The sequence below is a fragment of the Vanacampus margaritifer genome, chromosome 12 (assembly GCF_051991255.1).
Source record: "Vanacampus margaritifer isolate UIUO_Vmar chromosome 12, RoL_Vmar_1.0, whole genome shotgun sequence".
Lineage (NCBI taxonomy): Eukaryota > Metazoa > Chordata > Actinopteri > Syngnathiformes > Syngnathidae > Vanacampus > Vanacampus margaritifer.
In genome coordinates, this window is record NC_135443.1 from 16,632,914 (window position 1) to 16,859,735 (window position 226,822).

The 226,822-nt window shown below is 39.9% G+C and overlaps 10 protein-coding genes and 1 long non-coding RNA gene across 40 annotated transcripts; 7 read left to right on the forward strand and 4 right to left on the reverse strand.

The window, feature by feature from the left end:
- Window positions 1–204: 204 nt before the first annotated feature.
- On the reverse strand, window positions 205–16,014 carry prim2 (DNA primase subunit 2). The gene is made up of 14 exons (XM_077582138.1): window positions 15,894–16,014; window positions 15,083–15,232; window positions 14,889–15,001; window positions 14,690–14,784; window positions 14,490–14,610; window positions 13,789–13,884; window positions 13,211–13,348; window positions 8,765–8,832; window positions 6,884–6,956; window positions 6,613–6,798; window positions 1,126–1,252; window positions 866–948; window positions 647–715; window positions 205–532 (listed from the first exon to the last, which is right to left on the reverse strand). The coding sequence occupies exons 2-14, from the start codon at window positions 15,225–15,227 to the stop codon at window positions 287–289; spliced, it is 1,560 nt and encodes a 519-aa protein (XP_077438264.1). The 5' UTR covers window positions 15,228–15,232; window positions 15,894–16,014; the 3' UTR covers window positions 205–286.
- Window positions 16,015–17,143: 1,129 nt separating this feature from the next.
- rab23 (RAB23, member RAS oncogene family) lies at window positions 17,144–25,063 on the forward strand. Of its 5 annotated transcripts, none has more exons than XM_077582866.1 (8): window positions 17,144–17,472; window positions 17,530–17,695; window positions 20,989–21,225; window positions 21,299–21,384; window positions 22,056–22,212; window positions 22,389–22,471; window positions 22,637–22,729; window positions 22,820–25,063. In XM_077582866.1, exons 3-8 carry the CDS (start codon window positions 21,071–21,073, stop codon window positions 22,951–22,953), a joined length of 708 nt encoding a protein of 235 aa, XP_077438992.1. In that variant the 5' UTR covers window positions 17,144–17,472; window positions 17,530–17,695; window positions 20,989–21,070; the 3' UTR covers window positions 22,954–25,063. The 5 variants fall into 5 exon arrangements, with proteins under 5 accessions (XP_077438992.1, XP_077438993.1, XP_077438990.1 ...); XM_077582867.1 differs by having other exon boundaries at window positions 17,530–17,607; XM_077582864.1 differs by having other exon boundaries at window positions 17,533–17,695.
- A 3,197-nt stretch (window positions 25,064–28,260) lies between these two features.
- On the reverse strand, window positions 28,261–29,774 carry bag2 (BCL2 associated athanogene 2). Its single transcript, XM_077582475.1, has 3 exons — window positions 29,504–29,774; window positions 29,240–29,349; window positions 28,261–28,919 (listed from the first exon to the last, which is right to left on the reverse strand). The coding sequence occupies exons 1-3, from the start codon at window positions 29,623–29,625 to the stop codon at window positions 28,528–28,530; spliced, it is 624 nt and encodes a 207-aa protein (XP_077438601.1). The 5' UTR covers window positions 29,626–29,774; the 3' UTR covers window positions 28,261–28,527.
- Window positions 29,775–30,641: 867 nt separating this feature from the next.
- Window positions 30,642–43,031, reverse strand: znf451 (zinc finger protein 451). Of its 2 annotated transcripts, none has more exons than XM_077582474.1 (13): window positions 42,880–43,031; window positions 42,028–42,084; window positions 41,759–41,842; window positions 41,559–41,672; window positions 35,665–35,776; window positions 35,379–35,526; window positions 35,178–35,304; window positions 34,950–35,109; window positions 34,640–34,793; window positions 31,478–32,895; window positions 31,006–31,095; window positions 30,850–30,912; window positions 30,642–30,753 (listed from the first exon to the last, which is right to left on the reverse strand). In XM_077582474.1, exons 2-13 carry the CDS (start codon window positions 42,079–42,081, stop codon window positions 30,713–30,715), a joined length of 2,565 nt encoding a protein of 854 aa, XP_077438600.1. In that variant the 5' UTR covers window positions 42,082–42,084; window positions 42,880–43,031; the 3' UTR covers window positions 30,642–30,712. The 2 variants fall into 2 exon arrangements, with proteins under 2 accessions (XP_077438600.1, XP_077438599.1); XM_077582473.1 differs by lacking the exon at window positions 42,880–43,031 and adding an exon at window positions 42,459–42,579.
- A 2,191-nt stretch (window positions 43,032–45,222) lies between these two features.
- dst (dystonin) lies at window positions 45,223–158,377 on the forward strand. Of its 24 annotated transcripts, none has more exons than XM_077581804.1 (99): window positions 45,232–45,623; window positions 45,829–45,860; window positions 47,003–47,191; window positions 51,288–51,501; window positions 70,228–70,289; window positions 71,552–71,641; window positions 73,497–73,595; window positions 75,039–75,116; window positions 76,135–76,227; window positions 80,487–80,653; window positions 82,207–82,319; window positions 82,426–82,532; window positions 82,610–82,729; window positions 82,811–82,906; window positions 83,001–83,128; window positions 84,951–85,044; window positions 85,310–85,464; window positions 85,536–85,944; window positions 86,025–86,153; window positions 86,227–86,304; window positions 86,564–86,725; window positions 86,816–86,920; window positions 87,039–87,134; window positions 87,199–87,324; window positions 87,427–87,579; window positions 89,123–89,277; window positions 89,355–89,481; window positions 89,563–89,746; window positions 89,817–89,974; window positions 90,065–90,243; window positions 90,331–90,469; window positions 90,549–90,742; window positions 90,859–91,021; window positions 91,106–91,189; window positions 91,286–91,393; window positions 91,482–91,580; window positions 97,541–97,687; window positions 98,723–98,811; window positions 98,898–98,994; window positions 109,980–110,132; window positions 110,213–110,446; window positions 110,535–110,807; window positions 111,396–111,944; window positions 112,142–112,318; window positions 112,526–112,649; window positions 112,745–112,953; window positions 113,206–113,523; window positions 113,609–113,775; window positions 113,860–114,016; window positions 115,524–115,650; window positions 115,797–115,847; window positions 116,178–116,413; window positions 117,197–117,326; window positions 117,563–117,762; window positions 119,133–119,631; window positions 120,021–121,489; window positions 128,528–128,689; window positions 128,830–129,000; window positions 129,259–129,425; window positions 130,206–130,365; window positions 130,541–130,861; window positions 131,009–131,093; window positions 131,189–131,430; window positions 132,515–132,721; window positions 132,834–132,953; window positions 133,028–133,135; window positions 133,208–133,426; window positions 133,512–133,715; window positions 134,343–134,568; window positions 134,956–135,182; window positions 135,260–135,382; window positions 135,478–135,579; window positions 136,210–136,311; window positions 137,129–137,302; window positions 137,387–137,542; window positions 137,646–137,843; window positions 138,103–138,231; window positions 138,625–138,786; window positions 140,046–140,201; window positions 140,349–140,555; window positions 142,428–142,547; window positions 143,248–143,417; window positions 143,631–143,790; window positions 146,150–146,473; window positions 147,041–147,184; window positions 147,249–147,437; window positions 147,697–147,826; window positions 148,015–148,178; window positions 148,289–148,451; window positions 148,881–149,035; window positions 149,402–149,476; window positions 149,655–149,672; window positions 151,667–151,783; window positions 152,772–152,889; window positions 153,686–153,799; window positions 155,486–155,676; window positions 155,880–155,990; window positions 157,019–157,145; window positions 157,439–158,377. In XM_077581804.1, exons 1-99 carry the CDS (start codon window positions 45,440–45,442, stop codon window positions 157,693–157,695), a joined length of 17,250 nt encoding a protein of 5,749 aa, XP_077437930.1. In that variant the 5' UTR covers window positions 45,232–45,439; the 3' UTR covers window positions 157,696–158,377. The 24 variants fall into 24 exon arrangements, with proteins under 24 accessions (XP_077437934.1, XP_077437930.1, XP_077437932.1 ...); XM_077581805.1 differs by having other exon boundaries at window positions 45,234–45,623; window positions 153,686–153,751; XM_077581808.1 differs by lacking the exon at window positions 155,880–155,990 and having other exon boundaries at window positions 45,223–45,623.
- On the forward strand, window positions 92,063–97,534 carry LOC144061402 (desmoplakin-like). 2 transcript variants are annotated; one of them, XM_077581830.1, is made up of 2 exons: window positions 92,063–94,985; window positions 95,098–97,534. In XM_077581830.1, the coding sequence occupies exons 1-2, from the start codon at window positions 92,118–92,120 to the stop codon at window positions 97,138–97,140; spliced, it is 4,911 nt and encodes a 1,636-aa protein (XP_077437956.1). In that variant the 5' UTR covers window positions 92,063–92,117; the 3' UTR covers window positions 97,141–97,534. The 2 variants fall into 2 exon arrangements, with proteins under 2 accessions (XP_077437956.1, XP_077437957.1); XM_077581831.1 differs by lacking the exon at window positions 92,063–94,985 and having other exon boundaries at window positions 95,004–97,534.
- Window positions 101,612–108,528, forward strand: LOC144061251 (uncharacterized). Its single transcript, XM_077581524.1, has 6 exons — window positions 101,612–101,972; window positions 102,765–107,056; window positions 107,141–107,287; window positions 107,655–107,870; window positions 107,951–108,094; window positions 108,280–108,528. The coding sequence occupies exons 1-6, from the start codon at window positions 101,612–101,614 to the stop codon at window positions 108,526–108,528; spliced, it is 5,409 nt and encodes a 1,802-aa protein (XP_077437650.1).
- A 728-nt stretch (window positions 158,378–159,105) lies between the features above and the next one.
- Window positions 159,106–161,348, reverse strand: LOC144061583 (uncharacterized). The gene is made up of 3 exons (XR_013296215.1): window positions 161,204–161,348; window positions 159,465–159,714; window positions 159,106–159,366 (listed from the first exon to the last, which is right to left on the reverse strand). It is a non-coding gene; the product is annotated as an uncharacterized LOC144061583 (long non-coding RNA).
- LOC144061582 (uncharacterized) lies at window positions 160,379–173,679 on the forward strand. Its single transcript, XM_077582151.1, has 26 exons — window positions 160,379–160,457; window positions 161,118–161,241; window positions 162,292–162,685; window positions 162,763–162,837; window positions 162,921–163,016; window positions 163,086–163,139; window positions 166,489–166,542; window positions 166,631–166,684; window positions 166,772–166,825; window positions 166,910–166,963; window positions 167,178–167,231; window positions 167,317–167,370; window positions 168,414–168,467; window positions 168,584–168,628; window positions 168,712–168,765; window positions 169,023–169,076; window positions 169,154–169,207; window positions 169,324–169,395; window positions 169,475–169,510; window positions 169,827–169,871; window positions 169,949–169,981; window positions 170,081–170,227; window positions 171,506–171,682; window positions 172,496–172,586; window positions 172,884–172,961; window positions 173,078–173,679. The coding sequence occupies exons 1-26, from the start codon at window positions 160,379–160,381 to the stop codon at window positions 173,293–173,295; spliced, it is 2,304 nt and encodes a 767-aa protein (XP_077438277.1). The 3' UTR covers window positions 173,296–173,679.
- A 6,104-nt stretch (window positions 173,680–179,783) lies between these two features.
- Window positions 179,784–205,676, forward strand: col21a1 (collagen, type XXI, alpha 1). Its single transcript, XM_077581970.1, has 29 exons — window positions 179,784–179,873; window positions 187,445–187,569; window positions 188,336–188,896; window positions 189,071–189,236; window positions 189,933–190,161; window positions 192,293–192,466; window positions 193,282–193,359; window positions 194,201–194,284; window positions 194,671–194,733; window positions 194,932–194,985; window positions 195,059–195,112; window positions 195,208–195,261; window positions 198,605–198,658; window positions 198,739–198,792; window positions 198,867–198,920; window positions 199,269–199,322; window positions 201,954–201,998; window positions 202,084–202,137; window positions 202,226–202,279; window positions 202,536–202,589; window positions 202,724–202,795; window positions 202,875–202,910; window positions 203,181–203,225; window positions 203,407–203,439; window positions 203,518–203,664; window positions 203,741–203,795; window positions 203,876–204,067; window positions 204,153–204,230; window positions 204,331–205,676. Exons 2-29 carry the CDS (start codon window positions 187,473–187,475, stop codon window positions 204,516–204,518), a joined length of 2,883 nt encoding a protein of 960 aa, XP_077438096.1. The 5' UTR covers window positions 179,784–179,873; window positions 187,445–187,472; the 3' UTR covers window positions 204,519–205,676.
- Window positions 205,677–209,425: 3,749 nt separating this feature from the next.
- Window positions 209,426–219,358, forward strand: bmp5 (bone morphogenetic protein 5). The gene is made up of 7 exons (XM_077581755.1): window positions 209,426–210,230; window positions 212,979–213,171; window positions 216,092–216,240; window positions 216,644–216,841; window positions 218,106–218,182; window positions 218,261–218,371; window positions 218,523–219,358. Exons 1-7 carry the CDS (start codon window positions 209,750–209,752, stop codon window positions 218,670–218,672), a joined length of 1,359 nt encoding a protein of 452 aa, XP_077437881.1. The 5' UTR covers window positions 209,426–209,749; the 3' UTR covers window positions 218,673–219,358.
- Window positions 219,359–226,822: the final 7,464 nt, after the last annotated feature.

A 226,822-nucleotide genomic window follows, 5' to 3' on the forward strand; every position in this document is an offset into this window, starting at 1 on the left:
AATTGTTTATTTCCATCCAACCATCTGCCACCGTTCATCCACATTCTTGCCAGTAAAAACAATTATATCACTGAGGCAGCTGGGAAATGTTCTACTTAGCACCACTGGAAGCAGAACTCCAAAGCACCATCAAGTCAACTTGGAAAATGGAGCGTCAACATATTGAAAAAGACGTTTAATGAGGAACGACTTTGCAAAGGCGAATGTAGTGTAATGAAGGGGGAAAAAAACTCATTTTTACATATAAAAACAGACTTTTATTTACTACATGCAGGAAAAGAACAAATCAGGCATCTTGGAAGAACGAGTCCAGGTCTTCCGTCATCTCGGACAAATCTTGCGATGCGTTTGTTGTGTTCGCCGCTGCCGCCTTCTCTTGAGTTGCAGCAGAGTTTTTAAACGCCAAATTTGCCTGTGACCTTTGCGGGGTGTCCGCCATCTCGCGCTTGGCGTCTTTGCCTCCCCCAAAAACCTTCTGGCTCTCCACAAAATACTGGTTGGGGTGACTGAGAGAGAAATTGGCATCCTCTACCTGCCGCAAAAAAAAAAGTTTGAATGGAAATTTTCCATTCATAGCACAGTACAGGATTTTACGACAAAGGTCAATTTCCAAGGTTACTTCCAGTTCCACAAAAAGTCTACTTACATTGTGAGTCAGTTCAAAGTACTTCTGACAGGCCAGCTGGTAGTGCATCCCTTTGACCAGGTCCAATATCTGCAGGGAAAGGTAGAAGGACGTTGGAATGTTCTAAAATTAACATTTTATTCTTGCTGAATGGCACATGAAACAGTATGAGAAGGACGGATTGCCTCATAGTGATTATAATGGTGGCACAGAAGTGACAATGTTGGCCTGAGGACCCACCTGACTGATCCCGCTGGGGGTCACCTTGTAGAACTGAAGCTTCTGTTTCAGCAACTCCGGGTCACTGTGACGAAATGGACACCCTACAAATACAAAATGAACATGAGCTCTTCAACAAGAAAACATAATATAGAGCTTGGCAAAGCAAAAAAATAATGAACATGTAGTTATTGGGACATCTTGCTATGTTATTTCATCATGTCTCGTGGTACCCTTCTGATGTGAACTTTCCCCTTTTCATCTAAAAGCTGTCAACTCACCGTGATGGTCGCCTTGGCTGGGCGGGTTTGACATAATCACCTTCATGCAGCTATAGGGGGTGTAGTCCGTCCTCTTGCCTTCTTTGCCGAACATGTGGCGGACGCTGTAAGCGTACGCTTTGTCAAACTAAGAAACAGAGAGTGAAAGGAGGGTCGTGTCGGAAGGGGAGCAAGGTTGGGGTGAAAAGAGACGTTGTTATACATCATGCCACCGTTGACACTTTGTTTTCCCCTCAAAAAAATATGGAGCTATTCGAGAGAGCCTGTGGTGGAAGTGAAGCTAGCTGAATTATGGCTAACATGGCCATATTTGCCTTTACATGCTTTTGTTGTTGTTGTCATAACCAAGGAATTTAGATGCGAGATGCCAAAGAACAGGAGCGGGATGGGGGGGTGGTTCACTCAAAGGCCACACAATGGATCACTTTCAAAGACCACGCAACAACGTACAGACATTAAAAGTGAATTAAGGTTGCCCGCTTCTAAAACTCAACCGGTAAAACACCCGGCGCGCGCCTACCTTCGCACACACGATAACACATTCACGCTGCAATAAAATCCCTGAACTTGCTAATGTAACAATCCAGCATAGCAATTTAAAAGACATCAAGTCTTCTCCAAGTACAATAAATCTCTTATTAATTATTGAAAGCCTCAGGATTCATGAGGTAATCTCCGGTGTTGAGGCACCCCACCTCCTTTATTAAGACGAACACTGACACTGTGCTCCCACTTAAGTGTGTTTAATGGTTATTAGGCGGAATCATTAGGGCGTATTATTTAACACCCTAAAAACATGGAGTTAACCATCGTGTGAAAAGTAACTTTTTGCAGGAAAGACTCTCAAACAAAATAATGTCAAATGACTGTGTAAATTAAATTTTGCCTTTTAATGCTCTCTTTAAATCTTCTCCACTAAGTCAGTTTGACCCACAACCGCTTTGATTTTTAAAGTAAAGTCAATCCCAAAAACTCCCAAGCAATAATATGTTCTATGCAGTCTTACTAGTCTAAACACTATATTTCGATTAATAATTTGTTTGTGGAATATGACTTAAGTAGCAAAATTCATCCGTTTTTATCTCGCGGTGGCCATTTTGCCACGTGCTGTCGACTGAAAATGACATCACGGTAGCTCAATAAAGTAATGGCCAATAACGGCTCAGCTTACGAATGTCACATAACCATACCCAGAAAACAGGTGCGCTGTAATTGGTTGCTACCTGAGCAACTGTGATGTAATTTTCAGTTGACAGCAAGTGGTAAAATTGCTACCCCATGAGATGGATAAAAACATGTAGATTTTGTTGCTTAATCATATTTCACAAACACAATATCAGTTAGAGTGTCATGTTTAGTCTAATGGGGCGCATAGAATATAAAGAAAATTTGGAGGTTGACTTCCCATATAACAATTCGACGTCACTTCAGATTCCACTGACCATAGATCTGTTCCATGACATTGGATGACGTCCAATTTGGTGGGTTTTCAGAAAAAGCAATTTTGCATAAGAAATGATGGAAGTTGTAGCGAGACTGACTTTAGCAATATTATACTGAACAGCAGGAGAGATGCATGTGCACCTTTTTTCCCCCTATGTTTTAATTTCCTATATTATTTTATCATCAATCAAAGTTTCCTCTTTGCAATGACTGGCACTCCTGACAAAACCCCAAAAGGAAAACCAAGTGCTCAACAAATTCATTATACCACAAGGCAATTCAAGTTATTCATCCCGCAGCTGCTCTAAATTAACATCTTTGATAATGAACAAAATTATTGTGTTTCTGTAATAATTAATGAGATGCTCCTCAACTGAAATTATCTTTTTAATGATAAAAAGGTGAAAGCCACGTAACCAATGTGATTTAGTTTGTTTTTTACCAGTTTTTATTTTTTATTTCTAAATTACGCAATTATTATTGTATTATGTAATCATCTTCTACCCTAAAATGTGAATACTGTGATTTTCAAGATGAAGTGACACAGGCCAAAAACGAGTTTCAACGCCCAGCCTTTAAGTTTGTCATTTAGTCCCCAACTGTGTTCTTGATAATCCCGGATGCACCCAAATATAGCTGACCTCCAAACTGGCAGCGTTAAGAACATCTCAGAGGCAGGAGCAAATAAAAACACGAGTACAAAAGCCGTATTTAAAGAGCAGAGCTGTAGCTCGCGCGCATCTTGACTCATGAGCTCTTGATCATCCTAACCATGAGGACACGTTCAAAAAAACCTGCGGCGTCTCACACAGAAAAATAGGACGCAATCAAAGGGATTATGTGCAAGTGCAAGTGTATGTGTATGTGTGCATCCAGTACACTTGGCATGGCTTCTTAGGCTCAGTCCATAGTGACTGATCTCCCTCGAGGTCCAATCCGTCTTGGATGTAATTTAATTAAAATACTCCTATTTCTAATCGACACCAAAGGCATTTCCGCACTCAGAAAGAAGGTCCGAGAGTAACATACTGCTAACAAGTTGCGAATGCACAAGTTAAAAGTTGAATTTCCAACTACACGTAGTGCAAGTCACAAACTCGCGAGCTCAAATTTGCATCATATCCTATAAGAAATACTTTATTACAAAAACATGTTTCTCTAGGCTCAAAATTTGGAGCTCTTGTTTCACAAGAGGAGGCATGCCATGCATGATTTGTTCTCCAACTAACTAAAGAGATAACAGAAATATTGATTACCATTTACTATGTTAAATCAATGTAGAGCTGTCAAAATTAATCACCACGTAATCAATTATCAAATTAATCGACTGTTTTAATAATTTTATCACTTTAATCATTTAATAATTTCAACTATTTTAATAATCGAGTAATCGTTTGGAGCCATTTTTTTAATTTTAAAATGCCAAAATCCTGATTTCAGCATATCAACAGTAATTGTTCATTGATTTCTGTAGTCCTTCATCAAAGAAGACTGTTTATCTTTTGTGTTTAATCAAAATACGACATTTGCAAACATCTGTCTTTACTTTGGAAAACAATGACTGAACCGGTAATATGGTACAACATCAACCCCCGCCCCTCCCCCCCCCTTTTTTTAAACGAATACGAAATCTGAAATAAATACCAATCACTGGCAGTGGTTAATAAAGAGCAATCAGGATGAAATGCTTTTGTAATACACTTAAATGCAAAATTAAAATGGATCTTTTTAATCAATTGAATAATCGATAGATTAATCTATTTAAAAATATTTGATAGTAACAGTTAGGGGTGTGAATTGCCTAGAACCTAGCGATTCGATTCATAGGTCACAATTTGATTTTATATCAATTAATCCCGATACGAATCTATAAATTGATTTTTGCGATTTTTTTTTTTAAACTCAAATTTAGAAAATACAAATCAGTAAACTTGTACATGTACACTGTAAGTTTTGTATGAAAATGTATTTATTTATCTGAAAATTCAGGCTTATAACTGAGCCACTGCATTTAACAAACAGGCTGCAGTCTGTTTCATGTTTGAACAGCACTGGAATAAAATATTAAGGCTTAGTGTTCAATTAATATAACATTCTTCCATGCTTAATGTCTGAATCCTAACCCTAAGTAAGACGTTTTGTTGAATATTTCCATTAAAAAAATGTATGTTTAAAAATCGATTCGGCCGCATGTTGAATCGATTCGAGAATTGCGTGCTCTAATATCGTGATACATTGCCGAATCAAATTTTTCTAACCCCTAGTAACAGTACTAAAGCAGTGGCTACTTTTCGGTTAAGGTAGAGGTCTTTCTTTAAAATTATCTGTCATTGTTTTTTGGGGGGGAAACTTCATGTATCAAAAGTACAAGTGGTATCAGTACTTGGTATCAGTATGGGTGACAACTCAAGATTTGAGCACTCATACTTGTATCGGTCTGAAAGAAAGTGATATCAAACATCCCTACATAATTCTTTTTAAAGATGAAGGGGGCCCGCAATAATAAGATGGTTGTAGTCCTATAAATAAAAGAAAATGAGTTTTTAAGGGATGCTTGTTGTGTTCTCAAACTCAGTGGTAACACAAAAAATAAAAATAAAATGCAAACGCACTGGTCATAAAGCATTAGGGAGCAGTTATGGGAGAGTGTAATGCATATTTACAAGTGCTGTTTGAAAGAGACCTTGGAGGAAATGCTGCCTGTAAAATGAATATTGCTGCCGAGTTGTGTAAATCAATTAAGTCAATTATATTAGCAGATGTAAAACGTACAGCAGTCTTTACCCGAGGTCCAAACAGCATGTGTTGCTACACACACTCAGCACAGACATCCTAAAATCAAATTGTGAGACAAGACATGCACAGCGGGTACGGATTTCATCCTTTTTTTTCCCTGATATTCCATCGCCTCTCCCTCAGGTCCCCCCTTTCGGCATGGTTGGCTCCCATTGCTTGCGATGCGCCCGTCGCATACTAATGAGGCCGGCTTTGAGCAGCCCACCGCGAAGACCAACCTCTGACACAACACATACGGTGCGAGTACGGCGAGCGGGTCAGTGCTGTCTTGTAGGCGAAAAGCAGCCCTGGGAATTCAGCATTGAGCTAAGACGGCCATAAATGTGGTGCACTCAAGTAGTCACACCACCAGATGGTGAAAGACACGAGGGACCGCAGAAGAAAACTGATGAGCAAGTTGCGAATTATTCTGCTGGTGTGCTTTTGGAACAAGACACAGCAAGGCCACACAGCGCCATGAATCCAAAAATAATTAGTCTTGTTTAGTAAATGCAAAAACAAATACAAAAAACGACTACTATTGACATTCCCTGACGTGGATTCAGAAATGAGCTATGGAAGGGCGACGGGATTAGTGTTCCCCAAAGGTATTACATTAGACTGCAATACAGGTGGCAGGCTGCAAATAACATTAGAGGAGCAGATCCCATTCTTTACCAATATAAATGAAGAACAAGCAATATTTTCATGCATCACAGCCTAGACAGAACACACTGCATCTTGTTTAAAGGAGGTTTTTTTTTTCATATGGCTCTCTCCTACAGTTGTGAAGTGTAATTTACTTTTGAGCCATTGAGGTAAATAGAAACGATAGCAGTAAAAGAAAAGAGCATTTGTTAACCAGCAAAGACATTGCCAGGAGTTAAAGCAAAGTCAATGAAGGTTGATGTAAAACAAACTGTAACAAACTATCAGCATCAACTAAATGTCCTAAAGGGGAAGTCAACCCAAAAATCTTCTTTACAATAATATGTTCTATGTAGCCCCACAAGTCTAAACCCGGCGTGCTGATTAATAGTGAGCACCCATTATTATCCATCTGAGGGGGCGGCCATTTTGCCACAGCGTTGCTTGGGAATAATCGGGATTGGCCTGAGCGAGAAAAAAAAAAGCATATCTGTGTATCAGGCCAGTCCAGTTGAAGGCGGTCATAGCAACGATTAAAATCACGGCGCCTCGTCCATAACAACTGATACAGACTTTGACTGGGGAGAGTTAACAACCCCAAAACGTAACAAAGCAAATAACCTTGTCTGCGTCCACTTTGCCTCTGATGAATTCCGACCTCCAGAACTGCAGCGCCTGCTCCAGAGAGAGGCCGATGCCCTTGAGGAAGAGGCCGTACTGCATGCGGCCGCCATGGCGGAGATGGTGGTTCTCTCTCAAGGAGTGATGGAGCTGCCTCATGCACAGCGGGAAGGATTTGCCCGAGAGCTGCAGGTGGACAAGAAGAACTGGTTAATCAACACACTAGCATCATTTAGACAGCACAAGCAAATTGAGATTCCAAGGGACTTACTGAATCAATTTGTTCCAAGGAGATTTTACCAACATTCTTCTGGATGCTGTAGTCCTGTCCCAGATAGGAATGGCTAATAAAGGAAACATGATGTAAACCAGGGGTGTCAAAAGTACAGCCCACGGGCCAGATCAGGCCCGCAAAGAGGTTTAATCCGGCTCCCCAGATGATCTTGTAAAGTAAAAAAAAAAAAAGAGTAATATTGACCCAATTAATCAGACGGCCAAAATCAAAAGATATACATTTGTAATTTCACAAGCAAACCTCAGATGAGCATTGCAACTTGTACATGAAATTTACCTGGATGTCATTATTTTTACACACAACCTAAAGCTATGGTTTGTTGAAAAAAATAAAAACACAGACCTACATAAATAAGGCCCACATGCTACTGGTAACACAAACACATATGACATGGATTAACAACCTATAACTTAACTTAAACCGATAACACGATGCATTCTGGGAACAATATATATGCAAAACTCATACGGGCAAAGCATTGCCACGTTTCATTTACATTTGTGTTATTTTTTTGTAACCATATATTTTTACAGTTAAACCCTGCTATTTAGGGCTGGCCTGCAAATAGCGAAAATCTATGTATAACTGACGCCGATTGTTTTTATGTTATATACCATGATTTTACTGGTCTGGCACACTTAGGAGTTTGACACCCCTGATGTAAACAGTAGGGATTAACTGGAAAAATGTCTGTTGAAAACCTTCATATTAAAAGAGCTTTGAACAGGGTACGAAAATCTATTTTGGGTGGTAGGATATTCATGATATTATACAATAGGTTTTAATGGTTATTTCATATTTAGCATATTTGTACTGTATTCTTGCTTTTAAGAAAGTATGACTTCTATGTAGTTGTACAGTATATATTGAATTAACATTTTCAAGCCTTTATATCTTCTTCAAGCCAGTTTTTATTGTTAAATGACACAAAAATGGACAAAGGGCAGTAAAAAGATCAATGCTGATTGACCAATTTAAGTGGATACAACAGAAAATATTCAATCCTAAATATATATAAAAAAAAACGTGAAATTTGGGTGGCCACTGTTAATGCAGAAAAAACATTTTTCAACACACAAGCACAAAAACATAATTTAGCGCACAAAATGATAGAAATGGTACCCCTGATAAAGAGGTAGTAAAAACTCCGACAGGTAGTAAGCTAAATGCTGTGAAGTGCACGAGTTGTAACATTGACCTCACCGGAAACCTGAAAAAGGACTCCAACTCTGAAGGCAGTGAATCTTATCAGTAGATTTGGGCACTCTCAAGTGTGAATGCTTTTCATTAGATTGTGCACCGCCAACACAGATTAGGGGGCTGCCTACTAATCGCAACAAGCTGCCCACTAAATCTCATCACAACAATGAGCCAACATGGCGTCCCCCACCCTATTAATAATGTGCTTCCCTTTATCCCAAAGATGACACCCTCGCCATGTTCTGAGCTGCTGACTTTGGCATTGATTTTGCAATATTGTGCTCCTTTCAAGTGGGTGGTCTTGATCAGTATGAACAGACAAATGAGAGTTTGTTAGACTGATACAAGGCGATGATTAAATGAACAATTAGATTGCTTTTTAATGGATTTAATCAACAGCAAGGGGGGACTCATTAAAGATTGCACGATTGCTTTGAGGAAATAAAGTGACACAATCATACCGAGTTTGTTTATACTGCGTGATTTATCGAACTTTTGTTGTGTTTATCATGCACATAGTTAACAGCGCTGTCTGTTTGCACACATGTGTGTAAAACATCTGGACCGCAAATGTCCCTTGGCGCCAAAAGTCTATTCCGAAGCGGGTCCTCTAGGGGAGAAACAGGGCAGCAAAAAGTTATGAATCCCGTCGCTTACCTGAGGTGGTTAAGGAGCGGCTGGAGCCGTTCATCAGAATGCACCGCCGGTAGCGAACGCGCCGTCAGCTGCGGGAGAGATTGGCATCGTTTGAGTAATGGTAAACAGGGTGGGTCGAAGGATGAGAAGAGCCCAACACGGCAGGTTGAGGGTAAAGATTAAGTACCGTGAAGAGAATTAATTGGAACACGACATGGATTTGTAGCTTGGCTGAAATTTTTTTGGGGGTGTTGGCGGGGGTGCTCAACAAAATGAGAAACAAGCAGTTTGACAAAATGGCCAACACAATCTGGATTTCACTGTGCTTGACTTGTAATTAATTGACATTCTAACCTCTTACATCTGCTTAAAAACACCCTTTGGTTTATGGATTGTTCTCCTCGTAAAGATGGTTACAATTTAATGAACATGTCTTCTAATCAACTACAGTGTCAATCTTAGACAGCCACGTAAAGCTTCATATAGCACAAAAACTAAGATGCGACCAAAAGCAGTCACATCACGGGACAATCGTCCTTTTACAAGTACATTAAAACAGCCACCCTGTGTCCCCAGTGGACGGCATGAGCCATTACACTTAATTGTGCAGTTACATTAATTTCTCATTTGCTTTTCCAATTTGAAAAAGACGACGGCCAGTCCCTTGACAGACGTGAGGCTCAAAATAATGACATTATCCACCCAATAGAGTTTTGCATTCACTGGGAACAAACCAGGGTTGATTCGCCATTCAACACTTCTAGACTAATACATTTTGCTAATATATGGGAGGAGGAAAAAAATTACTATTCTGGTTCAGACTAAGAGGAACGAAGTTTATTCATTTCTCTCAGGGTGCGGCAAAAAAGTAATTTTATAAATTTTGTGTTTATAATCAGTCAAATTTGGCAGTGTTGTTAAAACAACATTCTTCCATCATGTCAAATACATAAGAAATTTATTTTTGCTTTACAGCAGTGCTTCTCATTTATTTTTTGTTAACCCAACACCCCCCTCCCCTCAAAATCTTCTGCCGTCACTAAATAGTATTTTTGGTCTATAAGCACCTAATACACCTTGCACACTCGCTGACAGTGAAAGCGCCACTGTCACCCACTGTAGCGAACGTGCAATTACACTTTATTCTAGTACGGGGAAAATGTCTATTGTCACATGTATCTTGCCAGGGGGGCCCACCCCATCAATTTGAGAAGGACTTTAATGTTATTCACAAAAAAATTGAGAAAATTAGGGGGAAAATCGCAATGTAAAAAGTGGAAAATTCCTCCCAAATGTAATGAGCTTTTCTTTTTCTCATTCAACCTGGATATCAATTGAAGAGTATTAGTGGAATTCTGCTAAAAGACAAACCAGGCAGATGAAAACAACCTCATTGATGGTGGTAATATAAAGTTCCACTTGTAAGCACCTTTTTTTTTTATAGTCAAGGAGACTAATCGAGGTCATTTGTTATTGCAGAGACTTGTGTCTACAATATAATGTCCTTATATATATATATTTACATTCTGTAAACCAACAGGTCACAGTGGCTTAAAGGCTGAAAATACATCCTTCTTGACATAAATAATAATGTCCTTTCTAGCAGAATATCTACACCCCAGGCTAGGAACCTGTATATGTATTCCTAACAATAACGCTGTGTTGCTTCTGTTTGCACTCTAGTTGCAAACTCTCATCATTACACAACCGGACCTCGGTTGTCTCGTCACATACAGTATTTTGCAGGAAATGCCTCCAGCTCCCCCCCAAAAACCATCAAATTGCATGTTGTTGCATGAGCCCGAGGGCGTTCAATGCAGTGCGTATCTCAACATTGTACCTTCCACGCCCACAGCCGCACTGTATCTATGTGTGAGGGATGGATACAGCTTGCTTTGCCCAATCTACCCTGCAGACATCTTGTGTCATATGTGCACATGCGTTTCCCTCACTTGAACCCCTGTGTTTCTTCACCAGCACTCAGGGCACAAAAGCAAACAAGTAGAACTGTAAAGCTATTGTAGAAATGTAGCCACATGCTTCGCAAAGTGACGCTTTAATACAAGGGTCACAGACTTTCTGTACATTTTTTTAATAAAGTTGCAATTAATAGAAAAATACCAAGACCTATTACCTATCTTATGGGTTGATCATGACAGTTGAAACACAAACTCCGCACCAGTCTTGTATTGTTTGCAGTGCCTGACAAGCTAAAGAAGTCATGAAACCCTTAAAACTGCTTTGACACATTAAGAAAAAATAAACACCCTACTTTAAAAGATAGGACCTTGGAGTTAAAAAAGAAAAAGAAAAAACAACATGAAGGACAAAAACAGTTATTGAGGGAAGCCATTTCTACAAATGTGTTATCATTCTCAGTTGTGGACTGCATTGCTAAAGCTTAGAAGCCTCAGTATAGGGGGAAAAATTATTCTGCTTGCTACCAAGGACACTTTTTGGAGAAGCTGTGGTGAAAAAAAAGTTGCAAATATCCCTCTTTCTGCTCACACCATAAGAACTGATGAAATAGCGGTGGAGGGCTTAGTTTTTCCACACGGTAAATGCATCACCACAGGATGTGATATCAGGTGAATCATTTACTGATTTTGCTAAAAAGGCAATAACTGCTCGTTTTTGTTCTATATTTTTCGACAGGATGCGCATGAGGATTTGTTACGTGCACTATTTTTGCCAACCAACACCGCTGCTGCTGAAGGACTGAAGTTCTTGAATGATGACATATCGGGACGACTTAAAGACTGGACAACTTTCTTGTCAACACAGATCAAGGCAGTCATTTTTTTATGTGAATCTCTAGGTTCTGTCATCCTCATATGGAAATGCTGGTGAGCCGAAAACTGTCACCTGAGCTTAACTCATTCACTGCCATAAATTCATTAAACAAAAAAAAAAGATTATTAAAAATTAGGGGCAACAGGCGATTAACATTTTTAATTGTAATTAAACACATGACTTCACTAGTTAACTCACGATTAATCAAAACATGTATATCTGCTCTAAATAAACAATAAAAAAAAAATCTAGGTTTTCATACTCTTGTTAACAAAAGTGTGTGTGGGGGGGGGGATGCTAAACTAATAGAAATAGTTCAAATCAATTTTTGATATCTATAGCCGTCAATGGCAGCGAATGAGTTAATAGTGTTTTGCCAGATGTGTTTAAAGGTGTTAGTCACACCAAAGCAGTGCCCTTAATGTACTTGTTTGAACAGCTCTGTGAAGAGATGGATGATGAACAAAAAACATCTCGCCTTGTACACAGAGGTAGTCCACTTTCTCACGACAAATCACTGGCTAGTTTTCAGGTTACAAGAGTCCCTGAAGAGATTTCATCAAGAAAAAACGCCACCACTGGCAGAGTTTTCCAACAACACTGATTGGTTCTTGAAACTTGCTTAACGCTGTGAAATTTTTAACTTGCTCAACAAACTCAATTTCTCACTTCAAAGGAAAACGACAACAGTATGCAAGTTGTCAGATAAGATTGCTCTTTTCAAAGGCAAACTGGAATTATGGGGATGGAGAGCGAACGCATGGATTTTTGACATGTTTTACAGAGTAGCAGGGATTATAAAAGGGACTGAAGTCGCACCTTCGGTCTCCCGGCTGGTGCATGACCACCTGTCGCATCTTTCAAAAGAGTTCGAGCAGAGTTTGAGCATCACAAAAGAGAATCACAAAAGACTCTGGGATGGGAAGTAAATGAATCTGTAACCCATTTGTGAACAAGACAGGGGAATCAACCCTATCACTAGTTGAAGAGCAACAACTGTTGAAACTGGAAGAGTTTGCAGTTGTTATTTCATTTGTTAAAATTGTCAGTACAACTGACAATAGTACACTAGAGCAAAAATGATCTCTGGTGGGAATAATAACAACAAGAACAAAACAGTCCTCACTGGTGACACCTTGTGCGTCTAATTTGATTTGCTAGGAATCCAAGGAAAAAAATAATCAAGCAGAGACAGATGACTGACAAGATGTAAATCATTTCTTACGCACTCACAGGCACACACTAAACAGTCACAGCTAATAACTTGGGTTTGAGGTTTCCAGCCTGAGAATTTTTTTTTATAGTAACAGCCACCAAGACAAGACTATGGAGAGTCCCTATTTTTCGACACCTCCAGATGGGACCAACAACAATAGTTGCAGGGAAACGAGCCTGGTACTTCCAATGATTCTATATGATGGTGGGTTGTTGATACAATACTGTGGAATTAATTTACGGTAAATATGTTATTTCAGACTACATGCTCTGAACTGAGAAATGTTTTTGATATAGAAACCGCCTGCATCTCTACATCTAGTCTGTAGAAAATCTTCCTACATGAAGCAGATAACTGGTAAAAAATAAAAAAATAAAGTTTGCGACTGCTGTTCAACAGCATTAGAGAACTTCAAAGCTCATGCCTTTCCCAAACAAGGCGGACCTTAAGACACTTACCGCAAGTGCTTTAGACAATCCTGTGCGAAAATCATTGAGCACAATGGTGACGATGTCCTGGTGAGGGATGTACACGTAGCCTGCTTTGAGGTAGACTTTCCTTGTCCGTACCAGATCCAAAGCATCTTGGAAAGGAACCTCGGCAACAGGAGACAGAGCGACAATGTTTTAAAATGTTCATACTTTTTTCAAAGAAAAACACACAATTTATTTCAACATTTGAACGCATGTGTCAAAACATTAATCCCTGTGTAGCATTCACAGTTTAAAATTGTATTTGTATCCAAGGATTTACTTAGTCGGGTAACATTTACGGCAATCCCTAAATGAACACAGCTAAGGCTTCAAATATAAATTAATTTTTTTTATATGGTGGGTGACTGGGTTCCTTGTTCATTTCAGTATCATGCACTGCCTCTGAAAAAATCTAGCAGAAGTTAAGAAAGTTGAACAAAAGAGCTACAAGTAAGTCCACTTTACTGCCCTGAAGTAGCGTCAAAGGTTTGACGGGTTATATATAATTCTGGGAAGGAAAAACAATATGTTCTGTTGTCAGTGGTGCAGAGTTGAGAACTCACTTTGTAGAAATCCTGATCCTCCACAGTGATTCCACTAACGCCATAGCTGGAGTTGACAAGTTTATCTTGCAGAGCTCGCTTTGCCTCGATAGAAATCTGAAAAAAATGTAATCACAGTTATGAATGTGATGGTGACTTTAATGTATAAGTGGTTGTAGTTGTACACAAGGAGTGGCTAACATTAAGTGGCTATCTATACTTTTAATTTATCAATGTACATTTTATGTAATTTTGGTATAGCCATGTTACAAGCATATTTAATTTAATACATTTTACGTACTGTACCTTTACCTTACTGGAAGTATGGGAATCAGTGGCAATTATCACTAATGGAAATCAGGTAGGACCATTTTATTGAAAACATGATGCATATTGCTATTATCATGTGCTTCAAAGTACTCTCCTAAATATTGTACTTTACAAGCACACTTCACCCATGGATAAAGTTTTATACATTATGCATGAATAGATAATCATAGTAAATTATGTCTAATGAGAGCGAAATGCAACAAACACTTTGGAAATCACTTCATGGGTGCTGTTGTTGTCTACCAGCGCCATCTAGTGACCAGGTCGAGAAGCTCAGTTTTGGGAGACTCTCAACTCTCCTTTCAGTAATAGTACATAAGAAACATGATATGTAGTACAAGCAATAATATCCAATGCTTTAATGGTTATCGAAAATAATGAATAAATCATACCGCATCGTATTCCAGATTATTTTTGTGGAGAAACTCCTGTTTCAGTTTGGGATGCAGGTCATTGAAGCGGTAGCGCAATAAATCCACTTCCTGCTGTATGAACCACCTTCTGAGATCCTCCCTGTAAAAAAATACTGCATGAAAATAATGATGGTTGCTGTTTAATTGGGACAAACTGCACACTTGCAAATATCATTTACGTCTGGCAATAGGCGAGTCTCAGAATGAAGTGGGAGATGTGGTCCTTTCTTCGCTTCTCGTATTCACTTGGCCCGCCCTGAGTTTTTCGGTCATCCTGTAATAAAAACATAGCAATTGTATTGGCTCAAACCCGTTTTAGTTTGCGTTAATTATGTTAAGTAATATGCGATTAACATGATTGTCAAGAGTCCTACTCACAGCATCTACTCTGTAAGGAAAATTCAAGTTTTTAAACTCAGAATCCAACTTCTTGATGTACTGCTCAGACAATTTCACATAGCTCACGCCCAAATTCTCAACAGTCTTCAACACTACAAGAAAAGATGAGAGACAAACATGATTTGATGAGCTGAAAAGTAATATGCAATGCAAATTTAAATGTACGTGCTTACATTTCAGTCTCTCTACCGCAAATGTTTCAAATTCAGTGAGCGAGATATTCTCAAGTGGCGGTTGTCCATAGAACTGCAGAGGAAGTCCGTAGAGCTCCGTCTGAGGATTGGTGGCAAACTTCCTCCTTCTGCTGGAAAACTCCATGACATCTACAAGCAAGTCAGGTAGGGTGCATGTTTAGATGTAGAACAGGCCAATAACTTAAGACCAAACGCAACATCCCCAAAAAAACGTTAATGCAAAACCTCAAACTGCTGCTATTTGTGGAGCTTAACCCATTCATTCATATATATATATATATATATATATATATATATATATATATAGGAAGGAACATACTGTGCAAGATCAAATCTAAGATCTGTAGGCAATCAATAATTTCCAAAGATGTAGTAAGGCGTCTTAATGACACATTGTTTAACACAGGTTGTTACTGAAGGTGTGTCTTGCAGTGGAGTTGGTATATTGCATTGAATCATACTGATCGTTGTTTCTAATAATTCGGTTGTTAGGTTTTAGGGTCACCAACCTACAAAATATTACAATGGCAACTGTTGCACTATTTATAAAGGCAGCTAGCAACGAGTCTATCGTTTAGTGTTTATTTCCTGCTAGACCGAGTTTAGTTTAACAACAAGGTTAAGGCAACATGACTGTACCAATTAAAAACGTACTGCTCATTTTGTTCCGGACACATTAACACTTTTGGAACAACAAGCGCACAATAAAAGCGAGAGTAATAAAGTGACATTGCGCCGTTTATCAGTGAAATAGCTGCCAAAATAATACTATTTATATGTAATTATTTACCGAGCAAATAATGGGCGATCTTGTGTCTGTGTTGAGCTGCTTCTTCCGGTTTAATCCCGCCAAACAGGGCAGAATGTTTTAGAAACGCGGGGAAGTGGTGACGAAATGCCAAAACAGGAAGTGTAACTACATACGCCCCGCCCCAGCTTGTAATATGAGCACTCGTTTTGTAGTTCTGCTTGTCCCGTTTCACATCATAGCCGCTGTCATCACGTCAGCTAGAATATAAAACGGGTTTCGTAGAGAAAAACATTTTGATTCTATTAATGGTTTGTGCGCAACAAATATCAAGTGTTGAAACATTGTTTGGATTACTAAATCTCAGAAATATATATTTTAATAGTACTAGTATACTTTTTTGGTGGCTTTGTGCTTGAGCTTGTGGCAATATACTATTATATTATATTATTATATACTAGGTTTTAATAATAATAATAATAGTAATAATAATAATAATAATGAGTATATATTTGCATGTACATACTGAGAAGCTGATCATTTCACAAATCAAAAACTCCATCAGTTTCAATGTGGAGCCTCACCAACTCTGCTCAACTGATGATGTCATCTTGTTAGAGGTCCACAGAATCCACACAGCCCTCACCCACCTTGATAGCAGGAACTCTTACAGTATTATCTTGTCTGCTCTTACTGGATTTCACCTACGCCTTCAATACCATCATCTCACATCTTGGTCTGAGGCCTTCATTGGAGAACTGGCTCCTTCCTGGACTTCCTGACCAACAGATCATAGACTAGGGGTCACCAATGTGGTAGCCCCCAGGCGTGTTCCAAAAATAGTTCAGTTCAGAACTGCCTCCACTCTATTTTTGAAACACCACAACTACATAGTTATCTACTTCTTTACCAGAGAGATCCTGGAACATTTGTTGCATTGTGTTGTTGCCATTTGATGATAACTTGTCAAATATTTTGAGTAAGTAGAGTTTTACCAGCTTGTTAATGTTGCTTATAACATGTGTATCCATTCATACTGTATAATACAGGAATACTTATATTTATTCTTTATTACATTACAGAGCCACATTTTTTGGGGTTATTGGAAGGTAAAAGTTTTCTATATATAGCTTGTTTTTAATTGGACATCCATCAGCTAAAAAGCATTACTGTACAGTAAAACCAACCTACTAATTGTGGATTAGAACTACAACTGCTCCCATGATCCTCTAGCTCTGACGTATTCACTTAGGCTCTGCTGCCTAGCAACAAACATTAGCGAGTTAGCAACGCCACCTAGCCACTCTCGTGCCCTACGTAGCTAGGTCCCAGCAGCCTCGGTTTGCGGGTGGGTGGTGATGGAAGAATTTTCATCTAGGCAAATGGCACTAATATTAATCTTACATCGACGTTGACCTGGCTGCATTTACTGTTAGGAGGCTTCGCAGTAGTGTATTTGCAGTAGTTATTCGCAAGACGACATTATCAGGAGGGGCAGTTTTTTTCTTCTTTTTTTCTTTTTTCCTGCTGCTGAAACGGATAGCAGGAGACCAAACCATTTTGGCGTAAAGAGACACTTTCTTATCAAGACAGTTCATCTGATGTTGTTCAATAATTCCAGGTAAGTGGTGCGTCTTATTTTGGTGTGGCTCTCTTTACTTGTCATCCCGTTGGCCAGCAGGACTACGCAAGCAGCGTTCGAGCCCTTATGGAGTAGAAGAGGTGAAGCTACAGGCGTGTGAGCGCACAACGACAGGCAAGAGTGGAGTGTGGACGCAGCTCACGTCAATTGATCGACGATCCTCTCGTGTTTGGCATTAATGGGACGTTATCTTGGGGCCTGGGTGAGATAATGATTGTCAGAGGTGTGGTGGTGAAGCTGAACAGATGCCATCTTCTAACAATTGGACATGGCACTTTTTATACCACAATCAAAAATCCTTATCTGATGTTTTATCTAGCTATCACGATTCCACAAGCAAATGTCTTATGGAGTGTTTTCGATAAGAATCTTTCTTTCTTTCTTTTTTCTTTCTTTCTTTGTTTCTTTTTTTCTTTCTTTCTTTCTCGATGCCAGTACGAGTACTTTATTGAGTAGTCTTTAAATTGCATGAACTTAATGACAGTTTTCTCATTTCGAATTTGTTGTGGGTGATTGTAAAATGGCCAAAATGGGTCGTGAGCGCTGATACCTTGAAATAAGGCCTGGCAAAAGCCATATACCAATCAATATCTTGTACTTGCCAATCCCTATTTCACGCTAATTAAATACGAGAGCTGTACTGTATTTAAAAAAAGAAAGAAAAAAAAGTGCCTTTGCAGAGATCATCATTCTTTTGCATTGCATCATACTCTATTTGTAATATTTTCACACTCGCTATTAACTAAACCACTATTTCCCAATATTTTTTGAGCCAATGCACACACTTGACATTACAAAACATGGAGTCAAGTCACATTAAATCTAGTGTAAGAGCGGGTAATTGTTGTGCCTGTCACTATACACTCTGTCACTGGCAAGGATAAGTGAATAACCAATGCATCATTTGTAGTAAAATAAATAATTTTTGAACCTTTTATGTCAATGAGCTAAATGATCCCCAGTATTAGAAAAAGTTCAATACTACTGCACATTACAGCTTCAATAGTATTTTTTTCCCTCCTAATTCTCAGACAGTGCTAGTGTGGTTGATGTACATGGGGGTGTCAGTTGAGGTTAAGCGATAGAAATGTGGTTTAGTATTAAACATTCAAATTTCATGAGCATGAACATGATCACAGCTACATTATTCTGATTTTCAAATGCAAATTCATTGACCTACTTCATTACTGATTTACACACAAGGCTACATAGTAGACGTGATCATTAATAAGTAGTCATGTGGTGACATACCATGAGGTCAAAAAGTATCTGAACAATGTCATAGTTTTTTATTATGAAGATTAAGCCCCATCCATTAATTGTAGGGGACTTAATCTTAATGGTAGTGTAGTGTGGAGCCCAAGGACATTATCTGAGTTTCCTCCGCAGAGATGTGATGCCAGGCCAGCTATTTGTGGCCCTTGCTGCCTTCACTTGTGTATGTGAACATTAAGAATGTTATTATTTTTAGGCATAAAAATATGTTTTTTTATTTTGTAGTACCTCCCCCATTTTTATAGCATTAAGCCGACATGTGAAATTTAGCATTTCCAGAGTATTTTTTTCTCCTCTTGATGTTGTTAAAGTAGCACTAAGGAACGTTTCAACCTCAATAAAAAATATTTTCATAACTCTTCTGATGAAACATACACTTAAAACTGGTTGAATGGTACATTTGCCATGGCCTGAGGGTGTCTGTATCATTTTTACTGGCACTAAACAACTGGTAGGAACACTGTGACACAAAAAAACTACAAATGTGCTGACTGCTTTATGGCATACGTCACTTCCCCCTTTACCCATTCGTTAAAAAAGACGGAAGTCAATTTAAATGTTGTGAGCTAAAAAAATGGCGCAATGTGCTTGTCCTCATGAGAAATGTGGTCTTTCTTGTGGTATAACGTTACCGACTTTGTCCAAATGGTGGTGCCATAATCAACGTAAATTGGAAGTTTCTTAGTGTTGCTTTAAAGGGGTTTGCTGTCATTATTATATCTTTGTTTTCCGCAGACTTCCAAGCCTTTTGATGTTATTGATTTTAGATACATCAAAATTATGAACTTTCCCCACATGGTGACATACTAGAATCAGTGCGTTCAAAGTTATCGACAGGGGCTTTTCCACCGCCAGAACTTTTGGAGAACTTTTCAATTTACCTTGGTAAAATTCATTTATTTACACAAACAACAATTTCCGGGGTTATTAAATTCCCCAGGGGGCATTCGATACTATCTCAGCAGCAGGGTCTCGCTGAGCCAGGCTGGAACTTTGAGGGGGCGGGCTGCACTGACTAAGGCTGATTGGTTGGTCAAATTTGTGTGTGTGTTGTTTTTACATCGGCTGGGCTCATCAAACTCATAACGTCATCAAACTAATTTGAATAAATTACCAAGAACTGTAAGACGCTGTGGAAACACAATTACAAATTCCCTGCGGAAATTTTACAACCAAGAACTCCCTTTACCCAGAACTCAAAGATCCTGGGCTTGTTGGTAGAAAAGCAGCTTCAAATTAGAATCTAAATAGAAATGTTGTGTTTGTCCTTAGATTAGAATATTTTTCTGCTCGTGAGTGGAAATCCTGACAGGCTGTTGGACACGCTGGCCATGTTGTCAGTGGCCACTGGGAACAGCTTTCCCTCAATATGTTGTTTAGAGTTACACCCAGCAGCCGCGTGCCTGTCGCAGACCAAGTTGCCCGCGCAGTCTGCAGCCCGCAGTGGCAATGGCAGGATAAACACATCAGACAGCTTCTACAAACAAGCCCACTGTAGAATTTCGAGCCATTCCAAGCAGGCTCCCTCTGAACTCTCATTCCTTTATAGCTATTTTATATAGCTAATTTCCCAAAATCTGGGAGATTAAATTAGCAGTATGTTTGAAACATTGGATTGTCCACTTTTGTTTTACACTGCCCTGTATGTGTTGGGATTGGAGGAGTCATTATTGAAATTATATATCATAATTATATTTAGCAATATGGCGATATTAACTCATTCACTGCCATTGACGCCTATAAACGTCAAAAATTCATTTGAACTATTTCTATTAGTTTAACATTGTTTTTCCACTTTTGTTAATGAAAGTGAAAACCTAGACATTTTTTTAATAATCTTTTTTTTTTTTTACCAAAAGATGACTAACAGGGGCGTCAGGTGATTAAAAATTTTAATTGTAGTTAATCACACGACTTCAATAGTTAACTCACGATTAATCACAAATTTTATATCTGTTCTAGGTTTTCATACTCTTGTTAACAAAAGTGGGAAAAAAATAAATAAATTAAAAAGCTAATATGAATAGTTCAAATGAATTTTTGACGTCTATAGCCGTCAATGGCAGTAAATGAGTTAAACATGAGGATTGTGAGGTCAAAAGCATGAAATGCTCAACTTGGGATTTGTTTATTTCCTTACAACAGCCCCTCTCTCTTGAAAAACAGATTTAACTCTCAGTACAGTCAGTTTATTCAAACATGTCTATTTTATGCTTTCAGGGCTTTTATGTGTATGTGTCCTATTGGTGAATAAGTGCTCCGTCGACGTCAAAGTGACAGGAGCAGCTGGGGTGGCGCAAGCATGCTGGAAGAGGACATGGAAGTGGCCATCAAGGTGGTCGTGGTGGGCAACGGTGCTGTGGGAAAGTCCAGCATGATCCAGCGCTACTGCAAGGGCGTCTTCACCAAGGACTACAAAAAGACCATCGGGGTGGACTTCCTCGAAAGGCAAATCATGTGGGTGATGAGAGAACGCGATGCAGGCTGATGCCACGGTGACTCATTTCATTGTCTGCCTCGTTGGTTTTAGCGTGAACGACGAAGATGTCCGTCTTATGTTGTGGGACACGGCAGGGCAGGAGGAGTTTGACGCCATCACAAAGGCGTACTATCGTGGTAAGAGACTAACATTCAAACAGGTTATTTAATATAAATTTCATAGCATGGTCAATATTCGATATTGGCACACAAACTAGCAGTGTTGTAGCAATGATGACATTCACTCACTGGCCACATAATTAGGTACATTCGTTTGAATGAGCTGTATCATAAACTTGCAAAAAAATGCTTTTGATGGTATTAGGTAAGGATCGATGGATTAATATCATGAAGTTTGTTGATAAGTGTAATTCAAAACAAAGCTAATCTTTTTTTCTCTTTTTTCAAGCAATACTTAGGTTAGCAATGCAAGTTGTGAAAATAATTGTCCTGGATGTCACTCAAAAAAAAAAAAGTTATTTTATGGATTATATATTTTAAAAATGTATCAGCCGATTAATTGGTTATCTGTATTCTACCAAAAATCAGCATTAAAAAAATCCATATTGGTAATTATCCGGAAAAACTATTATCGTATATATCGTATAATATATTAACGTTCCCCCTCAATGAAATTCCTTACAGATAATTTCATTTCGACAAAATTGTAAAGCAGGTTTCCCTAATGAAGGATCCAGTGGGTGTTAAATTCCATCCACAAAGCAAATCTCCTGTGACAGTGTTCCGACAATATGCAGGTGTTGAGATTAAATTATGTATGGAACTCGGCGGTGTGTTTACCTTTACAGGCGCCCAAGCGTGCGTGCTGGTCTTCTCTACCACGGACAGAGATTCTTTTCTGGCCATTGACAATTGGAAGGAGAAGATTGAAGCAGAGGTGGGAGATATCCCCACAGTTCTTGTACAGAATAAAATTGACCTCCTGGAAGAAACCGTAATTAAAAAGTAAGTTGGTTCTTACGTATGCCAACAGTAACACTCGTAAATATAAATAAATAATGTTGAACTGAATTCTTATTCAATTATGTTCTTTATTTTAATTAGAATTAAAAAAATTAATTGAAATGTTAATTAAAAAAAAAAAATACTATTTTTTAAATTTAATTTCATTTGTATTGCAGCGAAGAAGCGGAGGGTTTGGCCAAGAGACTTAAATTGAGATTTTACAGAGCTTCGGTAAAAGAAGACTTGAATGTCACGGAGGGTAAGTGGTGCCTTGAGATGTCTGAATTAGAAGGTCTTTGAGAGAGAGAGAGAGAGAGAGAGAGAGAGATACTTATTAAAATGCACATTAGAAATATTTTTAAAGCTTAAAAGAAGTACACTCATTCTGTGTTTTTTTTTTTTGTATTGATTATTTTGTTTTCAGTGTTTAAATTCTTAGCTGAGAAGTATCTTCATCAACTCAAACAGCAAACAGCAGAGGAGACAGAGGCAGTGCACTCAACAAGCAATAAAATAGGTAAGAAACATTACGGTCAGGGCCTGTATGTGTTATTTTTGTTTAAGATTTTTTGTTTTGTTTGTCGTTCACACGCTGTTTTCCACGCAGGAGTTTTTAATACCACAAGTAGTAATCTGAGCAACCAGAGCTCCAGCAACGGCAGAGAAGTCATCACACTGCGACCAAACAAACAAAGGACCAAGAAGAGTAAAAACCCGTTCGGCAGCTGCAGCCTCCTCTAGATGAGCAGCAGTTTTTTTTTTTTTTTTGTGTGCTGACCATCCACCGGTAGCCTGAGATAGAAACCAAAGTGCAAAGCCTGGGAATCACCTCGTTACACTAACCTCATGTTTAAACTCTTTATTAAGATTTTCCGCCCACATTGATGGATGAATTTCATCAACCATACATTTGTACTTATTTCAAGATTTGTTTTCCCATACAATCCCCTCAATTTTACTCCAATACTTCCTACAGATTTCAGCCGCACATCTTTGTATGTATTATAGAGGACAAGCTGAGTCTCTTAACACTCTAACTAGGTTACCATTTGATTTATCTGTAATAAATTCAGCGGCCGGTCAAGTGTATTTTTATACAAATTACAAAAGTGTTACGTGATATGTTGAAGTATTCACAGCTTCCTGGTTCTTAACAGACCAGAGGAGATTTTTGAATGTAACCTTCAAATACAGTAATCTATCTTGCTAACGTATAACCAAAAATGAATATTATGTGTGTACTTTGTCCACTCATAAATGTTTAATCAAATTTGAGCCCACCCACCGCACTTGAGTTCCTCAAGTTGCACTCAGCTCTAGGACGTTGTTGTTTTTAATTGCTAAATATTACCTTTTTTAGTGCTTTTTCAGTGTGTATTATTTAGGGATCTCTAGTGGTGAACTAATAGAATGCAACGTTTTGATGCACGTGCACTACGGTGCCTCAGACAGACCACATTTTGTAAGCCTACCATAAATGACTAGCAATTATTATTTGGAGTGAGCGAGCGAATAACCCGGCGAGCAAGAACTGGTTGGCGCAGCTAACAAGAGCGTCTAGTTGGAGATGCTAGCAAAAGCTAGCCAGAGCAAAGCATAGGGAAAACAAGCTGCGGGAGCCCGAATCACAGGATTCAGTGACTACCACCTGTAGGCCCCAGCTGTGGAAGGTAAGCGGCGGTCGACACATTGGGTCCACCACTAGCAGCAACTACCCACCAGAGGCTAACTACGTTTGCAATGTTTTTCTCCGTAGCACAAAGATGGCGGCCAAACATGTCAGCCTCCTCTAAGCAGGGTTAGGAGTGTTTTTAAATGGAGTCCGTTACAAGTTACCTGCTAAAAAAATTTAGTTAGTAAGGAATCCAAGTGCCATAATATTAAAGTAATGTAACTTGATTACTTTGGATTACTCCAATACCGAGTATGCTCATGAAGACATAAAAATAAATATCACCACAAAATAATATTCTATACAATGTTCCCCTGCTATTTGCGGGTGATAGGGACCCGGGCACAATCCTTGTGTAATTAAAAAGCATGTAGGCTATACATTGATTAATTGGTTGATTTATTGATTGATTGATTGAAGGCCATATGCTGTTTTCGAACTGTCACTGAAAGCAACCACACCTCACTAGATAGATAGAGTGATTGATCCAATGAGGATGACGATGCATGACATCAACTGCAAAATTAACATTTATCCCAGTCACAAGTTTAGCCGTGTATATATTGTGTATGAGGTTTAAAAAGTGAATTGGTGGGAGGAAGATTTGTTTGGAAAGAGTAACTCACATTATGGTTGTAGGCTAGCAGGCTAGCTAGCAAGAAGCTACAGCACGTAGCATGCCGCTGGACTCTCAGCTCAAACTTTTGCTCTGAGTAAGTTCCAGTGAATACCGGTCGCCATTTCCTCCTCCCGTCGTGAAGCTTTTTCAAACTGCCCGCGTGTGGAGGACACGACTAGTCAGTTCGTCCCCACCTCCCGACATGTAGGCTACAGCTACAGTAGAAATAGTCCCTCTCGCGCATGCGCTCTCTCGCTCTCTCTCTCATCGTAGAAATTGTAATCCCTCAAGGTAATCCACATTTTTTATAAATGTACCTGTAATCTGATTACATGTTTTTCCCTGTAATTGTAACGGAATACAGTTACTTTTTTTTTTTTGTAATCTGATTATGTAACAGCGGTACATGCATTCCGTTACTCCCCAAGCCTGCCTGTAAAGTGTGGCGCGACCTATGTAGCGATTAATAGACCTATAATTATCTAGATTTTTTAAATGTCCTTTTTTTGCCTAATACTTTTTTTTAATGAATGATTAGTTCACCACTAGATGGCACTAAATAATTCACATTGTCACTTTAAGTAATGCATTTTATTGTGAGTCAATATTGTCTAGTTTGCTGAGCAGACTTCAAGCACATTTAGCATGCTTGGGGCGTGCTGGACTATCCAACTAAAATTCAAAACCTGTGCTAAACTATTTAAAAACTAAAACTGTTGTTTTATCTCTCGCTGGTCTAACAAGCACAAAAGTAACACAAGGTGTTGTAGAAAAGTTAAATATTGTAATGTGAAATCATCTCTAAACTCCTTCTTAATTGTATTTATATATTACATTGGCGAATTACACATGCTTGCATGTTGTTTTTCTCTTTTGGAAGTGATTCTCGCATGCATCATCGAGCATTGAAATATTACTGCTGATTTACACATTGGACATGTGCTATTGAAAGAAAAGTGGGGTACTTGTGTTACATGCAAAAGCCTTCAGTGACAAATCAGTGAATGTTCCATTTTGGTTTCAAAGCCACAATGCCTTAATCATGTTTACATTGTCGTCCATTGACCTCAAGGAAACATCATTATTTTAGACCCCTAAAATGGCCTGCACATCACATTTGTACATCATTAAATCTTTACTTTGCCTTTTTGTTTTTAACCAAATGGACTTCACACACTTTATCAGTAAATTGGCAGAATTTGAATATTCAAGAACCGGGAATTAAAATGAATCATAGTTATGTGCTGTCACTCAGGTGTTGTATGAATGTATGTGTTGCTGACGTCTTCTTCTTTTTTAAACAATTACGTTTTCACATTTAAAGGGGAACTAACCCCAAAAAGATGTTTTTTGTTTGTTTGTTTTTTTACATGTTCTATTCAGCCCTGCTAGTCTAAACGCGGTATACTGATTACAACAGTATTGCATTTGTGGAATTATTGAGTAGCAAAATCCACCTGTTTATATACATCTCAGGGCAGCCATTTTGCCATTTGCTATCAACTTGCTCAGGGCACATGTAACGACCAATAAGGGCTCAGCTTGCAAATGTAACATGACCAAACTCAGGTGAGCGGCTGCGTCTTGGTTGTTCCCTGGGTCTCTTGGGGGGTGCTGCGTTGTGTGGCTCTCCCTGGTGTCCGGGGCGGCGCCGCCCCGCCGCGGTCCGTCGCTCCGGGCCCAGCGACGCGGTTCGGGGTCTGTGGGCCGTCGGGGTGCCCCGTGGTTCCCTCTCCCCTCCCCCTTGCTGCCTCTCCCTCCTCGCCTCTCCCCGCCCGTCCTCCGCCTCCCTGTCCCTTCTCCCTCGTCACCCTTCCTCTTCCTCTCCCCCTCTCTCTGCAGCCCTGTCGCTGCCCCTTCTTGTCGTCTCCTTCCCCCTCCCCTGTCCGCCTTCCTCCCCCTCCCCTGGGCCGGGGGCTCCATCCGCGGCCCGGGTCTCGGGGCTGCGGGGGCCGGGCGGGTGGGTGGCTTGGTGTTGTGCCCGCCCCGCTCCGGTGGACCTCCTGGCACCTCGGGCGGGCCCCAGTATCCGGGGGGTGAGCCCTATCGCCCCGCCGGGCTGGTCCCATATGCCCACCGGGGTCCCGGTGGGGTGGGTGGGGGTTTGGTGGGCAGGTGCACCTCCTGCCCTCGCCCGGTTGGGGGGGGCGCTGGTCGCTCCTCTTAACTCACTGCACTAGTTTTGCACAATACTTTGTTTATAGACATATAGGGCACATAACACACTTTGGCGGGGTGGGGTAAGGTGGGGACATCGTCTTCGCCCTACAGCTCCCCTCCAATTTTAATGCACCTCACAACTGGGGGGTGCCATCGGTTGGGGCAGACCGCAGTATAGAGCAGTGCTGTGATCTCCTGTCCGTGTCCCCGCCGCAACACCACCACCCTATTTATTTTTTTAATGCACCACATACACTCACTGACATGACTGGGAGGCAGGTGGATCGGAGCGTGGGGATATAATTTCCCTCTGCTCCGGCTCACCTGCTCCCAATTTTAATGCACCATACACACACACTTGTATATACACTGGGTGGGATCATATTCAAGATGTAGGGGTAGAGTTCACCAGTCGGCGAACTCAGTAACAGGGTTAGCTTTCACTGAGAACGCTGGAGTGACGACCGGGGCCTTTTCCCGCTGGGCCTGGGGTTCGGGGGTGCCGCCTGTCCCCCGGTGCCCCCATCTCCCCTTCTGCACCCGGGGTTCCGTCCCTCCACGCGGCGGGAGGTGGGATGGGCGCCGGTGCCCTCTCCAATCCGCTGTCCGGCACCGATGCCTGGGTGCGTGGGGTCCCTGGGATCTGGGGGTGGGGGGGGGGGGGCTGGGTTTGGGGCGGCTGGGGCTGTAAACAATGCCCCGTCCTGCGTTGTTGGCCGTGTTGGGGTGGGGGGCGCTCCTGCTCCTGGGTTTGCCCTCCGGCCGGTGGCCCAGGGGTTGTCCCTTGGCGCTGCCGTGGCCTGGGGGGGCCCTAAGGTGTTACGCTTGCTCTGTGCTGGCAGGGGTCGACGGCTCCCCTCTTTGGTGGATATTTTCATGCATGCCAGATCAACCACACCAGCATCTATCGAATCTCACACACAATCTGCTTCTTCCTCTGATCATTGAATCGGTGGAGGCTGGTGTCTGTGGATCTCACTCTGCTTCGTCTGTCTTCCTTTCCTCAGTCTCTCCTTTGGTCTCTTGAGGTCTCCCTGATTTGTTGGAATTTGGATGTTTCTGGGGTTGGTGAAGGGCTCTGGTTGGTGGTGTCTGGTCAAAATAAAAATTTATGAAAAAATATATATATTTTAGAAAAAACAGGTGAGCCGTGATTGGTTGTTACCTGAACTCATAGTAACTGTGATGTCGTCTTCAGTCGACAAGCAACTGGCAAAATACCAAAATGGATAAAAACGGGTAGATTGTTTTGCTGCTTAATTCATATTCCTTAAACACAATACTAATCAGAATGCTGTGTTTAGATAGGGGAGCATAGAACATAATAATAAAGAAAATCTGGGGGTTGAATTCCCCTTTTTAAGAAAAAAAAGTTTGTTCTTATTGTTGCATTTTAAGTTCTAACAAATGTAACCTGAATTGTCCCACGCAGTTGTGCTCCAGCTGTCATGGTGTCATAGGGAGAAGTGAAATAAATGCATCTATTCTTTACTTTGTTCTCAGGCTTGCTTTTTTTATGTCAGTCAATAAAACTAACCATTAAATTAAAATCTGACAGCAATACTTAATAGGCGAACATACGAGTGCTGGAACATGATGACTTTTATGTTTCCCCCCAAAAAATTTTATTTACTTGTGCACACAAAAACAGCTTCATGGAAACAAATCCTCAGCTTAATGTGACGTGTATCGTCTTCATGCATTGAGGTAGCGCAGTTAAACCTCAAAATTGTGATTAACTGTCAAAACATTACATGCTGGTGTCGAGGTGGTTATGGCCCCATGGTACACTACAAAATGTATGCATCCCATATCAGGGTTTGCTTAAGACAGTGAAGGACACTTTAGGTTTTGGTGACAATTCCTATTGAGTGCCGTTGGTTTTTGGCTCCTCTAATTTCTGGTGATCCATGATCTTTATATTCTTCTCGGCATTTCCAACGTTCTTCAGCAGCATCTCCAGCCTTCTCTTGATCTTCTTCTGGTCCTCCAGAGCACAGCTGATCACGATGGCCTGGAATTTTTGGTCGATGGGCACGGGCGCGTCGGTCACACAGGCCGAGTGCAAGGCGAGGAGCCGCTGCCTCGAGTCGGCCATGTCGACCAGCAGCTTCTTCACGATTTCGTCGATGATGGATGTGGCCTTAAGCAGGGACTCTTCTTGCTGGCTGTTCCTGATGGTGCCCACGTTGATCTCCACCGACAACGTGCGGCCCAGTAGTTGGTCTGCAGTCAAAGTTAACTCTTCTTTCTCTCCTGAAAAAAAAGAATCATGTTGTAGAATTGACATTAAGAGGTAGAATCATTGTCTAGGAATCCCTGTTGTTATTTTGAGACATTTAAATGCATTTTTTTTTTTTGGGGGGGGGGGGGGGGCTTTAAGTTCCATGTAGGTAGAACTTGGAAGGCACAAAACATTTTTGTCTGCTAATTTTATTTTTATTTTTTTACTTAACACCCACACTGAAGTCCAGAATAATCTCATTTGTACACAATATGAAAATATAATACAAACTCACAGCTGAAGGAAGAAAAAAAACACATGTCAAACACATGACAAGTCATTGTGCGCTCACCGGCACTGATGTTGTGCATTTCTTGACTGTTCTGTAAGGATTGGATCATTTCCAGGATGCACTCCCTTTCTTGCTCCATGGCCGAGGCTGTTTCGCGAAGCGCCTCCACCCTGTCACACGCGCACATTTGAAAACAGATGAATCAGCACCACGTAAAAAAGCACACACTTTGACAAGCTAACAATAATTGACATTTAGTAAAACGAGCATATTTGCTTCAAAACATTTCCGCGGCCAACGTACCATCCGTAGTCCACTAGTTACCTTATCTCCAGTTGATCCAAATTCGCCAGAAGTTGTCCGGCCCGGTCCGCCATGGACATTGTTCTGTTGAACTTGCCGGATGACACATCGTTGAGTTTCGCTTGTATTTTGGCTTGAGCCATCGTGGTGGGTGGCCGAGTGTGCAAAATATTCTAAATCTGTTACAATGTAAAGATCCACAAGAAGTTTTCCGAGTATAGTGGGATTCGTCCGACCAGCACGCTGTTGTGTCCGCTGTCCAGTCCAACTGACTGCCCGGGGGAACATTGCCAAACATGGGTATGACTTCCTCCGCTCGAACTCGCCGAAGTTTCCCGAATAGTTCCGGCCGGGAAACCGCCAAGGGTCAGTGATTTTAGTACAGTATTTTATTTATATTATTTACTATTACTGTACTAATAATATTACTAACACCACCATTATAATACTAAGAATAGATTATTTACTATTACTGTAATAATAATATTACTAACACCACCATTATAATACTAAGAATAGATGATAAAATAAATGATTACAACTAATTTCAGTAATAGATCAGAGGTAGAAATTCCATGAGATGCATTCACCAACATTTACAACCTAAATTCAAAATTTGCTCTCATAAACTGTATTAATTCATTCGTCTTTGCTCTTTATAGCATTTTCTCTGGGCTGCGCTGCTTCCAATACATGTTGGAATTGTTGTCCAATCAGATATAAGCCTCTTTGTGCTGAATCATCAATATAATTCAACCAGGCCTTGATAGCAACAGTTCTTAAATCAATCAGACTGCAAATTTTCCTCAGAGCCAGCACGCTGGCCCCCGATGGACTACTTTAAGTGAAGTGGCTGTAATTACACAGCACTCCTGCTTTAACATGTTGGTGTATCACGAGCAATTACCAGCAGACATCCAATGGATCTCATTAGTGTCTTTTATTTCCACTCAATGAAGGTGTTTAATAGTTCCGCTCACAGATAAACAATATTCCATCCTTAATACAGCTTCTGGAGGATGCTGTACCATTGTATTATTTCAAACAGAGGTGTGGTGCAGAGTGTGGCGATGTGAGTACTGTTTGTTTGTCTTTATACCCTTCAAAAATGTATTCCAATCAGAAGTGACTGTACTGCATTGTTACAAACACAAAACAATTGTGGCATACCATTTATTTGACATGGAAAAAAAATCTCTTAGTAATGAACAATGTGCAAAAAGCTTCTCCTCAGAAATCCAAAAGGCTTCTTTGAAGAGCCTCTTCGAAATCTGTAAAATAATTAAGATAGCAGCATTAGGATTAAAGTTAATAATGAACATGTCTAACATTCAATGCTGACATCGTCTGTGGTCTCAGTTACATACCTGCTGACTCTCGGTCTTCTGCGCTCAAAGCCAGTGATTCTTTCACCTTTTCATCAGATTCATCTGCGGTGCAAGACAATACATTAAACACCAAAGTGTCTCCATCCATTTTCTGTACTGCTTATCTTGAATTCAGTATATCAGTGTATTTATTACCTGGTGAGTCAGAGCCTTGCATGGCTTGATGTTCACTTTGATTGACGTTTAACTCAGTCTGCTCCATTTTAAACACCCTATGTAATGTGTCTGCAGGGGGAGAAAAAAACACTTCACTTTACATGAACAAAAACTGATTGTTAAGAATACTGTTGGTTGATTCAAGACTTGAAATCCACCCGCTTTTATTCATCTCAGGGGGCGGCCATTTTGCTACTTGCCGTCGACTGAAAATGACAACACAGTTGCTCAGGTAATGACCAATCAACGGCTCACCTGTTTTCTGAGTTTGGTCATGTGACATTCGGAAGCTAAGCCATGATTGGTCGTTACATGAACAACCGTGATATCATTTTAAGTTGAGAAAAAGTGACAAAATGGCCGCTCCCCTTGAATTGGATAAAAACAGGTGGATTACTTCCCATTTATATAAGTAAAGAAAAATGTTATGAACGAAGAAAATGTGATTTACCATTGAGCTGCGCTTTGATCTCAACATCATCCAGTGTTTGAGGTTGTTTTGCGATGTCTTTCCCGCGGGTCCTGGAGCTGACGCATGGCTCCAATGTACAGTGCTGGGAATGATAGTGATTATGAAACTTGGGAACATCACCGAAGCACTCCTTGCAAGTTTGGCATTCTACTCCGAAGGTTTTGTCCAGGTTCAATGCGGCGTGGGTGGTGTGGACGTGAGTCTTGATCTGGCCGTAGGATGGCACGCGAAGAGCGCAAGGAGCACACACATACTCGCACAGTCCTTCGGAGGCCAGCGTCCTCATGCAACGTGTATAGGCGGCTTTCATCTCGTCTTTGTTCTTCTCAGAGTTCATGCATGGACATGACTGCGCAGGTGCGATACTCTCAGGATCGTTATTGCCTATGCAGTAGTAATCGTGACTGTGCAGGCTTTGGTAGTGTTGCAGGAATTCTCCTTCAGACTCAAACTGCACGCTGTCGCAGAGGCCGCAGAAGTAGGCGCTCGTCATCTGCCCGTCGTGCTCGTTGGCGCAATGCCGCCGCACGGTGGACTCCTTGAAAAACTTCTGCGGGCAGTGGCCGCACACGAACCTCTGGAAGCTGTGGCTGCTCAGGTCGCCGCAGTGTTTACGGACGGCCGTCTCGGAGTCGAACACGTCCTCGCACATCCGGCACATCCAAGTCGGCGCCACTCTGGAAGAGGACGCCGCCTCCTCCGGGATGGGCTGAATCGCGGACTTGCAAGCGGTGCTGTTGCTAGTCGACGGCTTGGCGTCCTCGGGCACGTCCTGCTCCGTGATGAAGGTGTGCCCGCTGTGCGTGTCCAACACGTGTGACATGATATCTTCCAAGCGCGGCATTTCCACTTGGCACTTACGACAGTAGAAAAAGAAGTTGGAGAGATGCGCGCCCCCATGAAAGCGGCTCATGTGCAAGCGGGTGATGGAAGATTCTCCCATGTGTTTGCCGCACACGCCGCATTGGTAGAAGATTTGGTTCACGGCTAAGAGGTGATTACTGGCCGAGGTTTCATCCGAGAACCTCAGACTGCACTCGCAGAACCATGCGCTCGTGCGGTTTAACCTTTTCCGTTTGGCGGGTATGTTTTCATACTCTTTCTTGGTCTTGCTTCTTCTATGAATTGGTGAGCCAGAGTTGGGACTTCCTTCCTTGTGATTAGCCCAGTAGCTGTGTTGTTTTTCTTGAAACCTGCCGCACTGAAGAAGAGCTTGCTCCATGGTCCTGTTGACCTCCACCTCATGTTGGGTGTCTTCTTTGTGACGTTGCACTTCTGTTTGACTCAAGAAGATTAAACAGCAGCGAGAGCACTGGCCTCGCACTTGCAGTTGTTTCGCTCGTTGCACTACTGTCACATCAGCCTTGGCCACTGCGCTGCCATGTCTGCAGTTCACACTAGGGAAAGCACAGTAAAGCAATATATGAGGGGGGGGGGGGGGAACTGCAAATTGAACAAGAGTGCATACAGCTTATCTTGGCGTGTAGTACAGCCAGGCTTGGAGAGTAACGGAATACATGTACCGCCGTTACGTAATCAGATTACACAAAAAATGTACAGGAAAAAAACATCTAATCAGATTACAGGTACATTCATTAAAAATGGGTATTTCTTCGAGGGATTACAATTTCTACGATGAGAGAGATTGCGAAAGAGGGTGAGAGAGAGAGAGAGGGACAGAGTGACAGAGAGCGCGTGCCCGCCCGCACCAGTGGGTCCGTTGCTACATGTGGGGTGGGCGAACGTACTGACTAGTCGTGTGCTCCACACGTGGTTAGTTTGAAAAAGCTTCACGGACGGGAGGAGGAAATAGCGACCGGTATTCACTGGAACTTACTCGGAGCGAAAGTTTGAGCTAAGAGTCCAGCGGCATGCTATGCGCTGTAGCTTCTTGCTAGCTAGCCCGCTAGCCTACAACCATAATGTGAGTTACTCCTTCCAAACAAATGTTCCTCCCACCAATTCACTATTTAAACATCATGCACAACATATACACGGCTAAACTTGTGACTGGGATAAAAGTTCATTTTGCAGTTGATGTCATGCATTGTCATCCTCATTGGATGACTATCTATCTATCTTGTACATTGTATAGAATATATATTGTGGTGATATTTATATTTATTTTGTCTACGTTACGTTACTAACTACATTTTTTTAGCAGGAAACTTGTAACTGTAACTGTTACATTTTAAAAGTAACCTTTCCAACCCTGAGTACAGCGTATTATTATGCGTTTATCAATTATTTTTTTATTTGTTTTTCCAAGTACAGTACAAAATATGCAGACAAAAAAAAAACACGAGTAAAGTCGGCAAAACATTATTTATGTATGATGCTCTTTTACAATTAGATCATAGTTCTTCTACTCCATTCTTTCCTTTGCCATGAAGTGATGATTTCAAAATAAAAAACAGATGGCGTTCTATATTAGGGCTGTCAATCGATTACAATATTTAATCGTAATTAGTTGCATGATTTCTGTAGTTAACTTACAATTACTCACACGCTATATATTATCCGTTCTGTACAATGTACAATAAAATATTGATTTTAAGTTTTTCACACTCTTGTTAATTAATACAAAAGTGGACAAATATGGTTCCCAAATACGAAAGTGGTTGTATCTTTCTGTTTATTGATTGAGTAATTTTATAGTTATTCATGAAGTTGGTTAAAAGATATACTAAACAATTAAAAGGAATGTGAAACATTGAGTCATAGATTTGTGTTGAAGTAATTTTCTACCACTAGGTGGCATTGGTTTTTCATGTTGGACGTTGGTGACAGGAACAGTACATTTTTCTTTTCAAATTCAGAGCAATTGTATATATCAATTGTATTTAAAATTTGAATGCCTCTGGAAATCATATTTAATTATTTTTAATGCCATGCAAGGGCTTAATTTTAGCCAAATCCATTTATTGACTTTTAATGAGTCGCGGAAAAACCTGGATCATTTTGAAGAGGGCTCAACTCGGCCCATCGAAAAATTGGGTGGGCCCTAATTATCATTACCATCAGTATTCAGTCAGATTTTTAAGAAACACGGTTTCACATTTCAAACACTTAATACGTCAAGAATATCCAAAACTGCTAATAGGCAAGTATGACAAATTAAAAATAATAATAGGAACATACTTGAAGTGAGCTTGAGCTGCCTGATGCGAAGTTAGCACTTGATGACAAAGAGAGCACCGCACAGTGAATGGGGTGTCCCTGCACAAGACAACCAGGCGATTCTTAGCGTGCTGTGGAACAGGAACTGGCACCAGCACTGATTCTTCTCTGGTGTCTTTAAGAAATACAAGTTTAAAAAAAAAAAAGTTATCACTGACAAAACATCTCATCAGCTATCTGACCACACACAATATTCAGCTACTTCAAGGGAATAAGATGCTTGATCATATTAAGTGCAGCAGTTCAGGTGAAGATGCATATGAAGTCTCACCACTCATTGGAAGGGACTCTGTAAAGTGTTTTTTTGCTGACATGTGCTGAAGACATTCGTCCCGCAAGTTGAAGAGGAGGTAGCAGGCAGGACAGGCGAAGCACACGATCTGCTGGTAGCTCTGAGACATGCAGTGACCCTCAGGATGAGATGACGACACCTAACAAATGCAAACGATGGTTGAAGTTCATCATAGGAGGATTTCATGAGTTACTAAAACGGAGAAACCTTAGATTCAAGATGAGTCTGCCACTCTTTTTTGGTCTGAAAATGACGACAACAAGCCACGCAGGCAAATAGCAGAGCAGAACTTCCTTTAAGACAGATGGTTGGATCACAAGGTGAATGGTCAAACCTACAAAAAAAGAGAGAACATTTTGAACAAAATATCCACTCTGCGCATAAATGTAGACAAAAAAAACACAATACCGTTTCAGGTGTCCATCAAGGAGAGACACGTTATCATAAACACGACAACAGTTAATTACAGGGCATGTGTGCTTAGTTGAAATGGTCATGGGGAAAACAGTTCTGCGTCGTCTTTCAGAATTAGAACTGATCAGTCCAGGCCGGAGACCTTAAAAAACAAAAACACAAAAAAGAAGCATGTTCAGTATTATTTGTCATAAGGTAAATGGTTTGCAAATATGGTTACTCAATAATGTGCAGTGACGAGATGTTTTCTCAGACAAATAAGTTATTTGAAATGGCATACCTGGCATTTTTAGCCACATGTCCACACAGCGCTTTGCCTCAAGATTCATTCCATTTGTTGAACTAATCGCAAGCTCTTGTTGTCCATGAACTCTTTGTTGTGTTTGTTTCTCCTGAATTAAAAGATGTAATAGCAGGTGTACATAAGTAAATAAATACAAAACGGATGGATAGAATTTAGAAGAGTGCTTGTTGATGATTCATGAATTGACACATTCAAAACAAAATGGAGCTAACAATGATGATTTTCCTAAGTATATCAAATGTAGAATTGCAGAGTCATAACAGAACTAACTGTACAGCATCTTTTAGGGACTCCAATCATAATCCTGAATTATTCTTGAATGCTACAAACTGTATTCCTGAGAATGTTGAGGTGCTAAAAATGTCACTGGCATTGATACAGGAGCTCCGAACATTCAAATATTTAAATATATCAGTAAAGCTTGGCATTCCACCTCATAGCTGGATCACTGTGTCTGCACAGCAGATGCCCATGCTTCTTTGGGTAGTATTGGCATTTTGTATGGACATGCTGTGTCTGATCATATGCTATTGAGTATTTCTGTAAATGATAACAATATACCAGTGCTTGTAGAAAGACCGGCTGATAGGTATACAGTACAGCCAGGCCTGACTGGTCTGAACGTACTGAAAATGATATGAATAATTTCTCTAATACGACAGATATGTTGCTGAAGATGGTTCAGCTACCCTGAGAGGCAGTCATGTGTACTGATTCTAACTGTAAGAAGGAGCAACATTAAAGTGAACTCTGTACACTGTATGAGAACATCATGCAAGTCCTTAAAGACAGCAATAGGTGTAGCGGAATTCCAAAAGTCATTATGTTAAACCTGGATGGAATGATTTTGTCGCTAAAGCAAGAGAAGCTTTTAAACTCTGGTATGAAGCAGGGAAACCGAGACAGGGGTACATATTTGAACTTAAAAGAACTACTAATGCCAAATTAAAAAATTGCCTTCGCTATCATAAAATAAATTAAAATACAATGAGAGCAGATTCCCTTGCCAGGAGACTTCAGAATAATAATTATTGTGAATTTTGGAAAGAGGTCAAAGTTATGAACAATGTGAAAATCCCACTGCCATCTAATATAGAAGGTGTGTGTGGCTGGGAAAATATTGTAGAATTATGGAGCAAACATTATGGTGATTTATTCAATTCTGTCAAAAGTGACATTGTTGTCATTGATAATGTTGATATGACTGAGGGTTTGGTAGTCCGTACTAGTGAAGTATATGAAGCCATTCTGAAGCTTGGAAATAATAAAGCTTGTGGACTAGACACAATAACAGCAGAACATTTGAAATATTCAAGCTATAGATTATGTCCTCTGTTATCAATGTGCTTTACTGGGTTTTTGACCCACGGTGTTTTTACCCGATTGTATGATCTCTGTTGTTTTAGTTCCTGACATTAAAGACAAGGTAGCTCAAATAAACAGTTTGCAAAACTATAGGCCAATTGCTCTTGCTCGCGTGCTCTCAAAAGTGTTCGAGATTATTTTGTGCACTAGACTGGAAATATTTGTGTTAACAAGTGATAATCAGTTTGGGTTTAAGAAAGCGCATGGCACAGATGTGTGCATTTATGCTCTAAAAGAAATTGTAGGAAAATATCTCAGTTTGAGTACGTATGCTTAACTGATGCCACAAAGGCTTTTGACAGAGTAAATCATTCAAAGCTATTCATGAAATTAATTAATAAATAGAGGTGTGCCTCGATACTGTGGCTTACCTCGCCGACTCTCCATTTAATGCGTTAAAGCTCCCCTTTATCTCCATCCGCTGTAACGCGGCCAAAGTTGAGGAGTTGACGGGAGCGCTTCAAATCGGCTGCGAGAAGGATTTGTTTAGGTTCTCACCGCCCCGGTTTTAGCCCGTCAGCCCGGTCTTGCTTCAGATAAACCCTTATTGAGTAAACAATTCGAAATGAAAATAAAATCTGACTCCTCTAATGATCAGTTGCACTTGTTAAGAGCTATATAAGTTTAGCTGGTTTTATTAAATTAATCTAAACTAAGACAAAGTAACTTTAAAGGTTCAGGGGTTAGCAGTTAACCATGGTAAGGTATAGTTATTCATTCGCTTAAAGACCTAAGTGGTTGTTAGAAGTTTGACTAGAATAGAACTTAAAGTTAGAAAAAGGTTAAAAGTAATAAGCCAAATTGGAATACTTTGCCTGCTTACTGTTTACTTAATTAACCTAAAAATAATAGTAAAAGGAGGGTTGATACCTCAACGTTCCTATTACTACGCTAATCCACAAAATAATTGTAATAATCATGTTTGAATTAAATTCAAGAAATAAGTAACACTTTTACTTATTAGTTAAAAGATCTGAAATACAAATAAAATCTTATATTTTGGGAACTCAGATAATATAGTTATATCTATCAAAAACAAATAAACTCCAACTGACACTAAGAAAGGTATTAAATTACGCAAGTAATTCTTAATTCAAGCGCTAGGTTCTGTATAAATGGGTCGAAATACTTTAACCTAGCTAATCCTAACTCTAGATAGAATCTCTAATCGCTACAGTTAATAGTCATCCCTCTAACTATAACCAGTAAAATTTATCAAAATAACCTATACCTTTAGCAGCGCAGTAAAATAAAAATTTTCAAAAGTTTATTACAATGTAAAATTAGTACAGGTAATCAAACGAGTGAGTTGGATAAATAACAATATAGTGCTTAATATGTGAGGTTCAGAAATAAAAATAAAATAAAATTATAGTCAAAAGCTTCAAAAATAAAAGTAAAATAAATTCAAAATCATAAGAACCAGAAATAAAAAATAAAGAAAAATAAAAGTAAAAAAGATTTTGTTAAATAAAACAAGTTAAAAATCAAAAGATTCTGAAATAAAAGCAAAATAAAACAAAATTAAAATCAAAAGAATCAAAATTTAAAATAAAGCAAAATAAAAGTCAAACAGCAGTACTGCCAAAGTTGAAAAATAATACAAATAATCTAATTTTATTTGTTAGAAAGAGTGAAACCCAGATAAATGACAGAAATGTTGGAGAAGGACCCCTTTTTAGTAAAAAATAGTCAAACAGACTTAAGTGGTTTTGGCAAAATAAGAGAAATATGTTTGAAATAATGACTTTTCCTTTGCTTTGCTATCCTAGACTTCCTCCTATCTACTCAAGTCTAATTTAGAATTTCCAATATAAGGCATAGTTCAGCTATCTTTTCTACACTCAAAAACAGCCACGAAAAACAGCCAATATTATCATGCCTTTTCTTACCGTATGAGTAGGATAAGCCATCTCCCCAAAGTTTGTCGGAAAAGTCCCGAAATGAGCCCGTCTCCTCCTTATATACCCGATAGTTCCATAAGGAGGAGTTTTTGTCGGAGACCCTCCTACTAAGGGAGTTAGTATGAGGGTTTCACCCACAGATGGCACCCTTTTTCCGTCTTACGCGTCACATTTTTTTTATAGCTAGCGCAGCTAGGCCTAACGTTAATACAAGCAGACATCGTTTTGTTTTTTGTTCTTCCCTGTTCTCTCAAATCAAAAGTTCCCAAGTCGAGCTCTACAAATCTGCACACATGCGCTGCTGAGCGACCTCTACGGTCAACTCAGCATCCTGCCTTATCATAACATCTGCCAAAATGAGCCTTACTCTCGGCCTCGCAGTCTCACTCCCTACCTGTTGACTCAAAACAACTTCCCTCCTGGGTCTCGCTGACCTCTTGAGGCTACTCAATGCGGCGCCTTTCCTTTCCAAACAGATAGGCGTCAAATATGAATAATTTCAATACTAAAGCTACATATAAATATATTTAAAATAGGGGTTGAATCTACCCCAGGCATGGAGATCTATAACAGGGATGTGATTTGACCAAAGTGAAATTATCTGAAAATTTAGCCGGGGGTCTGGGGGCCGCTGGCACCCAGCTAGGCCCAGGGCAGTGCCCAGTGGGGGGGGGGGGGGGGGTGAAGCATGAACAAATAATTATATCATGACCAAATGAAAAGTAACTCATATTAGAGCATACCACAAATGTCTTTGTTATAGCAGAAGATGTTATCTGTCGGAGTCATGTGCATACACAATGAACTACTTAAAAAAAAAAAAAAAAAAAAAATCGATTTTTTTTGGGGGGGGGGATAAAAAAAAGCGGAATTCCGCGAATTAGCGGAAAAATCACATCCCTGCTATAAGCAAATCTAGCAAATGTAGTTATTGATTTCGAGGCTCCCAATTAAGGTCTTGTAGTTCTTTATAAGCATGACGTTAATTTAATTAAAGCTAACCTTCAACCCACATCCTTCTTACGTCACCATCCCCCCATAACATGATTCAATATAACATCAACTTGTGACACTCCATAATAACACCCTTCTTTAAATGGTGGCACAATGTTTTCACCTTTCAAACGATCTAACTAGTTCACATAATCTAGCATGTTACCCAACAATACTTGGTACGCATTCTTGCTTTTTGGTATGCAAATCAATGAATGTACAGTATGTAAAATGGGACAATGTCCTTTCTGAGCCTTTTCATGCTAGTAATGGTGTTCGGTAAGGGGGAATTCTCTCTCCGGCTTTATTTAATGTGTACATTGATGACCTGTCTTCACAATTAAACAGTTGTCAAACCGGGTGTGTCATTGGAACAGGAGTTGTCAACCATCGCATGTATGCGGATGATTTGGTGGTGATCAGCCCGTACAGTGCGGTGATGCAACAGTTGTTAAAAAAAATCTGAATTTGGGAAATGATATTTTGTATAATCCCACAAAGTGCAACATGATGATTGTTAGAAGCGAGGAGGACAAAAATGTTGTATTTTTTCTATTTTATTTATGTGGAAAGTCTCTTATACATGCTTGTAAAGTCAAGTACCTGGGACATTTTCTAAAGCATGGTTCGCTCGGCAAGATTTTAAAATTGTCGCCTGACTTCCAAACTCTGAGACACACCACACGTGAAGAGAAAAAAAATCACGGGAATAACAGTTGTGAACGCCCCGCCACACTGCCGAGTTCATTCATAAATGCGACGGGAAGTCTTGCAACACGGACTTTCTGCTGCGTGATGACTGTTTTGATTTCGGATTCCCCACCGGCTCGCTTTCTGATTGACTGCACGTCACTGTCAACCGGCTGCACGGTGGTTTGTCCTTGGGGCACACCGCACATGGAGCGAAGTCGGGCCAAAACAACCCAACATGTTGAATATCCCCAGATTCAAGTCGGAGGTCCTTCCGAGTGCCGATATCGGGATGCGCCGTGTGTGGTGTCAACACACACGGCAGGATTATAAGATTATCGTTTGCGTGTCGGCGCATCCTTGCGATTGTTGGGAGGGGAAATTCGGGGCTAAAATTGGGCCAATTCTCCTGCCGTCTGAACTGATGACTGGCGGGATGACAGAGATTGAGCAAGTTGATGCGCAAATTTAGTATGTGTTCTCCTCATGTGAAGTGTGGCCTGTTTAAAGCCTATTGCACTCCACTGTACACAGCTCCCTTGCACCATACGCACTCACTTTGGCCTATGATGATATCTTTAGGCTACTGCTGAGGGTGCCTAGATGGTACAGTGCAAGTCAGTTATTTGTCAATGCTCATATTCCTACCTGTGAGGCACTGCAAAGACATTTGGTATTCAAATTTGTGCAGCGGCTAAATGAGTCTGTTAGGGACTTTGACTAATTGTGCAATTGTAGGTACACTTCTGCTTTGAGGAAGCATTGGATGGAAATACTTTTAACTCTATGATCTGATTGTTTTACATTTCTTGTCCCTTTTTCTTTTATGTTTATGGACCCTATTTGTGTCTGCAATAAAGTATTGTTTGATTGATTGAAATATTACCAACTCATTAAATTTAACTGATGCTTCCCTACCTTGAATGCTCTACATTTGTCTGCTCTTTGCCGCTTCTCCAGAGCCACCTGCTGTGCCAGTCTATCCAGAGTAGATGCAACATGTGCCTTCTGACGGTTGATTTCATCTTCGATCTTGAGGAGAATGAAGGCCACAGCAACATATCGATTTTGACATATTTACCAGATACTTGTGATTTGTATTTAGCTTGGCGTCTCACCATTCTCGGTGAGGACGAACAGCCTTCTTCGTCACTGTCGCTCAGCAGATCAACACACTCAAGCACGGGCCTGATTGGGCCTTCCTGTGGAAAGTACAAGGTAACATCTCATTAGATCGTCATACAATTAGTCAATCCTAACAATCCTAACAACTATTTACAATAATCGTTTGAACTACTGCTTCTGATTTTAACGAGTCTTCCAGTTAATGAGACGTGTATTTATACAATATTGCACGTTTAGACAGGTATGGTGATGTGTGACTCACAGATACAAACTCCACGTCGTCCAACCCATCATCATCTTCATTTGGAGAAGACATTATCTAGAGAAAAACGACACCTTAAATAGGTGGGAACATGAACTAGCAGTTCCAGCACAAAGACTTCAAATGTAGCATGTTTGTTGCTTAAATTAGCATTAGCATAATAGCCAACTGTTAGTTGTGCATATTCATCGAACTGAACTGAATATAGGGATTCATTATTGTTTGGTTGCGACGCTGGCACGGGATTTAGCAACATTATGATACATACAGCTGTCGAGTTTAACCTTAAAATTCCTTTGGTACAGATCTATTTTATGATATGTTGCAAGAGCTTCTAAACTAGACAAACTTGAACATGCGATACTATGAAGACGGGCGCCCCACAATGCATTTAACAAGTGGCGTGAAATCAACAATATACTGTATTATACCCCCTCTAGTTTCCTAACGGTTTGCGACTTCAAGGCTCCGGCGCCCGGCTGTCGTTTGAGCTCGTATGTTTTTGCAATGGTATTACAACCCGCTAGAGGCAGCATCGAGTTAGTCAGTGAATCAAGGCTACTTAGTACATGACCGAAGAAGACAAAAAAGCATCCAAAAGTGCACATTTGAGATTTTTAAATCGCAAAAATGTGACGCAAATCGCATTTCTTAGGTTAACTCTTTCTTGACGCCACTGACTTTGATGCTTTAATATAGGTAGCACGGGGAAATGACTTTTTATCGACGCGTGCAAAATGTTGGAATCGATTTGAAATGTGAAACTGGGAGCTCAAGTTTACAATTTAAAACACACAGTTTATGTCTATGGATTGTGACGCAAATTACAAACAAGTTTAAGCATCACGTTACCTTTTGCTTGTGCTCCTATTTGGTTGACTTATTTCTCTCCGACCGTACAGTCTTGTTGGCTAATGGCTAACAGTTCAGCACGCCAAAGACAAACTCTCCGAAATACGTCACAGAAAGTCACAACATTGTTGTACTCGTTTCCCTGCACCGCTTATTCCACGCGGGCGGTGTCTGTGTCCGTTCATAGGCTAACAAAAAAAAAACACCGCAGTGCCCTTATCTTTGACATTGATGTGAGACGTGTCATGGATATATTCATTAAAAAATGTTTTCTTTTGATAATGTGTTTACACGATGGATTGATGGATGGCTATCATGCAGGAGTACCTTGCAGCAGCTGTGCCACTCGCAGAGCGCACCCGTGTGGAGGGATGAATCAGTGCAAGTATGTGCACATTTTTGAACAGCGTTTTGTATGCAAGTTAGTTATCAGGCGTGCTGATGAGCTGATTATATTAATCAGGTGTGCTAGTGGGCGGAAATATCTAAAACCTGCAAGACTCCGGACCTCGGAGACCGTAATTGGTGAAACCTGAACTAAATCCTAAACTTAATAGCTCAGTCAGTGACAAGAGTCCCCTCCACTTTATCATTGCATCATCCACTCACCCACTGAATATGTCTCCCTATGAGTAACCGTGCTATTCAGGGATAGTTTGCGTTTGCTACTGCGAAGGTTGGGCTGTTCAAAGTCAAGTTCAACTGCCTGCAGCACATTCTGCAGATGTTCCTTCCTGGCCACTCCAACAATTGGGTTATTTCAATTAGCTTCGGTGCCATTTTTAGCCTTCAAAATGTTTTTCTTTTAAATGTTAAGATTTGCTTTTATTTAATATCAAACAGTGTTCATTATATAAAAAGACAAACCTATTGGTCCGGCTTAACGCGTTATGAAGTAACCATTTTCTAAAATAAGTTTGTTAACTAACCAAACTGTGGTTAGCAAACCTTTGCTAGCTTAGTTAGCTTTATGCAATGAACACAAAATAACTATATAAAGACCTAAATGACAGTAAAAGTTTTTTTTTTTTAAATAAGATTAAAAAAAAAACACAATTACAGATATGAATGTAATGTAGTCAACAATAATTGGGTCATTACTAGTAGCTATTCTGTTAGCTATTAAAAAAAAGAAAGAAAAAAAGGTTTTATTTCCTTTAAGAGTCAATAATTTATCATTTAATCTCATTTGGTTTTATTATACTGTAAAAAAAACAAACAAAAAAAAAACATACTGGCCCATCTTAACATGTTATGATGTAACCATTTTTTAAATAGGTTTGTTTAACTGGCCTAACCGTGCTAGGTGACATTTTGCTAGCTGATGTTAGCTTAATGCAATGAACACAAAATAACTAAATAAAGGCCTCTATGACTGCAAAAGTAAAAATAATAATAATAAACACACACAATCACTATATATATATATATGCTCCCGTTTTTTTGTCATTTGAAACAAAGTGTAACAAATATATATATACAGTATAATATACAGTAATACCTGCTTATTATATATAAAGCTGAAAATATATTCACATGCCATTGTCCACAATTTAAACCAAGAATGCTTGCCCTCAGAAAAGAAACCTCAGAAAATCCTGGATGCATAATAGCTTGTACAATGAACCTTGTTGAGACATGTCATTCTTGTTTATTTTTTTTTATGCAGACCAGTGTTATAATCCCACAAGGAGAAATAGTATAAAAATGTGAATGTGTGTTTGAATGGTTATCCATAAATGCCGTGCCATTGACTGGTGACCAGTTCAGAGTGTACCTCGCCTCTGGCCCAAAGTAAGTTTGGATTGGCTCCAGCTCACCAGCAATCCAAATGAGGACACGCACTCTAGGAAATTAAACAGAACCAGCCCGAGGCACAAGAAAAGTAAGGCACATAAGCGGCTGCTTGGGGACCCCATGGACCCCAAAAAGTGTGAGTATTTTTGTAAACACATTAAAATGATGGATCCAGGATGCAAATAGGGATGCGCAACTGAGCACATAGGCCACTTCAGTCACTATGAACATTAAGCCATGGTGGCAGCATTTTTTTTTTTTTTTAACGAAGCAAATGCTAATATAATAACATTACATAACCTTGTTGCATCAGTCAGGCATGTGTGTGCCATAATAGCTCTACCCTGATCAAAACCCTTGCTTTAAAAACAAAGAAAAGATGCACTTGCAGTATAAAAAAGACCCGGTGGAAAACATGTCAACATGATTATATAAAGCACTGCTTGTGCTCAAGCTTGATCCTTTTTGGGGCATCTCTGCAGCAGATTACTGGAAGGGCATGGATGAATGTGCTGACTCTCTCGCTGCACCCTGACAGAAATAAATAAATAAGTGCGACTTGCTGCTGACTCACTCACAACGTAACGGTCTCACGGTAGCCTGGGCTACGTGGATTTTATTTTGCGCTCCACGAGTGGCCCAGTAAGAGGGACAATGATTGGCGAGCTTCTGCGCGTCTCCTCTTTTCTGGCCTTGGGGGAGGTAAAGGAGGAGGTGGAGGAGGTGTGAGTCTAGCGGCTCTCGGCTGCCTCATCTCAGTTCGATGATGATCGCTGCCGTGTTTTTGGTCCTCCTCAGGCCGCTCAGTGTTCAGTGCGCGCTTCTGCTGCTCTTGCTTTTACTCGGGACCGTTGCCACGATCTTGTTTTTTTGTAGCTGGCAACGCAACGTCGCTCGTGGGAAGCAGCCCATCAAATCGGTGCTTTCGGGGCGCTCCAGGTGTCGCGGTGAGTGTTGGAATATGGTTCATATATCCTCGCGTTCGCATGTCTCATGTTGTCATGGCTGCATACAAGGGGGAAACAATGTGCGCAAAGATGCTGTCAAGATTCATGGTCGTTTGACATGAGACATGTTTATCATCTACCTTTGTACGCTGCAGCCAGATTCCAGAATATAATGCAAGGCTGACTTGTCTTATCTATTCCGTAGTGGGCCTCCGAACTCATCATTTTCGATCAGAGGTAGGATGAACTTTTGTCATAAGTTTGTGTACGTCATTCTCGTCATAATCATCAAAAAGCACCGTCGGTTATTATAATTATAAGAAATTGCTACTTGACGCAGACTGTTTTTTGTTTTTATTATTCCTACAAATATGGCTCCCATTGTGGCTAAAATATTTGGTTCTATTTTATTGAAAGACCGCATTGTCACCATGGACTACGACTACCAAGTGCGCAGTGCGCATGTGTCATCAATAATGTGGGTGATTTGGCAGTTTCATTTCAAACAGCTAGGTTTAACACTAGCAATAAATGTTTTGGCATCAATATAAAGAATACTACTTGATATTTGGTATAAGTGACAAACATTAAGCACATAATTTGCTTATAACTACGGTAAAAGTGTTTTTTGTTTTTGTTTTGTTGTCAAGCTCTCTTCGTTTTTTTGCTTCCGGTTAAGGGACTTTGTTTTCAAAATAAAACAGGACACTCGAATGTGCTGAAACAGTTATCAAAGTACACCAAACTACTTAACGAAAAGAAAACTTTAGGAAGAAAAACATAGACGTTTCAGGAAAGTTTGAATGTAATAAATTAATGTCATTACATCTTTATTTATGTAGCATTTTCAACCAGCGTATAGCTGTCACAAAGCGCTTTACAGAAACATATAACATAAAACATAAACATGAATAAATGGTACAAAAGACAAACCTACTATAATTTGCAATAGAGTGATGACTTGAAAATATGTGCCATTTGAATACTTGCAGAAGGAGCAGTAGCAGTTGCATTTTACATTCAGCTTCATGATTTGAATTACCAAATTAAATTTAAAATAAATTATGGCAATATGACAAAACATATTCAACTTAATTTGAACTGAATTGATTTCAGCTATAGCACACAAATATTTTTGAGGCATTCTTGATCCTGAATTCTTATTCAATAATAGAATTATAACTGAGCCTTCAAGCAAATGTGTTTTTATTTAGTATTGTATACATATGAGTATGTGGACAACAGTTTCTGTATCTTTTTTTGAGAGACAGTTTTTTATTTTATTTGTTCATTTCCGTTTCTTCAATTATATGTCAAGCAAACGCATCATTGCTAAAATAACCCACGTGTTATTGTGATTGTCTGCTCTTGTTTCCCAGGGCTTCAGACACAGTCCACGCCACTCCAGAAGGAGTTCACATGCTCGGCTGACAGAGGAAAAGTCCAATTTGGTGGAGGTCACGGGCAATGAGCCGGATTCCTCATCCATTCTCAGGAAACGCAAAGTCAAGAAGCGAGTCCTGCCGGAGTTTTATCAGTCTGTGCAAGTCACCCCGACACGCAAAACTGTAGGTATACTTTTTTCCCCCTTTTTTTATTTAATGGGCTAAGCTAATACAATAGAAACAAAAGTCTATAACCCCCTTTTAATTTTTTTCTGTCATATAAAAAAACAAACCAATATAAACAATTTAAAAATGTTTTCAACTAAAATGTGGCCTAACTTAATTAAAACAATAAAAAAAGAATAAAAATAAATATTTTCAAGTAAAAATAAACAATAAACAACAATATTGTGGTTGCATATTTTCCAACATCCAAGAAAATCTTTCTGCCATATCCCAGACATATGAAGAAAATGGAAGATGTTAATGCATGTACTTAACAGCCAGTTTTTGCCAGCAACTGCGCTGCAGCTTCTGTTGGCGTCTTGGCATAATCCCTGATCCCCACCCCCTTTTGTTTAAAAAACAAACATTTTGGAGGTACTTGGTAACATCACAGTTATTTCATATTTTCTTCCTATGATGTCTGTCCTGACGTTGTTCCATGGTTTATTAAGGACTTGTAAGGACTCGACATTCATTTATTTAAAAGCCCTTAAAACCCTTCTCTTGTGATAACTTTGAATAGGATCCCTCTGATGCTGTGTCAGGAACTACAAGAACAGCTAAACTTCATTTGGTGTTAATAAAGAGGCTGGTGTGTGCTGACTGCCATTTAACTGTGATTGGTTGAATCTGAACAGCCACATGACATGTTTTAAGTGGGTGTGCACACTTTTACAAGCACATTATCCCTGTTTATGTTTACTTTCTTTTTCTAAAATGCTTCAGAAATTTTTTTTTGTTCCCATTTGAGTTGTACTATACACTATAGGTGAAATTACAAAAACGTTTTGAAATGATTTATCTTGACCTCATTTTTATTTTTTTTGTATTACAAACATCTGGCATTTGAGCAGTTGTTTGTATATCCTTTTTACCTACTTTATATATATATATATATATATATATATATATTTATATAATGGTCACAGCAGAGGTTTTAAATATAAATCTACAGTTTAACATTGCTTATTTTTGGTTATGTGCATGAAAATAGGGTGTGTCATTTTGGTCATGGATGATAAGGTAATACATCTGAAAAGTGTACTTTCAAGTGTCATGCAAGCATTCTCTTTGTACAAGTAATAATGTGATCGAAATGACATGGCTCAGATGTTTCGTCCCAGTGGGAGGTGAGAAGTGATCTCATCGATCTCCCCGGCTGTGCTGCAACTTCCTGCCTCCATTAGTCGTGCTGCAATAATGCGGATAGCATATGAAACCTATTAGGATGACCTGAGACATTTGTTTTCCATTACAGTCGAATCAAAATCCACACTACGATGGGCAAAGGTTTTGGGTCACAGGCTCTCTTTTACTCAAATAATACTAAGTTAAATTAGACTAAATTAGTTAGTGAGTTGCCCCCCCCCCCCCCCCCCAATCCATTTAATGGTTCAAATTATATTGTTTCCATGTTTATTGTGTAGGTGTGCCTTTCTTTACTGGTGGATTTAAAACGTAGCTTTAAATTGTAATGGAAGAGGACATAGACATTTGTGAGGGTGCTTATAAAAGCTTCAAAGATTCTAATTTTAAATGTTCTTTTTTTTTTTTTTTTACTGCACTCAAGACAGACGGATGCCTAAAAAATTGCAGATTTGCAAAACAGATCTATGAACGCATCACTTTTTAAAAAATGTAAGTGTTCTCGGCTTTGCGTTATGTTTGACCTTCCTTGGAAAATGTGATTCTTTCATATTTGATGTTATAAAAACTAGTAGATATGAGAGTTGTGTTGATAGTTGCAGCATTGTATTAGAGAGATTGGGGTATTATCATGGAGCGAAGAGTGGTGTACCTCTTGTAAAACGGGGGATAAGCCTTCAATTAAAAAACATTGGATGGGCTCTAATCTGTCAGCTATTCTTATCCCCGTCCAGATTGCTTCTTACATAAAACAGAGAATCATTTAGGCTGATGGAGGATACACACTTTTAAAACCCACGTTTTGCATCATAGTCTTATCTTTTGTGAGAGGAATTATGAGCATGCAGAAAAAGATGATAAAAATGCAACTCGTCACTTTTTATCAAGATGAAGCGTGGAAAGAAGATGAAGGGATTTCTATTATTAACAGTTTGGCTGACCTAAGAACAGTTTTTTGCAGTTCATTTCTTAAATTAGAATTCCTTCTTCTTGTTTTCTCCACATTCAACTCCAGCCTTAAAACGACCCAGCCAGTCTTGTTTGTGCTCTGTTCAAAACATCATGATCATCTTTATTTAAATTTTGTTGTGCTCCCTTTAATTAAAGTTATACAGCACTTCATGGAGTCCAACAAATTGTAACAATGCATTTGCTCAGTAGCTCAACACCATGTCTGCCCTGGTGAAGCAGCATTCGCAAATTCCTTCAGAATAAAGAATAAAGGTTATGATGTAATAGGGTGATTAATTGACATTGGTCAAAAAGTATTTTTTGTTTTTGTTTCCAACCTCCATTAAATAGTAGAACAAACTATTTTTTACTGGCTTTTGATTGCAAAATTAGTTATCCATCAATTTGTTTGTAGATAGTATCCTATAGTAAATGTTCTTAATTGGCTAATATATCAGTTTTCAACCAATATATTGGATTGCAGCCGATATATAAAATATTTAATTAATTGATTAATTGATTTATATATATATATATATATATATATATATATATATATATATATATATATATATATATATATATATATATATATATATATATATATATATATAATACCAATTATTAATAGTCAAGGAGGCCGACAACTGATATTTGGAGCCGATATTCACTTTCACTAGAAGGGAAAATATTGGCATAAAAAAAATTCAAACTCCAACACAAAAAGTTCAAGGAGCCCTCAAGGTCATACATGGAGACAGAAACATATCTTAAAAAGTTAAATGAAAACTTAAACATTGAAATAGCTCCCTATTGTTTTCTACAGTCAATAAAGCTTTCCAATATTTCAACATTTCTGAAATGTTAAATTTTCACTTTTCTTAATTTTAATTTTAAACAAAAACAAAAGGTGCAAGGAGTTCCCAGGGTCGACAGCTTCGCTTATTAAGTTACCTGAAAATTTAAATAAATAGTTCCATGAAAACACGATAATAACAAGAAAAAAAAAGTTGATATATCGATACTCATTGAATGCTGTACTGTACATCGGCGGCTAATTGGCCTGCCTGATCTATCCCTAACATGTACAGCTAAATGCAACGGGATTATTTATTTATTTAAGATAATTCGTTTTGGTACATTCACACATTTTTTGCGAGTGTGAGATGTTTTAGGCAATGTGAGAGGTTTTTCATTGACTGTGTGAAGTATAAATGTTGTTTTTAGCCTTTATGGGACCTGCTTGGCACACATTCATCAAAGCTTTCTATCTGCGTCCAAATCCCCTCCAATTATTGTCACCTTATGTTGTATACATTATAGCCAGTCAGCGGGAGCCCCCTGGTGCTCTTGTCCTCGCATCTTGTTACTCGTTTGTATCCTACCAGCACCTTTGCGGGTCGCTGTTGGCTGCGCAGCCTCTTCTCTGGCTGGCGCGCATGACGCGGGAGAACACATGGGCGTGCCTGCCGTCCTGTCACAGAACAGCCAGCCTGCCTCGACAGCTCACGGCTCGCCATCACTAGCATCCCCTCGGCTCCTTCTGGAGCTCTGACATCACCTCGCATCATCGCTAAATGAGCTCAAATCGTGACCCGCCTGGAGCATCCCCACAAGGGCGTGGCACTGCGTGGACGCACGGATGTGACGGATGTGGGATCGAACGGTGGAGGAAGCTAATAATAACACGCAAATAGGATCGTTTTGGGGGGGCTTCATGATGTATAGCGTGGTAAGTAATGATGTTGACCTGGCGGGGGTGCTAGACACTATTGACTGCATGTTACCGTTAATTAGCTTTCTTTTGTTGTGAAAATGGTCTTACTTGACCCCAATCGCGAGACTAAATAAATACAGACACCTGTTTTTATATTTCCCTTCACCTTTGCATTTTCATTTCAATGTGACTGTGATACAAAGTAACGCTTTGTTTCGTTACTATCCCCTTTTGTCTCAGAGCTCCTGTTCGGGGAACCCTTCCCTCCACTGCTCCATGTCTTCCTCTGCGGATTTATCCGAAGAGGACGATTACAGCATCAAATCCGGGTCGGCATCGCCGGCACCTGGCGACACTCTGCCATGGAACCTGCCCAGGCACGAGAGATCCAAGAGGAAGATTCAGGGAGGCTCCGTGCTGGATCCGGCCGAGAGAGCGGTGCTCAGAATCGCAGGTGAGGGCAGACACACATGGCTTTATTGTGACATCTCATTAGATGTTTTTTTTTTTGGGGGGGGGGGGGGGGGGGGGGGTGACACACCCTGGGCTCATGTGTGATGGTATTTTGGATTAGGAGGATGCAGTTGTGCACTTTGATGGATACAAAGGATGGCTAGATGGATTGATGGCTATAGATGATGAGTGGATAGAAATTTGAAGCCTGATAAAGATACATGGCTCATGATCTCATTTGTAGTTTATAGTGCTCGATTTGGATTGAGACCTAGGCTCAAGTTTTTTTTTTTGCAACAAACTCATCCAACCATAGGTCTCATATATAGCCGAATGTCTTTGTAAAATGAATGCTTCACATTAAGGGGTGGCAATAGGTACACACATATCAATAATTGGGACGAATTTGAGCATTTCTGCATCTCCAGAAAAGAAAAACAAACAAACAAAAAACAAAACAAAAAAAAACAAAGTCAACGAAGGCCCACTGCACAGTCTTTAAGGGCTAAAACTAACGAACAATTATTTCAATAATTGATTAATCTGTCGATTTTTTTTTTGATTAATCAATGAATATGATTTTTTTTTTCAAAAACAGGACACTATTCTGAAACCACAGTGCTCAAACAAATGGATTATGATTCAGTTACTAGCTGGTTTGGTCTGTGATGTGAGGAAAATAGACAAAAAAAATTATTGCTTTTCAACACTTTTATTTTGGTTCATAACAAAGATAATCAGTCTGCTTTCTTGGAGGACTATATGAGAATATTTTACAACTAAAATTTTTAGCATCTGGACAATTTTAAATGGAAAAAGGTATCTAAACAACCAAATCTATCTATCTATCTATCTATCTATCTATCTATCTATCTATCTATCTATCTATCTATCTATCTATCTATCTATCTATCTATCTATCTATCTATCCCCCCTTCCTTCCTTCCTTCCTTCCTCCCTCCTTCCTTCCTTCCTTCCTTCCTTCCTTCCTTCCTTCCTTCCTTCTTTCCTTCCTTCCTTCCTTCCTTCCTTCTTAACCCTGAGAGAGAATAAAGCCAAGTCCTGTACGTTTCAAACCGGCTCAGCGACAGAGCGTCTCTACTGGACGCTGCAAAAAATGAATTTGTCATTCCAGAAAATAATGGTGTAATCTTCATTTTCTGACTGTTTCTTGAGCCCAAGTGTCGGCTGTGCAACGGTTACGCCGCCTTTCCCCCAAATACAGAGTTTGCGTGAGATTTGAACACTAAAACAAGATCCCAAATGAGACAATATGACACGCGCAAACTGACACTTTCTACAGCGCGTGCTGGTCCTCCCGCTGGTTCTCTCTCAAGCCAGTCAAGTCCGGGCAGGAAGTCGGTCTTATTGGACGAGCACGCAAGGGAGGGATGTAGGGCGTTTCCTTCTGTGCAACAACAGCGCCGATCACTCTTGAGGAGCCACCACATACACACGCGCATAGACACACGTAGAAATTACACGCGCGCACACACACATGCTGTGTCCCTGTCCGCCGCTGGTGAGCGTCCAGTGTGTCGAGGCCGTGTTATGGCTCAGCACGCCGCGCAGGGTTTTGCTCTCTCGGACGAACGGGAATACCTTCAGGCTTATGAGGACGTTTTGGAAAAATACAAAGGTAAAGTGAACAAGTGTTGATTGGCTGTGAGGAAGGTTTTAAATGTTGTCCGATTGCGGTTTGACAGCGCATTAATAAATGTCAGCATGACCCACCCACCCAAGCAGCCAGCCAGCCAGCCAGCCAGCCGCCCCCTCTCGCCTTTCTCTGTCTGCCTCTTATTCGTGCTGTCTGTGGAAAGGTGAAAATATTTCATGTATGACATCATAGGCTGAATTTCATAATGACGTTCATTTGACAATCTGGTCATATGATGAGTCTTGCTCAGATGCTGTGTGGAAGTAGTCAGTGTGGAATAAGAAGCTAGCTGCGTAATTTATTGTTCTTGAAATTTGAAATACTGTAAGCTTTTATATAGTGACAAGGACATTTTATATGTAGACATTTGTATTTCTAATCAGATCAATCTCTAACTGTTTTTTGTGAAATAGCTATACAGATTTTTTTACGTTCACTATTTTCCTGCATAATCAGCTTTCCATTGGACTGTTAAAGTGTTGCTATACACTTATTTTAGATCTAGTCGGTAAAATAGAATAGAATGCCTTTACACTTAAAATTATCCTGAAAATGATGCTTTGAGTTGGTGCACAACTAAAATATATTCTCACACACTCAAACCAAAGCATTTTAAAACAGTTATGCTTTCTGTCTAAGACAACTCTTTCTACAAGTTATATCTATAATTTTGTATTATAGATTATAATAATTATTATAGTTCATACCAATGGTAAAATGTTGTGATTAGTCTTTAAACGGCCGATCATCAATCAGTGAGTTTGGAAAAAAACCCGATGACAGATTCGATCAGAAGATGGAGCAATATCTCTATTTATCACCTTTTATATTTACACTACAGTCGACCGCCGCCATTCAAGAGGGATAAGGATGCACTGGCCCATGAATAGCGAAAAACCCACTTATAATTGACACCAATTGAAATGCAAGGGGAGAATTAACCCTCTTAATCTTCTAATTCTTCTTCTAATTAAAAAAAAAAAAAAGCTGATCCAGTCGATCAGACCAGTTTGAAGCCTGGTTGTGATAGTGTATCTGGAGTTATTGAGCAATACCCATCCCTAATATCTGATGTGTTCCATATTGCCATATTGCCATATGTATTTTCAAATTTTTAGTCTCTACACTTGATGTCTTGTGTTGAACTATATAGATTGGGAATTTTTTGTCTAAACAAGATATAATATGCGGTTTTAGTGTAGGTATTCATCTAGACAAGCGTAGTTTAGAAGATAGGCTAAAAACCTGCACACATCCAAAAAGAAGCTCATTGCGCTACAGCTTTAGTAGCGCTTCCTTTCAGGGTGGTCCACCTTTGCAGGTTTGGTCTTCTTATGAGAAAGATTCTCGAGACAATGACAGAGCACTTTTAGGCGTTTCCTCCTTGGAGATGCTGCACTGGAGTGGATGTGGTGCTGTGGATGTGGCGCACGTGAGCAGACTACATTACTGAGACAAAATCATGCACATGAGTTGTCAGGCAAGGCCAAAGGGTGGAAATACTGTGGAGCTAAAGTGAACCTGACAGCCAGGCTTCTAACTCTTGTGTCTCCTCTGCGCACTTGCGAACAAAGCGTAGCAACAAAAAAACGAAAGGATAGGATACAAAGATTCACTTATGAGTTACTTCTGTCAACTGTTCAAAGCTACCAGGGTCAGTCAGCTGCGGTATTAAACATCCCGACTACTCCAGCGAGATCATATGATATAGCATCATTAGCCGCTAGACTGCGACCGATAACAAGCTCACTTCTTTGGCTTGCTATCACATAAGCGAACACTCAGATTTGAGCATCAGTATATAGTCGACTCCCTGATGAATTTTCATTGAAGATGAACTTTATTAAGAAGGGTAAGAGATGCTTTCGTCTTTATTTTTTTCGGGCGATAATTCCAGTTTATTATTATTTTTAATAGAAAGCTGTTTTAAATGAAAGGTGTAGGAGATTAGTTTTTTTTCAAACAAACTTTTAATCCTTGGTAGGCTTTCAGCTAGTTGATATCTAATTAATTGTTAAATTTATCACAATTTATCTGATTAAGCAGAGAGAAGGCAGGCTTTAGAGATTTTATAAAGATGCCAAAGCTGCTGACTGGTAAAGTTGCTACATTCTTAATGTTAATCCTTTCCATCGATGTGTTAGAAAATACACCTTTTTTGTTGATTTACAAAACCTTATTTCTTATTCCAATGTTTGGATAGCACATCCGATCCGTCTTACAGTTTTAAGTAGGGATGCGCGCTAATATCGGTGGCCAATAATTATCGCAATTATCGACCAATTTGACGTCATACAGCTAAACCAGATAATGAAGAAATCTGACAACAATAATAGACTTGCGTTGGTCCAGTTTGTGGCTCAAGTTGTGGCCAACTCCTCACCCCTCCCCTCTCCTATGATGGTGTTGCATATTTGTGACATCATAATGCGAACGACTTCGTGTTCACAGAAGATTCATCATGGCAACATGGCAGTCGCCAGCGTGGCTTTCTTTACTGTGTCTCCCCTCACGTTTTTTTGTTGCATTTTTAAAACATGACTGTTTTTTTTGGGGGGGGGGGGGGGGACTCAAAATGAGTTACTTTGAAGCAGAGATAATCAGTAAAATTTTGTACATGTTAGACTTATAGTAAGACCTGAAAGTATATTTGTATTCAAGTTAATTTTGCAAACAATTATCGGTTTACTTATCGGTTATCGACGTCGGCACTTTCTAAATGAATGGTTTATCGATATCATAAAACTAGCATTATCGTGCATTCCTAGTTTTAAGGTTGGTGGTTCGAAGCCAGACTCCTTTTTGCGTGGTGTTCTCCATTTGCTTGTGTGAGTTTCCCCCTCACATTCCAAAAACATGTTTCTTAGACTTAGATGAAATGAAAACTAAAAATTGTCCAGAGGTGAATGTGAGCCTGAATTCTTTGTTGGGTTGATTATTATTAAAATACAATAAGCATACTGTTTAAATGATCACATTTTTGACAGTGTCAATCAAAAGTCACCAAGGCAGCTTTTTACAGTCTGGAAAGAATTTGGCTTTAATTCTTGTTGTTATGATGAGCTCAAGCCTCAAGCTTCTCCCCATGTGATGAGAAGACTAGAAAAAGAACACATTCCCATAGCAAAATCACAACACAAGCACAAAGACAAGCCAACAGCTAGAGGGCTAAACTATGAAGCAGACGTTTTTTATACCTCCATATCTAATTATCCGATGATTATAGACTTCAGTAGTTGCAGATTTATATATACTGACCACCATTTTTATGACCTCATCACAAACAGAAAGAGGTACATGACTTATAATTACACAGAAAAATATGTACACAACCACTTTTCAGAATGTATTACCATCCAAATTTGGAATAGTAAAAGAAATGAGAGTTCACAGTTCAAATGTGACTTGATTTTGCATAGCAGAACACACATGGGGCGAGGTGTGTTGCTGCAAGAATGCCTCACTAATTAGGTATTAGAGGTAATAATACACTTAACTACTCTGGTCACACTGCAATTCAGCGGTCGCTATACAATAGTCTAGAATTCTTGTGGAATTAGAGGAAGGCAGCATTTCTTAGGTACATATAAGTGTGCACAGCGTTGGGCTGTGTTGGATCACACTGTTCTAGCTAAGCCTGTTTGGTAGGCCACTCAAGCGCTCAAAGTTGAAACGTTTCAATGCAGTAAATGTTTGGAGTTGAAGTTCTGAACAAATTCTGAACATGTCATTGGGTTGAAATCACCATATAGAATATTTACAAAAATTGTTAGTGCTTTATACTACCACTGCACGACACATTACCCCGAATATGCACTCCAATGGAGATGTGTTTCATCCTACACAGTAAATTTAATTCTATTTTTGAGTATATTTGACTCTATTTAGAGTGGGACCAAATAGACTCAGTTTTAGAGTAGGCTAACATTTACAGTTGAAAGAGAGTAAAATAAAGAATTAAATAAATAAATAAATAAAGGTCACTCAAGGGTTGAGGAACAAACTCACGACCTTCAGTTTTGGAAACTGCCACACTACCACCTGAGCTCTGCCCCTCTTACTGTTTGCTTATATCCAAGAGGAGAACAAAAACATTGCTTTTGGTATCTTGGAGATAGGAAGATTCCAGCTGACACGGGCAATATACTAACACACAGCAGGAGCTGCGTGGCTCAGGGAGTAGATTGCTGAAGATCGCGAGTTGTTTCCTCAACCCATGATTGATTTTCCTAAAATACTTTATTTTACTCTCTTCCAAGTGTAAATATTACTCTAAAATGGAGTCTATTTGGTCCCACTCTAAATATAGTCAAATTTACTCTACAGAATTTACTGTGTATGCAAAAAAAAGTGTGTTTAATGCCTTGCTCACAGGCACATTGCCAGTGCTTAAGCCAGAACTATCCAGAAGTTAGTTTGGTTATATATTTTTTGTCAGTCTCTCATGTGACAGGCCTGATGATGTTACCTGTCAGCCACTTCCCGGCTGCACCTTCCATTTTCAACTATCCAAGTGTTCTCCAACTGGAGCCCTTAACCAGTAGCTTCCAGGCCTTCCACCCATTTTGCCATTTTTTTGAAGATCATAGATTGATATTCGTAGTTTATGCTTGTACACCTCCTCTCTTAGTGTGCTGAGAGCTCAGCTCTATGAGCACTACCTGTTTGGTACCCTTAGACCAGAAGACCATATCTCATCTTGTATGGGCTTGTATCCTCTGGGAATTTCTTCAGGTCGTCCTGCAACTTCCAGTCATTCGTTGAGCTTAAAATGCCTTCGCTCTTCCATGTTGCATCAGTCTTTCCTGGCTTGACAAAGTTGATAAAGTGGGGCCCAGTGGAAAGTTATTTTGGCTTTCCCCTTGCCTGTTATACCCTCTCTGCCAACTGAGCCAGGATCTTATCTGGACGCCACCGGAATTTCCCGTCTGCTAGGCTTGATTGGCAAGATGAGCAGACATGCTCAATGCTAGCAGTCTTGCCGCAGAGCATGCAACTGGGACTCTCTTGCCACCCCCATGTGTGGAGGTTTGATGGAGTCGGTAGGACATCAACAAGAAGTTTAGCAAATGTTCTTCAATGCTCCAGATTTTCTCAATTGCTCCCTCCAACCTTGACATTCTGATTACTGTATTTCCTCCTCAGCCTTCCGGATCTTTCTTTGCACCATGCTTCTTTCTTCCTTTGGGTCAGTTTTCCCCCAGCTTGTTTTCATTTCATTTTCGTTTATTTATTTATACAGCTACTGTGTTCTACACAGCTGAGTAACATTTCAACAATTCTCATTGAAACATGAATTAAAATCACTCACCTTTTGGCGAAATTCGCGACACCGTTTTGAAACCAAAATAGGTGACCTACGTGAATCATGGAGATCCGATGGAAAAATAATTTGGGCGTAGGGTGTATAGGGTTGGTAGTCTTAAGAATGTATTGGAGCCGGGACTAACATTCAGATTTAACTGTAGTTTTACCTTCGCTGCCGTATAATAATTGTGGACATTATATTACAGTACAACTTGACAAGTTCTATCAACTTTCATCGCACTTTCAACATCTCAAACGAGATTGTTGTCGGGTCTGACAGACGCCTTTGGTGACAGTGGGAACGTAAACAAAGCGGGGGCTCCCGAGCTAATGGCTAATGACTATGCTAAGAAGCAATCGCTCAAACCTCAGTTGCTGAGCTAAAACCCGTTCCATAGAACACACATCTAGTGAATTGGGAATTACACCTAGTGGAAATTGCTATGTTCGGGTCTGGTTTGCATTTTATTAATCACGGAAACCTGGCTAAATGCTCAGATTCCCGATGCTTCGTTGTTCTTGAGGCTTACCACGATCGCTGCTAGTCTTGTAATAATATACTTGTTGGCCTATAATGTGTTTTGTGCATTGAAAATGTCTTCACATGAAAATGGCCCGTAGCCCTAAGATGTTTGGGTCCAGCCATCAATTGAAAATATTTGTGTAACGTGAAATGTCAGTGCTAAGTAAATAATCGTTATGTGATTGATTTATTCTTTGAAGCATTAATGTTAAATATATGTAAAACACACTCCCACTGTAACTGTAATTGGAGAGCAAACAAAGGGACTGGAAGTCCACAGGTTTATTTTATTAATAAGAAAAAGGAGACATCTTGGCTCTACCATGCGTCACGATTACGCGTACAAGTCCACGCCATCAAATATACTGATAGCCAAACAAAAAAGTGCTGCATAGGCATGACAAAACCAAGGAGGCGCCACCTTGTGGCATGATGCCATACTGCGGATTGTTACACCACATGCAGCCTGTTGTAATTTTCCTGACAGAATTTTAAGAATATTAAAGTTCAAATGAAGTTTGACGAAAGTGAAAGCATGTTTTTTTGAGGGGTTGAAATTTTTTTGCACTGTCACTTCTTTTGTCCATACTCTTGGGCGTCGCCCTGCCCATCCCCTCTTGCTCCATGTCGACTTCCCTACTCATCACATTCAAACGACCCACTGAGCGGCCCACCCACCCGTCATTCTCTCTCCATGGAGACGGACTGTTATCGCACAAAAGACACTTTGTTTTTATGGGAGCAGCATACAAGTTCGAGAAACTTGTTCATGTGTCAAGTTGATAGTGGTGGTTGGTGTCTGACACTCCTTTTGACTGTGTATTTGACATTTAAACACCAGGGAGCCGCACTTTGAAAATGCTCTTTCCTGCTCAACAGTATAGTTGAGTTGGCCAGTGACCCTGTAATCATTTTGTTCACATGTAAAAGGTGCTCAATACATTTGAACATGTTTATGTAGATTTTTAATCATGACCACACATTGACTAATTTTCAGTGGGCATATAAGTACACCGCATTTATGACTTATTTTATACAGCACACTCTTCAGAATGACCAATTTACATTTCAGCTGGTGCTCAGTAATCGTCCGATCTAAAGCTTTCTTTGAAATTCATTTATATGGCTCCTTCCTGCTTCATTTGACAAGATTACCAAAGAAGAGACGCCCTTAGATCAGTGTATGCATTGTATGGCTGAGCTCTACAATGTTACATGCCATCTGATTTAATGTTACAAGGTTAAACACGCTCATGGTCCGTATTCAGATAAGTCTGAGTGCCCTAAACACTTCTCCAATGAGCTGTAAAAACTGAGCATCATATCTTTATTTGAAATGTTTACCAGGCCACGTCAAACACATTTATTATTATTCTCTCAGAACTGCTTAGGAATTATGTCTCTTTTTTTTTTTTTACATCGTTAATCTTTAAATATATGTTTTTATTTATATAAATGCTAAAAAATGGTGGTATTGATTTATAATTGTGAACTTTACCGGCAATGTGGTCATATGCAGTTGCGTCATGCTTGTTGTATTTATATGCTGTCATGGTGACGAGGAGGAGAGCCGGACTCCCATGTACCGCTCTGTTCAACTTCTCTCACATGACATCATCTGTTCCGACTGACTCACGAGCTGCAGCCAAAGCAGCCTTCCGGTCCGGCAAGCGCCGCCCTTCTCCGCTTTTGTTTTTTTTTCATCATCTGCTTGTAGTATACATTGTCATGTACTGTTGACTTGACACACTCTGTAAAGTCTGCCCTGAAAGCTCAGAACCTGTTTCCGCCGTTCAAGTGTTATTCTGTTACATATTTGTCCCGCTGCCTTGCCCCTTGTGGAGAAAGCCGTCTGTTATTGTCACTCGGCAAGAATGACAAAAATGCGTCATCTTGTCTGTATATTTGTTTACAGCTTAGAAGGATGTCATGATGACAACATTCCTCTTAAATTGATGTGGAGGAGGAAGGCATTTTGAGTTGGCTCATCATCCTTCAGTGGCGGCAGTGTTATATTTAGCAATGTATATTTAAGGTCTCCTACATGCATGTAAATGAAGGCTGTGTAACTTGTTTCGCTGTTCAATATGGGAAATAACTGATGGAAACTGTTAAGAAAAAGGCAAGCCCTTCAAATGGGCCTGGACTTTGCTTTGTGCACAGGAAAGAAGAACCTTCTTTGAATTGCCCTCACGAAGTTGAATACATACAATTATACAAAATGAGTAAGTAAGTAGTCTTAGAACAAATAGTGCAATTTACCACAATGTCCTCAGTAGGCAAGGCAAGTTTATTTGTGTAACACATTTCATACACAAGGCAACTCAATGTGCTTTACATAAGGAAAGGAAACACTTATCAACAAACAAACAAAAATTCAGAGCAAAAAGAGAAAACAAAAGTAGGTTACAAAATTTGCTAAAAGAGCATAGGTTGACATTGTTAAAACATTAGACAGCAAACTTTAAAAACATTTAGCGTGAGGAAGTTAAAATAAATAAATAAATACAAAATTAATAACAAAATCAATCTGGATTTAAAAACATTTACACTTGGGGCTGACTTCACTTCTGTGGGCAGCTTGTTCCATTTGTGTGCAGCATAACAGCTAAATGCAGCTTCACTATATTTACTTCAAACTCTGGGTTCCACTAGTTGGCCCAAGTCTGTAGATCTCAGAGTCCTGCTGGGTTTGTATTCAATCAGCATTTCTTGAATAATTTCAGGGCCCAAACCGTTCAGTGATTTATAGACCTGTAGCAGATTTTTGAAATGTATTCTACAGCCGACTGGGAGCCAATGTAAAACCTTAAGGACTGGAGTGATATGTTCGGATCTCTTTGTTTTGGTCAGAACTCGAGCTGCAGCGGTCTGAATGAGCTGCAATTGTCTGATGTTCTTTTGAGAGAGTCCAGTCCGCTACAGAAGACCGCTACAGTAATTGAGTCTGCTGGAGATAAAAGCATGGATAAGCTTCACTTGGTCTGCTTGGAGCATACAGTCCTTCAGTCTAGATATGTTTTTCAGTTGGTAAAAGGCTGTCTGAGTGATTGATTTGATATGATCGCTGAAAATCAGGTCTGAGTCTATTAGCACCCCAAGATTTCGAACTGGTGTCTCAAGCAATCCTCTTTTCTTTATTGCCAAAAACAATGACCTCAGTTTTGTTTTCATTTAGCTGAAGGAAATTTTGGTTCATCTAGTTGTTAATTTGCTCTAGTGAGTGACACAATACGTTTATTTAACTGCTGTCATTTGGGGTCATTGATAAATACAGTTATGTGTCATCTGCATAACTATGATAGTCAACATTGGCGTTCTGAAGCATTTTACCCAAAGGTAACATATACAGACTGAACAACAGGGGTCCAAGGACTGACCCTTGAGGGACCCCATGGCCATTTGTTCAGATTCAAGATTTCCAATGGTCACAAAGTAACTCCTTTCCTCCAAAGTAGGACCTGAACTATTTTAGGATTTTTCCATTTAACCCCACCCAAGTTTCCAGTCTGTCCAACAGTATATTATGATCAATCCAACAAGACGAGCACCGATACCTTCCCTGCATCAGTGCTCAATCTTATATCATTTTGTACTTTAATCAGAGCTGTTTCTGTACTGTGATGAGGTCGGAAACCTTACTGGAATTTATCAAAAAGTCAGTTTGAGCTCAAGAAATTGCCGAGTTGATTAAAAAACACTTTTTCAACAATTTTGGTTAAGAAGGGAAGGTTTGGTCTATTTTGCTAGCAGGGAGATATCCAGCATTCTCTTTTTTAGGATGGGCTGGATGGTGGCTACTTTAAGAGATTCAGGAAACTCGCCTGATTCAAGTGAGCAGTTGATTATTTGCTGTAAATCAATTTGAACAGATTTCACAATAGTTTTGAAAAAGCCAGAAGGGATTGAGTCAAGACAGCTCGTGGAAGGTTACAATTGCTGAACCAAGTCTTTTATAGTATTTTTATCCACTAAGTCAAATTCTGTCATGGTTAATGAATTATTCCTCAGTGATTTTAAGTGCTGCATCATTTTGTCATTTTGCTGGTTTGTGACAATGTTTGACCTGATGGCTTGTACGTAAAAAAAAAAAAAAAAAAACTAAAATAGCAGGCAAATTCATTGCATTTATCTGTTGAGAGGAGTTCTGGCGCTGTTTGATTTGGGGGATTTATGAGTTTGTTGACCACGGCAAATAGGATGCGTGTATTGTTGAGGTTCTTAATAATGATTTCAGAAAGTGTTGTTGTCTAGCTATTACTAGCTCTTTGGTAAAATTGCAAAGACATTGTCTGTACGGGTCAAAATGAACTTGGAGTTCAGTTTTTCTCTACTTTTGCGCTGCTTTTCTGCACTTTGGTTTCAAAGTCATTGCGTTGGTAGCACACCTTCAAGGTGTTTTAGGTCGGGATGAAATGGTCTTAGTTTTAATAGGAGCAATAGCATCCAGAACATTTGAGATTTTTTAGGTAAATTCATCCAAAAGTTCATCAACAATCTCTGCATTGACAGTTGGTGATGCAGCCAATAATTCCATAAACATACTGTTTATGTTCTCATTCATATACCTTTAAAAAAAGAAAAAAATTGGGACAGTGGTTGTCTGAACTTCTGGGATTGTTTGTACTTTAAAGAACAAACAGAAATTATCTGAAATATCCAGATCTTTCAACTCAACAGATAAAATGTCAAGATGATGAGATCAAGAATGTGACCTTGATTGTGTGTTGATTGTGAGAGACCAAAAGTATCAAGTATGGTACAAAATTCCTTGGTATTTTTGTCCAAGTTGTTGTCAACATGAATGTTTAAATCTCCATTTATGACCAGATTACTGACAGCAGTAGACTGTTACCAACCGTGGAAAAAAAATCCACATCATGTATAATATTTGGGTTTGTTTTTGTATATCTGTTTGTTAGGTAACCGGGCTACTTCCTGGTTCATGGAGCTAGACAGGCTGCATCATAATGATTCCAGGAGTTCGATGGTTCCATTGATCTCATAGATATTTATCCAAGTTTAATGGGATGCCTTTTCCACCCTCTACAATCTCATGTGGAAATCAAGTTTTATGTACTTAGTGTAATACCTACTATGTTCAAATCACTGCTGTGACAAAGGTCATTAAAACAACAAAGCCAGAGGATCCCTAAGAATTTTAAACTGTACTTTGTATTAATTAAAATTACGCTTTATATCAAGTAAAGTCTTTTTGGATTAAGAGCGCAGCCGACATACAAAGACTGAAATAAAATCCACAACAAACTCATCATGTTGGCTGCATGAATGGAAATGGCAGTGTGCCTTTGCAGGGGGGAGCATGGTTTAGGGTTGTAGTTATTTATAGCAACTCACATGTGCTTTGCTGAGGTCTACAAATAAGTGTGGCGCTCTCATGGCCGCATGTTTGAGCGCTTTGGTGGACTCATTAACGCGAGGGGCCACCGGGTGTAGACATGGACAAAGCACACCCACTCATTCATGTGACATTTGCAGGACATGACAGTGAGAAAATAACACTTCCTGTCACGTTACATAATATAGATCTTTGTTGCCTTTTATGATAGTTTTTGCTTTAGTCCACTTTAACTTAATTTAAAGGTGGTGTGTGTTCTGTCAAGATCAACCCACTGAGGTTAGAAGTTGTCTTTTAACATGTCTGAACAACCAATAGTGGGAGATGACATGGAAACCGGTTCCACAACAGAGAGAAAAGAGACAACATATTCATCTGTCCATCCATGTTGTTTACTGCGTAACCTCACGAGGGTCATCATTTGTAAGTTGGAGCCTCTCCCAACTGACTTTGGGTGAATTACTACTGAAAATTTAGATCATGTTTTCTTCCTCGTAAGATCCTGAAGATGGCACCCTCATATCAATTTCCCCTCAATATTTTATACAGAATATATGCTAATCTCGAAAAATGTGATGGATGCAGCCTGACATTGGATGAAGCAGAAACAATCATGTTTGCTTTGTGAAAGCCAGTCATCCATTGCTGACCTTGTCTGTGCGTAGTAAGAGGATGACGCTGCGTTTCCTGGAAGACTTTTCCAGCCGATCTATATTTATTGATTAATTCATGGGGTGATCACAGGCTTTGTGGGGAAGAGGCGTAACATGGTGTCATCCTGCTGTGGATTCACACTGGCAGTAACACTGTTTGTTTAATTACATCATACTTAAGAGAAAGACAGACTACTTTCCTTACCTTTGGATGCTCTTATTGATTTTGTTTTCTGTCTGAGTGATATGATCGTTTGTTCTGACCTCACATTTTGACATGGAAGCCTGGTACACATGTTGCGGCCCTCATGCAAAGAAATAGTCACATCAAGCCAATTTTCAGAAGTGTTTTCCGGCAATGCTGTTATTGGATTAGCTGAATCTTAGAATCTGCAGAGTTGACTCACAGAGCCTCAAGATCTATAGAAAGATGTATGCATTTTTAGAAATATGATTTTTTTGTATTTTGAATAGTCACCAATCTTAAAAGCCAACCATCTTTCAATGTAAGCAAATGGCTGATGGTCAGTCAAGCCATCCCAGTGTAACGTTGAATGATAATGAGCGGAACAATAGTCAATAAATATGTTTTAAATATAATTATGTAATAATTAAAACGTTTCACTTCCACACTCTTTATGTTGCACATAAGCGTGCAAAAGGATGGAATATTTATGGTGAACTATTAGAAAACTTGACTGATTAGATATATGTTGTATTTGAGGAATATGCATTACATCAGAGAGGGCGGCCATTTTGCCACTTGCTGTCGACTGAAAAGGGCATCACAGTTGTTCAGCACTCAAGTAAGAAGGGCCAATCACGGCTCACCTGTTTTCTGAGTTTGGTCACGTGACAGTCACAAACTGTGCTGTGATTGGTCGTTACCTGAGCCCCGAGTAGCTGTGATGTCATTTTCAGGTGACAGCAAGTAGCAAAATGGCCACCCCCTAACTCTGAATCAGATAAAAGTGGGTGGATTTTGTTGCTTAATTCATATTCCACAACCAAAAATATTAATCAGAATACTCTGTTTAGAATAGTGGGGCTGCATAGAACATATTATAAAGACAACTTTTGGGTTGTCTTCCTCTTTAAGCAATATACTTATATGCGTTGAAAAAAACAATATACAAAATTATTTTTACAATTTCATTCTATGTTTTTTGTTCAAGACCAGATATTTGTATCACGACAGAGCATAATATAACTTACACCCTCTTCCACAGTGCAATAACTTAAAGGTCTCGTTATTCAACTTTTCAACATACCAAAATAGTTCTCAAATGTGTAAAAGGCATGTCTGTGACATGCATTCGTCAAAATTGACTTTGGATCTAATATTTTTGCTGTCCCTAAATCAGCCAAAAAACGCTCTACTCAAAACAGCCTGTTTTAGGGGTGTGTCACTTTTATGTAAATAGCTGCACCAGGCCACGCCTCGGCCATACACTTCTCTCTTGAAGGAGCAGTGATTTCGGTCATGGTAGCCATGTGCTAATGTTGTGAATGGAATGGACTGGCCGTGGGAGCAGAAGAAAAGAAAAATACAGACATGTCTTTTACACATTTTAAAACTATTTTAATATGTGGAAAAGTGGCATAATGTTTTACCATAAGAAAAAGTAGCATAACGTTACTACTACTGTATGTTGTAGTGTTAGTTTGTGATTGTTTAGGCAATGGTTATTTTGCCGTAACCGGCAAATCTCCCGTGTTATTTTGCCGTAACCGGCAAATCTCCCGTGTTATTTTGCCGTGAATGTCTCCAATTTGCCGTGAATGCTTGTAGACAATTACAAGCGGTTATGAATAACACAAATGTGCACATTTAGGCCACTGCGCGGTCACAACGTGCAAGCCGTCCCGTCAAGACCACTTAGCGTCCGGTTAGCATCACAAAGTCATGTCAACTAGGTGGCGAGTTGCCAGTCACGGCAAATTAACCACCGCGGATTGTATCTTGACAAAACAATACGCAACCGCTTCATATTATCCAACCACCGTCTGCTTTATCATATATGACCTCTTGTAACCAAACAACCTCCACTCAACAAATGTAGCTCCCAATTTAGGCACTAAAAATACACTAGTAATATGGTAGAAGGTGCACATCTCTTATTGGAAAGAATAGGAAGGAAGGCTAAATCAAAAATGTTAACCTTATATCTTTCCCGTTTGCAGTCGCGTCACACTGTTGGGACCGATTCATTATGTTTAAACGTGTTGCAAATCCAGCTGTGAACAGGCTTTCACTAACAAAACAGTCCTTTGAGAAATGATGTCAGTACACGTCCTTCAAAAATAAAATTAATCCACTGTCTTCTCAAAACTTCTTAAAACCATTATTGCACCATTTGGGATTTTGTTGCCTTGGATGTGTTCAATGTTTTGTGAGTCTTGGCATCTGCACAATGGAGATGTTGATGAGCACATCTGTATTGGTTAAGGTTTCTTAGATAAGATCTCACTCATCAAGTGAGCCAATCATGCTACATTGTTTTGTCAGTGTCTTTTGTGCCTCTCTCACTTACTTGGAAGGAACCACTCTAAAATACACTGGACTTTTCTTCTTTTCCTTCCAAGAAGAAGCATTCATTCCCTCCGCGGCTGGATAAACAGTAAACTCAGCTTAAAATAGTGAGTCGCCATGGAAAACCTGACAGGACTCGTTTGGGATGCCGAGGCTGGTAGGTAGGAAGGCAGGAGGAGAAAACCCAGGCAGCCTCCTCAGTCGCTCATCCACATGGTACGAGAAGAAACACGATTCCTTTGATGGTCCTCTGGAGCTGGTAGAGAAGATGAAGTACCTGCTTGAAACCGACAGGGAACTCGGGGCTCACCTGGTAACGCTAATGTGTTGCATGGGTTAGTATTTTTCTCCCACTTGCTTCTGCTTAATAGTAGCTAATGTAACTGCACTTATAATTAGTTTTTAATTTGCGTTTTAGATTTTAATGTGTTGTGATCAGGTGGTATGATACACAGTGTTGCAATAAGCTGTTGCTGTTTTGGACCTTGCCTCTCATACTCTTGAGTAATCATCATTGGGTGTGATCTTTTTGGCAGCCACTGAGTGTAAATTAGAGCGGCTGTGACGGGAACCATCTTAATTAATCCAGAATGTGGTTTAGAGACTGAATTGCATCTGGGTGTTACACTTATTTGGAAAAACAACACTTTTGTTTCCCTGATTTGCATACAAGACACATGTCACTATGGAGATCATGTTGCAATGGGGATCGGAATCCATGTGGTCAGCAAGCGTTACTCATACAGTATTCCAATTCTTTAATACAACTGTGCAACAGATGGCAGCAGAATGTGAAAGAGATTTTTTTAAAGCAGGCACAGTGTGAATTTGCAATTTTCCCATCCATCCATATGCTGCCGAGCATATTCTGTGCTGGTAGGAGTTGAAGTGGCGCCTCGTCAACTGACATTACACTACACAGCATTTCGCGCCTCTAATGCACCATATTTAGACCATTTCCTTTGCCCACTTGTGGTTTTAGATGAAGGGATGTTGTCCGTGAAGCCCTTTGAGACTAGGGCTATGTACAGTTGAGGACAAAATTATTTGCCCCCCTATGATTTTAACATGTATTTTTTTTAACAGAGCAATGGATTTTCAACGTAACATTACTGGACATACTAGTTTTATTTTTTAGAAGGTGCAATTTATTCATATACATGTACACCAAAACAGAATTAATCAAGAAAAATCCAAAACGATCTTTGACATTATTATTAGCCCCCTTTAAGAAATGACCATTTATTAAGTAATCGCAAAAACCACGTTTGTGCAGTGATGTGAAGTTCTTAAAGGTGATCAGGTGAATCAAGGGATTTCACTCAAGCTTTAAGTTTAAAAAATGGCCTAAAAGCCTCAGTATGGATCATTGAGCTGTCCGTTGAGAAATTACCATTCCGAAAACTAAAAAAATCAGTTTGGACTTGAGAAAAAGTATTATTGATGCACACAACGCAGGAGAAGGATAAACAAAGACATGAACGCATTTTCAAGTGTCAAGAACTGAGTGAGAAGTGTAATCCAGGGATTCAACGACAGACACACAGTACAGAACAAGCCTGGCAGAGGTAGGGAGCAAAAGATTTCAAAGACTCTGGAAAGAAAACTAGTGAGAGATGTGTGTAAAGACCCCAGAACAACTGCCAAGACACTAGTGAATCACTTGGCCACATCAGGAATAATTTTTTATCATTTTTTTCAGATTATACATACTGGAAGCGTGTCCTATGGTCTGATGAGACTAAACTAAGCTGTTTGGCCATAGAGACACTTCTTATGTTTGGGGAAAAAAGGGAGAGGCATATAACCCAAAGAATACCATCCCTACAGTGAAACAAGGTGGTAAGAGTATTATGCTGTGGGGATGCTTAAGTGCATCTGGAACTGCAAATATTGTCAAGGTGGAAGGAATAGTGTACAAAGAAAAATATGTGGAGATTTTGAAAGAAAACCTTAGACAGTCAGCAGTAAAAGTGGGTCTGGGTCGTAGTTTCATCCTCCAACATGACAACCATCCAAAAAATACGACTCTCTTGGTGAAGAACTATCTCCAGAAGACCAAAGTGAATGTAATTGAGGGGCCTGCACAAAGCCCTGATTTAAATCCCATTAAAAATATGTGGGGTGAGCTAAAGAAGAATGCCCATGCCATTAGGCCATCAAATCTGGAGGAGCTTGAGAGATTTGCCAAAGAAGAAAGGGCTGGGATTCTTCTAAAGAAGTGTGAGAGACCTGTTAAAAACTATAACAAACGACTGCAGGCTGTTATCCAGCAAAAAGGATGTTCAATTGACTATTAGGATCCGGAGGGCTAATAATTTTGAAGCTGGTAGTTTTTGTTGTTGTTGTGTGGAATATTTTTAATTCTGTGTCCAAACTAAAATAATGTAAGCATCTAAAATGAAGCTAGGAGAAGATGTTGCTCTGTTTAAAAGTACTTGTGAACTTCTTTAAAAACAATAACATTTTTGTAGTGTGTGTGTGTGTGTGTGTGTGTGTGTGTGCGGGGGCTAATAATTCTGTCCTCAACTGTAAGTAAATTTGACTTAACTTGAAAACAGGCTTAAACAGAGCAGAGGGAGGCTGACTGATGAGAGAGTTGTGTGTTGCCCAGTTGTCTCTGTGATGTGTAATATGGTTGTGAACAAAAAAACAAAACATGATCACAGTTTTTTTCTCTCTCACTCTTCCTCAGATGAAAGGGACAGAGTGCAAAAGAAGACATTCACAAAATGGATAAACCAGCATCTGATGAAGGTAAGAGCTAATTTGGGTTACTAAATTGTGATCATGTTGAAATGTTGTAATGGGCTCTGACATGCACAAGATTAATGCCAAGATGCTATGAAAATTTGGCTCAAGAAGTCATCAAGAATGTCTTTTGTTTGGAGTTGCTTACTGTGATGTTTCATGTGCGTGTGGAATTTAACAAAACACTACAGCAGACAGACACGCGCTGGCATGCCTCACTATCAAAGTGGATCATTTGATTTTACCAATAAATTATTTTTGATTGTTCACTGGCTTGGAATAGGGCGCTAACAAGAATAGCATCTTGTTGTTGTTAAAAAGAAAATTAGCGGTAGGTTCTGATATTGGTGGACTAGCCTAGACACCTCATGTTTTCCCATTAACATTATTCCAAAACATTCCTCCAACCAGTCTCAGGTGTTCTTCTCGTTCAAAGTCTGGTGGGATAGGGTTTAGCTCACCCCTGACTCCAATGAGGACATGCATATGAAAATCAATGGATGGATTTAAAAACACACTCATCCACAAGCTGCCTGCATTGGCCAGGAGAGTGTGCCACAACACCATCAGTAACCTTTTAGTTAACAATATTACATAATATTTGTATTTATTTTATAATGTTAAAAATGTCTGATTGTGAGAGTCGGTCAGTGTTTTCTTTTTAACTAACTCCCATGCTTTACAAATCAGAAGTGCTGAGTAAGAGTTGGGAATCTGCTGGGTTGACCCAATAGCATGTGCAGGGTGCAGGTCTATTTTGGCTCTACAGCTGTGGCTGGTATGTGAGATTACAGTGTTGAAAGCTCTGTGTGAAAGCAGGTCAGCAGGAGGCTGGTTGTAGAGGCTTGCTATTTAAGCCATCAAGGTCGCAGATACTGGCAGGAGAAGGACCCGGAAGTTGTCTAGTGGTCGGGCTCAAGTGCATAACTGACTGTTGATAATACTTGGATGGTTTAGTATGTTTCCAGTAACATTCAGAAACAGAAAGGCGGCAGTAACTCTGAAATTTAAGTTTCACATCCATCTCATCTTAACTCATATTCCACAAACACAATATTAATCAGAATAAGAACAAGAACATTTTTTGGATTGACTTGCCCTTTTCAGTTAACAAATCTCGATATACTGCTGTTGATTTGTGAATTGTTTTGAAGTTAAATTCCACTTTCCAAATGTATTGGAGCCTGTGAGGAGAATTTCTCAATTGTTTTGTTGTGTTTATTACGACACGTTTGAATTATTTATTTATTTTTAACATGTCCATGTAGGTGCGGAAGCATATAAATGACCTGTATGAAGATTTGAGAGATGGACATAACTTGATCTCGCTGCTTGAGGTCTTGTCTGGAGACAAACTGGTAAGTTGCTATTTTCAAATTTTGGAACTATTAAATCATCTTTTGACATATTTTGGAATGCTTGTATGTTTTGATGTTGAGGTTTCTCTTCTCTTCTTCTTCTGTAATTATTTATATTTTTTTAATCAATATTTTTGGACACACAAAATATTGTCACCTACATTGATTTGTAATGTTTTGTTGTGCCGTAGAACTAAATAGTGTTATGCTGTATCAACATGCAATATCAGTTATGTGTCTTATTGATGAGCTAGCAAACAAGTGCCATCTGTCTATGCAACTTATACGTCCTTGCAAAGTTTCATAGCAGTAAATTTTTTGGGCTGCCACATTATTTTTCTTTCTGCTTGGCGATGGTTACTGTATGTCCAGAGGTTGTTTTTTTTTTGCTCCCTCCAATTGGCCAATGATCTTCTTCTTCTTCTTAATGTAAATAAGTACGGCAAATAAATGTCATTTTTTCAAAATCAAAAAATCTTCTTCTTCTTCTTTTTCTTCTTCTTCTTTTTCTTTTTCTTCTTCCTCTTCTCCTCCTCCTTCTTCTCCTTCTCCTTCTCCTCGTACCTCAACAGGGTAAAGCTATCAAGTGGGCTATCTCATTTAGCATTTGTTCACAGGACTTTACAATTTGCAGCCAAAGAATAATGGCAATCATTAATAAAGTTGTAACTTGCTAAGTAACTTTATTAACTTACTAATTTTAAGGAGTGTTATAAATTAAAAGCACGGGATATGAATAACTAGTGGCTTATTACATTTCACTGTGAGTATAGTAGACCAACCCTTTATCTGTTTTACTGCTGGCTGGTACAATTAGCTGAGCTGTTTATGTGCTTCAATAATAAATAGTTATGCTAAATGTATGAAAATGGAATGTATTTGTGTCATATTGACAGCTTCTTACTTACAGACTACAGTTCTACTTTAACATCTCCAGCTAAGTGGGGCCAAGTCATACATTCCTGACCATAATTAGACAGGAATGGATTGGAAGTAAAATTAAGGAATAGAAATAGTAACTGTGGTCCATTTTTTGTTGTTGTTCCCACAATTGGTAGCGAAGAGAGTCTTTAGTTGACTGTCGTGCTGCTGCTGGTGCTGCTGCTGCATGTTACTGTTTCATCCCCTCTGTTAACATGCCAGTAAAATATACATATAGTACTGTGCCAAGGTCTGAAACCTCTACCAGCTATATTTATTTAAATGTTTGCTTAATTTTTTGTTTGTTTGTCTGTTTGTTTGAATAAAAATCCTTTTTGACATAAACAATAAATAGACTAGATAAAGGTGACATAAATGACTTTAATATTATGTCCTCATTATGGTTCTATTACCATTATTTTTCCATTAACCATTAACAAGATATTAGTTTCAGCGATCTTTAATTTTCATTTCAGCTATATAAAATGCGCATATGTGAAAGACAAATGACGACGACACAGACCAAAGGGACGCTATAGTCAGTCTAATAAAGTTATTGTAATACAAAGGCCGATAAATTGCTACATTGTGCACGACATCTGAACTAAAACAGCAAATTTAATGGTGACTGAAAGCCTTTGCACAGTACTGTACATTCCATCAGTAATCATCATGTCATTGTGCGCTTTACTGCACAGTATTCCCATGTACATTACCCTATTAGTTCCTTCCACTGTGACTAACGTTCATTCTCCAGCTATCTAGTTTGCTGTTTTCCCTCTTTATCCCCCCGTCTCCTCTGCTCTTGGGTTGTTTTTCTGTCCATTGTCTGACTTCCTTTGATTTGGCCGCTGTGTCTGTCTCCATGTCCCCCAACTTCCCCACCCTCCTCCCCCTCCTCCTTCTCCCATGTGTTGCCTTTTGGCCTGATAAGCCGAGGGAGCGCGATGTCCTGAAGACATTGCGGTTGGTGAGTGGGACAGAAGCATGCGCGGTTGAGCGGCATGGAGGCGTGCTGGATGATGACAAGGGGGTACGTGTGGATTGCCCACTCCCACGCCCTCATAACCAACTAACATGACAGTGTGCTGTGGCCACTTAGCACAGGTGTAAAAACGATCCCACTGATTTGTCTTTGTGTACAAACCCCAATTCCAATGAAAATACAATGAGTTGAGAATCCTTTTCCATTTGTTTGAATGCACAACAAAAACAAGAAATTTAATGTTCAAACTGATACAGTTTAAATTATTATTATTTTTTACAAACATTCAATAGTTTTTAATTTGATGACAGCAACATGTTCCCAATGCTGTGTCACATATTGTGTTATTCTCCACTGTCGTATTTTGTGCATCATAAAGTGCCACACATTTTCAATTGAAAACAGGTCTGGTCTGCTGGCAGGCCAATATACAAAGTTCTTGCACTCTTTTACTACAAAGCTACATTGTTTAACACATGCAGAATGTGGCTTGTCATTGTCTTGCTGAAATAAGCAGGGGCGTGTCTGAAAATAACGTTTCTTGGATGGCAGACTTTGTAGCTCGAAAAACCTGTACATGTGTTCCTTTCACCACAAATGGTGCTTTCACAGGTGTGCAAATTGCTCATGCCATGGGCTCATGCCATGGGCACTAACAACTTCCCAATACCATCACAGATGCTGGCTTTTGAACTTTGCACTGTTGACAATCTGGATGGTCCTTTTCCTCTTTGGCCGGAGGACACAACGCCCATGATTTCCAAAAATGTGAACTTTGGACTCGTCAGACCACAGCAAACTTTCCACGTTGCGTCAGTTTATCTCAGATTAGGTCGGCCCAGAGAAGAGTGTTGGGTGTTGTTTTTGTTTACACAACATCCCAACATCATTGGAATTAGGGTTTATATTAGCAGATTCAGATTGCATTTAGCCATGTAGGGTTTTATATTAATAGACGTACATGATCATTGATGATGCACTTTCATGCTAGAATTGTATTTATGTGAGGAAGATGTTTGGCTGAAAAAAAGAAATTTCTCTCAAACCTCATGAGACATTTTCATCTTCTTTTTTTGGTATTCAGCTATATTTACATCTCACTTCATAGGACAACTTCACAAGTGAATGATTTCAAATGCTGCTGTTTAGAGTCTGAATGCAGCGCTTTTGTTTTTTGCAGCTGCTGCATCCTAGCTTGATTGCATTTTCCATTTCATTCCCTCTTGCGGTGTGTTTGGTACCTGAACGTCGATGAGCATTAGTGCAAGAAATTGGACAGTGGCTTGGAGAAAATGAATGAAATGAATAAAGCTACCAACTAGATGATTTGCACATTCAAGCATGTTGCTAGAGATGGAATTGATGGAAAATGTTATTATCCTTAACTGTGATTGGCCTTTATTTTACATGCTACTAAACTTTTTTATTTCCTTTTTGGTCCACTGATAGTGAACACAACCTGATGACCTTGCTTTTGTCTTTTGTCCACAGCCTCGGGAGAGAGGAAGGATGCGCTTCCACAGGCTCCAGAATGTACAGATAGCACTGGATTATTTAAAGAGACGGCAGGTGAGACTCAGTCCAACTCAATGTATGAACTAGTTCTCAACGGAGTCGATAACAAATGGGTCTTCCTTTGTCATTTAAATTGGGGATTGGTGTTTGTATCCTAGCTAACCTAGGCCTAGAGGCGGAGCAATGCGTCCCCTCGTGAAAAATTGGGCCCCCCACGGCTGATGGGGGCTTACGCACAGTGCATGATCTGCATGTAGGGAGGGGCGGCTGCTCAGCTCTAGTCAATGGCTGTCTGAAGACCCAACTACAATTTTTTTCATTCATCATCGTATACAGCGCAATGTATGTTTAATAATCCTGTGGGCATATTATGTATGCTAACATGCTAAACTGGTGAGAATATTTTATACAGTACTTGAATGCATTTGTCCATCCATGTTCATGAATTTCACATCACACCACCCAGCTGGCAGACGTGGACTGGAGGCTTTATATGTTTTGCTCAATAAAACCTCGGATCACAGTAACGACTGGTAATTGTGAGCCCTCAAGGAGCACTGCCTTCAAATCACATCACTGGGTTTTCAAATCTCATCAGTGGGTTTTCGGAGGGGTTTGATTGGCCTCCCCTCCCCCACCACAGTCAGGGTGCGATAATGTGAGCGCAGGCCGGCTCAGCTGTTGCCACATGTGACGCCCAGGCGCCAAACAAAGGAGTCATAGATGTGCACAATGGAGATGTTCTATTGTGTCAAACGCAGTTCACATTCATTCCAAGTTTTGTCAAAACCAGAAATTGAATGTCTGTATTGACTGGGATGGATAAATAAACATTTCAGGATTGTGCCGTTATTTAACGGTGATTGTGCTTTTTGTCTGATGCTTCAGTGAGCAGCCCTATTATAATAGAAGCATGTTTTCCTCCATCAGTGGATATTGTGCCACCTTGTGGAGAAATGGAAAAATGTGGTCAAATTGCTAACTGCAGACACATTTTGACACACAAAAAGGCTGTATGTACGATGTAAATCTGCCATATGTATATTTATCTAATGTGTCTTTTCATTTCTAGGTCAAACTTGTAAATATCAGGAATGATGACATCACAGATGGCAATCCGAAACTGACCCTGGGATTGATCTGGACCATAATACTGCACTTTCAGGTCAGTGTGATCATGTGATCATATATTATTTAATGTGCTAATGGTCAATTTGAACTCAGCTGTGAGTTAAAGTATGAGGTCATGATGAGGTTGTGTCAAACAACACCATTTCCATGAAAGTACAACATTTGTACCTTTGCAGATCCAAGCATTTGTATTTTGATTCCGCTCCAAATTGGATTGGAGTCCTCTGAGATGAGCTCATGTTCTTGGCTGAATATTCTGAGAATTATAGATAAGCAGAGAGTGCACTCTGTTAATGTGTGTGTGCGCATGCCAGGAATCCAGGTGCTAATATAATAATAAGTAATTCTCCCTATCACTCAGTCCTCCCGGCAACTTCTGTCTTGCATTGGGTTATTGATATAGTTGAAACTTTCATAAAGTTGAATTATGGTGTCTGTATAAACTGTAGTGCTTTTTACACAACTTAGCTGTAAGGTGCCGACCGACATAAGATACTCCAACCATTTTTAAAATATAGTGTTTTCATAATAACATGTCTAACGTGGTTGTGTTGCTTGTGTTGCCACAATTACCTCACCAAGTGCACAACAAAAGACAGGAGTTTTGTATTTAAATTAACTCAAAAACTGCCTAGCCACCTTTTTATAAACATGCCATTTAATAATTTTGTTTTGTGTTTGTGTGTGTGTAATTTTCTACAAAATTCTTATGATAATACTTTTGAGTTAAAACGAGAGTTCCTGGGAAGAACACGAGACAACTTGCTTCGACTTGAGCACTTTGACAGGTAGCGTCTGATGCCAACACTCAGTCTCACGCAAGCCTTGCAGCAGTCGGTCCTGCAGCAAGAGGCCTGTTCCTTCTTGATTTCCAGGCGTGTCAGGCGAAATCCATGAGCCATTTTAGACTAAAATACACCCTCGGCTTTCTTATAATATCACTACTTACAAAAGATTGACAATATTTTAATCCAGTTATTTTGACTGGCTTTGGCTGACACATCCCTGTCATGCTTTTCCCATTGCTTTTGGTGATTTTTTTTTTTAAATTAACATTAATGAACTGTGTATTCTGCCAGTCTTGTGAGTGTCTGCTCCTCATTTTGACTGCTGAATCCTTGTAAAGGTGATACAATTTATTTTTGGTGTGTGACCAAGTGCCCGTAGATAAGATTTGATTACACAAAGTGGCTGTGCGTGTTCATCACAAAAGAGTCCGCTTTGAGCAATTTGACTGACAATGTGTTTTTCAGGTGTTGTTCTCGGATTTGGGTTGCCCTGATGTGTGCTTTCCAAAGTTTCATCTGTCATTTATTTGAGTCAATCACTGAGACTAAAACAGATACATGCACAAGTAACATTACATCTGGTTAATGCTACTTCAGCAATGGCAATATTAATTTGTTAGAGAAACACATTCGTAACCATCCAATATACTCGTATTTTGGCTTTAATTTGCCATCCCATTCTATCTCCCATCCTGAGTGTTGTTCCTAATATTTTGGTTAGGGGGAAAATGCTAAGATGGGGGAAAAAAAGCTTTGACCACTGCACACCACTTACAAACTATATCCACATCCACATGTATATATTGCTTTCCCAATATGAGTCACAATCAGTTTTTTTAAATTTCATATGAAATAAATCAGGGAGGGATGTTTGATACCACTTGTAAGACCGATACCAGTACAAGTAATCAACTCTTGACTAGTCACCAATACCGATACCACAAGTACTTTTGATACATAACATTTCCCCCAAAAAGATTATTTCAAAGAAAGTCGTATGTATCCCAATATAACATTTTACCATAAAATTACATGAAATCTATGGCATTTTTCTATGAATTTGTTTACCGATACCTGGTATCGGTACTCGCTCGTCCTAATATTAGTGACAATTTTTTTGTGGGGGGATTGACCATTAGAGTGGGGTTTTCAAAAATAAGTCACAGTTCAATTTTTATCATCGAACAGAAACATTTGCATTTTTTTAGGCAAATGGCTTTTTGTTTGACTTTAAAATGACAATACAGTATTTTTGTTTTAGCAGTCTGTGTACCCAGGGATTGTTTCCGGTTTTAAGTTTAATACATTTGGGTAACCCTGCATTAGAGTTTCTTGGTGTACTTAATGAAGTTGTCACTGTGTGTAATTACACTGTAGTTTGAAGTGTGCTGGCTTTTATTTGACTTTGACCTTCAATAGATATCTTAAGCAGTTATTTTTAGTCAAGTTACATGGTTGCAAAATATTCACTATGTATTCTCTAGAAGTTTAAGCTAATGGTATTATTATTATTTATTTTTATTGTAAAATGTTATAACATTTTAATTAATCGAATTAATTCAAATACAATTTATTATTATTATTATTATTATTATTATTATTATTATTATTATTATTATAGTATTCCTTATTTGTATCCTTCTATTGGCTGGTACCAATTGTGTACTTATGATGTAATGGTCTGATACCACTTCCTGGTCTGGGTGTTTGGCTCCTTTTTGAGCTGCCATGCTGTTCTTTTGTTCACATAAAATAGTTTGTTTTAACCGCTGGGTGTGAAAGCCTCCTCCGACTGTGCCATTGTATGTGTCTTGATTAAAAGACAAAGACAAAGCTCTTGGATTTGCCAGCGATGCTCATGTCGACCCGCGCTGTCTGACAGCCGACTGTAACGCTGTCTGGGTCACAGTGGGCCAACTTACTGAGCCAAAATTTCTCTCAAGGCTAACATGACCTCATTATACACACAAATCTAGGGAAACCCAGCAGGCACTTGTGATGTGCATTTGCTTACTTCGTCGATAAGAGTCGATGAACCAGCCCCAAACTGGTCCGCACACAAGTTTTCGTCCTTGCTCAGCTGAGAGCCGCAAACACGTGGGTCATAGCTGCGTGTGCATTTATGATGTTTGTGCTAGATTAGCATAGCCAGGGAAGTGTTTCAAAGGTCAGAATGGATTCCGCTGTCACACGAGTGAGCAAGACATACACAGAGAGAGGGAAAGAGCGAGCGAGCCTGACCAGTTCTCAGAGTCAATGAAAGGAAACTCAATGCTTGGCTGTCAGTGGAATAGACAAGATTGAGCCGGATTCTTGGCTCAATAACAACCCGCTGGAGTTCAATTCTAGAAACGACGGAAGAATTATGGGGAATACTTGTGGCTGTGTGCGGGGTCCAAAAGAGGAATGCTACCTTGACCCCAAGAAAGCTCCACTGATCCCTGGATCCAAGGAGCTCAAAGGTCGTCGCTACTTCAGGAGATACAACCACAAATCTAACGATCATGTGAAATCTGACAAAGAGCTTCCTGTGGTTGACATCCAAGGAAATTACACTCTGAAAAAACCTTCAGATGTGGAGAAACATCTAAGCAGTCAAAATAACATCAATACCGGTGTCCAGTGTTTACAAGACGCCAGTCCATTTGGTTCAATTAATGCCTCTAAAGAAGTCCTTAGTAAGACCATAACTTGCACAGTTGGAAGCATCTGTCCAGATATTGGGAGATTCAGGTCCACTGAAGATCAAAAGTGTTATCGTATCTCCTCTGAAGGTATCTCACCTAAGGGTGGTCTGCTTGTGAGGAAGCTAATCAGACGTCAGCTCAGGAGGGCTGTTAGTTTCGGAGCAGTGGAGCACATGTTACAGACTTTGAGGAGTAAGGATGACCCTAAGTGTGAGGAAATATTCACAAGGATTATTTGGGACTCTCAGCCACGCAGGAGGACCAGGCGGAGGACCTGCTCTGGTCACATAGAACGTGCTAAATGTATTCCTAGCCGAAGGGAGGTAAACGGATCATGCTGTTAATTGCGATTTTAAATGAACCGCCTTTGGACATGAGCTATACTGTATATGTATAAGATAGAATGAGCCTTAAAAAATCCGTTGCTATCTATTATCACCTCAATCACTTCGCATGGTCCATAGTTTGGATTTATATCATGTGCACACCTATACCACCAACAGCAGCAGCAGTATTAATAGTCTTTTAGCCTGTTAAAAGCCTATAAAGTTGTGTCCTAACTTTTAAAATGTGCTAAAACATTTGAACTAGTTGGCAAAACGTTGTGTGCTGTGAAAATCCACATAGTTTGAGGTGACACAAAGCTGTCATAGATTATCATAGGCTTTACGTAACGTTATCTGCTAGTGCTGCAAATATTGGTCTGAACTGTTCAATAACGAAAAGTGAAAAAAAACTGCCTTTATTTGATGCCGAGTTGTAACTGAATAACATGAACATGTCTTTGAATCATTTGCATCATTTATCTTCTGCTACAGATTTCAGAGATTCACGTCACAGGCGAGTCCCAGGACATGACGGCCAAAGAGAGGCTGCTGCTGTGGTCCAAGCAGATAACGGAGGGCTACGTTGGCGTTAGATGTGACAATTTTACTACTTCCTGGAGGGATGGGAGACTCTTCAATGCCATCATCCATAAATACAGGTACGGGTACACTGCTATTTGCAGCCATGTAAGGCTTTGCAATGATTTAGCAGGAACTCATGAAAAATGGTGCACTTCATAATGTTCATAGCTAGCAAGCTTCATGTGATATTATGACATGTGATTTTGATTTATTTTATATTGATATATCATCATTCATCTATCTATGCCAGCGACTAACAGTGACAGGCGAAACAATTAGTATAGCCTATCAGTATTTCGTTTAATTAAACAGGCCCGAATTTCACACACTGTCCATTTCTGAGTAAATTGAGACGAGGTCATCATCATGTCAGTAGTCATACTTCTTGGGACAGTTATGTTTGCTGGTGCGCATCATTGCGTGTGTGTGAGATTTTTGTAATGCAAAATGAGTGTCTTGGCTCAGTAAAGGTTGGGAAACACCGGTATAATAAACACCAACAGTTTATTCGATAGTGCTTGTTATCATTTGGGTCGTTGCTGAGCTACACCCTGCACCTGTAGCAAGGCAGTCGTAGGGGACGTAGACAAACAAGCGTTCACAGTTCATACTGTCGAGTTATTTGAGGTTTTGTGCATGTAATGAGGCACGCGTGCCTTAATTTCAAAACAGCCAACAACAGCAGAAATGTAGGTGATAAACTCAGATGGTACCCTTTCTTCTTTATACCGTAGTTTATTTAAATTGAGGTACCAGCATCAAGTTGAAAACATCAAGAGAGAAGAATATTACTATTTATACATGAAACAAACTTCGATTGTCATTGCCTTTGGTTCCTAAACATACATTAAATTCATCTTACCAGACAAAATGACCACTTAGCAGAAGGAGAAGCTAAGCTAACATAGGCTAGTAGGCAGATGTCTTCAGGGCATCATATTTGCAGGGCACATCGACATGGTACTTTGCATTGACAATTAGTATTTAATGCTAGCATTAACATGACAAGCTAATAACTAGAGTAGCATCTCACAGTGGCTTGCTTGTTTCATTCCGTTTCCTTGTTTACCACTTCCTTTTGTCTCCTCCTGATTTATCAACTTTCTGTCATTTCAAAATAAGAACTCATGCTTGTCGTGTGGATCACAATCTAGCTAGAACTTGATAGAACACATTGGACATTTTAAGTCAAGTCTTCCAACAGCCATGTTTTTGGAATGAGAAAACACATGAGAAAACATCCAAACTCCACACAGGAATGCCACAGGGTTGAAACTAAAAGATGCTAATCACTCTTTCACCCCACTGCCACACCAAGAGGAATAAACATTTTATTCCGTGGATGAGGGATGAGAGCCAATAGTGGGAGCAATTAAAGCCCACAAATAATAACATGCACTTGGTTTGCAATTTGGAATAGCCTTGTATAATGGATCACATGCTATTGGTTTGTCTTCAAAGCAAAGCACTATTCTCTAACCAAGAAAAAGACACTGTTTCCTGATCATGTATTTCTGTTCATCTAGTTACATTAACGATCATGTGTGGCTCATTACATGCACAGAAGCTTACTATAGCTCATTTCTATTACAGACTCTTTCATGGATGTCTATAATTGTGTCTTTTTCAGACCCGATTTAGTTGACATGAGCCGGGTGTCCACGCAGACCAACCGATCCAATTTAGAGAACGCGTTTGGTGTGGCTGAGCAACTGGGGGTGGCCAGACTGCTCGACCCAGAAGGTGTGAGCTGGTTTCATCATTCGTTCATTTCTACATGAGCTGCCATTCTATTCTATATATCGACTCCACTTCTTGTGACTGAACTCATTCTTGTTTCTCTTGCTAGACGTAGATGTTCAGTCTCCTGACGAAAAGTCAGTCATCACATACGTCTCAACATTGTATGATGCCTTCCCTAGAGTACCCGAGGGTGGAGAAGGAATTAGCCCAAATGTAAGTTGATGACATCACTCACCAGCGCATCCCTTTGTTTATGCACATGCTGATGCAGTTTCTTATGCGCTTTACAGGATATTGACATGAAATGGGTGGAGTACCAGAACATGATCAAATACCTCAGTCAGTGGATCAAACACAATGTGGCCGTAATGTCCGATAGATCATTCCCCAACAGTCCTGCTGAACTTAAGGTATCAAACTACTATGTTATCTATGACTCTTTGTATTCTTTTATATGAAAGCACTTAGTTTGATTCACAATTTCTGCACAGGCACTTTACACGCAATACCTGCAATTTAAAGAACATGACATCCCACTAAAGGAAAACGAGAAGACAAAAATCAAAAATTTCTACAAAATGCTTGAGGTATGCAAATCCCAAATGACCAGCTTTGGGCACATTGTTAAAAATACTGTACATTACTGTTATCACAACCTGTCACATTTGTGCCATTTTCCAGGTGTGGATTGAATTTGGACGAATACATTTGCCGCCGGGTCATCACCCAAATGATGTGGAGAAGGAGTGGGGAAAATTAATTGTTGCCATGCTGGAAAGGGAAAAGAGCCTGAGGCCTGAGGTAGAAAGGTATGTGACTCTATGTATGCGCTGGCAGGCAAATTCATTACTTTTTATAGTATGTTCAGTCTGTCATCATGGCTTGACTACCATCGCCACTTTTTTTTTTGCACTGTTTAATAGTTATTGTTAGCGGTTATTTGGTGCAAATTATCTTTTTTCTTTATTTCATTAAAGTAGTAAATATACAAAATGTTAAGAAATACTGACAGTGATTAATGCATTCAAGCCTTGGCCTAATTTGTCTTCTATCATCTTAAATTGTGACTTCTTCTCAGTGGCCTTAATGCAATCAAAATACCACCATAACAATATATATTATTGTGGTAGTGGTTTATATGCAGCGGCGTAGAAGAACATCACATTATACTAAAACCTTTTTTCTGAAGTTGTCACCTATATCATACAGCTAAATAAGGCAACTACAATATTAGACACAGCCCTCAGTATGATGCAGTGCAATCCTACTTCAATTAAATTTACAACCACAAGCATATATTTTAAAGTACTTGTGCCAATGAAAACGTGATGATAACAATTCTACATTGCTTGTCAAGGCAGAATTTTTGATCCAGCACTGGATCCACTGGATCCACTGGATCATAATACAGAGTGTGAATGTCCACCTAATGTTGTGACTATGATCTATATTGGGTATTTTTCAGGGCCGATATTGATAGCGATAGTTGTATACAGTATTTCGAGCAGATGTTTACTTGCAGTAAAAGGGAAAATGTCACTGTCCAAATAAAAAAACAACTTTGTTGAAATGTTTGATAAAACAACTTTTTAACTTCAACATCACTGTTGAAAGTTTTTTTTCTTTTAATTATAAATATATAGAGAAAAGATAGGTTTGCTTTCAAATTTTAACACAATTTGCAGGGAGCTTCCAGGGTCATGAGCAGGTGTTAAGCTAAATAAAAAAATAAACCAGTAAATATCTCCCTAAAGTTTTTGACAGAAAATAGTTATCCAAAATTTCAACATAACTGAACTGTTTAATTTTCACTGACGAAAACCCCAAATTTGCTACATTCACATGCAGTCGCTGCTCAGTAAGATAACAGTTTTATCTAGGTCGTGAAATTTATGGCTGCAAAATCCTTAACACACAAAATATCATATGACTCTAACTTTGTATGTACACAAACTTCCAAACAGACCACATGTACTGTATCAGTGTTTGTTTGCAGACTGGACCCTATTCCTATGGAAACGTATTTTGGGAATTTTATTGACAATAGTTTGTACAAATGGGCGTATCCACCCCTGCCTTTGTGGTTTTTAAACACTCCACATCAGCAGCAGTAAAATAAGGGTGTGTTTAACAAACTGTCAGAAACAGCAATTACAACCCTTCGGCTGCTTTTATAAAGGAGCACTGTCTCAACCTGTGTGTGATTTTTGTTCCCCTTAGGACAGAATATTATTTCAGGGTGGGTTGGTCTCACACCCTCACACCTCACACCCTCCCTCACCTAAATCTGACGCTATAAATGTGAGCAAGTTGACATCCCTTCCATCTGTTTGGTAATTGTTAGAGGCTAAGATCCAAACAGTGGACAATGAGAGAATATTACAACAATTAGTGGACGATAGAAAAGATGGCGTTCCTAAGCAGGGTCTCATCTACCAGCAACAGTAGTTTTGCCAGCTACGGTTCCAGTGACAATGGCTTCACTAGGACTAGATCGGAACCTTTCCTAATTAACAGCTCTTATATTCTTAATAACAACATCGCCTATGGATCCAGGTGGGTCTCAAGTGCATGCTTGACTTTTGTTTTCCTGTTCATACCAATACAAGAAAATACTGCATTGTTTTTTAGGCTTGAGACGCTGCAGAAAATTGCCAACAGGGTTCAGCGAGACTGCGTTCACGGTGAAGACAAGTTGTCGCTGGCAAGAAATTCACTGCAATCTGTAAGTTTTGTACTTTGTGACTTATCTCAATTTTTTCTTTTTTCTATTCCATTTCTATTTTTTTTAAATTAGCATATAGAAAATGAAAGGTAGGATGTTGGCAGGTATTATCCCACACAATGAAAATAAACATTTCCATACAAAATTGATTTATTGATGGGTTGCATCTGTCAAAGGTGAATGAAAAACAACCACTGAACTGTTGAACTTGTTGCTGTTTGTGTCTGCTAACTGCATATATTTCCGATGTGTTCTGTTTTCCCAGGATGTTAAACGTCTTGAATCCGGCATCCATTTCCTAAATGAAGCCGAGGTCGCCGGCTACCTTTCGGAATGTGAGAACATCCTGAGACAGCAAGTAGTGGACATCCAAGTTCTTCTAGATGGGAAATTTCCATTTACAGATCAACTAGTGCGACGGTAAGAATCTATTTATGACTTTGTATAAAAATACTGCACAAATATTGACATTACACAATGTTGCATTCCAGGGTGTCAAACCTGCGAGATGATCTTCTATCCCTGAGATCGCAGTGCGCATCTGTGTACAGCAAAGGCCGCACCTTAACAACAGAGCAGACCAAAATGATGATCTCGGGCATTACGCAGAGCCTGAATTCTGGCTTCTCCCTTCCTCCTGCGCTCACCCACGGAGGGTTTGATACCTCCACGTTCACCTCGAGCCTTACGCCGTCCTTGACCCCTGGATTGCAGTCTGCTTCAGAGCAAACCTACATGAGCAGTGCTGGTAGTATGGAGCCGGGCAGCCTCAGGCATATGACACACATGCACATCCCCAAACCCTTAATGAAGTCCTCACTAGCCGACTCCAGTTTGACAGAAGAAGAGGTGAACATGAAATATATTCAGGACCTGTTGAACTGGGTGGACGACATGCAGGTAAACCATCAAAGCTTTGCATTAGTCTATCATGCATTTTATCAAGCGCCTGAATTTCTTTGTGTATATATTTTTTTCAGTTGCAGTTGGATCGCTCAGAGTGGGGATCTGACATGCCAAGCGTGGCGGCACACTTAGGAAACCACAAAGCGGTACACAGGGCTATTGAAGAATTTCAAATGAGTCTGAAAGAGGCCAAATTGAGTGAGGTGAGTAATCCTGCATGACGAATGAGCAAAATGTTTTATCTGTTTGAAATCTAATGACTTTTATTCCCTGCAGATTCAGATGAATCTACCCTTGAAACTAACCTACTCAGAAAAACTGAACAGTCTAGAGAAGCAGTATGAGAAACTATTGGTAAGTCATATCTTGAGGGTGATGTAAATCAGGGGTCTCAAAATTGCAGCCTGGGGGCCATTTGTGACCCGCATGATGAAATTTTGCTGCCCCATACTTGACATCAAAATGTAATAGAAAATTGTGTTGCTCAAGAAAGAGCTGGTAATGTTCTGTACTGACTAGATTAGTTGTACTTTTTTTTTTTTTAAGAATGTTGTCTAAATCTTAAAGGCTTCGTTCCTTATCTAATTTGAATTTCTGAACGTGTGCTTGTCAGAGGTCTTCAAAGGAGCGACAAAGCCACCTGGAAAGCCTGCATGACTTTGTGTCGCAGGCAACACGTGAGCTTATCTGCCTCAACGAGAAGGAGGAAGAGGAGGTCGCCTTTGACTGGAGCGATCGCAACAGCAACGTATCCAAGAAAAGAGACTACCATGCTGTGGGTTTGACTCATTTAGCCGTAACGATTTCACAAATGCTTGACAGGTTCTTTGTTTTTGCTCAAAAATCCTCTAATGTGTCCAAACAGGATCTGATGAAGGAGCTTGATGAAAAGGAGGAAGTGATCAAGTCTGTGCAAGACTTGGCAGAACGTCTTCTTTTTAAGAGTCACCCAGCCAGGTTAACTATTGAGGTAAGCCAACCTTTTATTATTGCAGGACTGTCTCCACCCTGCATGCTATTATTAAAATTCAATGGAGACTTTTTAATAATGCATATTTTGTCTAATTTCTTAATACGGTTGCCTGCAGGCATACAGAGCTGCCATGCAAACGCAGTGGCGTTGGATCCTGCAATTGTGCTCGTGTGTGGAACAGCATCTAAAGGAGAACGCTATTTATTTTGAGGTGTGTCCTCCTTTTAAGTCACAACAGTGTGGCCATTGCTCACGGCTCTTCTCCTATTGTGCAGTTTTTCAGCGATGCCAAAGAATCCATGGACTTCCTTAGGAGCTTGCAAGACGCCATTCAGAGAAAGTACAGCTGTGACCGAACCAGCAGCTTGCACAGACTGGAGGATCTCATTCAGGAATCCATGGTAAACTTGCACCAGCATGCAAGTCGGCAATGCATGACCTTAACCAATACTTTCAATGAAACCTGAAGGGGATAACACTTCTTGGGGGTTGTCTCTCTTCAGGAAGAAAAAGAACAGCTTCTTCAATACCGCAACACTGTAGCCGGGCTGATGGGTCGTGCCAAGAATATTGTGCAGCTCAAGCCCAGGAACCCTGACAGCCCTCTTCGATCTTCTATCCCTGTCAAAGCCATCTGTGATTATCGACAGATAGAGGTGTCTTCTTCAGTCAATTGTCCAAAATGTGTTCTGAATTCCCTGAATGGTTATCAAGCTGGACAATAAACCTGTAATAACCAAGGCTCGGAAAAAAAAGTGGATTCCCATCACAGATTGCGGTCAAAATTTGTATTTTGCGCCTCAGGAAAACACTAATTAGCAAAACTGAGAATCACAGAAGTTTTTCAGACCACAGAAACTGTCCAAAAAGCTTTGTGGCAGGTGCTACTTACGCCACAACCAGCTAGTTAGCAACAAGCTTAGCTGGCTACTAGTGTGGAAACGCGTTGCGAACTCACTCCTAAGTCAGTCATCATCACCTCTGTAAATAAGCTACACATCTGACAAGTATCGTTCTCTCGAAGGGATAATGAGGAAAGCGAGAGAAGAGAAGCCATACTAAGTGCTAAGCTAACCTAAGGCTGACACGGCTAGCATGTTTAACATCGGAATTAAGTGTTTGGGACCATATATATCTGTAAAGACGAGATGTCTTACGGCACAGGATACAATGTCCGCACGGGGCGGCCATCTTGTCACAGGCAGGCAGTCTAGTCTGTTGTATTGACTGAGTGAAGGTGAGTGATCTGAACAAACGTAAAATCTGTTATCTCACTTCAAACTTGATGGATTTACACATGGTTCGCTTTCTCACCAACTAATAAAGTAGTAATAGTTCCGGATGAATATTTATTAACTATATGGATTATTAATTATAAGCAACTTAACTGCTCAATAATCAGTTGATTTTTGGTAAACCGCTATTTTGAGTTATTTAAAAGAACATGTACGATAAAAGCACATAGTAATGAATGAGGCGGAGCGAGGTGACTGTGGCAAGGTGGTAGATTCCATTGGCCAGCAGCGTGGACGAGACATCTTAGTCTTTATAGATATCTATGGTTGGGACGATCAACTGTTCTTTTCCCATATGTCTGTCTGGAATCACGTTAAAGAGAACATCTAACTTTGAACAACAAAATTGCAGGCAAATTAATACGTGTCTTGACTGCAGAGAGAAAATTTACTCGCTAAACAGAAATGTAAATGAATTATGGTACATTATACTGAATGTCAGCCAGGAGGGGTGGTTTATGAGAATAAAAATATATAATTTACAAGTAGCGTAAAAGATGTATAATGACACTAATATTACTTGTTTGTGCTCACAATAGACTTTTGAAGTTGGCACAATAAATGCTCTCAAATTAAATTACAGTAGATTTAAAAAAAAAAAAAATCAATACAGTTTTGCTTTTAGATAAGAAAATACAGTTTGTAGTTACACACAATGTGAATTTAATAAATTAAAACTCTTGATTATACTGTATAAAAAAGAAAAAACAATTGTTCATTCGTTATATTGTCATATTCTAAATGTTTAATAAAACCCTCGCTTCAGATTTATTAATTAACAATTAATGTGAAAAAAGGTCTGCAAAATTCCAAAGTTGCCCCTAAAGTGAAGTCATTGATGCGCAAAACTGCTGCGCAAAGAAAAAAAATGGAGCCTTGAATAACTTGAATGACTTTGTTTCAGATAACCATTTATAAAGATGATGAGTGTGTGCTGGCCAACAACAGTCATCGGGCCAAGTGGAAAGTCATCAACCCTGCGGGCAATGAAGCCATGGTGCCTTCTGTCTGTTTCACTGTGCCCCCACCCAACAAAGAGGCTGTAGACATGGCTTCGAAGTAAGATGCTTCCCTACATTATTTGCACACTTTATATGATGTCTTGATGTACTGTAAATGTAATTATTTTCTTCCAGAACGGAGCAGTTATACCAGAATGTCCTTTCACTTTGGCACCACTCCCACATCAACATGAAAAGTGTGGTGTCTTGGCATTGTCTCATGGCTGATATACGCTCCATCCGCCACTGGAATGTTGCCTCTGTATGTTCTTTAGCAGTTGAAGACCATCATCTCATTCACATGCCAAACAAAATTGTTAACGTTTCCTTTCACCTGTTGCAGTTCAAAACAATGCTTCCAGGTGAGCATCAGCAAGTTTTGAGCAACCTTCAGTCTCATTTTGATGAATTCCTGGAAGACTGTGAGGAGTCTGAGGTGTTCACCGTGGCTGACTGTGCTCAGCTAGAGAGGGACGTTGCGGCCTGCAAGGAATACTACCAAGAACTCCTCAAATCTGCAGAGAGAGGCAAGTTATTTCAAACTTATATTCGCGAACATTGTATTACAAACGAGTTGTATTGGTTTGTGCTAAACAGAGGAACACGAGGAGTCTTTGTACAACCATTACATCTCAGAAATACGCAACTTCCGGATACATCTGGAGGCCCATGAAGAGCAACTGATCAGGAAACTCCGCACACCTCTGGACAGAGACGATGTGTATCAGAGTCTGCAGCGCATCACTGAGCAAGAGGTTCATGTTTGAGACTGTTAAACACCTGAGACTGACTCACCAAACCCCTGATTTTAGCCATTACTTACATCATGATTTTTCCCTTTGCAGAAGAAGATGGACGATCTGAATAAATTTAAGGAAGACCTGGACACCCTGAATGAGAAATGTGAGGTGTTCCTCAGACAAGCTGCCGGCTTTCCAGCGGCGTCGACTCTCTCCTCTGAACTCAGCGTTGTGGTTCAGAACATGAGCCAAATGCACTCTATGTCTTCTATTTACATGGACAAGTGAGTGTGAATTTATCATCGAGCAACAGACAATTCGTCTTGGGGCATTCAGTCATAAATGTTTGTTATATTTGACGTGTGTGGCAGACTGAAGACATTGAGTTTGGTGTTGAAGCATAGCCAGACTGCAGAGGCGTTGGTGAAGGCATACGAATCCAAACTCTATGAGGAAGATGCTATAAACTCTGATCTTCAGTCTATTGAAACTGTCATTTCCACACTCAAGGTGGTGCTTATTTTCAATCTCTATAGCATCAGGAGGTTATTAACCTTTTTTGAGTAAATATTCTTTCCTCTAATTATAGCAATGGCGGACAGAGATTGATGAAAAGCAGGAAGTTTTCCACGATTTGGAGGATGAACTTCAGAAAGCCAGACTCATCAGTGATCGCATGTTTAAGGCCCACAACGAACGTGACTTTGACCTGGACTGGCACAAAGAGAAGGCTGATCAGCTAAATGAGAGATGGAGAAACATTCACTCTCAAATTGATAACAGGTAAGAATGTCTAGTTTGGACAACACAGTTTAGAGTTAAAGGCCATAAAAATCAAATGGACACCCCTACATTTCTTTTCATGGATTTCTCATTAAGGTTTTCAATCTTTTTTTCAGGCTGAGGGACCTGGAAGGTAACAGCAAATCCCTGAAGCTTTACAAAGACTCTTACAGTAGTCTTGACGAATGGGTACGAGAAGTTGAGGCGGAACAGATAAAGGTCCAAGAAAATAAACCAGAAGATAGCAAGGCTCTCGCTGAAGTGTTGAACAAACATAAGGTAGGACAATAGCTAAATTAGCCACACTATATATGTATATATATATATATATATATATATATATATATAAACTCTGCTTTTCAGGTTCTTGTTGCAGAAATTGAACAAAAGCAAAGCCAGATTGATGAATGTCAGAAGTACTCAGAACAGTGCTCATGCATCATAAAGGTATAGTTCCACCATATTCCCCTACTGCACAATGTTTTGTCTGACATGGCAATTAGGGATAGAATCTTGCAGCTTTACATGTAAACCTCTTTTTAGGATTATGAGCTTCAGCTGATGACCTTCAGAGCGATGGTTGATTCCCAACACAAATCTCCCCTCAAGAAACGCAAGATGCAAAGCTCTTCTGATGCCATCCAACATCAGGTAACTTTTTAATGATCTTTCTTTTATAAATTTTAACACATAAAATTTGTTATTTATCAACAATATCTTTTTTTGTTTTGTTAACCAGTTCATGGATCTTCGCACCCGCTACACAGCTCTTGTGACCCTCATGACACAGTATGTAAAGTTTGCAAGTGAAACCCTGAAGAGAGCAGAAGACGAGAAGGTGAGATTGTCGCATTTTTTGACTCCTACATTACAGCAGAAGAGACTTTTCGGTTGTTCTGAATGTTGTCAAGCCTTTCCCATATTTGCATGTGCTTATGGTTTCTCTTTAACATGTTCAAACTGCTTTTGTTTAAAGTGTGTGTGTGTGTGTTTAGCTTTCTCCCTTGCTCTTTCTCCAAGTTTTTATGTTGTTGGGTTATACAAAGGTCATGTTACTATGTATTAGTAACATGGTTATGCATTGTGGTAATGCTGGTGACTTTTTTTGGGGAAGAAGATGGTATTTTAGGGATCCTTTGGCTTTATGGGAGAATTAAAGCTCCATAGAGAATGTTACATGAATAAATCGTGTGGTGCATGATCTGAAAAAATTGGTTGTGTCGTGATGGATTTCCTGGTTCTTGCTTAAGCCTGCTTCCGCACTCTGGTTAAAAAGAAGAAGGGGGGGTGGGGGTGAGGCTGGCAGGGGGGATCATATTATTGTATATTATACGTAACATGATGGATAACTGAATTTTTTGCATTTTAGAACAAAATGGCTTTTGAGAGAGCAGAGATTGCAAAAAGGACAGAGAGCATGGAACTCCAAAAATCTGCAGGGGATATAAAATTTAGCCAACTTAATCTGCTGGTGCGTGAACAAGAGGCCTTGCTTGTTGAAAGACAAGCACAGTATCTTAGGTTGGAAGGAGAACTAAAAACACAACAGCGGATGAATGACGATGTAACGTTTCAGAAATCGCAGCTTGAGCATGACGTTCGTCAGTGTCAGGCCAAATTGGAGGGAGTAATGGCTGAAAAAGCTGCTAGTGAGCAAGAACTAAGTCATTCCAAGCTGTTAATTGAGCAGGCAGAGGCCAAGTGGTCCAACGCTCAGAGGAAACTGGAGGACCTTGTAAATGAAAACCAAGCTCTAATGAACCAAATCCCCACATTTCAGAGAAAAATAATAGTGGAGGAAATAAGAAAGGAAAATATTCAAAGCGAAGTCCAAGCTCAGCTGTTTTTACCAATAGACAGTCATTCCAGTGAGTCCCGATCAAATATACTGAGAGAATATCAACGATTAAAAGAGGATTTACTGCAGAAATCTGATGAGTTAGTCTTGGCCCAGAAACGAGCAGAAATGTCTGAGGAGAAAGCTCAAAGTTATAAAAAGCTGTTGGATGATAGAGATAACCGACTCAAGAAGCTTCAGCTGGACATCGAAGCAGAAAGGTTCAGCCTGAGACAGAAATTAGAAGATCTTCACCAGGAGACAGAAACCTTGCAGAGAACCATCTCTGAACTACAGGAGGAAGTCAGATCTCTACACAGGGCAAAATCCTCACTGGAGCAAAATGCTTTCTTCCAAAATACAGAAGTTGAAGGTCTCAAAGACCAGCTGAAAATTACTCAAGGAGAAATTCACAGAAGGAGTTCCTTGGATCAGGATAACGTTCAAAAGATTAGCAGTTTAGAAGAACAACTAGCTTGTAAGCAGGTCGAAATAAGTCAACTGAAGTTTAAATGTACTGAGCTTGGAAGAGTAAACATGTCATCTGACAATGATCTGAGAGCTCTTCAGCTCCATACTGAGTCACTGGAGAAAGACAAGTCCTATTTAGAGCAAAAGATTAAGTCTCTGAAGAGTGAAAGTCAGAGCTGGAAAGAGCAGCTTCAGGAGGCCAAAGAGGAAGTTGCAGTAATGAGGAGATCTGAGCAGGAATGCCTCTTCAAATGTAAAAGTCTGGAGGCAGGATTTCAAAATTGTGAATTTGTGGCTTCTCAGTTGCAGAAAAAATCGAATGAGTCAAAGCAGGTAAATGCTGACTTGGAAAGTAGTTTGAAGAATGCAAGGGAGAAACACGATCAGGCGATGATGGAGATAAACAGAAAAGATCAACAAATTGAAATTCTTAAGTCTCAGGCAGAAGCGGCTAAATCGCAGGTCAGAATTATTGAGGGGGAGCTCAATACAAAATCCCAGAACTCACATGAGCTTCAAGTAAAGTTACAGGATCATAGTGAGCATGTGAAGACCTTAACAGAACTCAACTGCAGCGTCATAAACTACCAGAGAGAAATAACAATGCTGAAATCTGACCATAAGTCTGCGTTAGCTGAGAAGGAGATAGCCGAGCAGAAGGTCCACATGCAATCTGCTGAGATTGACGATTTGAAGACAATGTTGAAAAACAAAAATTTAGAAATTCAGAAGGGATCTTCTGTGATTAACAAACATCTCAGCAAAGTGAAAGCATTAGAAGATGAACTACTTAAATATGAAAACGATGTCAAGGGACCAACAAGGAGCACAGACAAAATGACAGAGAATTTAAACCAGGAGATACTTGCTCTTAAAATGGAGAAAAAAGCTGCAGAGAAAAATTTTGAAAACTTAAATGCTAAAGTTTCAGAGTTAAGCTCATCTCTGCAGAAAGTAAAAGACGAATTAGCTAAAGAGAGCCAAGAAAGAAAAAACAAAGAATCTATAATAATGCAGCTTGAGTGTGAGCTTCAGAAAACTAAACCAACATTGACAGAAGGAATGTCTAACTTACAATCTCAATCAAATCTCCAACATGAAAATTTGATCCTTAACAGAGAGAAAACCGATGCTTTGGGGAAAATTGTCTCATTGGAATCTGAAATCAAACTGCTGAAGGAAAACCCGCAGTTTAACAATGCAGAAGCTGAGAGAATGCAAAAAGAGAATTCTCTGCTCAGGCTGAGGACACAGCTGATGGAGGAACAAGTTGGCAAGTGCAAGAGAATGCTTGAGGAATTGAAGACAAAGCTGGAACTTCAGAGGCAGGGTTATGAAAGGCATCTGATGTTAGTGCAGAAGGAAATGGAAAAGAAAGTCATGTTAGCACAGTCAGAAATCACAAGTGAGAAAGATGTGTCGCAAAAGCGTTCGCATGATGCAGAATTAGATGAGATGCTCATCGAGTATCTCAAAGAAGAATTTCAAGTAATGAAATCACCTCCACGAAATAATACATCTGAATCAAAGCAGAAAGTGGAGAGCAAAATGGACAAATTGGAGCAAGAAAAAAGCATGCATGATCAAGATTTACTAAAGGCAAAATTGCAAATTCCCCAACTTGAAGAGGACAAACTTACACTATACTCAAAGGTGAATATTTCACAAAGCAAGGAACGTTCAACACAGCTCCTAAGCGATGCCAATTGGAAAGTGACGGCAAAGGAGGCGAGCTCTCATCCTGGACAAATCGATTGGAACAACAAAGAGGTTCCAACTATTCAGGGGCTCACAACACAGAAGGAAAACCAAATGTTTAGGAACCAGGAAGTCACCAAAGGCGGCTCTGAGACAGGTCTCCTGACGACAGCCATGCTGAAAGAGCCACAATGCAGCAAGGAGGAAGCAATTCTACTCATGAAAAGCTCCTCTGAGGTATGGTGGGGTCTTTGAGTCACACAGACAACAGTCAATTTACCTCTATAAATTGTTTTTGTTCTTTTGTAGTTCTTTCTAACCAAAGGGTCTTCTAATTTCCCATCCACAGATGGCAACGTTGGAGAAAGAAGACATTCTTAAAAAGTTCAAACAAGATCAAATGAAAGTCATTCCTAGTGAGACAACTTTAACAGGGTCAATTTATCAAAACATCACAAAACCCCAAAAAGAATATACGACTGAAACGTATCAGATTTACTCAGATAAGAGTTTGATCCCAAAATCGCAGGGATACATGGCCCTATGTGAACCCAGAGAGTACCAGACAGAAAAACACAGCATCTTTACGACAACATCTTATCATCTCAAAGATTCTCCTGAAGCAAGAGATGCGCCAGTGAAAAATGCTCCAGAAAGTGGAGACCGTCTCAGCTTGTGGAATACAACTACATTGACTCTCACTGACCTCAAAAGAAGCACAATTATTCAAAACCTAATCAGATATAAGATCTTGGATGAAGAGATTTTCTGTAAATTAGAGATGGGACTTATCACAATGGACGAGGTGCACGCATCAATTGCGCCCTATGTCGGCAAACCAACTGCCATTGCCGGAGTTTATGTGGAGTCGAGTAAGAAGAAGGCTTCCTTCTTAGAGGCGGCTGAGAAGGGTTTCTTGGCAAAAGTGTATGCTCTAGAGTTTCTGCAATCTCAAGCAGCGACAGGAAGCATTACTGATCTGACCACGGGCCAGATATACTCCCTCGATGAGGCTCTTGAGAGAGGAATTTTTGAGTCAGACTTAAAAGACAAAATGATGGAGGCTGAGAAAGCTTTTAGTGGCTATATCCACACTGGCAAAAGGCTGTCTGTGTTCCAGGCGATGGAGGAGAGTATTCTTGAACGATACAAAGGTAAGAAGATCCTTGAAGTACAGATAGCCACCGGTGGAGTGATTAACCCGGAGGGTGGTTTCAGAATGCCGCCTAACATTGCTATTGATCATGGCTTTCTCAACAAGGAGACTCTTCAAATTCTGTACGATCCTGTCCGCAATCCCAAAGGTTTTCACAATCCTGATACTGGACAGAAAGCATACTACTGTGAAATACTAAAGGCATGTCTTTATGACATTGATGGTGGTGTTCTTCTCCTTCCACTTGGGGACAGGCATCTTACAAGTAGCTCTCCCACAAGTTCACACCGAGTGTCTGTTGTCAGCAGCAGTCGTGGCATTGAGATGTCTGCCTATGAAGCATTCAAGAAGAAACACATCGACAAACAGACCTATGTATTTCTGTCACAGCAGGAGAGTGAATGGCATGAGACGTCTGTAGATGACGCCAGTGGAGGTTTGCGTCATATCATCACTGATGTCAAAAACGGCAGAAAGCTTTGCCTAGAGTCTGCTCTCAGTCAGAGGTTCCTTGACGCATCTGAGCTAGAACGGTACAGGAATGGCCTTCTTAGTATCTATGAGATTGCCGACATAATATTTTCAAAATTGGTTGTTGTGGAGGATGTAAACAGCCCTATTGCTGGTCTTTGGGACCTCACCCAGAAGAAGAGGCTGTCTGTTTTTGAGGGATTTCAACAAGGTTTTACTGACGGAACCACTACCTTGAGATTGCTAGAGGCCCAAGCCTGCACAGGAGGTATTTGTGACCCCTCATCCGGGGAGAAACTTACTGTCAGTGATGCAATGAGTAAAAATCTTTTAAATGACAAGTTGGCTCAGAAACTACAGCCGTGTGAGCAGGCATTCAATGGCATCACTCACCCGAAGACTGCAAAGTCTGTGTCGATCACTCAGGCAGTCCAAGAAAATCTTTTACCCAAGGATGTCGGCGCTCGCTGTATAGAGTTCCAGCTCCTGACTGGTGGATTGATAAACCCTGACACTCACGACCGAGCCTCGCTGGAGGAAGTCATTCAGAGAGGCCTCGTTGACAAAGCCACAATCTCAGCCATCAAAGACGAGAAATCCCACACCAAAAGTCTCACTTGTCCAAAGACCAAGAGACGAATCACATACAAAGAAGCGCTCGAAAGAAGTGTTTATGATTGCCACACTGGTTTGAGATTATTGGAGGCTGCCAAAGCTCAAGGTTTTGGGGCCTTTTCAACTTTACCTTACAGAAAGTGGAAATAAAAACTTGCGGGGCATTCTTTGTAAAAAAATTAATGATGCAAATAGGATTTATTCTTGGCTTGGTGTGTAGCTATAATATGTTGTGCGCTTAAATAACATTTACTTCAACATGGAATCTTTGTGCTTGCATTCATTTTATGTTGTTTTTTTTTATTAGCACTTTCTTTTACCTAATAGAGAGACCTTGTTCATTCCTTTGCAGAGACTCATTATTGGAATTTTTTGTGTGTGTTTTTACTAGTGATTGGATTACAGTTTAATTGGAATAATCTTTCAAATTGTCCTTTTGTACCGACTGAAGCATGAATTTATCACATCTTACCATTTGTTCCCGTCTGGCATTTAACAGTTTCTTTGCACATTATTGATATTGTCATACCCCCACCTGTTCTGATTCCAGAGATCGGTGGATGAGGAGAAGCGAGAGCATGGTGATAAAGTTAGCAAACTATTAGGTTGGATGTCTAATGTGAAACAGAATGCGAGCAATGAGGGAAATACTTTGAAAGATAGTAATGCCAACACAGATGCTTCAAATAACTCTCAGGTAATAATAATACTGTATGTATTTGGTTTGTTGTTGTTGTGACTTGATGAAAACAATATTTTGCTTTGAGGATTTTTGTTTATATCCTACAAGACATTTTCTGTGTCATGTGATTTTGTAATAAACGCACTTCTTTCTGATCTGCTTATTCAATGTATTTTAGACTATAAGAGGATGTTTTGTTCATCAAATCAAACACTCAGTCTGATACAACCACCCCTTACTGTTGCACAAGCACCTATGTTTCAGACCAGACCGATTTGAGTTCATTCACTTTACAGACAAAATTAACGCTTATTTGTCAAATCAAACATGCAATTATTTTCAATATTTCATTCAGAAATACCAATAGTTTAAATAAGACTAATTCCAGTGTTCACATACTTTACATATTGCAATGCAGTTCTATAATTACATTGCATTAAATTGCTTTTTTTCCCCACATCAATATTCGTTGGGATGTTAGAATGTAATATATCAGTTTGTCACAAATGTATTGTCCCTATTTGTATTCTGTAAAAAAATACGTGGTAATTAATAATTGTATTTAGAGTAGAGGGAGACAAATGAGCAGATATGATATTGCTTTATTAATTCACGAAACAAACAATTGCAGACAGATTGTTCATATTCCTTTGATTTAGTATAGCACATCATATTTTCACAAGTAACTAAAGTGAACACTATATTTTTCATAGGCTGTTTACTATTACATTTCACTATTGTGTTGTATTTATTATTATTATTAATATATATTTTTTCAAATGTTTATATCATACTCATCACCACAATAAATTATGGATCTGCACTGACTGGCCACAATATTAAGTGCACTGAAACAAGTTGACAACATAAAATGAATATCTACTGAGAAAATGTTATCCTTGATTGTAACACCATTTATTGCTTGTGTTAGATTTCATTAGATTGTGAAGGTGGTGTATTTCACCCAACCAAAATATCTAAAATACTTTCATGATTTGTGTTCATACTCTGTTGACAAAACTAATGACAAGTGACTGTTTGACATTGTAGGTCTCCGTGGAGGAAATGGTTACTAAGAAAGAGCAGATAGCAGAAGCGATTAGGGCCACAGAAATGATACTGAGCAAACACAGTGAAAAGTAAGTCAGGCAGTTACATCATTTACACATGTACAACACAGTATATGTGCAAAATACCAATTTAACCCTTTTTTTTTTACTTCAAGGATGTCAGAAGAGGAGAGAGAAAAAGCCCAGGAACAGTTGAAGGACCTCAGCCAGGCTTACAGTGACCTTTCTCAGCGTTGTTCTGATGGAGATGAGGTTGGAAGTTATGCTTTTTCTTCTATTGAATGGAATCTGTTTGTATTTTGTAAATACCTCAAAATGAGTGCTATCAGATGGTTCACTGCATGATAAACCCTTTTCATCTTCTTTGTAGCAGCCGTTCGTACTTATATCTCTCTAACTGTTGCACTACATGTGGTTTCAACTGAAAAAAACTGCATTATGTTATTTGCAACCAGGTCATTTGCGTATGCTGTAAACATGCTTTGTTGTGCCAATTTTTGGGTCACTTTTCTGACATTCAACTGGCTAATAGAGTTGATTCATCAAACAGTTCACTGTGTGTTGTGACTAACAAACACTTCCTGCTAAAAGTTAAAGCACGATTGCTTTCACTATATGCTGACAGCCTGATAATTTCTTGTTGCAACGCTGATGCAGTGTTGAACTCATGCACGTGATCTTTAACATATTGGTCTCCTGGTGAGTACACATTTGCCTTGATTTTGAAAATATAATGTGTCTTAATAATCGGTTCAACAATAACTAGTATTCTTCCTTTGCATAGGATGTGAAATCCACCAGTAGTATGGACTGTATTTGGACCCAGGCGATGGATGGTCTAAATAATGACATAATTGGCCTCCTCCTTCCGACCCCTGACCCGTCTCAGTCTGAACCTCATCTCTACTGGGATGTTGTTCTCAAAGAAGATGGTCCTCAGCAATCTACAATTGGGAATCATTTGCAGGAATTCCACATGGAGAACAAGTGTATCAAGGATTCAAATGTGACCTCTGTGTCAATCTGTGACATCGCAGCAGCAGCGAGGGAAGCATCTGTGTTGGAAGACCTTGTGGTGAAGATGATTGAGGCCAAGCAAGTGGGTGACGGACTGAATGTGGCCTACTCAGGGGATACAGTGACCCTGAAGACGGCGTTTCAGGAAGGGTTGATTCCAGCTTCTGTCTATGTTAACATTCTTCAGAGGCAGAAGACCTGCCAGAAAACGATACACGACCCTTTGCCTGCAAATGAGTCACATTTAGAAGCGATGCAGGTTAATAAGCTGATGTCGAAGTGCATAAGTGCAGTAGACAGAATATTAGAGCTGAATCCCACTGAGGTAAATGTTGCCGTCCCAACAGAAAAGCATAATTCAAGTGCAAAACAAGGAATTAATTCTTCCTCTGGCAACTTACGCGATAGGGATGGACTAATGGTGGATGCAGAGGTTCAGTGTGATTTGATGAGTTTTAGCAGTACACTCATCGTGCTTGGGAACAGGCATCAGTTCATAGGCCTTGTGTTGCCTCGGCCAAATGAATCCCAAATTATTACCACCTCATCAGAGTACTATGAGCATCACACCACTGATGTGTTTGACAGCAGGCTTCTCAGCAATAGAGGGAAAATAGCAGCTATTTACATTCCAGAAAAGTCTGAGGTCGTGGATATCAATTTTGCCGTACAAAACGGTTACATTGACGTTTACATGGCGGACATCTTAAAATCTATCGAAATCCCTGATGAATTTCTCGATGTTGATTGCCTAAATGAAAAGTTTTCATCTTGGCTCATGTGTAGAAAACTCCAACTAGATGGATGTAGCCGTGCTGGAGATGTGTTTACTCCTTCAGAGACAAAGCAGCTCTTTATATCCTACCTAAAGATAAACAGTTACATCGATCTAAAGTCTCAACACAGGGTTTTAATTCTCGACAAACAATTAACGAAAATGATCCAGTTTTTTCTTGAAGATTCTGTATTTTACGAGAGCATCCAACACAATATCGTGCCTTGGACTTTCAATGCTGAGGATCTTCCAGAGCAGCTGGACTATGAAGTGCCATTCATAAGTGAGGAAGCAGAAGAGATGGAGATAAACACGACAAATTACAAAATCACTCCTCATCATTTTGTTCCCTCATTCGTTGGGGTACCCGATAACAACATAAATGCAAATGATCTAAAAATTGATTATATCAATGATAGCACAGAAGCTGCTGTGCTCGCTCAAAGGACAGACTACAAAAGACTTGATAGTTTATATATTGAGGACAGAGATGATGCTAAGGGTTTTTACAATATTCCAACTACCCAAAAGATTCATGGACTACCCACATCCGTGAACAGATGTATTGCTGACTCAACATCAGTGTGTTCAGAGGAAGGCAGCCATCAACTTCCAGCAAAGTTTATTGCTGAGCCATTGTGCAATACAGCAAGTATGATCAATAACACTCCAGATGAGAATGTGTATAAGGGAGGAAAACATCACAGTAATATTCAATTGGAAGAACGATTTGAAGAAAAGAGCATTTTGGATGACTCACCTGTCTATGACCTGCAGGAAACAACTAAAGAGACAGTTTTGAAGCCTAGTCCACCCCTATCCTCTCATAAACTCTTTGATTTAAATTGTGTTTACTCAGAAAGAAAGTGCAGCCAACCTTACCCTGATGATGACAATCTTGGTTCAATTAATGTGAGCAAAGGCCGAGAAACACACAAGCCACCCAAAAGGAAGTCTTCTTTCCTAATAGAGGATGACAATAGAGTTTTAGTATTAGATGAGGCAGGAGGAAATCTACCAGAGATAAGTGGTCTTCATCATTCCTCTTCATTAGTTTGTGGTCATGCACCTCTGATGATGTCACCTTCCTTGAGGGAGGAGGATTCTCCAGAGCGGGTCCTTCACTTGGAAGAATCGGCTTCACTCTCTGATGTCACCAACTCAGTTAATGGAGTCAATAACCCGCTGGCTGATAAGCAGGATGATTACCGAGAAACTGCTGCTTCATCTAGCCCACTCACTCCATACAGCAGTGTTGCACTTGAAAGTCATAAGAGGTCTTCCAGTAATCCATACTGCAAGGTTAACTCAGTCATCGAGGAGGATTTCTACAAAGCTGGAAATGTGCCAAAGTGTGAAATGGGTAAAACATCACTTCAGGTTGCCCCTTCTGTCGAGGCTGTGGCTGGTTCTGCATCACCTGGAGATGCAGTCAGAGGTGCACATGGTAACACTGTCATAAAAGAAGACGGCAACAGACTCCAGCAAGTTTTTCTTCCTTCGGAGAGTGGTCATGCTCTCGAACCTGGACCCAGCAACTCTTTATGTGATGTGCTCAGTGAAAGAGTTTTACAACAGTTCAACTCATCATCTGATAGATATTCTGTGTCTGATACATTTACACCAAAAAATCACAATGATCAAAGTTGTGATATAGATGTTGAATATTGTTCTCCGGCATCTGCCAATGTTCAAACGCTGACTGGTTTGAGGTGCAGTTCAATACACCTGGAAGAAAGACAACTAACAGAAACAAGTGATTCTGAGGAGAACTGTAATGCATCAAGAGAGGTGCGGGTGGGAGAGACGTGTCAACAGAATCCAAATATGGGAAAATCACTTTCAAGCCCACCCACTTTACCAGACTTCACCCAGAATTCTGACATCAGATCGGAACAAAAAGGCCACCATACACTTCCGGATCAATATGGGATGGATGTAGATAGAAATACTCAAGTAGTTACTGATATTTTGTCACTCAGCACAGTTCCATTACTGATTTCAAACTCTGTAAAGCCACTTGTCAATCACCATGAAGAAGTGATAAATGAAGCCTTTAATGGACGTGACAGTAAAATTGCTTCCAATATGAAAAGTCAGAGTTCACTAACATTGGACAAATGCGTATCTTTTGAGAGTGATGCTGCTTGTGTGAAAGATTTAAACAGTTTGAACAAAAATGAAACAAATAATGGAGAAGTCCATGAAATACAATCTGGCACTCCAACAGCAAAAGATGAAGATGAATATGGTGCCCGATCAAGAAAAGAGCTAGAAGAGTACATTGCCAAAACTCAAAGAGATGAAGACAATTCGGATGCCCCAACGAGAAACGATCAAATGAGGACTGATACCCCAGCTACAGACAAGGGAGAGGACGTAGATGCTCAAATTAAAATAGATGAAGCATCATCTTACACTCTAACTGGAAATATTCAAGAGAAGTCTCATATCCAAAGTAGGGATGAAGAGAATGCTTATGATGCAATTGGAGATGTTGAAGGGGAGTTTGACAACTCAACTAGAAGAGATGAAGAGTGGTATGATGCTCCACCAATAAAAGATGGGGAGAATTGCTTTTCCCCAAATAGGGAAGATGAGGAGTACACTTGTGCACCACCTGGAGATGATGAAGAGGAATCTAATGTTTCAAGTGGAAAAGTCGAGTGGTCCAATGCCCGAACTGTTGGAGATGAAGACTGGTCTGATGCCCTAACTGGAAATGTTCAAGAGGAGTCTTATATCCCAATCAGAGATGAAGAGAATGTTTATGCTCCGTTTGGAAAAGTTGAAGTAAAGTCTGACAACCTAACAAGAAGAGATCAAGAGTGTTATGATGCTCCACCTGTAAAAGATGAGGATAATTATTTTTCTCCAAATGGACAAGATATCGAGTACTCTAGTGGTCCAACTGGAGATGATGAAAAGTGTTTTTGTGCCCCACCTATAAAACAGGACACTGTTGCACCGACAGTAAAAACTGAAGAGAACATTGATGCACAAACTAAAAAATATGAAGAGTGTTCTATTAATCTGTATGAAAAACATGAAACTGGGTCTGCTGTCTCACTTATAAAACATGACAGTGGAATTGACTCCCTTGCTGGAAATATTGAGGAAGAGTACAGTACCCTACCTAGAAGCGATGGCGAAGGCTCTGATGCCCCACTAACAAAAGATGAAGGGTGGTCTTCTGACCCAGCTGGAATGGTTGAAGAGAACTCTGATATACCAACCAGAAGAGATTCTGATTCTGATTCCCCACTGGTAAAAGATGATGAGAGAGCTGATGGCTTTAGTCAAAAAGTGAAGTTAGAGCTCATCAATTTGTTTGGGAAAGATGTACAAAGTTTGAACAAAATTGAAACAGGACACCAAGAGGGAAAAGCTGATGACCTGCAGCCTTTTGTTCTAACTGGAAACAATGAAGTGATTGACAAGTATGATGCACCAACTGGAAAAGAGGTTGACAAGTCAAATGTCAAAACTGGAAGAAATGAAGAGCTGTCTAACTCTACAACTCAAAAAGATGAAGCCAAGTTCAGGATCCCAACTATAAGAATTGAAAAAGTCTTCAGTACTTTGCAAGAAAAAGATGAACAGGGCTCCGATGCCTCACTAATGACTGATGAATTTGGTTCAAATGACCCAACTAATAAAACATTTACAAACAATTCTCATGACCCAAGTGGAAAAGACAACTTTTTTGATCCAATTAGGAAAAATGAAGACAAGTCTGATTCTCCATCTACAAGAGATGAAGATGAGTCTCATGTCTCACTTGTAAATGCATGTGGTTCTAGTTCTCCACCTATAAAAGATGAAGAATGGTCTGTTGCCTCATCTCAAAAAGAGGAGGAGGGCTCTCATTCCTTGCTAATAAAAGATGAAGAGAGGTGTAGTGACCCAACTGGAAAGTCTTATCCCCAAACAAGAAGAGATGAAGAAGACTGTTATGGCCCATCTATAGATGAAATAGATGAGATAGAGGCGTTTGATGCCCAACCTGTAAACTATGAAAATGAGTCTGCCTCCATAATAAAAGATGAAGATAGGCCTAATGACACAACTGTAAAGGTTAGAGTACCGGTATCTGTTTGTCCAACTAGAAAAGGTAAAGAGGACTCTCACACACAAACTGGAAAGAGAGATTGTAATGCCTCTACTGAAAACATCAAAGAAAAGTTATACACCCCAATTAGAAGAGTTGAAGACAATTGTGATGAAAAGTTGTCTGAAGTCTCACTAATGAAAGATGAAGAGGAGTCTGATAATTCAACTGGAAACATTGATACACAAATTATCAGAGATAAAGATAATGTTGATGCCCCATCTGAAAAATATGAAGACAACAATGTTGCTCCGACCAGAAAATATGAAAAAGGCTCTGCTGACCCAACTGTAAAAGTTGAAGGAGAAGAGGAGTCCTCATCTAGAAGAGACAAAAACGACTCTGGTGCACGTTCAGGAAAACTAAAAGACAACTCTGTTGCTCCAACACAAATAGATGAAGAGAAGTCTGAGGCCCAACCTATATCTTGTCCAGATGGGCCAAAAGGCCCGCCTGTAAAAGACGAAGCATGGTCTCAAGCTACAACTAGAAAAGATGAGGGGTCTCATACCTTGACTGGAAATATTTTTGAGGAGTCCTATACCCCAAATAAAAGACAAAAGGATTCTGATGTACCACTTTCAGAAGGTGAAGAGGATTCTGTAGCTCTAACCAGAACACATGATGATTGTAATGAAAATGGGTCTGATAACCCACATGGAAAAGATCAGGAGAACAATTTTACTGTAACTGGAAAAGATCAAGAGTATTCCAATATTATACCTGTAAAATGTGACAAGGGTTCCGGTGCCTCACTTGAAGCAGAGCATCATGACCCAACTAAAAGAGTTCAAGAATGTGATACCCAAACGGCAAACAATGAACTTTGGTATAATGAGGACTATGATGCTCAAAGTAGCAAAGATGAAGAAGAGTCTTTTGCCCCAAGTGGAATATATGAAGAGGGGTGTGATGTGCCACCCTTCAAAGATGAAGCTGGAAGCATTGAACAGGAGTTCAGGACCCTTACTAGAAGCAATGAACAAGACTCTGAAAAAGTTGAAGGCTCTGATACCCCACCTGGAAAAGATAAAGAGGACACTTTTATTCCAACAAGAGATGAGAAAGAGGATTCTGATGCCTCACTTATAAAAGATATTGTGGAGCATCCTCTTACAACTGAAAACGTTCAAGAGTGTGATATTCCAACTGAAGGCCACAAAAAATGGTCTCATACCCCAACTAGACAGGAAGACTCTGATGCTCAAAATATAAACGATGAAAAGGGGTCTGATGTCCCAACTAGAGTAGATCAAAAGAAGTCAGGTGTCTCACTTTTAATGATTAAAGAGTCTGTAATGCCAGCTGGAAGTATAGAAAAAGAGTCTAGTACTGCGATAAACGAACAAGACTCTGAAAACGCTGATTGCTCTGATACCCCACATGGAAACGGCCATGGAAACGGTCAAGGGAATAATTATTCTACTCCAACCGGAGAAGATGAAGTGGTGTCTGTTGTTATACCCATAAAATACGAAAATAGGTCTGATTCCTCATATCTAAAAAATGAAGCAGTGTCTCGTGACACAGCTGAAAAACTTCAAGAGTCTGATACCTCAACTTTAAGAAATGACGACTTGGCTCATGCCACATCTAGAAAAGAATTTGATGCTCAAACTCAAAAAGATGGCGAGGAGTCTGATGCACCAATTGGAATAAACGAAAAGAGATCAGATGTCTCTTTTTTAAAAGATGAAGAAGGCTCTGATATGCCAACTAGACACATTGAAGAAGAATCCAGTAGCCCAGCTAGAAGAAACAAACAAGGCTCTGCAAAAGATGAAGGCTTTTATACCCTGACTGGAAACACTGAAGATGTGTTCCATATTCCAACTAAAAGAAACGAGGAAGACTCTCATACCCCACCTGGAAAAGATGAGGAGGGTTCTGGACAGGGGTTTGATGATTCACCAATGAAGGATGATGAAGGTTCTAATGAACTAACTGGAAAAGTTGAAGAGGTGTCCAATGCCCTGTCTGGAAAAGATGATAAAACCTCTGATGCACCACCTGAAATATTTGAACAGGAGTGTGATCCTGCCCTAATAAATTACTCAACTAGAGGAGATGCAAAGGACTCTGATGTCTTACCTTCAAAAGATGAAGCGTCCTCTGAAGCTGAAGCGGTAGATGAGGAGAACTCTCCAACTACAAAAGATGAACACAACTCTGAATCTCCAACAGGAATAGCGAGTGAGGAGTCAAACGCTCCAACTATCCATCTGCAACTTCTGCAGGTACTTCAAAATGTTTCCTCAGGCCAAAACCTCTCAATGCTCCAAGAATTGATGGAGAGCCTTGCTCGAGGGAGTCACACCCTGGAATGTATCAAGGAGGAGAGCTCAGAGGATGAATTGCTGGCAGAATTGTCTCCTGAACTCTCTGCTGACAATGTGGAGATCAAGACTCCGGTAATTATCCCCGTTTTGGTGAAAATGATATCCAATTTCTTTCTGTTTGCCTTTCTCATGCATATTTCTGCTGTTTTCCTGCAGCTCTTTTCTACCCAGGATTACCTCGAGTGTGTCGGGAGACTTCAAGATCACGCTGATGTTTTAGAGGATGTTAGACGAGACCTTTTAACTGGGGAACCAACTGGCACCAACATGGAGGAATTACAGATGCAAATAGATGAAATCCAGGTTAGAAAGTGAATTATATTACATCTGACAGTCAAGCCACAACATTTGGTAGACCTGCACTATCAGATCCCAATACAACTGTTACTTTGCAAATTATACTGGTCCATTGTGATTGACATAGTTAAGTAAGGTGGCTCAGGTGGTACAATGATCCAACCCAACCGAAAGGTTGTGGGTTCAATCCTGAGCCTTGTGACCGTGTCGGAGTGTTCCTAATTGAGCAAGATATAAACCGTTTACATAAGATGAAACTACCAGAGAATCATTTGTGATATGACTTTATAACCAGATCTCATGAGATTGTGCAGGTGTACTTAATGATCTGATTTGTGAGTGTTCACCTCCTTTTAAATCTGCTTTTATCCAGTCACTGGAGTCCCAAGTTTCCTTACTGGCTGGTGTTCTGACTGAAGATATGGAAAAAGCCAAACTGCTCTTAAATGCTTCTGATGAGAACATACCTACACAAATCTGTCAAGATCTGTCTTCAACATATGTGGATTTAGAGTACAATTTTACTGCAGTTTGCCAAGAGTGTGCAGAAAGAACTCAGGCATTGTTTCGAGCAATGGAAATTAGGAAGGTGAGTGTTCAAGCAGAAGTAAATACAACACAAGAACCTGATGTGACATCAGTGTTGTTATATTGTCAATATGATTTCAGGCACATTTAGAATCAACATACCAAAAACATCTTACGGATCTGGATGTGTTAGCGCATCTCATCCAAAAGGAAATACATATGGCAGATGTGGATTTCAGCACATGTGATGTTAAAGGACTCAAAAGCTGCATACAGAAAAACAAGGTATTTTAATTGGTTAATTATCTAAGATCAAAATTAGCATTTGAATAGCTGAAAGAAGTTTTAATTACAATAATTTAAATTACAGATTGCGTTCAGACAGCACATTTTGTTTTAATCAGATCAGAGCCAGGTTAATATATTGTACACTGTAGGCAAGAAGCTTACTCCTGTTTTTATTGTTCCAGGATGCTGAGAACCATCTTCATCAGGAGGCCAAACTCAAATTAGAGGACATCACATTTGCTATCCAGAGTTTTATATCCGAGCACGCTCACTTGTTGAGTCCCGCTCAGAGCAGTTGCCTCCTCAAGTGCCTCAGCAGCACTCAGAGAGCCTTCAGGGACCAGACGGACAAACTTGTCACCATGAGGTGTACCTTAGATGTCCTACTGGACACCAAGGAAAGGGAAGACCAGAAGAAGGTCTGCTTGTAGTTATGCTGGTCAACATCGCAGATGATGTAACGTCTGTGTTGGCATGGATATTAGACTAAAATTTGAGTTGATAATAGATGTTTGGAGTAAAACCATCAAAGTACTATTTTATGTTCAGCATTTATTTATTTATGAATGCAGTTGAGAACATACTAATGAAACACAACACGTTTGTTTTTGCGCCTATTTTTTATGCGATGAACTCAAAGATCTAAAACTTCTTCCACATACACAATATCAAAATTTCTCTCAAATATTGTTCACAAACCAGTCTAAATCTGTGATAGTGAGCACTTCTCCTTTGCCGAGATAATTCATCCCACCTCACAGGTGTGCCATATCAAGACGCTAGTTAGATACCAATATTAGTGCACAAGTGTGCCTTAGACTGCCCACAATTAGGCCACTCTGAAAGGTTCAGTTTTATTGTATTGGGGTGGTGATGTCTGAGGACCCAGAAAACCTAGCCTGGCAAGCCAGACCCATTTTCTTGAAAAAGGAAGTGGGTCTGGACAGAAGTCCATAGACAGCAATTCGGCCGAAAATAGGCCAGCCAATCAAATTTGTCTATTTGGATGACGTCGTCTTCGTGAGCAACGTCACTCTTCAACTCATTCACTACTGTCTCTCTTCAGCTGGATGTTGGATTTTTACTCCGTCTGCGCAGGAAAAAAATAATACTTTGAGTCGCTATTCTGACGTCACTCCGCTCTTCACTCATTGGTTCATTCCACTGTCTGTTTGCCCCGCCTCAGGAATGCGAATGATAGGACGGTTGACCAGACTGATTCTTCTACAGAAAACCTGTTAGTCCTGAGTGACCTTTTATTGTGAGCAGTCTCAGGCGCACATGTGCACTTAATCATGGTGTCTAATCAGCATCTTGATATGGCCCACCTGTGAGGTGGGATGTAATATCTCGGCAAAGGAGAAGTGCTCACTATCACATATTTAGACTGGTTTGTAAACAATATTTGAGAGAAATGGTGATATTGTGTATGCGGAAGAAGTTTTAGATCTTTGAGTTCATCTCATAAAAATGGGAGCCAAAACAAAAGTGTTGCATTAATATTTTTGTTGAGTATACATACTATAATTCTCAAGTCACAGTGCTTTAGTCTTGTTCAGTGTACGATTGAATGATGCAGTGCTTGACCAGTGCTTCACACTAACCTCTGTGCTGATTGTGCTCTACAGGCCTCCAGAGACCCTTGTGCAATTAACATAGGAAAAAATGCACTGCTGGAACTCTTTTCACAGTGATCTAATGCTCATTCTGTTTAATATCTCTCTGTGCTTATTTTCGTCTCAAGACCAATGCAATGACTGGCCAAGCATGTTTACAGCATACCAGATCTCATGTCAAAGGAGATGTCTTACGCATATTTTTTATGGCTCAGTATGTCTAAGCACGTAATTTAATCAGATGGCCTTGCCTTTTTTGTCTACAGTCCATATTGGAAAGGCACCAAGAGATTGCAGACAAGTTAGAGGAAGTGTGCGACAGTCTCACTTTGACTGAGAACCGTTTGATTGGTCACCAACAGCAGGCTAACAATGCAGAGTGTGTCACAGACCTGCGGCAGTACCAGCAGGAGCATCAGGTACGACCAACGTCTTAGCTTGGCATTTAGGAAATTCTGAAATTGAGTGTCTTAATGTTTTACGCCTGTCTGATCTCAAGGCCTTGCAAAAAGACGTCTTGACAAACGGCACTGCTTTGAATGAGGTCATCACCGGTACGAATAGGTTTTTGGAGGAAAATCGTGGCAAGCTGACAGCGGATCAAATTGATGATATTGAGACCAAGTTGGAAGAAGCGAAAAGCAAGGCCAAGCTAATCCAAAAGCAAGCTGAGGAGTCCAGGAAAGACTTAGAGAAGGTTGTTACCACTGCTATAAAACAGGAGAGTGAAAAGGTCAGCAACAGTTTGATCGCCTTTATAAATCTGTAACGTACTAGAATGTAAACACAAAATCTGTTAATTTGTTAATATATCTATTCAGGCTGCAGCTGTTGAGCGTCTTGAGGAAAGCAAGAACAAAATAGAAGGTCTACTAGAGTGGATCTCAAACATTGGGGATACAAATGGAAGAAGTATTGATGAAACAGACCTCATAAGCAAAGAGAATGGAAACCTGCCAGAGGAGACATTAGACAAGTTACAGAAAGGAGAGAAGGACGACGCTAATGGAAACACCTTACATCGAAGTCAAAGTGGTTTTGACGGACAAAGTGACGCCTGCATGGACGTTGACAAGCAGTATGAAAGAGTCAAGGTGCGTTTGGTTTACTGCACTTTATAATATTAGTAATAATTACAAATAATAGATGAAAAATGCACACATATTATTACACACAAAAATATAATATAAAACTATGTTGGACAAAAAATATATTAGACATAAATATGAGAAACAATTAAAAAAAATATTGGCAAAAATACAAAACTATTACACAAAATATTCACTTTAAATACACACAGTAGAATTTTTTTTAAATTATAATAAATAAAAAACAAAAAATAATTATAACACAAAAACTCCTAAATTGCTTTAACCATTGATTGAATAACGTTTTCTTAGTGCCAGGGCAAAAAGAGGAATTGTGGGATATATCGGTGCTAACCAGTGACGTAAACAGCACAGTAAACATTGATGGTACCATTAATTAACAGCGTAACTAACCATGTTTTAAACAATGCATAATCAACGGCTGGTTAGTTAACGGCGGGTTAAGAATTTAACCGGCGGTTAAAGGTTAAACAGTGGTTAAAATAACCGAGAATTGAACAATCGGGTCCAGATCAGTAAAAGTGCAGTGAAGAAGATTTTATGGTGTATCATGTTTTTTTTTTGTTCATGCAGGCTCACCATCAGGAAATTCTTTCCCAGCAGCAGGATTTGATCATGGCCACCCAGTCAGCCCAAGTTCTTTTGGACAAGCAAGCTAATATTCTAACTCCACAGGAGAAGGAAAAACTGCAGAAGAACATCCAGGAACTGAGGGGGCGATACGACGCATCCCTCACCCAAGCTGAGCAGCAGATGAAGCAAGTCCAGTGTGTCCAGGAGGAGTTGAAGAAGTTTCAAGATGATTGCGAAGAGTTTGAGGGCTGGTTAGCGCAGGCTGAGGGCGAGGTGGACCAGTTAGGTGGCTCAGCCAACTCCTTAAAAATCCTTAATGATAAGCTCCTGCGACAGAAAACCTTTTCAGAAGATGTCATCTCTCACAAGGGCGACCTTCGTTTTATCACCATTTCGGGCCAGAAGGTTCTGGATGTGGCCAAAGCTTGTGGAGTCGCTGACGCAATAGCGAAAAATGGCCTGATGCAAGTGGATACTTCAGGAACCTGTTCTGCTGTCAAGGATAAACTGGACTCTGCAGCCAGTCGATATAAGACACTTAACTCTCAGGTACAATATTTTGTTGGGAAAATATGAGTGCAATGACATGTGTTTACCACTTGGTAGCAGCATTTGTCTTCCGAAGAAAGAGAAGTAAAATCAGTCCACTGAATAGTCCTATTTGAACACATTCACAGATACAAATTAAGAAACATCTTATAAATGATGATGCTAATCATGTATACTCCTCATTACTTTGATTTCAGTGCAACCAGCTTGGCAACAATCTCAAAGAAGTTGTTGAAAAGTATAAGAAGTACGATGACTCCAGCACGGGCCTTCTAATGTGGCTCGAAAGTTCCGAGGAGGCAGCGAGGAAGCAGCAGTCAGAGGCCATCGCTGCTGAGCCACAAATTCTCCAGATACAGTTGGAGGACACTAAGGCAACGAATACTAACAAATATGATTTGCTATTGGTGTAATGTTAAGTTGAGATAAGATTAATACTAAAGGCTATGTTATTATCTTTGTATCTATGATACAAATCTTATATTGAGCCTCCTTTGGTGATGCAGATGTACCTAAAGTTGTGGCTAGTTTAATTCATCTTGTCAATATTTTGATTGTCAACCTCTTGTTGTCATCAACAGGCTTTACAAAGCCAGATGAGCGGACATCAGACTGCTATTGACACGCTCCGCAAAACAGCGGATTCATTGATCTCATCTGATGGAAACCTGCTGAGCAACTTAGATGAGATCCAGGAAACAGTAGGTGAGGGTCTACATGTCATAATAGCTGCCTTTTACATCATCATTTAGATCATTGAAGTTTGGATGACAATTGGATATATTATCTTGGTGCTATAGATGACGTAGTGGAGCGGTATGACAACTTGTCCAAGTCTGTGAGCGATCGCAATGAGAAGTTGCAGATGACTTTGACACGCTCCATGAGTGTCCAGGACGGACTGGATGAGATGATGGGATGGATGGAGGGAGTGGAAGCCAGCGTGAAAGAGAACGGGAAAATTCCACTGGACTCTACGTCCATCACAGACATGCTCAGCAAAGAAACAGTAATTATTTTCGTTATTACAGTTCCTGTACCGTATAGTGTTGCCCAGTGGTGAGCTGGGAATTTGGTACCTGGGCCTTCAGTAGGGATTTTCCTAATGGAATCCATATCTTAAACCAAAATAAATAAATAATAATAATAATAATAATCGAATAATCATCTGCATGTACTGGATGGAATCAGTGCATCCAAGAAAATCACTGTGGCTACCTCTCATGATAATTTGATTTGATATCATTCTTTGCTTTTAAAGGCCATCGAGCAGGACATAGCAAGTCGCCAGAGCAGCATCTCGGCCATGAAATCAAAAGTGCAGAAGTTTGTTGAAACAGCCGACCCCTCCTCAGCGTCCCTCCTGCAGTCCAAGATGGATGCCCTCTCCCAGCGCTTCTCAGATGCATGTGACAAGCACAAGCAGAAAGTTTTTTGTCTGGAACAACTTAAAGACAAGGTGGAGCAGTTTGAGAAGGTCGCAGCAAGTGTTCAGCAGTTTGTTGTGAGGCGTTCGCAAGATCTGCATGAGACCGACGGGCCAGGAAAAACCTTTGAAGAACTCTCCGAACTAACACAGGTGAGTGGACTGCCAAAAATGTACAGTTTAGCTGCTGTTGCTAAAACAAACACCAGAGTGATTAGTGATTTTTTTTTTTTTTTAGAATACAAAAGCTGAGATGGCTGAACATGCCGGTAATTTGGAGAAGTTGCAATCCTTGTCCAAGGAGCTGTGTGAAATGAGCAAAGATGGTAACAGAGCACAGATCCAGAGCAAGATGGACAATCTGGCAAACATATTCAGCACTTTCAAAGACACCATCAAAGAAAAGTACCTCCCATTCCCGATTTCTGCATGAAAAGTCACATAAAATAAATGAATGACACTTGATTACTGATTTTGTCTATTCTGCAGGGAGGAGGAGGTATCATCCTGTCAGGACCTGCTAGGAGAGTTCAGGTCTGCGGCCAGTGCTCTCAGCAAGTGGCTGGAGGAGACCAATGAGAAGGTGCCTGTGGTACAGAAAAGTTGCAGTGCTAAAAGTTTGGAGAAGGACCTCCAAATAGTCACTGTGAGTCACCACATCCCGTTATCAAACTGATAATCATAATTCAGTTTTATTTGTCATTGTCTGAATTGATTTTTAATATACTAACAAATTCAATTTCTGGACAAATTGCATCAGAAGGCCAAGAGGCAATGAAAAGTGATATTGAATGACAGGATATTATGATGTATAATGACCTACAATGAACCAAACCTTATGAAGTTGGAATGTTTTGAAACTGTCAAATTATGTAGAAACTGGAGGTAAATATGTTTTTAATTTTTTCAATTTTGTGAATGGGAATAATAAATAAAATAGCTTAAACGATCTGAGTAAGTTGGTAGTGGAACGTTTGAATAAGTCAAAAAATACTGAGTGGAGAGGGAATAATGTACCGTATGTCGGATATCCTAATATGGGATTTTTTTGGGTGAAAAATTGGGAAATTTGGGAATGTACACATTTTTGGCATAGCAGGGTACGTTTCTGTTCATCTTGGGGCACTTAAGGATCACTTCCTGGTTAATCTGGGACACTTGGTCTGTGTCTGAATGTGCAATGTGCAACAGTGAATGTGTTACGCCATTTTGTAGTATCGTCCGAATGTACAGGGAACGAACATATAGGGCACTCAAAATTACCAACAATGCACTAAACTGTTGTTCACTAAACTATGTTGATATAGACCACAATGCATTGCGAGTATGAAAAAAACGACAGCACAAGCGCGGGAATCAAAGCGGTCCATTAATACATATTAATGTATATACCACGGAAATATAATAAATAATAACAATTTGTTTTGTTTGAAAATATGAACAAAGGAACATTTTAAGTTACGTGTAAGTTACGGTGGTCACGTGATATGCGACGAGAAGAAAGTAGCCAATCAGAATGAATTAGGCCACTACATAGTGTGGGGCTATGTAGTGCATGTGGGGTTAGGGGAAAAGGGTGGACATTCGGACACAGCCCTGCTGTTTATTTTGAGTTACTTCCGGGTCACTTCCTGTTGATTGTGGGGCACTTCTGGGTCACTTTTTGTTCAGTTTGGGGCACTTCGCATACATTTTGGGACACTTTGGGGTTACTTCCTGTTGATTTTGGGGCACTCCAGTATCACTTTGTGTTCAATTTCGGGCACTTACCATTCAGTTTGGGATACTCTATGGTCTTTTTCTGTTTAATTTGGGGTGCTTCCTGTTGCTATTAGGGTTTTGGGTAGAAAAAAAGCAACATTTTCGGAAAACTGAATTTTTGGAATAAAATAAATACAAGCCCGGAAGGCGTACATTTTTGGAACACATTGAATTTGGAATGGTGAGAATATGTCAAAAAATGTGGAAGCAGTAGCAGGACAAAAAAGTGCAAGAAATAAAATATTATTTTTTCTAATTATTTTAAAGTGAATGGTGTAGAATAACACGCCTTCTCACAATATTAACAGATGGTGGAGTGAAACCAACATTTTTTTCTTTCCAGCTGCCATTAATCCAACAGTACATATTTTGATTGTTGAAATTTTCCATAGGGATTACTGGAAGAATGGACGTCTAAAGGCCCTGATGTGCAGGTTTTGAACAGCAGAGGATCTTCACTATGCAGTCGCATAGCTATTCTCACATCCCCTGTCAAAGCTAAGATCCCTAGAAACACAGGTAAACCCACTAAACCCAGTCTGTATGATTTATAAAAAAAATGTGTGATGTGGAATTTTGGTGTTACTGTGCACGTTAATGTTGCATTGTTGCTAACTGGGAAATGTACCCTTGACTTAAGCTTTGTCTTCATGTCTCTGTATTAGCTCTTACTAATGGTGGTGGTCCAGTGAGCCATTCCTACCTAACCAGTAAAGGTAATCAAGTGTACATGAGGGTATTGCAATGTGAATGCAATTAACATTACTGGGTTTGACTGCGTTGTAGTACTGGATAATGTACTGAAATGTTATTGAGGGCATGCAATGTAATCAAATCATGATTAACTATATATATATATATATATATATATATATATATATATATACATATTATATTTATACTTGTGTGTGTGTGTGTGTTCTCTTGAGTCCTGAAATGTTATGTATGTACCAATTACCCTCTAATATATACCAATATGTCAGTAATTAACTTGCAAAATGAAGCTACAACAAGCTATTTATACCTAAATTGTGTTAATTCCTCAGAGCTGATGACAATTCAGCAAAATATGTCCTTCGTCAATGAGGGCTATTCCTGTCTGGGTGACACTCTGAAGAGTCGAGCAGCTGAGCTGAATGGATCCGTGCGGGAGCTGAAGGATGCCAAAAAGGAGACAGAAAACATGATGGCATGGCTAGAGGACATGAAAAAGATGACAGCTACTTGGAAGAATGGCGCCGCAGAGAAAGATGCAGTGAAAACGCAACTAGAACAGCAGAAGGTGATGAGATAAGATGTTATCATACACTCGCTAAAATGGTGCTTAAAGCTTCATTGTAAAAAAAAAGAATCTGTTGTTTTTACGGGGAAAACCGGCAGCTGTGGTTACCAGGGAAATTCTGTAAAAAATACAGTGGAAATGTAAAGAACATGCTGCTTTTATACTATTTTGTTCTGTAAAACATGCAGATTCTGTTTATTGTACATTGAATCGCAGTAAAATTCAAAAGCAGTTACTGTTTATTATACATTAAATACCAGTAAAATAAACAAGTTGTTCTGTAAAGTTGTTTATATTTCCGCTGTATTTTTTACAGAATTTCCCTGGTAACCACAGCTGCCGGTTTTTCCCCGTAAAAACAGCTGAATTTTTTTTACATTGTATTTAAAGTAAAATTCTGTGAAAATTGTTGCCAACTTGTCTTTAAATGCTGCAAAAAAAAAGATACAGCCATGGATTTTACTGTTATCTTCTAAAGTTAATTTCAGATCATTAAAGATCAGTGATGCGAGGGAGAATATTGCTTGTTAATATATTTAATCCAAATCAAACTGCAAGCCTATTTCTCAGAGGCTGAATTTAACGAGCATGAAATTACAAGTCATTGATTCAATAAAGAGCTCAGTCTGCTTCGGAGAAATAGGCCAGACAAAATGAGTATCTTAATTTATTTTTCTCTGCGATAGTTACATTTAATGTGGATTATTTGTCACACATGCATACATAAATACCAGTACATATTTACAACTTGTCATTTATTTCTGTAATTATTTATTTTTGTAGGTGTTTGAAGAGGACATGAAGCAGAAGAAAGAGCAGCTCCACAAGCTGAGGGAGAAGCTCATTGACTTGATTGAAACTCATCCAAATTCACAAGAAGCAGACAAATGGAAGCAGATGTTGGCGGAGATAGGTAAGCACTAATAGTTTTTTTTTGTTGAATTTCATTAATATAGCTTGACTTTTACATTTACATCTCTTGAGGTCACAATTGACTCGTGACCTTACCATAATGCACCCTGCCTGCCGTTGAATGTTAAATCAGCTGCTTTTTGAAATTCAATTAACACATTTAAGTAGCCAAGTGCTGCACAGTGAGAGATGTGGACGCTTCATGGAATGACGCTGATTCATGCTCTGCTGCTTTAGATGCTGCTTGGGCAGATATCAGTGGCTCAGTGATGGAGAGGAAGCAGCACCTGGAGCAGTCCAACAAGAATCTGGACATTGTCCAAAGCACTCAACTGCAGCTTGGTCAGTGGCTGTCAGAAAAGGAGCTGATGATGAGTGTCCTTGGACCGCTCTCAATTGACCTCAACATGCTGAAAATGCAGAAACAACAAATCCAGGTAAACACGGTTTATAGTGTTGTATCAAAAGTACACCCAATTTGAAAATTACTATAATTGGATATATGAAGATAAAAATGATATATTACTATAATATAAAAATAAGAATTATAGAAAATGTCCCTCATCATTTTACAACTTTTTCTTCAAAAAGTATTTGTTCAATTTACAACAGACTGAATTTTAATTCAAGTATATAATATCAGGGGTGTCATACTCATTTTTGTCGTGGGCCACATCGTAGTTATGGTGCCTCTCAGTGTGCCATTATGACTGTGAACCCATTTAAATGTGTTTAAGCCTTATATTATCACATAAACAACAAATTGATGGATAACCAGTTTTTAAATCAGAAGCCAGTAAATAATTGCTTGTTTGTTCAACTATACTGTTTTTAAATAGATTTTAAAGGAGGGATTGGTAATTAGACATGGTTGTAAAGTCTCATATCTGTGTTGTTAAAAGTCAAAACAATTTTCAAGAAACATGAAGTTGACGCAGATGATTTGCCTTCGCGGGGCACAGAAAAATGATGTTGTGGGCCAGATCTGGCTCCGGGCCTTGAGTTTGACACCAGTGTCAATATATATTACTATAATGTATAATAATTAAGACTACATTAGTAGTAGTAGTAATAGTATTGTCATTTTTTTCTTGATAAAATACAACTTTATTCTTGTACAATTATGATTCCTTTTTCCTCACCATAATACAACTATACACTTGTAAAATTGTTACTCTCATTTGTAATTTTTGTATTGCAAATCTGATGGGGCAAACAAAAGAAACACATTATCTCAGTCAAACCTTATTCCATTTCAACTAAATTTTTGATATAAATTTTTGATATGCAACCTAATGTATGAAGGGTCAGAAGTTTAGTCTGGATTTGATCCAGCGTGCATGTTGTTATATTGCTGTCAAATCGCCACATCATGTTGGAATTTATGCTTTTGTAGGATTTCATTCCATAGGATCCACAAAATTAATGGAATTGGATCAAATTTTACCAACCTTCACCTTTAATGAAGTTGTTTACCAGAGAAAGAGCCTGTTGTGTTCCCTGATTATAACGCTTGGTGGCAGTGTTACTCTGCAGATACCTTAGAGACACATGAGCGAAGGAGTGGGAGTTCTAATTAAGATGGCGACTACTGAAATGTAGGTTATATCAATGGTGTACAGCTGCCAAACTAATAATGTACTACTGATAGCCTTTTAAGTCAATAATTTTTTTTTCTCTATAGTCTGACCATATTTCATATACTAGTTTGGCTGGTTTTTCAAAATAGGACCTTGTGAACTGTAAGTGTGTTTGTCCCAAGCACATTAAGCAAAAACTCAACATGATTACTGTTTCTCTTGTTTAGATCCTTCAGAATGAATTCAAGAGCCGCAAGCCTCAGTTCGACCAACTCAAGGAAGCTGCGTCTGCCATCTTAAACTCATCAGATAACCAGGACCCCTCAAATGGGAAGTTGGTGAGGGAGCAGCTCACTACTGTCACTGAGAATTGGCAAGGACTTATAGGGCAGCTGGATCAGCGAGATGGCCTCATCGACCAGGCTGTGTTGAAGACGGGACAGTTCCAAGAGCTGCTGAGGACCCTCAGCCAGACCTCTGCTCAGCTGGAGGATCAGCTCGGCAAGCACCAGGCCAGCAGCACCCAGCCCGATGCGGTGAAGAAGCGGCTTGAGGATGTCCACAACATCTTGGTCCAACTAAGAAAGGAGAGGGGGAAGCTGAAGGAGGCTGAAACCGTTCATGCGGAGCTCACAGCGATGGTGACTGAGGACTATCTCAAAGCTGACTTAGACAGGCAGCTGGAGAGTGTCAGCAAACCTTTCCGACAGCTGGAAGAGAGAGCAGGTTTGTCCTCTTTAATTTATGACAACAACAATGTGCCAAGACTAAGAGTTATGAAAAAAGAATTTCCTGGCTCCACCTAAAGCCAAATTAAACTTGGGAGGTTAAGTTATTTTTTTGCGGTAGGGGAACATGAATTTTTATTTCAAGGATTTTCCAAAATGTTTTTGTAAGAATCTGCTCGTTGATTATTTAATGACAGTGATCAGAATTACTGAACTAACAAATGTTTAAAAATGACATGGGAAAAATGAAAGAAATAAAAATATTTCAAATTGTTTCAGATTTGTTATACATCTGAAGATCCTGCTTATAATCTCATTTATTCTGCATTGTTACAAATGTTTAAGCCTTGTCAGTCTATCCTGAGTCTTCTTTTTCTCATACTGCAGCCAAACAAATTGAGCAGCTGAACTCAACCTTCGCCAGTTCCCAGCAGTTTTATCAGACCTCCAAAGATTTCCAGTCATGGCTGGCTGAGAAGCTGCAGGACCAGTCGAAGCCTCAGCCCATCTCTGCCAAAGTGGATGTCCTTGAAAAAAGTCTAGATGAGCACAGTAACCTGCAGGTGGCACTTAGGGAACACGAGGCCACTTATAGTATGATAGCAGGAGAAGGCGAGATGCTTCTGCAGAGCACTGATGGTGCAGAAAAGGTGGCACTGCAAGGTCAACTGTCTCTCCTCTCCTGTAACTGGCAGGAGGTGAAGAAGAGCTCTGAAGCACAGGCTGATAAACTTAAGGCTTCCCTGCAGAGAGCTCAGAAGTTTGAGGAGCACATTGAGAAGCTCAACACTTGGGTGAAGGAGTGTGAAACCAAAGCGGGTAGAGTCAAACTCGCTGTTGAGCCTGTTTCCGTAGAGAACGCCGTAGCTCAAGTGAAAGCTCTTCAGAAGGACGTAGATAAGAACAGAGGGATGGTGGAACAAATGAACACTGCCGCAGCGAGCCTTCTCGAGGTGGCTGACACTGACACGGAAGGAGTTAAAAAAGAGGCGGCCAGCATTTCCAAAAGAGTGGACTGCATATTGGAAGGTCTTCAGAACAAAAGAGAATCCTTGGAAAAGATCTTGCATGCAGTTAAAGAATTTAATGAAGGCTCCAAAGAGGCCAAGGCTCATCTTGATGTAGCTAAGAAGCTCCTGGATGCTTATGAATCCCAGGGAGTGCAGGCCTACAGTAATAAGAACTTGACCAACATGAAGGCTCAACAAAAAAGCTTAGAAGGCGTGCAAAACCAAGTAGAACACCTTACGAGCTTAGCAAAAACCCTTGTAGTTGATCTCCCAGATGTTGATGGAGTGACAGACTTATTACTGCAAGCTGACAGCATAGAAAAGGGCTACAACACCCTTAACAAAAAACTAGAGGAGACATGCCAGGTCCTGGAAGGTAAATTGCAGGGCATTGGGCAGTTCCAAAACAGCATCCGGGAGATGTTTACCCGCTTCACAGACCTGGATGATGAGTTGGACAGCATGCCTCCGGTGGATCTAGACTTGGTTGTTCTTAAGGAGCAGCAAGAGACCATCGAGAGCTTTATAGCACAGCTACAAGAGCTGATGGTCAACACAGCCAAAGCAGGCGATGGCTGTAAGAGGATGCTTGAAACAGACTCCTCGCCTGACCTGTTGGGCCTGAAGAGAGACCTGGATGCGCTGAGCAAGCAATGCGGCAAACTGATGGACCGAGCCAAAGGTAGAGAGAGGCTGGTGCAAAGTACTCTGGTCAAGCTGGAGGAGCTCTGTGGAAAACTCCACAACGTGGAAGATGGACTCTGTAGAGCTGTGGACAAGGAAGCGTCCCAAGGAGCAGTCGGCATGGAGACAGACATCATCAATCAACAGCTGGAGGCCTTTAAGGTGCGTGTCCCAATATTTATACATCTCTTAAACGATTTAAATCTTTTAAACAATTGCGCATTTGGATTCCTCGTTAAATTCCATTTCCAACAATACTCTGTCTTGTAAAGATTGACCCAGTAGTTCCCTCATATATAAGCGTTTAAATGGCCCCTTTTGCTGAAAAGATCCAAATTTGGTGGGCCGTAGCTCCAAAACTGCTGCTCCAATTTATCTAAAATGTCCAATTTAGTGTTTGTTTGTTTTTGAGAGCTCAGTATTATTCATTTGGCAGCCTTCCCGAGTCAACGTCATCATCATTGCTTTTTTTTTTTTTGCGTGTGTGTGCGTGCGAGTTTATGTTCTTTAATTCACCTGAAAACCTGTTAAAAATCCCGAACCCTTCACTTTAACCGGATACTTCCCGCCAGAGTCGTGAAGTTGTCAGGAGACCAGAGGAAGGATCAAAGGAAAGAAAGATGAAACAAAGTGAAATCCAGCACCAACCAGACACCACCTACCACCCACAGTTAGAAAATAAGAATCACCAACCCCAGAAACATCTAAATTCCAACAGATTAGGGAGACCTCAAGAGACCAGAGGAAAGACTAAAGGAAGGAAGGCTAGATGAAGTGAGATCCACAAACTTGTCCAATTTAGTGTTGTGCCATCACTATCAACAAGTACACCTTGTTTCATTAAAATCTAAATATTTTTGGGGGTGATTTGGCCTGGAACAACCATTTTATTAATCTCATATTGTATAGGTGCATTTATTAAAGTGTCCACATATTGTTCTGTTTCAAATCAAGAATCAAGTCATTCACAGTTTCAATGCTTTTACTTTTGCAGTTTCATAGTAGTGCTAAAATATGCAGATCATTTCCACAGCACCGCCTCACAGTGGAGCACATAACTAGCAGGCTTCATTCGAACCCTCTCAGTACAAAAGCCACAATCCTCTGGGGACTGCATGCTCGTCAAAGGCATCTGCTCTTAACAAAAGGGCCTTTGCTTTAGGCGGTAGGTAGACTTTGGGACGCAGCCAGGTGGTTGCCAGCATGGTGTCATTCTAGTCCTAGATGATGGATGGATATGGGCGTCCATTCTTTGTATTGGAGTCAAGTCTTGTGATTAAAACCAGTAGTTGCTTAAAGTTCAATTTTCCAGAAGGTAATATGGAGGTGGTCTCTTTTTCCTGCTACTGCTTTCACTCTTTTAAGAAGATGCTCAGTAAGATGTTTCAGTGTTTTTATCTGGGAATTTCAGTCCCATTTATTCAGGCCAACATCTGTGAGGTCATACGTTACTGGTTTTGGGACCTGAGAGAGGGCCTAATGGGTCACTGACTCTGTTCTTCCACACCAAACTAATCCAGTCTTGATTTATGCACTGAGGCACAGCCATATTAGATCAGAAAATTGCCTTCCCCAAACAGTTCATACAAACTGTTCTTCTAACCAACAAAGTGCATGTTATATTTTAGCATTACTGTATATACATTACACAGCTGTCACATGCAGGGTAGCACAAATGGAGATGATCACAACTTTCCCAAAGCATACAGGATCTTTTATTGTATAAATGATTGATGGCTAAAACATAAACATGTCATCCTTGTAATCACAGCCATATATCGATGATCCTATCTTGAAGGTCTGTTTTTAATTCTTCCCCCACACTGGATGTTGTCATTGTTATCAGTAAGGGATAAAATAGTAGCTCTTAACAAGGTTTTGACACAAATATTTTAAAAGCCTATAAATTCCTTTGGAGTTTTCCAAAAGAGGATTAGCCTACATTTAGAACTGTAATATGATAAACACTTTCAGGTATTAAATAGCATTACAGTAAACAATGTAAACAGATGTGTTTTGGTGCAGTGACACAGATGTGTCTGTGCAAAGATGTAGGTCAAAGGATTGTTTTGTTTCCCCTTATTTTGGGGGGTTACAAAGGGGGTGCCACCATGTCACAACCAAACCTCCATTTGAGTTACAGACATTCTAATAGGATGGGGGGGGGGGGGGGTCTTGCTGAGTAGGAGGAGATGTTTTCAAACCTCTTTGTCCTGGGAATCAGCTGGGAATTAGCGGGGAAACCCCCTCTGTATTCATTTGTGTCAAAGGATTGTCAAAAGCAGCAACTCAGACTTTCTTTGCAAAAGCTTTAATGTTTAAAAAACATGATCCAATGGCATCACACTCTGATTTGTAGTCTGTGAGAAAGGTTTGTGTTACTGATTTAAGTGAGAGAAGGATAAACACAGAAAGACTGCTCTTGGGTTTCTGTCTTTCATGGGCTCTGACCATTTTAGGTCAGGTTTTGAAAGAGATATGCCTGACGTAAGCTCAAGAAGCTTGCCTGTGGAAGGTGCATACTGTATGGACTGTATCTAGATGGACTGTATGGGATCATTGGCAGTTGAGTGACTAAAAAGCGCTGGGGGTTATAGCGTGGGTGATTCGTGCTCTTCAGACATTACATCAGAGTCTGTTTTCATTCAAAGTAGGATTTTTATCTTCTGAGTCACTGGAGATAATCAATGTTGTTCACTGTTCAGTTTGTGGTAAAAAAAAAAATGAAGTTGATTACATACCATCACACAGCAATGAAACATTCAAGCAGAAGTATGGAATAATTGATAAAGAGGTGGCCTGATATCAGGCCCGAGATTATAGTCCACTAAAGTTCGCTATCTGTGGTTAGCATGACAACGGCTGAGAATCTATTCTCCTATTTCAAACCACTGTTCTATTACTGAAACAGACTAACATTTGTAAATGCTTACGTTTTATGTTTTTGTTCCCCAAAGACAAATAATGCTCCATCAAGATCATGGCAATGACTTTTTAATCATTGGCTAGACAAATTCTACCAAAGCTGATATGATTTTTCTTAATTATGTAGACTGAAAAAGTGTATTATTGGGGACTGTTGGTCAAGCAAAACATAGAACTATATAAAATAAGTTCTGTATCAATATATATATAAAAAAATATATACTTTTTAGATTTCTGCAAAACATTTTATAATGTGGAAAATTAGCATATTGTCTTGGTTTGGTTCCTTATGGCCATTCTTGCTCTGTCTTTGTTTAGTTAGAGGTTGATTAATGGTCCTACTGAGGAAAGATTTTGCGCCCCAAAAAAGTATTTTATAGCAAAAGCTTTTTGGTCTTGCTCAAATAAAATGGAATCTTTACAAGTACAAGTACTTATATAGAAAACATGAACACACACACAAAAAAGACCTGCATTAAAAAAGGCTCTCAAAAGACATTTTCTTTTTTTTAGTACCGGCACATCTCAGCTAGTAATTAATCTCTGCCATCATCTTTTTTCCATCTCCACTCATGCATGACCAACGGGACAAAGAAGTTGGGATTGTTTGCTCCTAGTTGTTCTTTAGTGCTGAAAATCGGGGAAGCCAAAATACATTTCTGTCATCATTTGCTTGATATCCTCTCGCTGCTCCCTACCCAGGCAAATAGACAAAAAAAAGACCATTCTTGCACTTGGCATGGCAGCTGGTGTTAAATTACCTGCGACCTGTGCCTCTCTCAACATTCCAAAGTAATTAAGAGTATCTGCAGGGTTCAACGCAACCGTCCGGTGGAAGAAAAGAGAATGAAGAAGGATAATGTACATCTATGAGATCATCCCCTCCCCCTCCGAGTCAATCTGAAAGGAAAAAAACAAAAGAGAAAAGTGATTATGTCAGATGTAAAAGATGACTTAGAAGTGAAGTCATAAGGCACATGCAGACATAAAGGGGAATTAGGAAGGGGGGGTGGAGGGTTGGATCAACCAACCAGCATTTGCCGGTGCAGTTCCAAGCACAAATGGAGTTGTGGCAGATGTTGTGTGAATAATGAGCGGGGGCGGGGCATGCAAGCCTCTGCCAGGAGGGTGTCTGTCATTGCGAGCTGAGTGGCGAGGGAGAAAGGGCAGGCTGGTTTGTTTATCCTTCGAGTACCAGCGCACTTTGGAATAAGCCACACTTTTTTCCGAGAGCCTGTCGGGATTCATGCGCGGATGTTTCACTTTGCACCGTTGGAAGTTTCAGGATGGATGCTGTCAAGATTTCAGGAGAAACCGAGGCAGCTTGAACCAGAAAGAATGGGATTAACTTTTGTCAATGGAAAGGGGGAGAAGCTTGTATGGAGAGAATTAATGGATCCTCTGTAGAATATAATTTATAAGAATTCACTTTTATATCTGTGCTCCAGTATTTATTAGATGCTGTTTTTAACATGTTAAAACATTAATATTTATTTATTTGGCATTTTAAAGCAGAAAACTAATTTGCACATTTTTCCTAAGAATACACACACACTGAAGCAACCTACACTGCACGATTATTTCTTTTTGTCTATGTAGACAATAGGGTGTATGTTTTGGCATGGGGAAACCGCTGAGCCGACCAGATTGCCTCAGACAAAACCCGTCCTGCGTGGGGAAGGGGGAGGAGGAGGACCTGAACATTGATGACTGCTATGTGCCTCAGAGGTCCATTTATGACACGGTGCGGCTCAATGAGCAGATAGACTCGAGCTCTAAGGGTAGCCTCACATCCCGCCACTTTGCGGGTACCTTACCCTACACCCACCGCACTCTTGACTTCAGCAGCCTCTGTGGTAATGGAGTCCTCTCTACATCCAGTTCATTTGAGCTCCGTACCCGTAAACCCGCCACGCTGGACGAGCGGGCCGTCTTTGACGGACTCAAACTTAACGGGAATATCATTAGAGCGACAGATACGGTGCTACCAAAGTCACGTCCTCAGAGTGGAGAGAAGCAACCTCAATATCGGCGATCTTGGCGGACCTTTGCCCCTACAAATCTTGGCGAGTATGCCAGCCGTAGTGGAATTTTGTGTTCCAGGAGTGCGGAGAGACCAGGATTGATCGGCGGAAGAAGAGGACAGAGTGTGACCAGCTCTCTGACATCCGAAGAAGACTCTGGGCTGTATAGCCCTACTGTGGAGAGGGAACGTCATGCTCAACGATCCCACAAGAGGCCTGGCGCTGGCACAAGGAGCCTCTCTTCTTCAGAGGCCATGCACTTGTCTGGGAACTTGAAAAGGCTTCGGTCCCTCAGCTCAGGACAAGATGAGTTCCCCTTCACGCCTACTCGGGATAACCACTCCCTTTACCAAAGTGGTTGCCTGGTTCAAGAGCCTCAACAGGTGCAATCTGACATGGCAAACTTGAACGAAAAGGATATTATGAATAACGGCAATCACAAGTACTCCATTGGGAGATCATCTTCAGGGTCAGCCTTTAGGACTCTTAATGAAACCTCTGAGTGGCATTCTAAAACTTTAACAGACTATGAAGAGTTATCCACCGCAGAGCTCTTAGACAGTGAAGACAGTGAGCTTGTCAGCGTGCTGGTGACACAGCCTGAGACTTACGGAAACTCTGTAACTCTACCCATTGATAGTCATCAGCAAACCAAACCACGTACTGTGCAAAAAGTGGCGTCCCAATACAATATGGAAGAGCTGGAAGAATTCCTGCAGTCAGTGGAGGACTGCCTGCCTAAAGATTTACACGCATTCCAACATGCAGAAGAGATTGAGGCGTTACTGAATACCATTTGCCTAGAAGTGGACCGTAAAACTTCCACACCACAGGTGCCCAAAAATAGCTTCTTCATTCATTCTGAGATCATCCTCATTAGTTGGTCGAGAGCATGTCATACTGGATGATATGGATCTTCAGATGAGTTGCGGTTGGCTCTGAGCCGTACATATCTGATTACATGATGGGTGAATTAAGTTTTGCTTGGAAGTCTTGTCTGTCTGTGTGATTATACCCAGCTGCTTCTCACTGTAAAATTGGCTCCACTCATAGAACAGAGCATTAAGAGAGTTGTTTATTTGAGTTGGACTCAACACTAAACCTGGCTATGTCGGTTGAATTGTGCGTCAAGATCTGGAAGAACTCACTGTCATTGCAATTGTTGAGATCGTAATCAAGTTAATATTTTTTATTTTGTCGTTGGTTTTATGATTGGGTTAAGATAATATGTGAGTGTAACAATGGGCTTTGCAAACTCGTAAAATTTAAGGAGACTGAATTCTTAGATGTTACCTCAAAGAAGTTAAGCCATGTTTACAAAAAGAAAAGAAAAAAAGTTTTATTGGGATTTCGGCATTAGACATTAGCACCAACAATATTTTGAACTTGCCACAGAGGTTTTTAATGCAGCTTCTTCATTAGTGTGCCATTGCAGCAATTTTATCTGGACTCAGAATAGTGGGACTAAATTGCTGGTTGAGTGTAAAAAGGTGGCTTATTGAATTTTTGGGTGGGATTTCTGTGTTAAACAGGCTTATGGCAGTGTAGTTATTAGGGCTGGGTTTAAAAAAAATTTTTTATCGATATTGAATCAATTTTCTTTTTTGAGCGTCATATCGATTCGTAAAACCATGAATCGATTATTTTAATATCTCCTTTTCCCATGAATTCATACGAAAATGTAATTTTAAAGGCCATTTTTTGGGGTATCTTACTATTTTTTGAAATTTACTGTTCACATAAATTTGAAAGTATTTCCTTTTATTTATGAAAGTCCTTACTTATTGCACTTTTTAGTTTTTTTAATTTATATTTACAATTATTGAATTTGAATTATAAAAATATTTACATCGCATTCTGTCAATGTTTGTGTGACACACTTAAAGTGATTATAACATGTTACTTTCATTAATAAACTCAATCATTTAACCAGTTACTTCCTCAAACAAATTTTAATCTGGAATTTAATGTTTACAAAGAATTGATGTTCCATAATCAATCAAATTGAATTGAAGTGAATCAAAAGAAAATCTAAATCAAATCGAACTGAACTCTATTGAATCGATACCCAGCCCTAGTAGTTATGTTTGTCCCTGATTGATGCGTTTATTTTATTGAATTCATGGATGCATGTATTTTATTGAATTCTATGTTCTTTAATTGCAACATGTACCAATTTAAGTGGGGTGCCCGCTATCATGACTACCGGTTTTGTGCACTCCATGAATCCATTGTTTGCTTTTGATTGTAGGCTTTCCAGAAGGAAGACATCGACCCATTGCAGACACAACTCCAAGACATCAACTTGATCAGTCAGGGGCTGATCCAGAACGCCGCCAGGTGCACCAACACAAAGAAGCTCGAGGATGACCTGGAGAAGGTTAACACAAAGTGGAACACACTTCATAAAAAGGTATTTGATTGTTTGGCAAGTGTTAGAGTAAAACATTGGAAATAAGTGGCAACAATGCATTTCTGTCTGGCGCTATCCAGGGGACAATTTTAAACTGGCTTCATAGCAGTTGTCATCTATTTTTACCTTGTCATCCACAGATTGCTGATCGCTCAGCCCAGCTGCATGAAGCCCTGTTGCATTGTGGAAGGTTCCATGATGCTCTGGATTCTCTGCTCAGCTGGTTGACCGACACAGAAGAGCTCATGGCCAATCAGAAGCCACCTTCTGCAGAGTTTAAAGTGGTCAAGGCACAGATACAAGAGCAGAAAGTAAGCATGCATTATGTGCACTCCGTGACACTTTCAGTACATAAAACACCATCCTGTTTCCAACATTGCGGCTTTACAATTCATCTTCTTTAAATGACATTCATTGTTAAACTTAATTGCGGTTCGTAAAGCTTTTTAAGGATGTAATGGAGACATAATACGTGCCTGTGATTGACCGTTTTCCACTATGAAGAAACGACTGCGCTCAGAGCATTTTAATGATGCCCAATAAGTCTTCTCCTTTGTTCTCTTTGGCAGCTCCTACAGAGACTGTTGGATGACCGTAAGCCCACAGTGGAGCTGATAAAAAACGAAGGGGGGAAGGTTGCAGAACTGGCTGAGTCTGTGGACAAGGAAAAGGTTGCAAAAGAGATGCAATCCCTTGGGCAGAGGTGGGACACTCTGCTCAAGAAAGCTGAGAACAGGTTGGTGTGCGTGCTGTTGCGTCAATTCACTGCAGAAATAGATACACAAAGTTAAGATTGAAGGTTAGCCTGGTTTGAAATGTTTCAGCTTGACCAAAAAATAACTACACTCACAGGCCTCAACAAAGTACACATTTGATTGAGTTCCAATACAAGAGCTGTTCAGTTTTTATTGAACTTTATACTGTCAAAACGTTTTTGCATATTATGTTTTGTTTCTAATAAAGTATCTCCAATATTGTGGTTAACCCATTTACCAAATCATCTCTCCAATAAACCATGAAATGCGCAAAAAAATTACTGAGCGTTCGCTCATTCCACAATTTAGCACACTATTCAAATTCAATAATTAATGTTCTCACATACATTTACATAAACTGAGAGTTATTTATTTGTTATTCTGTCAGAAAATATGAATTAGAAAATGACAACTTGGCAACAAATCTGGTCAACAAAGAGTTTTCTATAATAATTGCAACTCCACTACCTCTTTAATCCGGGTCACGGCACCACATTGAAAAATTCCTGTTTTTACTGCACACAACATCATGCTAACAGTAACGACCACAAGACTGTATATTCTGAGTTGAGCTTGTTAGTGAATGCCAAAAACTGGTTTCAACGGGTGCAGATAGATAGGAAGATGCACAGCAGCCTAGCTCAAGTCACCTCAAGACACAAGAAAGAAGCCGAATCTAACAGCCCATTAAGCTAAATGAGAGGAGATATTGATCAACATTTGTGTCCTAGTGCTGATATTGTCTTTCCTGTATCTGTCAGGCATAAACAACTGAAGAGCATTTTGGTGGTCACTCAGCAGTTCCACGAGACCTTAGAGCCTCTGAGCGATTGGCTCGCCGTCACAGAGAAGCGCCTCTCCAACACAGAACCAGTCGGTACAGAAACGTCAAAGCTGGAAGATCAGATCGTCCATCATAAGGTATACCATGTCAAGGTCACCAGTGCAACACCTTTAAAGTTTTTCCATCCATTCTGTTTTTTATGTTACACTTTTTTTTTTTACTTTTCATTTGTTCCATTTCCATTCAATTTCAGTTGGTTTTCTGTTTGTCTTTTCTGTTGGTGTCGCATTCTTTCCCACCCCTTGCGCTCAGGCCATGGAAGAGGAGATTATGAATCACAGTAAAGACCTGTTTCACGCTGTCAGTCTGGGTCAGATGCTCAAAGCTGTGAGCTCTGTTGACGACTATGTTCAGTCCAAGCTGGACGCCACGCAGGCCGCGTACATCGAGCTGCAGGAGCGCAGCAGGAGGAAAGCCGACTTGCTGCAGCAGGCCCTGGCCAACGCCCAGCTCTTTGGAGAGGACGAGGTGGCGCTCATGAACTGGCTCAGCGAGGCACACGAACGATTGAGGGAAGTGTCCGTGGAGGACTACATAGTAGACACACTTGAAAAGCAGATGGCAGAACAACTGGTACACACTCCTTCCCGGGCCCGGCATCCTTTTGTCTTTTCTGTTGCAGTCAATCATTTCTCAGTTGGTTTTGAGTGTTGTTTTTTATGTTTTATCTACAAGGACATGTTTCTTGTCGTTTGTCTGAGGTTGTAATTGTCCTTTTAGGCTCTACAAAGTGATATTGAATTGCGGAAGAAAAATGTTGATCAAGCCCTCTTCAATGGGATGGAACTGTTGAAGCAAACGACAGGTATTATACAACTGTCAACCAGCAAGGCTCTGACTCAAAGTTTGGACCTATAATAATAATAGTAATAATATTAATACATGGTTCTCAAATTACAGGTGACGAGGTTGTTGTTATCCAAGGCAAATTGGATGGAATAAAAACAAAGTATGCGGAGATCGCCTCCATGAGTGAAAATGTTTTGAATACATTGGAGCGTGTTTTGAGTCTCTCCACAAAGCTGCACCAGGCACATGAGGATCTGAGCTCCTGGCTGGTGAAGGCAGAGGCTCAGGCCAGTTCTTTTGTCCATCAAGAGCCAATCGGCGAGCAGCTCACTCAAGCCCAAAATATTCAAAAGGTAAGACAGTGGTGAATTTAGTAAATATCTAGAATCTCTATGGGATGATTAACTGGGGGTAGTATTTCACTCATTTGATCCCAACCATTTTCACTGAAGCAACCCCCTTCGCTCCTGGCTGTTTTACTTGATTTTGACAGATTTTGCAAGGCCAATAGAATATTGTTTTCTGTTGCTATAAAAACATGGAACCTACCACAAGAAAGATTAGAGGCTCTTCTTTCACCAGGAAAAAGTATAAAAACGCAATTAGCATTAAAATACAGGGAGTCTTCAAGTTATGGCGGAGTTCCGTTCCTCCACTGGTGATGTAACCCAAAGTTGGATTTCCCCGTTAAAGTCGGTATTTACAAGTACTTTGTACAGTAATAATAATAAAAAACATATTTGTGCGATCCGAAAGAGACAATATTTTGTGTTTCTGCACGGACATTCATTGCTGACAGACAACAGAGCGGAGCTAATTCAAACTTAATCACGGAAATGTGACGCGCCTAATGGCGAGCCGACCTGCTGATGGACGTTCGTTGCTGGAGGTAACAACACAACTTTAAATAAAGTTACATTACTATGGGAAATTAATTAAAAAGAAGGTGCTACGGTCGAGGCACGGGCGCCGTAACGCTGAAACGATGTAGATCGCATATAATATAACTCGAGGACTCCCTGTATAGCTAAGTTTAATCGATATATACATTCCTGGTGAAAACACTGTCAAAAAGAGCTTGTCGCAACATGGCCCTTGCTGATCTCTTATATTCTTCTGCCACCTGCTGGCTGTTTTTGGTAATAAGCACCATTGCTTTAAGCCACTTCCATGTCAGAAGCTGCATCAATGCCTTATGTATGCGCTTGCATAAAAAAACATATACATGTGTTTTTGGGAGTGAAGGGCAAATTATTAAACGCATTTACACGTTTTGGGGTATGAATGAGTCAATACTGTACACTTTATAAAATAAGTTTTTCATCATTAACAGAGCTTTACTGTTTTATTTTTTAATCAACAACAATTTTATGGTACATAGAGTAAATGATCGCACAGCACTGTTTTTTTTTCATGCTGATAAAAATTGTTTTCCAGGCCTTGCTAAAAGAGACCAAAGACAAAAAAGCTGCAGTGGACAAGCTGAATGAATTGAGCACTTCCCTCCTGGATCTCATTCCCTGGCACACCCGAGAAGGTCTTGACAAGCTGGTGACGGAGGACAATGAGCGCTACAGAGCTGTCTGTGACAGCATCACTCAACAAGTCGACCGGATCAACGCTGACATTCTCAAGTCACAGCAGGTGAGCCAGAATGAATGGAGTGATTTTTCCTCATCTTGCGTTTTTTCCCCATTTTGTCCTACTTTAGCTGTCTTCCATTTTCCTGAAGTATTTTTTCCCCTTTTTTGCCTAGTTTGAAGAAGCCGCAGATTCTGAACTGGCATGGCTTACGGATGCTGAGAGTAAGCTACTCTCAATGGGGGAGATCAAACTGGGGCCCGACCAAACTGCATCCCAGCTACAAGCACATAAGGTCAGTCTTTCATCATCTGTTAAGTGTGTGGTTTGCGCAACATTTAACCAAACTCACTTTTGTGTGTTTTCCAGGTTTTCTCTATGGATATCATGAGGCATAAAGACTCTGTGGATGCAATAGTAAAAACTGGAAAAGCCATCATGAGCAGCAAAAAGCCAGAGGAAAAGGAATTATTAAAGGTGAAAAGCAGTGTCAAATATTGATTTGTCTGCTGTCTTCTACATACATTACGATATCTTGTCTCATGTCAGGCCAAGACCCAGACTCTCGTGGAGAAGTACGGTGCGGTGAGTCATCTAAACTCAGAGCGCTGTCTGCAGCTGGAAAGGGCCCAGTCTCTTGCAAGCCAGTTTTGGGAAACCTACGAAGAGTTGTCACCATGGCTTCAGGAAACCCTGAAGACCTTCAACCAGTTGCCGCCGCCTGCCATCGAGTACGATACGCTTAGGCAGCAACAAGAAGAACTCAGGGTAAGACGGCACAAGAGGTACAATCAGCGTCTTCATTCAAAAGATTTCAAGTTGTTTAACAAATGTACCGGTATGTCCCCTAAAGCAAATGCGAGAGCTGATTGCCGAGCACAAACCACATATTGACAAGATGAATAAGACGGGACTGCAGTTACTGGAACTGAGCCCAGAGGAAGGGCTGCCAATCAGGGAGAAGTACACAAGGTCCGAGCAGCTTTACACCAAACTGAAAGCTGATGTCAAACAGAGAGCTGCCGAGCTAGATGAGGCCATCTCCAAATCTTCTCAGGTCAATAGATTAAAAAAATATATATCATTATTATTATTTTGTTAATTTCTATTCTGCTCATTTATTTGAATGGATATATACTGTGAATATATTTCAATGTTATTAAATGAATATGCCAAACCTAACCATTATGATAAAGATTGTTTTGTTTAAAAAAAAAGGTGTTTTACTGTTTTAAAAGTCCATACTTTTACCTATTTTTTTGCATTTGTACTCAGAGTGGCTATACATTCTAAAAAGAGAATTGTTGAGCTATCTTAAGACTAAAAAGAAAATTGTTGACCAACTTAATTGAATTGCTTAAAGTGGTAACACACAATTGAATTAAGTTAATCCAAGTTAATATATTAAGTTTAATTAATTATGAGGTCATTAAGTTTAATTAAACTGTATATATTCATTTTAGATTAACTTAATTCAATTGTGTGTTACCAGTTGAAGCAGTTTAAGTTGGGCAACAATTCTGTTTTTAGACTGAGGTTGGTTCAATAATTATCTTTTTAGAGTGTATACTCTACTATATGTATTATTTCATTGGTTAGTCTACAGCTAAATATTTACAGTAGAATGGTTGCTATCGTAGTTACAATAGTGACTGAAATGTCCCCTTCTGTCATTCCAAACCAGTTCCATGATAAAATCGACCCCATGCTGGAATCACTGGAGCGGATTGCCGAGCGCCTCCGACAGCCTCCGTCTATTTCGGTGGAGGTGGACAAAATCAAGGAGCAAATAACAGAGAATAAATGTGTCAGCGTGGACCTGGAGAAACTGCAGCCTTCCTATGATACTTTGAAGCAGCGAGGCGAAGAGATGATTGCACGGTCAGAAGACAGAGAATTATCTGCTAAAGGTATCAAATCAACGTGTACATATGGATACACATGGATTTCATTTCATGCAGGGTTTCCCACAGATTTGAAATCTACTTGGGTGGGTGGACTCCGGCGGGTGGGGATGGGAGGCGGGTTGGATGGAAGGCTGGTCTCAGACCTGTTACTACGTCTCCTTTAGCCTCACGATCCACAAGTGAGTGACGGCGAACTAATGTTACATGCGGTATATCCTGTCGCGACACGTTTTTTTTTTTCTTTTTAAACGTCTTGGGTGGTGGCCAATTTACTTGGGTGGCCCGCCCAAGTATTAACATGGTGTGGGAAACACTGTCGTGTATTTTCAAATTTCTGCCTGTTTTCACTAAAGTTCAGCATAAAGATAAAACTAATGTTTGTCCCACAAGCTGTACGAGACAAACTGGACCATATGGTGTTCCTGTGGACCGATATTCAAGTCTTGCTGGAGGAGCGGGAGACCAAGCTGTTGGATGTGATGGACCTCGCTGAAAGGTTCTGGTGCGACCACTGTGCTCTGATCGCCACCATCAAGGACAGCCAGGACCTGCTGAGGGAGCTGGAGGAGCCTGGCGTGGATCCTTCAGTTGTCAAACAGCAGCAGGAGTTTGTTGAGGTTTGCACAGAAAGAGCTGTTGAATACATGAGACAGAGTGTGTTGGAAGTTTTTACTTTAAATGTTGATGTCCACAGGGTTTTAAAGAGGAGATTGATGGGCTTCAAGAGGAACTGGATTCAGTTAGAAATCAGGGCTCTGAGCTCATGACAGCCTGCGGAGAACCTGACAAACCTGTGATAAAGAAAAGCATTGATGAGGTGTCTTTTTTAAAAAATGAACAAATCAATCATTCTATTGTTGAAGTTCCGCTTTCAGAATTCTTTATATCACTCGTTCGATGTTTCTCTACTAGGTGAACTCGGCTTGGGAAAACCTCAACAAGTCTTGGAAAGAGCGAGGTGAGAGGCTGGAGGAGGCCATGCAGGGTGCAGTGCAATTCCAGGATGGACTGCAGGTACATAATTTGGAACCCTAAACTAAAAAAAAAGACGCTTTTGTACATTATGTTGGCAAAGAGCAGATGAAACCATTGTAGTACGTTCATCAATTTATTAAAAAAAAAAACTACTTTAGACTCCCACTTGCCTACATTGTGGTTAGGACCATGCATTTCTAGCAAGAGGAGATTAAAGCTTGCCGTAAATGTCAAAAATGTTCATTTACTGTTTTTATGCAGCAGTGATAAGGCGAATACACACATTGCACCAGACAGTTTTCAAGGCCTTTGGTTTAAAACCACAGCACACAGATTGCAAAGCCATCCATCACAGCCATCTACAGTGATACAACTATTTTATGAGCATGCAATTAATTGCGACACCACCCACACTGCTTTACGGTATTTGGCTCAAACTGCAACCCACATGAACTGTTCCTACATGCAGCTGCTTTGATGTGTCTAATAGTAAAAGCATCTTTTACAACCCTGTAAAATGATATGAGACTTGTTTTTCATTCGTATTGTCTAATTGTACCCATTTTCATGTGGATTTACTTCAAAACAGTCGAGTAAATGCAGCGTTGTGTGCAAAAGGGAAAATGTGTGCAATACTTCCAGTAACGTGTTCCTTTGCCTTGCACGCAGGGTATGTTTGACTGGGTGGATATTCTGGAGAGCAAACTGGACTCCATGTCACCTGTGGGCACTGACCTCGAAACTGTCAAGCAGCAGATTGTTGAGCTCAAGGTATAGTTCTCAATGTACTATACGTTCATACAGGGTGTCCTCGAGTTACGACACGCTCGATCTACGATGTTTTGTTTCAACTTTTTTTACGACGGCTGTGCCTCGTCCGCCATTTTGTCTTCAGTGTTTCTACTTAGCTAGTGCTAGCGCTTGTCTGTGTTTGTGCACCGGAAGTATCTTTGGCTTTTTCGCCCTCTTTTTTCCACATTATGGCTCCAAAGCATCTTGGTTTTTTTACTTTAATGTATTTCAAATTTTTTATACAAAACTATTTGGTTGTAAATTTTGACTTTAACGGTGAAATCCGACTTGCGTGGAAATTTAGGTTACATCGCCAGCGTAGGAACTAGGAACGTAACTCACCGTAATTTGAGGACTCCCTGTATTAAGTTACTGAAAGAGAACAGGTAGTGCAGTTGAAAACAAAACCCCTTTACAATACCACTTTTACCCCCAACATGAAAGTTGCAGTTACGTGACAGTTGCAATCATGCAAAGGGTTTGTTACATAAATGGGGATCTAATTGTAGCTATGGAAAATGTGTGTGAGGTGTGGCGCACTTTTGATTTAGTTAATTTGGTCTTTTATTTTTATTTATTTATTAGAGACGTCCATCTTGGTTTTTATAGCCATTCCGTCAGACACCTGTTTATTATTTTTTATTTGTTATTGTGGGGCGAATCTTGGGCAAAGAGTATTCACTGTTGAGGGCTGCACACCTTGATCTCGGCAAGTCCCAGAAGATAGTTTTTGTTTTGCTAGTTATCTGTGGATTGTTTTGTCCCTGATTGGCGACTTTTTAATAATGTTGGTTAGGAGTTCAAAGTGGAAGCGTACCAACTGCAGATCGAGATGGAGCGTCTAAACCACCAAGCGGGCCTCCTGCTGAAGAAAGTCACAGAGGAGTCTGACCGCTGCGCCATCCAGGAGCCGATGTACGAGCTCAAGATGCTCTGGAAAAACCTAGATGAGAAGATCATCAGCCGGCAGGTGCCCCAAAACAAAACAAAACAAAACAAAAGTGGTGGTTTTACTCACTGCACCATCTTAATGTGTTTTCTGTCCTTACTTCAGCACAAACTTGAGGGAGGCCTTCTGGCATTGGGGCAGTTCCAGCATGCACTGGACGAGTTGCTGGCCTGGATGAACCACACGGAGGAGTTGCTCAATGAGCAGAGAAAGGCAGGAGGAGACCCCAAAGCTATTGAGATTGAGCTGGCCAAGCATAATGTAAATGTTCTTTATTATCTCTAGGTTGAACATCCATACGGTGAATATTTTTGAGAAAAGGGGCATACTGTTGTTTATTTCCAAACCATTGTTTTCTCCTCAGGTCCTCCAAATTGACGTACTGGCTCACAAGTCAACAGTGGAGACGGTGAACAAAGCGGGAAATGACTTAGTGCAATCCAGTGCTGGAGAAGAAGCTGCTTGCCTGAGGAGCAAACTGGAGAACCTCGACCAGCGCTGGAAAGCCATCTTGGAGAAGACAAAGCAGAGGAAGCAGCAGCTGGAAAGTGCTTTGCTTCAGGTATAGAAAGACGTGACAATATTTTGTTCATTTGACATTTTTTTAGGTTCAATTCCTGTTAAGTTATATTAAGACCTTATCCTTTAATCTATCAAAGTTTCAGTATGGTAACATATGTGCAACAGAATGTCCGTCAAAAACAGTTTTGCTTACAAAATGAATGAATGATTCCACAAAATGAGAATCTTTCCCCTCGGAGTGTGCGCACAATGAGTATGTGTGACACCTTTTGTCTGAGTCAGCTTGTATTGTGTTGTAGGCCCAGGGTTTCCATGGTGAGGTGGAAGATATGCTGCAATGGCTGAAAGACACAGAACGTCAGCTGTTGGCATCAAAGGCTGTGGGAGGCTTACCAGACACAGCCCGCGAGCAGCTTAACGCCCATCTGGTACGTGTTTAACAATGCGAGAACGCGTATGCAGATGGCCGGTCCGCGAGGAGATCGGCGCTCTCCTCTTCTTCTGTTTAGCTGAAGTGTGAAATTGAAATGACGCTGTTGGTTTATCACAGCAGACGATGACTACAATACTTGATAAAACCGCTTCAGCATTATCTGCTTTCCATGTCTCCAGGAATGTTTTCTTTCCTTTTTCCTCCTTTTATGGTATTTTCACGGCACATTTTAAGGAGCACATTTTTGGAGACAACATTTCTGGAGATTACTTACATGATACCGTTTAAGTGTTTGTGGGAACATGGTGACTTTTGGCAGTTTTTGCGTTACGCTGCTGACCTTGAATATCTTTTCCCCAAATGACTGTTGCATCATGTCGCCACGCAGGAGTTGTGTTCGGCTCTGGAGGTGAAGGAGGAGTTGTATCGGGAGCTGATGACCAAAGGTCAACAGCTGCTCTCTATGACGCCCGAGGGCAACACGGAGCAGGACCTTGGCAACCTGAAGGACAAATGGGAAGCAGTGCAGGCCAAAGTTGCTGAAAGGAAGGTAGGGATGCCTTGCTGCGTTGTTGTTTTCACTTTGGATTATAATTTTCAAGTTCCCTTTAATGTGCTCTAACAAGAAAATAGATATATCATATAGCATACTTTTTATACAGAAATTCCAAATTGTAATGTAATACAATAATTCAATGATTTTAGTAATGCATATTAGTGGCATGCATCTCTCCACGAAAGACGATTCAATACGGTTTTAGATACGTGGGGTGCGAAACAGTTAAAGGAAGGTTCAATTTGAAAGTGGTACGATTCGATTTGGTTCAACTCAGTGGGATAACGATTCGATTCAATATGGCACGTTTCAGTTTGAAAGGTAATGATGCAATTACTTTTTTGGTGTAATTTTACATACATTTAAATGAACTTGTATGTACTGTAAAATATGCTATTTCTTTCCAAGATATATCTCTCCAATAAAAGACAATTCGATACGTATCTCGTATATTTCAAAGTGGAACGATTTGGCTTGGTTTGATGCACTCGTACCTTTTAAATAAATAAAAAAATCAAGTTCAAGCTCGTTTTTGTTAGGTGCTTAGCATATATTTAAAAACACCAACAACCAGCCACAACAACTGGGGACTGGGGAACAGTCCAGGGTGTACCTCGCCCAAAGTCAGCTAGAATAGCCTCCAGATCACCTGCAACATTAATGTGGATAAAGTGCTATAGAAAATTGATGGATGGTGGATTGATTGATAAAGAAGCATACACCATAATAAGAATACCACATAGGGTGATGAATATAAATTGAATCCCCCAGAAAAGCGCTCATCGTGTTCTTTCTTGTTTCGCCTCAATAAATAAACACCATCCTTTCAAAAAGCCAAAGTGACTCTCTCACTACAAATATGGCCTGGCCTCTCACTGAACAGTCGGCTTCCTCTTTACTTTGGTCCTGTTCCCAGAATCACAGTGCCTTCTGCAAGTGTTCCAATAATAGAATAAAGAACTGACAGCTCTGAGTCCGCTTTTAGCGCTCCCACTGGCATATGAGGGAGACGCGGCATGAAACATCAGCTCGCTAACATCGTTAAGACGGCCCGTGTGACATGAGCATGTGGCCCAACAGATGTTTCTCTCATTTGATTAAAAATCCATTAGCCAGAATCTGCTTCACCATCGGCCTTTACGGTGATATAAACTTCCTCATTTGGTTAGGGCTGATGTTTGCCATATTCGGCATTATGTCACAGCAACAGTGGGCTTTGTGATTCATTACTGTAATTTATTTTATATCCACAGGTGAAACTGGAAGAGGCCTTGACTCTGGCCACAGATTTTCACAACTCTCTGCAGGACTTCATCAACTGGCTGACCCCAGCAGAGCAGACGCTGAACATGGTGTCGCCCGCCTCTCTGATTCTGGAAACTATTCTGTTTCAGATTGATGAGCATAAGGTGCAGTTACACATTCTCCAGTGCAAATCACTATTATTGTTCATTTGGACCTTAATAAAAAGGCACATTATGAACATTAAATTTTTTGCACCGTTAGTTCAGCCATAAAAATGACTCAGTAATCTTTGTCACCTCTCTCCTGTGCAGATGTTTGTGACAGAGGTCAACTCTCACAGGGATGACATCATCGAGCTGGACAAGACCGGCACGCATCTGAAGTATTTCAGCCAGAAACAGGATGTGGTTCTGATCAAGAACCTGCTCCTCAGTGTGCAAGGTCGCTGGGAGAAGCTGGTGCAGCGATCTGTGGAACGAGGTCGGGTTTTGGACGATGCCAGGAAGAGAGCGAAACAGGTATTCGCAGGCATCGAGGCCACATGCACGACATTACAGCGTTTGTTTTATACCTATAAATTTGCTGTCATTTGCTGAAAAATGCACTTATTCACTGACACACCATGAAGCCAAGGCTCTGTCTAATACAGATTTTCCACGGGCCATTAAAAAGCATTAAAAGTCATTCAATGATTTTTGGTGAAATTAAGGCCTAACCAATCACGGCTCACCTGCTTTCCGGGGTTGCGTCAGCCAACTGAGCCATGATTGGTCGTTACCTACTTCCTCAGCACAGATGACGTCATCTTCATTCGTCAGCAAGTGGAATTTTTTGGGGGTGAAAGATACTATTAATTGTTCATGAAAAATAAAATTAATTAAATTAATTCTGGACAAAATATTGACTTTTTACTGCTAAAAATGGCTCAATGAGTCAAGTATCCCTTTAAATGGCATTAAGAAGTATTAAAATACGATGTCGAGAGGCATTACAATTTTGAATATAATGGTTCTTCATAATTTATTTTACATACAACGTTGTGTAAAGGATTCACTATAGCACAATAAGCAATAACAAAAAAAATGTATGTATTTGTGGGGACTGGTGACTAGATGTAATTTAAAATGAGCAAAATGGCCTGGAGTTCATGAGTTACTTCATGTTCCAAATGCCAATTGCTCTGAGTTTGAATAGAAAAATAAAGTATTCCTGTCACCAACATCCAACATGACCCTCAAATGCCACCTAGTGGCAGAAAATTACTTGAACACAAATCTATGACTTGATGTCTCCTTTAATTACTACTTATGAAAAAAGCGAAAAATATATTTTATTGTACATTTAGAACAGATATATTCAGTTAACTTGGAAATCATGCAATTAACTCATTCACTGCCATTGATGGCTATTGATGTCAAAAATTCATTAGAACTATTTTTATTTAACATTTTTCCACTTCTGTTAACAAGAGTATGAAAACCTAGAATTGTTTTCTTGTACATTTAAAACAGATATAAAATGTATGATTAATTGTGAGTTAACTATTGAAGTTGTGCGAATAATTACAATTAAATAATTTAATCGCCTGACGCAATTAAAAAAAGAAAAGATTATTAAAAAAATTAGGAGCATCAGGCGATTAAATTTTTTATTCGCAATTAATTGCAGGACTTCATGAGTTAACTTACTCACAATTAATCACACATTTTATATCTGTTCTAAATGTACAATAAAACAAATTATAGGTTTTCATACTCTTGTTAACAAAAGTGGGAAAAAATGTTAGACTAATAAAAAATAGTTCAAATGAATTTTTGACGTCTACAACCGTCAATGGCAGTGAATGAGTTAATTACGATTAAAAAATGTAATCAACTGACAGTCCTAATATATAAACAGTGTATGCATGTATGTATATGTGTGCACATGTGTTTATATGCAGTACGACATGGGCATCAAATTACGTTTAAGTTGCATAAAAAAAATACACACACACATTAAAGCATTGAATTGGATTTAATGATACCTGCAGAAATCATATAATCGAAAAGGAAGCTTGTGGCATCTATAGACAGTTACTGTATAAATAGATGAATAAATGCAGGTCCAGAAAGTAAAAACCCTGAAACAGCCACAGATGCTGCTTTACCTGCCAGTTAAGTAGAAACACCTGTGGGCTAAGGCCAATCTATGGCAGGGTTTTACTTTCTTGACCTGGATTTGCCATGTGTGGTTATAAGCCTTATTGGAGGGTGTCAATTACTTTCGTGTTATTGATTATTTGTGGTAGGGCTCGGTCTATTAATCTTGTATTTCCTATTGTACGGTGCATCATTATTGTTTCAGAATTTCAAGTTACTGAACACTGAACTGCATTCACTTTTTCTCAGTTCCATGAAAACTGGAGTAAACTGATGGAGTGGTTGGATGAATCAGAGAAGACGCTGGACTCTGAGGTGGAAATTGCCAATGAGCCAGACAAAATCAAGAAGCAGCTGTCGCAGCACAAGGTGAGCCGTGACAGCGAGTATCGGCATTCGTACGACGGCTTGAAGCTATTGAAAAAGTGCTTCAATTTGACCTTGGAAAGGATGAAGGAACCTCGTTGAATGAACAGTCATGTGGACAAAAAAGTATATTTAGACATCTGAACAATGGCACAGATATCTAACAGACCGCATTTATGTGCTTTCACTCAGAGAGAATAAGGGGTGGGAACATTCTCAGTAAACCTATTCAGATGTATTACAGTATAGTGCATACATTAGTCACGGTTGCGATTCTATCGCAGGCTACATAATCCCTCTTCTGCACTGGTGCGCGGGCAGATTGTGTTAATCCCGTCATAATACTGGGATAGAGCAAATGTATTTGGGGTGGCCGTGCTTTGGGATACTTTTAATCTCTTTGGAGCTGTGGCTCTTGAGTTTTGACCCATTTTTGGTTTCCCGTACAGAATGGCATGTTACTTATTAGAATGCATACACATGCAGATTAAGGTAATATCTGAGTTGCCCTCAGTGAGAAGATTAGGAAGGCTCATAAAAATTGTGCCAAACAGGTCAAGCAAATGACTGACTGTGGTGACTGACCCCTGATAAGACAAGATGAAAGTCTTAACAACTGTAACCCTATGCATGCAAACACATAGGCTAGCTACCATTGCAATACAATTCCTGCATAATATCTATATGGATTTCGTACACACAGGAATTCCAGAAGGCTTTGGGCAGTAAGCACTCGGTGTATGATACCACCTCGCGCACTGGACGAGCCCTCAAGGACAAGACCGCACTTCAGGATGATAACCAGAAACTGGACGACATGCTGAGCGAACTGAGGGACAAATGGGACACTGTTTGTGGAAAGTCCATAGAGAGGTAAAGTCACACAGGGTTTCATTTGGAACAGATTTTGGACATCTCAAGATGAGATAAAAATTGTATCGCCTTTTTTAATGCTCAGAAAAACTATGACAGAATAAATATAAGTTGAATACACCTATGCATTTCTAGTTATTCCACTTTTCAGTTTAGCCTTAGAATGCTTGCATAGCTTGGTATGTCGTTGATGATATGTGCATGTTCCTGCAGGCAAAACAAGCTGGAGGAGGCGCTGCTGTTCTCCGGCCAGTTCAAAGACGCTTTGCAGGCTCTCATCGACTGGCTGTACAGAGTGGAGCCTCAGATGGCCGAAGACCAGCCAGTTCATGGAGACATCGACCTGATTTTGAACCTGATTGACAACCACAAGGTCCAAACAAACTCATCTATTATAGCTATTTTATTGTATCGCAATAGAAAACATATTGTAGAAATAGATGAATAAACAGGCTTGGTATTGTATTACCACTCTATTGAGCTGTATGACGCTCTCTCTCCAGCCGTGTTGTGTGGGAAATACACGCCTTTATGTGCCAGAGGCGCTATGTCAATAGCAAAAGCAGCACAACAATGGCTCTTTGTTGCACTGGCAAATACTCTGTTAAAAGACTAATTGAATGTATGCCTAAAGCAACTTTATATGGCAGAAAAGATAAATGTGTTACAAAAATAAAAACACATTTCAAAATTAAAAGTCTAATGAACACACTTATCCAACATTAAACCCTCTACACTGCAGTGATGCCGGTAATTGTGCAAAATGTGCCCATTTTCAGGTAACGATGTGTTCCTATTTCCTGTCAAGTATTCTGACTACAGTTTAGTTACTCTTCCAATATAATTAAAAGTTACTTTGAAAAAATAGTATTGCTGCTAAATGCAAAAATAACTATATAGAACAGAGAATATAAATCAAAACTTGAAACTTGAATATGGTGAAAGGCATTGTGGGAGTATTTAAATTCACTTACAGTATGAGGAAGTGACATCATCGTTTTCAGTGCATTGACTACAATCAGGGGATTTGTGTTTTTGAGTTTGTCAGCTAAAAACAAAAATGTTCAGGTTTATTGCACACTCTGTGTTGTGTAGTTATGGAGCTTCAATAACACTACGTTAACAAACAACAACAAAAAAACAGGGAACGCAGCGCGTTATGCATTCAAGTTTATAAAGAGAAAGTCACACCAGATTGTGTAAGTGAAAGAAGTCTCAAAATGATCGTCATTATAAATGTTAATTTATAATGTTATTAATGTTACAACATTAATAGTTAAACATGTCAAGTAAAAGGACTGCCTTTAAATTTAAAAATGAATTGATGTTAAGTGAAGTCTAGAAAGTTTCAAGAGGCCGAGCAAAGTTTCTTTTTAGTTTATTTATTTATTTATTATTATTATTAACAAAAAAAGCCCATTTACATTACGTGAAATCCATAAAAGTCCCAATTTTTTCAATTAAAATAATTATGTTAAGTCAAAAAGCTTGTCTTTATTTTATTTTTTAAAATAAAAGCAACAGCTAATTTTATTCTGGAAGGATAACTAATAAAAAAAAAAAAGTACTTCCAATTAAGTGGTAAAACCTGGTGTCATTTTTATGTTCAGCATGGTTGTCAGTATTTGCTGAATCGAGCTGTTAAAGTTAAATTGAACCAACAAATTAGTTTTTCATTAAAATAAATATTCTCAAATTTTATGACCTAGTCGAACTTAAAACAGTACAGATAATGTATAAAGTATACAATAACCAACTTTGCCAGAGTTTACAGAAGTTGTTTGAAATCAAAGAGGGCTGCTGCTATGTTTTAAAGGGCACAAGTGACTTTAAAAAAAACAATGATAAGAACTAAAACAAAGCAAATGTATGTTTCTGTTAAAGGGGTTAATCTGTGGAACAATTATGAAACTGAATTGAAACACTGAATTACTTGCTATGTTTAAAAAGAGGTTTAAAAATATAGTGCTACGAAAATATATAAATCAGGTATAAATATAAATTGATCATATTGTGATTAGATTAATTGTATATGTAGGGCTTTATTTTATCTTTTACTTTTTTTTGCGTACGCGTTTATAACTTGCACTAATATTTGTAACGTGCATGTTGTGTTTATTTTCCATTCTTTTTTCTTTCCTTCATTTCCTTCTTTTTTCTATTTTAATGATACATTATTAAATATACTAACTTATAGTACATTATCATGATGTAAGTTAGTGGGAGTAGGACTAGGTAAGTTCTTGTATTTCTTTATTCCTACTCCTTTTGAACATATGCATTCTGACCTTGCTGATCCTTCTTTTCCTTTTTGGCTTTTATTTTCTTTCTTTATTGCATGTTCAATGTTCAATAAACCAAACCACAGTAACTTAGAATTTAACTTTTAAAATCAAGTAATCAGTAAAGTAGCTAAGTTACTTTTTTAATCAAGTAATCATTAAAGTAACTTAAGTTTTTTAGGGCACTACAATTAAGTTTTATTTAACTTTTTAGTTGAATTTGCCTCTTTTTAGGTACAGTGTTAATGTTCACACTGTTTATGATGTTACAGTGACTTGCAGCAATATTATCTTGATGAACACTTAACACATCTCACCTTAATGCAATGCAGTTTTATACTACTGCAAACTACAACCACAATAATGAAGAAGCCGTTGTGTTTTGCCCTTTGCTGCATGTTTGAGCTCATGTCCATGTCATGTCCTTCATTCACTTGTACTGCACTGCAGGTTTTCCAGAAGGAGCTGGGAAAGCGGACGGTCAGCGTCCAGGCCCTCAAACGCTCGGCCAGGGAGCTGATTGACAGCAGTCACGCTGACTCGTCCTGGGTCAAAGTCCAGATGCAGGAGCTGAGCACTCGTTGGGAGACCGTGTGCAACCTGTCGGTGTCCAAGCAGGCGCGTCTGGAGCAGGCCCTGTGCCAGGCTGAGGAGTTTCACTCCACCGTTCACATCCTGCTGGAGTGGCTGGCTGAGGCCGAGCAGAGTTTGCGTTTCCATGGCAGCCTGCCTGACGACGAAGAGGCTCTACGCGCGCTCATTGAACAGCACAAGGCAAGCTGTGCTAATACTTACATGTTTTTCCACTTTTGCTTCTGATTTGTCAAAATGATCTTGTTGCAAATCTTAACTCATTCAAACCCAAAAACGTGTAAAAAAACATTTTTAATACTTTGTCCTTCACTCCCAAAAACTTATTTACATGTTTTTTTTATGTTTTGTTGTTGTTTTTTTATGCAAGAGCATACAGAAGGCTTTGATGCAGCTTCTGCCATGATGTGGTGGCTTAAAGCAATGGTAGTTATTACAAAAAACGGCCAGCAGGTGGCAGCAGGGTATAAGAGTTCAGCAAGGGCCATGTTGCAACAAGCTTTTTGTGTCAGTGTTTAAGAATTATTGTTAAGAATCTGAATACGGAAACAGATACAAATACACTGATGAAAGAAGAGACTCTAATCTTTCCTTTGGTAGGTTCCATGTTTTTATAGCAATAGAACACAGTATTCTGTGGGCCTTGCAAATTCAGTCAAAATCCAGTAAAACAACCGGGATCGAAGGGGGGTTGGTTCAGTGTAAATGGCTGGCCGTGAATGAGTTAATGTCGTTCTGTCTTCTTTGAAGGAGTTCATGAAAAAACTGGAGGAAAAGCGAGCTGCTGTGAATAAAGCCACCAGCCTGGGCGAGGCTATTCTGAGCATCTGCCACCCTGACTCCATTACAACCATCAAACACTGGAACACAATCATTAAAGCCCGGTTTGAAGAGGTAAATGAAAAGAATTGTTGCCTTTTTTTTGTGAAAGTTCCTAGTTTTCCTGTTTCTCTTGTAGGTGCAAGCCTGGGCCAGGCAGCACCAGCAGCGACTGTCCGCAGCTCTCAGCGAGTTCTTAACTACTCAAGAGCTGCTGGAGAACCTGCTGACTTGGCTGCAATGGGCCGAGTCTAACCTGAGTGACAAAGACAAGGAAGTCCTACCGCAGGAGATCCATGAAGTCAAAAGTCTCATAGCAGAACACCAGGTAAGGGAAATCTTTTTTTCTAAACGTGGGATGGACTGATCCTGATGCAATAATTACTTGAACTAATTCACTGCCAGCCCAGTTAAAATTAAACTTTGACGTCTATAACCGTCAATGGCAGTGAATGAGTTAAAAGCAAAACACCTTCCACAAATGTCCATGAATAATGTTTCCGTTTTCGTGTGAAACTTGTGCTTGACACTTTCCACTTCCACTCAGCGGAGGTACCTAGAAACATTCTTTTATTATTATCCTGCAGTCTTTTATGGAGGAAATGACCAGGAAGCAACCAGATGTTGACAAAATCACAAAGACACACAAAAGGAAGGCAGTTCTGGAACCTCAGATCCACTCTCAGATCCCTGTGCTGGACAAAGGAAGAGCTGGAAGTATGTATTCCACAATTAAGCTTCCCAAAGCACGACCTGAGCCATCTGGCAAGTGATGAGTCACTGAAGAGTGACTCAACATACTCATTGTGTTCACTTTGGCATCTGGACTGATGTCATCACCGACATATCCAAGGCTCCAAAAATTTTCGATCCACTTGTTAAGGTTTTTGTTTTTTCGCTTCCAGGAAAACGTTCTCCCACTCAAACCATGTATGCGTCAGCGACGCAAGCACCCATCGAAACCAAGAACCCACGTGTCAACCTGCTGGTCAGTAAGTGGCAGCACGTGTGGCTGCTGGCTCTGGACAGGAGGAGGACACTCAACGATGCTTTGGACAGATTGGAGGAGGTAACACCTGCTCGCTGTCATCTTTTGGGTGTTTTGGATCAAGTAGAAGGATGAAGATTTAATTGAAACGTCCATTTATTTAGTCACGTATAATCACTCTTTGTGTCCAGTTGAAAGAGTTTGCCAACTTTGACTTTGACGTGTGGCGGAAGCGCTACATGCGCTGGATGAACCACAAAAAGTCTCGCGTCATGGACTTCTTCCGGCGCATTGACAAGGATCAGGATGGCAAAGTCACACGACAGGAGTTCATTGAGGGCATCCTGTCCTCCAGTAAGTGGATGCACTCAACATCTTTGGCTGTGTTCGGAATTGCAAATTCGCGAGTTGTGGCGTCAAAATATCTGATGCACTGTATGTATATGTAGAGCGGCACATCGTAACATGGGAGGTCATATAGTGCCTTGTTTGTATGCATTTTGTAAAATACACTTAAAAAACAACCACTGTTGTTTTCTTAAGATGGAACCTAGGGGCAGCAGCTACAATGAAAACAGCAGAGGCCCCAGAATTTTACCTTGTGGAACACCATATGTTCTGTTATACATGTGAATTCATATTAAACATATTGGTCCGACTACTATTGTTTTCCACTATATAAAATCCTTATCTAGTGACGAGTGACTAGGGAATAAGAGATTGTTATTGCTATTCCCATCGAGCAGAATTCTGATGTTAACATTTTTGATTGTGTACCCTCAGAATTCCCCACGAGTCGACTGGAGATGAGCGCTGTGGCGGACATATTTGACCGGGACGGTGACGGCTACATTGACTACTACGAGTTTGTCGCGGCTCTTCATCCCAACAAGGACGCTTACAAACCTCTGACAGATGCCGACAAGATTGAAGATGAGGTAACAACAACTTTGATACTTTATTTAAATCTATACAATTATTGAGTTGTGTTTAAAATGAAATATTGAATGGAGTTTTTAACTTCCAATTTTTCATCCAATATCAAATGGCTACTATACAGATAAGCAATTAGTTTGTAATTTGTTTATGGTAGACGTTCATTTTTTTCAAATGAAGAGGAACGTTTTCTTGGATTGCAGCGCCATCTGCTGGATGTGGGCACTGGTCTGAAGGCTACCAATCTATATATATATATATATATATATATATATATATATATATATATATATATATATATATATATATATATATATATTACTGTATAAAACCAAGCATTAATTAATTAATATTTTTTACTTTTTTAGGTGACGCGTCAAGTTGCCAAATGCAAATGTCCAAAACGCTTCCAAGTGGAGCAAATTGGTGCCAACAAGTACAGGGTAAGCAGAATTGAACCTGCAAGACACACAATCTACAATACATATGGAAGACATACGAACATACTAAAAGACATAGGATATTGGACATTAAAATTTCCTTAAGGTAGGATTGTAAACCCAAATTGTAATGTGCAATGCTAACAAGATTTTTTCTTCTTACTGTTCTTCACACCACCAGTTTTACCTTGGAAACCAGGTACATGTTGGTGTTGTTGTGCTCCTTCTCTGTGCTTCTGTGCCTTTAAGAAAGGGCCTTTTCATGCCCCATGTTTGCTTTCCAATTAACACTCTGCCCAGTTTCTTGGCTGGTGGTTGAAAACTGGAACTCAGAAGCAGTAAAAAGAACTTTGGTCATTATATTTGATGCCATAGAGGTTATTCTTGCTCTAAATCATTAGATTCAAAGAATTAACCCCTGTTTTCTCAGGAAAACAACTAAAGGGTCATTCGGTGAAAAGGTTAAGTTACCTCAGCATACTCCAAAAATAATGGTATATTTAGAATCCCTGTTGAATTTTCTTTCCAGCAATACTTTTCTTTTGAAAATTTGGCCCAGTAATTTCTGATATATTGGCTTCCGTGCCCATTTTTGATGAAACCTGACAAATTTGGGAAGCCCTTATCTCCCAAACCGCTGGTGCGGTGTCATTAAAATTTTGGATTTGGTGTTGTAAGTTCATAATAAACAAATAAAACAAGTTTCGACCAACAATGAGATGCTCTGTGAAATTGACCCAGGTTGGGTTGTATTTACTTTATTAATAAAATTTGCAATTATGTAAAATAAGCAATTAGGCCTACATTGTGCAGTGGTTTAGTTTCACACCAAAATAACAACTTGAGGAAGTTAACCCAAATAGTTTCTTGACACTCCCTTACCAAAAAGTAGTATACATCAAGTACATAATATATAATATACTTACGTATACATAAGTTTATTATTATCCTTGTGTACTTATTCTTGTACTAAAAGTAAACTTTTAAGTTAACTCCTTGGGACTAAATTGGAACATCTTAGTACACTTAAAAGCCTACTTAAGTATATTTTCAAGTATACTTTATAGTATATTAAGAATACTTTGTGGTACACTTTTGTCCACAGTTTAGTTTACGGCAAAGTGATGAATTGACAGGGATTGAACCAGCGAACACTGGTACTAAAGGTAGCAACTTTAACCTCTAGGCTATCCAGCCACATGATGTTTAGGGCTTTATAAATAAATGTAGCCTATACTTTTGGCTCCTTAGCGAGTGCTAAGTATATACTATGTAAACTTTTTGTATATGTTTTAGTATTTTACTATATTTACTTGGTGCAGTATACTTCCAATAAGTACAAGAAAAGTAAACTGGAAGTATACTCTAATACTCTAAGTATACTAATTTTGAGTAAATCAAGCATACTTAAATAAACTTATTTTTGGTATGCTCTGTACAGCCCAGGCTAGTCTAATCACAGCATTCCAATTTGATTAATATTGCTTTGTGGAGAACAAGTGAAGCAGCAAAATCCACCTGTTTTTCTCCATATCGAGGGCCAGCCATTTTGTCACTTTCTGTCGACTGAATGTGACATCACATTTGCTCAGGGCTCAGGTAACGACCAATTAGGGCTCACCTGTTTTCTGAAGCTGTGCCTGAGCAACTGTGATGTCATTTGACAAAATGGCCGCCCCCTGAGATGGAGAATTTAACTCATATTCCACAAACACAATAGTAATCAGAATGTCGTTTAGACTGGTGGGGTGTTTGACCTGCAACTTAACAAGAGGGTTAATCAGCGATTGTCACATGTGCTAAGTTACTTTTGTGTCTAGAAAAACACTCACAAAGTAGCATAGTCCACTTTTGAGTTTCAGTTCCTATACTGTAAATGCGCTAAATATCATTTCAGCCCACTTTTCTATTGCTTATTCATCTGCTGGCCCCTTAGGAGAATTCAAGTGTGTGTGCTTGCGAGGCGCTTCAATTTCATGGGAATGTCTTACCACAACATTGGCTGATGCTTTTTTAAACTTTCTGTTTTTTTTATTTCATTCGGCCCTTTTTAAAAAACAAACAATTGCATGTTTAAATGTAAAATTCATGACAGCTATGGGTCACATTGTTGGAATATTGCTGGGTAGTGGAGCAGTGTTGTTATGTGTTCATGTCTCACCAAACAATGAATTGAATTAATTCTTTTGACAGTTTGGTCTGGTTCACTGCTTACATGACTCCCTAGTCGGCGATGAGACAATAGCAAACAGGGAAAATCAAAATCTAAGCCCTCACCTGCACGTTGCAGTTTTGGAAAGCTGTATCCTGGTAAATGGTTATTCTTCAAGTGTTTCTTGTGCCTTTTTTCCCTCCAGATTCATTACTCAATCTCCATCACGTTTAATGTATCTGATCACTAAAATCACCAGTGGCGTTGAATCATTTTGAGAATCATACCGATCGCAAGATTCTGTTCGTAATGAGATAAGATAAGCTAGCGTCAGGCACTCGGTCCAGGGTCATCAGTGTTTGCTCATGTTTGAGTGTCCCACTGTGATGGATTTCGACATTAGCAGATAGTTTGGTCCATTCCTCATGTGTGTCATTTGGCGCTAGCTGCCTTGGTTCTGCATCATTGTCAATGCATCTTGGATTGTACTAACGCAACGTGCGACAGCGTGCTCGAGTCGCAAGAGTTTGCTGTCTGTGCGTCCATCTGATTCTGATCTGAACAGAAAGCATGCGGCTGTGGTTTTCTTGTGTCAATCGTGCCAAATGCTCAAGGTCACATCCAAGTACCTCTGCCCATTTCCAAGTCTGGTTGAAGTGCTTAGGGAAGTTGTAGGTGAATTATAACCAAACACTGCCCCCCTGTGGCGTAAACTGGTATCTTCCTCAACTTACTCACCATCAAGCAGTAAACATAAATAAAAATCTTAAAATGTGGCAGGTTGTCCAAATATGGACATTATGATGATGAAATATTACCATCAGCAATACTGGCCCAGGTCAATTAGACACTAATGGAAGCCAAAGCAGTTGGACTGACCTTGAGCTGTTTGTGTTTGAGAATGAAAAAATAATGTTGTGTCCAAGTTTCGTTTGTGTAAAATCTTTGCAACACACAAAAGAAACAAGCTGATTCAAATTATTATTGATTCCAAAGTTGTGCATGCATGGCTCTTAATTCACACCCAAAAATAAGTGACGTCTGTTTCACGCTCAGTCTGGTTTCCAGTGTTGCTCAGGTTGAAAGCTGCAGTCTTCAAGTGCTCCCATTTTGAAATTCCTCCTCTCACTCCATCTCTCGCTTCAGTTTGGAGATTCCCAGCAGCTTCGCCTGGTGCGCATCCTGCGCAGCACCGTGATGGTGCGAGTGGGTGGAGGCTGGATGGCGCTGGATGAGTTCCTGGTGAAGAACGACCCCTGCCGAGGTGTGTTTCATAGCGCTACCAATCTACTTTGAAACCACACATTTGCATGTGGGAAAATGCGTTATGGTCCAAAGAAAGCAAGGTTGAACTTTTCAATACTTTTTATCACTAAAATAACTTTTCAGTGACACATGGTGGTGGCATTATCATGCTTTTTTTCTTCAACTGGAACTTAGTCAAGGTGAAGGGAATTATGAAGAGTTCCATGTTACCACAAAACCTTCAGGCTTTTTTAAATCATACATGTCACATTACATAAACATTAAAAACATTTCCTTTACAATAATGTGTTCTATGCAGCCCCACTAGTCTAAAGACAGTGTTTTCATTACTATTGTGTTTTTGGAAAATGGAATGAGCAGCAAATGAGTCCGTTTTTATCCATCTCACGGGGCGGCCATTAGATTATTTGCTGTTGACTGAAAATGGCATCACAGTCACTCAGGGCTCAGGTAACGACCAATCACGGCTCACCTTGCGAGCATCACATGATCAAGCTCAGGTAACGAGGTGAGCCGTGTGATTGGTCGTTACCAGAGCCCTGAGCAACTGTGATGTCATTTTCAGTGGACAGCAAGTGACAAAATGGCCCCCTAAGGTAGGAAAAAACAGGGTATAATTTGCTGCTTAATTCATATTCCACAAAGAAATCCGTGTTTAGACTAAATCTGGCATTTGGACAGGTTTGAAGAGGGGTGTGTAGACTTTTTTTATATCCAGTGTATATGCAAACCTAGCCTTATGTTCTTTTCTTGTTTCTGTCCTGCTGCTCAACACCCTTCATCATTTCTTCTAGTTCATCACCACGGGAGCAAAATGTTGCGCTCAGAATCAAACTCGTCGATTACTCAGTCTCCTATAGGTTGGCAAATCTCACACTTTCTCTCCCTGCTCCATGAACCCACCAGTGGTATGTCTGTCCGCACATCGCAGTGTGTGCTACTTGTGTCGGGCCCATGAGTGTGTGCGGGTGTACTGTACGCACCTTGGTGTTGATGCATGTGGTTGTTTGGTGTGGTCGCATCGCCTTCTGGGGCGTCTTTTTTTCGGCCAAGCTTCTTTTGCAGCTTTTACTTGGATCAAACAAACAGGAAATGGAAAACGTGTGAGGAAAAAAAAAAGACTTGGAAAAAAATGACACACTGTTTACTGACTTTGTTTGATAAGTTGAGTGGCACTGCATGCAATCACACTCAAGTTCGTTTTAACAATAATGGCGAAAGTGTTGTTGTTTTTTTAATAGAGAGAATATTTGTACACATTCGTGCATATACTCACTGGCCACAATATTAGGTACACCACCACAAAGCTACATCAAAATTTCTGTTTCATAACAGTCATTTACTGTATTTACGGGTGCATCTCAATAAATTAGAAGGTGTACAAGAGTCATAGTTGATTTATTTCAGTTTTTTCATTCCAAAAAATGAAACTCTCATGTACACCGATTCATTGGAAATGGGAAAATATTTTCAGAAGGCCAAATACTACCTAATTGCTACATAAAAATCTGTTTCAATTGTTTCTTATTTAATATTTAATTTTCTTATAATGGTGAATTTGGGGGTTTTGTTAACTGTACTTTAATATAATCATGAACTATTTCACGTACAGTATGTAGTCTGTGTGTTGCGAATGTAAATTGTCAGTTTTTTAATTGAACAATTTTAAAGTTTTCTAATTTATTGCGATGCCCCTATATAAAGCCCAATTTAGCCTAATTTAGCTTTGCAAAATAAGAAAAGCTCAAACATAACACACACAATCTTTAAAAATGAAAATAAAAGAATAAATATAGTATTATGATGACGAAAAGGAGACAAATTGTAGTGTGAGAGGCAGATTTAATGTTTTGATTACTGAACCTTATTTAGTTAGAGGAGACCAACATGTATATAATAAGCAAAGGATCTTTTCTTTAATTTTATAGTGCATTTCATACAAAAGGTAACTCAGTGTGATTTACATAGCTACAAAACAACATTTGAGACATTTAAAAAGCAAAAGAATTTAACACATTTAAAAGTGACATAGTCATACAAAAAAGTACTTGAAGTAAAGACGGCACAACAATATGATTTAGGAAAAAATGATTATAGAAATGACAATCATGGTAATCAAAGATATGAGAAAAACATTTTTTGTTTTTAATGTGGGCTTAAATGCATTTACACTTTAGGCTAACTTTACTTTACATGCAGCATAACAGCTAAATGTTGCTGCACCATGTTTGCTTTAATATGTGGGTTCCACTAATCTGCCGAACTCAGAGCCCTACGGGGTTTTTAATCCCATGAGCATTTCTTTTAAAATCTGTTCTATAAAGTTGGACGGAAAATTTGTGCTAGTGTACCTAATGAAGTGTCCTGTGCATATGAATGTGTTACGTTAAATGCAGAAGCTTCTTGAGTTAAAGTCGCAGTGCAGTAGAAATGTGCGACACGCGCATGCTATTTGATGTTGTTGGTTTCCATCAGTCACGTTCTTTGTCGTCATCAAATGTTTGCCACGTGAGACCTTCATCATCATCGCTTCCCTTTGAACGCAGAGCCTTTCAAAGTTGCTCATTTGTTGGCGCATCCTCTCTCTCTTTCAGCTAAAGGCAGGACCAACATGGAGCTGCGAGAGAAGTTCATAGTCCCCGAAGGCACCACGCAGGTGATGGCCAGCTTCCGCTACCGAGGCCGACGCTCTCGGCCCTCGTCGAGGGCGGCCTCGCCCAACAGGTCCATGTCCAGCCAAAGCTGCGTCATCCCGTCCAACCTGGCAGTGAACAGCACTCCCAAGGTGTGTGGGCGGGGCGCGGACTTGCTAGTTCGGCAACATCATCCATCTTTGTTCATTTCAATCATATTTGTTCCACATTATCATCATCATCTGCAGTTTATTCCCTCGTTGTTTTTGTTTAATCTTCTCTCCTGTCTCATTTGTCTTGTCGTATTTAATTTGTCATTCCGTATTTGTGTTGTTGATTTGCCATTGTTCCCCAGACGTGCCAACACATAAGCCGCAATTATGATAAGCCGTGGCTTACAAACATCAAACCCTCCACTGCCATTAAATCTTCCGACTCCTTTGAGAGCCCAGGTTCTTCTTCAGAGGTATTGTCAATGTGCAGAGCTTCCTGATTTAACCCAACTGGAATCGGCTACTAAATATATTTCCATCATCTGAACATTCGTTACAATAACATTAGTTACGAAACTACAGATTCCAGTTGGGTGTTGATTGGTCCTATAACCACTAACCATTTTGCACTTTGATTCTTACGAGGTTGACTTGTGCATCAGTGACTTTCTATGAACTATTCCAGGGATGGGCCACTTTAAATGCTGGAGGGTCGACCATTTTTAATCAGTGCTTTTGAGGGGCCACATAGGACCACACAGAAGTATTATGAAAATGCAATTTTAAATATGGACAAAATACATTCTCGCGGTTCGGGTACCCGCAGAAATTTTCCATTTTATACGGGATTCCCCCCCAGTCCCCCAATAATTTTTATGGGTTTGTTTAAAAAAAAAGTATTTATTAAAAAATATATATTATAATAATAAATAAATATATATATATATATATATATATATATATATATATATGAATATATACATATATATATATGAATATATATATATATATGCATACATATATATATATATATATATATGTGTATGTATATATGTATATACATGTATATATATGTATGTATATATATATGTGTATATATATGTATATATATGTATATATATATATATATATATATATGTAAATGTATATATATATATATATATATATATATATGCATGTGTATATATATATATATATATATATATATATATGCATGTGTATATATATATATATATATATATATATATATATATATATATATATATATATATATATATATATATTTGTATTAATTAATGGCTACTCAGAGTGTATTCGGGGCCGCATTAGGCCCGCGGGCCAACAGTTGCCCATCCCTGAACTATTCTTTAAGCAAACAACACACTAACAACATGGTTTCTGCTTTAATACTTATTTTTTCAATGAAGGTTCAAACTAACTCTATGAATCCAGATCGTCGACAGAATAATAACTGACTGTAAATATTTCTTGTCTTTTTCAGACAACGCCAGTTCAAGGCAGCAAGTTGCGTCTTCCAGGCTACTTGTCGGGAAAAGGATTTCAGTCAAGCGAGGAGGGAACGCTAATCAACGCTGCTGTGCTCAAAGCTCGGGGGCAGATGCTAGGCGGTGAGTAGACCTATTAGTTAGAGGGTTTCCTCCAGAAAACGTGCTAAGCCTGGTCGTCAGGGACGTACAGGGAACAAAATTGGTCCCAGGAAAATATTTGGACATTTTGCCCGACGAAGGAGGAAAAAAAAAAAAGCCTTGCTGGCCCGCCAGGCCTATAAAGCATTAGGGGAAACCCTGGTTGGAATATTACATCTCAAAATGAAATCAAAAGAAAAGTTCATTTTGCCCAATACACCTGGGCCTGTGATTGAAGAAAAAAACAAAAAAATAACTTTACCGAACCCTTTCAGAATCGAGGAAATGCTCGAGCCGACCCGGGAGCAAAGCGGGAAGCCGAGGCAGCAGTCGTCGAGGCAGCGACGCCTCTGACTTCGACATCTCAGACATCCAGTCGGTGTGCTCGGACGCATCGGAGACGGTCGGAGACGGCGCGCGGACGACGCCGCGTTCGGTGTCCCGCCAGCACGGAGGGAAGCCCTCCAAGATCCCCACACCGCAGAGAAGAAGCACTCCCACGAGCAAACTTGCCAAGGGATCCCAGCGATAGTCTTGAGAACAAAAACATGCCACAAACACTGGAATTATCTAAGTTAAGACTGCAAATGTGCTGAGTGTTATTTAAATTGTTGCTGAGTTGTAAAATATTCCTTTTGAGAGGCAATATGATTGAATCGTACGCGTGAATGGAATGTTGATGGCCTTGTGTATTTGTTTTTAATGTATTTTATTTTTGGTGAAAATGTCCAATGTTTTTTTATCGTATTTTATTTGAGCCTGTCAAGGTTTGATGGTCTCTTGGAAATAGCGCTCGAGAGAAGTTACTGAATGTACTTTTGTCATGTATGTGCTCTGGACTTTGGAGTAGCATCACGCCACCGTGTGTGTGTGTGTGTGTGTGTGTGTGTGTGTGTGTGTGTGTGTGTGTGTGTGTGTGCGTGTGTGCGCGCGTGTGTGTGTGACCGCAAATAATTATTTATTAAAGTGCTAACAATGTACTTTCAAGGGCAATGCAATCTAACTATGGTAAGCACTGCGGAAACCTTTAACACTATTACAAGTAGCAGAGACCTTGCATTCACAAAAGTCGTCTGTTTGCGGACGACTTCGCAGCAACATGTGAGCCCCTTCACGTTGACATTCTCTGTGTAGGCATGTCGCTTTATTTCAGTTGTTACTGTATCATTATTACTTTGTAATAAACCTGCTTGCACAAAGCTACCACAAACTGACTTAGACTTGCCCATTGAGAGTTGTCATTCGTCTCTGAAGTCTTTTTATACTCAGGCAGTATGTATGTTGATGCTTGTTGCAAGTATTTAATTAGGATTACTGTATTTAATATTTTTAAAGTATTTAATAAATAATGACATGTTTTTCTTCATTGATTTCTTAATTTAGTAACACTCACTGCCATTGACAGCTGAGGATGCCAAATATATACAGGAACTAGAAGGGCTGTCAGTGAATGAGTATATAAATCCCAACCATACTCCGGGTGGCCTGTTGATTGAAAAAAAATAAATGAAAAAAAAAAAATGTATATATATAGTAATATCACCAATGACCACTAGTGGAAAAAAATTATGAAAAAAAATAATATATATATATAGTAATATCACCAATGACCACTAGATGGCAGACATGTCTTAGTCACATTTACAATGGTTCTTCTACTGCCCCATACTACAACATGAGTAGGCCTGATATTTGTGTATTTGGAATTAAATGCAGGACAAACATCGTACAGTACAGTACAGTACAGTACCTCAATAATAGTCAAATAGATTTTTGTGGGGGGAAAAAAGCACAAAATATGAGTTCTTGCACATAATGTTGATTTGTTGTTCAGCAGTTTTGTGCTGTCCTTGAATGGTGATTTTTATGCAAGACAGCCCTTTGCATTGGGGGGGGGGGGGGGATTAAACACACAAAATTATGTAGTCATTTTATTGTTTGCCTCAAACCCTTTGTTGGGTTAGGATAATGGAATGTGGATAGTGGCCTAAACATTTGCATTTTATGTTCATAATTTTTTGTTCACTGTGTGACCTGCTGGGTGGCTATGAAGGCCGAAGATGTGGTCTCCTCCAGGTGGAATGTTTGCAGAGCATCTTGTGTTTAGCTGTGACATACTACATCTTTCTCCCAGCTAACCTGTGCGGATGCTGACACACTGGCCCCAGTGAACTCTCTTCTAAAGCAGCGATATATTCCAATTCTATGGGGGAAAAGAATAATAATAATAAAAAAAAAATACTATGCGAGTTTTTAAAAAGTATGAACACAAGATTTAAGTCAAGAAATTGTTTAACTGACCTTTCATTTCAGATGAATTCTAAAAATTCCACAATGGTATCAAGAGTGCTTGCGTCTTGTCTGCTTCTAGTGACTGCATGTCTAACTGGCCTATGAGAGACGGCGATCCCGTCGGTACCAAAGGTGGAGCGGAGCACAGGGGTCGCGCTGGTCTGAGCCCCCGAGTTGCCACTTTGAATGGTCCTCCTGTTGAGCTCAAAGTGTGGCCCACGATGGCTCTTTAGAGCGGGACATCACCACACAGCCTGACCTGGAATACATCCATCCGCACAAGCCCCAGAAATCTTCACTTGGAGGAATATGTGAGTTATTAGCTTATCTTATTGATCTTTCAATTATTTTTTTATGATGGTAACGGGTATTCCGTATTTAAGTAATACAGTACAGGAATATACATGTAATACAGGCAAATGCACACCTACACATTCTAATGACAGCCAATGCAAGAGCTATATTAAATAGTGTACCCTTACAAAGATTTTTTTTTAAGTTCAATTTTAATTGTCACTGTCATATTGGTGTATAACTAGATATATTATTACTGTAGTGGGAATTTGAAGTGGTGTGGTACTGCATTGTGTCATACTGGGAGCTTTAAGGTTTTTTTTACTCCTCTTGTACAGTAAACTCTCATTATTATTATTATTATTATTATTATACAGCACCATTCTAAGCGGACCTCATTATTATTATTATTATTATTATTATTATTATTATTTCATTATTATTATTATTAAGACATTATTTTTCTGGTCAGCCTTTGTATGATAAAATTGGGCCTGCTGAATGTGTATCTGTCTGTAGTTGACAGTTTCTGTACAAACTAAATTTTCTATCTAATCTATTCATTTTTTTAATTCTTCAATTGTTGCTCTTCAGGCACTTATAGTCGAGCGACTTTTCCAAATCTGAATATGGCAGCCTACAAAGCCATGCTGGTGTTTGCATCACTTGTTGTCATCTTAGGATGCACACAAGGCCAAACATTACCAAGTAAGTTTTTCTTTTTTTCCCCCTTTGACTACTAAATGTTTGCCATTGCATACATAAAACACTAACACTATTAGACATTAGTTCAGTCTTCTAAATGGAGCACTGCCATACCAGATAATGTCCAAAAGATGTCAGTATTTGTCTTTTTATTGACCAGTATATGTATGTATGTAGATGTAATTTCTTAGCCAACTTAGTACTGACAGTATGACTAAAACCTAATTAGGAGTGTGCTTACAAAAGGAAAGGTGTAGAATGTGGTATAAGCTGTGAATTTTCAAGTGTTTAATTAAAGTACCACTGATTGTCACACCCACCTAAGTGGGGTGAAATTCGTTCTCTGCATTTGACCCATCCCCTGGGGGAGCGGTGAGCAGCAGTGCCGCACTCTGGAATCATTTGGTGATCTAACCCCCAAATTCCATACCCTCATTGCTGATTGTCTAGCAGGGAGGCAAATGAGTCCCAAATTTTTAGTCTTTGGCATGACCCAGCTGCGGACTGAACCCACAACCTCCCAGTCTCAGGGCAGACACTCTACCACTAATCCACTGAGCTGATTCTGTATCTGATAAATACATGACATCACCGATGTGACCTCCTTTATGGAGGAAATTCTTCACTTGGGGCTTATTTGATAAAGTGTGTGTGTGTTGTGAGGTTTCGATCTCCTGGAAGAGTTTCGTGTGCCCGAGTCGAGAGGAGTGAAGAGAGTGGAAGGCTCTGACCCGGAGGTGGTAGCTTACCGCGTTAACCCCGCCATCCATCTGCAGAAGACCATGAGGTACCTTTGATTATTATGGTAAAATCATGAATGGCAGCCAACCTGTAACATGTAAATGCCGAATGAAGTGTGCTAATGTAGCATGCTATGTCGCTTGGGTGGGTTATTCTATCATTAAGAGTACAATTTATGTTTCTTTTATGTTTTTTTATGCTAGAGCATACAAAAGGCTTTGATGCAGCCTCTGAACTGAAGAGAACGCTTGAAGCAATGGTATTTTTATTACAAAAATGGCCACCAGCAGGTGGCAGTAGAGTATAAGTATATTTGACAGCTTGAGAACATACTTACTGACAGGTGCAAAGTGTTAAATTAGAGTCGAATGATTAGCCCTATGGCGGTAGGTAGCTTACCAACCGGAGTATGCACTTTGAAGAGACTTCTGCTATGGACACTTCTTGGACCTTTGTTAGGTGTTCCAGGAATGTCCAACCAGGTGCCGCAGCAAAGGGCCAATATAAGACACAACACTATCACTACAGGAGCGTCCCAACTAAAGGGGTGCTCCTCTGAAGGCTACATTTGAAAGCTAATGACATCACAATATCTTGTGAAGGTTGTCTCAATTCAAAGGGTAGCCTTCCTTTCCCATTTTTGGGGGTCAGGATACAACAAACAGTGCCATTTTTTATGTCCTCCAATATTCCAAGATTCTTTGTTCACCACTGCTGTGTTCTGAAAAACATGCTAAATGTATGTTTGGAAGCAGACACATACTAGGCCAGAAGGAATCGCTTCCTATCATTTTGGTTAAGCTATACGACCTACAGATGGGATGTTTTCTATGACAGAATATAAACTTGCTAAGAGATGACTGCAAACAAGGTTGTAACCACAAGCAGTTAACTGTGTGGGCCTTAAGAAGCTTTGCTTTTATGACTTTGGTGTCAATTTACAGGCCGCATGAGAAGGAACAAAGAGTGATGAGTGTTAGCCCCTAAAAAGACAAAGCCTCATACAGACGTGATTTAACAGAGTTGTATAATAACAGCTAGCAAGGTTGAGCAGGAAGCGCTGTTAGATTTTACTATGCTGACTCCCCCACCACAGAGACGTGTATCCAGATGGTCTTCCCTCCGACTACTCCGTCATCGCAACCTTTAAGTTGACAAAGGACATGGTTAAGAAATCGTGGAACCTGTGGCAGGTCAGCGGCCCGGACGGTCAGGAGCAAGTGGGCTTGCGTTTCCAGGGCGGTACCCTCTCGCTAGACTTCTTCTACATCAGTCCCAGTGGTAGCCAGATGCTGAGAACCTTCCATGGTGTGGGGAAGCTGTTTGACGGCGAGTGGCACAAGTTGGCGCTGAGCGTGAAAGGCAGCCAGGTGAAGCTGCTGATAGATTGCGAGGAGGTCAGCGTGGAGACCATTGATGAACCAATGCCAGTCATCCGCCAGGGGTACACCTCCATTGTCAAGCGGGCCGTGAGAGACCCTTCTTTCTCAGTAAGCTTCTTTTAAAAATATTTGAACTGGATCTCTGGCTTTACAATGAAAGTCCTTGTATTTTATTTTCATGCTAGGTGGACCTCCAGCAGATGGATGTTTCATGTGACCCAGAGAAGGCCTATAACGAAGGCTGCTGCGAGCTCTCCAAGGTGGTGAGTCCACATTCACTCTGCAGCTCTTGCTGTTCTGCTTGTTCATCAGTCTCATTTGGAACAATCTCTCGCTGCCGCAGTGTGGAGGCTATGCAGAAATCGGTCTAACAGCCGGAAGAGCATCTTGCAAATGCATGCATGGACAGCCAGGCATCCAGGGACGTCCGGGAACACAGGTGAATTTACACATGAAACATGACTCCATTGAGTTGAAGCATGGTGACCTTTTATTATTTCTTGTGCAGGGCCACAGAGGTCTTCCCGGAAGAGACGGTGATCGAGGAAGACAAGGAAATTGGGTAAATGAATGCAGACCTGCCAAATAAAGAGTTAAACTGACTGTAGGTGGCTGTAGGTTACAATTTAAAAAAAAAGATGACACTGAAACTGTGGAAAATAGTACAGTCGGACGGAAACAGACCAGGAACCAGGAGCACTATTGGGTAGTAAATGTTGGAACTCCTCTCATAGATAAAACGCTCATGCCTGCCCTGTAATACATTTGGGTGGAAGTAAAGATAAAAACAGATGTGCACAGATGTGATAATGTATTTCTTCTTATTTCTAAGGTCTACAGCAACAAACTGGCAGGTGATCACAGGATTTCTGAGGGTTGTGCTTTTGGAGGAAACTACCGAACTCAAGAATTTAGGAGGAAATTGTATGAAAAATTGAGAACTCAGTTGCCTTCATTAATGCGCAAGAACCACGCCACAATTTTTTTTTTTGCCATCCATCCTTTCATTTTCCTCCACTTATTCAAGTCTGAGTCACAGTAGCATAAGTTTGACTTGCCTGACTTTGCTACAGGTATTTCCTTTAGTTCCACCAGCCAGCATGTCTTAAACGAGGGTGTTGGCAGGAACTGGAGCCAATAAATAAAAAAAATAATCATTTTGGCTTCCACCGTTTCAATTACACAAATTGATAACACCATATTTCTTCAGAATCCCCTAACATTCACTAGCTTGCTTTGTCCCTGGGTCCTACCTCAGTATCTCCTTCTGTTTGGAAAGAACAGAACATTCACCAGGGAGGTGTCCAAAATACGGTAGATTCCCAAGTTGACTCAAGTGGCTCCTCTTGATGTGAGCTCTATACTGAGAATCGTACCCGGATTGCAATGCTCTGGAAGGGTGAACCCAGAACCTTGTGGAAGAAACTAATTTCAGCTGCTTGTCTCTGCAATCTATTTGATCACGATCCAAAGCTTTGTTGAGAGCTTCGTCTTTTCGCTCCAATCTCTTTTCACCATGATAGTCGTATACCCGAGGTGGGCTTTCCGTCAGCACTGACGGACTGTCCATAACTTTGTCATAGACAGATGCCGGTTTTGCTGACAAATGAAGAACCTTAAAAAAAAAAAAAAAAAAAGACAGACTAAGCACTGACGGATGTGGGTTTTCGTCCGTCAATCTAATCGTCACTAACCAGGTTAAAGTGCTGACGGACCTGACGGATGCCCGTTTTGTTGACGATTGATGGAATGCCCACCTCAGTCCGTCCTAAAATAGTGGTGACGAAGTGATGACAGAAATGTGTTTAAAATAGAATGACGGACTGATGATTACAGTTTGGAATGGCTTGAAAAAAATGACAGACTGACGACGGAAGGGTGCTCAGGGTGCTGACGAATGATGAATGACCAGCAAAATTTTGTAAAATGCGCACCTCTGTCCAATACCGCCAATCCATCTGTTGAGTTATATCCTGCTATGGTTTAAAATGTTTGTGGTTGATATCAATAATAAGTAGATTGCCTGATGGAAATATAGCGTGGCACAGTGTTTTCACTGTATGTTGAGCATGTTTGTGGACTTCTGCAGCACCCATATTGTTCTTTTTAAGTGTGTCATCATGTTATATAATTCATGGCAACGCTGACAAAAGGGCCACTCACTCATTGGTTCTTAGAGTCTGGCGCAATTCCCTGCTAAATTCTCATGAGAATACACCAAGGCCAGACACAGAAGGCAATTGGCCAAGACCCCCTAGAGTCCCTAATGACCATGTCTGCCTTAGTGGAGTGTGAAGTTTGGCACATCACGCTTACTTTTGCTCATGGGGAACGGCACACTGTTAAATTCCCGACTCGTTGATGCTGAGCAGCCGCTGTAAAATTGGAGCAGACCTCAGAAACTTTTTTTTATTTGAAAAGTTAACATTTGGAGAGAGATCCACGATTCCGCGAAAATCAAAGATTGTGTTTGGATAAAAGGAAAAGAAGAAACAAGTTGAGTTGTATTCAGATGATGATAAATGGGGCATTAGGTGGGAACTTGCATGCATGATCATGCTTTTGATACATATTTAAGGAAATCCCCTGCACTGTCTGGACAAACTTACAGTATGCAGGCCTACAGAACAAGATTCCAGACCCATTCATGCCACATTCTCACGTACTGAGTTTTCAACTGGAGGTCATTTAAGAGTAAACATCTGTCTTTTGTAATGCCTTGAATCACAGAAGCCCAACATGTTTATCTCTTTCCCTGCTTGCATCTTGAGGAGGCGCTTTCCTGGCACAAATTTTACGAACTATTATGGGTGGTCTTTTTTCCCCTTTTCCCTTACTTTTTTATTTTTATTTTTTTAGCTAGCCTGAGCTTTGCCAACGTAAAAATGCGGTTAAGCTGTAGGTCTTGCCTTTTACCGTACGGTCGGCCATTTATGAGGTTAACCGTTGATAAAATGATGAGATGTTCAAATAAACGGACAACATGAAGTACTGGTTTTGTTTGTTGATATAGAGCAACACATTTCCTTGGTGGTTAACATCTGTCTAAACAAGGGCGCTCAATTTACTTGCATTTATGGTGTGCGTGTAGTGCAGTGGAATATTCTAGTGTCCATTTTCCACTAACGTGACTAATATAAGTGACTAAAACGTAGTTGTAGGCAAAGGTTTACTCACCCTAGATGAAACAATGAAAGGGTGAAATGACATGTATTCTCCCAAAATCTCCCTTGCCCGTATCCTCACTGAGGGGCGAACGTTTACGACACTAGCGAATGTTGATTTCTCGTCAGTGTACATTCAAGGTCGCAATGTTTGCTAATGTATTCACATTTCTTCTTGTCTCGAGGAAATTTTGTCAAAATTTCCTTGTGACAAGAAAAAACAATAAACTGCTTGCCATCGTTTATAGAATGTTGCAATCTTGAATGAACCCTAACGGGAAATCAACATTCACTAATGTCGCAAATGTTCGGCCTTATTTTTGTCAGGTAGTTGTTACATTTTATATCTGCTATTTATGTATTCTTTCATGCCAAGATGTGAAAAGTCATTTAAGCAAAGAAAGCTTGTAATAGTTTGACACTTCTGCACAGAACTGCATGTGTACACAAATATTATTTTTTTTAGTTTTTACCATTTCTGAATCACAGGTCTCTCATTACATTTATTAACAATAACATTATGGCACAAATGGTACTTTCAGTGCATATAGGTGTTTGTTTTTTTATACAGATTTTTAAGTGATGTATTTTGGGAAGAAAATGTCATGCACTGTTTTTATTTTAATGAGAAAATGAAATTCATTGAGTTTCACAAAGTTATGCAGTCTGAAGTCTTCCATCTTTGCACTTACTGTATAGTTACATATAATGGATTTAATTATTATTCACTGCCAACTTGTTTTGCAGGGCATCAGGGGAAACACAGGAGACTATGGCAACGTGGGCGAGCCAGGCCCTAAGGTAAGTTCTGTCTTCACACTCCTATCAAGTTACGCTTCCGTTTGATTCTTCAGGGTGGCTAATGATAGTTCACATACATCATTCTCAGGGCGAGATCGGAAGCAAAGGCGAGAAAGGAATGAGAGGTCTCTGGGGCTCTGCGGTAAAGCAATTATATTTCACACCATCTTTTCCACTAAGACAAGACTAATGCAATGTCACAATGAAACCCAATATGTCATCCTTACAGGGAGAACGAGGTGTGAAGGGGCTGAAGGGATTAAAAGGGGCAGCGGGTTTCAAGGTGAATTCAAGGAGTTAAAGAATGGCTGACTGCAGTTTTCATTGAGTTCTAATTCTTATGATGACACTTTGACTGCAATTAAAGGGTGTTCGTGGACTTTCTGGAGACATCGGAATGACTGGGAGACAGGGAGATATTGTGAGTTTACCTGCCATCTAATTTGAATGAAATAATGATAAAGATCGCATTGTTACTACAAATATGAATCCAAAAGCTCCAATATTGAGTGAGCAAATAATTACCAACCTCCCCCAAAATTTAACATTTCAGGTCCCGATCCTAAGTTTGAAAACTCCTACTATAGTGTATCACATGTATTTATTTATTTATTTATTTATGTTTGTCCTGAAAGGGTTCAAAAGGCGAAAGAGGATATGAAGGGATTGCTGGGTTTCAAGGAGTAAAGGTATAAACATTTTCTGTTTATTTGTAAAAAAAAATTTTTAAAGCTACATTGATATTTTGTTATGATTGTTTTGATATTTTTGTAGGGTGAGAAAGGGAGCACCGGTCCAGAAGGGAATCCTGGGCCGCGAGGAGAGCAGGTGGGTTCTTCATCCATAAAAGGCAAAGTAGTTTAGCTTAGCGTTAGGATGGGTATCCTGACATGGTTCAAATGCAACAAAAAGGCCCATTAGCACTTCAAAATCTTACTTGTAAACTCACCCACTTTAATATATTGTTAGTAAATGATTTTATGCACATGAAATACCATTGGGTTTTCCTATAAGAATATAAGTAAACGTTGCTATCTGACAATGTGCACAAATCAATTATTGATAGGCTATTGTTGTTTTAGCAATGCTATAATTCCCATATAAATGTATTTCTTAGTCTTTTGTTGCGTGTCTTTTTTTTTTTAAACGTATCATACAAAAATGTGCCACATTGCCTCTCTTTCTACGGCATCAAATGTCTTAGGCTATCCTAGATGTTGCTAAGCTAATTTACTAGCTTACTTGTAAAGCAAGTCTTAGCCATCATTTGATATATATACTGTATAACAGTATATATCCAGTAGAATTAAATCAAAAACATAAAAAATGTCAAATGTGGCACATGACTTCATTTGAATTGGTGCCAAATGTCTTACTTCAAATTGCTAAACTAACGTACGATACCAGTATACTGTAGTAAGTGGCTGTAGCAACAACCAGTAAATGGACGCTTTACCAACAATATAATGACCTATACGTCTGCTGAGTGGAATACAATGGTCGAGACAGTCTTTCAGTAACCAGAAGTTTGGCTGTTCGATCCCCGCTCTCCCCAAGTCATGTGTCGTTGTGTCCTTGGGCAAGTCACTTCACACACATTGCCTCCAATGCTACTCACATTGTATGGAAGGTGCGAATGTTTGGTGGTGGTCGGAGGGGCCGTAGGCGCACACTGGCAGCCACGCTTCTGTCAGCCTGCCCCAGGCAGCTGTGGCTACTTTAGTAGCTTAGCGCCACCACAGTGTGAATGTGTGAGTGCGTGAATAATGTATCCATTCCAGTGTAAAGCGTCTTTGAGTGTCTAGAAAAGCGCTATATAAATCTGATGCATTATTATTATTATTATTATTATGGTATTAAATCTTTGACAGGGCATTGTAGGAGATCCAGGAGAGAGAGGGTTTGCTGGACAGAAGGGGAAGCCTGTATGTATACCACACAAAAATTGTCATTCATTTTAATCTTTTTTTCTTCAAATAAATAAATAAATATAATCTTGAAGCCTGAATACAGATATAGTACACTTACTGTCTAATTTAAGGGAGTCACGGGACCTCGTGGTAAAGATGGCACCATTGGACAAAAGGTGACAACACCCACACAAACATAATTTATTCCTACAAAAAGTCAACTACTTTTTAATAATAAATCAAAGTAACGTTTCTTCAGGGCATTTTTGGAGATCCTGGAATACCAGGTAGAGATGGAGATCCTGGAATAGAGGTAATGTATACTATTTCTTAATGAAAGGGAATGACAAAAGAAGTTATAATGCCTGTATATTTTTGGAAGAAAGAACGGTGCATCATCCTCACTGGTGCCAAATATTAATAATTCTAAATCTAAAAATCTGGTGTAATGTAAAAAAAAAAAGAAGGATGAAATAATGTGATGTAATCAATAAAGAAGTGGAAGTTTTTAAATATATTACATTACCACAGGATGCCTTGAGATTTATATCATTGCGATTCTTTTTCCAGGCTTATCAAGGACCACAAGGCCACCGTGGAAAACTTGGACAAATTGGCACAAAGGTATAGCTGATGTTGTTGAGAATTGTTAAAATACTGCGTAAAGTTTGGTTGGTTCATTTATTGTATGTCCTTTACAGGGGGAAAAAGGAAGCCTGGGAGTAGCGGGAGAAATGGGCCCCCAAGGTCGAACTGTAAGTTGCACTTAAGGAAGAAAGTCATCTTGTTCTATTTACCACTTTCACGGGAATTAATGGACACAGAATGAAGCAGTCCCTTAGGTCGTTTAAATAAATGTTTTATTCTCGAGGGTCTAAGAGGTTACAAAGGCTCTGCAGGGAAACCAGGAAGACCAGGATTTATTGGACCACCCGGACCTAATGTAAGTTTAAAACTCTTAACTTTAAATGCTTGTTTCTTTAGTATACAGAATGTCAGTTAATGAAGGCCTGTCTTCATAGGGACATGTGGGAGTGGCCGGAAAACAAGGAAGCAAGGTATTGTCATCAATATACCGCAGGAAATAAGATGGCTGAATTGTGATTGTTGAGATAAACAAAGCAGATGTTTCATGTGAAAAGAGGTAGGATATGGACCCACTGGCCAAATTATTAGGTACACTTGCACCTCTAATACGATCTTCGTATTATTAACGTTTTAGCTACCTTCCTTCGCGACTTGAGAATGACATTATATTAGTATGATCTAGCACAATTTGACATCACTGCAAAACCACTGCATGCATGAAATAAAAATTACAGTAATGTATTCACGGCACAACATACAGTGTGTTCCTCCCATTTCCTTGTACAGGGTGACACAGGAATCCCGGGAATTCAAGGAGTCAAAGGCGAACTGGTAAATATTCCGTCTTATTTTGTTCTTCCTACTCTTATGTCCGTCCTCACATTTTTTGTTTGTTTTGTCTCTTACAGGCACAAAAAGGTGCCAAAGGACCAAAAGGAAGGGTGGGTTGACTTGTCTAGTTACCTGTCACTTGCGGTGAAGTTTTGATCTGGATTCCCGTTTTAGATCTCATCCCTGCTGGTAATGTCAATCCACTCTAGGTTGGAGACAGAGGGCAGCCGGGTCCTCAGGGAGGACGAGGCAAGCGCGGCCCAGCGGGCGCGACTGGACGCTCGGGTCCAGTGGGAATCAAAGGAGTGCGAGGTGAAGGAGGACCAGATGGCTTTCAGGGACCCCCAGGTCCCCCAGTAAGTTTTTTGTTTTATCTTGTATTGGCTCCTTGTGTGTTTCAGGATGAACTTTTCAAGTGTTTTTTTTTATTAACGTTTAAATGTCTTAATTGTCTTAGGCCGTCTTATTTGTGTCAAATCACCCCTTGCGGATCCTGAGGTCCTCTGGCACCGGCCTTTTAACGGTTTCTAGCCTGCTGGTGGACGTCAGGTCATCAGAGACTGTTGATATTTTTAAGAGGAGGCTTAAAACACCTTTTTAATTTAGCTTTTAAAAGGGAAGTCAATCCCACCTAAAATTATGACACCAATATGTTCTATGCAGCCCCACTAGTCTAAATACGGTATTCTGGTTAATATTGCGTTAGTGGCATATGAGTTAAGCAGCAAAATCCAGCAGTTTTTATCAATATCTGAAGGTGGTCAAATGGAATATTCACCAGAATGTAATGTTTAGACTACTGAGGTCACATATAAGATAGCAATGTCGGGAAATGTTTATGGTTGACTTCCCTTAAATGATTTGTTTTACTCTCTTTAATTTAGGCCTGTTTCTTTTTACAGTAACTTATTGTCGTTTCGCTTTAGTATTGACTCTTAGCTTTGCTTTAGCTTTTTATTTTGTTATCTTTAAGCTTTTAGCACCAGTGTTTCCTCATGGGGGGCCTCAGCACGGAGAGGGGTGGTTGACCTTCTCATGGGGGACCGGGGGGACTTGGTGGGAGGCTCTGCAGCTTTTAGTCTGTGGGATGGCAGCGCTCCCTGTGGCTGTGAGCTGTCATCTTGTACAGTGTGGATGAGTCCCCTTGGGTGTTTTTCCTCACATGCTTTCTCTGTGCCCCGCCATGGGGGGAAAGGGGCAGATTTTGCATTCTTATGAATGAAAAGTTATGTACATAAATGTAGCATGATAGGGTTACAGTATTGTACTTGATGTAATCGGCAAGATCTGCTCACAGTGGTCGGCTAACCCACGTCATCACTTGTTTGGGAAGCTAGAATGTTAAAACTATTGTGGTCAAGAACAATTTGTCAAACTCTTGAGGAAAAAAAATAAAAAACAATTTGTCAAACATTTCTCATTAGTCAAGACTTATCCAGGCATGAGGTCTCATCAATCAGTGTGTCCATAAATCCATAATGAGTCTCGGGAAATCTCATTGGCTTCATTTCTCGCTGGGATTTCCTCTGAAATGCTGCCATCGCTTCAGCGTGCTCTCTGCTGGAATATTCATCCTCCATGTTCCACAGTTGGGCGACTTCCAGTGATGGATGTGCTAATGATTCGTTACGCAGGGTCCGACGCTGCCGGCTCAACATGTGATCGAGGTTTGTAAGAAAGTGGTGCTGGAGCAGATGTCCACCTTTGCCAACTCAATCAAGAGGACGTGTGCCGCCGTGTGTCCTCTCTATGGGGACGTTCCCATGGGGGCCCCCGGTCCACCTGGGCAGCAAGGCCCACCTGGACCTCCTGTAAGTTATAACAGTTTTCGTTTCTTTAGCCTAAACACACTAGCAGGGCTATTCTCCATACGTTGTTCATTTTCTGTCCCGCACATTGCAAATGTCTGGAGTAAGTCAGCTGCAGTGGTTGGCAGAAAAACGAACAACGAAAACATTCCGAATTTCCACATCGACATGAGGACAAATAGAGTCGCACAGTGCTCTCCTGGTATGCGTTGAATGTTTTTTGGAGAATTTCAACTGCCGTCAAATCCTTTCCATATTGTTATGCACAGAGGTGATGCACGTGCCGCCACATCTTCTATCACGATGATTTTTTATTAAGTGAAGTACATTTTCGTCTTTTCTTCATTAGTTGACGAAAATGGATATTGATTTAGTCCCAGTTATTGTTTATTAATGAGGGTTTTAGTCTAGTCTAGTCAAGTTTTAGTCCGGTGAAAAATGAGCGTTGGCGAAATTATTTATGTTGATGAAATTAACACTAGTTGTTACTTGTTTAATTGTAAATTGTTAATATGCATCTTATATATTTAGAAATGCTCTACAATCTATAAAACTAACTTATTAGGAGAAAATGTCATTTTTAGTATATGCCGCGGGCTGCTTAAAATTTTATGATGGGCCACTAATGGCCCCCGAACCATATTTTGGACATAGCTGGACTATACACTATATTGCTCAGTACAATAGGGACATGCAAACCAGCTTTTATGTGAGCAGAACCGTTCAGAACAAATGGAAGAACCAAATAATTTAAGGTTGACAGAACCGACATATTAAAGATGAATGTTATATTTTTTCCTTTTATGATGTTGTCAGGGTGATCCAGGAAGAAACGGCGATCCTGGAGAAGTTGGCCTGCCAGGATTTTATGGTGAAGCCGGAGATTCGGGCCAGCAAGGAGGGCCAGGTGTGGAAAAACAACGCAGACAGATTATACCCATGGCGTAGGATAGAATCATTAAAGTCGCAACATATACTCCAGTAATATATGCGCTTAAGGCTTTAGCTACAGTCAGAAGCCATAATGGGGCACCCCCCTTCCAGCCAGGCCAATGAAACTGAAGGATATTTACAAGGTGTTTCATTTAACAGTGATCTCAGGCTCACACATGCACTTTATTCAACAGCGCATTTCCAGGTAATGTCATTCTTCTGCTCAGTCTGCTGTATTTTGAGAAATGGAAATGTGTGTGTGTGTGTGAAGGTGACAGAGGAGAGCAAGGTGATAAAGGAGCCAAGGGACATGGCCTACCTGGCTACACTGGAGAGCAGGGGATCATGGGTAAAAATCTCACAATGTTGCTTACTTACTTTAAATATGATGTTTTTGTTTAAAGATATCTACCAAAATAATACATCAACGGAAATATTTCAATTCTATTTTTGGGTCAATCACAGGTCAACGTGGACGAGCTGGCCGGGTCTTTAACGGACAACCAGGAAAGCCGGGTGAGCGGGGACAAACAGGCCTGTCTGGAATCAGGGGCCATGCGGGTCTCAGAGGGCCCCCCGGTGTCTGCCTCACCTCTGGATGTGCTCTGCTCACTTCTACAAGTCCTGCACCTCAAGTTGCTCCTCAGGCTGCACCCCCGCGAAGGTTGAGGAACCGCCAGTGATGGAAATGAGTCAAGGTGGACAGTTGAATATTGAAAGGACCAAAACGCATTGGATTCATTCTCATGTTAATATGTTTTCAGTCATAAAAATACTGTTTTGTGTGTGTAAATATTCTTTGTAGCTGAAGCTCAGATTTTTTTGGACCATAACATAACACCCCAAACACACCAATATGGAATGATAGTGTATGTATAAAAATGAAGTCTTTATTTGATTTTATTTAAAAGATTTCACAATCTGACTTTTGCTCCCTCTTCCTACCATCTTCTTTTCTTATCTAAGATCTCGGGGTGCTGAAAACGAGTACCGACAGGCCTTTCCGCCCTGTCTCCCTCTGTTGGTCATTGTTTTTCATTTTTCTTGGATGGGTTATGCCTTCAGTCTATTTTGTTGCTCTGTACTTGTGAATTTACAATGACAATAAAGATCCATTTCATTCTTTATAATAAAAACAAACAAAAAATGTTTGACTATTATGATCAGATTGATATTTATTTACTATGTGATGAGCTAATCACATCAATCAATATTGCGATTATCATATACAATTTGATTATTTCAAACCATTTGTCATCGTTAAAAACAAAAAAAGCTTCAAACATTTTTGTCAGATTTATTCTTAGCTAATAGATTCTTTGAGCTTGTTCTTAAGATTAAAATTTTCTTAAAGCCAGTAGAGACTTTCACACTAAATCTGGGGACTTTTCAAAGCGTCTTGGCGACTGTTTTTTGTTGTTGTTGTCAAAAGCAACTAGCGACAAGTCTTGGTATTCCTCTCTACTACAGTGTCCATTACAATTACATGAAAATGGTCAATTATGCAATCTGGGCAATGACACCATTTAGCGACTTTTTGGACAGCCAATAGCTATTTTCCTTACTGAAGAAATGGCAACACTGACGGAAAAAATGTGCTACATTAATCTTGCCCCTGAACCTTAGAACACCTACAGGCACCAGTATTTTTTAAATCTGTAAAGTAAACATGCAGAGGGACCACCTTTGCTACAGCTGTCCACACATTTTCTCTAGTAAACCTCCGACATCACTGTGAAGGCATTGCCAGAGCAATTTCATCAGAAGCAGTCTCATACTAGTAATTAAAATATTAATTTCCCCAAACCTGGATCTATGTACACTCTCTCTCTCTCTCACAGAAAGTTTGGAAGTTGTTACCACGTGTCTGACTTCACAACATTTTGTTTGACTTAACAAACGGCTACGGCGTGAATTTAGCTGTCAACAGTGCAGTAAATAATATACATTGTCTTTAGAAGCTGCGGCAGTGATGACTGTAATTACAATAACAGAAACAGTTCCCCATGTGGAGAATGTTACAAACGGTTGTGACTTCAAGCATACGACTGTTTAAATTCCTGACCTGATTGTGTCCCAATGCTGACTTGGTAGCCCAAAAAAACTAATGCTTGATTGGAAAGGAGCCCACATTTTCCTTTGGGTATAAGTCGCAATGTTTATCTGAGCGCTTTGCAATAGACTAGGCCTTGGCAGCAGGTTTTGCCTGCTTGAGGATTCTTCAAAAACTGCTTCAATCACTACAGTATTTTTATGAAAAATTAATTGCTTTCCCACATCTAATGGAACAGCATATCCAAGGGGGACCTCACTGAGACTTCTGAATGACTTCAAGACTCTTCTCTGCGGCTTTTCCTGGCTCACGTTTGTTTCCTCGGCATCTCGTTGACTTCAGCCGTCATCTTCCACCTCATGTTGTTACGATTTGTTTCATCAAACTCTCAGTCATCTTTCAGTGTTCAGCGTTGCACACAACGTGGATCACAGAAAGGGGTTTAGCATAAAACATAACAGTTTATTTCTCAAAGGCCTCTTTTCTTCTGCCAGGAAATCGATGACGCAGCACTGCTACTCGGTATTCCCTCTTTTTCCACTGGCAATATCAGGTAGTACCAATTACTATTTCTAGTGGTACAAGGACCTCCGTGCCAAACTGACACTGTATTGGTGATGCAAAAACTGATTAATTATGACTTTAACATTGGAACATTCATAGAAAAAATGACAAAACTGTTAGAGTTAGAGTTAAAGTCATTGATATACAGAAACAATAGAAGTGGTCTCATTATGGACTCCTGTGGGACCCCATGTTTTATATTTTTTGAGTATTGGCAGAAGTGTCTCTACCATGGCCAACAGCCACATACCAAAACGTAAATTTACGAGGCCCTCATTCTCCATTGTTGTTTGTTATTGTCTTGTTTGCACTGATGCGTTCAAAGTTTCCTGCAGTGCTGTTTTGAATCGGAAAGCTGACCACACTTGACTGCGGTGAGTTATGCCAACAGTGATCTACAGTGGTTGTCTGATTGACTGACCCTTTGAAGAAAGAATTAACATCATAGCACACCCTTGACATGTGTTGTATTAGGTAGCGAACCAGAAGCCTGCAGTCTTTATAAAGAAATGATTACACGGCATCAGAATGTCTGCATATTTCATCAGCAAATCTGACACTCCCACGCTACACTCCCCCACTCAGCATTTGCCTGTGCAATCCACCAGAGACTGCTGAGACTCGGGGTCAACCAGGACACGCTGGGCAACCACCAGCACCTCGTCTTGTCACAGGACAAAGTTTGATGTGACAGGTAGGAGGGATCGAGCATTCTCGTTCACACAAACGGCAAATCATATTGAATACAAGACATTTTGAGCCCTCTATTTCATGATTACAATATTTTTTCTCATTAAAACCCTGACGTATATGATCTGACACATGTATTGCACGGATAATCCATTAGAGGGCAGTATCATCCAGCTGATGGCTTTTCCTGCGACCTTACGGCCGCCTCCTACTCCTAGTCCGGCGGTGCGAGCCCCGCGGCCGCCTCCTGCTCCTTGTCCTGCGGCGCAAGAACCGCGGCCGCCTCCTGCTCCCGATCTGGCGGTGCGGATCCTGTTGCAACCGCCGTCTGCGGTTATGAGGCATTGGGCACCTCTGGTCTGGCGCACAGGACGTCCCCCTGACCGATTCCAAGGACGCCCTATGGACTGGCCCTGATGGTGGTCCGGGTTTCTACCTCCGTGCCCCCCCTCTGTTTTTGTGCTGTTTTTTTGTTTCTTGGACTTTGGGACTGTGACTGGGGGGAGTGATGTTATGTTTCGGTTTTGTAGAGGTTTTGTTTTGTTAATTATGGGTGTGTTTGTTGTTTTTCTCTGTGGTTGGTGGTTGTCATGTGTTCCTGATTTCTCCCCTTGTCTCGTTATGTCTGATCACGTCCACGTGTTTCTTCCCTTCCCAGTGTGTGTGTGTGTGTGTGTGAGACCAATCGGTGCACTGAGCCTTTTGTGTTCCCCAGGTGTGTCTCATTAGTGTTGGTGTATTTAGGCCCCGTCCACACGAGAGCCCGTTTCAATGTATCTTCACAAGTTTCTTACCGTTTTGGCCTTTCTTCCAAACGATGACGCGTTTCGGAGTTTGAAACCGATCACTTTTGAAACCGGGCTCCAGAGTGTAAAGTTTTGAAAACGCGCCCCTTTCGTGTCCGCCTGGACACCATAAGCAGGATACCCCTCCATTGATGACGTAATGGTCGCAGCTCGATGAGGATGCATTGTCACAGATTGGTGACGTATGCGCCAATCGTGACTGCAGGCGAACCGTCAGTCTGTCTACAACAATGGCCGATAGCCGTGTCGTAGTCGTTTTGCGCAGCCTCCTTCGTTTGCTTATGCTTTTGCAGCAACATATTTTGCTTCTTTGTTCACACGTTCAACAAGCAGTGTTGTACTTGAATGCCCTGGAATTGTCACTTCTCCTGTGTTCGTCTTTTTCATGTTGTTGTGATACATGCAAAGCCATGTTTGTTCTGTAGATTGAAAAAAAGTGTTAGTCTTTTTTGCTGTTTTTTTTCCTACGCGTTCCGTTAACTCCCTGTGTCTGCGCTACAGCGCCATTCCAGACTTGGCATATACATTACAGCCGTTAAACGTCCTCAGCGTCTTCTTTTGGACATACGCAAGTCTTGAAATGCTTCTGTGTGTACGAGATTTGTTTGAGGAACGTCTGTATGGGGCCTTAGTCTGTGGTGTTTGTCCAGTCTGTGTCGGTCCATTGTCGTTTTGTGGTTTCTCCCATCTCTTGACATTTGAGTTTGCTCGCATTTAGGACTTTGTTGTTTTCCTGTCGGCACATTGTGCCTGCCCTTTTGTTTTTTGCCTTTACCTGGGCCTCCTCGTTCTGCCTCCCCACTTTTAGGTTCACAAGTACCGCCAGCCGTGACAGGATGTATCGAATATGACACAAATCAAATGTCATATGTAGAAGTTGATTTAAAAAAATAAATAAAAAATTGTTTCTTTAAAAGGACCAATAACTACTCTATTTACAAAGAATCTGAATTTTCTCTCATATATTTCATGGTTTAGGCTTTATAAAGAATGTTATACAATGGCTTTTACTGACTGAAAGCCACTGCAGTCTCTAGAGTACTGTTTAGTTTTTGACAGAAATATAGAAATATAGACTATAGCAATATAGACTGATGTGATACATGTCTTGATAGACGACTGACAATGCAATACATATAATTCCAATTAAAGCACTGTACTTATTATTCTTTTCAATTATGATGCAATGAGTTGCAATACTTGACTCACCGTTTTTACCCAAGAAGCACCTCTGGATCTAGAAATTGTAGCCGATTCCGCCAAGGCACAACTACACAAGTGTCAACATTGCACAGGAACAACGCCAAAGTAAACTAACAAAATACTACAAATATTACACACTGCTGAGCAGACCTCTTCTAATATGTTTTAAAATTTAGCTGACCTCAGCAATACTCCACTGGCCAATGTTGGCAGCATGTACTAATGCATGATGTACCATATTGAGACCATATTTAACTTTCCACAGGCTATATACGTTCTTGATTGTTTCATTGCCATGACATCAGGCTTGCATTGACATAGTCGAGCTCATCTGTCCGTTTATGGTGCTGTCGCTTTGGCAGATATCTGATACAGTTCTTGGATACCATTTTTTCCTCTTTATACTGCCATGACCCATATCAGTGCTCAACAAAAATCTGAATTGTGTCACTTGCAATTCCAGCCAAAGTAATAATAAAAAAAAAAGCCAGAGGGTCTTTGACATCAATTACCCTTGCAAGAAAATCGGTTTTACAGATTGAAATGGCATTTAAGGAATGCATTGCAATTTTTTCTCAAATTATACCCATCATTATAATGTATTTGTCGAGTGAGGTGCGGAATTAGGACAATACAAATACATAGCAACAACAGAGAGCAGGGCTGGATTCAGATGGCCTCGAAGAAAGCACTTGATGGAGAAAACGTTACTAAAAACCTTGATCGGGCTGAATGCAGAACTCAAAAGTACAAAGAAACTACAGCGGGCAGGGCTGGATGCAGAACTCAAGGAAGACAGCTTCCATGGAAGAAATCTCAGCGTGCTGAGAAGAACTTCAGCTAAGGGATCTCGACGTACTGACTAAAGTGTCACTCAGAAACTCTCGCTAGGGCAGAATAAAGGTCTATCTCAAAAAATAAGAGTGACTTGAGAAACTAATATTGGACCATAACAACTGCATAGCAACTGGCCACATTATCATCACAGGGAACATAGTAACTACAAAACTTGGCAAGCAAAGAGTTAATTTGGCTAAACATCATCATGATTGCATTATCACTATCATTATTAAGGGACATAGCAATTCCATAAGCATAAACAACTGCATATGCATAATACATCCATAACACAATGACCCCCTGACCATCATAAGCATAACACAACATCATAAGGGACATAGTAACTAAGAGTATAAGCACAATACATATATTACATCCATAGTAACTGCATAAGCATAATATATCCATGACATAATGCCCCCGACCTTCGTCAGCATAACTCATCATATGTGACAGTAACTAACTGTATAATCATAATACAGTCATACAATCCATAGTAACTGCATAAGCATAATACATCAATGATACACCGACCTTCATCAATATAATAACTCATCATAGGGTACATAGTAATAACTGTATAGGCATAATACATCCATAAACATAATTGTTTGCCATTTATGCTGATCAATGCATGTGCAATTCAGCAAAAAGACTCAAAATTTGTGGGTTGATCTCATGCTTGTCTTCTAGAAATGTCCATGTTCTCTGATTATGCCCTCAGCAAACCGCAGTTCCAAACCCACAACACTTGGAAGGAGACTGCTCTCATTACTATTATTTTCCTTCTGGACAGTCAGAGATGGGCTGTCTGTTTCATGCTCTCCTTATCGCCTTCTCTTTCCACTCGTGGTAATTGAGGCTGGCGCGATGCCAGCGAGAGTGTGTGTGTGTGTGTGGGGGGGGGGGGGGTTGGGTAGAGAGGAGGGAGAAGAAGGACAGAAGCACAGGCGACTGAGGGAGGGCCTTCGTTCATTCACTAGACAGAACCTGCATTTCTTCATGCACTTTCTGACACTCCTGGACTGGGAACAGTAATGATCGCTCATCCCTCTTAATGAGAAGGATTAACAGGAATTCCCACAAGGTCTTGGAACGCTAACAGGTAATATCTTGCAAACATTTGGGATGCACTGACACCTTTGTTTGGTGGTGAGATTTATATGCATGGTGGTGTGTGTGTCAAATGTATCAGTGCAGGTTGTTTTGGGTTTACACATACTAATGCAAAAGTTGTCATTGTTTTTGAATTGTATTTTGGCTAACAAAATGTCAGTTTTGATTTTGAGTGTTTATTGAGCTTATTGAAGGCATTAACTGCAGTTATCAGCACCTTGTAGGCTTATGTGTTGCTGTCAAAAATACATGGAATCATCTGGAAGGTTTTTTGCTATCAATAGTCTCAATATATATATATATATATATATATATATATATACATATATATGAAATGCAATTATCTATAGGATTTGGAGCAGTAAATATAAAAATTAGATGTACTGGTTGGAAAGCTTCGGACCCCTTCTGAGCTAACACAAAACTTTTGGATGTTGGGTAGATCTCGAAGGAGAACAACTAACATGACTTGGCTTTCCTTTGTTGCTTGAAGAATTTGGCAGCAGTAAATCTCGATGATATTGGCGGCGGTTCAGCAACAGAAGTTGTTGATTTTGGAATGGAATAGGTTTCTTTTGCCTAATTTACTTCAGATACATGCTGTGTAAGATCAGTAGTGCAAGTGGATTTAATCTTTGGATATTACTACTCAAAATACAGATACAGTACTAAGTAAATATAACTCTTCTGGGCTTGATAGTTCAAATGTGCATTATAGTAGGCCATATTATATGTATATATACTGTATATTTTATTTGATCAGCTGGATCGGGCAATATTTAGCATTTTATGCAAAATCGGTGATCAGCTGTAATGTCTTAATTTGCCAGATCAATTAATGACACCATTGATCCCCACAAATGGTGACGCTAGATTGTAAGTATAATTATCTTGTTTTGTTTTATTGCTCCATCTTCTACGCCAAATGTTGATCGCTGATCGTGAAAGGCCAAAAATAATTTAAAAATCCTGATCGTGTAATGATGTAAATACATCTCACACTACACTGCAGTCTTTGTTCAGACTTAGTCTACATTGAAATCTCCCAAGTGGCTAAAAAGGTAAGATTCAGAATTATTATTTGTTCATTTATTTTTAAATGTGACACAATTTCAATCAAAATTTGGTTTGAACGACCATGCAGGTCACAGGAGATGACAGCAAACTTCAGCTCAGTCAGCATATAACTGCTGATTAAGTGCAACGGGATAAGTGGTTGAAAATGGATGAATGAATGAATGAATATCCTACAGCCCTTCAATTCATCATCCATCCTTTCATTTTCTATAGCGCTTATCCTCATTTGGGTCTTGTTAAGCTTACAGTATCAGCCAGATTGATAATTGTGATTCACTCAAGGGAGTTCAATCTGGGGCTTCACTCAGCTGATTCGTTCGGAAAAGGAGGGACTTGCTGTACAATACTTCGAGCTGATTGGGTGATGCGGCATCTTTTACACATTTGTTTTGACCAATCAAGGCAACGGATGAAAATGTCGCCACGGACATCTTTTCCAGATAAAAATGCACGAAGCGCCTCTCGCTGGAAACGGTGAGTAATTCTCCGAGAACAGAATTAATTGCAGCGTTATTCGTCTGATTCTCCAGAGTTTGCTAACTCACAAACACCGCGAGAATTAAACTAAAACTAAAGGTTAGACTTTTGTGACAGTTGAAAATGTTAAAAGGTGATTTGAAATATATCTGTACAGTCAGCAAATTATCCTGACAGTTTGAGCAACTTGGAAGTCAAACATCGTCACAGAACGGATTGTCTTTCATTTTAGAGGTTCCACTGTGATATCATTTGAAATGTGTGTTATTGCTCCCAAAAATAATTTTGGACCAGCTGTATGTTAAATTCTGATTTACAGTAGACTTTTCAAAGGGCTGACTAAGGAGATGTTGTAGTCATTGCTGGAATTTCGTCTTCAACATTTGAATGGAACCCAAGTTTGGATTTCATTCGGTCATTTTCAGACTAAAGCCGCTGCGAGGTAGTTTTGCCCTCAAAACAATCCAAATGTTTGTTTCGCTGTAGATATACGATACACATTTTAATGGAATGCAACGCAGCACAAGTGCACTTGCCTCTTCTTCTTTGCTGTACGTAAGATGCACTCGCTCATCATGAAGCAGGCCTACATGTGTTTGGAAGCGGTGGAGAGTTGAGAATTTGACTGTCTGACGGTGTAAATGAATTCCATGTGGTTTGAGCAGAGGTGTAGAAACACTGCGTTTGGAGAAAGTCATCGGAGGGGAAAGTCGTCCAGGCTGCATGCACCTTGCCAATGAAGGGGTTTTCCAGCAGTCTCCCCTAAATCTCTAGTGAGGAAAATTCTGAATAAAATGGCTTTCACAACCAGTTGACGCATGTTCAAGTGTGTCTCTTCAGTGCAGAGTGAACATTGTGGAAAAATGGAGTCATGCTAATTCTGGAATCGCTCCTTTGCTTGAACAGAAATGGATGAACTCTCAAGGCTAAGGGTGAAATCTCAGCTACTGTTTGCTTGATCTTGCTTGATGTGTCATGTTCTGAAATGAGATTTACACTATTGGCCATTTATATGCAAATGGGATCTGTTCCAGAAGTCCCGCCCTTTACAGTACATTGCAGAATATCTGGTCTGCATTTGCAACTACTTCCTTTAAGCATGTCAGCAGTTTCTCTCTTCCATGTGTTTGAAGCTGTCATTTAATAGGAAGACCGCAGAAACGACTTCGATGATCGAATGTCTGCTGTCGGCTCACTTGCAACTCATTCATCAGCTTGCGTATTACATTGCAGCTCCAATTTCATGCGTTTGAACGTCATAATGAAACCACATTATGTTCAATATTGTTTGCAGCATGCGCAGTGAAGTTGAAATTGTGTCTTGTATAACTACAGCTGACTGATGTTCAAGGGCAATGCCAAGATTATTACTTTAATGGCCTTTTTTTTTTTAAACATTATTTGTTGAATGCTTGGATACAATACTGTTTTTTTGCACTAGTGCTCTATTAGGTTCATGTAGAACTCCTGCAGTCATTTCCTGCATTTCAGAGAGACTCCGCTTAATAGCTAAATGCCATAATCATGTAATTATGATGTCAAAATGTGGTATAAGAAATGCCGAAAACACAGAATGATCACAGATCTGGCTTGAGTTTTATTGTCCTTGAAACATGGGATTCAAACTGCATTTTAAAATGTGGTAAAATAAATGGAGTTTGAGCCAATGATTGAGAAAACATTAATGGAGCAAAGTCATTAGAAAGGCAAAAATGTCTAATTTGCATTTCATATTTGGTAATGGTGCATTTTGCTAGCACTCACAGCAAGAAGGTTTTAAACTTCAGCCTGTGAAGTTTGTATGCTCTCCCTGTGCTTGTGTGAGTTTCTTCCTAAAATCCTTAAACATGCATGCTGTATATAAGGTGAATTTTAGATTAGTGCTGATAAGACACTCATAAGCTCTATCTCTGAAGACAGGGAGACAATTATTGTCCTTGATCTCAACAAGTAACACTCAAAATAGACACTCTGGATGTTAGGTATCAAAAGAGGCCAAGCATGTCAAGGATTGCCTATTATGAGTGTGCCAAGTCAGCATAAGCAACAGGCAATGAATGTGCAGTGGGATGCTTGGGCTCAATATGCATACTTAGGAGATACTTGTCACTTGCATGATGATAAATCATTACGGTTACCTTGGACAAAGACAAGGCATAATTGATACGGTTTTTATTTATATATATATATATATATATATATATATATATATATAATTAGTATTATTTTTATATTATTATGTTTTATTATTTTAACTACTGTATGTTTGAACCCATTTTTAAGATGTGTGTGTGTTTTTTTTTTTTTTTAAATCTGGTTTCCATTCAAATGTGAAAAAAAAGAGATTCAGATGATATTAACAGCCTAAAGCAGAGGGTGTAGGCGTGCACTGCTGAAAAATCCTTTCAGCAGAAATTGTGTTGGGAAATGGTTGCATAAATGTTGACTACAGAGCCTTTGATATGCTCATAGTAAAACGAGAACAGATTTAGAGTAAAATGAAGATGGCTGGAGAAGGCCTAACCTCAACGAAATCAGCAAGTTACTTTCGCAATTCCATAGCAAATTGGTGCATCAGCACATTTTCTATGGATCCTGCAGCATCCTCTGACATTCATACAGATGTGAATGTAAACTCGGACTTTCCCTCAGATCAGAGTTGGGCATCGAGGGCCGAAGTCCTGCAGGTTTTGCATGTTGCCCTTCTCCAACTAGGCTGATATATGATCAGCTCATCAGCAAGCCCTGCATAAACCTGATAACGATATCCTGTTGATTGGAATCAGGTTGTGTTGGAAGTGAGAAATCTCGAAAACCTGCAGGACCCCAGCCCTCGAGGACCGAGATTGCCCACCTTTGCCTTAGAAAGATATTAAGATGAGTCTAAATGTTAGTCACTATGTAGCACAATTACACAATTACAGTAGATGAGTGGTTAGAACTTTAGTCTTACAACAGGGGTGCTTAAGTTCGGTTCTCGAGAGCCCTTATCCAGCCTGTTTTCCATATTTTCCTCCTGCAGCACAGCTGAATCTAATGATCAGCTAATCAGCAAGCTTTACAGAAGCCTGATAACGATCCTGACCATGAATCAGGTGTGTTAGTGGAGAGAAACATGGAAAACAGGCTCGATAGGGGCTCTCAAAGACCGAACTTGAGCACTTCTGCCTTACAATTTTGCGGTTGGGGGTTCGAATCTGGGCTCTGGCCTTCCTTGCAACCCTGCAAGCAAAGGGAGAGCAGACAATTTCGTCATGCCATTAAAAATGTTGTATTTAAACACCGGAATGCTAAAAGGAGGCAAAAACATCTAACATTTTAGAAAATGTTTGCAACAAGTATTGGCAACAAATGTATTGGGGAGTTATTTATAAGTCTTGGACGAAGCGTGTTCTTAGATTTAAAGGATGAACTGGTAATCCCACAGGAAACAGTGAGCACTAGTTCAAGGGTAATTGTGGTTTAGAAGTTCAATAGACCATTCATTTAGTACAGCTGACAGCGTTATGTGAGGATGTGCTGGATAACGTCAGAAAGGAAAATGCTTTAGTGCACTAAGGCGTTGAGAGCTGAGAAAGAGGATTGATGTGGGTCTGAAGTCATTGACAAAGAAGAGAGTTGAATTGAATTCACCTCCAGATTTTCTGATGGCCAGCTGGCAGCAAAATAATTGTGATTTTAGTACATAATTACAGCACTGGGAAAGTTAGTTCCAAAATGTAGTACAGTACACTGGCGGAGCCAGACTTTTATAAATGGGGGCTCGAGGGGGGCCAACGATGTTCAGGGTATCCAAAGATTATGCCAAATAATTCATTTCATGATAAATTAATTTCAATCGGAGTCTCTAAATGTTGAAATATGTTTAAGTACATATTAAGCATGCAAGAGATGTTTGCACATAATGTGCTGTTTATTAAAAATGTACAAAAACATTCAAAGTCTATGAAATAATTAACATCAGTGTTTAATATGAATGAAATTTAATGCATACACTTGTTTAGTTTAATTTGTTATAATAAATGTTAATAAAAAGGAACAAGTCGCATTTTCCCCCTTATTTCGTTTTCCACACACCTTATGAAAAAAAAATTGTTTTGCATACTACTACAGTGGAACCTCGGAGTTTGAACGTCTCGGAACTCGGACAAATCAGACTTCAACCAAAAAATCTGAGTAAAAAAGGAGTTGGAGTTTGAACTCATTTTCGGAGTTCGAACACCCAAGCAAAGCAAGCTAAGCCGAACGTACCTTGAAAACGGGTAGCTGAATGAAGCCGAGCAATGCCGAATGCTCACGTTGCGGACGATGCACTGAAGAAAGACAACAGTGCCAGTGGCAGCAAAGAAAAACATACAGTGCTGCGAACCACAGTGGATTTAGGAGTATCGCGCCATTGTAACTACCGTGACTATTTCTGAAAATACTGGCACGAGGACCCACCCCCAGCTGTTCAATAACGTGCATGAAGTTAAACAACACACGCAAGGAACGCTTAGTAGTCTAATAACAAGCCCAATACACAAAGTCAGCACTGAACTCAAGCAAGCATTAACATAGCATTTATCATCCACTGATGCCATCACACCACAACCAAAAAGGTAAGGTTTTTTTTTACTGTTTAAATACTGTTCATGTAAATGTAAAAAAAACATAAATAGAAATTTAAATAGGAATTTTCTGTTTTTGGAGCTTGGGAATTGATTTACATTTACACTTACATTATTCCCTATGGGGGAAAAAAATTCTGAGATTGAACAATTCGGATTTTGAACACTTCACAGGAACGAATTATGTTCAAACTCCGAGGTACCACTGTCATTTATTTACAGCCACACAATGTTATTGTTATTAAATCCCCCAATTCTAAACGTTTAGGTTTATATATACTAAGTGTTAAGTATTTTGTGTGTGATGTTTAAATATCGTATTTTGAAATTATGATTTTAATTTGGAAGGCCGCTCCGTAGTTCTGTTTCCTGTTTCACGTCTCTGTTTGTCATTCAGCTCATGCATTTGTATTTACCTTGTGCAAAACAACGTTAACTTAAGGGATATATGCCACGGAGGAGGCAGGACTTCTGACTTCCGTGTTTTCGCCGTGTGGGCCGCGTCCCAGTACTTGCACTTCCACCTTTGTGTCCCTCAGTTGCGTGTTCTCGTCGACGGGTGTGAGTCTTTAGTGTGTCTGTCTCAATTGTCTGAAGCATTTCAGAGAGCTGAGACGCCTTGCGCGCTCCTCCCATCGGCGGCAGCGCTTGGTTGGGGGTTGCAGGGGTGGGTGGGGGTGCAACCATGCGAGTGTTGGAACGCGGCCAGCAGTGGCCGGAAATGGCGCTGATGTGCAAAACCCAAGTCGGAAATCCGTGGCATCTACCCCATTGATGTCCGTCCAAAAAAATCTATCTGAACATACTGTAAGAGTTATTCTAAACAGTCACTCACGTCTCACGGGGAAACCAACATGACATTGCCAAAAACATGTAATCTTGATTGGACTCGAGAGATTCTTGTACTCCAGACTCTTAGTGAGGTGGATTTCAACATTTTGTGGTAAATAGCGGCAGCTACTGTGCAGGAGGGGCATAACAACTAATTGCCGTTAAGAGTGATATAAATGCTGGCAGGCTACAATGCAAGACGTGTGGCGCCACTGCGCCGGTGCTGTGTTATGTCAATCATTTGGCGCCTGCGGGGTCCAATCACATTTGAGCAGGGGCACGTGCCACCCCGGCCTCCCCTCTAGCTCCACTAGTGGTACAGTAATAGTATATACTCTATCGCTGTCATTTGGAAACTAATGTCTTATCTGCGAACTGGGAAATACCTGTGGAAAAAGATGGCTGTGTGAAAGTGGATTTTGAAATTATGGTACTACATCTGAAGGAGCCAGATTAACGGGTAGATTTCAACTCTCCTTTACAAACAGGACAGAGAGCTATAATAATATTTATTAGATGACCATTGGGAAAGACCCCATTAAGATGTGTTCCCCTTTCTCTACAGGTTCAACTGGAAATAGTGCAGCTACACTATGGGTTACAAAGTAACATCCATGCCTTGTGTTTTAAGATGCCTGTGTTTCATGCTTCTTCATTGGTTTAACGCAGCTCAAGACGAAGACCTAAGAAGTAAGTAACTTTTGTTTTAATAAAAAGTGTCAAAATTAGTGTTAATTTTAAGTTACTTTAACGCCACAAATTTTTTTAATGTGCGATTAATGACCGCGCCTTACTCGTAAAGCCTGTACTGAGTGAATTCCAGTCGCAATGCAGCAGACACGCCCACGTCAAAATTTAGCAGTCATAATTTTAATAATAATGCATATATTTGTGCAGACTGGGGTCAAGTTGTATTTTCTAGTTTTAAAAATGTGCAGAATTTCACAAGTTACTTCATGTTAAAGATTAGGTAGCTCTTAATATGAAAAGAAAAATGGGCTGTACTGTCACCAACATCTTACAAATGCAATTCTGCATTCAAGTGGCAGAAAAATTACCTCAACACAAATCAATATCACACTTCTTTTTTTACAGTAAATCTTTTTAATTTTTAACTCAGTTTTATGAATTATTATGAAATTACTGCATCGATGACTAAACTATGCAGCCATATTTCTTAGTTTAACTTTTTTTTCCACTTTTATGTGAACAATAGTATGAAAACTTGTAAACAAAACAATATTTTATTGTAGATTATATTGTACATTTAAAACAGATATAAAATTTGCGATTTATCGTGAGTTAACTGTTGAAGTCATGCGATTAATTCCGATTTAAAAAAATAATCGCCTGACACCCCTAGTTTTAACTTCTTGTTTTCCATTTAGCAAAACTACCAGCAAACCGAATGTATTGAAAATCAGCTCGCTAAGGTTTTGCTTTCTGTCTTCCTCAGGTTGTAGGACCGCGCCAGGTGATTTGGTATTTATTGTCGATGGTTCTTGGAGTGTTGAAGATGTCAACTTTGAAATAGTGAAGCGGTGGCTTGTAAACATAACCAAAAACTTCAACATTGGACAGAAATTTACCCAAGTTGGTGTAGTTCAGTACACCGATGATCCCATTTTAGAAATACCTCTGGGGAAGTATTCCACAAATAAAGATCTCATCAGAGCGATGGAATCTATTGAGTACATGGGAGGAAACACGAGGACTGGCACGGCCATTGAGTTTGCCACAGACAAACTGTTTGGCCTCTCTGAGCGTGGCCCGAAGGGAGTGTCTCGTATCGCAGTTGTCCTCACCGATGGGAAGTCTCAAGATGAGGTTTCGAAGGCAGCAGAGGCCGCGAGAAAGAAAGGAGTGATTTTGTTTGCGATTGGTGTGGGGTCAGAGACGGAGGAGGCACAGCTGGGAGCCATCGCAAACAAGCCTTTTTCAACGTACGTCTTCTCTGTTGAGGACTACAAAGGTATTTCCAGGATCATACAAGTCATACGACAAAAACTGTGTGAAGGTAAGAAATTGCTTATTTAGAGGCTGTTTGCTCAACTCAGAAAAAAAGTTGGCCGATCATTTGTTCAGTAACTATTGAGTTTCAGGCTTTGTTAAGAGCTTTTCAATTTAGTCAAAGAGAGTGACTACTTAAATATCAAAAGAGCTGTTCAGTTTTTGTGTCCTTTTTTTTCAGAGACTGTTTGTCCTGCGAGAATACCTATTGACTCCAGAGATGAAAAAGGATTTGATATCCTATTACATTTAAATTTGGCGAAAAAAGCCAAGAAAATAAAAGGAACATATCATGGCACTAAGGCCTATGAGGTGACATCACGTATGGACTTGAGTGAAGCTACAAGGTGATCAATTTGACTTATTTTTCTTTGTGTGTTTTAAGACCCAGTATGTAGTACTTAGCGCCATCTAGTGGTCAAAGAATAAGATTAGAAGCACGCAGGAGCACGCACACTACGGTGGCTCAGAAAGAGATCACATTCTGCGAGCCTACCCCCAATTTTTATTATGCGGGAATAAACGAGCATCTTGGCGAGTGACGGCGACTTGGCAGCCGTTGTGAAGCCCGACGAGCGACATTGAAAGACCGAGCAAGCCGGAATTAGCCGTGCAGCTAACAAGAGCAGCTAGCGGGATTTAGTCAGAGCCATAGGCTGGAGTGGCTAACAAGAGCAGCTAGTGGGAGGAGCTAGTAAAAAAAAAAAAAACTAGTAAAAGCTTGCGGGAGTAAAGCAGAAAGTGAAAGGCGATGGACCAGAATCACAGGAGCTAGTGACGACCACCTGAAGGCCCCAGCTGTGGAAGGAAAGCTGCGGTTCACCCATTGGGTCCACTCGATGCAACCACCACCCGGGCTAACTACATTCGCAAAGTTATCCTTCGGGCAGCCGTAGCAGGAAATACAACATTTTTTTTTGCATTCTATTGACATAAACAGTCGTTTTTTTTTTTAATGAATGAATTATTAGTTCACCACTAGATGGCGCTAGGGATCACTGAATGTCCCTTTAAAGCTGAGGTAAGCTAATTTAATATTTCAGGACACTTTTTCCTGATGGCCTGCCACCATCGTATGTATTCGTTGCCACTCTGAGATACAAGGGATCGGTAGCATTGGAAGAGTGGGACCTGTGGAGGGTCCAGACACGTGACGGGAGACCTCAAATGGCAGTGACCCTAAATGGACTTCATGGCACCGTCCAGTTCACCACAACCAGTCACTCACTAAGCGGGACGCAAACGGTTACATTTTCACGGAACACTGCAATGGTACGTAGATGTGTAGGATGGGTGTTGAGGTGGGGGCTACCTCAGTTGATTTTGAGTGTGAGGCGGGGTAAACCCTGGACTGTTCGACAGCCATTCAAACCTATTGACAATTTTGAGTTTTCAATAAACACAATATGCATGTTTGGGATGTGGGAGTAAGACCTATGATAAAACCTTTTCAAGGTAGGGAGGACCTTTTAAAAGTGAAGCAGATGTGCGAACCACTTTTTCCATTGAACCAAACTATGTAAAATACAGGGAGTCCTTGATCGAATTACGTCGTACGTGACCTACGGCAAATCGACTTTGCGGCGCCCGTGCCTCGTTCGTAGCACCTTCTTTTTCGTTAATTTCCCACAGTAATCACATCATTTTAAAGTTGTGTTGTTGTTACCTCCAGCAACGGGCGTCCATTGAGCAAGTCATCAGGTACGTCACATTTCTGTGTTTAGTCCATTAGCTCCGCTTTGCCGTCCGTTAGCAATGAATGTCCGATACACGAAATATGGTTCCGGCATCTTCCGGGTGGCGCAAATATGTTTTTTAAAAGTACTGTAGGGTACAAAGTACTTAGATGCAGGCCTAAATATTGACTTTAACTGTGAAATTCGGGTAACGTTGCCAGCGTAGGAACGTAACTTGTCCATAACTTGATTTGGTTTCCAATATCTGTTAGTTTAAAAATATTGCAGTCTTGAAATCTTAGTTTTGACATTAAAAAAATAAACAAATTAAAAACACCATAAATAGGTGCCCGATTTGAACATACAGTAATTTGAATTACATAAACATACTTGAACTTCTCACTTGCATGTGGTAAAACCTTGTTATCTTAGAGGCTCCCTGCTGTCTGTCGAGCCCAAAGGGGAAAGCCTGTTTAAAAGTTTAACTGGAACGGGTTAATGTTTATAGCAGTTGTGCTTAACTTGAGGCACCTTGTAGCACCCTCCTTGTAGAGTTCATTAGCGCACAGTTCAGAAGACTGGATGGGTCAGTTAAAATCATGACTGCTCCAACGTGTCTTGGGAGAAAGCAAACGGAGTGCGAGTGCGCCCACCCTTTCCCCTGCACTTAAACAAAATACAGCGGAATATTTGAGCTTTGAACGTGACCATCTGGTAATACAATAAGAAAGACTTCAAAACAGTTGTTCGAAGAATAACAGAATAGTCCTAGAGGCACCAATAAATGGAGGCGCTGATGGATTTTGACACGTACACTTGCCACATTTCGCTACTCTTGCTTAATGATTTTGACATGTACTACAGTACAATGACGTGATTGTAAATCCACTTGTACCGTGACCTTTCTCCTATACTTTACGGAAAGGGACATTTTACAATAAGAAAAACGTAATATATTTTCTCATGTACTTTTGTTTCATTAGATTATAACTTTTCCATCTTTTTTCACTTTTAGTTTTTAAACACTAATAATATTTTACATATTTTTTTCTTTGTTTAATTATTTACATGCGAGGAAATTAGATTATTTACCACTGTTTTCATTGTTTTAGTTACATACTGAAGACAATGTGACGCGTCAAGGAGTTTTTCCTCTGCTATATCAATTATCCATTTATTGTGATTATTGTTGCCTTGAGCAAAATATCACAATAGTATCCCATGTTACAATGATTCCCACTTCTATTCATTAGAAAGAATAGTGTGTGGTTATACCATCTGAAAAAAATAAGGCAGGGTGTTTCAACTCAAGAAACCGAATATGGGTCCTCGCCCTATACCTGCTACACATGTTATTATGGAGGGGTAGCTGAAACATCTTCCATCCATCCATTTTCTTAACCGCTTGTCTTCACAAGGGTCGCGGGGGGCGCTGGAGCATATCCCAGGTGGCTTCGGGCAGTAGGCGAGGGTACACCCTGAACTGGTTGCCAGCCAATCGCAGGCTGAACCATCTTATTTACTTAAATTCACACACAGATATAGATGCAAAATGAAAGATAATTTGAAAAAAAAAGTTATTTCATAAATAAAAATACATTTAGATGCAGTATGCATAACTGTGAACATCTTGAGCTACTTAATTGTGATTTCTCTAATCATCACTACCAGATTTTTTTTTCTCATGATAATTTCCTGTTGTTTGTACTTTTGCTTTATGCCTAAAGAAACTCTTTGATGAGAAATGGCACCAACTACGACTGCTGGTCACTGAGGAGGACGTCACTCTTTATGTTGATGACCTGGAAATCGAAACGTTGTCTTTGGAGCCTCCTGTTGGCATTTTCATCAATGGGAAAACTCAAGTTGCAAAATATGTCAGTAAAGAAACAACAGCACCAGTAAGAATTCTCAGATTGTTAAAATATATTCTGAACTTTTTTTTTTAATGTACTGTTTTATCAACAGAAATGTATCTTTCTATAGTTAAAGAAATGCTTTTAAATCAAATGTCCTTTAATCAGTGCAATGCTGATAAACTACGGTTATAGTTATGTAACAGCGATAACACCTGGCAATTCCAAACTTCTGATATTAATATAAACAATTTTGCAGTTTACACATTGTGGCAGTAGTTACGATTGTGGAGTGAAGTCACATACCATATGAAAAAAAACTTTTAATGATGGTTTTGTGTTCCATCTGTTATGAGCCTCAAAGGCTTTAATGTCGTTTTAAATGGATTAATGAAGGGAGCCGCTTCGATTTGCCAGGAGTCGGCTGTGTTCCCTCCCACAACAGCAAATGTTTTTCCCCTCAGAAAAACTTTGTGATAACCGTATTTAACTGACATCATTGCTGCTTTTGTTCAGAGTCACCTACTGAGACCAGCTATACTTTGTTGGTAACGCTAATAAAAACAGCAGCACCTATCTGCTTTACTTACCTAGCCTGCAAGGAGAATGGATGCATAGATGAAGCCCTATCCTACATGACACCTGGTCCTCCTCTTGATTTAATTAAAGTATTAAACACCCCGTCATAATATGAGAAAGTGTTTTTCATTGGAGAGTTATAAATAGTTTATTAGTGGCAAGGCACAAATAATACTAGGATTATGCAACCACATTTACCACTGTTACCACTTTTATTAGTTTTTTTTTTTTTTATATCGCCATTGACGTGTTAATTGTGTACTGTTGCCATTTTTGTGCAGTTTGAACTTCAGAAGCTCCGTATCTACTGTGACCCTGAGCAGAACAACCGCGAGACTGCGTGTGAAATACCCGGAGTGGTACGTACGAGAGTCCAATTAGTTTGGCTTTGCTATTCTTCTTCTGAAAAGCAACAAAGATAACTTCTTCTCACCTACTTCTCGCTCCGGGATCCACATCTGTTTCCACTAGCACTCAATTTTACCATCAGTTAACTGCACATTTGGCGTGAAATGATTTTGCCACCACATACTTAACCATCACACCATATAGTAGATAGGTCAACTCAGCAGAAAATCTTATTACAACACATTTATTTAGTAAATTCTATTATTTGTTGGAAGGGATTCTGCAGCTAAGACTTGTCTAGCCATGCAACTGTTCTGGTGTCCCATCATTATGTTGTTTGGAACTCACTATTGCTGTCTTGCTACATTGCTAATGCAAGACAAATTCAGAAGTCTAAACTTACAGATGCTTGCCAATCATTACAGCTTTGAAATGCATCTGCTTCTCATTGACTTACTTATAAGTCTGCTTATCAATCTTCTTTGAAATAAAACATTTCTATGGTAGACTCAGCCAGTTCAATTTAACGCTTACTTATTATTGATCTCACATCAAAAAGTTATTTATACGTTGCATACAGAAATTAAAAACATTGCAGATTTAATCATTTTACAGTTATGACTAATACAAATAATATTGAATTAGATTTAGCAATTACTTGTAATGACAATACAGATTTACAGCTCATGTTCTACAGGAGTATAGATTATTAATGTATGTATGCATATATGTATATATATTACATAAAGATATTATATTATATTTATATTACTTATATATATTGCATATTTATAGCTATACTGTAAGTGTAAATCTATATACACAAAAGAGCTTTCTTTTTTGCTCCGTCAGTGTTCCAACAGTCCAGATTATGCTGAGCCAACTCAAGAACCTTGTATTTGTCCTTCGGGACCTCCAGGACTTCCAGGCATGAAGGTCAGTTTTTCCAAATAAAGTTTCTTTATGTCTCCTTTAGATATTCCAAAAATGCCTCACAAACATCTTAGGTATTTTAATAGTAACTACTGAAAATCTTCTGCAACCTGCACTAGGCTGAGTATGAAGGACGAAGATCAAATAAATGCATGTTCACGCTCCAATTTCTCATTTTTCTTGCAGACAATATTGTGTTTTTTCAGTGTTTATTTAATTTATATAAATAATATTGTGACGGTGACTACAAAGCTTAAATTGCCTTTATATTGTACTATATTGTATTAAATTATCCTTGTGTAAATGTGTGATGAGTCGGTCATTTTTAGGTATAAGAGGCTCTGTCAAAACTATAATGACATTAAAAACGCTCACCATGTTTTCTTTAGGGTGAACCAGGAAACGGTGGCGAATCAGGTCAGCCTGGACGTGCTGGTGCTGATGGTAAGCCTGTGAGTACTACATAGTTCAATATACATACATTCCAAAAAACGACCACTAATTTCCAACAGAAAAAATAGTTGCTGAAACAAATTCTTATAATAATTAGTGCTACTTTGTACAAGGTCAAAAAAAATGATTGCCAAAATTATCATCAGTATAGCTTAGGTTTAACTGAGTGGATGTTTGTATTTTTGTTCCAATTGAAGGGGGTGCCTGGCATTAGAGGAAGTCCAGGGTTTCCCGGTGTACCAGGAACGAAGGTGATCAATAATCCAATGACAAGATCACTGCAGTTACACAATAGCCTACCTTGTGAAAATGTGTGTTTGTTAGGGTCAACGTGGGACCGATGGTTTGAAAGGGGAGCAGGGGAGGCCTGGCGTTTCGGTAGGAAGGTCGAAAAGCCATTTGTGGCATTACTGTTGGTTTATCAGCAGCTGCTCCCAACAAACAGATTTTGGCATGACTTTTTGTGTACTCAGGGAGAGAGAGGTGTGCCGGGATTAACAGGACCACCTGGACAACCTGGAGAAAAGGTATTGATATCTATTAATCCATTTGTGTTCGATTATTCAATCTTTTTAGATCATAAACGAGCTGCAGTGCTAACCAGCAGACTACACGCTGGATGGGTCACCAATCATGTCACGATCATCTTCGCTACATTGCATGGCTGAAGTACAATTATCCCTACCCTTCTTTATCGGGGGTTACATTAAGAAACATCCAACAGACAAAAATCTGAAAAGTAGCGACCCTATATAGATTTAACTATTTTAAAGATTTACACATATTACCAATGAAAAAATGTGCAAATGAGGTGCAGGTATTACTTTTGTTTAGGTCACTGTCCTCACCTTCAACACTGTATCATCTGTTACTTTGAATACGTGTTGCTTTAAAAAAGCGTGTTTTGACCAGTTGAGTGATGTCAAGTCAACGAATGAAAGTGTAGAGTTGGGTCGGGATTGCACTGGCTGTTAAGTGGCTAACCATTACTAAGTCTGCATGTTGAGCTACTTCGTAATTGTGGCCATCGGGAGCTCGTGAATAAATATTATTACGTGTTTGTTTTCACATCGTTTGTTCAATGTGCGTTCTAATGATGTTTACTTTACTATCAATGTTGCGTAAGACGGTTATGCTTTGAAGGAGACACATTCCACTTTATCTTCCTGTTGAAAGTGTGAAATGATCCCAAACATTTACTGTCTTAAGCTAAACACTTTACTCTAAACTAACTATAACTTACTTTAACTTCCAGGATCCCTCACCGTACCCCGGCCAACGACAGCGCTAAGGGTGTTTTTTGTGTGCATTTGGTAGAGTTCTAACTCCATCCGTGTTAGCTAGCGCTAAGCTAACTTAGGACAGTTCATCTCTCTAGTCCAGCGTCCAGGTTTGCAAACTCCTACGTGCTAGGACGGCGTCAGGGGCCAACAGTGAAATAACGACAACGGCGTTGGTACACATGCGTAGGAGGGCTTTATGACTGATTGCTTAGCAGTTTAGTATAATGCTCATTAGCTGGCTAAACAGTTCTTCATACATGCGCTAAGACTCAACGGGTGTCGGTTGCCACTCAAACATTCCCGTGACACACAACAATAATGATAATATGATTCATTCTCAAAAGAATTTGAAAATTCTGATTCGATATTAATTTTTAACAGAATCTCAATTCAAGCCCAAGTAGGTATGAGTAGACACCATTCAACTGTCAATATTGAGTCTGATATTACAGAAATCTATGCATTATTTTCTCTTTATATTGCCATGGAACATTGGCCTCAAGAAAGAAAACAATCAGAATTTGATCATTTGAGCCATGTAATGTAAATCCCGCCTAAGTGTTGTGTCCACGACTGCTTCGCAATGGGAGTTAATGTTACTTTTAAATGAAACCAAATGACAAACACATCAATGGAGGTTACAGCTGTTGCAAATAAAACTGCCCGTGTAGCTCCGGGAGAGCAACTAATTTTAACCGAAATTCAAGGAGCAAACACGCCGCACAAGATGTACTTATTTGTGTCCGTAGCAATACAAACATCAAGTTCAAAGTGAACCGGATGCTACTCTGAAGAGAAATTGGTGAATTAACAGGAAATCCATGCAAGACATATTCACCGTTTGACACTGTTGCATCAATCTCTCTTGTCGCCATGTGTTTTTAATATAAAAGCAGATTCCTTGAGAGCAAGACACACTTAAGATTGGGTTCTATTTGCTGACTTAGTGAGTCTTGGTTCCGTTCAAGGTTTGTTGTGTAGATGGGAGATTTTCCTTGCCTCTGTTGCCAAAGTGCATCTTCATGTGGGATTAGTTGGACTTCTTTAATGTGTGGGGAGGATGATCCTGGATCTGCTCCACATGGAAAACGCATTCAGATAACTTTCTGTGTGTGTGTGTGTGTGAATTGGCATTCAAATTTAACTGGATTTCATTCCTGCTTTGTCCCCAAAAAAGTCCATCCATCACTGTTTTTTGAGACGTGTGTTATTTCCATAGTCCCCGCTGAGGTACGTCTGAGGTACATATCTGACAAAGACTTGATTGAAAGACAAGCACACAAAGGAAACAAGTGCAATTATTTTATGACAGCTTGAGATACGTTTCTTATGAAAGCCAACACTTTCTTAACAAAACACATCCTGGTCCCACGGAGAGGAGTTTGACAGGCTAATCTCTTTGACATCCACTCCCACTTAGAGTCATTAGCAGAAAACCCCACAAAATTAATGTATAACAAATTAAGAGTATCAAGATGTTGTGAAATCTGTATTCGACCCAGTAGCCCAGAGTCTGCGGCATCTTCTCGTTTCAGTCACAAAGAAAGAAGGTGCAAAACTGAATGGAAATGTGCTTTATTTTAAGAGTACTGTAGTGCTGGTCTTAAAGGCAGAATAGCATATGTGGCTATTCATATCAATTGAAATCTGTAAACAAATTTAATTTATCCAACAGGTAAAGCAACGATGATAAAAGTTACTTTCTTCACTGTTCGTATTTGAACGGATGACAACATTTCAGAAGATACCTAGTGGGGTACATTGTGTTTTATGGCAGGAGTGGTTCAATGAGGTGATGAGGTGCTTGCTCAAGATATGATTTCCGCAAGCTGTCCCATTGCTTGTTATATAGTCTTGCTCTTGTATTGTACTGGCTTTGCAAGAGCAGTAAAAAGTAATCTGCTAAAATCCCATAATGTTGAACTGAGCGTTGACAGGGGCTTTCTAGGGATTTTCCATGATATATAGAGCACCATTCCCACAGCATACAAGAACATCTGCAACATCTGCCTTTGCAAATTGTTCTTGTTTTGGATGGCCACCCAAGGGTGGAAAGTTTGTGTTCCTGGCGAATGTCTATTTAGATATAAAGAGCGTGGATCTAAAACTGCTGAACATATAGTACAGTCAATGTAAAGAAAAGATAGGAGATGGTAGTTCAATCAAATGTCACGTTTATCAGGGTTGGACCCACAACGTTCAAAAAGGGTATTCATTCTCCAGTAACCTGAAATAAATTAAATAAATAAAAATGAATGAAATAAATAAATCACTATTATTACACCATCAGGATTTAAAATACAGCTGCACTGAGTTAAATACAACAGTCCATGAATTACATGCACCATACAACCTACAGTTGACTTTAGTCTCCATTTCAATATTACTATCCAAATTCCTGAATGTGTTTCTAACTTTGCAAAGAAGGAAGAATGACCATAGTAATAGTACATTGGCAGTGCAGTTAGCTGTAACGGTCTTGCTCCATTAGAGCTGTCATTGAGCTGAAAGTGGAATCCCCTAAGAAACAAACCCAGTCATGTAATTATTGCTTGTCATAATCTTTCTAAATCTTTACTGCTGTCAGGGACCAGTTGGGTCACCCGGACGAGTAGGGATGGTGGGTGAAGCCGGACAAACGGTGAGGGCGTCACTGTTGACACCCAGTTTGTGACCACCACCAATTGAACTCTAGTTGTTCACACTGCTACTAATTTACAGGGAGAGAAAGGAAGTATTGGACTTCCCGGGCCTCCGGGTTATCGAGGAGCAGCTGTATGTATACAAACAAACAGAATACAGTTCTTGCATCTACTAGGCGGTCTAATAACCTGTTGGTATCTTTACAGGGTGAACCTGGGAGAGATGGAAAGGATGGATTTCCTGGGCCGCCTGGTCTAAAGGTCTTTCTTGTTTATATGGTGCAAATATTGAAAGATGAAAAGATGAATTTATTCAGGCAATTTGGCAAAATGTGCAAATTCCTGGAAGACTTTGGTGTTCCCAAAAGTTGTTGTTGAGGTTTGGCAGCTATGGGAATGTAGTCACGGAGATCTGGCAAAAACTTTTCTACAGTTTTAGATGAATGTGCTTTTAGTAAACTGGATATTTCAGGGAAAATGGAAACCATACGGCACTTGAGGTCAATTTAATATATGAAGAATCTGGTCATTTACTTTGAAGCTATTGTGTGATTTCTGTGTGTCATCCCTAGTCATGTTTTCTTTCTTTCTTTCTTTCTTACATTGAAGGGAGAAAGTGGAGCCAGTGGCATCCCTGGCCTTGATGGAAGGGCCGGCCATACAGTGAGTCATAATTGCAACGGCAGTGACTTTTTTTTTAGCACTCAAAATCTTAATTTCATAACCTTTCCAAAACATTTTATTTACACACCACGGAAATGTTGGGGGTTCTCGTGAGTTTGTCAGAGGAAATAGTGTCGTTTCAAAGTCTGCGCTTAGAGATGTTGAAATTTGGACTATCTTGTCCCTTTGAATCGCCAGACAAAGAAAACTACTGTTGCCTTCCCGAAAAAAACCTTTGATGTATGATGTACAGTAGCTTTCATTATATCATCCATCAAGCGATTTTATAGTATGAAACAAAAAGGCGGAACTGTATAAATTATAGGCTAAGATAGAGAACCTTTTCACTTTATGTCAAACGATTCCGCTCTTGAGTTTTCTTAATTTTGGCTATACTTATTAATGGAAGTGAAGTGATATGAATAATTTAGTATAATCACAGTAATTTTAAGGGCCCAGTGTAAAGCCCTTAATTGTCCTCTCTCTTAATTAAAAACAAAACAAAAAAACACTGTGTGTTAGCCTCACCCATAATGTTTAGTTTTACAACTAAACTTTCAGACAATCACAATTCAGTTGGAGCTAAAATCAGCATTAGATAGAGGCAGGAAAAGGGCAGGATAGGATAACACACTGGCAGGGGGATGAGATAGTGGCTAATCCACTTGCTCTTGCTAATAAGGCTAAGAGATACGCAGCTTTCCATCTCTCTGGCAAGTTCTCACTCACTTGACAACAAGATGAATGATGTGACACTACTTTGACTATGCAGCGCCAAAGATATGAAAAACTACCATGGACATAACTGTCGGAAACATTTATCATGGCTGATTCCATAACCAAGAGTGCTAGCGCTAGCAAAGCTTTCGTCATGACCACATTTACCAAGCAGAGTTTTTCATTCATAGTCTCAGGATATGTTTCCACATAAAACTAGCTGCCACTCTGCCATTTAGGTACTTGTGCATTACTGTAGCAACCATAGGAAACATTACCATATATGTTTCATTGCCTGATTAGTTAGCTGATGAACTAGTAACTTGCTTTCAGCCTTCAGTTGTCTTCGCTGCTATTTGTCACTACTTTTCGTTCATTGAATTATTTTCCACAGGGTAACTGCTTAATTGCATTAATGCATCTTTACAGGCAAAGCACAAGTCTGAAACACGGGATAGTCATTCAATACTATTGTTGTATAACCAAAGTAACACTTCCTGCCTGAGCAACAAAAAACTACATCACAGGCAGTCACATTTTCTAATATTGTTTTGTATCAGACGAAAGGTGCTATAGTTTACGTTGTGGATCTGATCCATGTGTAAATATCGAAAGGTGAAATGTTAATCTTGTAAAGCAAAGTGTTTTCCATATATATATATAAAAATAAAAATAAATAAAGGAATAGGCCTTGGTATTGAAGCAATGTTCTAATACATTTGGAGGGGGACCGTAGCTCCAGGAATTGGTTCGATGTCATAGTAAACGGTCCTTTATAGAGTTGAAAATTTGTTGGATGGATTATACAAAATGCATGATTGTTGTTGATGGTTGTTTGACTCAAACTGGTGAAAGGACAAAGATGGTGAGTAACCTTGACAATGTTGAAATATAGGGGTATTTCCCCTGTAAAGTATCCCAGGATAACCCTGTTATGTAAGAAGTCTCTGGCTCCAATCGAAAGCCATAAAATGACTAATCGAGGGAAAGCTGCTCTGCTCTGGCAATTCTGTTTTTGGAGGAAAGTGTTTGAACTGGGCCACAATCCCACTGCTCATGATTAGAAGTCTTGTCCAGAGTCTATGATGGGTCTATAAAACATGACTCAGTTGCTCCACAAGGCTACAGGCCATCCCCACGCACCCATGAACAAAGAGGCTATCCACAGTGACAGATTTAGTACATGATAGCATCCTTATTTTGCTCAACCAAGTCCAATGCACATGCAAGTTATTCGCCCATAGAACACGATACATATAAATATATGGTGGGTCTTCTTTGGCAACTTGACCAATCTGATCACTGATCAATGTACTTGTATTGTCAAATACTGGATTCTTAGTCGGGGTCTCCCACTAAGCATCTGGAAGACTTTATCGCAGCAAAAAACAACAACAAAAAGCTTCTCTCTGGGATTTAGTGGCAACACTGTGCACCACAAAAATGTTCAGTGTGTTTTTTATTACATTTATATTGCTGTCATTGTTTTTCCCAAGTGCATTCTAAATAGGGGTTAATTTCTTTCTTGCTAGCACAAGCACATTCTGCACATTTATCATTTCAATGGTTTTTCCTCTATGGTCAAGATTTGTTGCTCTTGCTAAGTGAAACATACAGTACTGAATACATTAGTGTGCATATGTGCAGTCCCATCAATTGAAGGCTATCACATTGCACAAGATCTCCATCGGAGGTAGTTTGTGTTGTATTTTGTGTGTGTGTGTAATTAATAGTTGAGAGTAAGGCATATTTTGACTGTAGGTATTGATAAATGGCTCAAACCATAAATAAATCTTTATTTTTTGTTACGCTAGTATGGAAATTATTTTGCTTTAATAATATGAAATTATTATTATTATTACATTCCACATTTTTAAATACATTATCTAATTTGATTATTTTCTATTATATTAGGGTATGCCTGGTTTACCAGGGATAGCCGGTCTCACTGGACAAAAAGTGAGTTTTTGCCTTTCTCTCACTTCAGTGCATGCAATTAGCCACTTAGCGCATGTCCGTATAATGTTGTATACTTTTGTTTAAGGGAGAAGCTGGTTTTCCGGGATCAAGGGGCCCACCAGGATCAGATGGTTCACCTGTAAACTAATGTTTGACCATTAATTTGAATTTTAATATGTACTTTTTCTGAACCATTTTGCAAATGTATGAATTTATTCTCTTTACAGGGGGAGATTGGCCCGGCCGGTCCACCTGGTTTAAAGGGAAATATTGGCCCAAAGGTATCCATAATACCATCATGATATTCAACACCATGGGAATTATTATGATTATATAAAGTATTTTTAATTAAACCATATTTTCTCAAATAGTGGCCCTGGCTACAATAAAACAAACAAACATGTAAAAGCTTCCACAAACCTAATAAAAGTGTTCAACAATTGATGCTTACACTGGGGAAATACATTACAATATACAAATTCATAATATACCATATAAAGACTAATGCAGTTCTGCTATCTGTAACTATTTTCACAGGGCAGTAAGGGTGAAAATGGAAGTGCAGGAAAACAAGGGATACCAGGTTCCATGGTAAGCTGCTACTGTCACTTATCTTCTAATGAATAAAGACACAAACTTTTGCAAATTTCTTATATCTTTTGGATCTGAAAACAAAGCCTCAAAATGAGTGTTCTTTACTAATTTCATGTGCTTTGCTTTTAAAGGGCAGACCAGGTGATCCTGGTCAAGCAGGTCAGCCGGGACACCCAGCGGTGCCCGGCCTAAAGGGAAGCAAGGTAGTTCCGTGGCACTGACATCATTAGACTATTACAATGTTACTAATGTAATAATATGTATTCTTCTCTATTCTATTAGGGAGAAAGGGGACATGCAGGTGAAAGAGGAGATATGGTAAGACTGGAAAAAAATTCCATAGGTATTTTCCCTTAGTTATAAAGTGTATCACACTTCAGTGTTGAACTCCATAATTCATAGCCTGCACTGCAGAAGGTTTACAAAACATTTCTGGGAAGTGAGCAGTATTTCCTTTAGGTTACGATGCATAATAAAATAAGCAAGTGATTGACGCTGTGATTCATATTTACTCATATGCTTTATTGATGAAGTGTTAACATCCCGCTGTGTTTTAATTACAGATGATTGAATGTGTTTTGCTTTAAGGGAATGAAAGGCGAAAAGGGAGTCGATGGAAAATCGGGGACTCACGTGAGTTCATTTTAACCCGTTGGGTTTCAGGAAACAGAATGTTTCTCAATCTTAGGACTGGTTCAGGATCTAGTGGTTGGGTACCAGAGTACTGCTTATGTACTACTTTGTGATTACTATTGGTTTATAGTGCAGTCTGAGAACTTTGTAATTACCAAATCAATTTATGTTTATCCAACAGGGCTCACCAGGTCTGAGCGGACTAAAAGGGGAGGTATGTGGACCTAATGACACTGGAAAACTTTGTCCAATATGATGTTCACCTCTAACACTGGCCTTGTGTTTTTGCTAGAAAGGGACAACAGGGGATCCGGGTCAGAGAGGCCAAAACGGTCATATAGGCCGCCCTGGACTGCCAGGACAGGTTGGCCAAATGGGACCTCGAGGCACTCGGGGGGACACAGGTCCTGCGGGACAACCTGGCCCGGCGGGAAGATCTGTATGTTTGGCACACTTTGACTTCCGGTGTCTTTCATCATGATGCATGTTCATGTTTGTGACTTGTGTCACTCCAGGTAGGTGAAATTTCAGACATGCGCATTCGCCAAGTTTGCAGAGAGATTCTTCAGTGTAAGTGTCGGGTCCTCTTTGTTTGTGAGAAATCATCTCAAAACATACATACGAAATATTCTCTCTTCCATTTATCGTAGCTGAGCTGCCGTCAATGTTGCTGAGCCACCAGTCAAGCGGCTGTGCCAGTTGCCACGGCCTTCCTGGAGCACCCGGTGTCCCAGGTCTGACAGGGCCCCAGGGCCTCAGGGGACTACCTGGCCTATCTGGTGCCAGGGGGCAGCCAGGCTACCGTGGTCGTTCAGGGATACCCGGTATTAATGGGATAAAAGGTAAAAATAAAATAAAAGAATTTACTACTCTTTTTATTGTTCAGAAATCGTTCTAACAAGGATAATTGTGCATGTACGTTTGTAGGAGATCCTGGGACTAAGGGTGAAAAAGGAAGCCCAGGGCGCACCATACATGGAGATGAAGGACCACCTGGGCCTCCAGGTAAGATGCTTCATCAACTTTTTTTCCCCTTTAGCCTTTTATCTTTGATTGCTTAGTCTGCTTAGCCTTTGATGATGACAAGGTCATATTTATCGGACAGGTCCTGTAGGTCCTCAGGGCTATGGCAAACCGGGAATCTCAGGTCAGCCTGGCCCACCTGGTCTAAACGGAGCAGAGGGCAAAAGAGGTAATCCCGGCACACCTGGCCAGCCTGGGGTGTGTGACCCATCTTTATGCTATGGTAGCTTGATGAGGCGGTCCTACTACAGCAAAGGACCAAACTATTGACACAGTCCACCAGTGTGAGGCTGGTGTGAAGCAAACAGCCATTCTCAGGAAGATCTCATCCTTACAGTTGTCCTCTGGTGCAGTAACAAATGGACCTCTTTTAAATATAGGCATTATACAAAGTCTACATTCAACTGTTAAAATACCAGCTTTGTGATATAAACAAATGAGACAAAGAATAATTTTTTAATTTTACTCGGGAGAGTATTGGCCTTTAAAAAACAAAACAAACAAAAAAATATTCCCCCAAATTGATTGATCTTTTTCAGTTGAAATTTGGAAAATTTTGTTTATCACACATTACATAGAATAATCTGGAATTTTAGTTAGGGGTGTGTAGACTTTTATATCCACTTTCCGTGATATCTGACAATTACCAGAGTGAGATTGCACCAAACATTTTCCATTATAATTTGTCTAGTTTTGTTCTTCTTATGTCATTGCCCTGAAGTTTGAATCATTGTAGAAAAATAGGCAAAAGGCACTTTGCAACAAGTCACAATTTTCTTAGTTTAGCTTTGAATCTGTCTTTGGGTTGTATGGCTGGTACATGATCCCATATTGCCCCCTGGTGATGGATTGCTGTATGATGGGGCCCCAAGTTGATGGCTTATGACATGAATCAGTGTTTCTAAAATTGTGACCACCCCACCTCACCTTGTGTATTTGTATTTAATAGCACCCGTAATGCTCTTTTTCATTAGTGTTTGTTTACAGCATAAAACAAAACAAAACAAAAAAATTGGGACTGGATGGATGGTTGTGGTAGAAAAGAGAGAACAATGCATTTACTGAATTGATAAGTGGTCCATGTTTAAAAACATTTTGAGAAACACTGAAAAATGCTCAAAGTCAAAATGCATTATCAACATCCTTAATCTATTTATGTACAGTAAATACTGTATATTCAGTTAAAAAAAATTAATTGGCTGCCTATAGCTAATTATTCAGTGGCATTATGTTTTGCTTATTAAGCATTATGAATTAACTTTCTATACAATCGCCATTTTACTACACAATAATGAATAGCAATGATTGTAAAATAGGCTGGAATTATGTTTCTTTTTTATACTTATGGGGCCCTTCATTACTGTAGCAAATTGTTTTATTATTTATAATTCTGGGTTATAATTGTAGATGTTTAGCATTGCCATGATTTCCTTTTGTATTTTTTTATGATGTACCATGTGTTCAAATGTATTCAAATTAAACACTTTTTTCAAGTTATGTTGTCGTTATTTCAAGAAACGGATACCACTGGTGTGCAATTTTTGACCATCTTAAAACCATCTTTTCAGTTTGCTCAACAATTGAATATAATAATATGAGAATATAAGAATATATAATTTTAATGCACCACACACACACACTTATGTATATACACTGGGTGGGGTCACACACACGGTTTAGGGGTAGAGTTCGCCAGTCGGCGAGCTGGCGAACTTAGTAACAGGGTTAGTTTTTCACTTAGATCGTTGGGGTGACGACCGGGGCCTCTCCCCGCTGGGCCTGGGGTTCGGGGATGCCGCCCGTCCTCCGGTGCCCCCATCTCCCCTTCTGCCCCTGGTGTTCCGTCCCTCCGCGTGGTGGGGTGGGCGCGGGTGCCCTCTCCGCTCCGCTGCCCGGCCCCCTCTTCGGCGCGGATGCCTGGGTGCGGTGTGTCCCCGGGGTCTGGGGTCGGGGGCTGGGGGGCTGTCGGTTGGTGGGGGTGGGGGCGGGGGGCGGGGGCGGCTTGGTTGGTGGGGGGTGGTGGTGGGGGTGCCGGGGTGGGGGCTGCTGGGGTGGGGAGGGTGTCTGGGGATTTGGGGACCTGGGGGCGGTTGGGGCTGGGTTGGGGTGGGTGGCGGGGGTGGGGGGGGGGGGGGGCGGGGGGAGCGGGGGTTGTGGGCCGGTGGGGTGCCTGGTGGGCCTGCAGTGCCCCGTCCTGCTGCGTTGGGTTGGGGGCGCGGGCCGCGTTGGGGTGGGGGGCGCTCCTGCTCCGGGGTTTGCTCTCCGGCCGGTGGCCCCTGCGGGGCCCGGGGGTCGTCCTTTGGCGCGGCCGCGGCCTGGGGGGCCCTGAGGTGTTGCGCTTGCTCTGTCCTGGCGGGGGTCGACGGCTCCCCTCTTTGGTGGAGATTTTCATGCATGCTAGATCCACCACACCAGCATCTATCGAGACTCAGACACAACTTGTTTCTCCCTCAGGTCATTGATTCGGTGGAGGCTGGTGTCTGTGGATCTCACTCTGCTTCGTCTGTCCTTTCTACCTTTCCTCAGTTTCTCCTTTGGGCCCTTGAGGTTTCCCTGATTTGTTGGAGTTTGGATGTCTTTGGGGTTGGTGAAGGTTAGTGGCCCGGTGGGTGGTGTCTGGTCGGTGCTGGGCTTCGCTTTTCTTTCTTTTCTTTGGTCCCCCTTTGGGTCTCCTGGCGGCCCCACGACTCTGGCTGGATTTTGAAGTGTTCGGTTTAGGTGAACGGTATGGGAATTCTTATTTTTTTTTATTTTTTTTCGCACGCACGCACGCACGCACACACACACGCACGCACACACGCACAAACACACATACAAAAAAAAAAAAAAAAAAAAAAGGGAGAACAATGATGATGACATTTCAAATGATCAATACTGAGATCTCCCAAAAAAAAAAACAAAAAACAAAAAAACAATTGAATATAAGCAGTACAGATAATAGAAGCATGGATGGACGGATTCATGGCAGACGCTGCCACATGCCTAAATTCCTCCAAATGGCCCAAAGACCTTCCAAACCCAAAGTGGATGACATTTGAGCAACTGAAAATAACATCAGATCCCAATTTTAAAGGAGGATTTTCTGCCTTTTTTATTGTCTGGCAGGTGCCTAACAATAGGATTCATGGCCCTGAATCCTTCCAAATGACCCTAAAACGCTTCAAACCCAAGGTAGGAGGCCACAGACCTCCCCAAAATTAAATCAGAACTCGGTTTTAAAGGGCAATACATGAATATCTCATTTCAACAACTATGCAGAATGTTTTAAAATGTGCCAGTTACCAGAAGCTCACGCTGATAATGCTGTTAGCTAATGCTAATCTTCTAACACTATAGCTCTGCTTAGCCTTTGGTTTTCCACATTTTTCAAATGATAGTGCTTCCTTGTTGTCTGCCAGCTATCGCATTAGAATGGAGAATCTTTCCACAAATGGGGAATTGGCAGATAACAAAAGATTGACTACCAATACTGAGTAGATCGATGTTGGTGTCAGTTCACTCATTCTATCTGTATTACCCCATTCAGTTTATCAACTATGTTACACATTTTGTGCCAAGATGAGGAATAAAAAGCTGACAGAATACAGAGAAATCTTGGATGCAAGTTCAAAGACACAACACAATGACTAAATTGCTGCCATAAACAAACACAATTCCCACACAAATCAAACATCTCTCAGACTCTCAACGATTAACTGTCTGTAAAGACAAGCAGAAATAAAACAGACTGCTTCACTTAATGACCTAGATAGTGGTTAGCATGGTGGAAGTCAGCTGCCATCCGGGTAATAGAAAATAGACCAATATCTAACGTAAAATATATAGTTTGTAAATCTGTTTTACTTAAGAGTTCTTGGTTCTCAACCGATAAGGGTGGTGGCTCAAGGACGCAGGATCATCACGCAATACCGGTTCGTTACATACAGTAACATGCGTTAAAGCTTACCTTTAACGAAGTGTTTAAAACAAACATTGATGTATGGACTGGATAGCATGATAAACTCTTAATTTGTTCAAGCCACAATTTCTGTCTTCCTTGACAAATGTTCAGTCTTCTGATTAAAAAATGGTTCTGGTAAACAGTAAAATGGGATTTAGTTCCTTACCCCACCTATATTTCACCATTTTTTGACACTGGCTATCAAATCTTTCTAACCAAACACCGGAACAAAACAATGAAACTACCTCTAAAATAACGTCACACGAAAACATTCCATCAAAAAAAGATGGATGGCTGGTGGTGAAGAGTTAGTAAACAAAAATATTCTTAACTTGTTACACAGAGGCAGAATAAACGTGTTTGTACTGTATTTTACACTAGGTGGTGCTGTTGGTCATTGTAATGGAATCGATAGCTTGTTCCAACATTGACCAACCATATTGCCGGTAATATAAGTTTTTTGTTGTTGTTGTTTTAAATTGAATTAATAAAATCTTGATTAAATTCAGGTAGCTCATTTGAAGGTAGTTTATGAATGTCATCTTTCTTCAGCATTTTTTTTGTGCTTTATTTTATGTGCAAATTTAGATATGGATGCAGCTGGATATAATTTAGTCTTATGCACATATGGCTGTGTGCAATTCTTTATTCTGGCACTGTTGTTTCACAGTAGTGGTATTCAGATCAGAGGATCACACTTGTAGTAGTTTGTCGAAGTGTAAGATGGCTTCATATCTCCTCAGTGGACCATTTGTCATAGCATTCAGTATAAAACCTGCATCCAATGCATTGTGTGTGTGTGTGTGTGTGTGTGTGTGTGTGTGTGTGTGTGTGTGTGTGTGCACTGCAGCCATAGTGACTTCAATAAGTCGAGGTGATTAAAAGGCTCGGCCACTATTCTTTCAATAGTTAGGACAGGCTCTCAAATTTCAAGTGTCTCCGTTTACATGTACATCGTGGGAGTGGGGTTGTGACATTTTTATTGCGGCCTCTAGAGGTGGATGCACAAACTAAAAGTGGAGTGTGGGATGTTCGCAGAGGGTAACATGCAGTCCCCCCCCCCCTTGACCCCCCCTTCCCCAATCTCTCTCTCTCTCTCTCTCTCTCTCTCTCTCTCTCTCTCTCTCTCTCTCTCTCTCTCTCTCTCTCTCTCTGTGGGGGAAAAAAAGTGAGTGCAGGGGCAAAAGTTGACTCTTCCACTACAACTTCATTCCAGGGACACTCCTGCCGACCTTTTTGGGCGTAGCTCTATGTTGTTGTTTTTTTTCCTTCTTCATCAAAGAGGCGTGAGGTGAGGGACGCTGTCACAAGTCCATAAATAGTCAGTGACGCTTTGGATGGGCCGTGGATGAGTACAAAATTGAGCAGAAGAAGGAAAAAGAGAAGGAGTGCCTCTTCGGCTGCAAGCTGATACCTCATTTGTCTCCTCTCAGTTCTCCCCAGTTACCAGGCTGGACGCTGTGCTGCTTCCTCCATGCGTCCACGATTCCTCTCTGGATATCTGCTCGAGGTCTTCCACACGGTGCAATGTAGTTGAACTTGTGAGCCTAAAGTGAGCAACATGTCCCCTTGGAGCCGTGCGGTGCTTGGACTTACTTGGAGCTGCTTGACTTTCCTGACCTGCGCTCATTGCGCCTTCAGTGACAACCATGTGCACTCCAGTTTTATCTACAGGAAGTTGCGCAATCACGAACGACGGGAGATCCAGAGGGAGATCCTCTCCATTCTGGGCTTGCCTCACCGGCCAAGGCCCTTCTCTCCCGGGAAACAAGCATCCTCCGCGCCGCTCTTCATGCTCGACCTTTACAACGCCATGGCCGTGGAGGAAGAGGGGGTGCCGCAAGGTGCAGGGAAGAGCCACATCGCCAAGGCCCAAGGGCTCGCAAGGAAGGGTTACTACAGTGCCCAGCATGTGGGCTACAACCGTGTGGCCCAGTCCTACAGAGCTGCCCCCCTGCTGGGTCAAAGCCCGGCTCTCACCACAGCACATGACAACAACTTTCTCAATGATGCGGACATGGTGATGAGTTTTGTCAATATAGGTAAGAGAGTTCAACCAAATGCAACAAAACATTAATCAAATACCGAATTTTATATTTTGCTTTCAGTTTTGTAATGTTAATGATTGAGTTAACTATTGGAATCCAAGGGAATGTTTTGACTGTTTTGTCTGTTCACCAAGATCAAATGAATAATTACTATGCACATTGTTGTAATGGTACATTGTTATCCCTTCACACTTACCTACGTCGAGCAAAAATGACAAATATGAATTCACACTTATAACAGAACGTATGGTGTTCCACAGGGTTCAATTCTGGGGCCTCTGTTTTTTTCATTACTGTCTGCTGCCCCTGGGTTCCATGAAAAAAAAAAGACAGAGGTGATTAATTTAAAGGGCAAAGAGTTGAGTCAGCATGATGATTTGTAATGTCAAGTTGAGCAATACTAGTCAAGCACAACCAGTTGTGTAGCAAAACTTATGTAACACTTTCTTAAGCTGCCTGGAGATGGGCAATACAAGAACACAACACTTCTGAATTCAAGGTGAAGAAGAGCCAGATTTGATGAAAAGGCTACTCTCACTGTTCATTTTGCTCACTAGTAAACCCTATGACTATATTTTGAATTTGAAAAAAATAAATAAATCAGATTTTATTTTTCAGTAAAGAAGGGTTCAGTGAATGCACATAAGAAACCGGTGGGGTTCAACAAGGCTATGGACTACAGATCTAAATAGATCTTTCTAGTGGGAATCAACTTTCATCCATTTTTCAATTGAATACGATGCATAGAATGTGCACATTATTTCATTGTGGGATATGAGCCTCGAATCGTTTGACCTTAATGTTCAAATGCTTTTGAACATTGCATGCATTTGTGCTGCTTTGGTGTAAAAGACTGCTGATCTCTATAATTGCTGTGTTTGTTCAGTAGCTGTGACCTTTGGGCCTGCAGTTCAGTGCGACTTATCAGATGACTGTCTGACCTTGAGAAAATTGGTCTTAATTATTTCCTGCCATTTAAAGGAGAAGGCGGTGGGGCTGATATTGACAGATACCTTTACTTCAGTACTTTACTTCAATTCATGTTTCATCTTGTGCCCGATTGCCGCTTTCCAAATTAATGATAAATGATAATGTTCGACACAAATTGGATGATGACGGTCCCACAAGATCATCTCTGTAAGGTTCTGGTGCTGACATGCTCAATCTGTTTTTTTTTTCAGTAGTACTGAATTTGTGTCGAGTTGCTTGGCAGTAACTCACCTTGGCCCAAGCCCATCTGCTTCCACTTAACGCTCCACCGGGGCATGTACATTGTCAGCCTTAAAAGCTCTGCTCTCGTTCTGGTGACTGTCAGTGAAGTGTTCAATGGGCCTCTGTCTTTATTACAGTACACATATAGTTACTGACCTCAGCTTTCTTACAATACACTATGTGACAAGGCTTATCCTAAATCTGCTATTTTTCAGAAAATATGCGACAGTTATTGATGATTTGTTTTTTAAAGCATTGCATTGATCAAGACTGGACGCAGACCACCTTAATCAGATGACACTATCACTGAACTCTTCTCTACTTGAAAGTGGAATGTTTAATGCTCGGGGGCTCTTCTGCTTCAAATTACTGCCTGCGGCTCCTTTAATGGAACACACTCAGCGGGGAAAGAGTCAGGCCTGACCTCTGACCTGTTTGTGCTAAGTAGCCGCAGGCGTCCCCTCGCGATAAAATATCAGGAAAGTGCGCTGCATGGTATCACCACAGATGCCAGCCAATCCACTGCCCAAGCAAGGATGTAGCATGCCACGTCCCACACCGCAGTTCACAACCTTTCTAACACATCACTTTTTTTGGGGGCAGACAGCAGAGAAGACAGAGGCCTTTTTTGGTTCAATTTTGTAATAATAGTAAATAAACAGAGAATATATTTTGATAATTGATAATGATCGCCCACAGTCTGGTGGGACAGGCTCTAGCTCATTATCATCGTATGAGAACAAGTGTTCCATAAATGGATGGATGAAACAAAAATCTAATGTTGCTTGATGAAAAGAGTACCATGCATCTCACATGAAATTCATAGTAAAATAAAAGGACTGTTATGCTGAAAATTCAGTGAAATTGCAAGAAACAAAGTCAGAAGGGGCGGAACCAAATTGTCCGGTGCCATGTCGTCAAGATAGAGGCACACAAAACTGCGGAGCAGCACATTCAACTGGAACATAGGTTCTGCTGTTTTGGTTAGCAACTACATTTCAATATGCTTAGCCTCTTTAGGTTTTATTACATATCCATTCAGGTGTCTTGTGTGTTTCAACTGAAATATGTCTATTACCAAAGGCCACTATTTACAGAATTATTGTATTGTGGTATTACAAAAGAAGGTCATCTCAAGGTCAGCAATGAGGGTCAAGCAGAGACTCACATGACTTTGAGGAATCCCGTTTGCTCTCTTCTCTGTCATGAGGAGCACAGCAAAGTGTCTTTAATTGAAATCAGCTTGTTTTTCTTAACTGACAGCTCATTCATCATGGCCATAGAATGCAGTTAGGCACACAGTGGAGGGCCTGTCTGGGAACCACTACCTGTATTCATTTGACTGATTTAATGAAGTGGAAAGTGCTTTTGTTGGGAGTCAAAATGTTTGGTTTGGAACAGGAATGTAAGAAGATATGAAAAATTACCTACTTTCCCCCCCTGTTGTGTTCATACAATATGTTCAGGAGGTGTGAAGTTGTATTTTGTGGTTATAGAAATGAAATTCACACTGTCTATTTTCCTTCCCAGTGGAGAAAGATAAAGATTTCTCTCACCAACGAAGACACTACAAGGAGTTCCGTTTTGATCTGACTCAGATCCCGGAGGGAGAGGCGGTCACCGCTGCTGAGTTTCGCATCTATAAGGACCGCAGCCATGGCCGCTTTGACAATCTCACACTGAAGGTTACTATTCATCAAGTCATTAAGGAGTTTCCAAACAAGTAAGTGCCAACCATAAACTCCCATTAAAAACAATGGAACCTCAAATCTGGAAAGTCTTAAAAGCAATACAATTTGTAGTCCTACCATAATGTTGACTTAATTGTCACACTTAATTTATTTGTTTATTTAATTTTTCTTAACTTTTGTATAACAGTTATAAATGTTCAAATTAGTTAAAGCGTTTATGACTGTGATCGTATAAACATGTTTTTTAATTATCTTTAAATAAAATAATTATTTTTGTTTTTTTGTTTTGTTTTGTTTTTGCCTTTTCATATCAACACTACAGTTTAAAAGGGTTTCTTATGCTTCCGTTTTTTAAACAAGCAACAGTAGCAGCTATTGTCTTACAACCTCGGATCCCTATCTCTGTTCCCCTTCATTCACACCAAGTCGGCCTTACAAATATAGTTCTCGGATAAAGAGAAGCCCATTAGCAAGTTGGCCACTTATGAAGCTTGGAGGGTCCATCACTTATCACTCGTCTTGTGTTTCTTGCCTGGTTGGCCGAGTCCCAGACAAAACCACAAGGGCCCGTATTACAGGGTTCGGGGCTTCCATAGTGCTCCCCATGGTCATGGTTATACCCACTATACCTGCCTGTTTCCACTATATAACGGAAGTTTAAACGGTGACATAGCTGAATGCACATGGGCCTGCTCAAGAGTGGACTTAAAAAAAAAAATGTGTGGGTGATCGTAGGGGAGATATGACCCTCGAGGGCTTTGAATAGGCCAGAGTCAATAAACTCCACCGTCTTAAAGGGGAAAGGTTTATGTTGGCGTATTTGTTTTCACAGGGTGTAGGCTATTGCAGGTAGTGTTACTGAAACCAAAATCATATAAACCACACTGGAAGTTGAAAAAATACAAACTGGCACTGTTTGGTAATGTTAAGTAATAATGATTTATATTAGAGTCCCTGAGCCAATCCAGTTGACATGATGGATTTTTTTTCATTTTTACTTAAGAGTTTATGTCCGGATCTGATGAAACTGCTGCTATGGCTGCAAATTAGATTACATATCTCTTCAGGGGCAGCTTTGTATTGTGGTAATTAAATCATATCTTATCTTGTCATGTTGTAAAAAAAAACAACTAATGAAATAACTAAACCTAAATTAAAAACAACAACATTTTTGTTAATGAAATGAAATAAAAATGAAAATACTTGTAAAAAAAACTAAAACTAAATTCAACTAAAACTAAGTGAAACTACAACTTATGTTTATAAAACTAAAACTAACTGTAATTATAGTGGAAATGTCTTAAATTTTTCGCATTTGTCAGTTATTATTGTACATTATTTGTAGCTTGGTGAAACAGTCGTTTGAGAATAGTAGTTTACTTATACATTACTTAGTGAACTTTATATATATATATATATGTGTGCGTATATATATTGCACCTGACAAATACTCCAAAAACTGAAACTAATACTAAAACTAATAACTAAATGAAAAGATAGCATTAAAAAATAATTAAAAACTAACAAACCTGCTCTAAAAGTTAATTTAAAAAAACAAAAACAAAGTAAAGACTAACTATAATGAAAATGTCCATAATGAAAAATACCAAACTATCATAACCGTGGTCAAGTCATGTCATATATATGATATGATACGATAGGATATGATCATATCATATATCATATATCGTTCCATGCCATGTATCATGTCATATTTTATAGTCATTTATGGCTGTGACATTACAAAATATATTCTTGTGATTCTACTTGTCATCAATGGCTTAAGTGACACTTTTCAATTTGTCACTCCGCATGACCATGTTGAAGAAGAACAGTGTGTCCATTTTGTGCTCTCCAGCAACTGGCATATGGAATCGCATAATCAAATCCACAAGCTATTTGACGAGAGATGCAATGTGGTCATATGTGTTCTTTTACTTTGAACTTTTTAGCATATTTTCATCATCTACAGTCGTTTGACACAAACAATATGAATTAGCACATGATTTAGGTTCACTACTGTACTTTCATGTGGAATTCCTCATGAGGTTTGCTTTTATTGCACCTGTAATAAACACGTGACTAACTCCTGAACGTTTGGGGCCATGTGGAAAAACTGTGCTCCTTGTCACAATGTGACCACAAGCACAGAGCTAGCTACTCTAGCTGTTCTGTTGCTTGAAAGCACCTGATGCAAATTAACAAGTTGTTTTCTTCTTCTTTTTCTTCTTTTTTATACCCTTTTTACATGATTGATGCCTTATGTCAGACCCACGTTAAAAAAAAAATCAAAGATGTTTTGCCCTACAAAAAACATGTAAACTGGAACATGCGTCACCACACAGCTCTGCAATTAATCACATTGATGCAATGGAACCCTTTTAAAACAACACAAAGAACATGCATCTTTTGGTTTTAATGATAAAGGTATTTTCAAGAAATATAGTCTGGTTTTAAGAGGATGACAGTATGATGAGGAGAAGAAGAAGATCCTTACATTTAGTGTTTGGCTTTGAGCTTGTTTGCAGAGTAGGACCTCAGGCATGCGTTTAAGATACTGTAAGTCTGTTACTTCATTTATCTGTGTTGCATTGTAACTTACAAAGATCTCCTGAATCCCGTATGAGAACAACTTCAAAGAGCCATATGGGTTATTTGTGTGTGTGTGCCCATTAGAGCTTTGCAATGCTGAGGTGCACAGAAAGTTTTTATTTACTTTGGAGCTGAGGCAAGCCCAAGAGTTTAGTAATTGGTTTGTAATGCAGCAAATAAGTGCCCACATTCATTTGACCGACTGAGTGGAGCTGCTGCTGAAAAGCACGAGTGAAACTTGATAACGAACCTCAAACTGCCCTTTCAAATTGATACGTTGCATGTAAAAGGTTTGAAGTCATTTCATGGTGTATGCAATAATGACGTTCTAGTGGTGAATCGATGTACTTTCATCAACAGAGATGCGGAGACCTTCTTGCTCCACTCCAAAAGGGTTCAAGCATCTGATGGTGGTTGGTTGGTGTTTGACATAACGGCCACCAGTAACCACTGGGTGATGAACCCGCAGCAGAATCTGGGTCTCCAACTAAGTGTGGAGACTTTAGATGGTATGTCAAGGTCATCTCCCCCCCCCCACCCCCCATAATAATAAATTAACACGTAATCATTAACTTTCATGTTAATAATGTGCAAGATTTTGGAAAAGTTGACTAAGATAAAGAAAAAACACACGATACCAATTGAATTTTCATCTTCATCTTCATTAAGTCTAGCAGAAAGAAATGCAAAAATGTGACATAAAAATACAATTACATTAAAAGGGTCAGTTAGACTGTCCATACTGTAGTAACCTAAAGTATGTTTGTAAAGGCAGATTCTTTTGCAGCTAATATTTAGAGTGCATTTAACATGTAACATATGTCCTGCCTCATGATGTTAACAAACCCATGGAGTGTCCTTGTCCTTCCTTTTCTTGCCCTCTATATACCTTGTAATTGTTATGTTTTAAAGGACGCAGTATCAACATGAAATCAGCCGGCATTGTGGGACGCAATGGGCCTCAATCCCAGCAGCCCTTCCTGGTTGCTTTCTTCAAGGCCAGCGGGGTGTTGCTACGCTCGGTCAGAGCTGCCGGTGGGAAAAAGAAGAACCACAACCGCAATAAATCAACCCACCAACAGGAATCATCAAGGGCACAGAAAACTGGAGGTAAGGTACATCATTGGCACCCTCAGATCTGCTCGTTATGGCGCTTTTCCAGTGGCAACCACCTACTATTTGTGAAACCCAGTCAGCAGTATTCAAATGCATCCGAGTTGACATGATGAATATTATGCTGCAGTTGTACAAATTCTGAAGGACCTGGTTAAATTATAACATATAACAACATACAGTATAGTTATGTTACTCCCTTCAGTCGAAATTATGAGACAAAGATTTTCGGGTTTTTTTCCCGTTTCAGGCATTTAATGCTGTTAAGCATGCTGTGAGTCCTATACAAAAAAAAACAGAAAACAGTACACAATACTAAGTAATGAAATAAAAAACAATTCTCATAAAGATTAAGAATATACACATTACTGTTAACATCTACTTTATAGGCCTGCTAACGTGCTAACAATCACACACTACTTCCAACAGCATCGTAAATAATATCAAAAGAAATGTGTTACCTCATTGGCCGCATAGAGAGAAGTAGGTATTTCTCGTAAGTTTTGGAGTTTCCCTCCCCCGCAAATTTGCTGTTTACAAAGTCGCAAATTTGCCACTTTATAAAGTCCCAAATTTGACGCTTTATGAAGTTGCAAATTTACAAAAAAAAATTCTTGCAAATTTGCAACTTCATAAAGTCACAAATTTGCAACTTTATAAAGCGGTGAGTTTTTTTCTCAGAATATTGCCCCCACCCTCTAAAAAAAAAATGGCCCTAGGAAACAGTACAGTAATGGAAATGCTACGGAATACATTTGAGAATACATTGTTGGGAATTAATTAATACAAATTAATGGAACACATACAATAATTTAGGATTTTACTGCACGTCAGAAACTTTTGATATTGTGTAAGCTAAAAGAGCAACATGCTGAGAAGTAACTACAGGAGAGGCTGGTTCTCCTTTATTGTGGTTTTGTTGTTGGCTCATTCTGACTTGATGAGTGAAACGTAATGTGGCTTTCGTAATGATTTTGGAATTTGAAAACCAGCCGCTCTCAAACTTTATGATTAAAAGTTATGATAGTTCAAATGTGCTGTCTAGCTATGTTATTGCCACTGATTTGTATTGGTGTTGAAGCCTTTACACGAGAGCAAGGCTTCCCTGCTCCACTGGTCTATAAAAGGCTGTCATGTAGCATTAGCGCTTGTGTGAGAGCTAACATTACGCAGTGTTGTTCTTCCTGACTTAAGCAAAGTCTCATCATTTGTGCCATTGCTTTTTTTCTCATACTTTCAAATAAAACCGTTTCCATTTCAGATTATAACACAAGTGAACAAAAACAAGCCTGCAAGAAACACGAGCTTTATGTCAGCTTTCGTGATTTGGGTTGGCAGGTAAGACAAACCGTTTAACGCCATAAATGGTGATATTGTCATAAATAATCAAATGAAACCTCTCCCATTCTGCCGTAGGACTGGATCATAGCGCCTGAAGGCTATGCCGCTTTTTACTGTGACGGTGAATGCTCATTCCCGCTCAACGCGCACATGAACGCAACCAATCACGCCATTGTCCAAACTCTGGTATGTTCCCACTGAAGTTTATTCCACCTGCATGGCAAACACAGTCAGCATATGACATGTCAGCGCCATGTTCACAGCCGCCGCAATTCATTTGCAAAGTCACAACATTCACACCTCTTCTAAAGCGCACTTTATTTGCTGTCTTTTATAGGTCCATTTAATGTTTCCTGACAATGTGCCAAAGCCGTGCTGCGCCCCGACCAAACTCAATGCTATTTCAGTGCTTTACTTTGACGACAGCTCAAACGTCATTCTCAAAAAGTATAGAAATATGGTGGTGAGGTCTTGTGGTTGCCATTAGTGCCTGCGGGTTACTTTAATTTATGCTATCTGGAATAGGAATAGTTTGGAAAACACATCATCTCTGGGTGTGATGTGATGTACAGTGTTATGTATATAGAGTTTTATTACCTAATTTATTCCCTGTTCAAAAATAGCACTGAATATGTGATATTTATATAGTAATAATAATGTTGATTTCACTTTTATCCCAATTATGTCCGTCGGCATATACAACTTTTAAAATCTGTTACTTCTCAGAGAGAATTATTCACTGGATTCATCATGATACACATTCTTTGTGTTCTTCTTTTTGTGACAAATTACTTAGCAAAACATGCTGAACTCCATAATCATTTTCTATTTACTGTATTACAAATTGTGAACTGTGGATGTTAAAAAAGTGTACCACAATACGCAGAAAGGCATCACAAATGTCGGGGAGGAAAATATTAGTTTTGTAATACAAAAACTGCAGAGAGGCATTTTTGTAACTGTCATCATCTTATAGCTCCAGTGATATGCTTCACCTGTTTTGTTTGTTTTGAGCCCATGTGGAATTGCGATGTTCTTTGCTCACTTAATTTGACCAATGTCATTCCTCCGTGGCCTTTGCTGCAAACCTCTTGCTCTCCTCTATTTCAATGTGATGTTTGGCCATGTAGGGTGTTGTGTATTTTTAATAAATGTACCACTTGTAAATACTAACATTTGCTTATTATTGATTTATGCAATTTTTCCTGTATTCTGTACACCAGAGATGGGCAAATTGAATGCTGGAGGGGCTCACAATTTTTTCATCAGTGTTACTGGAGGGACCACATAGGACCGCGCACTTTCTAACCATGTTTAACAAAAATGCCATTGTAAATAAGGACAAAATATGTGCTTGAAATATATATATTTTATATTTTATATATATATATATATTATACTTTTTTTTTTAGTTTGAAACAAACAAAAAACAACCACATCATATTTTTTATGGCTCTCCTGTACAAAATTTACTATTCACAAAAAAAAAAAAAGAAAGTTGAATAAACATAAGGTGTGTATTTGGATATGTGCTCATGGTACAGAGTGTGTAAAGAAGCATTTCATTTAGCCTTACACCACAAATGTGAGATGACGACGAGGCTGCCGGTCGAAAAAAGGCTTCTAATTTATTAAGCAATCATTTCCACATTATGACTGAAAGACACATCCATCACACCATTTGCAGCCATATTTTGGAAGCAAAGCTGAGCATGTAACCTTTGCAGTGTTGTTGCACATCTGTCAGGATTAGCATATTTTCTAGCGAAGTGCGACAGCCGATCTGTGGAAGCGGCTGTTCAGGGATTTTAAACAGGTCATGGAAATAGGGATAAGGTTAAGAATTAATATTTATTTACACAACTGTGTTGACCTTCACGGAACACACGATACATACTGTTGCACCACATCCCCCTCCAACTTTTATATATATGTTTTTTCTGATATGCTGGAACATTGAGTGACTGTATTGCACGTAATTAAAAGCAGTGGCTGGCCTGTCCAGATGTTATGTGGAATATGTTGACATTCAGTGAATAGAAGAGGCCACCTGCTAACTAAATTCTTGGCTTGAGGGCTGATTTTGCATTCCTGCGGCCTGTTGCCTTGGCATGATTATTCCCAGCACTTCACAATCACATCAACTGTTTAATATCACGGATTCTCTGCAATTTAGCTATAGGTCTTCTGCTTTTATTTTATTTTGGAGGGGGGGCACATGAAATCAAAAAGGAACAATTAGCAAACTCTAAGTACATAAAATAAGGTGACCTATTCTCCTCTAAGAGCCCCTGCGGTCAAATCAGCCAGGAGAGAGTGAGAGGTTCATTAGTGCTTTCCATCACGTTAATGGCCATTTTGCTGTGAAAGGTTGCAATGGAGTTTCTTAATTGCTTATACATAATGATCTCAGCAGGTTTTGAGCCTACCGAGCAAAGTGCTCAGTCACGTCCAGTGGCAGCGCCACCATGAATGGCACTCTGTGTGGCCGTGATACCCCCAACGCACACACGCACGTAGTAATGAAAAACAGCAACAGCAGCATAGAATAATTAGGATTAGGAAACCCAGTGAATTAAGAAAACACAAATGTTGCATTTCTCAAATGAAAAGTAAAAAAAAAAAAAAAACCTTTGCTAAATGTTCCATGCAGCCCCAGTAGTCTAAAAACAGTATTCTAATTAATATTGGGTTTGTGGAATATGTATTAAAAAGAAAAAAATCCACCGGTTTTCATTTATCTCAGGAAGCGGCCATTTTGCAATTTGCTATCGACTGAAAATGGCATCACAGTGCCTCAGGGCTCAATTTGCGAAGTCACATGACCAAACCCAGAAAACAGGTGAGCCGTGATTGGTCGTTACCTGTGCCCTGAGCAACTGTGACGTCATTTTCAGTCAACAGCAAGGGGCAAAATGGCCGCCCTGTGAGATGGTTAAAAACGTGGATTTTGTTCCTTAAGTCATATTTCACAAATGCAATATTAGTCATATTTCAGAAATGCAATATTAATCAATCAGAATGTTTCAACTATAATCCCCCACCCTGCGGAAGGATCATTACTGCAGAAAGCGAGCGCCCATGGCGAACAAGGCCGAGGGTGCGGCCGACTCGCTGTGGGACGACCGGCAGTGGCGCTTGCGGCGAGCAGGTGGTGGTGGCCGACCATCCTCCCCGCCTGGGCCGCCGCCGCGGTCCACTCCCGCCCCACATCCACTCAACCTGGTCCATGCCGGGCTAGCGTGGGGTAAGTTGCCATGAATGGAGCGAACGACACGATACATGAATATGTGTATATGTTAATCAATGGAGAAGTGTCTATGCACAGCCTCCAATGGTCAGCTGCTGGTGGGCAGCAGGAGCTCAGAGCTTGTGTATGACAACCAGAAAAAATTATTCCCCGCACACTGACAACTTCACTCAATGAGTTTATTTGAGGGAAACAACAACAATTTGAGGTGAACTTAATGACGCTCAACGCAAAACGCGTTGTTTCTCTCAAATAAATTAATTGAGTGAAGTTCGGTCAATGTGCGGGGGATAATTTTTTCTGGCTATCATGAGTTTATATGTTATTTTAGTGTGATGTAAAGGCTTCCACGTTACGTTTCAACTGGTACCTGATTTAAGATGTGGCCTGTAGGGCAGTACTCCAGTAGCTAATGTGTTTCGTGTCTGCAGATTCATCACAAGCTTCTTTTTATTTTTTTTTATTTTTTTACCTGTAACGCAAAAGAAAAATGCCTTAAAAATACCCTATTTAATTTGCCTTATTAGGCCTACTGGTCAACTGCTCCAAATTCATAAATGCACAATTACTACCCTGGCATATAATGTAAGTGTACAATTTGAAAAAATAAACTGTTGATTAAAAAAAAGCATTTTAAGTACTTTAATTACTCTTTATCCAAGCAAAAATATATTTAGTCCGAGTACTTCATTACTCGATAGAATTTTCAATCAAGTATTCAAATACTAAAATAGTTGCAGCCCTATTGTATTCCTTAAAAGGGAGTTGTACAACCACATTTTTCTATTAGGACTTTTTTCCCTGGCCACTGGATTATTTGTTTCATTTTATTTATCTATTTTTTAAAATTCATTTTATTGTGTGTTCTATGTAAAATGACTTTTATGAACAATATAATTGCCATTGTCAAGCAATTTTAAGGAACTTTGCTATAATTGGGAAAAAAATCTCTGCTTTTTTTGTGTGTGTGAAAATTGTATGTATCAAAAGTACTAATGGTATTGGCACTTGGTATCGGTATCAAATGTACTGAATGTTTGAGTATCGTATCGTAAAAAAGTGGTATTGAACATCCCTAATCACATTCTTACTGATGAAATCTGCATTTAGAGCATTTCACACACTTACTTTATACTTATCAGTACACCCGTACGCCACATACTGCGGTATTTTAGCTGTAGAGGAAAAAAATAACGTGAAAAGTATGAAGCAGAAAAGTCAACTCACTGTAAGTGTGACAACGCAAGATGGCCGCCGCCGACTTCACTTCTTGCTACAGCATGAGCAGCCCAACAAATCAAATCTCCCCTCCCTGTCGCCCTTTTTGCTCAAGAGCGCCCCTAGCATCTGCCTGATCCGCCTAATGACAGGAGTGCCACTGCATTACATAAGAGGTTATCAAAACTTTCAAGGTGGAACACCCCATAAACAACATACTGCGCCATAGTTATAAACTCATCCACATACTTGCTTTCCTTGATTGTTTCTCTTCCTGTTTTTCTGAAAATGTGCATCAGATGGCTATGGACCTTTTACATATTATATGATGAAAATTGTTTACATCCACTTTGTTTGCAAGGACTGTTTTGTGTAAATTGTGTAAATAATTGTTCACCCTGTTTGAAACCAAATAGGAGAGGAGCAGGGTGTAAGGGAAGTTGATAATAAATCCAAAAGATAGAGCATTTTCATTATTTTTTATGTCATAACACAGTTAATAATGTTATTGGCAAATGTTTTAGTAAGTCCTGGTTTCATTGATTCGAGGTGTGTTAACCTTATTTTCTTACTGTAGCCATAAGTTTATTTTCATGGTGTCACCTTGCGGTCCATCCAGAAGGCAAGTGAAACTGTATCTAATAAAAATGTTGTGCAGTTTACCCAGTCCTTCTGGACACATATGGTTCTCCTTATTTGTATTCAGTGGGTGGCCGATGGGCTTCCATGCAGCTCAATCAGTCCCTCCTGAAAAGGGAGAGCACGAGGGTCACATTTTTACATGCTGTTTGGTATGACAAGGAATGTGTCCTCTCAGAGGGTGATGCTTAAACATGGTCAGGTTTTACTTGCCACCAGCATGTGCACAATACATCTGCGAGCCACCTGAGAAAACGGTTAAGTGTCTTGTGATTACAACAAAGTATGCAGAGTTTATGTGTTATTTCCTTTTATCTTTGAAGGCAGCACCTTTGGCGGATAACCTTCAGCATCACTCTTACGCTAGTTGTGATTTTAGGTTTATTTGTTGGTCACGGGAACCTTCTTCAAAGGTTGAATACTATGAATAATCGCACACAGGATGAATCCGTGCAGACAATTTTTAACAAATAATTGTAACGTCAGGACACAATTTCCTGCAATTTGGATATTGAACTTAGCAGTACAATGATTTAAATAATCGTTTGTGTTAATTGTTACACAGCAAGAGCCAAGAGAGTGCAAAGGCTTTTGTTTTTAGTGTAGAGTGGAGGTAATTTAATTCCAACAGTCTGGAACTTCCTTTGCTATTTCATTATTTATTTGCAGTTGATTGCAGAATAAACAGTCTTCTTTACCTTTTTTTTAGTTAAAGTGCTTTTTGTTTTCTTTGATGTGCATTTTCTTAGACAAGAAAGAAGCATTACTTTTTTTTTTGTCTCACACCCTTTCACAATAACGTTGTGTTGATTAAAATGTTGTCGATAACACAATTGCAACCTGGCCACTGATATGAACTGTGCTCTAAAATGCAATTCCTCCCATTAGGAAAATTAATACATTTAAAAAAAGTCTTTTATGATCTAATTGTAGTCATAAATCATCTGTAAAGAAAAAAATAAAATAAATCTGCACATCAAGCTGAAAGCACAATGACAAAACTGCATATAAAAGGCATGTTAATATTAAATTCTATATGATGTGAACCGTAAACGTGACATTAAGGTTAATGGCTTTTCAGTACTAAAAGCAACATGTACTCCTTAGTGTGAAGATAATGTATAACACACATGTTGTCTCCAAGGTTAACTGTGGAAAGTTGTCTGACAGCGGCAGCCTTCCGGAAAGAACGCTACAAACAAGCCTTTTCATTTTAGTTTGAAAATACATATTTGCTTATAATGGATATTCAATGGGCGACGTGCTTTTCATAACATATTCCCAAGCAATGTTTGCTGTTTATTCCCAACCTTTTAAAAGCATGCTTCAAGTTAAATTATACACCATAAATGTTGCAATTATTGTTGTATTTTGTTTTTATTTTATTTACCATTTCCATCCCGTTTTAACATGAATATTACATAGAGCTGCATATGTTGGCTTTATTTCTCGACTAAGTAGACCGTACACTTCAATCATACAAGTATCTTGTTTTATGTCAAATTCACTATGGTGGCGTGTAAAGGCAAAATCATAAAAAGTATTTCTGGTCTAAAGTGTAGATTATTTTTCAATATCATTGCAAAACTGAATAAGTGATGCATTTATTAAAGATAAATCTCGAGTTTTAACTGGATGTCACAACCTTTCCTGTGTTAAAAACCTGACTTAGGTTTTTGACACACGTTCATTGCATTCATTCCCGAAAGCCCCGGAAGGCCACTCGTTTCAAGTGACTCTCTCCAGCTGGTATTTGTCAAGATAAACTGGAGCTGCTGAGTTTCCTCAAAAAAGAAACGTGAAAAGGCCAGTCAGGGTTCAGTAACTGATGCAGTTCTCAGAAAGTTGTCAAAAGGCAATATTATAAATTACCCTAATACCAACATTTTTGAAAAAGGACACCTAAAATTACTTAGGAGTAATTAGTCAGTCAAGATACGATTATTAAGTAGGTGTAATCTTACCATATTTTTTGGACTGTAAACATGAAGAAGATAAAAAAATATATATATAAGCCACTCAGGAGTATAAATGGCCTTTTTTGGGAGACTTATTTTACAGAAACAGAGATCAAGAACAATAGAGCCGAATTCTCATCCAAAATAGTATTCCCTAAACACCTGTGTTCAGGTGTCAGAGTGAACTTCAGAATGCACCCCATGGTGACGGCAACAAATGAGTTCCCGTTGCAATCAAAATTTTCGCCTCTAACGACTAAATTTTTTTTATTTTTAGTTTAAAATGGCTTACCTTAACTAAAATCTCATATTGCATTTTGGCACAAGGTGGAATCCTTCCTAGAAACATTCTTCTACTTTCTTTTGCCAGTTGGCAAAAACTGTTGGTGCATTACTGCAGCTGAGTGTGAAGCGGTTGGAATGAAGATCAGCACCTCCAAATCCATGGTCCTCAGTCGGAAAAGGGTGGCGTGCACTATCCGGGTCGGGATGAGATCCTGCCCCAAGTGGAGGAGTCCAAGTATCTTGGGGTCTTGCTCACGAGTGAGGGCAGGATGGAGAGGGAGATCGACAGGCGGATTGGTGCAGTGTCTGTAGTGATGCGGACTCTGTATCGGTCCGTTGTGGTGAAGAAGGAGCTGAGCCAAAAGGCGAAGGTCTCGATTTAGCGGTCGATCTACGTTCCTACCCCCTCCTATGGTCACGAGCTGTGGGTCGTGACCGAAAGAACAAGATCCCGAATACAAGCGGCCGAAATGAGTTTCCTCCGCAGGGTGTCCGGACTCTTCCTTAGAGATAGGGTGAGAAGCTCGGTCATCCGGAGCCGCTACTCCTCCACGTTGAGAGGAGCCAGTTGAGGTGGCTCGGGCATCTGGTTCGGATGCCTCCTGGAGAGATGTACCGGGCATGTCCCACCGGCGGGAGGCCCGGGGGACTACCCGGGACACGCTGGAGAGACTATGTCTCTAGGCTAGCCTTGGAACGCCGTGGGATACCGCCGGAGGAGCTGGTTGAAGTGGCTGGGGAGAGGGAAGTCTGGGTTTCCCTCCTAAAGCTGCTGTCCCCGCGACCCAACCCCGGATAAGCGGTAGTAAATGGATGGATGGATGTTTTTTTTTTATTTTTTTAGTATAAAATGGAAAAAATACTGTTGTATGATAAGTAAAAAACATAGCTAGTCAAACTATGAACAAAAGTGTGACTTATGCTCTGAAAAATACAGCAGCTACTTTACATCACTGTTGTGAATACATGTGAATGTTATGCATGTAGAGGGATTTTAAAACAAAAAGACTTCAAGGAAGGTGCAGCTGCTCGATACAAATCAAGAAATTATATAAATAATTTATGTTGTTTGGCAATGAGAGAGGATATGAGAAAATGACTTTACCTGTTACCATTTAATTGAGGGATGACGGACGGTAATACAAACACTACAGTGCACAGTGATATTTTGAAATCAGACACTGTTTGACATGATCAAAAAAATTATCTGAATATAATTCTTTCTCGCTGAGGTTGCTGTTTCAGTTTTCATTTTGACATTGCTTCTACACTATTAGGGCTATATTG

Coding starts and splice junctions, on each gene's coding strand:
- dst (XM_077581804.1), top strand. CDS start 45,440: ATGATGATCGCTGCCGTGTTTTTGGTCCTCCTCAGGCCGCTCAGTGTT. Junction 135,580..136,209: donor AATTCCAGGATGGACTGCAG/GTACATAATTTG, acceptor CCTTGCACGCAG/GGTATGTTTGACTGGGTGGA. Junction 140,556..142,427: donor CCAGGAAGAGAGCGAAACAG/GTATTCGCAGGC, acceptor ACTTTTTCTCAG/TTCCATGAAAACTGGAGTAA.
- col21a1 (XM_077581970.1), top strand. CDS start 187,473: ATGGGTTACAAAGTAACATCCATGCCTTGTGTTTTAAGATGCCTGTGT. Junction 194,285..194,670: donor CAGGACTTCCAGGCATGAAG/GTCAGTTTTTCC, acceptor TGTTTTCTTTAG/GGTGAACCAGGAAACGGTGG. Junction 199,323..201,953: donor ATGGAAGGGCCGGCCATACA/GTGAGTCATAAT, acceptor CTATTATATTAG/GGTATGCCTGGTTTACCAGG.
- znf451 (XM_077582473.1), bottom strand. CDS start 42,563: ATGCTGCCTCTAGCGGGTTGTAATACCATTGCAAAAACATACGAGCTC. Junction 35,527..35,664: donor CATGTGGCTAAAAATGCCAG/GTATGCCATTTC, acceptor TTGTTTTTTAAG/GTCTCCGGCCTGGACTGATC. Junction 34,794..34,949: donor AGAGTCCCTTCCAATGAGTG/GTGAGACTTCAT, acceptor TATTTCTTAAAG/ACACCAGAGAAGAATCAGTG.
- LOC144061251 (XM_077581524.1), top strand. CDS start 101,612: ATGTCACCTTCCTTGAGGGAGGAGGATTCTCCAGAGCGGGTCCTTCAC. Junction 107,057..107,140: donor ATGTGGAGATCAAGACTCCG/GTAATTATCCCC, acceptor GTTTTCCTGCAG/CTCTTTTCTACCCAGGATTA. Junction 108,095..108,279: donor GCTGCATACAGAAAAACAAG/GTATTTTAATTG, acceptor TTATTGTTCCAG/GATGCTGAGAACCATCTTCA.
- LOC144061402 (XM_077581830.1), top strand. CDS start 92,118: ATGGCTTTTGAGAGAGCAGAGATTGCAAAAAGGACAGAGAGCATGGAA. Junction 94,986..95,097: donor TCATGAAAAGCTCCTCTGAG/GTATGGTGGGGT, acceptor TCCCATCCACAG/ATGGCAACGTTGGAGAAAGA.
- bmp5 (XM_077581755.1), top strand. CDS start 209,750: ATGTCCCCTTGGAGCCGTGCGGTGCTTGGACTTACTTGGAGCTGCTTG. Junction 213,172..216,091: donor ATTAAGGAGTTTCCAAACAA/GTAAGTGCCAAC, acceptor TTTCATCAACAG/AGATGCGGAGACCTTCTTGC. Junction 218,183..218,260: donor TTCGTGATTTGGGTTGGCAG/GTAAGACAAACC, acceptor ATTCTGCCGTAG/GACTGGATCATAGCGCCTGA.
- prim2 (XM_077582138.1), bottom strand. CDS start 15,227: ATGGAGTTTTCCAGCAGAAGGAGGAAGTTTGCCACCAATCCTCAGACG. Junction 14,785..14,888: donor TTCCTTACAGAGTAGATGCT/GTGAGTAGGACT, acceptor TTTTTATTACAG/GATGACCGAAAAACTCAGGG. Junction 6,799..6,883: donor CCTTGGAACAAATTGATTCA/GTAAGTCCCTTG, acceptor GTCCACCTGCAG/CTCTCGGGCAAATCCTTCCC.
- LOC144061582 (XM_077582151.1), top strand. CDS start 160,379: ATGGCAGCCTACAAAGCCATGCTGGTGTTTGCATCACTTGTTGTCATC. Junction 160,458..161,117: donor ACAAGGCCAAACATTACCAA/GTAAGTTTTTCT, acceptor GTGTGTTGTGAG/GTTTCGATCTCCTGGAAGAG. Junction 168,468..168,583: donor CTGGACAGAAGGGGAAGCCT/GTATGTATACCA, acceptor GTCTAATTTAAG/GGAGTCACGGGACCTCGTGG.
- bag2 (XM_077582475.1), bottom strand. CDS start 29,625: ATGGCTCAAGCCAAAATACAAGCGAAACTCAACGATGTGTCATCCGGC. Junction 29,350..29,503: donor TTGGATCAACTGGAGATAAG/GTAACTAGTGGA, acceptor CGCGTGTGACAG/GGTGGAGGCGCTTCGCGAAA. Junction 28,920..29,239: donor AATGCACAACATCAGTGCCG/GTGAGCGCACAA, acceptor CTTTTTTTTCAG/GAGAGAAAGAAGAGTTAACT.
- rab23 (XM_077582866.1), top strand. CDS start 21,071: ATGCTGGAAGAGGACATGGAAGTGGCCATCAAGGTGGTCGTGGTGGGC. Junction 21,226..21,298: donor TTCCTCGAAAGGCAAATCAT/GTGGGTGATGAG, acceptor CGTTGGTTTTAG/CGTGAACGACGAAGATGTCC. Junction 22,472..22,636: donor AGACTTGAATGTCACGGAGG/GTAAGTGGTGCC, acceptor TTTTGTTTTCAG/TGTTTAAATTCTTAGCTGAG.